At 47.7% G+C, this 288,358-nt stretch overlaps 1 long non-coding RNA gene across 1 annotated transcript; it reads right to left on the bottom strand.

Annotated features, from left to right (window-relative positions):
• Positions 1 to 210,877: 210,877 nt before the first annotated feature.
• LOC123351570 lies at positions 210,878 to 216,146 on the bottom strand. Its single transcript, XR_006574038.1, has 5 exons — positions 216,114 to 216,146; positions 214,855 to 214,884; positions 213,415 to 213,448; positions 212,248 to 212,280; positions 210,878 to 211,028 (listed from the first exon to the last, which is right to left on the bottom strand). It is a non-coding gene; the product is annotated as an uncharacterized LOC123351570 (long non-coding RNA).
• Between the last annotated feature and the right edge of the window lie 72,212 nt (positions 216,147 to 288,358).

Raw genomic sequence — 288,358 nt, 5'->3', positions numbered from 1 at the left:
GCCCTATCTTCAGTGGACACAGAGAACAATTGATCACAGTCCTCTTTAGAACAACCCTTAATAGATTTGAAGACTGTTATCGGGTCCCCCTTTTCAGTCCTCTTTTCTCAAGACTAAACATGCCCCATTTTTTAACCTCTCCTCAAAGGCCATGTTTTCTAAACCTTTTATGATTTTTGTTGCTCTCCTCTGGACTCTCCGATTTGTTTACGTCTTTGCTAAAGTGTGGTGCCCAGAACTGAAAACACTATTCCAGCGGAGGCACAGTGGAACAATTACTTACCCGTGTCTTACATGCAACACTCCTGTTAATATATCCCAGAATGATAATAGCCTGGTTTACATCTGCATCACATTGTTGACTCATATTCAATTTGTGACTCACAATAACCACTTGATCCTTTTCAGGGGTATTACCACCTAGCCAATTATTCCCTATTTTGTAGTTGTGAAATTGGTTTTTCTTTCCTAAGAGAAGTACTTTGCACTTGTCTATTGAATTTCATCTGGGTGATTTCAGTCCAATTCTCCAAATGTCAAGGTTGTTTTGAATTCTAATCCTGGCTTCCAAAGTGCTTGCAACTTCTTCCAGCTTATAAGTGTTTTCTCCACTCCATTATCCAAATCATTAATAAAAATATTGAATAGTATCGGACCCAGGAGTGACCAGTGCAGAACAGCAGTAGATACACCCACCTAGCTTGACAGAGAACCACTGATAGCCAGTCTTTCAACCAGTTGTGCACACATATTATACCAGTTTTACCTAGATCATGCCATTTCCCTTAAACATTTAGCGAAAAGTGCAGATCTCATTCTTTGGGGGCTCAATTACAGACTACTTGGACTTGATTCCCAAAGTGCTGAACACTTTCCACTGTGCAATCAACTCTTCCCTCCATTATGCTGCTCAGCCATTTTTGAAAGGAGAAAAATGTACAACTACTTGAAATTTGTCATTAATCTATTTTATTTTTAACTAAAAATGAGTTTTTTTAAAAGAAAAATTTCATGGAAAAAATTTGTTTTTTTCTGGTTTTTTTCTGATTTTTTCAATGAAAATAATTAAAACTAAAGAAAAAAGTTATGAGTTCTATTGCATAATTTTCTAGTCACCTTTTTCTAAAAGTGTTGAAACCCATTTTTTTAAATTCCCCCAAAACACACTTATAATTTTTCCAAAACTGTAGGGAAGAAGGAGGGAGGGGAAATAAAAAATCCAATTTATTTTTCATTTCTGATTTTGTCAAATAAATTAAAAAAAAATGGAAAAAAATATTGACAATTTTTGCAGGCCTGGTCTACACCACAAAATTCTGCCAGAAAAGTTATTTGAGCTAGGAGTGTGAAAAAAAATCATCCTTCCTGGGCAACACAGCTATGCCAGAGAATCCCCGGTGTAGATGCAGCTACACCGACGGAGGGGTGATTCTGTCATCATACTGAACATTGATTGGGGAGATGATGTCCCTATATTGGCAGAAGATCTTCTGTCAGCATACACGGTATCTACTCCAGGGCTATGCTATGTAGTGTAGACATGGCTTTATTTCACTCAGGGGGGAATATGCTATACTGGTAAACTGCTCCTAGTACAGTTTAACTGGCCTGGTAAAGCTATTGTCATTGAGAAGAATCAGCTACATGAAAATAATATTGGAGAAAATGGGAATTACCTTTCCTGCTCTATTTCCTTGCAGACTGCCTTGGATCCAGCTAGAAATGCTATTGACGTGAGTATTCAAGATAAATTTTATTGTCAGGTTGCTTTATATTACATCAGTATCTCTTCGCAAGCTCAACTCCTGAGACAAATGGTCAGGTGGAACAGCGTGGACGCATATAGCCATAATGCAGGGGGAGTTAAATGAACTCTCTGAAATTTCCTTATTGATAAAGGCCATTGGTCTCTTTGACAATCTCAGCGTTGGGTTTGGACAACTGTACCAATAGTATAAAAAGAGACCTGCTAACTCCTGTTATTAAATTATCCATAGCTCCACTGGAGTCAACGGGCCAGATTCCAAATGGGTGTAAATCAGCCTTCCTGTATTGGAGTTAATGCTCCAGGCTAAACTGAGGTAGCTCCATTGGAGGCAGGACAGTGGTTAGCAGCGTCAGTGGTGCTCTGCCCGTGAGTACTGCAAATTCACTTTGCTTAAAGAGTCTGTTATATTACCCTGATACTTTTAACAGTCAGAGGCCAGATTAAATGGCAGAAGCCCATTCCCGTAATGGTTAGGGTTAGCAATTCTATTAACTGAGAGCAGGGGCGGCTCTAGGCACCAGCAAAACAAGCTGCTGCCTAGGGCGGCAAAATATAGGGGGCGGCAAAAGGCTGGGGCTGGGGCCCCAGCTCATCCTGCTGCTGCGAGCCGAGGAGCGGCCCGTCCCCTGCAGCCGGGCAGGGCCGCGCTACCGGCTCCGCTTGGGGGAGAGGGGGGGGGGCCCTTACCGGTAGCGCGGCCCCGCCTGGCTGCAGAAGACGGGCCGCTCCTCCTCCGCTTGTTCCCCGGGTCCTAAACAGCCCGGCAGCAGCTTGCCTGGGGGGGCGGGGCTGAGCCCCGCCCCGCTCAGAGCCGCGTGGTCAGGGGGCGGGGCTACAAGCTCCGGGCCGAGTGGAGACAGCTGAGGTCAGCCTGGAGCTTGCGGCCCCGCCCCCTCCCCACGCCGCTCTGAGCGGGGAAGAGCTCAGCCCCCTCCGGAGCCATGCGGCTGCCGCGCGGTGACCCGGAGGTAAGCAGCCGGGGCGGGGGGGTTGGCTAAGGGGCAGGGAGTCCCGGGGGCAGGGAGGGGGCACAGGTTCTGTGGGGGGTTGGATTGGGGGGGTCTCAGGGAGGTGTTTGTCAGGCACCCCCCGACCCCATTACCCCCCAGGCCCAGCCCTGACCCCCAGCTCCAAGCCCAGCCCCTAGGACCTGGGCACCCCCACAGCCCCATTCCCCCCACAGCCCTGACCCCCAGCTCTGAGCCCAGCCCCTCTGAGCTGGGCACCCCTGACCCCATCCCCCACTGCCCTGACCCCCAGCTCTGAGCCCAGCCCCTCTGAGCTGGGCACCCCCCTGACCCCATTCCCCCCACAGCCCTGACCCCCAGCTCCGAGCCCAGCCCCTCTGATCCAGACACCCCCCTCACCCCATTCCCCTCACAGCCCTGACTCCCAGCTCCGAGCCCAGCCCCTCTGATCCGGACACCTCCCTGACCCCATTCCCCCCACAGCCCTGACCCCTAGCTCTGAGCCCAGCCCCTCTGATCTGGACACCCCCGACCCCATCCCCCACTGCCCTGACCCCCAGCTCTGAGCCCAGCTGCTCTGAGGTGGGCACCCTCCGACTCCATCTCCCCACCCCAGACCCCCAGCTCTGAGGTGAGCCCCTCTGAGCCAGACAACCTCCGACCCCATCTCCCCACAGTCCTGAGCCCAGCCCCTGTGAGCCGGGCACCCCCCAGAGCCCAGCTCCCCACCCAGCCCTGGGCAACAGCAGCACCACCTCCAGGCAGTGACAGCCCATTGGCACCAACCATCACCCAGCGACAGCCCATTTTGTAATTGCAAATGTATACAGACCAGTAAAGCATTTAATGTTTTTAAATAATGTATTTGGTGTATTTTCAAATTATTACAAATTAATTTTCACTAGTTATTTTTTACATTTCCAAATACATGTTACTATAGTATTGCAACTTTTTTTATGGAAGGGGCCCCCAAAATTGCTTTGCCCTGAATCCTCTGGGCGGCCCTACCCAGTGTGTGTGAGGAGCCAGGGAGAGAGGGAAACGGGGTCCCCTGGAGCCGAGCCTGGGCTGCGATGGTGGCGAGGGGCTCCTGGAGTGTGTGAGGAGTAGGGTGACCAGATGACAGAGGTGAAATATCGGGACGTGGGGGGGGGCAAGGGGGCGGGGCGAGTCGAGCAAAAAAAAAAAGAAGTCGGCGGCGGAGCGAAACAAAAAACAAAATAAAAAACCCGCCAGAGCACAGGAAAAATTGGTGGGGGCTGAGAACCCACCAGCAGCTCCACGCCCCGCTCCAGCTTGCCTCTGCTCTGTCTCCACCTCCCCCCTCGGGGAGGGAGGGTAGCAGCACGGAGAGCCCCCCACATCAGCCAGAGGGACCTGCCAGGGGGCCAGGTGAGACCCAGCAGTGCTAGCCTTACCTGGAGCGGCTCCCAGTAAGCAGGCAGGTCCCCTCCCTCTGGCTCCTAAGGTCGCGCAGGTCGGATCAGGTTGAGGGGGGCAGGTGGGCTCGCTGCCGGCGCCTACAAGCCCCACCCCTGCAGCACACAGCAGAGACCTCCTCGGCGCCTCTGTGCATGCCTGGGGAGTGGGGCTGCAGCACTCTGCAGGCTTCTGCCGGCGGGCGCCAGGAGTTCAACTGTACTGCCCCAGGGCTCAGGAAGAAGAGGTGAGCGGTGCCGGCAGCATCAGCTTGCGTCCTCCACCAGACGGTTCCCCGATATCGGGACAAAGTGCGTCCCGACCGATGGAAGATCGGGACGCGGGACAAGTCCCCTAAAATCGGGACTGTCCCGATAATATCGGGACGTCTGGTCACCCTAGTGAGGAGGTGAGCGGCCGACTGGGTTCGTCGGTGCTGAGCAGGTAGCCCCGCAGCCGGAGATCCTCGCCTTCCCTCCTGCCAGGGCTGGGCCAGGGCACCGTGAGGCTGAAGAGCAGCAGGTCCAGGGGGCTCTCCAGGTCTTTGGCCGCCAGCATGTCGAGGGTGAGGGCGGTGAGCACGAACTGATCCACCTTGGCCACCAGCAGTGCTGCGAAGCCCAGGGAGGGGGCCGTGTTCTTTGCGCTACCCCGTAGCCGTGCCGCCACCTGGAAGTACTCCCGCTCCGTGATGCCCAGCAGCTCCACCCGCATGGGGACGGAGTCGCAGCTGGGCCAGGGCTCGGCTGCAGTCCGCTGGTAGCGGATCCCACATTTGGGGGGGAGGCCAGTGCTGGGGCAACAGGGGGTGTGAGTGGGGGGTACTGATGGGCGGGGGGGGGGCTCATGTCTGGGGGCAGGGGGGGCAGCCAAAAATTTTTTTGCTTGGGGCGGCAAAAAACCTAGAGCCGGCCCTGACTGAGAGATCCCTGGCAATCCTAGTCTCTCTCTTATTGGTCTGGTTTCCCATCATGTTCAGAATCGGGAGTTTCAGGTGCTGCTTTAGAAATTGGTGGTCATAAGGCCACCTATGATTACAGATCCCTTCCACACCATAAAGGCTATGTTCAGAAACTCTAGGGACAGCATATTGCCATATTACACAGGGAGGTAAATCAACTCTAACCTTTCCTCATTGATAAAAGAGAACAATCTAGGTGTTGAATCCGAGCAATCAGGCTTGTAACGTCATATACGACCCATGGTATCAATGGAGCTGTAAACCCCTCAGACTCAATACTTCATAAATCGGAAGAAACAAACGGAAACCAACATTAAGCTCCAAATCATGGCTGCCGTTCCCCCCAACTCCGGTCTTTACCAAAAGGGAAGTAGTGCTTTGCCGGTAGAAGCTCTGCTGGGAAAAGTGAAAGTACTACTAGGATTAATACTTTATATTAGAATGATGATTTTCTTTGTGAAATATGAACTTAAGTGTCTCCTTTTTCTTTCTGCTCAATGATGAATTGTTCTCTGACGATCTCTTAGCATTCCCTGTGGGTGAGCTTGAATTGTCGGAGACACCTTCTCTACTGAAAACTCACATTGATATAGCTACAGCTCTCATGAGCGTGAAAAATCCTCACTCCTGAAAGAAGTAGCTATTCCAACCTAACCCTCATTGTAGACAGTGCTAGATAGGTGGAAGAATTTTACACTCAACCTACGTACTGCCCCAAAGGGATGTGGGTTAACTATATCAACAGGAGAGTCCCTCCCGTCATGGTAGCGAGTGTTTACAGGACAGAAGTTCTACTGTGGTTTTGCTGGTATTGTTGCACCTGGTTTACACTAGAAAGTTCTGCCAGCATTGCTATGTTGGCTAGCAGGTGAAAAAAAATCACTCCCTCCTGGAAAACAGCTGTGCTGAAAAAATCTCCGGCATAGAGGCAACTATATCAACACAAGGGTGAGTCTCATCTTATTGAACGTCAAGCAGAGAGGTGGTGTTATTAGGTCAGAACAAGTCCTTATGTCAGCATATGCAGCCTGTACTCTGGGATGTATGCGGGCATAGGCTCTGTAGCATAGACATGGCCATATTTTGTCAGATACATGAAAAAAAATTACAGAAAAAATACTGACAATTTTCGGGGGCCTGGTCTATGCTACAAAATTCTGCCAGAAGAGTTATTTCTGTTAGGAGTGTGAAAAAATCATCCTTCCTGGAAAACACAGCTATGCCAGACAATCCCTGGTATAGATGCAGCTACACCAACAGAAGGGTGATTTTATCATCATACTGAACATTGATTGGGGAGATGATGTCCCTATATCGGCGGAAGAAGACCTTCTGTCGGCATATGCAGTATCTAGTCTAAGGCTATGCTATGTAGTGTAGACATGGCTTTATTTCACTCTGGGAGGAATATGCTATACTGGCAAAGTGCTCCTAGTATAGACCTGGCCTGGTAAAGCTATTGTCATTGAGAAGAATCAGCTACATGAGATGATATTGGAGAAAGTTGGGAATTACCTGATCCTGCTCTATTTCCTTGCAGACTGTCTTGGATCCAGCTGGAAATGCTGTTGACGTGAGTACTCAAGATACATTTTATTGTCAGGTTGTTTTATATTACACCAGTATCTCTCCGCAAGCCCAACTCCTGAGGCCAATGGTCAGGTGGAATAGCGTGGACGCATACAGCCATAATGCAGGGGGAGCTGAATGAACTCTCTGAAACTTCCTTATTGATAAAGGCCATTGGTCTCTTTGACAATCTCAGTGTTGGATTTGGACAATCAGGCTTGTAATGTCAGATATGACCAATGGTATAAATAGAGCTGCTAACTTCTCTGCCACACTTTGGACTTCATAATCGGAAGAAACAAATAAAAACCAAGATTAAGCTCCTGATCATGGCTGCTTTTCTCCCCATCTCCATCTTTTACCAAAAGGGAAGCTGCGCTTTCCCGCTAGAAGCGCTACTGGTAAAAATGGAAATACTACTCGCGGTAATACTTTCTATTGTAATGATGATTTTCTCTCTGAAATATAAACTGAAATGTCTCCTGTTTCCTTTCCGCCAAAGGTGGATTGTTCTGGGACGATCTCTTATCATTCCCTGTAGCTGAGTTTGAATTCTCTGAGGCCCAACTACACTGAAAACTCACATTGACAAAGCTATGTCTCTCAGGGGTGTGAAAAATGAACACTCTTGAAAGAAGCATCTATTCCAACTAAACCCCCGGTGTAGATAATGCTCGGTCGATGGAAGAATTTTAGCTACCGCCTCTCGGGAAGGCGGAGTGTCTACACTGAAGTGCCTCAGTGCTGCACTCTACAGCTGCACTCTGCTTCTGTAGCATTTTAAGTGTAGACAGATCCTGAGTAACAGCAGTGGGGGGAGGAGGCTAAAGGGTTTTCCATCACTTATTAAGAAAACTGTTTAGATGTGCCGTTGTGCTCAGATATCTCAAAAGCCTCTTTTGTTCCAAATTTCAGACTTGATGTGTACATGTAGGTTAGAAGTGGTTTGTGTGCAGAAGACAGAGAGAGGCTCTCACTCACTGTCAACAGCTTACTCTGCCATGTCCTTCCACATTTAAAGCAACAAGTGCAGTAGTGGTCAGTGATTCGGGGCGGGGGGGGGGGGGCTCATTCGTTGATGACTCAAGCAGAGACAGCTTGGGCTTGATTCTCAAAAATGCTGAACACACCCAGCTATGCAAAGAGCTCTCCTCTCCCATGTTCAATAATTTTTTAAAACAACACAGAGAATGCTCGGTCATTTTTGAAAGAAGAAAAAAGTAGAAGTAGTTGAAATTTGTCAATCTAATGTTTTTTCTTTGTAACCAAAAATGAATTTTTTCAAAATGAAAAATTGCATTGAAAAATGTGTTACTTCCTTTTTTCCTGATTTTTTAATGAAAATAATGAACACTAAAGAGAAAAAGAGTTTTGAGCTTTGTCATTTGATTCCTCAGACCCATTTTTGCAAATAGAGTTGAAATGCGATTTCTCTTTGAAATGTCCCCAAGACACACACATAATTTTTCAAAGAAGAAAAGAAGAAAGATAAGAAGAAAGAAAGGGTAAGGGGGAATAAATGAAAAAAACCTTTTTCATTTCTGATTTTCTAAAAAAAAATGATGATAAAAAATATTTCTGGAAACCCAGTGACAATATTTTTCCAAAAATTCATTTTGGAAAATTTGAACCAGCTCTAATTCTTATCTTGAGCTGTCAGACTCAAGAAAGGAACAGCCGAAATTCCAGATTCTGGAGGTTAATCTGACCCTTAAGAAGCAAGAGTAGGATGGCTATTTCTCATCGCAGAGCTGTCTGTGGCCATGTCTGCAATACAGACTTCTCCTGGCATAGCTCTATCAGTATGGGGTATGCCATACTGGAGTCTTGCGTCCAGTTTTGGGCTCCCCACTACAGAAAGGATGTGGGAAAATTGGAGAGAGTCCAGTGGAGGGCAACAAAAATGATCAGAGGGCTGGGGCACATGACTAGAAGGGTGATTCTGTCAGCATACTGAACGTCCACCAGGGAGGTGGAGTGCCTATATTGGCAGAAAAGGACCTTCGGTTGGCATGCACAGCATGTTCCACAGGGGCAATGCAGTGTAATGCAGACGTGGCCGTATTTTGCTTTGGGGGTGGGGGTGGGGAATATGCTATACTAGCAAAAGCGCACTAATATACCGGTATAGCTATACTGGTGAAGCCCTCCTACTGTAGAACCGACTTGGGAAAGCTATTGTCATTGTGAGGAATCAGCTATTGAAATGATATTGGAGAAAGAGGAGAGTGAAGTAACTCCTAACTATCTCCTTGCAGGGTGTTGAGAGACCAGTTCGAGCAGCTGTTGGGGTGAGTACTATAGATTTACTTTATTGTCAGGCTGTTTTATATTATCTCAGTACCTCTTAGCAAGCCCGAACCCTGAGCCCAGAGTTCAGCAGGAATAGCCTAGACACACGTGGAAAGAGTGAGGCAAAACACAAAGCTAGGGGCTTCCAAGTCCCATGGGGGCGTGTAAGTGTTCTTTGCAATTTCAATTCTCCCATTATACTGGGTTTCTGTGGGCTCTGTTCGTTATAATCCCTTCCCAGGTGGAGTCATACATACTGTGAGCTGTGATACACTGGAATCCTGTCATTCTGCATCTGCGAGACTGGGGATAATAGTATCACCATGGACAATCACACACATGGCCTCATCTATACAAGGGAACAGATCCCATGCTGGGGTAAATTAGTGCTGCTCTATCAAAGAAAGCGGAGACAGATCAACGGGTGTAAATCAACCATCGCTCCAGTAAAGTCAGAAGGGCCAGACCCAGATCCCCTTCTGGAGTAAATTATCCATAGCTTCACTGGAGTCAACGGGCCAGATTCCAAATGGGTGTAAATCAGCATTCCTGTATTGGAGTTAATGCTCCAGGCTAAACCAAGGTAGCTCCATTGGGGGCAGGACAGTGGTTAGCAGCATCAGTGGTGCTCTGCCCATGAGTACTGCAAATTCACTTTGCTCACAGAGTCTGTTATATTACCCTGATACTTTTAACAGTCAGAGGCCAGATTAAATGGCAGAAGCCCATTCCTTTAGCGGTTAGAGTTAGCAATTCTATTAAGTGAGAGATCCCTGGCGATCCTAGTCTCTCTCTTATTGATCTGGTTTCCCATCATGTTCAGAATCTGGAGTTTTATAAATGTATAAAGCAGCACCTAAAACTTTATAAGAGTTTTGAATTTTGTTATTTGATTCCCCAGGGTCCAACTGGGAGGGGAGAGATAGCTCAGTGGTTTGAGCATTGGCCTGCTAAACCCAGGGTTGTGAGCCCAATCCTTGAGAGGGCCATTTAGGGCAAAAATCTGTCTGAGGATAGAGCAGGGGGTTGAACTAGATGATTTTCTGAGGTCCCTTCCAACCCTGATATTTTATAAAAATAATAACACAGTTGAAATGCTGTTTTTCCTTGAAATGCTATTTTTGTTTGAAATTTACACATTTATAATTTTTCAAAGAGCTGCAGAAAAGAAGATAAAAAGGGGGAAAGTAGATGAAAAATGCAAAACTTTTTCATTTCTGATTTTGTTTAAAAAGCATTAATTAGTTTTCTGGAAAAAAATTGACAATTTTCATTTTTTATGAAAATTAATTACGAAAATTTGACCAGCTCTAATTCTTATCTTGGTCAGAGTCAAGAAAGGAAGCTCCCATATTCCAGAATCTAGAGTTTAATCTTACCCTTGAGAAGCAAGGATAGGGGGACTGTTTCCATTTGTAGAGCTGTCTAGGGTGTGAAGAAGTTGTGTCCACAATACAAACTTCTGCTGGCATAGCTCCATCTCTATGGGGTGTGAAGAAGTTTGTCAGCATATATAGCATCTACTCTAGGGCCTATGCGGGCATAGGCTCTGTAGTGTAGACATGGCATCATTTCCCTTTCGGAGGAGAATAGGCTATACCAGCAAAAGCACACTAGTATACTGGTAGAACTGTACTGGCAAAGCGCCACTAGTGTAGGACTGGCTGGTAGCGCTACTGTCATTGTGAGGAATCAACAACCTTGAAATTATATTGGACAAGGAGCTTCTTGATCCTGCTCTATTTCCTTACAGGGGGCTCTGCATTACTATTGAAGTCTTCTTGGGGTGAGTACTCAAAATTATTTTGCTGTCCAGCAGTTTTATATTATCTCAATACCTCTTAGCAAGTCTGAACCCTGAGCCCAGAGTTCAGCAGGAATAGCCTAGACACACGTGGAAAGAGTGAGGCAAAACACAAAGCTAGGGGCTTCCAAGTCCCTCAAGAGTGTCTAAGAGTTAATCCCAGGGTTCTTTGCAGTTTCAATTCTCCCATCACACAAGCAGGCAATTTATTGCGTTTCTCTGGTCTCTCTTCATTATGACCAGGTCCCAGATGGAGTCATGCATAATGTGAGCTGTGATTCACTGGAAATCCTGTGAATCTGCATTCCTGAGACTGGGGATAATAGTATCTCCACAGGCAATTACATCCGTGACCTCATCTATATAATGGAGCAGATTCCCAGATGATGTAAATTGGTGTTGCCCCAATAAAAGAAGTGGGGACAGATCAACAACTGGTGTCACTCATCTATAGCTCGATGAAAGTTAGTGGGGCCAAATGCCCAACTGATGGAAATCAGTCTTAGCTGCAAAAAAAGTCAGAGGGGCCAGATCCCCAGCTGGTGTAAATTATCCATAACTCAAGGGGAGTCAATGGGACAGATTCCAAATGGGTGTAAATCCACATCTCTGTATTGGAGACGTACCAGAGTAAACTGATGTAGCTCCACTGGAGTTAGAGCAGTGGTTCGCCGTGTCAGTGGTGCTGTGCCTGTGAGTACTGAAAATTCACTTTGCATGAATGCTTCCACAGCCACTCATGAATCACACAGAGAGAGGCACCAGCCAAATCCCCCCAGCTCCCGGCACTGTACCTCAGGAATATACCATCTTGCACTGCTCAAGATGATTGGTTCACCACTTCATCAATGGAAAGTGGATATATACCAGCGTTTGCCACAAACTTCGTACAAAGTCACTGGTAAAGATAAACACATTTATTGACCACAAAAGATAGATTTTAAGTGATATTAAGTGATAGGCAAAAAGTCAGAGTTAGTTACCAAAATAAAATAAAATATAAGTATGCAGTCTAAGCTCTCAATCCTATTAGAGTGGCCAACATCTGGATTAAGCAGTTTTTCTCCCCCCACTGGATACTGCAGTCCTTCATGTACAGATTTCACCCTTGAAACCTGGGCCAGTTTCCTCTGCTGGACTCTTCAGTCTTCTGTGACTGTCTTTGTTGCTTGCAGCATAGGTGGGGGCAGGAGAAAGGCCAAGGATGGGGTGCCTGTGTCATGAGTCCCCAGCCAAGGTTGAGCAATTCCCTTGGTGTGGCCTCATGCAGGTGAGTCATTTCATTGTAGCTCCCTTGCTAGACAATGGCTGGTGATGTCTGTTCAACAGCACCCACCCCGGTGTTGCTTACCTCCCTTGTCATGGTCTCTGTGTAGCTAGTATCTGGGTGCCTCCCAAACCCACAGTATAGTTTAGTGAAAACCATACAACACAATTCTTATAATTTCATATGCATTGGTGCTACCCATGCTTAAATAGAACAATGTCTTTCAGCAGATCATAACCTTTCTCCTGATACCTTACCACCCATGCTTTATATACAAGATCAGACTTATATAAAAATGAGGAATATGGGGGTTACAGGATACTCCGCCAAGGCATAGAGAGTCACACCCATGGTTCAAAATCTGGAGTTTCAGGTGTTGCTTTATAACCTGCTGGCCAAGATCAATCTATAGCTGCCATTCTCCTCGTCTCCGTCCCCTGCCCAAAGGGAAGCATCACTGGGCCCGTACAAATGCTGCTGGTAACAATGAAAGTAATGGTGGGAGTAACATACTCTCTATTATAATGATGATTTTCTCTCAGAAATATGATCTGACATGTCTGCGCTTTTCTCTTTTCCCAAAGATGAACTGTTCAGGGACAGTATTTTAGCATTCCCTGTAGGTGAGCTTGGATTCTCTGAGTGAGCAGGAAGGAGGATAAAAGGTTCTCCTCACTTAAGAACATTCTTTACATGTATTATTGTGTTTAGATGGATTAAAAGCAGCTTTTGTCCAAGTCTCAGATTCAGTGTGTACATATGGTTCGAAGAACTTTGTGTGCTGGAGAAACAGAGGCCCTCGCTGACTGAGATTAGCTTATTATGCCTTTTCCCTTATGCATTTAGGCCAACAGGAGGAAAAGCTGTCACTCATTTAGGGGGTCTTACATTTGTGGGTTTCATGTACAGATGCCTGGGGCCCAATTTGAAGAGGTGACAAACACCCTGGGCTACAACAGAAGTCAATAGGGGCTCCGGGAGAGCAACAAACATTTGCCATGACACAAGCACCTCAGCTGCTTCTGCCAGGGATAGGAGCTAACCAGCCTCATTCCAATGACACAGGAAGTCAATGGAAACAAATAACTTTCTTGTTTTTTTTCTCTCTAAAGGGTTTACTGGGGGAATGACCTGTGGTGAGTATCTCAAGTTCTTTCTCTTGCAGAATCTCTTGTATTATCTCGGCAGCTCTCAGAATGAGAATTGAGACTGCAGCCATTTGAGTTAAAGGAGGCACCCTTAGTATATTTCATGGTACAACCTCAGTGAAAGGAAAAAAATGACCCCCTCTCTTGCGGCTGCCCACCAGCCCTGTCACAGAAGGGTCCCCCACCGAGCAGCATCTGCGAATGGCATGAAACTGTTTGTTTCTGCTGCTGCCTTTAGTCCATGCCAAGGACTAACAACTAGCGAGCAGAAACAAAGCTTTACCTTTTAGTTTATGAGGTGTCATTTTCCTGCTTGTCTGGTAGTTAGAAAGGGGATGGGTGAGTGCCAGGCTCAAATTCATGTTAATAACAGAGAACATCACTAGCACAATTCATAGGTTCATACATTTTAATGCCACAAGGGATCGCTCCATTCAGCTGGTCTGACCTCCTGCATAACACAGTCCAGGGAATTTCATTCAGTCATTCCTGCAACTAGCCCATGATTTCTAGGTGAGCCAGGGCACACATTAAAGAAAGATATCCTGTGTAAAGTCCTCACCAGCACCTACATGTTTGAAGACTGTGAGTTGCGTTTTCAAAAATGAGGTTCACTTTGGCACTTCATATCCCCGGACTTTCACCTGGACTCAGGCTCCTAAGTGCCTGCGTCAATTTTGAATCTGAGACTTGGACTCCTAAGTCACTTAGCTGCTCATGCAAATTTTATGCCAAGACTTGACTGACAGACTTCGAGTGATGGAGATTCCACCTTGTCCCTCGGTAACTACCCCGTTTGATGGCTGTGTTTATTTAAGACTGGTTCATTTTAGAGGGAATGGGTCCAGTTCACCTGTAACTCGTTAGGTGCCTCCTAGTGGGTCCTGACAAAGGGCACCTGGCCTCTATAAAGACTCAGGCAGCAGCTGAGAAAGAAGTCAGGTTGGAGAAGCAGGGAGCTGTTAAGAATTGCTGGGAGAGAGCTGTATGAGAGCTGAGAAGGCAGCAGTGGATGATGTTGGGGAAGAGACCTGTGCAGAGAGAGAACTTCCGAGAGCTGTTAGGACAGTGCTGTGGATGGCAGCCATTGCTGAATGGAAGGTGTGTGCAGAGGTCCCTAGGTAAAGGAGATAAACTAGCTCAGTCAGGGCAGGCTGAGCCAAGAAGCAGAGGGTTGTTTCTAGACCAAGGCTCCCAGGAGATGTTGCTTAGCAGCGGTAGGACTCACAGGCAAAGGGGCCTGAAGCGTGGGACACTGTGGGGAGCCCTGTCGCAGAAGACCTGAACTGAGGGCTGCGGGAGAAGAAAGGTAAGAAGGATGGAGAACCACCAGAGATGTGGAGGCCCTAGAATAGGGGCCCAAAAGAACTGGGGAACAGTGTGGTTGTTGATTCTAAGGTGCATAGGCCCCAAATCTGTGTCTGCTCTGCAGCTCCCATTAGTGAAACCGGGAAGAATGTACCGCGTAGCAGCACTGGCTTTGTGACATGCTACCTGTCCATAACCACTTTTCCTGATCTCACAGCAGCCGTTTCACCACCAGGTTCATGCACCACAGATCAGGAGCAGGGCAGAGGGCTTCTCTCAACATCACGGGGCTGCCCCCTTCAAGCACACGTGGCTTCTTCCTCTGCCCTCCTGTCACCCTCTCCATTGAAGGCAATGCTGGGAAGTGCAATGCCATCTCATTGAAACAGCATCCCCATGGCAGACAGAATAAACTCTCCCTCTCTCTGTAAATACTGACACAGTGGCAGGATCTGACGAGTGTGTGAACCAGCACATAAATCCCAGTGGCAGCTCAAATCCCCTAAAGAAAGTTTTAATTTCTAAAATAGCCCTTCCCTTTAACAAATCTAAGAGCTGAGTTCCAGCCCTCCCAAATCTCCCCTCGCTCTCTCCTCCCTCATCTCCCCATCCAGTGCCATCAATAGCAGTTTGGAAAGGGCACGGCTGTACAATGCACAATACTATAAGCGAAATGCTGTCTGCCACACACAGCTGTACGCGGCTAGAAAGGGACTAAACTTCTTCAGGGAGTGGGGGAGGGCTCTTGTCTGATCCCCTGTGGGTTTCTGGGACCATAATGACCATTTGCCAATTCTTAGTCTCCCCAGGACTAAGAATTATGAATTAATAACTCAAACGCTGATGAAACCGGATTGGCTGACTTTGACGACGACACCTGCCATTACGCTTCCTGTGCTCCTGCTTCACAACTCTCCCACCAATCAAATGCTGACTGAAAATCACGAATCATACTGAATTGGCCTCTAGCTGATTACTGTGACAGTCATTGATTTTTTACGCTTTTTGATGTAACAGGGAGCGGAGGGACACTGATCTCTGCCCCACAGCTGCCCTGGGGGATGGCGAGAGCTTTGCAAAAATTAAAATAAATACAAATGCATAAAAAATGTTCAGCAGCTGTTGTTTTTTTTACTTTTTAGTAAGTAAATTTCCTTCCAGGCTGGCATAGGATTAGCTCCACTGTAAAGGCTGACACTATTGTTAGTCAATTCTAAACTCCTTGTAGGCAATGATTTCTGTATGTGGGGGAGGGGAGAGACACTCTGTTCTCCAGTATTGCTCCCTCTCCCTCAGTGGGGAAACCGGGAAAGCAGCAGCACTGGGGAAAATGAATAGTGGAGTGACACACAAATCCACAAGAGCAGGAGAGAAGAGTATCTGTAAAGTGAGCTACAGAACTACACTATCAGGGCTGTGACCGAGAGAACATGTGGAAAGTTTTCCTTTCAGGGTAGATGTTCCAGCACTTAATCCCCTAAAGTCTAGAGGTGCCTCCTTGCACTCCATAAAATGATCCTTTTCCAGAACAGTTACACTCTTTTGGCCTGACCATCAGACAAGAAACCACTCCCATTAAATCAACCCATAAACTGCACCTCAGTCTTGCTTCTTCAAAGGACACAGATTATAGATAAATTCATATGAAGGTTTAATTTCTTCTAAATTATTTGGGCTTCAGCCCCTTCCACTTGCTTCTCAGCCTCATCCAGCCAAGCTCTCTACGTCTGGACTGTCACCCTCTATCCTTCATGTGAGACACAAAATCTCTTCCCCAAAAGACATTGGGGTTGGGATTTGGAAAGAATCCTAAAGGAGTTAGGGGAGCAGGATACCTAACTTCCTTCGGTCTGTCTGAAAATCCCAACCTAGGGCAACAGAATAATATTTTGCAAAGCAGATGGGAGCAGGGCTGCTCTTTTTGATGATTCCACTAACAACATGTCGACCGCTGCTGGAAATAAAAGTGGCAGCTCTCCCTGAACCCCTTTCCACGTTATCATGACTCTATTGGATTGTCACTGCAGAAGCAGCCACTTCCACGCAACCTGTTAAGAAGCTGTCAAAGCTCTGATCCATTTCCCCACCAGACAGCTGTGAGGGGACCCAGACACTGGTTTCCATGTCTTTCAATCCTCCAGAGTCTGAACAGACACGAGCCCAGACACGAACCCACTCCCCTGACAAACTGATCCCCCAGGTTGGGAGCCAGTCTTTATTTCAATAGGAGACCATCCAATTTAATGACCCTCTACTGTTAGTGCTGTATCATTACACGTTGGAATTTCAGTCTACCATGGAGACAAGATCACAGAGAAGACCCCCTCACACACATTCAAAATGGGGTTTGCAATCCTATAAAGATACAGATGGACAGTTCATAAGCTGACACAGATGGTTTCTGGCATGATTTCAGATGTAGCTAGCCAGGGTTCAGTCCCCCCAATGGCTCCTTCCCAGGTGAGATTTGTCAGAAGAGATGGTCTATATGAGGATTTGAGCTGCAATGGAACTCTGAAAGTTGGGATGAGCTTTCGCAGCCAGGGCAGCTTTAGCTCATAGTGATGGGGGTACTGTTATCACCATTATTAGACATTGTGGCTCTCTGCTCCCTCTAGTGGTTAATCCACATATAGCAGTTTATGAATCCTCTATTTTAGGATTCTTTAGTTTAGGGTCTCTTAGCTCAAAACCAGAAGCTGACTCAAACTCCAGCCACCAGACAGGAACACAGACATGCTCTGTGTAAGCATAGGGCACAATTGGGCAAGAATGGCTCGAACAATCTGGGTAGCAGCAGCCTGCTTTGTGGCTCTGTGTGCATACAGAGATGGCAATAATTACATCACCCATTAGGATGCAATAATCATCTGCAGGGCTTAGATCAGGTTTGCCAACACGATTTTTGGCTCCAATAATGCAGCATTGGATGTTATATGAAAAATCTGGCCCTAAATTCCTAACCATTTTAAGGCACATACATGCTGGGAGCACGTGTCAGAAAATATTCAAGTTACAATTCAAACCATTTCATGTAGATTTTCTGAACAGCAATGAAGATTGTAGCCTAAAGGGCTGATTGTCAGTGACACTCCATGTAATTGTGATTTATACTTACAAGGTATCGTCACACCAGCAGGGCATTTTAAAGTGCCCTTTATATAACTTATTAATAATCAGGCCAACATTTTCAAAAAAAAACCCTCGCAATTCTGGGGAGCCCAAATTGACACGCCTTCAAAGAGAGCTGATTTTCACAGGTTGGGTGCTCTGCAAAAGGCATCTTGAGTTGGGCTCCCAAAATCACAAGTCACGTCTGAAAATACATTTAAAATAACCATAAAACAAACACCCAAAGGAAAAGCTCATGGTGCCCGAACTATCAATCATATAATGATGGCTGCCCAGCAGGACAATCCCATAAAAATAATGAATTAACTCACCCATATCAATCAATCAATCAACAAAGCAGCCTATTAGTCCCTCCCCTGAAAAGTGCCTTCAACCTTCCCCAGAGCAGTTCCCTAACTGTGTGTCGCTACCCCAGCCATCAGCAGATGGAGTTGCAGCAATCCAGTTTGCATGCATGCGAAGTCATGAGGCAATGAGAACGCCATTTTTGCTCTACAATGTGGCAACCTCCACACAGCACCACTCTGCACATACCACACGTATGAGGTCATGAAGCATGGAAGATGCCATTTTGTAAAGCAAATTGGCATCCTCTACAAGGTATGATGTTGTATGTGTTATATCCTTGGGGGCAGCCGGTTTAGGAAGAAATCACTTGAGGCCAGACAGCAGACAGCTAACAAAACTACCATTTTATTTACAGACACAGAGCTGACCCAACCGGCCGAAACAGGCTGAGCTATCCCCTAATAATCTAACTCAGTTGCCATAGGAACAAAAACCATGACAACCAAATAAACAACATATCCCTACCCCCCAATAAGAAAATCCCTTAAATAAAAAACACACTAGACTAGAGAAGGAGGGTAGACTGCCTCCATGCCGGCTAAACCCTGGGGATTATTTTGCCCCATAACCATGGGTTCACCTAGCTAAAGATCCAGCCGATGAGGAGGCCTTCTGTCTCTAGGTGGATTACGGCGAACTTCTGGTGTTGTTGCACCCGAAAGTACCATGGGCTCAGGGTCCGCAGCACGAACAGGTGAGGAGGTGGTATCAGCTCGTGCTGGGCAAAGGGCTTTCTCAGCCGCTGGCAGTAATGGAGGAGAACAGTCAGGAACAGGTGATTCATGATTCGGTGTCTCACCAGAAGAGGTGAAGTCAGACCCCTCAACTGCAGATGTGTCCTGAGGACTGGCATGACCTGGCAACAGCTGATCTACATGTCGCCGCCAGGTAAGATTCTCTGCAGTCCGGACTGTGTAGGAAACAGGTCCTGTTTGAGTGATGATTGTGGAAGGGACCCATTTAGCTCTGGAAGTATAATTCCGAGCCAAAACTGGCTGTCCCGGGCTAAAGGTTCGGTCTTTTGCTCTGGGTGCCTGTCTGATGACTTGATATTGCTGCTGATGTTACACAATTTGTCGGGGTTCAGAAGGTTTCAGCAGATCAAAGCAAGCGCGCAGCTGTCGTCCCATCATTAGAAAGGCCGGGGATGCGTGGGTCGTAGCATGAGGTGTGTTTCTGTAGGAAAGTAAGAAGGTATCCAGACGCTTTTGAATGGAGTGTTGTCCCCTTGCTGATTTCAAAGCGTGTTTCATTGTCTGCACAAATCTTTCAGCTAATCCGTTGGTGGATGGATGATATGGTGCTGACGTGATGTGGTGAATCCCATTTGCCTTCATAAAATTTTGAAACTCCTGAGAGATGAACTGCGGTCCGTTGTCGCTCACAAGTTGTTCTGGCAGACCAAAACGACTAAAGAGTCCTCATAGTTTTTGGATAGTACTCTCTGCAGTAGTGGACTGCATTATAAAGACTTCTGGCCATTTAGAATGGGCATCTACTGCCACCAAGAACATGCTTCCTTCAAGGGAGCCAGCGAAGTCAATGTGAATACATTGCCACGGGTTTTCAGGCCAGTCCCACGGGTGTAGGGGTGCCCACTGGGGTGCATTCCTCACACCCTGACATGACATACAAGCTTTTGCCTTCTCTTCAATAGCACTGTCCAATCCAGGCCACCAAAAATAGCTTCGTGCAATTTCCTTCATGCGCACTATTCCACAGTGACCGGAATTTAGCTGTTCTAACATCTGTGATCTCAGTGGTGGTGGAATAATGACACGTCTCCCCCACAACAAACAACCAGATTGGACCGATAACTCCGTCCTCCTGGACATGTAGGTAACAAGGTCGGATGAGAGCGGAGAGGTTTGTCGAGATTTTCCATGCATCACCAGGTCCATAACTTGGGACAATACTGGGTCAACGCGAGTTGCCTTCTTTATCTGAGTAGCAGTGACGGGTATATTTTCTACCTGTTCAAAGTAGAAGATTTCCTTTTGGGCACTATCTTGATGTTTGACTAGCAAAGGCAACCTTGAGAGGCCATCTGCATTGCCGTGCAGAGTGGATTTCCGATATTTGATTTCATATGTGTGTGCTGAAAGTAACAATGCCCAACGTTGCATACGACTAGCAGCTAATGGGGGAATGCCTGTGTAGGGTCCAAAAATTGACGTCAGAGGTCGATGGTCTGTGAGAAGAGTAAACTTTTGCCCAAACAGGTACTGATGAAACTTCCGAATTCCAAAAACAATTCCTAATGCCTCACGTTCGATTTGGGCGTAGTTAGTTTCTGCTTTGCTTAGAGTGCGTGAAGCAAAAGCAATAGGTCTCTCTTCTCCCAAAGGCATAATGTGTGACACAACTGCTCCCACTCCATAAGGGGAGGCATCGCATGCCAATTGTAGGGGTAAGGATGGATCAAAGTGCGTTAGAACTTCAGAATTTAGCAATGCATCCTTAGCTTTGTTAAATGCAACATCACAGGCTTCCAGGCCTTGTTCTGCCCAAGGAGCTCATGAAGTGGTTTTAGCAGTGTGGCTAACTGTGAGATGAACTTTCCATAATAGTTCAGTAGTCCTAGAAACGAGCGCAGCTGGCCTTAAGCGGAAGATAATGTAGCTTTTCTTTATACACAGTCTTGGAGACCAGCGAGACGGCTGCACCGATGTCCAGTTCCATGTGTATAGGTTTGCCATCCAACAACGGGGTTATCCAGTATTCGTGTGAGCCCACTGCCAAAGACAAAACATGCAGTGGCACTTCCTCTTGCAATGAGGTGTCACCTTGATCATCCTGAATCTGCTCTAGGGTATGCAGGGTTCCTCTTTTTGTCGGCCAGACCACAGGCCTCTTTTTCTTTTGTTTACAGGCACACTCAATGTGTCCCTTTTTGCCACAGTGTCGACACACCAAGTCCTTACACCAGCATTCTGATGTCTGGTGACCCGGCTTACCACAGCGGTAACATTCTTGACTCTGCACAGTTTTGTGGGTCAGTTCTTGTGACACTTTTTGCACCCTAGGGGATGCACTGATGTATTGCGCCTCCCTTGTAGCCAGTTCCATGGAGACAGCAATATCAACACCTTCTGTAATGTAAGCTGAACCTCTGTCAGTAGGCGCTTCCGTATAGCTTCACTGCAGAGGCCACACACTAACCTGTCACGCAGGGCATCATTTAATATCTCTTTAAATTCACAGTGTTCTGCTAGCTTTTTTAAAATTGCTACAAATTGTAAAACTGTTTCATCTTCCTTTTGATCTCTTTTGTGGAACCTATATCTTTCAGCAATTACCAGTGGTTTGGAGGAAAAATGGGACCCCAGGATTTCCACAATGTCACTGTAAGATTTAGTCTCAGGCTTAACAGGGTGTAGTAAGCTGTGTAGCAGGGAGTAGGTTTTAGCCCCTACAACACTTAAGAATATTGGCACCTTCTTCGCTTCTGTAATGTCATTTGCAATAATAAAAAGCTCAAAACGCTCAGTATACACATGCCACTGCTCTGTATTCTCATCAAAAGGTTCCAGTGGCCTGGTCAGAGTAGCCATGATTTTTAGTTTCACTTTCACAGTCAGTTCAAACAAGCAGTATTTTTGTTTGTTTGTTCTTTACCTTGACTTCTACTTCCTTCTGTTACTGGAGCAGCACCGGAATCCCATCCATCGTCGCCACTTGTTATATCCTTGGGGGCAGCCGGTTTAGGAAGAAATCACTTGAGGCCAGAGAGCAGACAGCTAACAAAAATACCATTTTATTTACAAACACAGAGCTCACTCAACCAGCCGAAGCTGGCCGGGCTATCCCCTAATAATCTAACTCAGTTGCCACAGGAACAAAAAACCATGACAACCAAATACACAACAGTATGCACCATACACGTGAGGTCACACTGTGCTGACGATGCTATTTTGCTCTCCAAAATGGTGTCCTCAATGCTATCTGGGGGGAAAGGAAATAATTCATTAAAATGGGGTCGTCCCAGTAAAATGTGTGGGAACCCAGGCCCTAAATTCTGAAAAATAAATGTAGGCATATAAAGTCTAGGGAAGATATCAGCAAACAACCACGCTTTCCTGAAATATCCTGAGATCAAACTTTCTAGACATGCTGTAGGCTTTGCTCGCTACCAGGTACAGGTGGAAAATATTTGTTGCTACAGTATTATTCAGTGCTGTAAATAATGGGGTGATGGGTGCACGAATCTGAAAATGTAAATGCTTCACTCTTGTTATATTAGAGGGTGCAGCAGATTGCAAAGGTGCTGCCACCTCAACCAATTATCAACATCATACCAGAGTATTCCAGGGAACTCGTTAAAATGAGGCAGAAGAAAGAAATGCACCTAAAAAACCTGATCTACCTGTGCCAGATGTCGACGGCAGATGCAGGTTAAATGCAGGTTGCAGTCTGGTAGGGTTGAGAACAGATGTTTCAGCCAGATGTTCAGACCAGATGCCAAGGCCAGATGTTTGGAGCTGAGACAGAAATCAGATGTTGACACCAGGTATCAAGTCCAGATGCTGAAGGCAGGGCAAGGAGGCCAAGAGTTGACTCCAGCTGACAAGACACTTAGGCCACCCGTGGACCCCAGGGTAGCAGCGGCCAGACATGAAGGCTGGATGATGGAGGCCTGGTGCTGAGTCCAGTCATGGAGGTGGGCGATTGGTTTATCTGGTGACCAAACACCGTCCAATCCCATCTCGCCTTGCTGCAGGAAGGGGGCTCAAACCCCCTCAACCCCCAGGTTCAGAGGGTATCGTGACCCCTCCCCATGAGAACGGGGCAATGGAGGTGACACCCACCAATTCTGTCCACACTGTGTCGAGACAGGGATAAAGGAAACTGGTCCTTTAACCCCCACCCCAAGGCTGTGAGGGGCGCAGTGGGGGAGGGGGGCAACTGTTCCATTGCCCCTCCCCCTGCAACGTCTCCCTCCAGGCTGGAAGAAGCGAGCTGTTCCATTGCCCCTCCCCCTGCTGAGCGCCCCCCCCCCAGGGCTACATGAGGAGACAGGAGAGGGTCGTTCCTTCACCTCTCCCCACTGAAAGGTCTGGAGGAGGCAGAAGGAGGCTGTTCTAAAGCGTCTCCCATTGCTAAGCCTCCCAATAGGGTGCCTGAAGAAGAAGGGGGAGGGGCTGTTATGTCTGGGGAAGAGCAGGAGGCTGTTCCATCGTCCATCGACCCCCCCCTCCCGCAGTTGCTCCCTCTCAGCGTCTCGCGCTGTCTCCTCCCCACCCCAGAGAATCGCGAACGCGCCCGTTTCTTCCCGCCTTTTCCCAAGCTCCGCCCCCCGCCGGGCGCCGGGCTGAGCGGAGGGGGCGGAGCCGAAACGGGGCGCGTGAGCCTCACGGTCGCTCCCTCGCGCGCCTGCGCTCGGTGTATCCGTGGCGCGGGGAGTCCCTGGGCGGGACGTGTGGGGCGCTGAAGGGATCTCGAGGGGCAGCGGGGCGGGACGCTGGCGGGGCCCCGAAGCAGTTATGTGGGTTGCTGAGCGGAGCTGGGAGAGTCTCCTAAAGGGGGTTACAGGGGCTGCCGAGGGGGCGTGTGGGGAGCTGTGAAGGAGATTATTGGGGAGCCATAAATAGATTATTGGGGAGCCATAGGGAGAATGATGGGGTGGCTTCTTTCTTAGAGAGGGGGAAAGTGATGGGGGGGGCTTTTGAGGGGACACACTGGGGGGGGCTGTGAGGAGGCTTATGGGGCAGGTCCTGAGGGGACACACTGGGGGGGGGCTCTGTGGAGGCTTATGGGGCAGGCCCTGAGGGGACACAGTGGGGGGGGGGGGCTCTGAGGAGGCTTATGGGGCAGGCCCTGAGGGGATGTATTGGGGAGTTATGGGGAGAGAATTGTTGAGAGGCACAGACAGCACTGAGATGGGGTGGTGAGCTGAGTCTGACCATATTGTTGGTTTCACTGGGCGTAGCTACCAGGTAACTCGGGGGGGTGGAAGACCACGAGTGTCGATGAAGCCCCCCTGCTCTGGGTCTAAGTGAGCCACAGTAACTCCATCTTGTGAACTTTAACCAACCTGCATGCTAACAGCCTAAAAGCAGAATATGTGAGAGTCAGCTTTTTAGCAGACAGCTGCAGTCCCGCTTAAACTAGCAAAAGTAGTGAGGAGGCGGGGGAGGAAAGCGGGAGAAGTCTTCATGTGCCTGAGCTAACAAGGCCAACAGATAAATATGCGGATGAGAACTTTTCTAACAAGCTATAATGTAATGCCTAATGTAGCTGCAGTTGAAAAGGGAGGGGTAGGGGGGAATGAAACAAAAGGCTTTTACAGACAGCTTGACATATAAAAAGGGGAATTGCTTGTTTTTGTTGCGCTGGATTTGAGATACTGTTTCTCTTAGTGCCTGCTTTGAGATCTCAAATAAACTTGGTTTTGCTTCTCCACCCTGGTGTGTTAATTAGTGCGACGCACACCAGGCAACGAACCCCTGCTGCGTCCTCGGGCCCTTTGGGCCGGCAACAATATCATACCATGAACACAGTGCTCAGACCAGGCTGTGGGTGGAGCTGAGAACAGGTGTGTTCGTGCCACGGGCACAGCGCTGAGATGGGGTGAATAGCTGAGAATGGGCATGTTTGGCCCATGCCACAGGCACAGTGCTGAGGTGGGGGGAGTCGCTGTGAGCAGGCATGTTCAGGCCGTGCCACAGGCACAGCACCGAGACAGCATTTGGGACTTGAGAACAGACAATGTTGGGACATGCCACAAACACAGCGCCAAGACGCTCAGATACACAAAAGCTGACTTAGACCCAGTTATCACACAGAAATTGCCCCAATTTAACAAAATTGATTTATAAATTAATTTAGTTACATCAGTACAGTTCTCTTATGTGGATCATCTTAAATCGATTGCAGAGTACTCTCTCAATTAGCTTAATTTTTCAAAAAACATGAGAATTTCAACTGCATTAGAGGACAGTTAAGGTTACTTAGGAAAGCCCTTTTTCTCTTCCATTGTGAACAATGAAAGCAGGAAATATAGTGGTGCCTCCCACCCCATGCACCCAAATCTCTCTCTTTTAGGTGCTTCTGTGACATCCATTATTGTACAACCGGATATCTCAATCTGTACTATATCACATAACACCCCTGGGAGGCAGGGAAGTAACATTCTTCTTTCATGTATGGGGAAGGGGGCACAAATTGGGCCAGCTTTTTAAAGGTCTCTAGGCACCTAACTCCTATGGATTTCAATGGGAGTTAGGCGCCTAGATATCTTTGAGGATGTGGGCCTAAGTGACTTCTACAGGATCACAGAGGAAGTCTTTGGTGGATCAAGGTATTTTTAGGGTCACAGATTTGAAGTCGAGAATTGACCGTTAGATCATCTAGTCTGACCTATACAAGGCAAGCTATGGAATTTCATGCTGCTCCGTTGAGCCTAAGAACTTGTGTTTGACTAAACCCGGGGTTCTCAAACTTTGTCACAGTGAGCCCCCCTGAGCTATGAAAAAAATGGCTGCGCCTCCCCATAGTTTACTAAAACAATATAACAAAATGCCAGCAGCAGCAGAGAAGTAAGGGTGGCGATCATCCCCCTCCCAGCTCCCCTCCCCTAACCCCCCTGACTGCCCCCCACCCAGAGAGACTCCCACCGCCCCACTCACTGAGCCCGGATGTCAGCACCAGCTCGTTCGCTCACATGGCCCACTCAAACTGCACCATCCCTGTGCTGCTGCCAGGACACAGCTGGCGGGGCTGTGGCTGCAGAAGCAGCCACCTGGGGACACCCTGCGCCCCGCAGCCTAGCCCAGCTGCCAGGCGTGCTGGAACAATTTGTATAGTGGAGGTGCTGAGAGCCACTGAACCAAACTGCAAACCCTGTATATAATGGAAATCATTTCAAGCTAGGGGTGCAGCAGCACCCTCAGTTCCAACACCTATGCCAGCCGCCTGCCTCCAGCATAAAACAGGAGGGTTTATTGAGCATCTGAACAGAACACAGGAAACTCTCAGGGCCTCACCCCTGGCCTCCCTCAACACCATACATCTAAGTCTCTCCTGCATCCATGTGGGCTCTGCCTGCTCCCATTCTCCAGTCCCAAGGCGCCCCTCCCCTCCCCCAACTGGGCCTCCCGGTAACCAGTCGCTCGAGTATCCATTCTCCAGGCCATTGGCTGGGGTCCCAAGTTCCGTCGCTGGTCCTTTGTAACAACAAACTCCCTCTCCCATCAACTCGTTAAACCAGTAACACCTAGGGAAACTGCGTCCCACCTAGGGTAACCAAATGTCCCGATTTTATAGGGACAGTCCCGATATTTGGGGCTTTTTCTTATATAGGTGCCTATTACCCCCCACCCTCCATCCTGATTTTTCACATTTGCTGTCTGGTCACCCTAGTCCCACCCCCTCTGCATGCAAATTATTGAAAAGACCAAGAAAAAGCCAAGAAACCACCTCACTTCATCACATCCCCTCATAAATGTAATATATGTAAACATCCAAGAGTGAATCTGAGGAGGAAGACACAACCATGGTGTATCTTGGAATGGAGACAAGATTTCAGTCTCTATCAGCTGAATCAAAAGAGAGCTCCCCCTTTTCCACCCTAAACCCCATGGTGGAAGTATTTAGGCCCATTTCTGACACCCCTGAGCCACTGGTGGGACCCCCGTGTGATGACACACACAGGTTATTGGACAGTAGAGACATACAGGTGGAGGATGTCCTGGGCACCTTTGACCCTCCACTGTTAGAACCACAAATGCAGGGGCCTATGCCAGTAGCCGAGGGGCCCTCAAAGGAAACCTCTCCATCCGTTGCTCAAGATGATGTCCCCCCTATCACAGCAACAGAGATTCTCAGTAGATGAGACAGGGTAATAAAAACAGTTAACTTATGATGCACCTGGGGCGACTAGTGAGGAGCCAATACATTTAGCACACAACCTTATGGAAGCTGAAGTGGACTATCTCAGGCCCTTTGGAGGGAGCCAGTGAGTTGGTATAATAAGTAGTGTGATTTGTCGGGACGACAAATTCTCGGCTCGGGGGAGGATGTACGCAGAGTCGGGATGAGCTCTACCCTGGCATCTGGTGGTGAATTGTGGTGAGTTGTGGAAAAGAACTTCAGAGGCTGATCTTGTTTGCATAGGCACACCCAGCCCGCCTAGCATGAGCCCACAGCTGCCCAAATGGTCACTTTGGCTGCTGTGGGATCTCCAGTTTTTCTGTTATTGTGGCAGGAAGAATAAAGTGTTGTTACCCTGATTGTGTGAATCAAGGCCAGTGGAACTGTTTTATGACAGAGGGACTCACCATCAACTAAGTACCACTCACTAGACAAAGGATATTTTTGAGATTGTTTAGCCTGCAGAAGAGAAGAATGAGGGGGGATTTGATAGCTGCTTTCAACTACCTGAAAGGGGGTTCCAAAGAGATTGGATCTAGACTATTCTCAGTGGTAGAAGATGACAGAACAAGGAGTAATGGTCTCAAGTTGCAGAGGGGGAGGTTTAGGTTGGACATTAGGAAAAACTTTTTCACTAGTAGGGTAGTGAAGAACTGGAATGGGTTACCTAGGGAGGTGGTGGAATCTCCTTCCTTAGAGGTTTTTAAGGTCAGGCTTGACCAAGCCCTGGCTGGGATGACTTAGTTGGGTTTGGTCCTGCTTTGAGACCTCCCGAGGTCCCTTCCAACCCTGAGATTCTATGATTCTATGATTCTATGACATGGGTTCCAAAACCCAGAGAACAGAGAAAGAAGTTGGGCATGGGTATTTGTATGTGATGGGATGGGCCGGAAATATCAGTTGCACCTCATTCCTTCTCCACTGTTGAATATGTGGAAGCAGGGAAAGCTTCAATAAGGATTTGAAGCGGATTTTAATGCGTGTCAGTCAGTTAGCAAGAGTCAGGCCATACTGTAACCCTAATGACGTGAGACTTGTAGGAGCAAAGATAGTGCGAGGCGACAGGACAAGAACTGTGTACAAAGTTATTACGACCTTGCAATCACTAACCAAAATGCAGGCTTGCTTTTCTTAAGAGAGAGACAAATAAGATAAGCCTTTCTGCTATGTATAAACAAAATGTATTTGTTGCTTTTTACTGTCTCCATGATTGCTAGAAATTGTCTGTAACAAAGGTATAAAGGCTTGATGTAATTGTTTACCAGTTGAGAGACCTGTCCAGGACTGGGGCGACCCTGTGTCCTATGGCACTCTCTCCCTCCATTGTAATTACTGGAGAAATAATAAAGTATTTGATTTTGCTGCACCCAAACAAAAAGCGAGAACTGAGTTTTTCTTCGACAATTAGCAGAGCTAATTTTGATTCCATTAAGAATCTAGTTGCAGGCTGCTGTGCTGAATTCACTTTGGGCTAATGGTACAGCAGCAGTGGGGCTCCCCTACTATGAGCTGAAATCACTAAAGAGCTAAAATCACTAAGACCTGAGATCACTGAGAGTTGTGTTAACTAGTGGGGGAGCCTGAAGATATATTGCTAAGTGGCTGGCAGAGCAGAGCAATTTGTAGGACTGTTGGCGTGGCCCATGGGACAGCAAGCGGAGCTGAGCAGGTTGCGGGATGGTTGGAGCGGCCCACCGGATGGCTGGTGGAGTGGAGCAGCCCGTGGTAAAGGCTGCAGTAGAGTCCCACGGAGAGGCGGGGTAGTTGGCCTCGGACCATGGAAGGTGCCCCTTAACACCCCGCGTGCCCCTTACCCCCCCATTTCCACCTAAGCTGGGGGGGTAAAACTCTGCAGATAAACTTTTGAACTCTGGGGCTGCACTGACCAGGGACAGAGACTTCTGGGTTGTTGGACTTTTGGGTGATTTTTGGGTTGCTGGACTCAAGAGACTTTTGGGGTGTTAGACTTTTGGAACTTTGGGATGATCTTTTGGGTGGTTGGATTTAAGACCCTGAGGGGAAAAGGATACTGCCAAACTTACTTGGGGATGGATCTTTTGCTCATGGTTTGTGTTATGAATCCTGTTTGTGGTGTTTCCCCAACATAATGCCGCATTGTTGTACCTGAAATGTCCATGTACCAGTAACACAGATGCAGGTGAGCAACCGTTTTCATGTTCTCTCCACAGGTACTAGTGCAGAGGATGGAGTGGATGATACATCTGAGGGAACAGAGCAGAAGGAGACTCCACTGATTGGAAGGCATGAGATGCACCGTTCTAGGGATGGGGGTTCCACGACCACCACTCCCAAGAGGAGGAGGAGGGTGGTGGTGGTCGGGGACTCTCTCCTCAGGGGGACTGAGTCATCTATCTGCCGCCCTGACTGGGAAAACCGAGAGGTGTGCTGCTTGCCAGGGGCTAGGATTCAAGATGTGACGGAGAGACTGCCGAGACTCATCAAGCCCTGAGATCGCTACCCCTTCCTGCTTCTCCAGGTGGGCACCAATGAATGACCTTGAGCGTATCACTGCAGACTATGTGGCTCTGGGAAGAAGGATAAAGGAGTTTGAGGCGCAAGTAGTGTTCTCGTCTATCCTTCCTGTGGCAGGAAAAGGCCAGGGTAGAGACCGTCGAATCGTGGAAATCAACGAATGGCTACGCAGATGGTGTCGGAGAGAAGGGTTTGGATTCTTTGACCATGGGATGGTCTTCCAAGAAGAAGGATTGCTAGGCAGAGACGGGCTCCACCTCACGAAGAGAGGGAAGAGCATCTTTGCAAGCAGGCTGGCTAACCTAGTGAGGAGGGCTTTAAACTAGGTTCACCGGGGGAAGGAGACCAAAGCCCCGAGGTAAGTGGGGAAGTGGGATATTGGGAGAAAGCACAAGTAGGTGAGTGCAAGAGGGGAGGGCTCCAGCCCCATACTGGGACACCAGGACGATCAGTGAGTTATCTTACATGCCTATACACAAATGCAAGAAGCCTGGGGAACAAGTAGGGAGAACTAGAAGTCCTGGCACAGTCAAGGAATTATGATGTAATTGGAATAACAGAGACTTGGTGGGATAACTCACATGATTGGAGTACTGTCATGGATGGATATAAACTGTTCAGGAAGGATAGGCAGGGCAGAAAAGGTGGGGGAGTTGCATTGTATGTAAGAGAGTAGTATGACTGCTCAGAGCTCCAGTATGAAACTGCAGAAAAACCTGAGCGTCTCTCGATTAAATTTAGAAGTATGAACAACAAGGGTGATGTTGTGGTGGGAGTCTGCTACAGACCACCAGACCAGGGGGATGAGGTGGACGAAGCTTTCTTCCAGCAACTAACAGAAGTTGCTAGATCACAGGCCCTGGTTCTCATGGGTGACTTTAATCACCCTGATATCTGCTGGGAGAGCAATACAGCAGAGCACAGACAATCCAGGAAGTTTCTGGAAAGTGTAGGGGACAATTTCCTGGTGCAAGTGCTGGAGGAACCAACTAGGGGAAAAGCTCTTCTTGACCTGCTGCTCACAAACAGGGAAGAAATAGTAGAGGAAGCAATAGTGGATGGGAACCTGGGAGGCAGGGACCATGAGATGGTCGAGTTCAGGATCCTGACACAAGGAAGAAAGGAGAGCAGTAGAACAGAGACCCTGGACTTCAGAAAAGCAGACTTGGACTCCCTCAGGGAACTGATGGGCAAGGTCCCCTGGGAGAATAACGTGACGGGGAAAGGAGTCGAGGAAAGCTGGCTGTATTTTAAAGAAATCTTATTGAGGTTGCAGGAACAAACTATCCTGATGTGTAGGAAGAAAAGTAAATATGGCAGGCGACCAGCTTGGCTTAACAGTGAAATCCTTCCTCGTCTTAAACACAAAAAAACAGCTTACAAGAAGTGGAAGATTGGACAAATAACCAGGGAGGAGTATAAAAGTATTGCTCAGGCATGCAGGTGTGAAATTAGGAAGGCCAAATCACACTTGGAGTTGCAGCTAGCCGGAGATGTTAGGAGTAACAAGAAGGGTTTCTTCAGGTATGTTAGCAACAAGAAGAAAGTCAAGGAAAGTGTGGGCCCCTTGCTGAATGAGGGAGGGAACCTAGTGACAGAGGATGTGGAGAAAGCTAATGTACTCAATGCTTTTTTTGCCTCTGTCTTCACAGACAAGGTCAGCTCCCAGACAGCTGCACTCTGCAGCACGGTATGGGGAGGAGGTGACCAGCTCTCTGTGGAGAAAGAAGTAGTTCGGGACTATTTAGAAAAGCTGGACGAGCACAAGTCCATGGGGCCGGATGCGCTGCATCCGAGGGTGCTAAAGGAGTTGGCCAATGAGATTGCAGAGCCATTGGCCATTATCTTTGAAAAATCATGGCGATCGGGGGAGGTCCCGGATGACTGGAAAAAAGCTAATGTAGTGCCCATCTTTAAAAAGAAGAAGGAAGATCCAGGGAACTACAGGCCAGTCAGTCTCACCTCAGTCCCTGGAAAAATCATGGAACAGGTCCTCAAGGAATCAATTCTGAACCACTTAAAGGAGGGGAAAGTGATCAGGAACAATCAGCATGGATTCACCAAGGGCAAGTCATGCCTGACTAACCTAATTGCCTTCTATGATGAGATAACCGGCTCTGTGGATGAGGGGAAAGCAGTGGATGTGCTATTACTGGACTTTAGCAAAGCTTTTGATACAGTCTCCCACAGTATTCTTGCCAGCAAGTTAAAGAAGTCTGGGCTGGATGAATGGACGGTAAGGTGGATAGAAAACTGGCTAGATGGTCGGGCTCAACGGGTAGTGATCAATGGTTCCATATCTAGTTGGCAGCCGGTATCAAGTGGAGTGTCCCAAGGGTCGGTGCTGGGGCCGGTTTTGTTCAATATCTTCATTAACGATCTGGAGGATGGTGTGGACTGCACCCTTAGCAAGTTTGCAGATGACACTAAACTGGGAGGAGTGGTTGATATGCTGGAGGGTAGGGCTAGGATACAGAGGGACCTAGACAAATTAGAGGATTGGGCCAAAAGAAATATGATGAGGTTCAGCAAGGACAAGTGCAGAGTCCTGCATTTAGGATGGAAGAATCCCATGCACTGCTATAGACTAGGGACCGAATGGCTGGGCAGCCGTTCTGCAGAAAGGGACCTAGGGGTTACGGTGGACGAAAAGCTGAATATGAGTCAACAGTGTGCCCTTGTTGCCAAGAAGGCTAATGGCATTTTGGGTTGTATAAGTAGGGGCATTTCCAGCAGATCGAGGGATGGGATCATTCCCCTCTATTCAGCACTGGTGAGGCCTCATCTGGAGTACTGTGTCCAGTTTTGGGCCCCACACTACAAGAAGGATGTGGATAAATTGGAGAGAGTCCAGCGGAGGGCAACAAAAATGATTAGGGGGCTGGAGCACATGACTTACGAGGAGAGGCTGAGGTAACTGAGATTGTTTAGCCTGCAGAAGAGAAGAATGAGGGGGAATTTGATAGCTGCTTTCAACTACCTGAAAGGGGGTTCCAAAGAGGATGGATCTAGACTGTTCTCAGTGGTAGAAGATGACAGAACAAGGAGTAATGGTCTCAAGTTGCAGAGGAGGAGGTTTAGGTTGGACATTAGGAAAAACTTTTTCACTAGTAGGGTAGTGAAGCACTGGAATGGGTTACCTAGGGAGGTGGTGGAATCTCCTTCCTTAGAGGTTTTTAAGGCTTGACAAAGGCCTGCCTGGGATGATTTAGTTGGGTTTGGTCCTGCTTTGAGCAGGGGGTTGGACTAGATGACCTCCTGAGGTCCCTTCCAACCCTGAGATTCTATGATTCTATGATTGTTTCCCTCCTTTATTAAAAGGCCTCACTCAACCCCCATTACGCCTCATTGAGACACAGACACCCCCACACCACTATCACCCCTGAATGGCACAGAGACAAATGATTCACCACCCACCCTGATCACCCCTCACTGAGACACAGACCCCCCAGCCACTGCCCACCCCAATCACCTCTAACTGACACATAGACCCCCTGGCCACTCCCACCCCAATCACCCCTGACACACAGACCCCCCCAGCCACCCCACCCCAGTCTCTTCTCATTGCAACGCAGAACCCCCAGCTACTCCCCACCCTAATAACCTCTCACTAAGAAACAGACTTCCTCTGCCACCGCCACTCCAATCACCCCTCACTGTGTCGGACACACTCCCCCGAGCTACTCCCAATCAGAATCACCCCTAACTGATAAACAGACTCCCTCAACAACCCCCATCCCAATTGACACAGACTCCCCCAGCCACCACCCAACCCAATAAGCCCTCACTGAGACAAAGGTTACCCCCCTTCCTTTCCCCTGCCTTTTTCATCAATGATTAAATGCAAATTCAACTTGAAAATTATTTTTATTGTTGCAAAGCAGCAGGAGAAGCTGGGGCAGGGTCTGTGTCAGGCAGCTGGCTGGGGAGGCTCTGATGGACACGGAGTCACTGTCCTGGCCCCTCTGGGGTGTCTGCAGCCCCCTTGGTGACACACAGTGGGGAGATGGGCTCTCACCCACAGGCTCTGACTGCATGTCACTGGCGGTCCCTTTCTCTGGGGCCGCAAAGGCAGAGACCTCAGTGCCGCAGTGGTGAGGGGCTCCTGCTCCATGGGTCAGCTCTGGGGTGCTGAGTCCAGCTGGCCAGGGACAGTGGCTGGGACAGGTTCTTTCTTCCTCCCATCGTCTCAGCTGGATTGATTCTGCTCCTCTCGCTCAAGGGGTCAGCGCTCATTGTGTGCTCTGGGAGGGGTCGCAGGGTCAGGTAGGGTCTACAATCAGCGCCAATCATCACCAGGGTAGGTTGTGAATCCTCTTCTAGGAAACAGGTGGGGACCTGGAGCCGTTCCTCTGTGCGCAGGGAAGGGGAACGTTCTCACCCATTTTCATTGCGGCCCCATGTCCCAGGCAGTCTTCACTGATTTGCCAATGGAGGTTAAATTCACAGCCGTGAAATTCTGCACCTCGTCTCCTTTCAGCAGGATCCTCTTCTCTCCTGTGTAGTTTTCATCAGGGCCGCCCAGAGGATTCAGGGGGCCTGGGGCAAAGCAATTTTGGGGACCTCTTCCATAAAAAAAGTTGCAATACTATAGAATACTATATTCTTGTGGGGGCCCCTGCAGGACCCAGGGCCTGGGGCAAATTGCCCCACTTGATCCCTCCTCCCCCGGGCGGCCCTGGTTTTCATAATCAAAGAAGACCACAGCTCCCTTAGCAACTTTAAGAGAAAAATACATGCCCTGTAGTTGAGGTGTCTGACTTTGAAATGATGTCTCTGCACCCTTGAAAAAAGGGTAAGGATATAAGGTGATTTGGGAGCTGTCGATTCCCCCATTGATCCTTCACACAAATTAGATGAACCCGCTTTTGAGCGTCGTGGGGAATGGTTGATCGTTTCCTCCCCTGTAGATTACGAAGTCCCCTCCATAACAGGGAGAATCAAAGAAGACCCAGGAGTCTCCCACCACAGTGATGGTTTCGACTTTGGACACAGTTAATTCCTTGGTTATCAAAGGGTCATCTCCAGAAATCGTCACAGGAGTTCCTGAGTACATCTGAAATCTGACAAAATTTGCCATGCTGTTCTGCTGTGCCGTCAGTCAGAGTTTGGAGTCACTGGATGCTCAGATTGGAAATGTTCCTTCCCCAGCAGCCAAACTGCACTTATATAGTTTCCTTTGCTCCAGGGGGATGAGTTTTGCTAGCCTGGGGGAAGGTTAGGGCATGGGCTGGGCTTCCTAGGAAAGAGGAGGGACCGGGTGCCGTCACACCCTGGAGATTTTTGATCAGCACTGGTCATGTCCTTTTACAAACAAAGCCCGTCCCCGAACTCTCCTCAGGAGGGGGCAGATTTGGGTTCTGTTTGAGCAGCGACGCTGCCAGAGTAGCTGTGTGGCATTGCAGAGAACCATGCCAGGGCGATGCCCCAAGGAATTCTCTATAACTAGCACCCGCCAAGCACCCAGGATCAATCCATTCAGCTCCAGAGATTCCTTCTGCTGCCTGGTGGGTACCACAGGACATCCTGAAATACTGAACTTCACACCATTGTGGATGGAGCACATGCTGGGCTCTCACAGCTCAGACCAATGGATTGTGTTATGAGCTGGATTGGATAGGACACAGAGGCCTCAAAGATCAGGGAACCGTTGTGCCAGGCGCTGCAGAGTCACACAGTGAAAAACAAACCCTGCCCTACTGAGATCAGGCCCCGTTGTACCAGGCGCTGTACAGAGACCCTGCTCCTGCTCCATCGGCCAGCGCCACAGCAGGCAGCGGAGTCACTTTCCACCAAGGGGCCGGGAGAAGGGCTCAGCTGCACCCCCTGAGTCCCCCATCACATCACGCAGGGGCCTGTGACTCGGGGCCTGCCCCTCCGATGGCCCATGGCCCATTCCCAGGGACTGCAGGGATGGACAGAGCTACGTGCGCCTGCCCCGCTCGTGTCCCCTCTGCTCCCTGCTGGGCGAGATAAACTCCCAAGCACCTTGTCTGCAGCTCCCACTCGCTTTCCCTGGGGCGCCGGGTGCTCAGCGAGGGAGAACAACAGCCCCTCGCCTTGGCCAGCTCTCGCCTCGAAACTCTCCTCCCCCCATGTCACGGCTCCGCTCCAGCCCTCAGCAGTCTCTGGGCAGTCTCTGGGGACGATGATCTCACCCAGTGTCTCTGAGCCCTTTCCATCCCAGCGTCCCCCTGCCATCCAGCTGGGACCTGCAGGCTGGGCGGCTAACGACCCCGGGGTCCTGGCAGGCTCTTGTCTGCAGAGAATGGTGCTGCCTGGGAAAAGGGCTGAACTCTGTGGCCGGGGAACAACTCCCACCTCGCAGAGCACAGACTGGCAGAGCCCCCAGCCTGGACTGAAACCCATGGGCCGGGCCTAGTGGAGCCATTGCTGCAGGTTGGGCCTCAGTTCATGGTCTTCTCACACTTTCGAGGTTCTCTCAGCAGCCCTGAGGAGGAGGCAGGGAGGTTCCGATCCCCTGGTGGAGCCCAGCGGGGTCCCACCTCCCTAAGCCGACACCCAACGATGTTACTGCAGAAAGGTTACAGGGCCACATGTTACCCATCCCCTGGCTCAGGCCCAGCTCCCATCCAGCTCTCCCTGGGGCTCCCACAGCCCCCCTGGCAGCAGGCAACAGGTCACCCCAACTCCCCACTGCCCTTCCCTGCTATGCAGCCAGCAGGGACAGGGGCAGGAACAGCCCTGCTCAGAGCACGTCTAGTTCGGGGGCTGCAGAGGAGGCAGCAGAAGCGGTGGGCAGGCAGCGCCGAGTGCCTCAGTGTGGATCTGGGACAATGACCCGGGAGACTGGACTGTACTGGAGCCTCCTGCCCCTGGGCATCTGCTGCGGGTGCAGAAGGGGCGAGCAGGGTCCCATTCGCTCAGGACGTGTCCGTGGGAGGCCGTGAAATCCTCGGTGTGAAGGGGGCAGAACGTGCATCACCCACAGGCTGCGTGCGGCTCTGGGTTCCCTTGATGGCCGGGTCACCTGCTGAGCCACCTGCAGAGTTCCCTGGAACTGAGCAAGAGGGAGGGACAGAACCGAGCTGTGTAACGTGCCAAGGGATTTCGCTCCTTCTGCCCTGAGAGCTCTGAGGAACTGCACCCAGACACTGTGCACCCTCTGTGCCCAGGCAGGTATCCAACCACTCCCTTCTGGGGAATGCCGGACATTGCGCTGGGAAAGGAGACGATCTCACTGCTCCCATACGTAACGTTTCTGGGCTGCTGCAGCTCCCGGGGTGAAAGATGCCCCTTCCTGCTCGGCTGCTGTGCAATGGGGGAGGTATAAACTGGGGAAGTCTCTCCCCAGCCTGCCAGGGCCCCAAACCCCTCGACGTGCCCGGAATCCCCCCGGCAGCACTGGCTGTGATGTTCCTAGGCTTGCAGCCCTACAGCACCCTGGGCCCACAGGCTCTGGCCTCCAGGGCAGCGGAACAGGTGGGCAGCCCTCGAGTCATGGACCCCACGACCTTCCCCCTCATGGCAAATTTCAGCATTTCAGGTTCTGTCCCAAATGGGAACCCTGCCGGGTTTTGAGCTAGCGACTCCTCCCGGCAGTGGAATCACCATTCCCCACACAGCTCTGGCAGCAGGGGGTTCTCCTGTTCACAGCTGGGGTCAGACACCGGGAGAGTCAGGCACTGTCAGTGCCAGGGATACGTTTGGACCCTGCAGTGCTGGGAGGGGGCTGGGCTGGTGCCTGGTATTGGCAATGCTAAGGGAGAGCGTTAGGGCAAGAGCAAGAGGCACCGTGAGCCCCTGACCCAGTCTCCAGAACCTCGTCCTGGATTCCAATGACCTGGCCCCTGCAGCCCGGTCTGTGCCGGCCTCTCTTGGGCAGGGGGGCCGCAGGCTGCAGCACGCTGGCTCTGGCAAGCTCCAGCCTCTGCTGCCCTTTGCCCCGTCCGTCTGATCTCACACCTGGGCAGGGCAGGGGAGAACAATTCCAACCCCATCTGCGTGTTACACAGGCAGCCCATGTAGAAGCCCCTCACTGTCAGAGACCCCATCTTCCTCTGACCAGGGCAGCCTGGGGATGGGAACCCGGGTGCCTGAGACCTGGGCTAAGTCTGCACCCACTTGTGCACCGCTAGCAACAACAGGAGATAGGGATGAATGCTTCATTTCTACCCCAGGGGTTCTGTGTCTGGGGGGAAGCCGGAATTCTCTGCAATGTTTTTCTGGTTGAGATGCCTGGCAAGGACTGACTTGTCTAGAGGTTGCTAGCCAGCGGGTGCCAAAGGGTTAAACAGCTGGCTGTGGGGCAGAGCAGGAGAATGAAGGGGCAGCACTGATTCCGGGGGGGGGGTGCTAGATTGAGGATCAGCACCTCAAGAGCAGACATAGGGACCTCAAGACGGGCAGTGCCTGGGCTCTGTTCAGACTCTGGAGGCTTAAAATATGGAAGGCAGCTGCTGGGTCTCCCTACAGCAGTCTGCTGAGTGGCCAAGAGGGGGAGCTAAATACGAGCTGTGACAGCTGCTCCCTAACAGGTTGTGTGGGTGTTGCTGTTTGTGCTGTCACAATCCAGGAGAGTGAGGAGAGGGGCTCTGGAAGGAGCTACCACTTTTTTCCTAATAGTGTTCGACAGAGCCCGTCCTGAAACGATCCAAATAGCAGCCCGGCATCCAAGTGTTTTGCAAACCGTATTGTTCTACTGCCCTAGCCTGGGATTTTCAGACAGGCCTAAGGAAGTTAGGTGGCAGGTCCTTTTATCCTTTTACACCTTTAGTCTCCTCTGAAAAATGCCACCCTACTGTCTTTTTTTTTTTTCTGAAAAGATTTTGTTTGTCCTGTGAAGGATGAATAGTGCTGGTCCCGGTGTAGAAAGGGGGAGTGGATGAGGATGAGAAGCCAGTGGAAGGGGCTGAAGCGCAAAATAATTTATAACAAATTAAATGTTCTCATAAGTTTGTGCCATAACTTGTGTCCTTTTAATTTATAACAAATTAAATATTCTCATAAGTATGTGCCATAACTTGTGTCCTTTGAAGGAGCAAGACTGAGGTGCAGTTTCTGGGTTGTTTTGATGGCAGCGAATGCCTGTGTGATGTTCAGGCCAAAAGAGTGTAACTGTTCGGGAAAGGGTTTGTTTTACGGAGTGCAGGAAGACATCTCCAGACCTCTGGGGAGTATGTGCTGGAACATCTACCCTGAAAGGAAAATTGCCACTTGTTCTCCCAGCCACAGCCCTGGGAACTGTCACTCTGGAGCTCAGTTTACAGGCCCTTTTCCTTCCTGCTCCACTGGATTTGTGAATTGCTCAATTATTTATTTTTTCTCGGTGCTTCCCAACCGAGGGAGAGGGAAGGATACTGGAGAGCACAACCTGTTCCCCCTGCCTCACCTGCACAAAGTTCAGAATTCCCCAACAGAAATGACAGCACTTGGGCCTGGTCTAAACATGAGGTCGTTCAGCTCAACCTAATTATGTCAGTGTCCACACTGCAGCCTTGTCCCGCTGATGAAAGTGCCCTACTACAGCGACATCATAACCCCACGAGAGGCGTAGCACTTGTGTTGGTGTAGTTACGGTGACGCAGTGTCTGTGCAAACACTGTGTTACTTATATCAGCTGCTTGCTGTCTTGAGCCCGGCTACCCCGGTTCCCCACTCTCAGCCAGGCTGCTGCCTGGAGGCTCCCTGCTTCCCGTTCAGGGAGTCGAGAACCCTGGGCAGCTGGCCCCTGGTCTCACTGGGGGTGACGGGGTCGGGGAGGCAGCTGGGCTCCTGGAGGGGAGCTGCAGGGAACCGAGAGCTTTGGCTCTCAGACTCCCACCCTGCCCCTCTCTAGTGTGTGGAAGCGCTGCTAGTGAGGACACGCACCACCGACAGGAGGAGGGTAGTGGGGACATCAGCCACCGCAGTAATTACTAACATAGGGCTGTAGTGTAGACATGCCCTTGGAATGAAGCAAATCCCGTGCCAGTCTGCAAGTAAAATTAATTTACAGAGAAACATTTAAAAAAGAAACAATCCCAAAGCTTTTTGTGCAGTTGCACTTATTTGTATTTTTGCAAAGCTCCTGGCATTCCCCAGGGCAGCAGAGGGACAGAGCTCTTTGCCCTCTGTTACATCGAAAGACACTACAATCAATGAACAGCACCATGATCAGTTAGAGTCCCAATCAGTCCGATTGATGATTCTCATGTGGCCTTTGATTGGTCAGGAGAGGTGAGAGGCAGCAGCACGGGAAGCGTAATGGCATCGTCGCCAGTCCATCAAACCTGGTTTCATCAGCGTGTCTCTTATTAATTCACCAACGCAGGGCCTGCAGGGCCAGGGAGAGATGGCAAACAGCAATTAAGGTTCCCAGTAACCCACTGGGAATTAGACAAGTACCCTCCCCCATACCCTGAAGGAATTCCACCCCTTTCCATCCCCAGCCAGCTGGGTGCATTTTACATCAGTGCCCTTTGCAAACTGTGTTATTGGTAGACTGGAAAAGGGAGTCAGGGAGGAGTCAGAGCCCCAGCAATCAGCTCCTCCCCTCTGCCCCCAGCAGTGTGCAGCAGTGTACAGGAGGTGCTGGGGGCGAGGGGGTAGGAGCGAGGGTGGGGTGCACTCAGAGTGGGGGTTGGAATGGGGCAGCAGGAGATGGGCAGAGCGGGGACAGGAAGAGGCAGGGAAGGGACAGGAAGAGGCAGAGCAGGGGTGGGGTCTTGGGGGGAGGTGTGGAGTGGGGGCAGGGCCTGGGGCAGAGCTGGGGGCACATTAGAAAGTCAGCACCTCAAAGAGTTAACAACTGTTAACAACAGCAAATGAAAAATAATTCCGATTTTGTTTTCTGTTGAAAAACCAAAAAAAGGCCTGGGCTATTTTTGAAACTAGAACAAAAAGAAGAACTGGAAGCTGTTTTATTGAATCTTATGACACATCCTGAGAAGAGATGAGGGTCTTTCCTGAACTCTCCCTTAGGTTAGCAGGAGATTCAAAAGCGCAACAGGCACTTCTGTACGCAGCCCTGTAGGGGGCAGTGTCGTTTAGTGGCTGGGTTACTGGATCAGGAGTGTAGCTGAAACCATGTGTATGATTGTCCTTGGTGACACTGTTATCCCCACCCCAGAGGTGCAGAATCAGGGGGGAGCTGGAGCCGGTTTGCACCAGTTCGCGGGAACTGGTTGTTAAATTTAGAAATTTAGAACTGTCTGTTAAAGGGCTGGGCATGGTAAGGGGACCGGGCTGGGGCTGGGACGAGGGGTTGGATAAGGGGCAAGGAGCGATTGGAGGAGGTTCGGGGGGTGGTGGTGGTCAGGGGATGGGGAACGGGGAGGCGTTGGGGTGCCCTGGTTTCCCCAGCTGGCAATTTCAAGGGCCTGGGGCTCCCAGCAGCGGCTGGAGCCCCAGGCCCTTTAAATTGCTGCCAGAGCCCCACTGCTGGCGCCCTGGGGTAGCGGCAGCAGGACTCCGGGGGCTATTTAAAGGTCCAGGGCTCCCGCTGCCTCTATGGCCCCGGCCCTTTAAGTAGCCGCCAGAGCCGTGGGGTAGCAGCGGTGGCCGAGGCCTCCGGCAGTGATTTAAAGGGCCCGGGGTGGTAGCGGCAGCCGAGTCCTGGGCCCTTTAAACTGCTGCCGGAGCCCCTGGCTGCCGCTGCTACCCCAGTGGGGGAGGGGGAGGGCACTTACCGGTACAGGGCAGGCTGGGGCTGGCTCTGACCCCCCATCCACGCCCCTTCCGCCTGAGGCCCTGCCCCTTCCGGGGGGCCAGAGCTGGCCCCAACCCAGCCCCGTACTGGTAAGTCTCTATTTCTACTTTCACCCCTGGGGTCGGGGCAGTAAGGGGACAGGGGGTGGGGCGAGTTGGGATGGGGGTGGGGCCCTGGGAAGCAGTTAGGGTGGGGGGGTCTTGGGCTTGTACTCACTGGGCAGCACTTAATAACCGGTTCCCTACCGGATTGGTGGCGATACTTCAGCAGCGGGTTGTTCACTCGCTCCGGGTCTTCGGCGGCACTGAAGGACCCACTGCTGAAGTGGCGCCGAAGACCCGCTAGGGAGCTGGTTGTTAACATTCTGGCAGCTCATCACTGTGCAGAATGACAGCAGTTGCAGCAAATCACAGCTGCCGGTGTGTATGATTCCACAGGAACAGCATTTTTCAATGGTTGAAGTTTTTCCACATTAATTTTTTTTCTAGACTGACCTGCATCTAGCCCCTAACTTCTCTTTTATTTAGAGCATACCTTCTCTAAAGCTATCCCAGCTAAATGTAAAGACTTTCTGTGTTTAAGGCCCTATCTACATTACCACTTTCCTCGGAAAAATGTATGTCACTCAGTGGTGTGAAAAAAATACCCCCCTAAGTGACATACGTTTCACCAGCATAAGCGGTAATGTGCACAGCGCAATCTCAGCAGGAGAGCTTCACTGGGGGTAGTTTTATTACATCAGCAAGACAGCTCTCTCCCGTCAGCTGGAGAGAGCTTACAGTGGAACAGCTGGATTGGTACAGCTGTGCTGCTATATGCTCTCTAGTGTAGACGTAAAGACTCCACCACATCCTAGGTTAATTGTTCCAATGGTTAATTAACATAGTTTAAAATTTGCACCTTCTTTCTTGATTCAACTTGTCCAATTTCAGTTTTAGATTATTAGATCTCGTCTTCCTTTGTTTGATTAAAGAGCCATCTCCCATCAGAAATCTCTTCCCCCTCCAGTTACGTGTATACCAGGATCGAGTCACTCTGAACTGTCTCTGTGGAAAATTAAATAGATTGCACTGCTTGTGTTTGCACTCCCCGGGTTTTCTCAGCTAGCCTGACCTCTGAGCCCACCTCTGCCGGCCAGTGGGCTTCCTATGGTTAATCTGACTTCAAGGCACCAGGCTAATGTAAAACCACCAAACGAGAGTAAATTCTGAATATTCACAAACAGCCTCCGTCCAAGTCCTCCATAACCCTAGAGACAAAAAGCAAGTTACTAAAACATTAATTCCTTGTTGCTGCTCTTTCTCTGGGAGCAGGGAAATGAAGATGATGCCCTGAAAGGAACTGGACTCAAACGGCTGCTGGTTGGGAAATGGGAGCCAGTGTGGTCTGGTGAAAAGGGAGCTGGGCTGGGAGACAAGAGCTTGAGGATCTGTTCTGGGCTCTTTTTCTGACTTTCCCAGTGACTTTAGATGAGTTGCTTCCCCTCTCTGGGCCTTTCTTTCTTCTCTTTGCCTTCCTTCATTTAGTCTGATCGGTCACTGTTAAATGAGACTTTACAGACACTCAGAGTCAACTGCCTCTGGAATATCTACGGACAGAGCACCACCAGCAGGGCTCAACATGCCCCCAAACCGCTAGGCAGACAAAGGCAGGAGTGATTTAGTGCTGCTCTTTCTCCGATATCATTGAAATGATGCTGGTATCGAGGCAGTGGCAGAGCCAGGCAGCTTCTGGGGTGGGAAATTTCTCAACTATCTGGTCAATTTCTGCCCTCCCTTCTATTGAAATATTTCCTAGATCCCCACTTGCTGCACTGGCTTCTATGTGAGGAAACCTATTTTTCAACCATCCTGCAAGTTGCTCCACTCTGCCAGCTGCTTAGTGATATATCTTTAGGCTCCCCCACTAGTTAACACAGCAGTCAGTGATCTCAGCTCAGTAATTTTGGCTCTTCTAGTGGTTTCAGCTCTTAGTGATTTCAGCTTGGAGAAGGGGAGCCCCAGTGATGGTGCACCAATGGCCCAAAGTGAATTCAGCTTAGCAGCCTCAAGCTATACTCCTAATAGAATCAAAATTAGCTCTACTATTCAATAATAGAGACGGTGCAATTGGTGTGCCAGACCCTCAAAGGGGGGCCCCATACCATCAAGTACACATACCTACCCTAACCTCTTTGAATTCAGTGGGTTTTGGAATCCATGTCCCTTGTCTAGAGAGTGCTACTTAGTTGATGGCGAGACCCTCTGTAATAAAACAGTCTCATAGTCCTTCATTCACATAATCAGGGTAACAACACTTTATTCCTCCTACCCCAGTAACAGAGAAATTGGGGATCCCACAGCTGTCAAAGTGACCATTTTGGGCTGCCGTGGGCTCATGCTAGGCGGAGTGGGTGTGCCTATGCAAACAAGATCAGCTCCTTAAGTTCTTTTCCACACTCCCCACTATACCAACTCACTGGTCCCCTCCAAAGGGCCTCAGATAGCCCACTTTAGCTTCCACAAGCCTGTTTGCTAAATGTATTGGCTCCTCACTAGTCACCCCAGGTGCATCATAAGTTAACCGTTTTACTGGTCGTATTACCCTGTCTCGACTATTGAGAATCTCTGTTGCTGTGATGGGGGGACATCCTCTTGAGCGACGGATGGAGAGGTTTCCTTTGAGGTCCTCTTTGCTACTGGCATAGGCCCCTGCATTTCTAGTTCTAATAGTGGAGAGTTGAAGGTGCCAAGGACATCCTCCACCTGTATGTCTCCACTGTCCAATAACTTGTGTGTGTCATCACACAGGGGTCCCACCAGTGGCTCAGGAGTGTCAGGAATGGGCCTAAATACTTCTGCCATGGGATTTAGGGCGGAAGAGGAGGTAGTCTCTTTTGATTCAGCTGATCGAGACTGAAATCTTGTGTCCATCCCAGAATACACTATGGTTGTGTCTTCCTCCTCAGACTCACTCTCGGATGTGCTGCATAAGGGTAGGTTAGCTGCAGGGGGGCCGGCTGTCCACGTTGGAGGGCGGCTTTGGTCCAGCACCTTTGTTCTTCCCGGTTGTCCTGTTGTGGCCCATCTCATAAGGGCCGCCTACCAATTCCCCCACAGGGAACAAAAGGTTTCTATGCACAGTCTTTGTCTGCTCTGGACCCTCTTCAGGTTTGACCTTGTAGACCGGCAGGTCTCCTAGCTTTTCCATCACCAAGTAAGGTGTTGCCTTCCATCTGTCAGCTATCTTGTGTTTGCCAGTAATATCCAAATTTTGCAGCAGGACTCTGTCCCCTGGCTGGAGCTCTTGAAGACGTACCCTAGCATCATATAGATGTTTGTTGCGGTCTGCGTTCTTCTGCGCTGCAGATGTAGCTAAGTGATAAGCATCCCGCAGCTTTTCTCTTAGTCGGGATACATATTGCTGATGAGTTTCATAGCTATCGCCATCCTCTGATACACCAAAGCACAGGTCTGTGGGTAATCTTGGTTCTCGCCCAAACATCAAGAGATATGGGGTGACTCCCGTAGTGTTATTCTTTATGGCGTTGTAGGTGTGCACCAGAAATGCAACTTGTTGGCTCCAGGTTGCCTTCTGCTCTGGCCTATATATAATAGGGTTCGGTTGAACCTCTCTGGCTGAGGATCACTTTGCGGGTGATAAGGCGTTGTTCTAGACTTTTTAATCCCCGCTATCCTAAGCACCTCCTTCAGAAGGTGACTTTCAAAATCCCGTCCCTGATCCGAGTGTATCCGGGCTGGGAATCCATAAACTGAGAAATATTTTTCCCACAGTACTCGAGCGACGGGTTAGGTGGGACAACCACAGCTGGGCCTCGCCCCTCCCTTTTGGCAAGTAGTGTATCACGAATGTCAATATCTTGCAGCTTGGCTTCCTGCCAGTCAGCTGCATTGAGCACGGGCAAGGGAGATTGGTCCAAAGCGATATAGTTCACTGAAGCAGAAGGCAGCATTCAGGGGGCAGGCCCAAAGCTTCAGCAGCGCATCCATGAAGGCTCTCATGGGCCTCCGGCTCTCGGCGACTCACACTGCAAATTCCCACGGATGGAGTGAGAGCTATCACAGCAACTCCTGGTGCCTGTGGATGCCTGGACAATGCATCTGCATCTACATTGCTTCTCCCTGATCGGTATTGAATGCTGAAGTCATAGCTAGCCAAAGCGGCCACCCATCTTTGCCCTGTAGCATCCAGCTTAGCACTTGTTAACACATAGGTCAGTGGGTTGTTGTCTGTCCACACCTGGAACTGAGCACCATACAAGTAGTCTCGAAATTTCTCAGTGATGGCCCATTTCAAGGCCAAGAACTTCGGCTTGTGGGTGGGATAGCGAGTTTCACTATCAGACAGTCCTCGGATGGCAAAGGCTACAGGTTTACGCTTGCCTTCCACCTCCTGGTACAGTACTGCTCCCAGACCCTCCAAACTGGCATCAGTATGCAGGATAAATGGCTTGCTTGGGTCAGCAAAGACTAGGACCGGGGCATGAGTTAGGCAATTAATGATTTCTCGAAAACCCTTTTCACATCTCTCATCCCACCGTGGCCCAAATGGTTCGAAGGGGACATAGTGTCTCTGCATAGGAGACCCCTTATTCTTGGTCTTAGATTTGTTCTTGCTGGACTGGTATCCCCTGGTAAGATCATTCAGAGGTTTTACAATCGTAGCATAGATTTTCACAAATCTGCGGTAGTAGCCACTAAACCCAAGAAAGGTCTTGAGTTCTCTGTAGTTACTTGGACATGGCCATGTAGTGAGTGCTTCTATTTTATCAGGCTCTGTACTCACACCCTCTTGGGACACGATGTGACCCACATACTTCACTGAGGTCCTGCAGAACTGGCATTAGTCAATTGAAAGCTTCAAACCATAATCCTCCAACCTATCGAGCACTTTAAGAATTCTTTCTTCATGCTCCTCCAAGGTTCTTCCAAACACAATCAGGTCATCCAAATAAACTAACACTTGCAGTAAATTCATGTCTCCCACAACTTTCTCCATAAGACGTTGAAATGTGGCAGGTGCTCCAGAAATCCCTTGGGGCATGCGTTCAAACTGATAAAACCCTAATGGGCAGATGAAGGCTGTCTTCTCCTTATCTTCTTCATCCAGAGGGATCTGGTAGTATCCACTCCGAAGATCCAACACAGAGAACCACTGGCTTCCCAGCAAACAGTCTAAGGCATCTTGGACTCAAGGCATTGTGTACTGGTCAACCACAGTACGGCGGTTTAGGGTGCGGTAGTCAATACACATCCGGATTTTCCCATTCTTTTTACGGACCACCATGATGCGGGAGGCGTATGGGCTGCGGGACTCTGTAATGATGCCATTCACAGCCAGCTCCTGAAGATGTCGCACATCTTCCATCTCAGAGAGAGCAAGCCTCCTAGATCTCTCCCTGAAAGGTTGAGAGTCATGTAGTCTGATGTTGTGCTCTATTCCTTTTGCACATCCCACATCCCACTCATACAATGAGAACACCTTGGATCTTTCACAAAGTTTCCTCCTCAGGCGATCTTTCCACTCCTCGGACAAGGGTGAATCTCCAAAGTCAAACTTTGCTGGGTCTATTGTCGGAACTTCAGTCTCGCACTGGGGTTTTACAATTGATTCAGGCTTGAAGAGGTCTGCTATCTTTTGTCCTTGCTTCACAACAACATGTCAACTTGTTTCATTAGCAATCAGTAGTCACCTTTTCCTGGGCTTCAGCAGGTAGGGTTATGACTCCACTGGGGACCAGCACTCCTTCCGGGAGTTCTCCTTCAACTGGCTGCTCTATCATTGCTAATGCCCCTTTACTGCCTTTTAGCCTGGTACTCATGACGAGCACTTCTTGCTCCGTCCTTGCAGGCACTACAAAGGGGGTTGTGCCCATGTACTTCAGTGCCCCAATCGGTAGCTCAGATGTCTCTTTTTTAGCGCTCAAAATCTTCCTATAGGCTTCAGCACAAAGCGCATGGATCATCAGGGTACTCAGGTACTGGTCCCCAGCCCGTCGTCTGCAGTAATCCGCAAGCACCTTGAAGAGATTGGAGTTGGTCCCTATCAGCACAGACACATCAGAGGTCCCTTTAGGGTCAGGGCATATTAAGGCAGCTGTGTCTATCTCTTCCCTTACCCCAGCAACCTCCTCTGGGAATTCCAGGTGCACTATGACATACCCTTGATAGGGGTATTCAACCATGCTGAGGCCACACAGACCAATGCCAGTCAGTGGCTGTATAGGCAGGTGCCTAAGCATCTGTTGGTAGAATGACTGAAATATAATAGTCACTTGAGATCCAGTGTCAAGCACGGCTTTACTGTCCGCCCCTTCAATCCTCACCATGACCTCTGCTCGAGGCCCTATCAGTCCTGCGGGGATCCCAGCTGGACGGTCTTTTCTGAGGGAATCTTCAAATCCTGCAGGCCTGGGTGGTCCCCGTCCCCAGACCTTCTGGCAGCTACAGGATCTCTCCCAACTGATCCTCAGCTTTCCATACACTAAAGAGGGGTTTTCTTCATTATGGCACTTGGCAGCACTGTGCCCATCCTGACCACATCGGTACCAGAAGAATTGTCCTTTCCACCTTCACCTGGGTGGGACGGTGGCTCTAAATGCTGACCTCTCCATCACCACAGTCTGAGGCTCCTTATTCCTGGAAATCTGAGCTCGGTCAATGGTGCTTTGCAGCTCAGCTATCTGTTCCGTCAGGACCTGCATTTGTTGGGCAATTTCCTCTGTGGTGCTCACCATCAGTACACTGGCCATTTGCAGTGGCGTGGTGCTGCCTGGTTCCAATGTTTGGGCTTCCCAACACTCGCTGGCAGCCTGCCTTTCTTCCTCTTCCCTGACCTCCTTTATCAGCTGGGAGTAACTTGGGGGATGTTCCTGCCGTTCTCTTAGTCGGAGATGAAGTAGGATCGGGTTCTGATACTGAGTCCCTCTTACAACTTGAGCCAGTCTGGTCTGATCCATCTGCTCAGCAGTCACTGCTCCCCTCATAACAGCTCTCTGAAGTAGTCTTTCCAGCCTCTGTATATAGGCTGAAATTTTCTCACCCCTTTTCTGTCGGGAATCAAGGAATTTACAGTAACTGTCTTCAGGGCTCTCTACGCTCCCAAAGGTATTATCAAGGGCCTCTAGGCAGTCCTTCACACTGACCCCAGGGTCAATGAGCTTCAGGGTGTGAATTACATCTAATGCTGGGCCACTAAGGCTCCCTATTAGACATCTTCGCTTTTCTACATCGGGTACGGCCCACTCCTGCAGCATTTCAGTGGTATGCTCCAACCAGTGTTCAAACTCCTCTTCCCCAGCAAATAACCTTAACTTATGACAAGAGTTTGACGTAGCATAGGCCAACACAATCTTTTCCAATATATGCCCCAGTGCTTTTGCCCAATCATTGGCTGAGGCTGCCGCCCCTGAGCTAGAGGCTGCAGGACTGGGGCCCAACAAACCCGACATATTAGCCATTATACAAACAGTAATTCCCTCAAAATATAAACACAATTGTTTCCCAATACAGTGGAACACTCAACAGGTGCTTGCGAGGGGTACTGACCCAGGGATCCCGGACGAGCCCCCAAAAATGTAACCTTTCTGCCCCTCTGAGTTGGCAGCAACAAGGGCCGGGTTCAGTATCCAGGGGTTCCGTTTCAATAACACAATGAAAACCGGCTCGAGCCCCCACCCAGTGACCTGGGACAATTACCTACCACCCCCCCGGGCGCCTCTAGGAGGCAACACTTCCCCACTCGCAAGCACAGAGTCCGAGTGCAGCAAAATCCTTTTAATAAAGGAGGGAAACAATGCGGCATCACGTTGGAGAGACACCACAAACAGGACTATACACAAACCATAAGCAAAAAACCCACCTCCAAGTACATTTGGCACTGTCCTTTCCCCCGTAGGGTCTTAAGTCCAATCACCCCAAAGTCCAACAACCCAAAAGTCTCTGTCTCTGGTCAGTGCCACCCCAGAGTTCAAAAGTTTATCTGCAGAGTTTTACCCCACCCCGCAGCCTGGGCCAGGGCCGACTGCTCTGCCTCTCCGTGGAGTTCTGCTGCAGCCTTCACCACAACTGGCTCCACTCCACCAGCTGTGACGCTCCTCCAGCCGACCTGTGAACCGCATCAGCCGTCCCCACAAACCGCTCCACACTGCTCACTGATCCATGGGCTGCTGCAACATGCTACAGACTGCTCCGGTCTGCGAGCCACTTAGCAATAAATCTTCAGGCTCCCCCACTAGTTAACACAGCACTCCATGATCTCAGCTCAGTAAGCTTAGCTCTTTTAGTGATTTTAGCTCTTTTAGTGATTTCAGCTTGTAGTAGGGGAGCCCCAGTGCCAGTACAACATTGGCCCAACATGAATTCAGGTCAGTAGCCTCAAGATGGACTCTTAAAGAATTCAAAATTAGCTCTGCTCTTTAACAGTAGAGAGAGGAGGATGTGCACTTGGTGTTCCAAGCCCTCAAATCCATCCATCCATCCATCCATCCACCGGGTATTGGAACCCATGTCCCTTGTCTAGCAAGTACTATTTAATGTAGGTTAGTCGTTTTTGTCATAAAGCAGTCTCATAGTTCCTCATTCACCTAATTAGGGTGACAGCACTTTTTTTCCTTCCTGCCCCAATAACAAAGAAATTGGGGATCCCAGCTACCAAAATAACCATCCCAGGCTGCCGTGGGCTATTTCAATGCAAATCCTTGCCACTCCTTGAAATTCTTTCCACACTCCCCATAATTCACCACCAGATGTCAGGGTAGAGCTCATCCTGACTCTGCTTACATAAACAAGCCCAGTTTTTTCAGTTTTCCCTCATAGGTCATGTTTTCTAGACCTTTAATAATTTGTGTTGCTCTTTTCTGGACTTTTTCCAATTTGTCCACATCTTTCCTGAAATGTGGCACCAAGAACTGGACACAATACTCCAGTTGAGGCCTAATCAGCGCGGAGCAGAGCTGAGCGAAAGAATTACTTCTCATGTCTTATGTAAAACACTCCTGCTAATAAATTCCAGAATGATGTTTGCTTTTTTTGCAGCAGTGGTACACTGTTGACTCATATTTAGCTTGTGATCCACTATGACCCCCAGATCCCTTGCCTCAGTACTCCTTCCTAGACAGTCATTTCCCATTTTGTATGTGTGCAACTGATCGTTCCTTCCTAAGTGGAGTACTTGGCATTTGTCCTTATTGAATGTCATCCTATTTACTTCAGACCATTTCTCCAGTTTGTCCAGATCATTCTGAATTTTAATCCTATCCTCCAAAGCACTTGCAACCCCTCCCAGCTTGGTATTGTCTGCAAACTTTATAAGTGTCCTCTCTATGCTGTGATCTAAATCATTGATAAAGATACAGCCCACCAGCTGTTTTCATCCGGCCCTCAAGCTCCTGCTGGGGAGCGGGGTCTGGGGCTTGCCCCGCTCCGGCACTCCAGCTGGGGAGCAGAGTCGGGGGCTGCTCCATGCAGCTGCCACGTAGAGGCAGCTAGGAGGCTCTGTTCTGCACGCTGCTCCCACCCCAGTTGTCGCTTCCGCAGCTCCCATTGGCCAGGAACTGCAGCCAATGGGAGCTGCCGGGCAGTGCTGCGGACATGGCCGCTGCTTCCGGGAGCTGCTCGAGGTAAAGTGCCGCCAGCCCTGATCCCTTTCCCGCTCTCTGAACCCCTCTATCCCAGCATCCCAATCCCCTTATCCCCAGCCCTACCCAGAGCCTACACCCCCATCCGGAGCCCTCACCTTCCCCGCACCCCACTCACCCACCCCAGCCTGGAGCCCCCTCCCACACCCTGAACTGCTCATTTCTGACCCCTCCCAGAGCCTGTACCCACAGAACCTTCACCCTCTCCTACTCTCCAACCCCAATTTTTTGAAAATTCATGGCCTGCCAGACAATTTCTATTCTCAGACGTGTCTCTCGGGCCAAAAAGGTTGCCCAACCCTGCCTTAGAATCATGAACTCTACCATTTCATGATCACTTTCAACCAAGCTGCCTTCCACTTTCAAATTCTCAACCAGTTCCTCCCTATTTGTCAACATCAATCTCGAACAGCCTCTCCCCTGGTAGCTTTCACCACCTTCTGAAATAAAAAATTGTCTCCAATACATTCAAAGAACTTGCTGGATAATCTGCGCCTTGCTGGGTTATTTTCACAATAGATGTCTGGGTAGTCGAAGTCCCCCATCACCACCAAGTCCTGTGATTTGGATGATTTTGTTAATTGTTTAAAAAAAGCCTCATTCATCTCTTCTTCCTGGGTAGATGATCTGTAGCAGATTCCTACCATGACATCACCCTTGATTTTTACCCCTTTTATCCTTACCCAGAGACTTTCAACAAGTCTGTTTCCTATTTTCATCTTAACCTCAGTCCAAGTGTACACATTTTTTATATATATTGCAACACCTCCTCCCTTTTTTCCCTGCCTGTCCTTCCTATACCCGTCTATACCAATATTCCAGTCATGCATATTATCCCTCCAAGTCTGTGATGCCAACTGTATTATAGCTGTGTTTATTTACTAGCATTTCGAGTTCTTCCTTCTTATTCCCCATACTTCTTGCATTAGTATACAGACATCTAAGATACAGACTTGATTCCCTCCCAGTTTTGTCTTGTCTCTCCCTTATCCCTGCTATAACAGACCATGCTCTTCTCAATTTCCAACCCTTCTCCGAGGTCTCCATGTTCTTGACTTACCTGTGGGCTTTGGGGGTGATTCCTCATCGCTCTTTTCCAGGACAGTATGACTGTTTTCCATCACCATGGTGGGTGGCTTTGGAGTAGGAGTGGAGCACCACCTACTGCCAGAAGTAACGAGCAGCCAGCGTCCTTCCTGTGACAGGGCCGTAGCCTCCTCCCCCAGTGGTGTGACAGCAGTCCTCTCTAGCTGGAGAGCTTCCTGAGCCTTGGATCTCTCCATATGAATACTCTCAGGGAATTCCTCATGGGCTCAGATGCTCCTTAGCCTAGCCACCTCCTCCTGTAGCTCTCCCACCTGCTTCCTGAGAGATGCCACCAGCGGGCACCTTGCACACTGGATGGTCTCCCCAGCCTGGCTTTCTATGAGTGGGAAATGCAGGTCACAGTGTCTGCAAATGCACACCAGGATCTGGGTAGAGGCATTCATGGTTATGTTCTCTATTTGGATACCGGTGCAGGTGGAGGAGACAAGAGCAGCATTGGCACTGGCAATGCAGCCCTTCCTAACCATAGCGATTATATTAAATGTGTAAGCAGAGTCAGGATGAGCTCTACCCTGACATCTGGTGGTGAATTATGGGGAGTGTGGAAAGGAATTTCAGGTATTTGCATTCGCACACCCATCACACCTAGCATAGCCCATGGAAGCCTGGGATGGTTATTTTGACAGCTCTGGGATCCCCAATTTCTTTGTTATTGGGGCAGGAGGAATAAAGTGTTGTCACCCTGATTATGTGAATGAGGAACTATGAGATTGCTTTATGACAGAGAGTCTCACCTTCAGTTAAGTAGCACTCGCTAGACAAGGGACATGGGTGCCAAAACCCAGTGACTAGAGAGAGGTTGGGGATTGATGTGTGTATCTGATAGTATGGGCCCCTTTTGAGGGCCTAGAACACCAATTGCACGTCCTCCTCTCTTCACTGTTGAAGAGCAGAGCTAATTTTGATTCCATTAGGAGTCCATCTAGAGGCTGCTGAGCTGAATTCAATTTGGGCCAATGGTGCACCGGGGCTCCCCTACTACAAGCTGAAATTGCTAAAAGAGCTAAGCTTACTGAGCTGAGATCACTGAGTGCTGGTTAACTAGTGGGAGAGCCTGAAGATCTATCGTTAAGTGGCTGGCAGAGCGGAGCAGTTTGCAGCATGTTGGAGCAGCCCACAGAACAGTGAGTGGAGTGGAGCAGTTTGCCGGGATGGCTGGAGCGGTGGCACAGCTGGTGGAGTAGAGCCGGTCGTGGTGAAGGCTGCAGCAGAACTCCATGGAGAGGCGGAGCAGTCAGCCCCGGCCCACGTAAGGTGCCCCTTAACACCCTGTGTGTGCCCCCCCCCATTTCCACCCAGGCTGGGGGGGTAAAACTCTGCAGATAAACTTTCAAACTCTGGGGTGGCACTGACCAGAGACAGAGACTTTTGGGTTGTTGGACTTTGGGGTGATTGGACTTAAGACCCTAAGGGGAAAAGGACATTGCCAAAACTTACTCGGTGGGTCTTTTGCTCATGGTTTACGTTATGAATCTTGTTTGTGGTGTTTCCCCAATATGATGCCACATTGTTTCCCTCCTTTATTAAAAGGATTTTGCTACACTCAGACTCTGTGCTTGCGAGAGGGGAAGTATTGCCTCCTAGAGGCACCCGGGGGGTGGTATGTAATTGTCCCAGGTCACTGGGTGGGGGCTCGAGCTGGTTTTGTATTTTCATTATTGAAACGGAACCCCTGGATACTGAACCCAGCCCTTGTTGCTGCCAACTCAGAGGGGCAGAAGGGTTACACATGTCCCTCCCACAAACTCCCTCTCACACCCCGGTTTGCTAGTTCCCCTTGGTTGCTTAGCCTCTGGCTTTTAAGGCCTTCTCTCCTAGGTCAGCCCTACCCCCTTGTTAATTACACAGGGGGAGGGTGATCACAAGGCTGATTGAGGCTGATCAAGGATGATCCAAGGAAAAAGGCTCAAACAGTCCTCAGACACACAATCCCAACTGACCCTGTAACTTAAATAACCTGAAAGATAAAGAAAAATACATACAGCCAAACAACCTGACTCATCCCAAGATTAGTATTCGCACATTGTTCGTTCAGCAGGGAGATCACATCCCCCTCCCAAACTCCCGTTTGCGATCCCCTGCTGGCTAGCATTAATGTATTTCTCCTGAAAATGTTCCTGTAGCGATGCGGAACTCACCCCTGTGGCACCTCCTACTGGTTGTCTCAGGGAATTAGCTTTTCCAGCCTCCGGAGCACCCTCTGCAGGCTGGTGTCCCACCGCCACTGGTCCCTGTGTTCTTCCTGGATCCCGGTGCCCTTTTATTTGGGGTACTGCCCCCTGGCAATACCCTCACACTCTGCCTCTGCCAGAGCTGCGGGGAGCTCTGAGCCCTTTAAATTCCGGCCCCAGCCCAGCCACCAGAGCTGCGGGCGGGATTTAAAGGGCTCTGGGCTGCCCACAGCCGCGGGAGCTCTGAGCCCTTTAAATCCTGGCCCCAGCCCGGCCGCCGGAGCCGCAGGCGGGATTCAAAGGGCTCTGGGCTGCCTGCTGCGGCGGGGAGCCCAGAGCCCTTTAAATCTCCGCCGCGGAAGCTGGTGCGGTCTGGCACAGTGTACTGGCTCTTGCCGGTACGCCGTACTGGCTTACTTTCACCTCTGATTACACTACAAACCACTTGTGTTTGTACCTCCACTAACATCCCCACCAGCTGCTAAACCACATTAGATTTACCTGCAGGAACCTGATAAAAGTATGTCAAAAATGAATGGGAATGAGTAGGTGGAAAGGAAGCTTCTGTTTTCCTTGTCTTGTAATACAACAATAAGGGGTTATTCAATTAAACTGAATGGAGGCAAATTCAAAATGGAACCAAGGATCATATAATATGTAATAACGAGGGCTCTCACGCGATTAAAAAAATTAATCACTATTAATTGCACTGTTAAACAATAACAGAATACCATTTATTTAAATATTCTGGATGTGTTCTACATTTTCAAATATATTGAATTCAATTACAACACAGAATACAAGGTGTACACTGCTCACTTTATATTTATTTTTATTACAAATATTTGCACTGTAAAAAACAAAAGAAATAGTATTTTTCAATTTACCTCATACAAATACTGTAGTGCAATCTCTTTATCATGAAAGTTGAACTTACAAATGTAGAATTATGTACCAAAAATAACTGCATTCAAAAATAAAACAATGTCAAACTTTAGATCCTACATGTCCACTCAGTCCTATTTCTTGTTCAGCCAATCACTCAGACAAAGAAGTTTATTTACATTTGCAGGAGATAATGCTGCCTGCTAACAGTTCACAATGTCACCTGAAAGTGAGAACAGGCATTCGCATGATAGTGTTGCAGTCAGTGTCGCAAGATATTTACATTCCACATGTGCTAAAGATTAACAGGTCCCTTCATGCTTCATCCACCATTTCAGAGGACGTGCGTCCATGCTGATGAGAGGTTCTGCTCGATAACAATCCGAAGCAGTGCAGACTGACGCAGGTTCATTTTCATTATCTGAGTCAGATGTTACCGGCAGAAGGTTGATTTTATATTTTTTGTGGTTTAGGTTCTGTAGTTTCTGTATCAGCGTGTTGCTCTTTCAAGATTTTTGAAAGCACGCTCTACACCTCATCCCCCTCAGATTTTGGAAGGCACTTCAGATTCTTAAACCTCGGGTTGAGTGCTGTAGCTCACACTGGTACCTTTGCTTTTTGTGAAATCTTCAGCGAAAGTGTTCTTGAAATGAACAACATGTGCTGGGCTATCACCCGAGACTGCTATAACATGAAATATATGGCAGAATGTGGGTAACACAGAGCAGCAGACATACAGTTCTCCCCCAAGGAGTTCAGTCACAAATTTAATTAGCTCATTACTTTTTTAACGAACATCATCAGCATGGAAGCATGTCCTCTGGAATGGTGGCCGAAGCATAAAGGGGCATATGAATGTTTAACATATCTGGCATGTAAATACCTTGCCATGCCGTCTACAAAAGTCCCATGCGAACAACTGTTCTCACTTTCTAGTGACATATGTGCAAGCATATACCTGCCTCTGGAAATTTCCACTACATGCATCCGACGAAGTGGGTATTCACCCACGAAAGCTCATGCTCCAATACGTCTGTTAGTCTATAAGGTGCCACGGACTCTTTTCTGCTTTTATAGATGCAGACTAACATGGCTACCCCTCTGATACTTAACGCTCCTATTGTTTGTCTACAGGACAGTTCATTGGGTTTTTAAGACTGGAAACAGTCCATCACTAAGAGAACCCAAGGCTCTTATCAGCGTGAGATCGATGCCTGACAGAGATGAACAAGAGCAGACAGGGAGAACAGGCTGTCAGGTGCAGATGTGTTTTCAGAATAGCTCTTTCATGAAAGAGTTGTGCCACCATAGCAATGCTGCTGGCGACAGGTGAAAGGTGGGGTGTCCAGTGAGGCAAAGAGGGGCTTCAGTAGCTCTTTGTTGCACTAGGATTGGGTCCTGGTTGTGGGCAGAGAGAGAGAAAACAGAGGCCCAGGTTCTCAGGCCTTGTCTATACAAGAAAAATACACCGACTGACCGATTTGGTGGGATTTTAATGAGAGTTAGTTCAACCATGAAAACCCCTGCGTGGAGGCTCTTCTTCCATTCAAATCAGGTTTATGTTGTGTTATCCTAAATCAGTGGTCCCCAACTTTTTACCTCCCTCTCCCCTTACTCCTGTCTGCACCCTCCCCCCACCAGCTGGGAGCGGGGTCGCAGCTTGGGGAGGGGGACGTGGATGGGGTAAGGTGGCCGAGGCTGGGGTCACAGCTGGGGGCAGGGGTGGATCCCCAGATGCAGGGCTTAGAGCAGAGGCCCTGGCATGGAGCCGCCAGCCAGGACCCCGGGTGTGGGCCCGGCGGCTAGTAGCAGATCCCTGAGTGCGTGGCTGGCAGTCAGGGCGGGACTAGGAGCAGAGCTGAGTGGCGCTATATCCCCACTGCACATGGGGGCTGGCCTGTGCCCCAGCAGTGGGCGTGTCCCACAAATTGGGGACCTCTGTCCTAAACTGACCAGAAATCGGTTTCAGATGAACTAAAACGCACCACTGCTAAAGCGAAACAATTATCCACCCAACAATCTGTAGCACTGGTTCAGCCGAATCACTTTACACTGCTCTGTCTCTCTTCAATATTTATGTGGCCCCTGCTACCCTAATAGATGGGAAAGTCACAATCATTAATGTATTTCTCCTGAAGACCTTCCCAGGAGGTAGGGAAGTGCTGCTACCCTCATTTTGCAGCTGGCAAACAGAGAGTCTCTGTGATTTGCCCAAGGTCACACAAGAGCTCCGTAGCAGAGCAATAATTTAACTCCTCCTGGGTTAGGGCCCTAACCACTGGACCAGGCTTCCTGTCTAAAGGCCTTAAAATGGGTGTGAGTTTAAGGCACTTTATGTCGCAATTAGGTTCAAAAGGACCTTAAGGTGCATCTTCACTGCAGGGATAACTTGAGTTATCTACATTCTAGTTGCGCCTCTCCAGTGAGAACAGCCACACTGTAAAATCCCTCTCCCACTATACCCACACTGACCCTGCACTCACCCCTGTGTGACGCTAGGGCTGTTGGGGGCACATCTCCTGGTTCTTTGACCTGTCGTAAGCTGAGCTACTGTATGGAGACTTTCCTAGTAAATTGCGGAACAACTTGTTTGTGCAACTAGTTTGTGCAACTAGTCTGTGGAACTCATTGCCACAGGATGTTGTTGAGCTGAGAACTTGGCTAGACTGGACATTCACGTGGATAAAATTATATGGCATTGGGGAGGGATGATACTGGGTTGAGATAAAGCAGGTTCTGCCTATATACATTGTGTATCTGTGCAGCACCCGGCACAACGGGGCCCTTGTCTCTCCTGTGGCAGGGACTGTCTCTCGTTCTGCGGCTATGCAACGCCTGGCACAATAGGGTCCTGATATGGCCCTCTTGTCACTACCAGAATACAGATAACAAATAATTAAAATAATCTGATCCGGAATGGGAATTCCTACATGATTTCCCTGGGCTACTTGGTGACACTACCCAGCTCTGTGCCACACAGATCAACAGGGAATAACCAGGTAAGTACTGAAAAGGCAGGTACTTGGGGTTCAGTCGTGTACCTCAAACCCCAGAGTACCAGGAGCTGCACAGGCTGAAAGAATCTGGAAAAAAGTCTCCCTCACAGTGGGGAATCAGCAGGAGTGATCCTGAGAACCTCCTGCTGTAAATCCTCTTAGGGTAAGTTACCCACACTAAGCTAGGGGCGCCATTTCCAATTTTGGTGTGTGGGGAACAGAGGGGCAACTTTTCCTGTGATTCATGGGGCTACTTAGGCACTTGAAAACTAGTTTTTTGACAGATAACTTAGCAATTAGCTGACGTTATAAAAGAAAGAAAATTAAATAAATATTAGACCCACACAGCTCTAATAACAACATGTTCTGACATCTTGTGGCAAGTCACTTAAGGGATGCTGGTTAGTTTAAAATTTTAACATACATTCTTACTTTATTACTAACTCTGTGGAGAGAGAGACTCCGTCAGGACTCTTGGGATCTATCCCAGCTCTGGGAGGAGAGCAGGGGTCTAGTGGGTTACAGCGGGGAGCAGATATATCTGGGTTCTAGAGAAGAACATAAGAACGGCCAGACTGGGTCAGACCAATGGTCCATCTAGCCCAGGATCCTGTCTTCCGACAGTGGCCAATGCCAGGTGCTTCAGAGGGAGTGAACAGCACAGGCAATTTTCAAGTTGTCCTGTTGCCCACTCCCAGGTTCTGGCAAACAGAGGTGAGGGACATGTTGCCAGTCACCCAGTTTTGTGAGATCCTCGTGTAACTCTTCACAGTGTGCTCTGGACATAACTATCTTGAGTAGTTTCGTATCCTTTGTCAATTTTACCAAATCACTGCGTACCCCTTGTTCCAGATCATTTATGAATATGTTGAGTAGCACAGGTCCCAGAATACACCCCAGCGGAACACAGCTTTTTAACTCTCTCCATTCTCATCTTTATTCCTAGCCTTTGTTTCCGATCTTTTAACTGAAGTGCCTGTCAGTGCCTTCAGGATCATCTAATGAGACTTAATTTAGTTTAATCAGAATCCTTTTGTTAACTTAATCACCTGGCCGCTGTTTATAAACAAACTCCCTGCCCAAAGGCTGTGCTACTCCCAGCTTCCCAACACATATCACACTCAAGCTGTTCCAGTTAAGAACTCCATCTGGGGCTAGGGTGAGTTGACCTCCCCTACGAAACTTGGGGGCAGGGTTAGGGCCCTCCCCTGTCCCCCCTAAATGGTGCCCCTGCTCTGAGGCCTAGTGTACACTACACAGTAAGCTGCCTGTGTCGACCTATCTGTGTAAATGTCTTCATTTAAATTTGGCTCCCACCGAAATAAGTGCCTCTCTATATCGACTTAATAACCAACTCCCTGGGCAGTGTGGAGTCATGGTTGATGTAATAATGACGCATAGTGTCAGTGTAGACACTGTGTTGCTTAGACCAACTGTTACTGGCTTTCAGAAGCCATCCCCAAAATGCCCCCCACTGACAATACAACTGATATAAGCGCTCGTGGTGAGAACGTGCACCCTTGACATAAAGAGCCAAACGTGCACATCAAGAAGCTATTTAATAACTGTGGTGGCTGTACGCCAACATACAGTTAGGTCAACATAATTCTGTAGTGTAGACGTGGCCTAAGAAATGTCCTTTCTGGTTGCTGATGTGGACTATCCTTGTTATATCATCATCTCTGAACGGCAAACAGCTAAGCTCTTGTTCTGAGGTGATGCTGGTCAGACTCTAAACAGGCTCCTATTGTTTGTCCACTGGACAGTTCATTGGGTTTTTAAGACTGGGAACAGTCAGTCATTAAGAGGAGGAAGCAGAACCCATGGCTCTTATCAGCGTGAGATTGGTGCCTGCCAGGGATGAACAAGGGCAGACAGGGAGAGCAGGCTGTCAGGTGTGGATTTGTTTTCAGAAGAGCTTTCGCATGAAAGAGTTGTGCCAACATAGCAATGCCGATGGCGACAGATAAAAGTGGTGTGTTCAGCGAAGCAATAAGGGGCCTCAGTAGCTCTTTGTTGCACTAGGATTGGGTCCTGCTTTTGGGCGGAGAGAGAGAAAACAGAGGCCCAGATTCTCAGGGTTTGTCTTTACAAGAAAGGTACATTATTTGACCAATGGTGGGATTTTAATCTGAATTAGTTCAACCATGAAAACCCCTGTGTGGAGGCTCTTCTTTCCATTCAAATCAGGTTTATGTTCCATTATTGTATATTGACCAGGAATCAGTTTCAGCTGAATTAAAATACACCACTGCTAAACCAAAACCAGACTCCACCAGTCTGTAGCACTGGTTCAACTGACTCACTTTACATTGCTCTGTCTCTCTTCGGTACTTACGTGGCCCCCAATACCTTAATAGCTGGTGTGACAAAGTTCCTCCTCTGACGTGGTGGGTCCTGTGCTTATCGCTGGATTTGCTCACCTCAGTGATTCATGGCAGCCCTCAGTTTGGCCACGTTTGCTAGCGGCTCAAACCTGCCGTTCACTCAGCTAACCTCATCCCTGGCCAGCATGGGGAAAGGGAGGAGAACAATCCCCACAGTCTCTGCTGACCCACCTAGTGGGTCGGGGGATAGGCCAGAGACCTTCCCCTCTGCTGGGACCCACAGTCCAGGTCACCTCCTCTTGTCTCAAATAGGAGTTGAGGTGGATGGGAGGAACCCGGGCCCATCCTCTACTCCAGGTTCCAGGCCAGGGCTATGTGGATTGCAACTCTCTACAGTGTCTCTTGTAACAGCTGCGTGACAGCTACAACTCCCTGGGCTACTTCCCCATCGCCTCCTCCCAACACCGTCTTTATCCTCACCACAGGACCTTCCTCCTGGTGTCTGGTAATGCTTGTCCTTCACAGTCCTCCAGCACTGCGCCTACTCACTCTCAGCTTCTTGCTTCTCTTGCTCCCAGCGCCTCACACACACCTCACTGACTGAGGTGAGGTCCTTTTTAAACCAGGTGCCCTGATTAGCCTGCCTGTCTTAATTGATTTGAGCAGCTTCTTAACTGGCTCCAGGTGTCCTAATTAGCCTGTGTGCCTTAATTTGTTCCAGCAAGTTCCTGATTGTTCTGGAACTGCCCCTATTATCTTACCCAGGGAACAGGGACCTGCTTAACCTGGAGCTAATATATCGGCCTTCTATCACTCTCCTGTAGCCACCTGGCCTGACCCTGTCACACTGGGAAGGTCACAATCATTAATAAAAAGAAAGAAGAGTACTTGTGGCACCTTAGAGACTAACAAATTTAAGTATCAGAGGGGTAGCCGTGTTAGTCTGGATCTGTAAAAGCAGCAAAGAGTCCTGTGGCACCTTATAGACTAACAGACGTTTTGGAGCATGAGCTTTCGTGGGTGAATACCCACTTCGTCGGATGCATGACATGGTATTCACCCACGAAAGCTCATGCTCCAAAACGTCTGTTAGTCTATAAGGTGCCACAGGACTCTTAACAAATTTAATGCATTTATCCTGAAAACATCCCCATGAGGTAGGGAAGTGCTGCTACGCCCATTTTGCAGATGGGAAACAGAGAGCCTCTGTGATTTGTCCAAGGTCACACAAGAGCTCTGTAGCAGAGCAAGGAATTCAACCCCTGGCTAGGGCCCTAATTACTGGACCAGGCTTTCTTTCTAAAGGCCTTAGAATGGGTCTGAGTTTAAGGCATCTTTATGCTGCCATTAGGCTCAAAAGGACCTTAAGGTGCATCTTCACTGCAGGGTTAATTTCAGTTATCTACATCCAAGTTACGCCTCTCAAGTGAGAACAGCCACGCTGTAAACTCCCCCTCCCGCTGCTATTTCAACACTGACGCTGCACTCACCCCTGTGAGACCCTAGGGCTGCTGGGGGCACATCTCATGGTTCTTTGACCTGTACTAAGCTGCTCTATGGATACCTTCCTAGTGAACTGTGGGACATCTTGTCTGTCCTTTCTAGGCACACCAGGGGAATTGTGGGAAGGCTCTGGAAGACTAGCAGTACTTGAGTAGCCTGCGTCCACACTACAGAGAGATCATGTTAGCAGCTGGCGAGTTGCACTAACTCCAGTTTCAGCCTACCCCTCGTGACAGGCCAGTCAGCTCCAGTTAAAAGCTCACCACACTCAAGCTAAGGGTTTTTGTGTGTGGACTGGACTTGAGTTAGGGGCAACACACTTTCTCGTGAAGACAAGCCCATGTAACTGAGAATCATGTCTAGCACACCAAGGCATCAACCTACCTCTATACAGAAGTTAAATAATAATGAAACAATGAGGTTATCTCAGGTGAGCTGCCAGCTGATCTGCTTTTGGGGTCTCTCCAGATCGACTCCTGCTCTACACAATAACATTTAACCCTCTTCAGTAGCGCTTGAAACACACTTTCCCTCCATGCATAACACTGCTTTAGCCAGTTATGGCTGGTTCTAAGCCCCAACGTCACAAAGTGACTCTGCTCTTTGAGGACTAAAGAACAATTCAGCCCAGATCATTCCTGACTCAATCGTTTCATTAGACCTTTAAAAATGGCCTTGAGATCTCTGGGTGGTATCTGGAGTGGAGCTAACAATCCTCTCAGCTCTCGTTATGTCCCTCTACATCTCTCCCCTCCCAACCCAGGTCCCTCACAACATCCTTCCACCCTCTCAAGGAATATCTGTCTGTGCCTATGTTAATGATACCAGATCATGTCATCATGCTACAAACCCTTGTGGTTGTATCTCTAATAACATCCCCACCAGCTGCTGAACCATATTAGAGTTACCTGCAGGAACCTGATAAAAATATGGCAAAAATTATTGGGAAAGAGTAGGTGGGAAGGAAGCTTTTGTTCTCCTTGCTTTGTAATACTACAACAAGGGGATAATCAATGAAATTTAAAGGAGGCAAATTCAAAACTGATCCAAGGATCACATCATGTGTAATTAGTCTGTGGAACTCATTGTCACAGGATGTTGTTGAGCCAGGAACTTGGCTAAACTGGATATTTATGTGGTTAAATTATATGGTATTGGGGGGCTGATGTTGGGGGGAGATAAAGCAGGTTCTGCCTATATACATTGTGTGTCTGTGCAGCACCCGGCACAACGGGGCCCTTGTCTCACCCGGGGCAGAAACTGTCTTTCGTTGTGACTGTGCAGTGCTAGACACAACAGCGACCTGATGTTATCTGTCCCCTAGTCGCTACTATAATACACATGATAAATAATTATAGTAACCTCCCCTGCTATGGGAATTCCTATATGGTTTCCCTGGGCTATTTGGTAATACCACCCGGCTGTGTGCCACATAGATCCACAGGGAATAGCCAGGTACGTACTGAAAACGGAGGTTCAATGGTTTATCTCCAACCCTAGAGTACCAGGAGCTGCACAGCCTGAAAGAATCTGGAAAAAAGTCTCCCTAAACAGTGGTGAATCAGCAGGAGTGATCCTGAGAACAGCCTCTTGGAAATCCTTTTAGAGTGCGTTACCCATGCTAAGGCCTGGTCTACACTACATGGTTAGGTAAACGTAAGGTGCCTTGTGTCGACCTAGCTGTGTAAATGTCTTCATTTAAATTTGGCTCCCACCGACATAAGTGCCTCTCTATATCGACTTAATAACACCATCTCCTTGGGAAGTGTCGGTAAGAACAAAAAAACATAAGAATGGTCCTACTGGGTCAGACCAAAGGTCCATCTAGCCCAGTATCCTGTCTTCTGACAGTGGCCAGCGCCAGGTGGGAATGAACAGGTAATCATCAAGTGATCCATCCCCTGTCACTCATTCCCAGCTTCTGGCAAACAGAAGCTAGGGACACCATTCCTGCCCATCTTCACTAATAGCCATTGATGGACCTGTCCTCTGGGAATTTATCTAGTTCTTTTTTTTTAACCTTCTTATAGTCTTGGCCTTCACAATACCCTCTGGCAAGGAGTTCCACGGGTTGACTGTGTGATGTGTGAAGGAATACTTCCTTTTATTTGTTTTAAACCTGCATCCTATTAATTTCATTTGGTGACCCCTAGTTCTTGTGTTACGAGAAGTAGTAAACAACATTTCCTTATTTACTTTCTCTACACCAGTCATGATTTGAATGAGCTCAATCATATCTCCAATTAGCCATCTCTTTTCCAAGCTGAAAAGTCACAGTCTTATTAATCTCTCCTCATACAGCAGCCGTTACATACCCTTAATAATTTTTGTTGTCCTTTTCTGAAACTTTTTCAGTTTCAATATATCTTTTTTTAAAACGGGGCGTCCACTTCTGCAAACACTATTCAAGATCTGGGCGTACCATGGATTTATATAGAGGCAATATGATATTTTCTGTCCTATTATCTATCCCTTTCTTAATTATTCACAGCATTCTGTTCACATTTTAGACTGCCACTGCACATTGAGAGCATGTTTTCAGAGAACTATCCATAATGACTCCAAGATCTCTTTCTTGAGTGGTAACAGCTAATTTAGACCCAACCATTTTATATGTATAGTTCGGATTATACTTTCCAATGTGCATTACTTTGCATTTATCAACATTAAATTTCATCTGCCATTTTGTTGCCCAGCCACCCAGTTTTGAAAGATCCTTTTGTAGCTCTTCGATATTAACTGTCCTTAGTAATTTTGTATCATCTGCAAATTTGGCCACATCACTATTTACCCCTTTTTCCAGATCATTTATGAATATGTTGAATAGGACCGGTCCCAGAACAGATCCCTGGGGGACACCGCTATTTACCTCTCTCCATTCTGAAAATTGACCATTTATACCTACCCTTTGTTTCCTATCTTTTAACCAGTTACCAATACATGAGAGCACTTTCCCTCTTATCCCGTGGCAGCTTACTTTGGGTAAGAGCCTTTGGTGAGGGACCTTGTCAAAGGCTTTCTGAAAATCTAAATATACTATATCCACTGGATTCCCCTTGTCCACATGCTTGTTGACCCCCTCAAAGAATTCTAGTAGATTGGTGAGGCATGATTTCCCTTTACTAAAACCATGTTGACTCTTCCTCAACAAAATATATTCATCTATATGTCTGACAATATTATTCTTTATTATAGTTTCAACCAGTTTGCCCGGTACTGAAGTCAGACTTACAGGCCTGTAATTGCTGGGATCACCTCTGGAGCCCTTTTTAAAAATTGGCGTCACATTAGCTATCCTCCAGTCATCTGGTACAGAAGCTGATTTAAATGATAGCTTACAGACTACAGTTAGTAGTTCTTCAATTTCACATTTGAGTTCCTTCAGAACTCTTGGGTGAATCCCATCTGGTCCTGGTGACTTATTGCTGTTTAATTTATCAATTTGTTCCAAAACCTCCTCTAATGATACAGCAATCTGGAACAGTGTATAGATCAACTGTTACTGGCTTTCAGAAGGCATCCCAAAATGCCCCATACTGACAATACAATTGATACAAGCGCTCCTGCTGAGAATGCGCACCCCTGACATACAGAGCCAAACGTGCACAAACAGAAGCAATTTAATAACTGCGGTGGCTGTATGCCGACATATAGTTAGGTTGAAATAATTTTGTAGTGTAGACGTGGCCTAAGAAATGTCCTTTCTGGTTGCTGACGTGGACTATCCTTGTTATATCATCCTCTCTAAAAGGCAAACAGCTAAAGCTCTTGTTCTGAGGTGATGCCCAGTCAGACTCTAAACAGGCTCCTATTGTTTGTCCACTGGACAGTTCATTGGGTTTTTAAGACAGGGAACAGTCAGTCATTAAGAGGAGGAAGCAGAACCCATGGCTCTTATCAGCGTGAGACCGGTGCCTGACAGAGGTGAACAAGGACTGTCAGGTGTGGATGTGTTTTCAGAAGAGCTCTTGCATGAAAGAGTTGTGCCAACATAGCAATGCCGCTGGCGACAGGTAAAGGTGGTGTGTTCAGCGAGGCAAAGAGGGGCCTCAGTAGCTCTTTGTGGTATTCAAATTTGGTCCTGGTTGTGGGCGGAGATAGAGAAAACAGAGGCCCAGAGTCTCAGGCCTTGTCTATACAAGAAAAATACATTATTTGAACAATGGTGGGATTTTAATGAGCGTCAGTTCAAACATGAAAACCCCTGTGTGGAGGCTCTTCTTTCCATTCAAATCAGGTTTATGTTGCGTTATCTTGAACTGACCAGGAATCAATTTCAGCTGAACTGAAATACACCAATTCTACACAGAAACAAATATCCACCAGTCTGTAGCACTGGTTCAACCGACTCACTTTATGTTGCTCTGTCTCTTCGGTACTTATGTGGCCCCTGAAAGTGCAAATTTTGGAAGGGGTCTAAAACCTTGTGCTTAGGGATTAACTCAATGTCTAACTGTTAGGGATAAGGATGAGACTTTCATGGGGGCAGATTCTCCACATCGGCTAAATGTGGGGCTCTTAGGCCTTCCGCTGAAGCACTGTGTGCTGGCCAGTGCCGGAGATGGGATACTGGAGGAAATGGCTTTCGGGTCTAATCCAGTCTTGCCATTCCTTTTCTCTGGAAAACCATTTGTGATTTGCTAGCGGGGGTCATGAATGGTGGACATTTCTGCGGAGGACGACCTGAGAGCCCTGGCTGGGGGAGGGAAGTTCAGGGGAGCATTAATTGGGACTGGGAGACTTGGATAACTCTCAGCCTTCACTTGCTATTCTATTGTCAGCCAGGAAACCAGCAGCTGAGTACAACCACTGGAAACCTACTCCACAGATGTCTCTGCTGTACATAAAGTCTGAGAATGCTTGGGAGCGCCTCTGATTTTATTACTTGCTACATTCATGCCTCCAGGGATGGCTTTGAGACTCAGGTTATGGAGGGAGGGTTGTCCAGTGGTTAGAGCATTAGCTTAGGACTCAGGACACCACAGCTCAATCCCCTGCTGTGCCACAGACTCCTGTGTGACCTTGATTACGTTATTGAGTTGCTCCGTGCCTCAGTTTCCCATTTGTAAGAGAGGGATAATAGCAGTGCCCTTCCTTGCAGGGGTTTTGGAGGTTAAGGATATGAAAGATTGGCAGATACTTCAGCTATGGGGGGCCATATCTTCACGTATGGTAGACACATCTCCAGTGTGGGGGGAAGGCCTTTCACAGAGGGGAAAAAAATGTTCATGACTTCAACGAGACAATAAAGTGGCAGGAGTTGCAGGCTACAAAGTCTGAGCAATAATGGGAGGGTAAAGACAGACTTGTTGGTTCTACTAGACAGAGCCAGTGGTACAAGATGCTGGGCTTGAGAGAGCAGGGTAAGATCAGACTCATTGCCCCTTCAAGGGAACAGCTCGTAGGGCCTGGGAGAAATTGAGAGGCTGCAGGGCGAAGGATTGGATATTTGATTAGTTAGCAGAAACTGTGAGCATGGGAATTGGGTTAGATGAGGAAGATAAAGCAGGTTCTGCCTCTCCATGCTCGAAATGAAAAGATAAGACACTTCGAAAAGAAGTTTAGGGAGAATAATAGTTTATTCTTCCAGCTGAAGTTGGATCCTGGCCATTGGAAACAGAAATCAGATTTAACAGGGTGAGTTTCGGTGATAAATGAAGTGTCTGACCTTTCCTTACTGATAAAGGTGATTGGTCTCCTTGACAGTGCGGGCATTGAGTTTGGGTAATCAAGATTGTAATGTCCCATACCACACATGGTATAAATACTGAAGCTAAACCCTCCAGCTGCACACTAGGGATATCAGGACCTGGAAGAAACTTTCAGAAGCCAAAATGAAGCTCCAGATTGTGGCTGCTGTTCTCCTCATCACCATCCTTTCCCCGAAGAGAAGCAGCGCGCAGCCAGCCAGTGTAGGGGTAAGGATGCCATCACTACTAGCAGTATGATACTTTCTATTATAATGATGCTTTTCTCTGTGAAATAGGATGTGAAATGGCTCTTCTTTCCTCTCTGCCCAAAGGTGAATTGTTCCGAAGTTCAGATTCAATGTGTCCATACGGTTGAAAGTGGTTTGTGTGCTGGAAAAACAGAGACGCCCTCACTGATTGACTTTAGCTTTCTATGCCATTTCCACAACACATCTGGCCAACTTGTGCCCCGGTGGTCAGCGATTTGGGGGTGGGGATGGGGTCTCATTCTTTGGAGCCTCAAATCATAGAATCATAGAATTCAAGATCAGAAGGGACCATTATGATCATCTAGTCTGACCTCCTGCAAGATGCAGGCCACATAAGCCGATCCACCCACTCCTGATATAATTCACTCCCTTGACTCTGCTGTTGAATGCTCCAAATCATGATTTAAAGACGTCAAGTAGCAGATAATCCACCAGCAAGCGACCCCTGCCCCATGCTTCGGAGGAAGGCGAAAAACCTCCAGGGCCACTGCCAATCTACCCTGGAGGAAAATTCCTTCCCGACCCCAAATATGGCGATCAGCTGAACCCCGAGCATGTGGGCAAGACTCTCCAGCCAGACACTCTGGAAAAGGCTAACAATATCCCAACATTGACCCTTTGTACTAATTACCAGTGTGGCACGTTATTGACCTATTGACTAAACCCGTTATCCTATCATACCATCCCCTCCATAAACTTATCCAGCTTAATCTTAAAGTCATGGAGGTCCTTCGCCCCCACTGTTTCCCTCGGTAGGCTGTTCCAGAATTGCACTCCTCTGATGGTTAGAAACCTTTGTCTAATTTCAAGCCTAAATTTCCTGACTGACAATTTATATCCGTTTGTCCTCGTGTCCACATTAGCACTGAGCTGAAATAATTCCTCTCCTTCCCTGGTATTTATCCCTCTGATATATTTAAAGAGTGCAATCATATCTCCTCTTATCCTTCTTTTGGTTAAGGAAAACAAACCGAGCTCCTCAAGTCTCCTTTCATACGACACACTTTCCATTCCTCGGATCATTCTAGTGGCCCTTCTTTGTACCCGTTCCAGTTTGAATTCATCCTTCTTAAACATGGGAGACCAAAACTGCACACAATACTCCAAATGAGGTCTCACCAACGCCTTATATAACGGGACTAGCACCTCCTTATCTCTACTAGAAATACCTCGTCTAATGCATCCCAAGACCGCATTAGCTTTTTTAACGGCCACATCACATTGCCTACTCATAGTCATCCTACGATCAACCAGGACTCCTAGGTCCTTCTCCTCCTCCATTACTTCCAACTGGTGTGTCCCCAGCTTATAACTAAAATTCTTGTTAGTCATCCCTAAATGCATAACCTTACACTTCTCATTATTGAATTTCATCCTGTTACTAATACTCCAGTTTACAAGGTCATCCAAATCTCCCTGGAGGATATCCCGATCCTTTTCCGAATTGGCAATACCTCCCAACTTGGTGTCATCCGCAAACTTTATCAGCCCACTCCTACTTTTGGTTCCGAGGTCAGCAATAAATAGATTAAATAAAATCGGACCCAAAACCGAACCTTGAGGAACTCCACTGGTAACCCCCCTCCAACCCGACAGATCACCCTTCAATACGACCCTCTGCAGTCTCCCCTTTAACCAGCTCCTTATCCACCTCTGGATTTTCATTTCGATCCCCATCTTTTCCAATTTAACCAGTAATTCCTCATGCGGTACCGTATCAAACGCCTTACTGAAATCAAGATATATTAGATCCACCGCATTTCCCTTGTCTAAAAAATCTGTTACTTTCTCAAAGAAGGAGATCAGGTTGGTTTGGCACGATCTACCTTTCGTAAAACCATGCTGTAATTTGTCCCAGTTGCCATCGGCCTCAAGGTCCGTAACCACTCTCTCCTTTAAAATTTTTTCCATGACTTTGCATACTACAGATGTTAAACTAACAGGCCTGTAGTTACCTGGGTCACTTTTTTTCCCCTTCTTGAATATAGGAACTATATTAGCTAATCTCCAGTCAAACGGTACAACCCCTGAGTTTAGAGATTTATTAAAAATCATCGCTAACGGGCTTGCAATTTCACTTGCCAATTCCCTTAATATTCTAGGATGAAGATTATCCGGGCCCCCCGATATACTTCCGTTAAGCTATTCAAGTTTGGCTTCTACCTCAGATACCGTAATGTCTACCCCCATATCTTCATTCCCGTCAGTCCCTCTACCACTATTCCTTAGCCCTTCATTAGCCTCATTAAAGACCGAGGCAAAATATTCATTTAGATATTGTGCCATGACAAGATTATCCCTAATCTCCACTCCGTTTAAAGTTTTAAGCGGTCCCACTTCTTCCTTCTTGGTTTTCTTCCTATTTATATGGCTAAAAAACCTTTTGCTATTGGTTTTAATCCCCTTCGCTAGGTCCATCTCCACCCAGCTCTTTGCCTTTCTCACTGCTTCCCTACACCCTCTGACCTCAATAAGGTAGGTTTCTTTGCTGATCCCTCCCATTTTCCAGTCCTTGTACGCTTTCTGTTTTTTCTTAATCACCCCTCTGAGACGCTTGCTCATCCAGCTCAGTCTAAAACTGCTACCTACGAACTGTTTTCCCTTTCTCGGGATACAGGCCTCTGACAGCTCCTGCAACTTCAACCTGAAGTAACCCCAGGCGTCTTCCGCCTTTAGATCCCTAAATATGTTAGTCCAATCCACTTCCCTAACTAGTCGCCTTAATTTAGTAAAGTTAGCCCTTTTGAAATCGTAAACCTTAGTCTCAGATGCAATTATGTTTATCCTTCCATTTATTTTGAAACGAATTAGCTCATGATCACTCGAGCCAAGGTTGTCCCCTACAACTATTTCCTAAACAAGGTCATCGTTACTCACCAAAATCAGATCTAAAATGGCATCCCCCCTCGTCGGTTCAGCAACTACTTGATGAAGGAATTCATCAGCTATCACGTCTAGGAAAAGCTGAGCCCTATTATTATTACCGTATTGTCCCGAGTATAGGCCGCACTTTTTCCCCCTAATTTAAGTCTTTAAATTAGGGGTGCGGCCTATAATCAGGAACTTAAAAAAAAACACAATAAAAATACTTAAAATCCCAGCCGCGGCCGGGAATCAGAGCGCTCTGGGCTGCCCGCTGTGGCGGGGAGCCCAGAGCCTTTTAAATCCCAGCCGCGGCTGGGACTCAGAGCGCTCTGGGCTGCCCGCCGCGGCGGGGAGCCCAGAGCCTTTTAAATCCCAGCCGCGGCCGGGACTCAGAGGGCTCTGGGCTGCCCGCCGCGGCGGGGAGCCCAGAGCCCTTTCAATCCCAGCCGCGGCGGGCACTCAGAGGGCTCTGGGCTGCCCGCCGCGGCGGGGAGCCCAGAGCCCGTTAAATCCCAGCCGCGGCGGGGACTCAGAGGGCTCTGGGCTGCCCGCCGCGGCGGGGAGCCCAGAGCCCGGTAAATCCCAGCCGCAGCGGGGACTCAGAGGGCTCTGGGCTGCCCGCCGCGGCGGGGAGCCCAGAGCCCTTTAAATCCCAGCCGCGGCCGGGACTCAGAGGGCTCTGGGCTGCCCCCCGCGGCGTGGAGCCCAGAGCCCTTTAAATCCCAGCTGCGGCGGGGACTCAGAGGGCTCGGGGCTGCCCGCCGCGGCGGGGAGCCCAGAGCCCGGCAAGTCCCAGCCGGCTCCGGGACTCAGAGCGCTCTGGGTTGCCCGCCGCGGCGGGGAGCGCAGAGCCCTTTAAATCCCAGCCGCGGCGGGGATTGAAAGAGCTCTGGGCTCCCCGCCGCAGCGGGCAGCCTAGAGCCCTCTGAGTCCCGGCCGCGGCTGAGATTTTCTTTAAGTTAAAAAAAGTTAAAAATTTAATTTTTTTAAAATAGCACCAAACTTTAAGGGTGCGGCTTATAATCAGGAGCGGCCTATACTCGGAACAATACGGTACTAGCATTTGTTTCCCAATCTATATCCGGGAAGTTAAAGTCTCCCATGATCATACAGTTCCTATTAGTATTTACCTCCTTAAAAACATTAAAGAGCTCTCTATCCATATCCAGGCTAGATCCCGGCGGTCTATAGCACACCCCAATCACTATCCCAGGGGACGCTCTAGTAGTTTTCTTCCCCAATGTCACCATTGCCCAAACAGACTCCGTATTATCCATTGCATTGCTAGTTACTTCGTTACATTTCACCTCATTATTGACATACAATGCTACTCCCCCACCTTTACCTTTGTTTCGGTCTTTCCTAAACAGCACATACCCTTCCATACCTGTACTCCAGTCATGGCTACCGTTCCACCATGTTTCGGTTATTCCTACGATATCCGGTTTCAATTCTCGGACCAGGAGCTCCAGTTCCTCCATTTTGTTACCTAAGCTTCTCGCATTGGTGAACAAACATCCTAATTTTTGCTGTTTGGCTCCTCTCACCCTTTTCACCCAACTTGATAGGGACACAGTACTACCAGTATGACCTGTCGGTCTAGTATCCGTCCCCCCCCCTTCCTTATACCTAACCCTCCCCCTCTGGCTATATCTGTTGTTATCCTGCTGCTCTCACTCTCAATGTATAAATTTGGCGTGGAGAGTACCTGGACCTCTCCCAACCGTCTCCCCCCAATGTCTAGTTTAAAGCTCTTTTAATCAGATGAGCCAGCCTCCCTCCTAGAATTCTACTTCCTTCCCTACTTAGGTGAAGCCCATCCCATGAGAACAGTTCTCTGTCCCCGAAAGCCTCCCAGTGCCCATACATCCCAAAGCCCTCCTTGTAACACCACTCCCTCAGCCAACTATTTATCGTCACGATCTTGTCACCCCTTTGGCACCCTTCCCTAGGGACAGGTAGAATCCCACTGAAGATCACCTGAGCCTCAATTTCCTTGAGCGTCTTACCCAACCTGGCATAGTCTCCCTTGATCCTCTCTAGCGAGAATCTAGCCGTGTCATTCGTTCCTACATGAAGGATGATCAACGGGTTCTTACCTGCTCCTCTTAGGATCCTTTTCAACCTCAGGTCCACATCCCGTATTTTAGCGCCCGGTAGACAGCACACCCTTCTGTTCTCTGGATTGGCCCTGGTCACAGGCCTGTCCAACCTTCTCAGTATGGAATCCCCAATCAGAAGAAGAGACAACTTGATCTTGATTCCCAAAAGTGCTGAACATCTCGGGTTGTGCAAAGAACTCCTCCCCACCAGTCATTAAAATGTTTGAAAATAACAGAGGATGCTGAGCCATTTTTGAGAAGAAAAAAAAGTGACGTGGGTTGAAATTTCTCTCTTAAAACTGCTTGTTTTTAACAAAAAATGATTTTGTTTTTTTCAAAATGAAAATGTTCATGGAAAAGAATAAATGAATGAAAACTGAAAAACAAAATATGTTTTGAGTTTTGGCTTTTGATTCCCTGCCCCCCACCTTGAGTGGCAAAACGACCGGAGGAAATTTTTTGGGTATTCTTATTTTTCATTAAAAAAAACAAAAGTTTCAAACGTTTAAAAAATTATTAAAATCCCCAATTTTACTGAAATTTTCCAAAAATACACAACATTTTCCCAATGGCAACAGAAAACAGAAAATAAGGGGGGAAGTAAAAGAAGGGAGGGGAATGTAAATAAAATGTTTTTCCACACTACGCACATTCAACTTGTGGAACTCCTTGCCAGAGGATGTTGTGAAGGCCAAGATTATAACAGGGTTCAAAAAAGAACTAGATGAGTTCATGGAGGATAGGTCCATCAATGGCTATTAGCCAGGTGTCCTTGTTTGTCAGAAGCTGGGAATGGGCAACAGGGGATGGATCACTTTTTCTTTACCTGTTCTGTTCATTTCCTCTGGGACACCTGATATTGGTCACTGTTGGAAGGCAGGATAATGGGCTAGATGGACCTTTGATCTGATCCAGTATGGCCCTTTTCTGTTCTTACGGAAAAAATGGGGGGAAAAATCATTTCTGAAATTTTGACCAGCTTTAATTCATCTCCTGAGAAGTCAGACTCAGGTAAGGAAGTTCCCAAATTCTAGATTCTGGAGGTTACTCCCAGCACTGAGAAAGAAGGGTAGGGGTGATGTTTCTCATCCCAGAACTTGCTAGATCCATGTTTACACTTCAGATTTCTGCTGTCACAGCTATGTTGGTTTGGGGTATGAAGAACTTTGATCTCTGACAGACATGGCTGTGTTGGCAAAAGATGCTGGGGCAGACACAGCAATAATCAGCAAAACTGTGCTCTTGCCTGTGGCCTGATCTATACTGCAAAGTTCTGCCAGCACATTTATGTCAGCGAGGAGTGTGAGAAAATCACATCCCTCAGTGACATATCCTCACTGTAGCTGTAACTCCACCGACAGAAGAGTGAGTCTGTCGGCTTACTGAATGTTGTTCAGGGAGGTGGTGTTACTATGTTGGCAAAAGTTCTTTTGGCATATGCAGTGTGTACACAAGAGCCTCTCATGTCACAGGCTCTGTAGTGTAGACATGGCCTTCTTTCTCTCGATGGGGGGAAGGGCTGGAATAATTTGTACCAGCAAAAGCACACTAGTATATCAATATAGTTAGGCTGGCAGAGCGCTCCTAGTGTAGACCTGGCCTGATGAAACTATGGCCAGTGTGAGGAATCAGACTCGTTTAAATAATATTGGAGAAAGAGCAGGATCAAGTAACTCCTAATTATTTCCTTGCAGGGTTCCTTGGGTGCGGGTGCAAATCTTGATGTGCCAGTGAGTATTCAAAATTTACTTTGCTGTCATTCTCTCTAATGTTACCCCAGTTCCTCTTAACTATCCCAAACCCGGAGCCCAGGGCTCAGTTGGATTGGGGCAAAAGACAAAGCAAAGGGCTTCCAAGCCCTAAGGGGGCATGTAAGAGTAAATCCAGGTGTTCTTTGCAGTTTCAATTCTCTGACCATACTAGTACCTAGTTTGGTGGGTTTCTCTGGGCTCTGTTCTCTACAGCCATGATCAGACTCACTTCCCAGGTGGATTCATACACACTGTGAGCTGTGATTTTCTGGGAATCCTGGCATTCTGCATCCCTGGGACTGAGGATAATAGTATCACCAGAGGAATTACATACATGGCCTCCTCGAGAAAAGGAAGCAGATTCCCAGGTATTGTAAACTGGTGTCACTCCATTAAAATCAGGAGAACTACATTCCCAGATGCTATAAATCAGCACAACTCCACTGGAGGCAGTGGGTCAGATTCCAAATCAGTGTAAATCAGCATTGCTCTGTTGGAGTTAATGGGCCAAATCCTCAGCTGGTGTAAACTGATTTAGCTCCATTGGAGCCAGGGCAGCACTTTGTTTCTGGTGCTGTGCCTCTGGGTACTCCAAATTCACTCTGCTTTAAGAGTCTGCTACATTACTTTGTACACCTAAGAGGCAGAGGCCTGATTAAATAGTGGATGATCTTTCCTCTCCCAGATGGGTTAGAAATTCTACTAAGTGAGAGATCGTTGGTGGTCCTATTCTCTCTCATGAGGGGAAAGGAGACCCAATAAAAGAACTCCCATATTTCAGAGTCTGGAGTTTCAGGTCTTGCTTTGTATCTTGGTGGTCATTGGGCCAGGCTATGGTTACAGCCCCTTTCCACACCACAAAGGCTGTAATCAGAAACTCCAGGGACATCATACACCCATACTGTATGAGGACTTATATGATGTGCCTGACCTTTGCGGGTTAATGAAGACTAGTGATCTCTTTGACAATCCAGGGATTGGGTTTGAGCAATCAGGCTTGTAGTGTCAGATATGACTCATGGGATAAAGACAGCTGCTAAAGTCCCCAGCTACACCGGGGACGTGATCATCTGGAAGAGCTGAACAGAAGCTATGATGAAACTCCAGATCATGGCTGCCATTCTCCTTGTCTCTGACCTTTGCCCAAGGGAAGCAGCACTCTGCCAGTAGAAGTGTTGCTGGTAACAATGAAAGCACTGTTAGGAGGGACATACTATTTGTTATAATGATGACTTTTATAAAGTAATAGAAATGTAGAGCTAGAAGGGACCAATCATCACGTCCAGCTCCCTGCGCTGAGGCAGAACCAATAAACCTAGACCATCCCAGACAGGTGTTGTCCAAAGTTTTCTTAAAAACGTTCAATGATGGGGATTCCACAACCCCCCTTGGAAGCCTATTCTAGAGTTTAACTATCCTTAGAGTTAGACAGTTCTTTTTAATATCTAATCTAATTCTCCCTTGCTGCAATTAAGCTCACTACTTCTCGCCCTATCTTCAGTGGACACAGAGAACAATTGATCACAGTCCTCTTTAGAACAACCCTTGATAGATTTGAAGACTGTTATCAAGTCCCCCTTCTCAGTCATCTTTTCTCAAGACTAAACATGATTCATTTTTAACCACTCATCACAGGCCACGTTTTCTAAACATTTTACCATTTTTGTTGCTCTCCTCTGGACTCTCCGATTTGTTTACGTCTTTCCTAAAGTGTGGCGCCCAGAACTGAAAGGACAATTCCATCGGAGGCCTCCCCAGTGCTGAGCACAGAGGAACAATTACTTTCCATCTCTTACATTCAACACTCCTGTTAATATATCCCAGAATGAAAATAGCCTGTTTTACATCTGCATCACATTGATGACTCATATTCAATTTGTGACTCACAATAACCACCTGATCCTTTTCAGGGGTATTACCACCTAGCCAATCATCTGCATATTTTATAAGTGTATTCTCCATTCCATTATTTAAATCATTAATGAAAATATTGAATAGTATCAGACTCAGGAGTGACCACTGCAGAACAGCAGTAGATACACCCACCCAGCTTGACAGAGAACCACTGATACCCAGTCTTTCAACCAGTTGTGCACACACGTTATACCAATTTCACCTAGATCATACTTCCCTACTTTGCTTATGAGAATATCATAAGTTTGACCTTTCTATTATAATGATGATTTTCTCTGTGAAATACGATCTGAAATGTCTCCCCTTTCCTCTCTGCCCAAAGGTGAATTGCTCAGGGACAGTATCTTAGCATTCCCTGTAGCTGAGTTTGAATTGTGTCAGTGTAGTGAGGGGAAACGTTTAGAGGGATTTCCTTACTTATTCAGAAAATGTTTTGGATCCATTATTGTGCTTGGATATTACAATGACAACTCTTGTTCCAATCTTCAGCTTCAGTCTGTACATATGGTTCTAAGAGGTTTGTGTGCTGGAGATATAGAGAGGCCCTCACCAATTGACAATAGCTTATCATGCCATTTCCCTTACACAAACAAGATGCTCTGCTATTTTTGAAAGGAGAAAAATGTAGGACTACTTGACATTTATGGCTAAGCTATTTAATTTTTAACTAAAAATGAATTTTTTAAAAAGAAAAATTTCATGAAAAAATCTGTTTCTTCTGTTTTTTTTTCTCAATTTTTTTCAATTAAAACTAAGAAGAAAAAAGTTATGAGTTCTATTACATAATTTTCTAGCCACCTTTTTCCAAAAGTGTTGAAACCCATTTTTTTAAATTTCCCCAAAACACACTTATATTTTTTTCAAAAACTATAGCAAAAAGGAAAGAAGGAGGGAGGAGAAATCAAAAATCTTTTTTTTTTCATTTCTGAATTTGTCAAATAAATGGAAAAAAAATATGGAAAAAAAAATATTGACAATATATGGAGGTCTGGTCTATGCTACAAAATTCTGCCAGAATAGCTGTGAAAAAATCCTGGGCATCACAGCTATGCCAGACAATCCCTGGTGTAGATGCAGCTACACCGACAGAAGGGTGATTCTGTCATCATACTGAACACTGATTGGGGAGATGATGTTCCTATATTGGCAGAAGACCTTCTGTCAGCATACATAGTATCGAGTCTGGGGCTCTGCTATGTAGTGTAGACATGGCCTTATTTCACTTTTGGGGGAATATGCTACACTGGCAAAGTGCTCCTAGTATAGACCTGGCCTGGTAAAACTATTGTAATTGTCGAGAATCAGCTACGTGGAATGATATTGGAGAAAGTTGGGAATTACCCGATCCTGCTCTATTTCCTTGCAGAATGTCTTGGATCCAGCTGGAAATGCTGTTGACGTGAGTACTCAAGATAAATTTTATTGTCAGGTTGCTTTATATTACATCAGTATCTCTTCGCAAGCTCAACTCCTGAGACAAATGGTCAGGTGAAACAGCGTGGACGCATATAGCCATAATGCAGGGGGAGTTAAATGAACTCTCTGAAATTTCCTTATTGATAAAGGTCATTGGTCTCTTTGACAATCTCAGCGTTGGGTTTGGACAACTGTAATGTCAGATATGACCAACGGTATAAAAAGAGAGCTGCTAACTCCTGTTATTAAATTATCCATAGCTCCATTGGAGTCAACGGGCCAGATTCCAAATGGGTGTAAATCAGCCTTCCTGTATTGGAGTTAATGCTCCAGCCTAAACTGAGGTAGATCCATTGGAGGCAGGACAGTGGTTAGCAGCGTCAGTGGTGCTCTGCCCGTGAGTACTGCAAATTCACTTTGCTTAAAGAGTCTGTTATATTACCCTGATACTTTTAACAGTCAGAGGCCAGATTAAATGGCAGAAGCCCATTCCCTTAATGGTTAGGGTTAGCAATTCTATTAACTGAGAGATCCCTGGCAATCCTAGTCTCTCTCTTATTGGTCTGGTTTCCCATCATGTTCAGAATCGGGAGTTTCAGGTGCTGCTTTATAAATTGGTGGTCATAAGGCCAGCTATGATTACAGACCCCTTCCACACCATAAAGGCTATGTTCAGAAACTCTAGGGACAGCATATTGCCATATTACACAGGGAGTTAAATCAACTCTAACCTTTCCTCATTGATAAAAGAGAACAATCTAGGTGTTGAGTCCGAGCAATCAGGCTTGTAACGTCATATACGACCCATGGTATCAATGGAGCTGTAAACCCCTCAGGCTCAATACTTCATAAATCGGAAGAAACAAACGGAAACCAACATTAAGCTCCAAATCATGGCTGCCGTTCCCCCCAACTCCGCTCTTTACCAAAAGGGAAGTAGTGCTTTGCCGGTAGAAGCTCTGCTGATAAAAGTGAAAGTACTACTAGGATTAATACTTTATATTAGAATGATGATTTTCTTTGTGAAATATGAACTTAAGTGTCTTCTTTTTCTTTCTGCTCAATGATGAATTGTTCTCTGACGATCTCTTAGCATTCCCTGTGGGTGAGCTTGAATTGTCGGAGACACCTTCTCTACTGAAAACTCACATTGGTATAGCTACAGCTCTCATGAGCGTGAAAAATCCACACTCCTGATAGAAGTAGCTATTCCAACCTAACCCTCATTGTAGACAGTGCTAGATAGGTGGAAGAATTTTACACTCAACCTACGTACTGCCCCAAAGGGATGTGGGTTAACTATATCAACAGGAGAGTCCCTCCCGTCATGGTAGCGAGTGTTTACAGGACAGAAGTTCTACTGTGGTTTTGCTGGTATTGCTGCACCTGGTTTACACTAGAAAGTTCTGCCAGCATTGCTATATTGGCTAGCGGGTGAAAAAAAATCACTCCCTCCTGGAAAACAGCTGTGCTGAAAAAATCTCCGGCATAGAGGCAACTATACCAACACAAGGGTGAGTCTCATCTTACTGAATGTCAAGCAGAGAGGTGGTGTTATTAGGTCAGAACACGTCCTTATGTCAGCATATGCAGCCTGTACTCTGGGATGTATGCGGGCACAGGCTCTGTAGCATAGACATGGGACCTATTTTGTCAGATACATGAAAAAAAATTACAGAAAAAATACTGACAATTTTCGGGGGCCTGGTCTATGCTACAAAATTCTGCCAGAAGAGTTATTTCTGTTAGGAGTGTGAAAAAAATCATCCTTCCTGGAAAACACAGCTATGCCAGACAATCCCTGGTATAGATGCAGCTACACCAACAGAAGGGTGATTTTAGCATCATACTGAACATTGATTGGGGAGATGATGTCCCTATATCGGCGGAAGAAGACCTTCTGTCAGCATATGCAGTATCTAGTCTAAGGCTATGCTATGTAGTGTAGACATGGCTTTATTTCACTCTGGGAGGAATATGGTATACTGGCAAAGTGCTCCTAGTATAGACCTGGCCTGGTAAAGCTATTGTCATTGAGAAGAATCATCTACATGAGATGATATTGGAGAAAGTTGGGAATTACCTGATCCTGCTCTATTTCCTTGCAGACTGTCTTGGATCTAGCTGGAAATGCTGTTGACGTGAGTACTCAAGATAAATTTTATTGTCAGGTTGTTTTATATTACATCAGTATCTCTCTGCAAGCCCAACTCCTGAGGCCAATGGTCAGGTGGAACAGCGTGGACGCATATAGCCATAATGCAGGGGGAGTTGAATGAACTCTCTGAAATTTTCTTATTGATAAAGGCCATTGGTCTCTTTGACAATCTCAGTGTTGGATTTGGACAATCAGGCTTATAATGTCAGATATGACCAATGGTATAAATAGAGCTGCTAACTCCTCTGCCACACTTTGGACTTCATAATCGGAAGAAACAAATAAAAAACAAGATTAAGCTCCTGATCATGGCTGCTTTTCTCCCCATCTCCATCTTTTACCAAAAGGGAAGCTGCTCTTTCCCGCTAGAAGTGCTACTGGTAAAAATGGAAATACTACTAGCGGTAATACTTTCTATTGTAATGACAATTTTCTCTGTGAAATATAAACTGAAATGTCTCCTGTTTCCTTTCTGCCAAAGGTGGATTGTTCTGGGACGATCTCTTAGCATTCCCTTTAGCTGAGTTTGAATTCTCTGAGGCCCAACTACACTGAAAACTCACATCGCCAAAGCTATGTCTCTCATGGGGGTGAAAAATCAACACTCTTGAAAGAAGCATCTATTCCAACTAAACCCCCGGTGTAGATAATACTCGGTCAATGGAAGAATTTTAGCTACCGTCTCTCGGGAAGGCGGAGTGGCTACACTGAAGTGCCTCAGTGCTGCACTCTAGAGCTGCACTCTGCTTCTGTAGCATTTTAAGTGTAGACAGATCCTGAGTAACAGCAGTGGGGGGAGGAGGCTAAAGGGTTTTCCATCACTTATTAAGAAAACTGTTTAGATGTGCTGTTGTACTCAGATATCTCAAAAGCCTCTTTTGATCCAAATTTCAGACTTGATGTGTACATGTAGGTTGGAAGTGGTTTCTGTGCAGAAGACAGAGAGAGGCTCTCACTCATTGTCAACAGCTCACTCTGCCATGTCCTTCCACAGTGAGACCAAAAAGTGAAGTAGGGGCTCATTGATTGGTGACTAAAGCAGAGCCAGATTGGGCTTGATTCCGAAATGTGCTGAACATACCCAGCTATGCAATGGGCTCCCCCTTCCCTGTTCAATAATTTTTGAAAACGACACAGAGGATGCTCAGTCATTATTGAAAGAAGAAAAAGGTAGAACTAGTTCAAATTTGTCAATCTACATTTTTTTCTTTGTAACCAAAAGTGATTTTTTTCAAAATGAAAAATTACATAGAAAAATTTACTTCCTTTTCCCCGATTTTTCAATGAAAATAATGAACCCTAAAGAGAAAAAAAAAGTTTTGAGCTTTGTCATTTGATTCCTCAGACCCATTTTTGCAAATAGAGTTGAAATGCGATTTTTCTTTTAAATGTCCCCAAAACACACTTATAATTTTTCAAACAGCTCCAGATAAGAAAAAAGGGGGTGGAAGCAGAAATAAATGAAAAAAAAACCACGAATTTTTTTCATTTCTCATTTTGTAAAACAAACAAACAAACAAACAAACAAACAAACAAACAAACAAAAAACTTTTTTCCGGAAACACATTGACAATATTTTTACAAAAATTCATTTCGAAAATTTGAATCACTTCTAAATTTTTATCTTGAGCAGTCAGACTGAAGAAAGGAAGTCCCAAAATTCCAGATTATGGAGGTTAATCTGACACCTAAGAAGCAAGGGTAGGGTGGCTATTTCTCATCACAGAGCTGTCTGTTGCTATGACTGAAATACAAACTTCTCTGGCATAGCTCTATCAGTATGGGGTATGCCATACTGGAGTCCTGCATTGACAACAAAAATGGCAACGAAAAGAGCTACAAAAATGATCAGAGGGCTGGGGCACATGACTAGAAGGGTGATTCTGTCAGCATGCTGAACGTCCATCGGGGAGGTGGAGTGCCTATATTGGCAGAAAAGGACCTTCGGTTGGCATGCACAGCATGTTCCACAGGGACAATGCAGTGTAATGCAGACATGGCCGTATTTTGCTTTGGGGTTGGGGGGTGGATATGCGATACTTGCAAAAGCCCACTAATATAGCTATACAGGCAAATAGCTCCTACTGTAGAACTGACCTGGGAAAGCTATTGTCATTGTGAGGAATCAGCTATTGAAATGATATTGGAGAAAGAGGAGAGTGAAGTAACTCCTAACTATCTCCTTACAGGGAGTCGTGAGTCCAGTTCAAGGAGCTGTTGAGGTGAGTACTGTAGATTTACTTTATTGTCAGGCTGTTTTATATTATCTCAGTACCTCTTAGCAAGCCCGAACCCTGAGACCTATGGAAAATTGGAGTATCCTGGACACACGTTCAAAGATTGGCACAAAACACAAAGCAATGGGCTTCCAAGTCCAATGGGGGCATGTAAGTGTTAATCCAAGTGTTCTTTGCAATTTCAATTCTCCCATGATAGTGGGTTCCTGTGGGCTCTGTTCGTTATAATCACTTCCCAGGTGGAGTCATACATACTGTGAGCTGTGATACACTGGGAATCCTGTCATTCTGCATCTGCGAGACTGGGGATCACCATGGGCAATCACACACATGGCCTCATCTATACAAGAGAGCAGATCCCAAGATGGGGTAAATTAGTGTTGTTCTATCAATGTAAGTGGAGACAGATCAATGGGTATAAATCAACCATTGCTCCAGTAAAGTCAGAGGGGCCAGATCCCCTTCTGGAGTAAATTATCCATAGCTTCACTGGAGTCAACGGGCCAGATTCCAAATGGGTGTAAATCATCATTCCTGTATTGGAGTTAATGCTCCAGGCTAAACCGAGGTAGCTCCATTGGAGGCAGGACAGTGGTTAGCAGCGTCAGTGGTGCTGTGCCCATGAGTACTGCAAATTCACTTTGCTAACAGAGTCTGTTATATTATCCTGATACTTTTAACAGTCAGAGGCCAGATTAAATGGCAGAAGCCCACTCCCTTAATGGTTAGGGTTAGCAATTCTATTAAATGAGAGATCCCTGGCGATCCTAGTCTCTCTTTTATTGGTCTGGTTTCCCATCATGTTCAGAATCTGGAGTTTCAGGTGCTGCTTTATAAATTGGTGGTAATAGGACCAGCTATGATTACAGACCCCTTTCACACCATAAAGGTTATGTTAAGAAACTCTAGGGACAGCATATTGCCATATTACACAGGGAGGTAAATCAACTCTAAGCTTTCCTCATTGATAAAGGAGATTGGTTTCTTTAACAATCTAGGGATTGAGTTTGAGCAATCAGGCTTGTAACATCATATAAGACCCATGGTATCAATGGAGCTCAGACTCAATACTTCATAATCGGAGTTAACAAACGGAAACCAACATTAAGCTCCAAATCATGGCTGCCCTTCCCCCTAACTCCATTCTTTACTGAAAGGGAATCAGTGCTTTGCCAGTAGAAGCTCTGCTGGTAAAAGTTAAGGTACTACTAGAATTAATACTTTGTATCAGAACGATATTTTTCTCTGTGAAACATTAACTTAAGTGTCTCCTTTTTCTTTCTGCCCAATGGTGAATTGTTCTGTGGTGATCTCATAGCATTCCCTGTGGCTGAGCTTGAATTGTCTGAGACACTTTCTCTACTGAAAACTCACATTGATATAACTACCTCTCTCATGAGAGTGAAAAATCCACACTCCTGAAAGAAGTAGCTATTCCAACCTAACCGTCGTTGGAATCAACAACTTGGAGATGGTATTGGAGAAGGAGTTTCTTGATCTTGCCCTATTTCTGTACAGGCGGTTGCACGTCCGGTTGGAGGTCTTGTTGACGTGAGTACTCAAAATTACTTTGCTGTCCAGCTGTCCTGTATTTCAGAATCTGGAGTTTCAGGTGCTACTTTATAAATAGGTGGTCATATGCCCAGGTATGATTACAGCCCCCTTACAAACCATAAAAGCCATGTTCAGAAACACTAGGAACAGCATATAGCCATATTACAAGGGGAGTTAAATGAACTCTGACTTTTCTTATTGAGAATGCCCACTGATCTCTTGGACAATCCTGGTGTTGGGTTTAGGCAATCAGGCTTGTAATGTCAGATGCAACTCATGGTATCAATAGAGTTGCTAAACCTCCCCAGCCTCATTGTGGACTTCATAACTGGAAGAAATGTATGGAAACCAAAATTAAGCTTCAGATCATGGTTGCCTTTCTCCGTGTCTCCATCCTTTACAAAAGGGAAGCAGTGCTTTGCCCGTAGAAGCGCGACTGCTAAAAATGAAAATACTACTAGCAATAATACTTTCTATTATAATGAAGATTTTCACTGTGAAATATGAACTTAAATGTTTCCACTTTCCTTTCTGCCAAAGGTGAATTGTTCCTGCATGGTCTCTTAGCATTCCCTGTAGATGAGTTTGAATTCTCCGAGGCCCCATCTACACTTAAAATTCATATCAGCAAAGCTACATGTAAGCAGTTATCCTGACCTCTCTGTGTAGACGGTGCTAGGTTTACAGAAGAATTCTTCCCTAGACCTAGCTACCGCCTCCAGGGAAGGTGGATTACCTACAGAGATGGGAGAACCCCTCCCATCACTGTACCGAGTTTCTACACTGAAGTGCTGCAGTGGCGCACACCTGTAGCCCTACACTATGCTGATGCAGTGTTTTAAGTATAGACATACCCGGAATAGCACTAGTGGGGAGAGGAGGTTAAAGAGTTTTTGTCACGCATTAAGAATGTTCTTTAGATCTATTATTGTGCTTTGATATCTCTTACTCTCCCATATCCATTACTCATTTAGACAAACAAGTGCAGTAGTGGTCAGCGATTCAAGAGTTCTCATTCTTTGGAGCTCAAGCATTTTTTTCTGATTTTTCAATGAAAATAATGAAACCTAAACCAAAAAAGTTCTGAGTTGTGTCCTTTGATTCTCAAAATCCATTTTGGAAATAGAGTTGAAATGTAATTTTTCATTAAAATAGTCCAAAAAGATACTATAATTTTTCAAGCAGCTCCAGTAAAGAAGAAAGAAGGAGGGAAGTAAATGGAAAAATGTCAAACTTTTTCATTTTTTTATTCTATCAAACAATGAATGTTCTCTGGGAAAAAATTGACAATTTTATTACAAATATTCATTTTGAAAAAATGGAACCAGCTCTAATTCTTATCTTGAAAAGTCAGATTCAAGAAAGGGAGTTCCCAAATTCTGGAGGTCAATCTGACTACTGAGAAGGAAGGGTAGGGTGGATGTCTCCTATCCCACAGCTGTCTGAGGCCATGCCTGAAATACAGACTTCTGCTGGCACAGATCTATAGTGTGGGGGATGAAGAGGTTTGATTCCTGACTGACACGGCTGTGCTGGCAAAAGCCTCTCCTTACTGGAGCTGCAGTTAGAACTAGCAAAACTGTGCTTTTGCTGGTATTGCTGGGCCTGCCTTGCACTAAAAACTTCTGCCAGCATCGCTATATTCGCTAGCAGTGTGAAAAAAATCAGCTCCTTCTGGAAAACAGCTCTGCTGAAAAATCTCTAGCATAGAGATAACTATATCAACTCAAGGGTGAGTCTCTCATCTTACTGAATGTCAAGCAGGGAGGTGGTGTTATTAGGTCAGAACAAGTCCTTATGTCAGCATATGCATCATCTACCCTAGGGCCAATGCAGGCATAGGCTCTGTAGCATAGACATGGCCTCATTTCCCTTTCAGAGGAGAATAGGCTATACCAGCAAAAGCACATTAGTATACTGGTAGAACTGTACTGGCAAAGCGCTTCTAGTGTAGACATGGCTGGAAATGCTATTGCCATTGTGAGGAATCAACAACTTGGAAATGGTACTGGAGAAGGAGTTTCTTGATCTTGCCCTATTTCTTTACAGGCGGTTGCACGTCCGGTTGGAGGTCTTGTTGACGTGAGTACTCAAAATTACTTTGCTGTCCAGCTGTTCTATATTATCACAGTATCTCTTAGCAAGCCTAAACCCTGAGCCCAGTGGTCAACTGGAATAGCCTAGACACACATGGAAAGAGTGAGGTAAAACACAAAGCAATGGGCTTCCTATTCCAACAAGTGCACATAAGAATTACAGATCTCCAGCTGGTATAAATGATCTATAGCGTCACCGGAGTCAACGGGCCAGATTCCAAATGAGTGTAAACAGGGGTGAAAGTAACTTACAGGATTTACCAGTACGGCCGGAGTCCTGAGGGGGGCGTGGCCTCATCCAGAAGGGGCGTGGCTTCTCAAGATTTAAAGGCCCTGGGGCACCAGCTGTGGCTGGGAGACCCAGAGCTTTTAAATCAACCAGGGGATCCCAGCTGAAGAGGTGGCTGATTGAGCCGGAGCTTTGTGGGGCTGGGGCAGGGATTTAAAGGGCCCAGAGCTCCTGCTGCTGAGGGGAGCCCCGAGCCCTTTAAATCCTGGCCCCAGCCCAACTGCCAGAGCCGTGTCCGGGATTCAAAGGGCTCTGGGCTGCCCGCAGCGGCGGGGAGCTCTGAGCCTTTAAAACTCAGCCCCAGCCCGGCCACGAGAGCCGCAGCCGGGATTCAAAGGTCTCTGGGCCGCCCGCAGCCGCGGGCAGCTCAGAGCCCTTTCAATCCCCGCCGTGGAAGCCAGTGCGATCCAGCATGGTGTACTGGCTCTTGCTGGTATGCCGTACCGGACCGGCTTACTTTCACCTCTGGGTGTAAATCAGCATTGCTGTTTTGGAGTTAATGCTCCAGGCTAAACTGAGGCACATCCATTGGAGGCAGGACAGTGGCTAGAAGCGCCATTGGTGCTGTGCCTGTGAGGACTGGAAATTCACTTTGCTGAACCCGTCTGTTACACTGCCCTGACACTTTCCACAGAAAAAGGCCAGGTTAAATCCCAGAAGCCAATTCTCTTAATGGGTAGGGCTTCCAATTCTACTAAGTGAGAGACCCTTGGCAGTCCTATTATCTCTCATAATGGAAAATCACACCAATAAAAGGACTCCCATATTTCAGAATCTGGAGTTTCAGGTGCTACTTTATAAATAGGTCGTCATACACCCAGGTATGATTATCTCTAATTCTTATCTTGAGGGATCAGAGTCACAAAAGGAAGCTCCCATATTCCAAATTCTGGAGGTTAAACTCACTCCTGTGAAGCAAGGATAGGGGGGCTCTTTCCTTTCACAGAACTCTCTGGGGCCATGTCTACAATACAGACTTCTGCTGGCATAGCTCTATCTGGATGGGGTGCAATAAAGTTTATGTCAGCATATGCATCATCTACCCTAGGGCCAATGCAGGCATAGGTGCCGTAGTATAGACATGGCCTCATTTCCCTTTCAGAGGAGAATAGGCTATACCAGCAAAAGCACACTAGTATACTGGTAGAACTGTACTGAGAAAGCGCTTCTAGTGTAGAAATGGCTGGAAACGCTATTGCCATTGTGAGGAATCAACAACATGGAAATGGCATTGGAGAAGGAGTTTCTTGATCCTGCCCTATTTCTTTACAGGCGGTTGCACGTCCGGTTGGAGGTCTTGTTGATGTGAGTACTCAAAATTACTTTGCTGTCCAGCTCTTCTATATTATCACAGTATCTCTTAGCAAGCCTGAACCCTAAGCCCAGTGGTCAACTGGAATAGCCAGTTGGAAAGAGTGAGGTAAAACACAAAGCAATGGGCTTCCTATTCCAACGAGTGCACATAAGAATTACAGATCTCCAGCTGGTATAAATGATCTATAGCTTCACCGGAGTCAACGGGCCAGATTCCAAATGAGTGTAAACAGGGGTGAAAGTAACTTACAGGACTTACCAGTACGGCCAGAGTCCTGAGGGGAGCGTGGCCTTATCCGGAAGAGGTGTGGCTTCTCAAGATTTAAAGGCCTTGGCCTATTGCCATTGTGAGGAATCAACAACCTTGAAATGGTATTGGAGTAGGAGTTTCTCGATCCTGTCCTATTTCTTTACAGGCGGTTGCACGTCCAGTTGGAGGTCTTGTAAGGGTGAGTACTCAAAAACTTATTTTGCTATCCAACTGTTTAATATAATCATTCGAGAGGACATGCTTCCCATGCTGATGACTGCTTCTGCTCGACAATGATCCAAAGCAATGTGTGGACTGATACACGTTCATTTTCATCACCTGACTCAGATGCTACCAACAGAAGGTTGATTTTCTCTTTGGGTGGTTTGGGTTTTGTAGTTTCCACATCTGAATGTTGCTCTTTTAAGACTTCTGACAAAATGTTCCACACCATGTCTCTCTTAGATTTTGGAAAACACTTCAGATTCTTAAGCCTTGGATTGAGGGTTGAGTGCTATCTTTAGAAATCTCACATTGGTATCTTTTGTGTTTTGTAAAATCTGCAGTGACAGTGTTCTTAAAACCAACAGTATGTGCTGGGTCCTGTTTCGAAACTGCTATAACATGAAATATATGGTAGAATGTGGGTAAAACACAGAGCAGGAGACATACAATCTCCCACAAGGAGTTCAGTCACAAATTTAATTAACACTTTTTTTTTTTTGAACAAGTGTCACGAGCATGGAAGCATTTCCTCTGGAATGGTGGCTGAAGCATGAAGGGGCATATGAATGTTTAGCATATCTGGCATGTAAATACCTTGTAATGCTGGCTACAAAAGTGCCATGCGAATGCCTCTTCTCACTTTCAGGTGTAAATAAGAAGCAGGTAGCAGTATCTCCCGTAAATGAAAACAAACTTGTTTGTCTTAGCGATTGGCTGAACAAGAAGTAGGATTGAGTAGAATTGTAGGCTCTAAAGTTTTACATGGTTCTGGTTTTGAGTGCAGTTATTTTAAAATAAAATCTACATTTGAAAGTTGCACTTTCACACAAAAGAGACTGAATTACAGTACTTGTATGAAGTGAATTGAAAAATACTATTTCTTTATATCAGAAGGATAGTACAGGTCGTGCTGGAGTGGGAGTGGCATTAGATGTGAAAAAACAGAGTCAAATGAAGTAAAAATCTTAAATGAACCAAACTGTACCACAGAATCGCTATGGATAGTAATTCCATATACAACCAACCACCTGACCAAGATAGAGATAGTGACTGAAATGCTCAGAGAGCTTAGAGAGGCTATAAAAAAAACCAACTCAAATAATAATGGGGGATTTCAACTATCCCCATATTGACTGGGTACATGTCATCTTAGGACGGGACGCAGATATCAAGTTTCTTGACACCTTAAATGACTACATCTTGGAGAAGCTAGTCCTGGAACCCCCAAGACGAGAGGCAATCTTTGATTTAGTCCTAAGTGGAGCACAGGATCTAGTCCAAGGGGTGAATATAGCTGGACTGCTTGGTAATTGTGACCATAATATAATTAAATTTAACATTCCTGTGTTGGGGAAAAAACCACAGCAGCCCAGCATGGTAGCATTTAATTTCAGAAAGGGGAACACCACAAAGAAAGAGGAAGTTAGTTAAACAGAAATTAAGAGGTTCAGTGCCAAATATGAAATCCCTTCAAGCTGCAGGGAAACTTTTTAAAGACACTATAATAGAAGCTCAACTTAAATGTACACCCCAAATTAAAACACATAGTTAGAGAACCATAAAAGTACCACCGTGGCTAAACAACTAAGTAAAAGAAGCACTGAGAGGCAAAAGACATCCTTTAAAAAGTGGAAGTTAAATCCTACTGAGGAATATAGGAAGGAGAATAAACTCTGGCAAGTGAAGTATAAAAATATAATTAGGAAGGACAAAAAAGAATTTGAAGAACAGCTAGCGAAAGACTCAAAAAGTAAGAGCAAAAATTTTTTGAAGTAGATCAGAAGCAGGAAGCCTGCTAAACAACCATTGGGGCCACTGGACGACCAAGATGCTAAAGGAGCACTCAAGGATGATAAGGCCATTGCGGAGAAACTAAATGAATTCTTTGCATCTGTCTACATGGCTGAGGATGTGAAGGAGATTCCCAAACCGGAGCCATTCTTTTTAGGTGACAAATCTGAGGAACTGTCCCAGATTGAGGTGTCATTAGAGGAGATTTTGGAACAAACTGATAAATTAAACAGTAATAAGTGTTCTCTGGGAACTCAAATGTGAAATTGCAGAACTACTAACTGTGATATGTAACCTATCATTTAAATCACTTTCTGTACCAGATGACTGGAGGATAGCTAATGTGACACAATTTAAAAAAAAAAATGACTCAAAAGTTGAGCTCGTAATTACAGGCCGGTAAACCTAACTTCAGTGCCAGGCAAGCTGGTTGAAACTATAGTAAAGAACAGAATTACCAGACACTTAGATGAACACAATTTGTTAGAGAAGAGTCAATATGGTTTTTGTAAAGAGAAATCATGCCTTACCCATCTATTAGAATTCTCTGAGGGGTCAACAAGCATGTGGGCAAGGGGGATCCAGTGGATATAGTGTACTTAGATTTCCAGAAAGCCTTTGACAAGGTCCCTCATCAAAGGTTCTTAAGCAAAGTAAGCTGTCATGGTATAAGAGGGAAGTTTCTCTCATGGATCAGTAACTGGTTAAAAGTTAGGAAACAAAGGGTAGGAATAAATGGTCAGTTTTCAGAATGGAGAGATGTAAATAGTGGTGCCCTGCAGGAGTCTGTACTGGGACCAGTACTACTCAACATATTCATAAACAATCTGGAAAAAGGGATAAACAGTGAGGTGGCAAAATCTGCAGATGATACAAAACTACCCAAGATATTTAAGTCCAAAGCAGACTGTGAAGAGTGACAAAGGGATCTCACAAAAACTAGGTGACTGGGCAACAAAATGGCAGATGAAATTCAATGTTGATAAAAGCAAAGTAATGCACATTGGAAAACATAATCCCAACTAGAATATGAAACAATACGGTCTAAATTAGCTGTTGCCACTCAAGAAAGATTTTTTTCCAATGAAAATTATGAAAAATAAAACCAAAAATATTTTTAATTTTGTTGGTTCCCCAGATTCTTGTTGACAAATAGAATTCAAATTCTATTTTCCTTTGAAATTTGCAACAAACACAATTTTTCAAACAGCTCCATAAAAGAAGAAAGGGGAGAAAGAAAATGAAAAAATGTAAAACTTTTTCATTTCTGATTTTGTCAAATTCTTGTTTGACAATTTGCTTGCAAAAATTCATTACGAAAAATGTTGATCATCTCTAATCCGTATCTTGAGGGAGCAGAGTCATGAAAGGAAGCTCCCATATTCCAGACGCTGGAAGTTAATTTCACCCCTGAGAAGCATGGATAGGGGGACTGTTTCCCATCGCAGAGCTGTCTGGGGCCAAGTCCACAGTACAGATTTCTGCTGGCATAGCTCGATCTGTATGGGGTACAAAGAGGTTTGATTCCTTATTGACGTAACAAAGAATCCTGTGGCACCTTATAGACTAACAGACGTTTTGCAGCATGAGCTTTCGTGGGTGAATACCCACTTCTTCGGATGCAAGTTATTGACGTAGCTGCACTGGCAAAAAGTCATAGAATCATAGAAGATTAGGGTTGGAAGAGACCTCAGGTGGTCATCTAGTCCAACCGTCTACTCAAAGCAGGACCAACTCCAACTAAATCAACCCAGCCAGGGCTTTGTCAAGCCGGGCCTTAAAAACCTCTAAGGATGGAGATTCCACCACCTCCGTAGGTAACCCATTCCAGTTCTTCACCACCCCCCTAGTGAAATAGTGTTTCCTAATATCCAACCTAGACCTCCCCTACTGCAACTTAAGACCATTCCTCCTTGTTCTGTCACCTGCCACCACTGAGAACAGCCAAAGCTCCATCCTCTTTGGAATGTCCCTTCAGGTAGTTGAAGGCTGCTATCAAATCCCCCCTCACCCTTCTCTTCTGCAGATTAAACAAGTCCAGTTCCCTCAGCCTCTCCTCGTAAGTCATGTGCCCCAGACCCTTAATCATTTTTGTTGGAGAGAGTCCAGTGGAGGGCAATTAGTCTACATCTTTTCTGTAGTGGGGGGGCCCAAAACTGGATGCAATACTCCAGATGTGGCCTCACCAGTGCCGAACAGAGGGGAATAATCGCTTCCCTTGATCTGCTGGCAATGTTCCTACTAATGCAGACCAATATGCCGTGGCAACATGTCTTCTTGGCAACAAGGACACACTGCTGACTCATATCCAGCTTCTCATCCACTGTAATCCCAAGGTCTTTTTCTCCAGACCTGCTGCTTAGCCAGACGGTCCCCAGCCTCTAGCAGTCCATGGGATTCTTCTGTCCTAAGTGCAGGACTCTGCGCTTGTCCTTGTTGAACCTCATCAGATTTCTTTTGGCACAATCCTCCAATTTGTGTAGGTCACTTTGGACCCTATCCCTACCCGCCAGCATATCGCTCTCTCCCCCCAGCTTAGTGTCATCTGCGAACTTGCTGAGGGTGCAATCCATCCCACCATCCAGATCATTAATAACAAACAAAGCCAGCCCCAGGACCGACCCTTGGGCACTCTGCTTAATACCAGCTGCCAGCTAGACATCGAGCCCTTGAGCCCGACATCCTAGCCAGCTTTCTATTCACCTTACAGTCCATTCATCCAATCCATACTTTTTTTAACTTGTTGGAAAGAATACTGTGGGACACCATAACAAAAGCTTTGCTAAAATCAAGATATATGATGTCCACTACTTTCCCCATATCCACAGAGCCAGTTATCATCATAGAAGGCAATCAGGTTGGTCAGGCATGACTACTGTAACTGCAGTTATACCCAGCAAAACTGTGCTTTTGCTGGTATTGCTGGGCCTGGTGTACACTGCAATGTTCTGCCAACATCACTATATCAGCTAGCCGTGTGAAAAACACTATGCTGAAAAATCTCCAGCATGGAGGCAACTATACTGACACAAGAGTGAGTCTCTCAGCTTACTGAACGTCAAGCGGGGAGGTGGTGTTATGATGTCGGAACAGGTCAGCATATGCAGCCTGTACTCTAGGGGCTGTGCAGGCATATGCTCTGTAATGTAGATATGGTGTAATTTCAGAGGAGAATATGCTATACCAGCAAAAGCACACTAGTATACTGGTAGAACTGTACTAACAAAGCGCTTCTAGTGTAGAACTGGCTGGTAACGCTATTGCCATTGTGAGTAATCAACAACCTTGAAATGGTATTGGAGAAGGGAGAGTTTTTTGATCCTGGTCTTTGTCCTTACAGGATGTTGTGAGTCCAGTTGGAGAAGCTCTTGGGGTGAGTACTCAACATTACTTTGCTGTCCCGCTGTTTTATACAATCATTCCAGAGGACATGCTTCCATGCTGATGACTGGTTCTGCTTGATAATGATCCAAAGCAGTGCGGACTGATGCACGTTCATTTTCATCATCTGGGGCAGATGTTACCAACAGAAGGTTGATTTTCTTTTTGGGCGGTTCGCATTCCGTAGTTTCCGCATCGTAGTGTTGCTCTTTAAAGACTTCTGACGACATATTCCCACATCTCATCCCTCTCAGATTTTGGAAAGCACTTCAGATTTTTAAACCTTGGGTCGAGTGTTGTAGCTATCTAATTATCATGCCTGACTAATCTAATTGCCTTCTATGATTAGATAACCGGCTCTGTGGATGAGGGGAAAGCAGTGGATGTGCTATTTCTGGACTTTAGCAAAGCTTTTGATACAGTCTCCCACAGTATTCTTGCCAGCAAGTTAAAGAAGTATGGGCTGGATGAATGGACAGTAAGGTGGATAGAAAACTGGCTAGATGGTCGGGCTCAACGAGTAGTGATCAATGGTTCCATGTCTAGTTGGCAGCCGGTATCAAGTGGAGTGCCCTAAGGGTCGGTGCTGGGGCCGGTTTTATTCAATATCTTCATTAACGATCTAGAGGATGGTGTGGACTGCACCCTTAGCAAGTTTGCAGATGACACTAAACTGGGAGGAGTGGTTGATACGCTGGAGGGTAGGGCTAGGATACAGAGGGACCTAGACAAATTAGACGATTGGGCCAAAAGAAATATGATGAGGTTCAACAAGGACAAGTGCAGAGTCCTGCATTTAGGACGGAAGAATCCCATGCACTGCTACAGACTAGGGACTGAATGGCTGGGCATCAGTTCTGCAGAAAAGGACCTAGGGGTTACGGTGGATGAAAAGCTGAATATGAGTCAACAGTGTGCCCTTGTTGCCAAGAAGGCTAATGGCATTTTGGGTTGTATAAGTAGGGGCATTTCCAGCAGATCGAGGGATGTGATCATTCCCCTCTACTTGGCACTGGTAAGGCCTCATTTGGAGTACTGTGTCCAGTTTTGGGCCCCACACTACAAGAAGGATGTGGATAAATTGGAGAGAGTACAGCGGAGGGCAACAAAAATGATTAGAGGGCTGGAGCACATGAGTTACGAGGAGAGGCTGAGGGAACTGGGATTGTTTAGTCTGCAGAAGAGAAGAATGAGGGGGGATTTGATAGCTGCTTTCAACTACCTGAAAGGGGGTTCCAAAGAGGATGGATCTAGACTGTTCTCAGTGGTAGAAGATGACAGAACAAGGAGTAATGGTCTCAAGTTGCAGAGGGGGAGGTTTAGGTTGGATATTAGGAAAAAAATTTTCACTAGTAGGGTGGTGAAGAACTGGAATGGGTTATCTAGGGAGGTGGTGGAATCTCCTTCCTTAGAGGTTTTTAAGGCCCGGCTTGACAAAGCCCTGGCTGGGATGATTTAGTTGGGTTTGGTCCTGCTTTGAGCAGGGGGTTGGACTAGATGACCTCCTGAGGTCCCTTCCAACCCTGAGATTCTATGATTCTATCTTTAGAAATCTCACCTTGGGTACGTTCTTTGTGTTTTGTCAAATTTGTCAAAGCGCTGCTAGTGTAGAACTGGCTGATAATGCTATTGCCATTGTGAGGAATCAACATCATTGAAATTATATTGGAGAAGGGAGAGTTTTTTGATCCTGGTCTATGTCCTTACAGGATGCTGTGCGTCCAGTTGGAGATCTTCTTAGGGTGAGTACTGAAAATTATTTCGCTGTCCAGCTGTCTTATATTATCTCAGTACCTCTTAGCAAGTCTGAACCCTGAGCCCATTGTTTAGCTGGAATAACCTAGACACACGTGGAAAGAGTGAGGAAAAAACACAAAGCTATGGGCTTCCAAGTCCCACAGGGGTGTCTAAGAGTTAATTCAAGTGTTCTTCGCAATTTCAATTCTCCCATTATACAATTAGGCAATTATTGCATTTCTGTGGTCTCTCTTCATTATGACCAAGTCCCAGATGGAGTCATACATATTGTGATCTGTGATTCATTGGAAATCCTGTGAATCTGCATACCTGAGACTGGGGATAATAGTGTCCCCAAAGGCAATCACATACGTGACCTCATGTATACAAGGGAGCAGATTCCCAGATGATGTAAATTGGTGTTGCCCCAATAAAAGAAGTGGGGACAGATCAACAATTCAGGTGTCACTCATCTATAGCTCAATGAAAATTAATGGGGCCAAATGCCTAACTGATGGAAATCAGTCTTAGCTCCAATAAAGTGAGTGATGCTAGATTCCTGGTTGGTGGAAATGATCTATATAACTCCAGGGGAGTCAATGCGCTATATTCCAAATGGGTGTAAATCCACATCTCTGTATTGGAGATGTACCAGAATAAAATGATGTAGCTCCACTGGAGTTAGAGCAGTGGTTAGCAGCATCAGTGGGGCTGTGCCTGTGAGTACTCAAATTCACTTTGCTTTACGAGCCTGCTACGTTACCCTGATAATTTTAACAGAGGCCAGGTTAAGTGATGGAAGCCCATTCCCTTAACGGGTAGCAACTGGCAGTCCTAGCTTCTCGCATGATGGTAAATCAGACCAACAATATGGTTCTCATTGTTACAGAATCCCCAGGGTGCAGCCTGCAACTGTGGGACCGCTGTGCCCCCTCAACCCCCTCCAGCCTGGGCTGTCTCTCAAAATGCCTTGCTAGTAACCAGCAGCAAACCCCTCCAGTTGCTGTTATTACTCAGCACAACCACATGTGGAGACCCACACCTGGCTAGATTGCATGAATGCTTCCAGAGCCATTCATGAATCACACAGAGAAAGGCACCAGCCAAATCCCCTCAGCTCCCAGCACTGTACCTCAGGAATATACTATCTTGCACTGCTCAAGATGAGCAGTGCAAATTTATTAATTGGTTCACCACTTCATCAATGGAAAGTGGATATACATCCACTTTGCAAATCTGCAGTCTAAGCTCTCAACCCTATTAGCCTGGCTAACATCTAGATTAAGCAGCTTTTCTCACCCCAGTGGATATTGCAGTCCTTTATGTACACTGTACGGATTTCACCTGGGCCAGTCTCCTCTGCTGGAGTCTTTAGTCTTCTGTGAAAAGAACAGGAGTACTTGTGGCACCTTTGAGACTAACAAATTTATTTGAGCATAAGCTTTCGTGGGCTACAGCCCACTTCTTCGAATGCACAGAATGGAACATACATTGAGGAGATATATAGACACATATAGAGAGCATAAAAAGTTGGGAGTTGTCTTACCAACTCTGAGAGGCCAATTAAGTAAGAGAAAAAAACTTTTGAAGTGATAATCAAGATACCCCAGTACAGACAGTTTGATAACAAGTGTGAGAATACTTACAAGTAAATCACCAGCCTTGCTGGACAATGGCTGGTGATGTATGTTCAACTTACAAGTATTCTCACACTTGTTATCAAACTGTTTGTACTGGAGTATCTTGAAAGGCCAGGCACTGGGCTCCTGTGTCATGAGTCCCCAGGCAAGGTTGAGCAATTCCCTTGGTGTGGCCTCATGCAGGTGAGTCATTGCATTGTAGCTCCCTTGCTGGACAATGGCTGGTGATGTCTGTTCAACAGCACCCACCCCGGCGTTGGTTACCTCCCTTGTCATTGTCTCTGTGTAGCTAGTATCTGGGCGCCTCCCAAACCCACAGCATATTTTAGTGAAAACATACAGCACAATTCTTATAATTTCATATGCATTGGTGCTTCACATGCTTAGATAGAACAATGTCTTTCAGCAGATCATAACCTTTCTCCTGATACCTTACCATGCATGCTTTATATGCAAGATCAGACATATATAAAAATGAGGAATATGGGGGTTACAGGATACTCCGCCAAGGTATAGAGAGAGTCACACCAATGGTTCAAAATCTAGAGTTTCAGGTGTTGCTTTATAACCCGGTGGTCAAGATCAATCTATAGCTGCCATTCTGCTTGTCTCTGTCCCTTGCCCAAAGGGATGCAGCGCTGGGCCCGTACAAATGCTGCTGGTAACAATGAAAGTAATGGTAGGAGTAACATACTCTCTATTATAATGACGATTTTCCTCTCAGAAATATGATCTGACATGTCTGCGCTTTCCTCTTTGCCCAAAGGTGAACTGTTCAGGGACAGTATTTTAGCATTCTCAGTAGCTGAGTTTGGATTGTCCGCATGAGCAGGAAGGAGGATAAAAGGTTCTCCTCACTTATTAAAAACATTCTTTACATCTATTATTGTGTTTAGATACATTAAAAGCACCTTTTGTCCAAGTCTCAGATTCAGTGTGTACATATGGTTCTAAGAAGTTTGCGTGCTGGAGAAATAGAGGCCCTCGCTGACTGAGATTAGCTTATTATGCCATTTCCCTTACGCATTCAGGCCAACAGGAGGAAAAGTTGTCACTCATTTAGGGGGTCTCACAGTTGTGGGTTTCAAGTACAGATGCCTGGGGCTCGATTTCAAAAGGTGCCAAGCACCCTGGGCTACAAAAGAAGTCAGTAGGGGCTCTGGGACAATTTGCCATGACACAAGCACCTCAGCTGCTTCTGCCAGGGATAGGAGCTAACCAGCCTCATTCCAATGACACAGGAAGTCAATTGAAACAAATAACTTTCTTTGGTTTTTTTTTCCCCTAAAGGGTGTACTGGGGAAATGATCTGTGGTGAGTATCTCAAGTTCTTTCTCTTGGAGAATCTCTTGCATTATCTTGGCAGCTCTCGTAATGGGAATTGAGACTGGAGCCATTTGAGTTAAAGGAGGCACCCTTAGTATATATCATGGTACAACCTCAGTGAAAGGGAAAAAGTGCCTTCCTTTCTTGCTGTTGCACACCAGCCCTGACACAGAAAAGTTCCACACTGAGCAGCATCTGCGAATGGCATGAAACTGTTTGTTTCAGCTGCTGCCTTTAGTCCATGCCAAGGAGTAACAACTAGCGAGCAGAAACCAAGCTTTACCTTTTTGTTTATGAGGGGTTATTTTCCTGCTTGTCTGGTAGAGAGGGGATGGGTAAGTGCCAGGCTCAAATTCATGTTAATAACAGAGAACATCACTAGAACAATTCATAGGTTCTTACATTTTAAGGCCAGAAAGGACCATTCCATTCAGCTGGTCTGACTTCCTGCATAACACAGTCAAGGGAATTTCATCCAGTCATTCTTGCAACGAGCCCATGATTTCTAGGTAAGCTAGGGCATGCATTAAAGAATGTATCAGAGGGGTAGCCATGTTAGTCTGGATCTGTAAAAGTAGCAAAGAGTCCTGTGGCACATTATAGACCAACAGACGTATTGGAGCATGAGCTTTCGTGGGTGAACACAATAGCAGATTTAAAGATAGCCTTCCTGCAGCAAAAAAACTTAAGGACCAGACTTCAAAGAGAAACTGCTGAGTTTCAGTTCATCTGCAAATTTGACACCATCAGCTCAGGATTAAACAAAGACTGTGAATGGCTTGCCAACTACAAAAGAAGTTTCTCCTCCCTTGGTGTTCACACCTCAACTGCGAGAAGAGGGCTACATCCGCCCCGATTGAACTAACCTCTTTATCTCCAGCCCGATTCTTGCTTGCCTATATATATACACCTGCCTCTGGAAATTTCCACTACATGCATCTGACAAAGTGGGCATTCACCCACGAAAGCTCATGCTCCAATACGTCTGTTGGTCTATAAGGTACCACAGGACTCTCTGCTGACATTAAAGAAAGATATCCTGCGTAAAGTCCTCACCAGCGCCTACATGTTTTAAGACTGTAAGTTGCGTTTTCAAAAGTGAGGTTCACTTTGGCACTTCATATCCCTGGACTTTCAACAGGACTCAGGCTCCTAAGTGCCCGCGTCAATTTTGAATGTGGGACTTGGACTCCTAAGTCACTTAGTTGCTCATACAAATTTTATGCCAAGACTTGATTGACAGACTTCAAGTGATGGAGATTCCACCTTGTCTCTTGGTAACTTCCCCGTTTGATGGTTGCGTTCATGTAATAGGGAATGGGTCCAGTTCACCTGTAACAAGTTAGGTGCCTCCCAGTGGGCCCTGATAGAGGGCTCCTGGCCTCTAAAAAGACTCAGGCAGCAGCTGAGAAAGGAGTCAGGTTGGAGAAGCAGGGAGCTGTTAAGAATTGCTAGGAGAGCTCTATCTGAGAAGGCAGTAATGGAAGACGTTGGGGAAGAGACCTGTGCAGACAGAGAACTTCCAAGAGCTGTTAGCATAGTGCTGTGGATGGCAGCTATTGGAGAGAACTGGCCAGAGCAGGAAAACCCTGCTGGACAGAAGCTGTGTGCAGAGGTCCCTAGGTAAAGGAGATAAACTAGCTCAGTCAGGGCAGGCTACGCCAAGAAGCAGAGGGTTGTTTCTAGACCAAGGCTCTCAGGAGATGTTGCTTAGCAGCGGTAGGACTCACAGGCAAAGGAGATTGAAGTGTGGAACACTGTGGGGAGCCCTCTCGCAGAAGACCTGAACTGAGGGCTCTGGGAGAAGAAAGGTAAGAAGGATGGAGAATCACCAGAGATGTGGAGGCCCTAGAATAGGGGCCCAAAAGAACTGGGGAACAGTGTGGTTGTTGACTCTCAGGAGCACAGGCGCCAATTCCATGGGTGCTCTGGGGCTTCCATTAGCCTAACCGGGAAGAATGTACCGCGTAGCAGCACTGGCTTTGTGACATGCTTCCTCTCCTCAATCACTTTCCCTGATTTCACATCAGCCACTTCACCACCAGGTTCATGCACCACAGATCAGGAGCAGGGCAGAGGGCTACTCTCAACATCACGGGGCTGCCCCCTTCAAACACACATGGCTTCTTCCCCTGCCCTCCTGTCACCCTCTCCACTGAATGCAATGCTGGGAAGTGCAATGCTGTCTCATTGAAACAGCATCCCCATGGCAGGCAGAATAAACTGTCCCTCTCTGTGTAAATACTGACAAAGTGACAGGGATCTGATGAGTGTGCGAACCAGCATATAAACCAGGGGCAGCTCAAATCCCCCAAAGAAAGTTTTAATTTCTAAAATAACCCTTCCCTTTAATAAATCCAAGAGGTCAGTTCCAGCCCTCCCAGATCTCCCCTTGCTCTCTTCTCCCTCATTTCCCCATCCAATGTACATTGCCCCATCAATAGCAGTTTGTAAAGGGCACGGCTGTACAATGCACAATACTGTAAGTGGAATGCTGGCTGCCACACACAGCTGTATGGAGCTAGAATGGGACTAATCTCCTTCAGGGAGTGGGGGAGGGCTCTTGTCTGATCCCTTGTGGTTTCTGGGACCATCATGACCATTTGTCATCTCTCCCCAGGACTAAGGAATATGAATTAATAACTCAAATGCTGATGAAACCGGATTGGCTGACTTCGATGATAACACCTGATATTAAGCTTCCTTCCTTCTATGCTGCTTCATAACTCTCTCACCAATCAAATGCTGACTGAAAATCATGAATCATACTGAATGGGCCTCTAGCTGATTACTGTGACAGTCATTGATTTTTTACGCTTTTTGATGTAACAGGGAGTGGAGGGACACTGATCTCTGCCCCACAGCTGCCCTGGGGGATGGCGAGAGCTTTGCAAAAATTAAAATAAATACAAATGCACACAAAATATTCAGTAGCTGTTGGTTTTTTACTTTTTAGTAAGTAAATTTCCTTCCAGGCTGGCATAGGATTAGCTCCACTGTAAAGGCTGACACTATTGTTAGTCAATTCTAAACTCCTTGTAGACAATGATTACTATATCAGGGGGAAAGACACTCTGTTCTCCAGTATTGCTCCCTCTCTCTCAGTGGGGAAACCAGGAAAGCAGCAGCACTGGGGAAAATGAATAATGGAACGACACACAAATCCACAAGAGCAGGAGAGAAGAGTATCTGTAAACTGAGCTACAGAACTACATTACCAGAGCTGTGACTGAGAGAACGTGTGGAAAGTTTTCCTTTCAGGGTAGATGTTCCAGCACATAAACCCTTAAAGTCTAGAGGTGCCTCCTTGCACTCCATAAAATGATCCTTTTCCAGAACAGTTACATTCTTTTGGCATGAATATCAGACAAGAAACCACTCCCATTAAATCAACCCATAAACTGCACCTCAGTCTTGCTTCTTCAAAGGACACAGATTATAGATAAATTCATGAGAAGGTTTAATTTGTTCTAAATTACTTGGGCTTCAGCCTCTTCCACTGGCTTCTCAGCCTCATCCAGCCCAGCTCCCTACGTCTGGACTGTCACCCTCTATCCTTCATGTGAGACACAAAATCTCTTCCCCAAAAGACATTGGGGTTGATATTTGGAAAGAATCCTAAAGGAGTTAGGGAAGCAGGATACCTAAATTCCTTCGGTCTGTCTGAAAATCCCAACCTATGGTAACAGAATAATATTTTGCAAAGCAGATGGGAGCAGCGCTGCTCTTTTTGATCATTCCACTAACAACATGTCGACGGCTGCTAGAAATAAAAGTGGCAGCTCTCCCTGAACCCCTCTCCACGTTCTCATGACTCTACTGGATTGTGACTGCAGAAGCAGCCACTTCCACGCAACCTGTTAGGAAGCTGTCAAAGCTCTGATCCATTTCCCCACCAGACAGCTGTGAGGGGACCCAGCCACTGGTTTCCATGTCTTTCAAGCCTCCAGAGTCTGAACAGACACGAGCCCAGACACTGCCCCTGTCTTGGAGTCCTTATGTACATGCCGAGGATGCTGATTTATCTAGCACCCCCTCCTGAGAGTTGCAACCAGGAGGTCCAACCACCCCGTTGCTAGAATCAGTGCTGACTCCTCTGACTCCCCCGTAGCTTAAACTCACCCTCTTCCAGAATCCCACTGAAGATAAGAGCCCTCCAATTTAACTCTTCCGAGTGGCCCATGATAAGGTGAAACATGTAACATGGAGAGACAGACTTTGCATAGGATTCTAAAATACTATTGCACATTACTTAAGCGCAAGAAATACACAGAGAGAGCAGATCACATATAAACCCACAAACATCCTAAACACAATGCCCCTCACTCTGGGTCACCCTTCCCTTGGGAGTCCTTTGGGGACCATCTGTGTTCAGGTAGGCAGGATTCCTCCACCTCATCAACCTCCTGCACCAGTTCCCCTCAGCTTGAACTGGTGACAATGGCCAAAGACTCCAAATAGATCTACTCCTGCCTTTATAACCTTCCAATCCCCGTCAGGTGTGACTCTTGGATCTGTTTCCTCAGGCAATTTCATTGCCAGTGGACCACTCCCCTGACAAACTGATCCCCCAGGTTGGGAGTCAGTCTTTAGTTCAATAGGGGACCATCCAATTTAATGACCCTCTACTGTCAGTGCTGTATCATTACACCTTGGAATTTCAGTCTACCATGGAGACAAGATCACAGAGAAAACCCCCTCACACACATTCAAAATGGAGTTTGCAATCTAATAAAGATACAGATGGACAGTTCATAAGCTGACACAGATGGTTTCTGGCATGATTTCAGATGTAGCTAGCCAGGGTTCAGTCCCGCCCGATGGCTCCTTCCCAGGTGAGATTTGTCACAAGAGATGGTCCATATGAAGATTTGAGCCACAATGGAACTATGAAAGTTGGGATGAGCTTTCGCAGCCAGGGCAGCTTTTAGCTCATAGTGATGGGGGTACTGTTATCACCATTATTTGTCATTGTGGCTCTCTTCTCCCTCTAGTGGTTAGTCCACATATAGCAATTTATGAATCCTCTATTTTAGGATTCTTTAGCTTAGGGTCTCTTAACTCAAAACCAGAAACTGATACAAACTCCAGCCACCAGACAGGAACACAGACATGCTCTGTGTAAGCGTAGAGCACAATGGGGCAAGAATGGTTCGAACAAACTGGGTAGCAGCAGCTTCCTTTGTGGCTCTGCGTGCATACAGAGATGGCAATATTACATCATCCATTAGGATGCAATAACCATCTGCAGGGCTTAGATCAGGTTTGCCAACGCGATTTTTGGCTCCAATAACGCAGCATTGGATGTTATACAACAAATTTGGCCCTAAATTCCTAACCATTTTAAGGCACATACACTCTGGGAGCACGTGTCAGAAAATATTCAAATTTACAATTCAAACCATTTCATGTAGATTTTCTGAACAGCAATGAAGATTGTAGCCTAAAGGGCTGATTGTCAGTGACACTCCATGTACCGGTAATTGTGATTTATACTTACAAGGTATCGTCACACAAGCAGGGCATTTTACAGTGCCCTTTATATAACTTATTAATAATCAGGCCAACATTTTCCAAAAGTAACTCGCAATTCTGGGGAGCCCAAATTGACATGCCTTCAAAGAGAGCTGATTTTCACAGGTTGGGTGCTCTGCAACAGGCGTCTTGAGTTGGGCTCCCAAAATCACAAGTCACGTCTGAAAATACATTTAAATAACCATAAAACAAACACCCAAAGGAAAAGCTCATCGTGCCCTAACTATCAATCATATAATGATGGCTGCCCAGCAGGACAACCCCATAAAAATAATCAATTAACTCACTCACTCAATCAATCAATCAACAAAGCAGCCTATTAATCCCTCCCCTGAAAAGTACCTTCAACCTTCCCCAGAGCAGTTCCCTAACTGTGTGTCGCTACCCCAGCCATCAGCAGATGGAGTTGCAGCAATCCAGTTTGATCCGCACAGTGTGACATTGCATGTACGATGCATGCGAAGTCATGAGGCACTGAGAATGCCATTTTTGCTCTACAGTGTGGCAACCTCCACACAGCACGACTCTGCACATACCACACACCACACGTATGAGGTCATGAAGCATGGAAGATGCCATTTTGTAAAGCAAATTGGCATCCTCTACGAGGTATGATGTTGTATGCACCATACACGAGAGGTCACACTGTGCTGAGGATGCTATTTTGCTCTCCAAAATGGTGTCCTCAATGCTATCCGGGGGGAAAGGAAATAATTCATTAGAATGCGGTCGTCCCAGTAAAAATGTGGGAACCCATGCCCTAAATTCTGAAAAATAAATCAAGTATCAGAGGGGTAGCCGTGTTAGTCTGGATCTGTAAAAGCAGCAAAGAGTCCTGTGGCACCTTATAGACTAACAGACATTTTGCAGCATGAGCTTTCGTGGGTGAATACCCACTTTGTCGGATGCAAGTAATGGAAATTTCCAGGGGCAGGTATATATATGCAAGCAAGAAGCAAGCTAGAGATAACGAGGTTAGTTCAATCAGGGAGGATGAGGCCCTGTTCTAGCAGTTGAGGTGTGAAAACCAAGGGAGGAGAAACTGGTTCTGTAGTTGGCAAGCCATTCACAGTCTTTGTTTAATCCTGAGCTGATGGTGTCAAATTTGCAGATGAACTGAAGCTCAGCAGTATCTCTTTGGAGTCTGGTCCTGAAGTTTTTTTGCTGCAGAATGGCCACCTTAAGATCTGTTATTGTGTGGCCAGGGAGGTTGAAGTGTTCTCCTACAGGTTTTTGTATATTGCCATTTCTGATATCTGATTTGTGTCCATTTATCCTTTTCCTTATCATAGAATCTCAGGGTTGGAAGGGACCTCAGGAGGTCATCTAGTCCAACCCCCTGCTCAAAGCAGGACCAAACCCAACTAAATCATCCCAACCAGGGCTTTGTCAAGCCTGACCTTAAAAACCTGTAAGGAAGGAGAATCCACCACCTCCCTAGGTAACCCATTCCAGTTCTTCACCACCCTACTAGTGAAAAAGTTTTTCCTAATATCCAACCTAAACCTCCCCCTCTGCAACTTGAGACCATTACTCCTTGTTCTGTCATCTTCTACCACTGAGAACAGTCTAGATCCATCCTCTTTGGAACCCCCTTTCAGGTAGTTGAAAGCAGCTATCAAATCCCCCCTCATTCTTCTCTTCTGCAGACTAAACAATCCCAGTTCCCTCAGCCTCTCCTCATAAGTCATGTGCTCCAGCCCCCTAATCATTTTTGTTGCCCTCCGCTGGACTCTCTCCAATTTATCCACATCCTTCTTGTAGTGTGGGGCCCAAAACTGGACACAGTACTCCAGATGAGGCCTCACCAGTGCTGAATAGAGGAGAATGATCACTTCCCTTGATCTGCTGGAAATGCCCGTACTTATACAACCCAAAATGCCATTAGCCTTCTTGGCAACAAGGGCACACTGTTGACTCATATTCAGCTTTTCGTCCACCGTAACCCCAGGTCCTTTTCTGCAGAACTGCTGCCCAGCCATTCGGTCCCTAGTCTGTAGCAGTGCATGGGATTCTTCCGTCCTAAGTGCAGGACTCTGCACTTGTCCTTGTTGAACCTCATCATATTTCTTTTGGCCCAATCCTCTAATTTGTCTAGGTCCCTCTGTATCCTAGCCCTACCCTCCAGCGTATCAACCACTCCTCCCAGTTTAGTGTCATCTGCAAACTTGCTAAGGGTGCAGTCCACACCATCCTCCAGATCGTGAATGAAGATATTGAATAAAACCGGCCCCTGCACTGACCCTTGGGGCACCCCCACTTGATACCCGCTGCCAACTAGACATGGAACCATTGATCACTACCCGTTGAGCCCGACCATCTAGCCAGTTTTCTATCCACCTTACCATCCATTCATCCAGCCCAGACTTCTTTAACTTGCTGGCAAGAATACTGTGGGAGACTGTATCAAAAGCTTTGCTAAAGTCCAGAAATAGCACATCCACTGCTTTCCCCTCATCCACAGAGCCGGTTATCTCATCATAGAAGGCAATTAGGTTAGTCAGGCATGACTTGCCCTTGGTGAATCCATGCTGACTGTTCCTGATCACTTTCCCCTCCTTTAAGTGGTTCAGAATAGAGACTGTCCAGTTTGGCCGATGTACATAGCAGAGGGGCATTGCTGGCATATGATGGCGTATATTACATTGGTGGACGTGCAGGTGAATGAACCGGTGATGGTTTGGCTGATCTGGTTAGGTCCTGTGATGGTATTGCTGGTGTAGATATGTGGGCAGAGTTGGCATCGAGGTTTGTTGCATGGATTGGTTCCTGAGCTAGAGTTACTATGGTGCGGTGTGCAGTTACTGGTGAGAATATGCTTCAGGTTGGCAGGTTGTCTGTGGGCGAGGACTGGCCTGCCACCCAAGGCCTGTGAAAGTGTGGGATCATTGTCCAGGATGGGTTGTAGATCCCTGATGATGCGCTGGAGGGGTTTTAGCTGGGGACTGTATGTGATGGCCAGTGGTGTCCTGTTGGTTTCTTTCTTGGGTTTGTCTTGCAGTAGGAGGCTTCTGGGTACACGTCTGGCTCTGTTGATCTGTTTTCTTATTTCCTCATGCAGGTACTGTAGTTTTGAGAATGCTTGGTGGAGATTTTGTAGGTGTTGGTCTCTGTTTGCGGGGTTAGACCAGATGCGGTTGTACCTCAGTGCTTGGCTGTAGACAATGGATCTTGTGGTGTGCCCGGGATGCAAGCTGGAGGCATGAAGGTAGGCATAGCGGTCGGTAGGTTTTCGGTATAGGGTGTTGTTAATATGACCATCACTTATTTGCACCGTGGTATCTAGGAAGTGGTTCTCCCATGTAGATTGGTCCAGGCTGAGGTTGATGGTGGGGTGGAAGCTGTTGAAATCGTGGTGGAATTTTTCCAGAGTCTCCTTCCCATGGGTCCAGATGATGAAGATGTCATCAATGTAGCGTAGGTAGAGTAGGGGCGTGAGTGGACGGGAGCTGAGGAAGCTCCCGTCCATAAAAATATTGGCATATTGTGGGGCCATGCGGGTGCCCATAGCGGTGCCACTGATCGGGAGATATATATTGTCATCAAATTTGAAATAATTGTGTGTGAGGATAAAGGCACAGAGCTCAGCAACCAGTTGTGCTGTGGCATCATCAGGGATACTGTTCCTGACAGCTTGTATTCCATCAGTGTGTGGGATGTTTGTGTAGAGAGCCTCTACATCCATGGTGGCTAGGATGGTGTTTTCTGGAAGGTCACCAATGCATTGTAGTTTCCTCAGGAAATCAGTGGTGTCACGGAGATAGCTGGGAGTGCTGGTGGCATAGGTCTGAGTAGAGAGTCCACATATCCAGACAGTCCTTCAGTGAGAGTTCCAATGCCCGAGATGATGGGGCGTCCAGGATTTCCGGGTTTGTGGATCTTGGGTAGTAGATAGAATAACCCAGGTCGGGGCTCTAAGGGTATGTTGATTTGTTCCGGTGTTAGTGTAGGGAGTATCCTGAGTAGATGGTGCAGTTTCTTAGTGTATTCCTCAGTGGGATCTGAGGGAAGTGGCCTGTAGAATTTGGTATTGGAGAGCTGTCTGGCGGCCTCCTTTTGGTAGTCAGACCTGTTCATGATGACAACAGCACCTCCTTTGTCAGCCTCTTGGATTATAATGTCAGGATGGTTTCTCAGGCTGTGGATGGCATTGCATTCTGCACGACTTAGGTTGTGAGGCAAGCGATGTTGTTTTTCCACAATTTCTGTCTGTGCACGTCGGCGGAAGCATTCAATGTATAGGTCCAGACTGTCATTTCGACCCTCAGGAGGAGTCCATGTGCTGTTGGTGGGAGGGTAACTGTGTATCAGTGCGCTGTTCAGTGTTGTCCTGAAAGTATTCTTTGAGTCGGAGACGGCGAAAGTAGGCTTCCAGATCGCCGCAGAACTGTATCATGTTGGTGGGGGTAGCAGGGCAGAAAGAGAACTCTCCACTACCCTTCCCTGCCATGCGGCCGGCAGCCAGCAGGGGCAGGGGCAGGGACAGCCCTGCTCAGAGCATGTCTGGCTCGGGGGCTGCAGAGGAGGCAGCAGGAGCGGTGGGCAGGCGGCGCCGAGTGCCTCAGTGTGGATCTGGGACAATGACCCGGGAGACACCACGAGTCCATGGGGCAGAGGAGCCCCCAGGGCCTGGACTGTACCGGAGCCCCCTGCCCCTGGGCATCTGCTGAGGGTGCAGAAGGGGCGAGCAGGGTCCCATTGGCTCAAAACGTGTACGTGGGAGGCCGTGAAATCCTCAGTGTGAAGGGGGCAGAACGTGCGTCACCCACAGGCTGCGTGCGGATCTGGGTCCCTTCATGGCCGGGTCACCTGCTGAGTGACCTGCTGAGTTCCCTGTAACCGAGCGAGAGGGAGGGACAGAACCGAGCTGTGTAACGTGCCGAGGGATTTCGCTCCCACCCCCGACCCCCTGGGAGCTCTGAGGAACTGCACCCGGACACTCTGCACCATCTGTGCCCAGGCAGGTACCAAACCGCTCCCCTCTGGGGAATGCCGGACATTGCGCTGGGAAAGGAGACGGTCTCATTGCTCCCATAAGTGACTTTTCTGGGCTGCTGCAGCTCCCGGGGTGTGAGATGCCCCTTCCCGCTCTGCTGCTGTGCAATGGGGGAGGTATAAACTGGGGAAGTCTCTCCCCAGCCTGCCAGTGCCCCAAACCCCTCGACGTGCCCGGAATCCCCCTGGCAACACTGGCTGTGATGTTCCCAGGCTTGCAGCCCTACAGCACCCTGGGCCTACAGGCTCTGGCCTCCAGGGCAGCGGGACAGGTGGGGAGCCCCAGAGTCATGGAGCCCAGGGCAGGCAGGGTCTGGGCTCTAGAGCAGCCTGTCACAGACTCACAGGACTCGTGCTTTCTCGGCTCTGTACGGTTCCTGGGAGGAACCCCCTTCAGTGCGACACCCTTCTTGGCAGTCCACTCTCTCTCAGGGTTAAGCCATAGGCCCCTCCGCCTCCTGGAACCGCACCTCTCCAAGCCTTCTGAATGCCTGTCTCTTGCCACGAGACCCCTCATGGAGTCCACTCGCTCTGGACTCCCAGAACCTCCACTCCCAGAGGGAATAATGCCACCTTGTTCTCTAGCCCGGAGTGACTCTCAGCCAGCATAAAATAAGAGGGTTTACTGAGTGTCTGAACACAGCACAGGAAACTCTCAGGGCCTCAGGCCTGGCCTCCCTCAGCACCGTACATCTAGGACTGTCCCGCCTCCAGGTGGGCTCTGGCAGCTCTCTCCTTCTAGCCCAGAAAACCTCCTCCTTCCAGCTGGGAGCCACTATCACCTCCCCCAACTCCTGCCTCTGTCCTTTGTCTTCTGTCCCAGGTAGACAGGTTGCCTGGGCCTGCTTTCCTCCAGCCTCTCCTCCCATCCGTCCTTTGTTCCCCACTGGTTGGAACTGGCTGGTCAGGTCACCGGGATCTTCTCTCCGCAGCCCATTGTCCCTCCACTGGCCAGAACCGGCTGTGACTCCCGAGCTGGGCCTCCCGCTCACCAGGTCACCAGTCGCTGGGGTCTGCATTTCAGCATTTCAGGTTCTGTCCCAAATGGGAACCCATCCGGGGTTTGAGCTAGCGACTCCTCCCGGCAGTGGAATCCCCGTTCCCCACACAGCTCTGGCAGCCGGGCCTGCTCCTGATCACAGCTAGGGTCAGACATCGGGAGAGTCAGGCACTGGATTCCAATGCCCTGGCCCCTGCAGCCCGGTCTGTCCCGGCCTCCCTTGGGCAGTGGGGCCGCAGGCTGCAGCACGCTGGCTCTGGCAAGCTCCAGCCTCTGCTACCCTTTGCCCCCGTCCATCTGACCTCACACCTGGGCAGGGCAGGGCGATCGCACTGACCTCGCCGATCACAGAGCTTCTGGTGATGATCAGAGAGCAGGCGTCTGCCCAGCTTTATTTGGACGCACTCCCTGCCTGTAATACCTTTTTCCCCCATGGGCTGTTGGCGTGAAGTTGGTTTCTCTCTGGGGCAGAAGAAGTGGCTGTTAAGTGGCTCCCCTCTTTTCTCCCTGCGACAGCCTAGAGCACGGTACTAACCGCTAACCCCTCTGCCCCATGTGACCCTGCAGGGTCTGGGCTGGCCCCCCACTCTGTGTGTGCTCTGAGGGATGGGGAGCTGACCTGAATCTCAGAGAGGGACGGGGACCCTGTTTGCCTGTGATTGTCATTAAGTCACCCCTTAACCTTCTAATTGGTTTTAAAGCAGGAATTATTTATAAATACTGTAGACCTAAAGGTAATTAAAAATAAATTAAGCTCCTTGTCACAACTGCAAAATAGTCGCATTCACAAGCTGGCAAATACTACTATAAACTTTGTACAAATAGGTCTGGGAAACGTAAAAGCCATATGGAATATGTGGCGGTGGCTGAACACCACCTTCTGGCTGCTGTATAAACAAATAAAATTAGGGAATAAAACTGCTTTAGCCATAAAAGGTACTAAAATGCAAATTCTTAGTTTAGCATCACTTGAACATGAAATGTAGCAATCACACGTACTCTTTACCACAGAGCACTAAAACCGCCACCCCAGTTAATTCTTCTGTTAGCCTTGGGCTGGATTGGCGCAATCTACTGATCACTTATTGTCAAAAACAAAGGTGACTCAGTTTTAACAACAGACACAGAGGGATATAGGGAAGCGTGTCGTTCAAATATTCCATGCAAATGAAGACATGCTAAAAATTGCTAAGTCTGAAAAAAAACAGCCTATACAATGTTTTTTACAGGCTGGTCCTCGACCTCTAAGGGCAAATTATCTATTATGTTTGAACCATTCCTAGTTGTGTTAATATTGTCCTGTGTTTGCTTGCTAGAAATGTGTTGTATGAAAAAATGTAACCCATCTGCTCCTCTGAGCTGGCAGCAACAAAGGCCAGGTTCAGTATCCAGGGGTTCCTTTTCAATAACACAATGCAAAACTGGCTCGAGCCCCCACCCAGTGACCTGGGACAATTACATACCACCCCCCCGGGCGCCTCTATGTGGCAATACTTCCCCTCTCGCAAGCACAGAGTCCGAGTGTAGCAAAATCCTTTTAAAAAAGGAAGGAAACAATGCGGCATCACGTTGGAGAGACACCACAAACAGGACTATACACAAACCATAAGCAAAAAAACCCATCCCCAAGTACATTTGGCAGTGTCCTTTCCCCCTTAGGGTCTTAAGTCCAATCACCCCAAAGTCCAACAACCCAAAAGTCTGTGTCTCTGGTCAGAGCCACCCCAGAGTTCAAAAGTTTATCTGCAGAGTTTTACCCCCCCCCAGCCTGGGTGGAAATGGGGGGGGCACGCACACAGGGTGTTAAGGGGCACCTTACGTGGGCCAGGGCCGACTGCTCCGCCTCTCCGTGGAGTTCTGCTGGGCCAGGGCCGACTGCTCCGCCTCTCCGTGGAGTTCTGCTGCAGCCTTCACCACGACTGGCTCCACTCCACCAGCTGTGCTGCTTCTCCAGCCGACCCGTGAACCGTGTCAGCCATCCCCACAAACCGCTCCACACTGCTCACTGGTCCATGGGCTGCTCCAACGTACTGCAGACTGCTCCGCTCTGCCAGCCGCTTAGCAATAGATCTTCAGGCTCCCCCACCAGTTAACACAGCACTCAGTGATCCCAGCTCAGTAAGCTTAGCTCTTTTAGTGATTTCAGCTCTTAGTGGTTTCAGCTTGTAGTAGGGGAGCCCTGGTGCTGGTGCACCATTGGCCCAACGTGAATTCAGGTCAGCAGTCTCTAGATGGACTCCTAAAGGATTCAAAATTAGCTCTGCTCTTCAACAGTGGAGAGAGGAGACTGTGCAATTGGTGTTCCAGGCCCTCAAAAGGGGCTCATGCCATCAGGCGCGCACACACACACACGCGTGCACACACACACACACACACACACACACACACACACTCACACACACACACACACACACACACACCTATCCCCAACCTCTCTCAATTCACTGGGTTTTGGAACCCATGTCCCTTGTCCAGCAAGTACTATTTAATGTAGGTTGAGTCATTTCTGTCATAAAGCAGTCTCATAGTTCCTCATTCACATAATTAAGGTAACAGCCCTTTTTTTCCTTCCTGCCCCAATAACAAAGAAATTGGGGATCCCACAGCTGTGAAAATAACCATCCCAGGCTGCTGTGTGTTATGCTAAGTGGAGTGGGTTTACCAATGCGAATGCACATTCCTGAAATTCCTTTGCCCACTCCTCATAATTTACCACCCGATGTCAGGGTAGAGCTCATCCTGACTCTGCTTACATGCTGTTAAACAAAAAGAATGTTTGTTAAATTACAACCACAAGCTCAATTGGCCTCTCAGTATATTGCTATGAAACAGTTGTATACAATAGGACCCATTCAAGAATTGTTCTTGAAGGGTCAAAAGGGGGTTATGTAGTAGTAGGATTTTCTGTTTGTATTTTGTATAATTCTGTATCTGAGCTAATTTCAAGGCAGTAACAGACCTTTGAGGGTCATCACTTTGTTGCAGGTTTAGCATTTTAAAATAAGTAAAAGAACGCCATGAGTGTTTTTCTTTTGCAATTTTATGTTCCTGTTCAAAATGTTCTGTGTAAAGTAATTCTGTTTTGTGTGTGAATTAAAAATGTGTGTTAAAAATAAGTATAAAGGCCATCACTGAACCAAATGTTCTAAAAAAAACCAAAACAGAAACAAACGCAAGAAACCTTGACCTATGTCTGAGCTACTGAAGTCCTCAACTTGTAGTTTAAAGACTTCAAGGTGCAGAGAATCCTTCAACAAGTGACCCGTGCCCCACACTGCAGAAGAAGGTTAACCCCCTCCCCCACCCCGGGCTCGCTGTGGGAAGCGCAGGGAGGGGCAGAGGATGCTGAATGTTCTGAGGTCAGACTCAGGACGGTGGAAGCCGTGTGAGCTTTTTGCCCAGGAGCCAGTCTGCTCACAGAGAGGAGGCTTCCCCAGAGTCCTGACTGGCTTCGTAGGGAGCAGTTCCAGAGCATAGCCCCGGGACTCTGTGACAGCCTTGTCCAGAGGTGCTGCTGGGAAGTAATTCCGCGGCAGGGAGGGAGCTACCAGGGAACAGAGCTCAGCGAGGTTGTGACCCCAGGCCCAGCCCATGAGAGGGAACAGGTCCCACTCCGTTCCCCAGCAGCTGAATTCCAGATCGAGCTGCAGAAGGGTCCCTCCTTGGAGAAGCTGAGGGAATTTGCTGGCCACAGCGCTGCAAACCCCCTTGGGGAAGGCTGCAGGGACAGTGTCCTGCGGGAGAAGGGATTCCTGTACCGGGAATGGGCTCCTCCAGGGGAAGTAGAACTGTGGGGAATCAGGATCAGCTGGTGGTGCCCCAGAAGTATCGCTGCAGGCTATTGTACCTGGCCCATGATGTCCCTTTCTCAGGACACCAGGGGATCCAGCGCCCCAGGCAGCAGCTGCTGCAGAACTTTGACTGGCCCAGAGTCTGTGACGCCTCCAGCAGCACTGCAGGTCCTGCGACCCCTGCCAGAGGGTGAGGAAGGCCCGGGACATGAGTGACGCTCCCTTGAGACCTCTGCCCATCATAGAGGAACACGTGTCCCAGGTGAAGAGGGGGCTGGGCTGCTTTAAGGAGGCAGGACTGACTGTAAAAGCTGGAAGGTGTAAGGTGGGGACGGCAGAGGTGGTGTATCTGCGCCACAAGGTGGGGAGCCGCTGCCCAAGCCCAGAGCTGGCCAGGGTCAAGATGGGGGCTGTTACCCAAGAGAGCCAGAATCACAGCCCTACAGACTGGAGCACTGGGAGAAGACCCAATCCCAATTTGAACCCCAGGGGTATTGGGGTGTCAAAAGGGCACGGGCTGCATAAACCTTCCCACATGCGGCCTGTGAGTGCCATCAGGCACAGCCAACCTAAGGGAGGGCGTGAAACTGAAAGGCCCCAGTGTAACTCTCACCAAGGAATGGGAGAGGTGCTGGGGCATCCATGGGAAAGTTGGTGGGCTCGAACTTCCCCAGGTCACTGGCTGAAGTGACCCTGCTCAGTTTGATCTCGACAAGGGGAGAGATGTGACGAAGTGGGAATGTTCTTAATGTTCTCTCTGAATACTGTGTGGCAGCATTCAGAAAAAGAAAGAAAGCAAAGGAGGCTTTTCTGTCTAAGCAGGAAGGATGTTATATCCTTGGGGGCAGCCGGTTTAGGAAGAAATCACTCTAAGAATCCCGCCGCCCCAAGCAGGGCGGCGCGCCGCGGGGCGCGCTCTGGCGGTGCCGGTACCGCGGCTCTGGGGGACCTCTGACAGACATGCCTGCAGAGGTTCCGCTGGTCCCGCGGCTCCGGTGGAGCTTCCGCCGGCATGTCTGCGGGAGGTCCACCCGAGCCGCGGGACCAGCGAACCCTCCGCAGTCATGCCTGCGGGAGGTCCCCCGAAGCCGCGGCTCCGGTGGACCTCCCGCAGGCATGACTGCGGAAGGTCCGCCGGAGCCGGCTGCTGCCCTGCCGCCAAAATGCCGCCCCAAGCGCGCGCTTGGCGCGCTGGGGTCTGGAGCCGGCCCTGGAGGCCAGAGAGCAGCAAGCTAACAAGCAAGCCAGACTGTGGGGGCGGGGAACACTAGGACCCAGAGTGTAGAAAACTGTGTCTGCTGCTGGTGCATCTGTATTCTCTCTGCTCTAGATGCACAGAGATGGTGGAGTGCTGTGCTGGAGGAAGGACGGCACAAGAGATACAACAGGCAGGCAGGAGAAAAGGTGAGAGGGGATAACAGAAAGCAGCAGGAGGTGCAGGGAGAGGTACCTCTCTAGCCCCCCCAGGAGCCTGGACTGATTAATACCAGCTTCCCAGGGAGCTTCCTGTTTCCTGCTGCTTCCCTGACCGCACTTGAGGAGACCAAGCAGTCAACTGAAGTAGGAGCCAGTTAGGCCCTTAAGACGCTGATATATTTCCTCACTCAGGCCTGGCTACCAGCCTGCTTATTTGTCCCCTTCAATTGAGTGTTGCGAGCCACTGTAGGTGGCACAGAACATCAGCCATGAGTGAAAGAAGAAAACGCCCCTCTGGAGCAGCATTCAGAAAAAGAAAGAAAGCAAAGGAGGCTTTTCTATCTAAGCAGGAAGGATGTTATATCCGTAGGGGCAGCCGGTTTAGGAAGAAATCACTTGAGGCCAGAGAGCCAGAGAGCAGCAAGCTAACAAAGCTACTACTTATTTACAGACATGGAGCTGACCAGCCGAAGCTGGCTGGGCTATACCCTAATAATCTAATTCCGTTGCCATAGGAACAAAAACCACGACAACCAAATACACAACATAATTCCCCCCACCTTAATAAGAACATCCCCTAAATAAAACATACATTAGACTAGAGAAGGAGGGTAGACTGCCTCCATCCCTGGCTAAACCCTGGGGATTATTTTGCCCCATAACCGTGGGTTCACCCTAGCTAAAGATCCAGCCGATGAGGAGGCCTTCTGTCTCTAGGTGGATTATGGCGAACTTCTGGTGTTGTTGCACCTGAAAGCACCATGGGCTCAGGGTCCACAGCACAAACAGGTGAGGAGGTGGTATCAGCTCGTGCTGGGCAAAGGGGTATCTCAGCCGCCAGCAGTAATGGAGGAGAACAGTCAGGAACAGGTGATTTGTGATTCGGTGTCTCACCAGAAGAGGTGAAGTCAGGCCACTCAACTGCAGATGTGTCCTGAGGACTGGCATGACCTGACAACAGCTGATCTACATGTCACCGCCAGGTAAGATTCTCTGTGTAGGAAACAGCTCCTCTTTGTGTGATGATTGTGGCAGGGACCCATTTAGCTCTGGAAGTATAATTCTGAGCCAAAACTGGCTGTCCCGGGCTAAAGGTTCAGTCTTTTGCTCTGGGTGTCCGTCTGATGACTTGATATTGCTGCTGATGTTGCACAATTTGTCGAGGTTCAGAAGGTTTCAGCAGATCAAAGCAAGTGTGCAGCTGTCGTCCCATCATTAGAAAGGCCGGGGATGCCTTGGTCATAGCATGAGGTGTGTTTCTGTAGGAAAGTAAGAAGGTATCCAGACGCTTTTGAATGGACTGTTGTCCCCTTGCTGATTTCAAAGCGTGTTTCATTGTCTGCACAAATCTTTCAGCTAATCCATTGGTGGATGGATGATATGGTGCTGACATGATGTGGTGTATCCCATTTGCCTTCATTAAATTTTGAAACTCCTGAGAGATGAACTGCTGTCCGTTGTCGCTCACAAGTTGTTCTGGCAGACCAAAACAACTAAAGAGTCCCCCTAGTTTTTGGATAGCACTCTCTGCAGTAGTGGACTGCATTATAGAGACTTCTGGCCATTTAGAATGGGCATCTACTACCACCAAGAGCATGCTTCCTTCAAGGGGGCCAGCAAAGTCAACGTGAATACGTTGCCATGGGTTTTCAGGCCAGTTCTATGGATGTAGGGGTGTCCACTGGGGTGCATTCCTCACACCCTGACATGACATACAAGCTTTTGCCTTCTCTTCAATAGCACTGTCCAACCCAGGCAACCAAAAATAGCTTCGTGCAATTTCCTTCATGTGCACTATTCCACAGTGACCGGAATGTAGCTGTTCTAAAATCTGTGATCTCAGTGGTGGTGGAATAATGACACATCTCTCCCACAACAAACAACCAGATTGGACCGATAACTCCGTCCTAGACATGTAGGTAACAAGGTTGGGTGAGACTGGAGAGGTTTGTCGAGATTTTCCACGCATCACCAGGTCCATAACTTGGGACAATACTAGGTCAACGCGAGTTGCCTTCTTTACCTGAGTAGCAGCGATGGGTGTATTCTCTACCTATTCAAAGTAGAAGATTTCCTTTTGGGCAGTATCTTGATGTTTGACCGGTCAAAGGCAACCTTGAGAGGCCATCTGCATTGCCCTGCAGAGTGGATTTCCGATATTTGATTTCATATGTGTGTGCTGAAAGTAACAATGCCCAACATTGCATACGACTAGCAGCTAATGGGGGAATGCCTGTGTAGGGTCCAAAAATTGATGTCAGAGGTCAATGGTCTGTGAGAAGAGTATACTTCCACCCAAACAGGTACTGATGAAACTTCTGAATTCCAGAAACGACTCTCAATGCATCACGTTCGATTTGGGCATAGTTAGTTTCTGCTTTGCTTAGAGTGCGTGAAGCAAAAGCAATAGGTCTCTCTTCTCCCGAAGGCATAATGTGTGACACGACTGCTCCCACTCCATAAGGGGAGGCATCGCAGGCCAATTGTAGGGGTAAGGATGGATCAAAGTGTGTTAGAACTTCAGAATTTAGCAATGCATCCCTAGCTTTGTTAAATGCAACATTACAGGCTTCAGTCCCCTTCCAGGCCTTGTTATAATAATAAAAATAATAATTGGAGATATACCAATCTCCTAGAACTGGAAGGGACCTTCAAAGGTCATCTAGTCCAGCCCCCTGTCTTCACTAGCAGGACCAATTTTTGCCCCAGATCCCTAAGTGGCCTCCTTCAAGGATGGAACTCACAACCCTGGGTTTAGCAGGCTAATGCTCAAACCACTGAGCTATCCCTCCCCTTTCCATGCAAGGAGTTTGTGAAGTGATTTTAGCAGTGTGGCTAACTGTGAGATGAACTTTCCATAATAGTTCAGTAGTCCTAGAAACGAGCGCAGTCCAGTTCAGCTGAATCTTCCCAAGCCCAGACCTACCCATTAAGGCTGGGTAATTACCTCTCACCACAAACAGTGGCAAGTTAGCAGCCTGTCCATTGAGCTCCACCATAACATCAATAGTGCCCAGCACGGGCACAGCTTCTCCCGTATATGTCTTCAGAACAGTTTTTGTTGCCTTAAGTGGAAGATGCTGGAGCTTTTCTTTATACACAGTCTCGGAGACCAGCGAAACGGCTGCACCGTTGTCCATGTGTATAGGTTTGCCGTCCAACAACGGGGTTACCCAGTATTCATGTGAGCCCACTGCCAAAGACAAAACGTGGAGTGGCTCTTTTTCTTGTGAGGAGGTATCTCCTTGGTCATCCTGGATCTGCTCTAGGGTATGTAGATTTCCCTTTTCGGTTGGCCAGACCACAGGCCTCTTTTTCTTTTGTTTACAGGCACACTCAATGTGTCCCTTTTTGCCACAGTGTCGACACACCAGGTCCTTACACCAGCATTCCGATGCCTGGTGACCCGGCTTAACACAGCGGTAACATTCCTGACTCCCCACAGTTTTGTGGGTAGGTTCTTGGAACACTTTATGCACCCTAGGGGATGCACCGATGTATTGCGCCTCCTTTGTAGCCAGTTCCATGGAGACTGCAATATCAACAGCCTTCTGTAAGGTAAGCTGAGCCTCTGTCAGTAGGCGCTTCCGTATAGCTTCACTGTACAGGCCACACACTAACCTGTCACATGGGGCATCATGTAACATCTCCTTAAATTCATAGTGTTCTGCTAGCTTTTTTAAAAATTGCTACAAATTGTACAAATTGTTCACCTTTTCTCATCTCTTTTGTAGGACCTGTATCTTTCAGCAATTACCAGTGGTTTTTGGGAAAAATGGGACCCCAGGATTTCCACAATGTCACTGTTAGATTTAGTCTCAGGCTTACCAGGGTGTAGTAAGCTGTGTAGCAGGGAGTAGGTTTTAGCCCCTACAACATTTAAGAATATTGGCACCTTCTTCGCTTCTGTAATGTCATTTGCAATAACAAAAAGCTCAAAATGCTCAGTATACACATGCCATTGCATTATATTATCTTCAAAAGTTTCCAGTGGCCCGGACAGAGTAGCCATGATTTTAGTTTCACTTTCACAGTCAGTGCAAACAAGCAGTTTTTGTTTGTTTGTTTGTTTGTTTGTTCTTTACCTTGATTTCTACTTCCTTCTGTTGCTGGGGCAGCACCGGTATCCCACCCTCGTCGCCACTTGTTATATCCTTGGGGGCAGCCGGTTTAGGAAGAAATCACTTGAAGCAACAGAGCAGCAAGCTAACAAAGCTGCCATTTATTTACAGACACGGAGCTGACCTGACCAGCCGAAGCTGGCTGGGCTATTCCCCTAATAATCTAACTCAGTTGCCATAGGAACAAAAACCACGACAACCAAATACACAACAAAGGAGCTCTCCTGAGATACAGAGACACAAATGTTCACGGTGAGCCTTCCGGCCCCAGTGAGGATGTGAGTGGCGAGGAGACGGTTGGGAGAGGTCCAGGTACTCTCCACGCCAAATTTATACATTGAGAGTGAGAACAACAGGATAACAGCAGATATAGCCAGAGGGGGAGGGTTAGGTATAAGGAAGAGGCAGGGGACGGATACTAGACCGACAGGTCATACTGGTAGTACTGTGTCCCTACCAAGTTGGGTGAAAAGAGTGAGAGGAGCCAAACAGCAAAAATTAGGATGTTTATTCACTAATGCGAGAAGCTTAGGTAACAAAATGGAGGAACTGGAGCTCCTGGTCCGAGAATTGAAACCGGATATCGTAGGAATAACCGAAACATGGTGGAACGGTAGCCATGACTGGAGTACAGGTATGGAAGGGTATGTGCTGTTTAGGAAAGACCGAAACAAAGGTAAAGGTGGGGGAGTAGCATTGTATGTCAATAATGAGGTGAAATGTAACGAAATAACTAGCAATGCAATGGATAATACGGAGTCTGTTTGGGCAATGGTGACATTGGGGAAGAAAACAACTAGAGCGTCCCCTGGGATAGTGATTGGGGTGTGCTATAGACCGCCGGGATCTAGCCTGGATATGGATAGAGAGCTCTTTAATGTTTTTAAGGAGGTAAATACTAATAGGAACTGTATGATCATGGGAGACTTTAACTTTCCGGATATAGACTGGGAAACAAATGCTAGTAATAATAATAGGGCTCAGCTTTTCCTAGACGTGATAGCGGATGAATTCCTTCATCAAGTAGTTGCTGAACCGACGAGGGGGAATGCCATTTTAGATCTGATTTTGGTGAGTAACGAGGACCTTGTTGAGGAAATAGTTGTAGGGGACAACCTTGGCTCGAGTGATCATGAGCTAATTCGTTTCAAAATAAATGGAAGGATAAACAAAATTGCATCTGAGACTAAGGTTTACGATTTCAAAAGGGCTAACTTTACTAAATTAAGGCGACTAGTTAGGGAAGTGGATTGGACTAACATATTTAGGGATCTAAAGGCGGAAGATGCCTGGGGTTACTTCAGGTTGAAGTTGCAGGAGCTGTCAGAGGCCTGTATCCCAAGAAAGGGAAAACAGTTCATAGGTAGCAGTTTTAGACCGAGTTGGATGAGCAAGCGTCTCAGAGGGGTGATTAAGAAAAAACAGAAATCGTACAAGGAGTGGAAAATGGGAGGGATCAGCAAAGAAACCTACCTTATTGAGGTCAGAGGGTGTAGGGAAGCAGTGAGAAAGGCAAAGAGCTGGGTAAGGATGGACCTAGCGAAGGGGATTAAAACCAATAGCAAAAGGTTTTTTAGCCATATAAATAGGAAGAAAACCAAGAAGGAAGAAGTGGGACTGCTTAAAACTTTAAACGGAGTGGAGATTAGGGATAATCTTGGCATGGCACAATATCTAAACGAATATTTTGCCTCGGTCTTTAATGAGGCTAATGAAGGGCTAAGGAATAGTGGTAGAGGGACTGACGGGAATGAAGATATGGGGGTAGACATTACGGTATCTGAGGTAGAAGCCAAACTTGAACAGCTTAACGGAAGTAAATCAGGGGGCCCGGATAATCTTCATCCTAGAATATTAAGGGAATTGGCGAGTGAAATTGCAAGCCCGTTAGCGATGATTTTTAATAAATCTCTAAACTCGGGGGTTGTACCGTTTGACTGGAGATTAGCTAATATAGTTCCTATATTCAAGAAGGGGAAAAAAAGTGACCCGGGTAACTACAGGCCTGTTAGTTTAACATGTGTAGTATGCAAAGTCATGGAAAAATTTTTAAAGGAGAGAGTGGTTACGGACCTTGAGGGCGATGGCAACTGGGACAAATTACAGCATGGTTTTACGAAAGGTAGATCGTGCCAAACCAACCTGATCTCCTTCTTTGAGAAAGTAACAGATTTTTTAGACAAGGGAAATGCGGTGGATCTAATATATCTTGATTTCAGTAATGCGTTTGATACGGTACCGCATGAGGAATTACTGGTTAAATTGGAAAAGATGGGGATCGAAATGAAAATCCAGAGGTGGATAAGGAGCTGGTTAAAGGGGAGACTGCAGAGGGTCGTATTGAAGGGTGATCTGTCGGGTTGGAGGGGGGTTACCAGTGGAGTTCCTCAAGGTTTGGTTTTGGGTCCGATTTTATTTAATCTATTTATCGCTGACCTCGGAACCAAAAGTAGGAGTGGGCTGATAAAGTTTGCGGATGACACCAAGTTGGGAGATATTGCCAATTCGGAAAAGGATCGGGATATCCTCCAGGGAGATTTGGATGACCCTGTAAACTGGAGTATTAGTAACAGGATGAAATTCAATAATGAGAAGTGTAAGGTTATGCATTTAGGGATGACTAACAAGAATTTTAGTTATAAGCTGGGGACGCACCAGTTGGAAGTAACGGAGGAGGAGGAGAAGGACCTAGGAGTCCTGGTTGATCGCAGGATGACTATGAGTAGGCAATGTGATGTGGCCGTTAAAAAAGCTAATGCGGTCTTGGGATGCATTAGGCGAGGTATTTCTAGTAGAGATAAGGAGGTGCTAGTCCCGTTATATAAGGCGTTGGTGAGACCTCATTTGGAGTATTGGGTGCAGTTTTGGTCTCCCATGTTTAAGAAGGATGAATTCAAACTGGAACAGGTACAAAGAAGGGCCACTAGAATGATCCGAGGAATGGAAAGCCTGTTGTATGAAAGGAGACTTGAGGAGCTCGGTTTGTTTTCCTTAACCAAAAGAAGGATAAGAGGAGATATGATTGCACTCTTTAAATATATCAGAGGGATAAATACCAGGGAAGGAGAGGAATTATTTCAGCTCAGTGCTAATGTGGACACGAGGACAAACAGATATAAATTGTCAGTCAGGAAATTTAGGCTTGAAATTAGACGAAGGTTTCTAACCATCAGAGGAGTGCAATTCTGGAAAAGCCTACCGAGAGAAACAGTGGGGGCGAAGGACCTCCATGACTTTAAGATTAAGCTGGATAAGTTTATGGAGGGGATGGTATGATAGGATAACGGGTTTAGTCAATAGGTCAATAACGTGCCACACTGGTAATTAGTACAAAGGGTCAATGTTGGGATATTGTTAGCCTTTTCCAGAGGGTCTGGCTGGAGAGTCTTGCCCACATGCTCGGGGTTCAGCTGATCGCCATATTTGGAGTCGGGAAGGAATTTTCCTCCAGGGTAGATTGGCAGTGGCCCTGGAGGTTTTTCGCCTTCCTCCGAAGCATGGGGCAGGGGTCGCTTGCTGGTGGATTATCTGCTACTTGAAGTCTTTAAATCATGATTTGGAGCATTCAACAGCAGAGTCAAGGGAGTGAATTAGTTCAGGAGTGGGTGGATCGGCTTATGTGGCCTGCATCTTGCAGGAGGTCAGACTAGATGATCATAATGGTCCCTTCTGATCTTGAATTCTATGATTCTATGAGATGCCTGATCTTCCAGTTAGTCAGAGTGCAGGTGACCTGGCAGCTACTGCAGCATCCATATCTCCATCTCATATGGATGTAACCATGCACATTCCTGAAGAAAAGTGTAGGTTAGACAAGAGTGTGGTGGAGGTGCAAGAAACAGCTGCTGCTGAGTTTAGCTCCTTAAGTCTAGATGATCCAGGACTGTGGACACACTTGAGCAGTAGCCTGAGGGACTTCCTTGTGCTGCATGGGCCACAGCAAGGGAAAAACTTCATGTTCCCCAAAGACAATGAAAATAGAAGTTTCCATCCAACACATTCCTGGTGTGAAATCCCCAATGGTGACAAAGTGGAGAGGCCATGGCTTATGTACTCAAAAACCCAGAATGCTGCATACTGTTTTTGTTTCAAATTCTTCCAGTCTAATATTCCAGCCACATTGTGTTCTACAGGAACAAAGGACTGGAAAAATCTGGCTAGAAATCTGGCATGCCATGAGAAGGCAGCAAATCACCAGAGAGCATTACGTAGGTGAAAAGAGCTTGAGATGAGACTAAGGTTAAAGGCACCATAGATGATCAGCATCAAGAGAAGATTGCATCAGAGTCTCTTTACTGGCAAAATGTTCTGAAAAGGCTCATTGCCATTGTGAGAATGCTTGCTACCCAAAACCTAGCACTGCGCGGCACTTCAGATCAGCTGTATGTGCCAAACAATGGAAACGTCCTCAAAATTGTGGAGCTGATGGCTGAGTTTGATGTTGTACTCCAGGAGCATCTAAGACAGGGGTGGGCAAACTTTTTAGCCCTCGGGCCACACTGAGGTTGCAAAACTGTACGGAGGGCCGGGTAGGGAAGGCTGTGCCTCCCCAAACAGCCTGGCCACCGCCCACTATCCTCCTCCTCCCATTTCCCACTCCCTGACTGCCCCCCTCAGAAGCAACAATCCATCCAACCCCCCCTGCTCCTTGTCCCCTGACTGCTCCCTTCTGGGATCCCCCGCCCCTAACCACTTCCTTGGGTCCCCGCCCCCATCAACCCCCCCCCCCGATTCATGTCCCCGACTGTCCTGACCCATAGCCACACTTCCGTCCCCTGACAGGCCCCCCAGGTCTCCCATGCTTATACAACCCCCCTGTTCCCTGTCCCCTGAGCGCCCCCCAAAACTTCTTCCCCATCCAACCACCCCCATCCCCTGACTGCCCTCCAGGACCACCTGCCCCTTATCCAACCCTCCCCCGACCCCCGCTCCCCACTCCCCTACCATGCCGCTCAGAACAGCAGGAGCCACCCAGAGCACTGGCAGCGCGGTGGGCTGAGGCTGTGGGGGAGGGGGGAACGGCGGGGGAGGGGCCAGGGGCTAGCCTCCCCGACTGGGAGCTCAAGGGCCGGGCAGGATGCTCCCATGGGCCGGATGTGGCCCGTGGGCTGTAGTTTGCCTAATAAGAAGAGTCACCACCCAAGAAATGTACACACACCACTACCTTGGAAAAACAATTCAAAATGAGATCATACAGTTACTGGCAACAAAAGTCAAACAGAAAATTGTGGTAGATCTGAAGTCAGCAAGATATTAGGGATCCCCTCCCTCTCAGAGACCCCATCTGCCTCGTACCTGGGCAGCCTGGGGAGGGTAACCTGGGTGTTTGAGGCTGGGGCTGAGTCTGCTCCCACTTCTGCACCGTTAGTGACAAGAGGAGAGAGGGTTTCTGTGTCTGGGGGGAAGCAGGAATTCTCTGCAATGTTTTTCTGGATGAGATGCCTGGCAGGGACTGTCTTGTCTAGGAGTTGCTACCCAGCGGGTGTCAAAGGGTTAAACAGCTGGCTATGGGCAGAGCAGGAGACTGTGGGGTTTGTGTCACTGTCTGGGGTGGGAGGAAGGAACCTCAGCCACCACTGACCCCAATCACTCCTCACTGACAGAGACACAGATCCCCAAGCACCCGCAGCCCAATCACCCTTTTCCTGCAAAACAGATCATCCCATTCACCAACTCCTCTGAGAAATATACCCCCACTTCACCAGGCCTTGCCCTGTCACACAGTTAGAGACAGGCCCTGCCCCAGCTGAGATCGGGCCCCGTTGTGCCAGGTGCTGTACAGACACCCCCCATATCTCTCCTCCCACATACAGCACCACCTTCTCCTCGCCCTGCCCCTGTCTGTTATGGCCCCTGAGCTCATGGAGTTGCTAGCTCAGGCGATGGCAGCTCTCACTCCCCCAGACAGCCTCTCTCGGGGTGTTCGCACAGGCAGCGGGACGGGGGGCTGCGGGGCCCTGTAACACGCCTCGCTGGGTGTCTGGGCAGGGCCTGCAGCTGGGGGCTCGGGGTGATGGAGCAGCAGGAGGCTGCACGGCTTGAGCTGATGGAGCAGGCGTGAGGCCTGCAGCAGGAGCTGGCTCCAGTCTCCCACCATGATGCAGCACCAGGGGGGCAGCGCCGAGCCGGGTGCCCTGGGGCCGAGAGCTGTGCCACCCCCAGCCCAATCACCCCTCACTGAGACACAAACTCCCTCAGCCACCGCCCACTCCCATCATCCCTCACAGAGACACAGACCACCCCAGCCATCCGCCACCTCAATCACTCCTCACTGAGACACAGACTCCACCACCCACCCCAGTCTACCCTTACTGAACACAAACCCCACAGCCACAACCCACCATAAACACCCCTGCCTGAGACACAGATCCCCCAGAAACCCCCCACCCCCATCACCCCTCACTGAGTAACAGACCCTCCTGGGCACCCCTCATCGCAATCACCCCTCACTGTGACACTGACTCCCCAGCAACCCACTACCCCAATCACTCTGTCAATTGAGAAACAGACCCCGAGGAAAAACCCCACCCCAAACATCACTCACTGAGACACAGGCCTCCCCAGCCATACCTCACTGCAAACACGCCTCAATGGCCCAAAGAAGAACGATTCACCATCCACCCCGATCACCTCTCATTGAGACAAAGACCCCTCCAAGCCACCACCACCTGAATCTCCCCTCCCTGAGACTCAGATCATCCAGGTTTCAGAGTAGCAGCCATGTTAGTCTGTATCCGCAAAAAGAACAGGAGTACTTGTGGCACCTTAGAGACTAACAAATGTATTTCAGCATGAGCTTTCATGAGCTACAGCTCACTTCTCAGATCATCCAGCAACCCCTGCCCCAATCACTCCTCACTGAGACACAGCTCCTACTACACATCCCCTATCACAATCACCTCTCACTGAGACAGAGACATCTCCCCATTCACTTCACACCCCAATCACCCGAAACTGAGAGGCAGACCCTGCAAGACACCACCCATCCCAATCACTCCTGATTGAGACACAAATCCCCCGCCCCGACACTCCCAACCACAATCACCTCTCAATTGGACACAGACCCCCACCACCCACACCCCACCGCAATCATCCCTCACTGAGACACTGAGCCTCCCAGTCACCCCCCACCCCAATCACCCTGCACTGAACACAGACATCCTGGAGCCACCCCAAACCCCAATTGTTATGTTTCTAAGAAACACACAAGATCTCTTTTAGGGGAAAAAGCAATACGCCACGTTTATTGAAGATACAATAATTAGAATATGGATTTAATTACACACACACACACACACACACCCTCAGGGCCGTAGCAACAAAGAACATGGCCCCCTCCGAACATATGTGGCTTCCTCCGAACATATGTCCGGGGCCCCTTACAATGCAGAAACTGGAATGCGGTATTTATTTCATTGCCACTTTTAGGGGCCCCCTTCCTTGCGGGGCCCCCTCCGGTCGGAGGGTACGGAGGGCGCTCGTTACTCCTCTGCACCCCCTATCCCACCAGACATTGTTATAGGTACCAGTTTAGAGTCTGGATTGCTCTAGTGGCCAGCTCAGTTGATCACGGGTAGGGAGGAGCCGGGTTCTGTCAGTCGCAACACGATGCTCCGGGGAAGTCTTGGCAGGATGAACCCAAAGATTCATGGCAAGGCCCCCTGTTTATATAGTGATTTTTTTTATTGGGATGAATGAGTTTTGCATCGTTATGCTGTAATTAATTGTTCTTTGATGAGTGCTTTGTTTTTAATTTTTTTTTAATTTTATATTTTGTATTTTTATTAACTTTTTAGGAATTATTTTATGCAGGTTTTGATCACAGTTATTTTGTTTTAATTGACAGGTGCCTGTTTTATTTTTAGAGTTGTTAATTTGCCTTTTTTGACATTTTAATAGGGGTGTCTTGCAGCCTCCTCGCGCCTTTGCATTTGTTTCCAGTTTTTTTTAGGCTATTTGGTTCAGCGATGGCCTTGATATTTATTTTTTAACACACATTTTTAATTCACACACAAAACAGAATCACTTTACACAGAACATTTTGAACAGGAACATCAAATTGCAAAAGAAAAACACTCATGCCATTCTTTTACTTATTTTAAAATGCTAAACCTGCAACAAAGTGGTGACCCTCAGAGGTCTGTTACTGCCTCAAAATTAGCTCAGATACAGAATTATACAAAATACAAACAGAAAATCCTACTACTACATATTCCCCCTTTTGACCCTTCAAGAACAATTCTTGAGTGGGTCCTATTGTATACAACTGTTTCATAGCAATATACTGAGAGGCCATTTGAGTTTGTGGCTGTAATTTAACAAACATTCTTTTTGTTTAACAGCACATACAACACATTTCTAGCAAGCAAACACAGGACAACATTAACACAACTAGGAATGGGTGAGACATAACAGACAATATGCCCTTAGAGGTCAAGGACCAGCCTGTAAAAACATTGTACCATTGATAGGCTGTTTTTTTTCAGACTTAGCAATTTTTAGCATGTCTTCATTTGCATGTAATATTTGAATGACACGCTTCCCTATATCCCTCTGTGTCTGTTGTTAAAACTGAGTCAGTTTTTTTTATTTTTGGTAAATAGTACGTGTGATTTGCTACATTTCGTGTTCAAGTGATGCTAAACTAAGAATTTGCATTTTAGTACCTTTTATGGCTAAGGCAGTTTTATTCCCTAATTTTATTTGTTGTTTATACAGCAGCCAGGAGGTGGTGTTCAGTCATGCTGCATATTCCATGTGGCTTTTAGGTTTCCCAAACCTATTTGTATTAAGTTTATAGTAGTATTTGCCAGCTTGTGAATGCGACTATTTTGCAGTTGTGACAAGGAGCTTAATTTTTTTTAATTACCTTTAGCTCTACAGTATTTATAAATAATTCCTGCTTTAAAACCAATCCCTCCTAATATGGTGTTTGCTATGTGAGGATGTTTCCCTGTTAACAGACTGGCATTTCTTGACCTCCTCCACCCTTCTGCAACATTGGTTTTTGTAAATCCAGTTAAAATGCATATTAATTTTTGTGTGTGTGATTAATGAAGTAGTGTGTGGGGTTTTTTGTAAGACAATACATAACAATGCTAGCAACAAGACAAACTCCACAAAACAAACATCAGAAAACACAATCTTTGTCACGACAGGAGATTTATGGTATTCTGGGTTCCTCTTTAGCTGGCACCAGTTTTCTTTGATTTTTTGAAAGACAAAAAGAACATGTTTTTACACCTTTTGGGGTGGCAGATTATTGCTTAAAATAGCCCCCCCTTTTTTTTTTTACAAATACCCTGCTGATTGCAGGCAAACAGAGGAATTACCCCCATACTTTCCTGTGTTTTTGTTTTATAGGCAGGCCAGCTTTTAATGTCTTCTACTTTCTAAGGGTTTAGGGGAAATTATTCCATTGTTTAGTTATTAACTGTAGGAGGTGGTGTACCTCAGTTTTTATTAAAGTTCAGTATTAAAGATATTATGTGGCTATATTATAAAACATTCACCACCAAAAGTGTTATGCTTATAAGAAGCACATGGGATCTTTTTCAGGGGAAAAGGCAATACACCGCGTTTATTGAAGATACACCAATTAGAATATGCATTCAATCACACACACACACACAAACACTGTCCCGCCACTAAATGTTATAGTTACCAGTCCAGGGTCCGGATCAATCAAGTGGCCAGCTATGTTGATCACGGGAAGGGAGGAGCGGGTTCAGTCGGTCGTGACACAATGCTCCGGGGAAGTCTTGGCAGGACGAACCTAAAGTTTCATGGCAAGGCCCCCTGTTTGTATAGTGAATTCTTTATTGGGATTAATGAGTTTTGCACCATTAATTAATTGTTTTTTGATGAGGGTTTGGTTTTTTTAATTGTTTTTTTTATTATTAAGTTTTTAGGGAGCTTTTTATGCTGGTTTTGATTATAGTTATTTTTATTTTATTGATAGTTGTCTCTTGTATTTTTAGAGTTGTATATTTGCCTTTTTTGACATTATTGACCCCTCATCCCCAGCTCCACTCCAGAGCCTGTACCCCCAGCCTAGAGCCCGTACCCTCTCCCATACCCCAACCCTCTGCCTCAACCCACAGCTCCCTCCCACACTCCAAATCCTTGTGCCCCACCCCTGCAGCCTGGAGCTCCCTCCTGCACCCCAGAATCCTTCATCCCCAGCCCCATCCCAGAGCCCATACACCCTCCCACACCCCAACCCCCACCTCAACCCACAGCTTCTTCCTGCACCCCAAGCCCCTCATCCCCAGCCCCACCCCAGAGCCCGCACCCCCAGCCAGAGCCCTCACTGCCTCTCGCACCCAAATTCCCTGCCTCAGCCAGGATCCCCCTTCTGCACCCTGAATAACACATTTCTGGCCCCACCCCAGAGCCCACACCCCCAGTTAGGGTCCTCACCCCCTCCCGCAACTCAACCCCCTACCCCAGCCCAGTGGAAGTGAGTGAGGGTGGGGAAGAGCGAGCCACTGAGAGAGGGGCAATTTAGTGACTAGGGGGCAGGGCCTCAGAGCAGGGGCAGAACTAGGGTGTTAGGTTTTTTGCGACTAGAAAGTTGGCAACCCTACTCGCTGGGTGTCTGGGCAGGGCCTGCAGCTGGGGGCTTGGGGTGATGGAGCAGCAGGAGGCTGCATGGCCTGAGCTGACTCCAGTCTCCCGCCATGATGCAGCCCCAGGGGGCCAGCGCCGAGCCGGGTGCCCTGGGGCTGAGAGCTCTCAGTGCATTTGGGGGCGGGACGGCGAGGGCACAGGAGACGTTCAGTGTCAGGGATAAAACCGGCCTGCTTGGGTCAGTGTCACGATGGACGCATCTGCTCCTGCTCCATTGGCCAGTGCACAGCAGGCAGCAGAGTAACTTAGTGCCCGTGGGCTGGGTCCAGGGGGGATGAGAGGAGGTGTAACGGGATTCAAGGGAGTCGAGCCGCACCGGAGCCATTCCACCAAGGGGCCGGGAGAAGGGCTCAGCTGCACTGCCTGAGTCCTGCTGTCACATCACGCAGGGCCTGGCCTGTGACTCGGGGTCTGACCGTCAGATGGCCCATGGCCCATTCCCGGGGGCTGCAGGGATGGACACAGGGATCCTTCACTGAAGCAGCAAAGGGCAGGGGAGATGGTCGTTGTTACAACACCTTCCTACGTGCACCTGCCCCGCTCGTGTCCCCTCTGCTCCCTGCAGGGTGAGATAAACTCCCGGGAGCCTTGTCTGCAGCTCCCACTCGCTTGCCCTGGGGCGCCGGGTTCTCAGCGTGGGGGAACATCAGCCCCGCATCTTGGCCAGCTCTTGTCTCGACCCTCTTGTCACGGAGTCCCCGGGCGATGCTCTGGAACTGCTCCCTACGAAGCCAGTCAGGACTCTGGGGGAGCCTCCTCTCTGTGAGCAGACTGGCTCCCGGGCAAGACGCTCACACGTCTTCCACCTTCCTGGGTCTGACCTCGGAGCATTCAGCATCTCCTTCTTCACCGTGCACTTCCCCCAGCAAGTTTGCACAGGCGGGGCTCCTGGGGAAGCCAGTGGGCCCTGCACCCCAGCTCCTCAGTAAGACGTGACTCTCAGCCAGCCAGTAAAACAGAAGGTTTATTCGACGACAGGAACACGGTTTAAAACAGAGCTTGTAGGTACAGAGAACAGGGCCTCTCAGTCAAGTCCAACGTGGGGGCCAGGGAGCCCAACGCCCCGCCTGGGCCTCCCTCCATAACCCCAGCCAGATCCAAACTGAAAAACTCTCCATCCCCTCCTCTGCCTTTTCTTCTTTTCCGGGCCAGGACGTCACCTAATCTCTTTGTTCTCCAACACTTTCAGTTGAGAGGGGCCTAGGCCATTAGTTGCCAGGAGACAGGGTGTTGGCCATTTTTTATGTAGATGGCATCACACTGGCATTCGAGGGCTTTGCAGCAATCACACACCCTTATTCCCCTACCTAGATACTGAGGAAATGCATAGGGGAAACTGAGGCACATTCCCACGTCATCACACCTCTCCTCCCGCCATCGTCACAGCTCCTCTCCAGCCCTCGGCAGACTCTGGGGACGATGATCTCGCCTAGTGTTTCTGAGCCCTTTCCGTCCCAGCATCCCCCTGCCATCCAGCTGGGACCTGCAGGCTGGGCGGCTAACGACCCTGGTGTCCTGGCACGCGCTTGTCTGCAGAGAATGGTGCTGCCTGGGGAAAAGGCTGAACTCTGTGGCTGGTGAACAACTCCCACCCCGCAGAGCACAGACTGGCAGAGCCCCCAGCCTGGGCTGAGATCCATGGGCTGGGCCTAGTGGAGCTATTGCTGCAGGCTGGGCACAGACGGAGGCCTCAGTTAATGTTCCGCTCACACTTTCGAGGTTCTCTCAGCAGCCCTGAGGGGGAGGCAGGGGGGTTACGATCCCCTGGTGGGGCCACAGGTTGGGACCCTGTGAGCCAGCCCAGCGGGGTCCCACCTCCCTAGGCCAACACCCAACGATGTTACTGCAGAAAGGTCGCGGGGCCACATGCCACATGTTCCCCATCCCCCAGCTCAGACCCAGCTCCCATCCAGCTCCCCCTGGGCTCCCACAGTCCCCCTGGCATCAAGCAACGGGTCCCCACAGCTCCCCACTGCCCTTCCCTGCCATGCAGCCGGCAGCCAGCAGGGGCAGGGGCAGGGACAGCCCTGCTCAGAGCACGTCTAGCTCAGGGGCTGCAGAGGAGGCAGCAGGAGCTGTGGGCAGGCGGCGCCAAGTGCCTCAGTGTGGATCTGGGACAATGACCCAGGAGACACCACTAGTCCATGGGGCAGAGGAGCCCCCAGGGCCTGGACTGTACCGGAGCCCCCTGCCCCTGGGCATCTGCTGCGGGTGCAGAAGGGGCGAGCAGGGTCCCATTGGCTCAGGACGTGTCCGTGGGAGGCCGTGAAATCCTCAGTGTGAAGGGGGCAGAACGTGCATCACCCACAGGCTGCGTGCGGCTCTTGGTCCCTTCATGGCTGGGTCACCTGCTGAGTGACCTGCCGAGTTCCCTGGAACCGAGCGAGAGGGAGGGACAGAACCGAGCTGTGTAACATGCCAAGGGATTTCGCTCCCACCCCGACCCCCTGAGAGCTCTGAGGAACTGCACCCGGCCACTCTGCGCCCTCTGTGCCCAGGCAGGTATCAAACTGCTCCTTTCTGGGGAATGCAGGACGTTGCGCTTGGAAAAGAGACGGTCTCACTGCTCCCGTACGTAACGTTTCTGGGCTGCTGCAGCTTCCGGGGTGCGAGATGCCCCTTCCCGCTCTGCTGCTGTGCAATGGGGGAGGTATAAACTGGGGAAGTCTCTGCCCAGCCTAACAGGGCCCCAAACCCCTCTGTTGATGTCATCAGGCATCTGTATTAGGCCTGAATGAACCAAAGTTATTCTATGCTTGCCTAGAGGGCCCCCTATGTTAAACTCTAATCGACCTAGCAAGCCAGTAACCGAGAATGGTTATCAGTTACAACACCTGTACCAGAAGGTAATAATGAGGCCTGCTATAATGAGGCCTGCTTGCTCCTGGTTAAGGGGCAAAATAACAGATCAAAGAAATAAAACAAGATAACTGTTCACAGAAGAGTTACTAACGAGCTAAAGTGGTTGTTGCCAAGTATGACTTAACTGCTTAATGTAATTGCTACTTGCATGATGTATTTGCTATAGAAAAATAGACGGGAGAGGGAAGAAGGGGGGGTAAAGGGGGATGAGTAGTGTGGGGGGTGATGGGAATGCTTAGCTGAAATCATGTATAAGAAGGGAAATACGGCTTGTATCTGTGTGCAGGATTTGAGATTGCTATGTCTCCCTTGCACCTTATTTGGGCTCAAATAAACTTTGCCTGCTTCTCCACCTTGGTGTGTTTATTGGAGCGAAGCACACCGGGCAACGAACCACTGTTGCTGCTGCCTCGAGCATTCTGTGCCGGCAACACCTCGACGTGCCCGGAATCCCCCTGGCAGCACTGGCTGTGATGTTCCTAAGCTTGCAGCCCTACAGCACCCTGGGCCTACAGCACCTGGCACAACAGGGCCCAATCTCAGCTGGGGCAGGGACTATCACTGTGTGACAGATCAGGGCCTGCTTGGGAGGGTATATTTCTCAGAGGGGTTGGTGAATGATTGGGATAGGAGTTTCTGGTGGGGTCTGTGTCTCACTGTGGGATGATTGGGGTCAGTGGTGCCTGGCAGGGTCTGCGTCTAGGTCAGCAAGGGATGATTGGGGTGGTGTGGCTGGGTGCGCTCTGTGTCTTAGTGAGGGGTGATTGGGATGGGTGGGTTCTGAGGTTTCCGCCAGTCCTTTAACAACCCGCTCCTCCCACCCCAGACAGTGACACAAACCCCTGAGTCTCCTGCTCTGCCCCACAGCCAGCTATTTAACCCTTTGGCACCCGCAGGGTAGCAACCCCTAGACAAGTCAGTCCCTGCCAGGCATCTCATCCAGAAAAACATTGCAGAGAATTCCTGCTTCACCTCAGACACAGAAACCCTCTCTCCTCTTGTCAATAATGGTGCACAAGTGGGAGCAGACTCAGCCCCAGCCTCAGACACCCGGGTTCCCATCCCCAGGCTGCCCAGATCCAAGGCAGATGGGATTTCTGAAAATGAGGGGCCCCTCTGTGGGCTGAGGGCAGACGTCCCCTCTCTGCTCATCACCAGAAGCTCTGTGGTCGGCGAGGTCAGTGTGATCTCCCTGCCCTGCCCAGGTGTGAGGTCAGACAGATGGGGGCGAAGGGCAGCAGAGGCTGGAGCTTGCCAGAGCCAGCGTGCTGCAGCCTGCAGCCCCCACTGCCCAAGAGAGGCCGGCACAGACCGGGCTGCAGGGGCCAGGTCATTGGAATCCAGGAGGAGGTTCTGGAGACTGGCTCTAGCCATTGCTGAATGGTGGGTGCCACGGCCAGAGGCTCATGGTGCCTCTTACTCTTGCTCTAATGCTCTTCCTTAGCACCGCCAATGCCGGGCGCCACCCCAGTCCCCTCCCAGCACTGCAGGGTCCAAACGTATCCCTGGCACTGCCAGTGCCTGACTCTCCCGGTGTCTGACCCCAGCTGTGATCAGGAGCAGGCCCGGCACCCCGAGCTGTGTGGGGAACGGGGATTCCACTGCCGGGAGGAGTCGCTAGCTCAAAACCCGGCTGGGTTCCATTTGGGACAGAACCTGAAATTTCTGAGATTTGCCACGAGGGAGAAGGTCGTGGGGTCCGTGACTCTGGAGCTGTCCTAGAGCCCAGCCCCTGCCTGCCCTGGGCTCCATGACTCTGGGGCTCCCCACCTGTCCTGCTGCCCTGGAGGCCAGAGCCTGTGGGCTCAGGGTGCTGTAGGGCTGCAAGCCTGGGAAAATCACAGCCAGTGCTGCCAGGGGGATTCCGGGCACGTCGAGGGGTTTGGGGCCCTGGCAGGCTGGAGAGAGACTTCCCCAGTTTATACCTCCCCCATTGCACAGCAGCAGAGCAGGGAGGGGCATCTCACACCCTGGGAGCTGCAGCAGCCAGGAAATGTTGTATATGGCAGCAGTGAGACCGTCTCCTTTCCAAGAGCAACGTCCGGCATTCCCCAGAAGGGAGCGGTTTGATACCTACCTGGGCACAGAGGGTGCAGAGTGTCCGGGTGCAGTTCCTCAGAGCTCTCAGGGCGTCGGGGGTGGGAGCGAAATCCCTTGGTACGTTACACAGCTCGGTTCTGTCCCTCCCTCTCGCTCAGTTCCAGGGAACTTGGCAGGTGACTCAGCAGGTGACCCGGCCATGAAGGGAACCCAGATCCGCACGCAGCCTGTGGGTGACGCACGTTCTGCCCCCTTCACTCCGAGGATTTCACGGCCTCCCACGGACACATCCTGAGCCAATGGGACCCTGCTCACCCCTTCTGCACCCTCAGCAGATGCCCAGGGGCAGGGGGCTCCGGTACAGTCCAGGCCCTGGGGGCTCCTCTGCCCCATGGACTCGTGGTGTCTCCTGGGTCATTGTCCCAGATCCACACTGAGGCACTCGGCGCCGCCTGCCCACAGCTCCTGCTGCCTCCTCTGCAGCCCCTGAGCTAGACGTGCTCTGAGTCGGGCTGTCCCTGCCCCTGCCCCTGCCGGCTGCCGGCCGCATGGCAGGGAAGGGCAGTGGGGAGTTCTCTTTCTGCCCTGCCACCCCCAGCAACATGATACAGTTCTGTGGCGATCTGGAAGACTACTTTCGCCGTCTCCAACTCAAAGAATACTTTCAGGACAACACTGAACAGCGCACTGATACACAGTTACCCTCCCACCAACAGCACAAGAAGAAGAACTCCACATGGACTCCTCCTGAGGGTCGAAATGATAGTCTGGACCTATACACTGAATGCTTCCGCCAACGTGCACAGACAGAAATTGTGGAAAAACAACATTGCTTGCCTCACAACCTAAGTCGTGCAGAACGCAATGCCATCCACAGCCTGAGAAACCATCCTGACATTATAATCAAAGATGCTGACAAAGGAGGTGCTGTTGTCATCATGAACAGGTCTGACTACTGTTGTGTATTTGGTTGTCATGGTTTTTAGTTCCTATGGTAACTGAGTTAGATTATTAGGGGATAGCTCAGCCAGCTTCAGCCGGCTGGGTGAGTTCTCTGAGTCTGTAAATAAAATGGTGGTTTTGTTAGCTGTCTGCTGTCTGGCCTCAAGTGATTTCTTCCTAAACCGGCTGCCCCCAAAGATATAACAAGTGGCGACGAGGATGGGATCCTGGTGCTGCTCCAGTAACAGAAGGAAGTAGAAGTCAAGGTACAAAACAAACAAATAAAAATACTGCTTGTTTGCACTGACTGTGAAAGTGAAACTAAAATCATGGCTACTCTGACCAGGCCACTGGAACCTTTTCATGAGAATATAGAGCAGTGGCATGTGTATACTGAGCGTTTTGAGCTTTTTGTTATTGCAAATGACATTACAGAAGCGAAGAAGTTGCCAATATTCTTAAGTGTTGTAGGGGCTAAAACCTACTCCCTGCTACGCAGCCTACTACACCCTGTTAAGCCTGAGACTAAATCTTACAGTGACATTGTGGAAATCCTGGGGTCCCATTTCTCCCCAAAATCACTGGTAATTGCTGAAAGATATAGGTTCCAGAAAAGAGACCAAAAGGAAGATGAAACAGTTGTACAATTTGTAGCCATTTAAAAAAAGCTAGCAGAACACTGTGAATTCAAAGAGATGTTAAATGATGCCCTGCGTGACAGGTTAGTGTGTGGCCTGTACAGTGAAGCTATACGGAAGCGCCTACTGACAGAGGCTCAGCTTACCTTACAGAAGGCTGTTGATATTGCTCTCTCCATGGAACTGGCTACAAGGGAGGCGCAATACATCGGTGCATCCCCTAGGGTGAAAAAAGTGTCACAAGAACTGACCCACAAAATGGTGCAGAGTCAGGAATGTTACCGCTGTGGTAAGCCGGGTCACCAGGCATCAGAACGCTGGTGTAAGGACCTAGTGTGTCGACACTGTGGCAAAAAGGGACACATTGAGTGTGCCTGTAAACAAAAGAAAAGGAGGCCTGTGGTCTGGCCGACAAAAAGAGGAACCCTGCATACCCTAGAGCAGACCCAGGATGATCAAGGTGACACCTCAGCGCAAGAGAAAGTGCCACTGCATGTTTGTCTTTGGCAGTGGGCTCACATGAATACTGGGTAACCCCGTTATTGGATGGCAAACGTATACGCATGGAACTGGACACCGGTGCAGCCGTCTCACTGATCTCCGAGACTGTGTATAAAGAAAAGCTACAGCATCTTCCGCTTAAGGCAACAAAAACTGTTCTGAAGACGTATACGGGAGAAGCTGTGCCTATGCTGGGCACTATTGATGTTAAGGTGGAGCTCAATGGACAGGTGGCTAAATTGCCACTGTTTGTGGTGAGAGGTAACTACCCAGCCTTAATGGGTAGGTCTTGGCTTGGGAAGATTCAGCTGAACTGGGCAGAAGTGCACCGGATGACTAAAGAAAAAACCAGTCTAACCCCTATACTAAGGAAACATGCTGCTGTTTTTGGAGATGATTTGGGAAGTATGAAGGTAATCACTGTGACATTGAACATTAAACCTGACAGTCCACCAAAATATCTGAAAGCCCGAACTGTGCCATATGCCATCAGGCCAAAAGTTGAAGCAGACCTGGAGCGCCTGGTCACCAATGGAGTCCTAATACCAGTTACCCATAGCTCATGGGCCACTCCTATCGTTCCAATAGTGAAGAAAGATGGCTCTCTCCGGATTTGCGGTGATTTTAAAGTCACTGTCAACCCAGTGTTGTGTGCAGAGCAATACCCGCTTCCTCGCATCGATGACCTCTTCGCAGGCCTGGCTGGGGGACAAAAGTTCAGTAAGATTGATCTGAGTCAAGCATATTTACAGATGCACGTTGATGAAAAGTCCCAAGAGCTGTTGACTATTGTGACTCATAAGGGGCTTTATCGATACTGCCGCCTACCCTTCGGAATAACGTCTGCTCCCGCCCTGTTCCAGAGGGCTATGGACCAGATCTTGTGTGGCTTGTCAGGAGTTCAGTGCTATCTGGATGATATCCTGGTCACTGGAAGAAATGAAGAGGATCACTTAAAGAATTTAGAGGCTACCCTACAAAGACTGGAAGAGTATGGCCTACGAGTTCGCAAAGACAAGTGTGAATTCTTCAAGCCCTCTGATGAATATTTGGGACACATCATTGATTCTGCAGGTCTTCATAAGGCCCCTGCAAAAGTTAAAGCTATTGTGGAGGCTCCCCCACCTCGAAATGTAAGCCAGCTGCGCTCGTTTCTAGGACTACTGAACTACTATGGAAAGTTCATCCCACAGTTAGCCACACTGCTAAAACCACTTCATGAGCTCCTTGGGCAGAACAAGGCCTGGAAGTGGACTGAAGCCTGTGATGTTGCATTTAACAAAGCTAAGGATGCATTGCTAAATTCTGAAGTTCTAACGCACTTTGATCCATCCTTACCCCTACAATTGGCCTGCAATGCCTCCCCTTATGGAGTGGGAGCAGTCGTGTCACACATTATGCCTTCGGGAGAAGAGAGACCTATTGCTTTTGCTTCACGCACTCTAAGCAAAGCAGAAACTAACTACGCCCAAATTGAACGTGAGGCATTAGGAATTGTTTTTGGAATTCGGAAGTTTCATCAGTACCTGTTTGGGCGAAAGTTTTCTCTTCTTCTCACAAACCATCGACCTCTGATGTCAATTTTTGGACCCTACACAGGCATTCCCCCATTAGCTGCTAGTCGTATGCAACGTTGGGCATTGTTACTTTCAGCACACACATATGAAATCAAATATCGGAAATCCACTCTGCACGGCAATGCAGATGGCCTCTCAAGATTGCCTTTGCCGGTCAAACATCAAGATAGTGCCCAAAAGAAAATCTTCTACTTTGAACAGGTAGAGAATACACCCATCACTGCTACTCAGATAAAGAAGGCAACCCGCGTTGACCCAATATTGTCCTATGGACCTGGTGATGCATGGAAAATCTCGACAAACCTCTCCGGTCTCATCTGACCTTGTTCCCTACATGTCCAGAAGGATGGAGTTATCGGTCCAATCTGGTTGTTTGTTGTGGGGGAGACGTGTCATTATTCCACCACCACTGAGATCACAGATGTTAGAACAGCTACATTCTGGTCACTGTGGAATAGTGCGCATGAAGGAAATTGCATGAAGCTATTTTTGGTGGCCTGGATTGGACAGTGCTATTGAAGAGAAGGCAAAAGCTTGTATATCATGTCAGGGTGTGAGGAATGCACCCCAGTGGGCACCCCTACACCCATGGGACTGGCCTGAAAACCAGTGGCAATGTATTCATGTTGACTTTGCTGGCCCCCTTGAAGGAAGCATGTTCTTGGTGGCAATAGATGCCCATTCTAAATGGCCAGAAGTCTCTATAATGCAGTCCACTACTGCAGAGAGTACCATCCAAAAACTACGAGGACTCTTTAATCGTTTTGGTCTGTCAGAACAACTTGTGAGCCACAACGGACCGCAGTTCGTTTCTCAGGAGTTTCAAAATTTTATGAAGGCAAATGGAATACACCACATCACGTCAGCACCATATCATTCGTCCACCAACGGATTAGCTGAAAGATTTGTGCAGACAATGAAAAACGCTTTGAAATCAGCAAGGGGACAACACTCCATTCAAAAGCGTCTGGATACCTTCTTACTTTCCTACCGAAACACACCTCATGCTCCGACCCTGGCATCCCCGGCCTTTCTAATGTTGGGATGACAGCTGCGCACTTGCTTTGAACTGCTGAAACCTTCTGAACCCAGACAAACTGTGCAACATCAGCAGCAATATCAAGTCATCAGACGGGCACCCAGAGCAAAAGACCGAACCTTTAGCCCGGGACAGCCAGTTTGGCTCGGAATTATACTTCCAATACTAAATGGGTCCCGGCCACAGTCATCACTCAAACAGGACCTGTTTCCTACACAGTCTGGACTGCAGAGAATCTTACCTGGCGGCGACATGTAGATCAGATGTTGCCAGGTCATGCCAGTCCTCAGGACACATCTGCAATTGAGGGGTCTGACTTCACCTCTTCTGGTGAGACACTGAATCACGAATCACCTATTCCTGACTGTCCTCCTCCATTACTGCCGGCGGCTGAGATGCCCCTTTGCCCAGCACGAGCTGATACCACCTCCTCATCCGTTCGTGCTGCGGACCCTGAGCCCATGGTACTTTCGGGTGCAACAACACCAGAAGTTCGCCGTAATCCACCTAGAGACAGAAGGCCTCCTCATCGGCTGGATCTTTAGCTAGGGCGAACCCACGGTTATGGGGCAAAATAATCCCCAGGGTTTAGCCGGGAATGGAGGCAGTCTACCCTCCTTCTCTAGTCTAGTGTGTGTTTTATTTAGGGGATGTTCTTATTGGGGGGGAGGAATATGTTGTGTATTTGGTTGTCATGGTTTTTGGTTCCTATGGTAACTGAGTTAGACTATTAGGAGTTAGCTCAGCCAGCTTCAGCCGGCTGGGTGAGTTCTCTGAGTCTGTAAATAAAATGGTGGTTTTGTTAGCTGTCTGCTGTCTGGCCTCAAGTGATTTCTTCCTAAACCGGCTGCCCCCAAGGATATAACAACTACCAAAAGGAGGCCGCCAGACAGCTCTCCAATACCAAATTCTACAGGCCACTTCCCTCAGATCCTACTGAGGAATACACTAAGAAACTGCACCATCTACTCAGGATACTCCCTACACTAACACCGGAACAAATCAACATACCCTTAGAGCCCCGACCAGGGTTATTCTATCTACTACCCAAGATCCACAAACCCGGAAATCCTGGATGCCCCATCATCTCGGGCATTGGAACTCTCACTGAAGGACTGTCTGGATATGTGGACTCTCTGCTCAGACCCTATGCTACCAGCACTCCCAGCTATCTCCGTGACACCACTGATTTCCTGAGGAAACTACAATGCATTGGTGACCTTCCAGAAAACACCATCCTGGCCACCATGGATGTAGAGGCTCTCTACACAAACATTCCACACACTGATGGAATACAAGCTGTCAGGAACAGTATCCCTGATGATGCCAAAGCACAACTGGTTGCTGAGCTCTGTGGCTTTATCCTCACACACAACTATTTCAAATTTGCTGACAATATATATCTCCAGATCAGTGGCACCGCTATGGGCACCCGTATGGCCCCACAATATGCCAATATTTTTATGGCCGACCTGGAACAACGCTTCCTCAGCTCCCGTCCACTCACGCCCCTTCTCTACCTACGCTACATCGATGACATCTTCATCATCTGGACCCATGGGAAGGAGACTCTGGAAAAATTCCACCACGATTTCAACAGCTTCCACCCCTCCATCAACCTCAGCCTGGACCAATCTACACGGGAGGTCCACTTCCTAGACACCACGGTGCAAATAAGTGATGGTCACATCAACACCACCCTATACCGAAAACCTACCGACCGCTATGCCTACCTTCATGCCTCCAGCTTCCATCCCGGACACACCACAAGATCCATTGTCTACAGCCAAGCACTGAGGTACAACCGTATCTGCTCTAACCCCGCAGACAGAGACCAACACCTAGAAAATCTCCACCAAGCATTCTCAAGACTACAGTACCCACACGAGGAAATAAGGAAACAGATCAACAGAGCCAGACGTGTACCCAGAAGCCTCCTACTGGAAGACAAACCCAAGAAAGAAATCAACAGGACTCCCCTGGCCATCACATACAGTCCCCAGCTAAAACCCCTACAACGCATCATCAGGGATCTACAACCCATCCTGGACAATGATCCCACACTTTCACAGGCCTTGGGTGGCAGACCAGTCCTCGCCCACAGACAACCTTCCAACCTGAAGCATATTCTCACCAGCAACTGCACACCGCACCATAGTAACTCTAGCTCAGGAACCAATCCATGCAACAAACCTCGATGCCAACTCTGCCCACATATCTACACCAGCAACACCATCACAGGACCAAACCAGATCAGCCACAACATCACCGGTTCATTCACCTGCACTTCCACCAATGTAATATATGCCATCATATCCCAGCAATGCCCCTCTGCTATGTACATCGGCCAAACTGGACAGTCTCTAAGGAAAAGGATAAATGGACACAAATCAGACATTAGGAATGGCAATATACAAAAACCTGTAGGAGAACACTTCAACCTCCCTGGCCACACAATAGCAGATCTTAAGGTGGCCATCCTACAGCAAAAAAACTTTAGGACCAGACTTCAAAGAGAAACTGCTGAGCTCCAGTTCATCTGCAAATTTGACACCATCAGCTCAGGACTAAACAAAGACTGTGAATGGCTTGCCAATTACAGAACCAGTTTCTCCTCCCTTGGTTTTCACACTTCAACTGCTAGAACAGGGCCTCATCCTCCCTGATTGATCTAACCTCGTTATCTCTAGCTTGCTTCTTGCTTGCTTATATATACCTGCCCCAGGAAATTTCCACCACTTGCATCCGAAGAAGTGGGTATTCACCCACGAAAGCTCATGCTGCAAAACGTCTGTTAGTCTATAAGGTGCCACAGGATTCTTTGCTGCTTTTACAGAACCAGACTAACACGGCTACTCCTCTGATACTTTATTAGATTGCAAACTCTATTTTGAATGTGTGTATGGGAGGTCTTCTCTGTGATCTTGTCTCCATGGTAGACTGAAATTCGAAGGTGTAATGATACAGCACTGACAGTAGAGGGTCATTAAATTGGGATGGCCCCTATTGAAATAAAGACTGACTCCCAACCTGGGGGATGAGTTTGTCAGGGAGTGGTCCACTGGCAATGAAATTGCCTGAGGAAACAGATCCAAGAGTCACACCTGACGGGGATTGGAAGGTTATAAAGGCAGGAGTAGATCTATTTGGGGTCTTTGGCCATTGTCACCATTCAACCTGAGGGGAACTGGTGCAGGAGGTTGATGAGGTGGAGGAATCCTGCCTACCTGAACACAGATGGTCCCCAAAGGACTCCCAAGGGAAGGGTGACCCAGAGTGAGGGGCATTGTGTTTAGGATGTTTGGGGGTTTATATATGATCTGCTCTCTCTGTGTATTTCTTGTGCTTAAGTAATGTGCAATAGTATTTTAGAATCCTATGCAAAGTCTGTCTCTCCATGTTACATGCTTCACCTTATCATGGGCCGCTGGGAAGAGTTAAATTGGAGGGCTCCTATCTTCAGTGGGATTCTGGAAGAGGGTGAGTTTAAGCTACGGGGGAGTCAGAGGAGTCAGCACTGATTCTAGCAACGGGGTGGCTGGACCTCCTGGTTGCAACTCTCAGGAGGGGGTGCTAAATAAATCAGCATCCTCGGCATGTACATAAGGACTCCAAGACAGGGACAGTGTCTGGGCTCGTGTCTGTTCAGACTCTGGAGGCTTGGAAGACATGGAAACCAGTGGCTGGGTCTCCTCACAGCTGTCTAGTGGGGAAATGGATCAGAGCTTTGACAGCTTCCTAACAGGTTGCGTGGAAGTGGCTGCATCTGCAGTCACAATCCAGTAGAGTCATGAGAACGTGGAGAGGGGTTCAGGGAGAGCTGCCACTTTTATTTCCAGCAGCGGTCGACATGTTGTTAGTGGAATGATCAAAAAGAGCAGCGCTGCTCCCATCTTCTTTGCAAAATATTATTCTGTTGCCCTAGGTTGGGATTTTCAGACAGACCGAAGGAAGTTAGGTATCCTGCTGTGGGAACTTGGCAGATGGGTATGTGAGAAGCTGATTTGTTTAGGCTTCAAGGACGGGCTAATTAGGCTGTGAACTGTGTAGTGAGATGCTGGCCTTGGGCTGGTTCTCATCTGCCAGTAGGCAGTAAACAGGGTAATAAATCAGAAAGTTGTACAGGATGACAATTACCCTATGAAGTTATAGCTGTGCCTGTGTGTATCTTATTAACCAATTAGCAATTGCTTGATTGCCTGCCATAATTGTATATAAGAGCATGCTGGAGAGAAATAAATGACTTTGCTACCAATCACATTGATTGCTGGGCTCTGTCCAGTGCCCGCCTGAGAGGCATCGATGCAACAAATGGTGACCCCGACGTGATTCGAATCGAATGATGATAGTGTCGGTGGCCTAGTGTCGGTGGCCTGTTCCAGGCGGAGGAGCTGCGGTGGGGAGTGCTGGAGAAGCCCCCGGGCGTCCGAAAAGAGAGGCGCATCTGAGCCCAGAGGAGAGCGGCTATAAGCCGCGGCGGAGAAGGGCGGCTATAAGTCGCGGAGGAAAGCGGCGGCTATAAGTCGCGGAGGAGAAGGGCGGCTATAAGTCGCGGCGGAGAAGGGTGAGCGGCTAAGTTATGAGTACCGCTGTATCAGCTGAAGAAAAGATAACACAGAAGCCTTTATTGCACATTATGAACCGACAGGGGGAAAGAATCTCCCCTGCTGCACTGACTCACTTATTAAGGAAAGAGGGGGAGCTGGAGAGGCTCCTCCTGACCGCCCTTCGGGCACAGGACGAGGAGGTGCTCCGCTGGAAGCGAGCCCTGGACGGGAAGACGTTGGAGTGCATGGCGCAGGCAGAGGCTCGTGCCGTGGCCCCGGAGGTCGTTCGGACCTACAAGCAAGTAAGTTGTTTTGGCAGGAGCCTGGAGAAGGCATCCTATGCTGGCTGGTCTGAGCCTGGGACAGTGCCGGGAAAACCGTTATGCTTCTCCGGTATGAGCAGCAACAGCTGGGTGTTCTGACACAGGATTCACAGATTAAAAGAAGCCAAGGAGGGAAGGAATAAGAACAGAATGAGTTAACCGAATAAAGCTCATTCTTTTCTGGCCCCAGTCAAGGACGCTGCACAGCTAAGACTTGGCGGACAGCCTAGACAAAGGGGGGCTTGACTGGGCCCAAAAAAGCTAATGAGAGCTGCAAAACCCTGCCAGGCACTAACGGAATGTGTTAGCTGGCTCTTCTCACAGGTATGGAAGAGCTGCCCAAAGATCCTAGCAGCCCTGGAACCAGGAGTCTTGGAACCAGGAGACTGACTGCTTGGACCCATGATTCTCACTGCAAAGAGACCCCTTCACATCCGAAGAATTTGCCTACTGGTGATTGGCCTATTTCCCTTTTTTAGCTCCATTGTGCTTCTAAATAGTAGGAAAAAAGGACAAGGTGATGTGCTGGCTAACCTCTCCCTTGTCTGCTGCAGCCCCCATTGTGTTATTGGATTTTTTTTTGAAAGAAGCAAAACCACTACAGGGTGATGTGCTGGTGACCTTTCCCCCGTAGAAGCTGAACCACGACGGTGGTGGGAAAGAAGAAAAAACACTCAGATCACTGACATTGCCAAAGTTCAGAAATTCCGGACTAAAAGGACATTGAGAACTGACCCTGGTGAAGAAACAAAGAATTGTACACTGGCAGGAAGAAATTTGGGACTCCTGCTGAGAAATGTGGTATTAATTGGATTTTGGGGTTTATTTTACAGGCTGCGCCCTGTGTTCTAGAGAAAAAAAATTTTTTTAGCATGTCTTGCCCTCCCTAATTGGATTGTAAATGATATTGCCCTTATTTAGTTTTCTATTGTTGGAACTCCGCTAATTTAAGTACAGGCTGGAGTTGGTGAGTTACATGTTATTTCTGCCATTGGTTTTAGGACCCAGAAGCTACTGGCGGAGATGGTATGGGCTATCACTGAGGCTGGGAAAGCATTGCAGTGGAAGCTAGTCCTGAATAACCAGCTGATGGCCATTCGGAGTGATTTTAAGCACCAGGATGGCCCACTGCCCTTACAGATACATTAGGAGTACCATCTGATTTGGGGTTGTAGAGACATACCTGGACACTGTCTGGGTGGAAGTGTAAATATTTGCAGTGCTTCTCCCCAGCTTGTGGACCGGTTGGGTTGGGGGGTGAGGGCTCTCACATACCGAATCCTGCCGGGTCCATGGGGAGGATGTATGTGGAATTAATTACCCCCTTATTTTTAACCCCAGCTTTTTTGAGCTTGATTGTTTTTTGTTTTTAGAGTTTGAGAAAACTCAGCCAAAAGTTTGTTGAGTATTCTCAAAGGGGGGAGGAGTTGACGGTGTTATTAGGCATAAATCTAGGTAATTTAGGAGGATGGCTTTGGGCCTATGTAACCCAAAGTACCTTTTGTAAAGTGCTTTTGTTAGCCTTATTAGATTTTGTAATTGTTGTGTTATGTGCTGATTATTGGTAGCTGTAAGATTGCTTGATACTAGATGTAGCCTATATTAAAATAGATAGGCTGGAAGCAGCTGCTGTAATTAAAGTTATATTTTTGAGAATGTAGCCCCACGGTGGGAAAGTACAGATAACTATTCACTGAAGAGACCAGAAGGGTGGGGGCTAGTTAAAAAGTACACCCTCCTAGCTAATTGGTTGTGGAACAAGCTAGTGTCCATAGCCGGGATGGTTTAGCAAGAAGAAATAAGGATCGGGCCCAGGCGGGCAGGCAACAGACAGAGAACTTGGAGAGGAAAAAAGGATCAGGCCCAGGCGGGCAGGCAACAGACTAAGAAATTGGAAAGCAGGTTGGAAACTTTTAAGGGTGTAGTGAAAAGCAAGGTAATTAAGCACAAGCATGGGCATTTCAAATATTCAGGAGAATATTTGGAATGCTGATTTGGATTAGTAAGTGGCTGTTGGAAGACAAGCTTGTAATTTTTAAGGAGAGTAAAAAGTTAATTCTGTGGTTGCTAGAGGGAACAGCAGTTGAATTTTGTAAAGATGCTCAAGAGAAAAGTTTTTGGTGTTTTTGAAATGTTTGTAAATAAATTTAGGCAAAGAAATTAGTTTGCAATTGTTTGGTTATAAACAATTTTGTTGCATTAGCTGAAGAATGTATATAGTGCTATGTAATTGAAATTGTATTAGGCTTAAGGGCATATAAGTGGTGATGTTTTTCTTCAGTGTTTGAAAGCAGAAGTTAAAAGTAAAAAACTTTAAGCTGTCAATAGCTTTGAATTTAGAAGCAAGCCAGGATGCAATTGTATTACTGTCAATGATTTAATTGATGAAGTAATTCCCCTGTTTTGCCTGAAATTAATAGGGTATTTGTATATTTTAAGTAATGAAGATTGATGCCAGCTGAATAGCGTTTCATGTACCATGCATTTACTTACAGAGTTAAAATTTGTGTTTTGTGTTTTATGTTTTGTCTTGTGGTGTTTGTTTTCTGGCCAGAATTGTTGTTGTGTTATTTTTAATGGAGATTTAAAATGTGCTTTATGGTGTGTTTTCTCTAGGACCCCCCCCCAGTGTCAGTTTGATCACCTGACATTTGAGGGATGATTTGGTAACAGAAATTTGTCACAGGTTGGTGTGCAATAGAGAAGGGGGGAACCCTGCAGAATTTACACCATTTATTTTGTTTTATTTTTGGTATTTATGTTTGTTTTGTTTAATGTTGTATGTTATGAATTGCATGGTTATAGGTGAGCCCTATAGAATAAGGAAATATTATTTGGTTTTGGTTTGGTTTTAATTCTAAGCATGCTGTGTATTTTTGCTGTTTGCCTTTTGTATTTTGCTATTTTGTGTGGCCGCCGTTGCTGTTGCGTGGCACGCACCTTGGCGGGACCCTCCTGGCCCCTTGGGCCACTTATGTTACCTGGAGGAGGGATGTAATAGGTAAGAGCAGGGCACTGCGGAAGATATTGTTACGGTTTAGTTAGGCAGCAGGTGTTTTTATTTGCCTTTTAGCTTTGGCTTGTGTAGATTGTAGTATTGATTTTATAAGTTGGGAATGTATTGCTAATGCCTTCTCTCCTTTTCTTTTTGATTTTGAGAAAAGGGGGGAGATGTGGGAACTTGGCAGATGGGTATGTGAGAAACTGATTTGTTTAGGCTTCAAGGACGGGCTAATTAGGCTGTGAACTGTGTAGTGAGATGCTGGCCTTGGGCTGGTTCTCATCTGCCAGTAGGCAGTAAACAGGATAATAAATCAGAAAGTTGTACAGGATGACAATTACCCTATGAAGTTATAGCTGTGCCTGTGTGTATCTTATTAACCAATTAGCAATTGCTTGATTGCCTGCCATAATTGTATATAAGAGCATGCTGGAGAGAAATAAATGACTTTGCTACCAATCACATTGATTGCTGGGCTCTGTCCAGTGCCCGCCTGAGAGGCATCAATGCAACATCCTGCTTCCCTAACACCTTTAGAATTCTTTGCAAATCCCAACCCCAATGTCTTTTGGGGAAGAGATTTTGTGTCTCACATTAAGGATAGAGGGTGACAGTCCAGACTTAGGGAGCTCGGCTGGATGAGGCTGAGAAGCCAGTGGAAGAGGCTGAAGCCCAAGTAATTTAGAACAAATTAAACCTTCTCATGAATTTATCTATAATCTGTGTCCTTTGAAGAAGCAAGACTAAGGTGCAGTTTATGGGTTGATTTAATGGGAGTGGTTTCTTGTCTGGTATTCATGCCAAAAGAATGTAACCGTTCTGGAAAAGGATCATTTTATGGAGTGCAAGGAGGCACCTCTAGACTTTAAGGGATTATGTGCTGGAACATCTACCCTGAAAGGAAAACTTTCCACATGTTCTCTCGGTCACAGCCCTGTTAATGTAGTTCTGTAGCTCAGTTTACAGATACTCTTCTCTCCTGCTCTTGTGGATTTGTGTGTCACTCCACTATTCATTTTCCCCAGTGCTGCTGCTTTCCTGGTTTCCCCACTGAGGGAGAGGGAGCAATACTGGAGAACAGAGTGTCTTTCCCCCTGATATAGTAATCATTGTCTACAAGGAGTTTAGAATTGACTAACAATAGTGTCAGCCTTTACAGTGGAGCTAATCCTATGCCAGCCTGGAAGGAAATTTACTTTACTAAAAAGTAAAAAACCAACAGCTACTGAACATTTTTTGTGCATTTGTATTTATTTTAATTTTTGCAAAGCTCTTGCCATCCCCCAGGGCAGCTGCAGGACAGAGCTCAGTGTCCTTCCGCTCCCTGTTACATCAAAAAGCATAAAAAAATCAATGACTGTCACAGTAATCAGCTAGAGGCCCATTCAGTATGATTCATGATTTTCAGTCAGCATTTGATTGGTGAGAGAGTTGTGAAGCAGCAGCTCAGGAAGCATAATGGCAGGTGTCATCATCGAAGTCAGCCAATCCGGTTTCGTCAGCATTTGAGTTATTAATTCATAATTCTTAGTCCTGGGGAGAGATGGCAAACGGTCATGATGGTCCCAGAAACCCACAAGGGATCAGACAAGACCCCTCCCCCACTCCCTGAAGGAGTTTAGTCCCTTTCTAGCTCCATACAGCCTTTCTAGCTCCATACAGCTGTGTGTGGCAGCCAGCATTCCACTTACAGTATTGTGCATTGTACGGCCGTGCCCTTTACAAACTGCTATTGATGGGGCAATGTACATTGGATGGGGAAATGAGGGAGAAGAGAGCAAGGGGAGATCTGGGAGGGCTGGAACTGACCTCTTGGATTTATTAAAGGGAAGGGTTATTTTAGAAATTAAAACTTTCTTTGGGGGATTTGAGCTGCCACTGGTTTATATGCTGGTTCGCACACTCATCAGATCCCTGTCACTTTGTCAGTATTTACACAGAGAGGGACAGTTTATTCTGCCTGCCATGGGGATGCTGTTTCAATGAGACAGCATTGCACTTCCCAGCATTGCATTCAGTGGAGAGGGTGACAGGAGGGCAGGGGAAGAAGCCATGTGTGTTTGAAGGGGGCAGCCCCGTGATGTTGAGAGTAGCCCTCTGCCCTGCTCCTGATCTGTGGTGCATGAACCTGGTGGTGAAGTGGCTGATGTGAAATCAGGGAAAGTGATTGAGGAGAGGAAGCATGTCACAAAGCCAGTGCTGCTACGCGGTACATTCTTCCCGGTTAGGCTAATGGAAGCCCCAGAGCACCCATGGAATTGGCGCCTGTGCTCCTGAGAGTCAACAACCACACTGTTCCCCAGTTCTTTTGGGCCCCTATTCTAGGGCCTCCACATCTCTGGTGATTCTCCATCCTTCTTACCTTTCTTCTCCCAGAGCCCTCAGTTCAGGTCTTCTGCGAGAGGGCTCCCCACAGTGTTCCACACTTCAGGCTCCTTTGCCTGTGAGTCCTACCGCTGCTAAGCAACATCTCCTGAGAGCCTTGGTCTAGAAACAACCCTCTGCTTCTTGGCGTAGCCTGCCCTGACTGAGCTAGTTTATCTCCTTTACCTAGGGACCTCTGCACACAGCTTCTGTCCAGCAGGGTTTTCCTGCTCTGGCCAGTTCTCTCCAATAGCTGCCATCCACAGCACTATGCTAACAGCTCTTGGAAGTTCTCTGTCTGCACAGGTCTCTTCCCCAACGTCTTCCATTACTGCCTTCTCAGATAGAGCTCTCCTAGCAATTCTTAACAGCTCCCTGCTTCTCCAACCTGACTCCTTTCTCAGCTGCTGCCTGAGTCTTTTTAGAGGCCAGGAGCCCTCTATCAGGGCCCACTGGGAGGCACCTAACTTGTTACAGGTGAACTGGACCCATTCCCTATTACATGAACGCAACCATCAAACGGGGAAGTTACCAAGAGACAAGGTGGAATCTCCATCACTTGAAGTCTGTCAATCAAGTCTTGGCATAAAATTTGTATGAGCAACTAAGTGACTTAGGAGTCCAAGTCCCACATTCAAAATTGACGCGGGCACTTAGGAGCCTGAGTCCTGTTGAAAGTCCAGGGATATGAAGTGCCAAAGTGAACCTCACTTTTGAAAACGCAACTTACAGTCTTAAAACATGTAGGCGCTGGTGAGGACTTTACGCAGGATATCTTTCTTTAATGTCAGCAGAGAGTCCTGTGGTACCTTATAGACCAACAGACGTATTGGAGCATGAGCTTTCGTGGGTGAATGCCCACTTTGTCAGATGCATGTAGTGGAAATTTCCAGAGGCAGGTGTATATATATAGGCAAGCAAGAATCGGGCTGGAGATAAAGAGGTTAGTTCAATCGGGGCGGATGTAGCCCTCTTCTCGCAGTTGAGGTGTGAACACCAAGGGAGGAGAAACTTCTTTTGTAGTTGGCAAGCCATTCACAGTCTTTGTTTAATCCTGAGCTGATGGTGTCAAATTTGCAGATGAACTGAAACTCAGCAGTTTCTCTTTGAAGTCTGGTCCTTAAGTTTTTTTGCTGCAGGAAGGCTATCTTTAAATCTGCTATTGTGTTCACCCACGAAAGCTCATGCTCCAATACGTCTGTTGGTCTATAATGTGCCACAGGACTCTTTGCTACTTTTACAGATCCAGACTAACATGGCTACCCCTCTGATACATTCTTTAATGCATGCCCTAGCTTACCTAGAAATCATGGGCTCGTTGCAAGAATGACTGGATGAAATTCCCTTGACTGTGTTATGCAGGAAGTCAGACCAGCTGAATGGAATGGTCCTTTCTGGCCTTAAAATGTAAGAACCTATGAATTGTTCTAGTGATGTTCTCTGTTATTAACATGAATTTGAGCCTGGCACTTACCCATCCCCTCTCTACCAGACAAGCAGGAAAATAACCCCTCATAAACAAAAAGGTAAAGCTTGGTTTCTGCTCGCTAGTTGTTACTCCTTGGCATGGACTAAAGGCAGCAGCTGAAACAAACAGTTTCATGCCATTCGCAGATGCTGCTCAGTGTGGAACTTTTCTGTGTCAGGGCTGGTGTGCAACAGCAAGAAAGGAAGGCACTTTTTCCCTTTCACTGAGGTTGTACCATGATATATACTAAGGGTGCCTCCTTTAACTCAAATGGCTCCAGTCTCAATTCCCATTATGAGAGCTGCCAAGATAATGCAAGAGATTCTCCAAGAGAAAGAACTTGAGATACTCACCACAGATCATTTCCCCAGTACACCCTTTAGGGGAAAAAAAAACCAAAGAAAGTTATTTGTTTCAATTGACTTCCTGTGTCATTGGAATGAGGCTGGTTAGCTCCTATCCCTGGCAGAAGCAGCTGAGGTGCTTGTGTCATGGCAAATTGTCCCAGAGCCCCTACTGACTTCTTTTGTAGCCCAGGGTGCTTGGCACCTTTTGAAATCGAGCCCCAGGCATCTGTACTTGAAACCCACAACTGTGAGACCCCCTAAATGAGTGACAACTTTTCCTCCTGTTGGCCTGAATGCGTAAGGGAAATGGCATAATAAGCTAATCTCAGTCAGCGAGGGCCTCTATTTCTCCAGCACGCAAACTTCTTAGAACCATATGTACACACTGAATCTGAGACTTGGACAAAAGGTGCTTTTAATGTATCTAAACACAATAATAGATGTAAAGAATGTTTTTAATAAGTGAGGAGAACCTTTTATCCTCCTTCCTGCTCATGCGGACAATCCAAACTCAGCTACTGAGAATGCTAAAATACTGTCCCTGAACAGTTCGCCTTTGGGCAAAGAGGAAAGCGCAGACATGTCAGATCATATTTCTGAGAGGAAAATCGTCATTATAATAGAGAGTATGTTACTCCTACCATTACTTTCATTGTTACCAGCAGCATTTGTACGGGCCCAGCGCTGCATCCCTTTGGGCAAGGGACAGAGACAAGCAGAATGGCAGCTATAGATTGATCTTGACCACCGGGTTATAAAGCAACACCTGAAACTCTAGATTTTGAACCATTGGTGTGACTCTCTCTATACCTTGGCGGAGTATCCTGTAACCCCCATATTCCTCATTTTTATATATGTCTGATCTTGCATATAAAGCATGCATGGTAAGGTATCAGGAGAAAGGTTATGATCTGCTGAAAGACATTGTTCTATCTAAGCACGTGAAGCACCAATGCATATGAAATTATAAGAATTGTGCTGTATGTTTTCACTAAAATATGCTGTGGGTTTGGGAGGCGCCCAGATACTAGCTACACAGAGACAATGACAAGGGAGGTAACCAACGCCGGGGTGGGTGCTGTTGAACATACATCACCAGCCATTGTCCAGCAAGGGAGCTACAATGCAATGACTCACCTGCATGAGGCCACACCAAGGGAATTGCTCAACCTTGCCTGGGGACTCATGACACAGGAGCCCAGTGCCTGGCCTTTCTCCTGCCCCCACCTATGCTGCAAGCAACAAAGACACTCGCAGAAGACTGGTATCAAAGCAGCAGCCATGTTAGTCTGTATCTGCAAAAAGAACAGGAGGACTTGTGGCACCTTTGAGACTAACAAATTTATTTGAGCATAAGCTTTCGTGGGCTACAGCCCACTTCTTCGAATGCACAGAATGGAACATATAGTGAGGAGATATATAGACACATACAGAGAGCATAAAAAGTTGGGAGTTGTCTTACCAACTCTGAGAGGTCAATTAAGTAAGAGAAAAAAACTTTTGAAGTGATAATCAAGATACTCCAGTACAGACAGTTTGATAACAAGTGTGAGAATACTTGTAAGTTGAACATACATCACCAGCCATTGTCCAGCAAGGCTGGTGATTTACTTGTAAGTATTCTCACACTTGTTATCAAACTGTCTGTACTGGAGTATCTTGATTATCACTTCAAAAGTTTTTTTCTCTTACTTAATTGGCCTCTCAGAGTTGGTAAGACAACTCCCAACTTTTTATGCTCTCTGTATGTGTATATATATCTCCTCAATATATGTTCCATTCTGTGCATTCGAAGAAGTGGGCTGTAGCCCACGAAAGCTTATGCTCAAATAAATTTGTTAGTCTCAAAGGTGCCACAAGTACTCCTGTTCTTTTCACAGAAGACTAAAGACTCCAGCAGAGGAGACTGGCCCAGGTGAAATCCGTACAGTGTACATAAAGGACTGCAATATCCACTGGGGTGAGAAAAATTGCTTAATCTAGATGTTAGCCAGGCTAATAGGGTTGAGAGCTTAGACTGCAGGTTTGCAAAGGCTGGTGTATATCCACTTTCCATTGATGAAGTGGTGTACCAATTAATAAATTTGCACTGCTCATCTTGAGCAGTGCAAGATAGTATATTCCTGAGGTACAGTGCTGGGAGCTGGAGGGATTTGGCTGGTGCCTTTCTCTGTGTGATTCATGAATGGCTCTGGAAGCATTCATGCAATCTAGCCAGGTGTGGGGCTCCACATGTGGTTGTGCTGAGTAATAACAGCAACTGAAGGGGTTTGCTGCTGGTTACTAGCAAGGCATTTTGAGAGACAGCCCAGGCTGGAGGGGGTTGAGGGGGCACAGCGGTCCCACAGTTGCAGGCTGCACCCTGGGGATTCTGTAACAATGAGAACCATATTGTTGGTCTGATTTACCATCATGCGAGAAGCTAGGACTGCCAGTTGCTACCAGTTAAGGGAATGGGCTTCCATCACTTAACCTGGCCTCTGTTAAAATTATCAGGGTAACGTAGCAGGCTCGTAAAGCAAAGTGAATTTGAGTACTCACAGGCACAGCCCCACTGATGCTGCGAACCACTGCTCTAACTCCAGTGGAGCTACATCATTTTATTCTGGTACATCTCCAATACAGAGATGTGGATTTACACCCATTTGGAATATGGCGCATTGACTCCCCTGGAGTTATATAGATCATTTCCACCAACCAGGAATCTAGCATCACTCACTTTATTGGAGCTAAGACTGATTTCCATCAGTTAGGCATTTGGCCCCATTAATTTTCATTGAGCTATAGATGAGTGACACCTGAATTGTTGATCTGTCCCCACTTCTTTTATTGGGGCAACACCAATTTACATCATCTGGGAATCTGCTCCCTTGTATACATGAGGTCACGTATGTGATTGCCTTTGGGGACACTATTATCCCCAGTCTCAGGTATGCAGATTCACAGGATTTCCAATGAATCACAGATCACAATATGTATGACTCCATCTGGGACTTGGTCATAATGAAGAGAGACCACAGAAATGCAATAATTGCCTAATTGTATAATGGCAGAATTGAAATTGCGAAGAACACTTGAATTAACTCTTAGACACCCCTGTGGGACTTGGAACCCCATAGCTTTGTGTTTTTTCCTCACTCTTTCCACGTGTGTCTAGGCTATTCCAGCTAAACAATGGGCTCAGGGTTCAGACTTGCTAAGAGGTACTGAGATAATATAAAACAGCTGGACAGCGAAATAATTTTCAGTACTCACCCTAAGAAGACCTCCAACTGGACGCACAGCATCCTGTAAGGACATAGACCAGGATCAAAAAACTCTCCCTTCTCCAATATAATTTCAATGATGTTGATTCCTCACAATGGCAATAGCGTTATCAGCCAGTTCTACACTAGCAGCGCTTTGACAAATTTGACAAAACACAAAGAACGTACCCAAGGTGAGATTTCTAAAGATAGAATCATAGAATCTCAGGGTTGGAAGGGACCTCAGGAGGTCATCTAGTCCAACCCCCTGCTCAAAGCAGGACCAAACCCAACTAAATCATCCCAGCCAGGGCTTTGTCAAGCCGGGCCTTAAAAACCTCTAAGGAAGGAGATTCCACCACCTCCCTAGATAACCCATTCCAGTTCTTCACCACCCTACTAGTGAAATTTTTTTTCCTAATATCCAACCTAAACCTCCCCCTCTGCAACTTGAGACCATTACTCCTTGTTCTGTCATCTTCTACCACTGAGAACAGTCTAGATCCATCCTCTTTGGAACCCCCTTTCAGGTAGTTGAAAGCAGCTATCAAATCCCCCCTCATTCTTCTCTTCTGCAGACTAAACAATCCCAGTTCCCTCAGCCTCTCCTCATAAGTCATGTGCTCCAGCCCCCTAATCATTTTTGTTGCCCTCCGCTGTACTCTCTCCAATTTATCCACATCCTTCTTGTAGTGTGGGGCCCAAAACTGGACACAGTACTCCAAATGAGGCCTTACCAGTGCCGAGTAGAGGGGAATGATCACATCCCTCGATCTGCTGGAAATGCCCCAACTTATACAACCCAAAATGCCATTAGCCTTCTTGGCAACAAGGGCACACTGTTGACTCATATTCAGCTTTTCGTCCACCGTAACCCCTAGGTCGTTTTCTGCAGAACTGCTGCCCAGCCATTCGGTCCCTAGTCTGTAGCAGTGCATGGGATTCTTCCGTCCTAAGTGCAGGACTCTGCACTTGTCCTTGTTGAACCTCATCATATTTCTTTTGGCCCAATCCTCTAATTTGTCTAGGTCCCTCTGTATCCTAGCCCTACCCTCCAGCGTATCAACCACTCCTCCCAGTTTAGTGTCATCTGCAAACTTGCTAAGGGTGCAGTCCACACCATCCTCTAGATCGTTAATGAAGATATTGAATAAAACCGGCCCCAGCACCGACCCTTAGGGCACTCCACTTGATACCGGCTGCCAACTAGACATGGAACCATTGATCACTACCCGTTGAGCCCGACCATCTAGCCAGTTTTCTATCTACCTTACTGTCCATTCATCCAGCCCATACTTCTTTAACTTGCTGGCCAGAATACTGTGGGAGACTGTATCAAAAGCTTTGCTAAAGTCCAGAAATAGCACATCCACTGCTTTCCCCTCATCCACAGAGCCGGTTATCTAATCATAGAAGGCAATTAGATTAGTCAGGCATGATAATTAGATAGCTACAACACTCGACCCAAGGTTTAAAAATCTGAAGTGCTTTCCAAAATCTGAGAGGGATGAGATGTGGGAATATGTCGTCAGAAGTCTTTAAAGAGCAACACTACGATGCGGAAACTACGGAATGCGAACCGCCCAAAAAGAAAATCAACCTTCTGTTGGTAACATCTGCCCCAGATGATGAAAATGAACGTGCATCAGTCCGCACTGCTTTGGATCATTATCAAGCAGAACCAGTCATCAGCATGGAAGCATGTCCTCTGGAATGATTGTATAAAACAGCGGGACAGCAAAGTAATGTTGAGTACTCACCCCAAGAGCTTCTCCAACTGGACTCACAACATCCTGTAAGGACATAGACCAGGATCAAAAAACTCTCCCTTCTCCAATACCATTTCAAGGTTGTTGATTACTCACAATGGCAATAGCGTTACCAGCCAGTTCTACACTAGAAGCGCTTTGTTAGTACAGTTCTACCAGTATACTAGTGTGCTTTTGCTGGTATAGCATATTCTCCTCTGAAATTAGACCATATCTACATTACAGAGCATATGCCTGCACAGCCCCTAGAGTACAGGCTGCATATGCTGACCTGTTCTGACATCATAACACCACCTCCCTGCTTGACGTTCAGTAAGCTGAGAGACTCACTCTTGTGTCAGTATAGTTGCCTCTATGCTGGAGATTTTTCAGCATAGTGTTTTTCACACGGCTAGCTGATATAGTGATGTTGGCAGAACATTGCAGTGTACACCAGGCCCAGCAATACCAGCAAAAGCACAGTTTTGCTGGGTATAACTGCAGTTACAGTAGTCATGCCTGACCAACCTGATTGCCTTCTATGATGATAACTGGCTCTGTGGATATGGGGAAAGTAGTGGACATCATATATCTTGATTTTAGCAAAGCTTTTGTTATGGTGTCCCACAGTATTCTTGCCAGCAAGTTAAAAAAGTATGGATTGGATGTATGGACTGTAAGGTGGAAAGAAAGCTGGCTAGATTGTCAGGCTCAAGGGTAGTGATCAATGGCTTGATGTCTAACTGGCAGCTGGTATTAAGCGGAGTGCCCCAGGGTCGGTCCTGGGGCCGGCTTTGTTCGTTATTAATGATCTGGATGGTGGGATGGATTGCACCCTCAGCAAGTTCGCAGATGACACTAAGCTGGGGGGAGAGAGCGATATGCTGGCGGGTAGGGATAGGGTCCAAAGTGACCTACACAAATTGGAGGATTGGGCCAAAAGAAATCTGATGAGGTTCAACAAGGACAAGTGCAGAGTCCTGCACTTAGGACAGAAGAATCCCATGGACTGCTAGAGGCTGGGGACCGTCTGGCTAAGCAGCAGGTCTGGAGAAAAAGACCTTGGGATTACAGTGGATGAGAAGCTGGATATGAGTCAGCAGTGTGTCCTTGTTGCCAAGAAGACTAACGGCATATTGGTCTGCATTAGTAGGAACATTGCCAGCAGATCAAGGGAAGCGATTATTCCCCTCTGTTCGGCACTGGTGAGGCCACATCTGGAGTATTGCGTCCAGTTTTGGGGCCCCCCACTACAGAAAAGATGTAGACTAATTGCCCTCCACTGGACTCTCTCCAACAAAAATGATTAAGGGTCTGGGGCACATGACTTACGAGGAGAGGCTGAGGGAACTGGACTTGTTTAATCTGCAGAAGAGAAGGGTGAGGGGGGATTTGATAGCAGCCTTCAACTACCTGAAGGGACATTCCAAAGAGGATGGAGCTTTGGCTGTTCTCAGTGGTGGCAGGTGACAGAACAAGGAGGAATGGTCTTAAGTTGCAGTAGGGGAGGTCTAGGTTGGATATTAGGAAACACTATTTCACTAGGGGGGTGGTGAAGAATTGGAATGGGTACCTACAGAGGTGGTGGAATCTCCATCCTTAGAGGTTTTTAAGGCCCGGCTTGACAAAGCCCTGGCTGGGTTGATTTAGTTGGAGTTGGTCCTGCTTTGAGTAGACGGTTGGACTAGATGACCACCTGAGGTCTCTTCCAACCCTAATCTTCTATGATTCTATGACTTTTTGCCAGTGCAGCTACGTCAATAACTTGCATCCGAAGAAGTGGGTATTCACCCACGAAAGCTCATGCTGCAAAACGTCTGTTAGTCTATAAGGTGCCACAGGATTCTTTGTTACGTCAATAAGGAATCAAACCTCTTCGTACCCCATACAGATCGAGCTATGCCAGCAGAAATCTGTACTGTGGACTTGGCCCCAGACAGCTCTGCGATGGGAAACAGTCCCCCTATCCATGCTTCTCAGGGGTGAAATTAACTTCCAGCGTCTGGAATATGGGAGCTTCCTTTCATGACTCTGCTCCCTCAAGATACGGATTAGAGATGATCAACATTTTTCGTAATGAATTTTTGCAAGCAAATTGTCAAAAAAAATTTGACAAAATCAGAAATGAAAAAGTTTTGCATTTTTTCATTTTCTTTCTCCCCTTTCTTCTTTTATGGAGGTGTTTGAAAAATTGTGTTTGTTGCAAATTTCAAAGAAAAATAGAATTTGAATTCTATTTTCAAACAAGAATCTGGGGAACCAACAAAATTAAAAATATTTTTGGTTTTATTTTTCATAATTTTCATTGGAAAAAAATCTTTCTTGAGTGGCAACAGCTAATTTAGACCGTATTGTTTCATATTCTAGTTGGGATTATGTTTTCCAATGTGCATTACTTTGCATTTATCAACATTGAATTTCATCTGCCATTTTGTTGCCCCGTCACTTAGTTTTTGTGAGATCCCTTTGTCACTCTTCACAGTCTGCTTTGGACTTAAATATCTTGGGTAGTTTTGTATCATCTGCAGATTTTGCCACCTCACTGTTTATCCCTTTTTCCAGATTGTTTATGAATATGTTGAGTAGTACTGGTCCCAGTACAGACTCCTGCAGGGCACCACTATTTACATCTCTCCATTCTGAAAACTGACCATTTATTCCTACACTTTGTTTCCTAACTTTTAACCAGTTACTGATCCATGAGAGAAACTTCCCTCTTATACCATGACAGCTTACTTTGCTTAAGAACCTTTGATGAGGGACCTTGTCAAAGGCTTTCTGGAAATCTAAGTACACTATATCCACTGGATCCCCCTTGCCCACATGCTTGTTGACCCCTCAGAGAATTCTAATAGATGGGTAAGGCATGATTTCTCTTTACAAAAACCATATTGACTCTTCTCTAACAAATTGTGTTCATCTAAGTGTCTGGTAATTCTGTTCTTTACTATAGTTTCAACTAGCTTGCCTGGCACTGAAGTTAGGTTTACCGGCCTGTAATTACGAGCTCACCTTTTGAGTCATTTTTTTTTTAAATTGTGTCACATTAGCTATCCTCCAGTCATCTGGTACAGAAAGTGATTTAAATGATAGGTTACATATCACAGTTAGTAGTTCTGCAATTTCACATTTGAGTTCCCAGAGAACACTTATTACTGTTTAATTTATCAGTTTGTTCCAAAATCTCCTCTAATGACACCTCAATCTGGGACAGTTCCTCAGATTTGTCACCTAAAAAGAATGGCTCAGGTTTGGGAATCTCCTTCACATCCTCAGCCATGAAGACAGATGCAAAGAATTCATTTAGTTTCTCTGCAATGCCCTTATCATCCTTGAGTGCTCCTTTAGCATCTTGGTCGTCCAGTGGCCCCAATGGTTGTTTAGCAGGCTTCCTGCTTCTGATCTACTTCAAAAAATTTTTGCTCTTACTTTCTGAGTCTTTCGCTAGCTGTTCTTCAAATTCTTTTTTGTCCTTCCTAATTATATTTTTATACTTCACTTGCCAGACTTTATTCTCCTTCCTATATTCCTCAGTAGGATTTAACTTCCACTTTTTAAAGGATGCCTTTTGCCTCTCAGTGCTTCTTTTACTTAGTTGTTTAGCCACGGTGGCACTTTTATGGTTCTCTAACTATGTGTTTTAATTTGGGGTGTACATTTAAGTTGAGCTTCTATTATAGTGTCTTTAAAAAGTTTCCCTGCAGCTTGAAGGGATTTCATATTTGGCACTGTACCTCTTAATTTCTGTTTAACTAACTTCCTCTTTCTTTGTGGTGTTCCCCTTTCTGAAATTAAATGCTACCATGCTGGGCTGCTGTGGTTTTTTCCCCAACACAGGAATGTTAAATTTAATTATATTATGGTCACAATTACCAAGCAGTCCAGCTATATTCACCCCTTGGACTAGATCCTGTGCTCCACTTAGGACTAAATCAAAGATTGCCTCTCGTCTTAGGGGTTCCAGGACTAGCTTCTCCAAGATGTAGTCATTTAAGGTGTCAAGAAACTTGATATCTGCATCCCGTCCTAAGATGACATGTACCCAGTTGAAATCCCCCATTATTATTTGAGTTGGTTTTTTTTATAGCCTCTCTAAGCTCTCTGAGCATTTCAGTCACTATCTCTATCTTGGTCAGGTGGTTGGTTGTATATGAAATTACTATCCATAGCGATTCTGTGGTACAGTTTGGTTCATTTAAGATTTTTACTTCATTTGACTCTGTTTTTTCACATCTAATGCCACTCCCACACCAGCACGACCTGTTCTGTCCTTCTGATATAAAGAAATAGTATTTTTCACTTCACTTCATACAAGTACTGTAATTCAGTCTCTTTTGTGTGAAAGTGCAACTTTCAAATGTAGATTTTATTTTAAAATTACTGCACTCAAAAACAGAACCATGTAAAACTTTAGAGCCTACAATTCTACTCAATCCTGCTTCTTGTTCTTCTTGTTTAGCCAATCGCTAAGACAAACAAGTTTGTTTTCATTTACGGGAGATACTGCTACCTGCTTCTTATTTACACCTGAAAGTGAGAAGAGGCGTTCGCATGGCACTTTTGTAGCCAGCATTACAAGGTATTTTACATGCCAGATATGCTAAACATTCATATGCCCCTTCATGCTTCAGCCACCATTCCAGAGGAAATGCTTCCATGCTCGTGACACTTGTTCAAACAAAAAAAAAAGTGTTAATTAAATTTGTGACTGAACTCCTTGTGGGATATTGTATGTCTCCTGCTCTGTGTTTTACCCACATTCTACCATATATTTCATGTTATAGCAGTTTCGAAACAGGACCCAGCACATACTGTTGGTTTTAAGAACACTGTCACTGCAGATTTTACAAAACACAAAAGATACCAATGTGAGATTTCTAAAGATAGCACTCAACCCTCAATCCAAGGCTTAAGAATCTGAAGTGTTTTCCAAAATCTAAGAGAGACATGGTGTGGAACATTTTGTCAGAAGTCTTAAAAGAGCAACATTCAGATGTGGAAACTACAAAACCCAAACCACCCAAAGAGAAAATCAACCTTCTGTTGGTAGCATCTGAGTCAGGTGATGAAAATGAACGTGTATCAGTCCACACATTGCTTTGGATCATTGTCGAGCAGAAGCAGTCATCAGCATGGGAAGCATGTCCTCTCGAATGATTATATTAAACAGTTGGATAGCAAAATAAGTTTTTGAGTACTCACCCTTACAAGACCTCCAACTGGACGTGCAACCGCCTGTAAAGAAATAGGACAGGATCGAGAAACTCCTTCTCCAATACCATTTCAAGGTTGTTGATTCCTCACAATGGCAATAGGCCAAGGCCTTTAAATCTTGAGAAGCCACACCTCTTCCGGATAAGGCCACGCTCCCCTCAGGACTCTGGCCGTACTGGTAAGTCCTGTAAGTTACTTTCACCCCTGTTTACACTCATTTGGAATCTGGCCCGTTGACTCCGGTGAAGCTATAGATCATTTATACCAGCTGGAGATCTGTAATTCTTATGTGCACTCGTTGGAATAGGAAGCCCATTGCTTTGTGTTTTACCTCACTCTTTCCAACTGGCTATTCCAGTTGACCACTGGGCTTAGGGTTCAGGCTTGCTAAGAGATACTGTGATAATATAGAAGAGCTGGACAGCAAAGTAATTTTGAGTACTCACATCAACAAGACCTCCAACCGGACGTGCAACCGCCTGTAAAGAAATAGGGCAGGATCAAGAAACTCCTTCTCCAATGCCATTTCCATGTTGTTGATTCCTCACAATGGCAATAGCGTTTCCAGCCATTTCTACACTAGAAGCGCTTTCTCAGTACAGTTCTACCAGTATACTAGTGTGCTTTTGCTGGTATAGCCTATTCTCCTCTGAAAGGGAAATGAGGCCATGTCTATACTACGGCACCTATGCCTGCATTGGCCCTAGGGTAGATGATGCATATGCTGACATAAACTTTATTGCACCCCATCCAGATAGAGCTATGCCAGCAGAAGTCTGTATTGTAGACATGGCCCCAGAGAGTTCTGTGAAAGGAAAGAGCCCCCCTATCCTTGCTTCACAGGAGTGAGTTTAACCTCCAGAATTTGGAATATGGGAGCTTCCTTTTGTGACTCTGATCTCTCAAGATAAGAATTAGAGATAATCATACCTGGGTGTATGACGACCTATTTATAAAGTAGCACCTGAAACTCCAGATTCTGAAATATGGGAGTCCTTTTATTGGTGTGATTTTCCATTATGAGAGACAATAGGACTGCCAAGGGTCTCTCACTTAGTAGAATTGGAAGCCCTACCCATTAAGAGAATTGGCTTCTGGGATTTAACCTGGCCTTTTTCTGTGGAAAGTGTCAGGGCAGTGTAACAGACGGGTTCAGCAAAGTGAATTTCCAGTCCTCACAGGCACAGCACCAATGGCGCTTCTAGCCACTGTCCTGCCTCCAATGGATGTGCCTCAGTTTAGCCTGGAGCATTAACTCCAAAACAGCAATGCTGATTTACACCCAGAGGTGAAAGTAAGCCGGTCCGGTACGGCATACCAGCAAGAGCCAGTACACCATGCTGGATCGCACTGGCTTCCACGGCGGGGATTGAAAGGGCTCTGAGCTGCCCGCGGCTGCGGGCGGCCCAGAGACCTTTGAATCCCGGCTGCGGCTCTCGTGGCCGGGCTGGGGCTGAGTTTTAAAGGCTCAGAGCTCCCCGCCGCTGCGGGCAGCCCAGAGCCCTTTGAATCCCGGCCACGGCTCTGGCAGTTGGGCTGGGGCCAGGATTTAAAGGGCTCGGGGCTCCCCTCAGCAGCAGGAGCTCTGGGCCCTTTAAATCCCTGCCCCAGCCCCACAAAGCTCCGGCTCAATCAGCCACCTCTTCAGCTGGGATCCCCTGGTTGATTTAAAAGCTCTGGGTCTCCCAGCCACAGCTGGTGCCCCAGGGCCTTTAAATCTTGAGAAGCCACGCCCCTTCTGGATGAGGCCACGCCCCCCTCAGGACTCCGGCCGTACTGGTAAATCCTGTAAGTTACTTTCACCCCTGTTTACACTCATTTGGAATCTGGCCCGTTGACTCCGGTGACGCTATAGATCATTTATACCAGCTGGAGATCTGTAATTCTTATGTGCACTCGTTGGAATAGGAAGCCCATTGCTTTGTGTTTTACCTCACTCTTTCCATGTGTGTCTAGGCTATTCCAGTTGACCACTGGGCTCAGGGTTTAGGCTTGCTAAGAGATACTGTGATAATATAGAACAGCTGGACAGCAAAGTAATTTTGAGTACTCACGTCAACAAGACCTCCAACTGGACGTGCAACCGCCTGTAAAGAAATAGGGCAAGATCAAGAAACTCCTTCTCCAGTACCATTTCCAAGTTGTTGATTCCTCACAATGGCAATAGCGTTTCCAGCCATGTCTACACTAGAAGCGCTTTGCCAATACAGTTCTACCAGTATACTAATGTGCTTTTGCTGGTATAGCCTATTCTCCTCTGAAAGGGAAATGAGGCCATGTCTATACTACGGAACCTATGCCTGCATTGGCCCTAGGGTAGATGATGCATATGCTGACATAAGGACTTGTTCTGACCTAATAACACCACCTCCCTGCTTGACATTCAGTAAGATGAGAGACTCACCCTTGAGTTGATATATTTATCTCTATGCTAGAGATTTTTCAGCAGAGCTGTTTTCCAGAAGGAGCTGATTTTTTTTCACACTGCTAGCGAATATAGCGATGCTGGCAGAAGTTTTTAGTGCAAGGCAGGCCCAGCAATACCAGCAAAAGCACAGTTTTGCTAGTTTTGCTAGTTCTAACTGCAGCTCCAGTAAGGAGAGGCTTTTGCCAGCACAGCCGTGTCAGTCAGGAATCAAACCTCTTCGTCCCCCACACTATAGATCTGTGCCAGCAGAAGTCTGTATTTCAGGCATGGCCTCAGACAGTTGTGGGATAGGAGACATCTTCCCTACCCTTCCTTCTCAGTAGTCAGACCTCCAGAATTTGGGAACTCCCTTTCTTGAATCTGACTTTTCAAGATAAGAATTAGAGCTGGTTCCATTTTTTCAAAATGAATATTTGTAATAAAATTGTCAATTTTTTCCCAGAGAACATTCATTGTTTGATAGAATAAAAAAATGAAAAAGTTTGACATTTTTCCATTTACTTCCCTCCTTCTTTCTTCTTTACTGGAGCTGCTTGAAAAATTATAGTATCTTTTTGGACTATTTTAATGAAAAATTACATTTCAACTCTATTTCCAAAAATGGATTTTGAGAATCAAAGGACACAACTCAGAACTTTTTTGGTTTAGTTTTCATTATTTTCATTGAAAAATCAGAAAAAAGTGCTTGAGCTCCAAAGAATGAGAACTCTTGAATCGCTGACCACTACTGCACTTGTTTGTCTAAATGAGTAATGGATATGGGAGAGTAAGAGATATCAAAGCACAATAATAGATCTAAAGAACATTCTTAATGCGTGACAAAAACTCTTTAACCTCCTCTCCCCACTAGTGCTATTCCGGGTATGTCTATACTTAAAACACTGCATCAGCATAGAGTAGGGCTACAGGTGTGCGCCACTGCAGCACTTCAGTGTAGAAGCTCGGTACAGTGATGGGAGGGGTTCTCCCATCTCTGTAGGTAATCCACCTTCCCTGGAGGCGGTAGCTAGGTCTAGGGAAGAATTCTTCTGTAAACCTAGCACCGTCTACACAGAGAGGTCAGGATAACTGCTTACATGTAGCTTTGCTGATATGAATTTTAAGTGTAGATGGGGCCTCGGAGAATTCAAACTCATCTACAGGGAATGCTAAGAGACCATGCAGGAACAATTCACCTTTGGCAGAAAGGAAAGTGGAAACATTTAAGTTCATATTTCACAGTGAAAATCTTCATTATAATAGAAAGTATTATTGCTAGTAGTATTTTCATTTTTAGCAGTCGCGCTTCTACGGGCAAAGCACTGCTTCCCTTTCGTAAAGGATGGAGACATGGAGAAAGGCAGCCATGATCTGAAGCTTAATTTTGGTTTCCATACGTTTCTTCCAGTTATGAAGTCCACAATGAGGCTGGGGAGGTTTAGCAACTCTATTGATACCATGAGTTGCATCTGACATTACAAGCCTGATTGCCTAAACCCAACACCAGGATTGTCCAAGAGATCAGTGGGCATTCTCAATAAGAAAAGTCAGAGTTCATTTAACTCCCCTTGTAATATGGCTATATGCTGTCCCTAGTGTTTCTGAACATGGCTTTTATGGTTTGTAAGGGGGCTGTAATCATACCTGGGCATATGACCACCTATTTATAAAGTAGCACCTGAAACTCCAGATTCTGAAATACAGAACAGCTGGACAGCAAAGTAATTTTGAGTACTCACGTCAACAAGACCTCCAACCGGACGTGCAACTGCCTGTACAGAAATAGGGCAAGATCAAGAAACTCCTTCTCCAATACCATTTCCAAGTTGTTGATTCCAACGACGGTTAGGTTGGAATAGCTACTTCTTTCAGGAGTGTGGATTTTTAACGCTCATGAGAGAGGTAGTTATATCAATGTGAGTTTTCAGTAGAGAAAGTGTCTCAGACAATTCAAGCTCAGCCACAGGGAATGCTATGAGATCACCACAGAACAATTCACCATTGGGCAGAAAGAAAAAGGAGACACTTAAGTTAATATTTCACAGAGAAAAATATCGTTCTAATACAAAGTATTAATTCTACTGGCAAAGCACTGATTCCCTTTCAGTAAAGAATGGAGTTAGGGGGAAGGGCAGCCATGATTTGGAGCTTAATGTTGGTTTCCGTTTGTTAACTCTGATTATGAAGTATTGAGTCTGAGCTCCATTGATACCATGGGTCTTATATGATGTTACAAGCCTGATTGCTCAAACTCAATCCCTAGATTGTTAAAGAAACCAATCCCTAGATTGTTAAAGAAACCTTTATCATTGAGGAAAGCTTAGAGTTGATTTAGCTCCCTGTGTAATATGTCAATATGCTGTCCCTAGAGTTTCTTAACATAACCTTTATGGTGTGAAAGGGGTCTGTAATCATAGCTGGTCCTATTACCACCAATTTATAAAGCAGCACCTGAAACTCCAGATTCTGAACATGATGGGAAACCAGACCAATAAAAGAGAGACTAGGATCGCCAGGGATCTCTCATTTAATAGAATTGCTAACCCTAACCATTAAGGGAGTGGGCTTCTGCCATTTAATCTGGCCTCTGACTGTTAAAAGTATCAGGATAATATAACAGACTCTGTTAGCAAAGTGAATTTGCAGTACTCACGGGCACAGCACCACTGACGCTGCTAACCACTGTCCTGCCTCCAATGGAGCTACCTCGGTTTAGCCTGGAGCATTAACTCCAATACAGGAATGCTGATTTACACCCATTTGGAATCTGGCCCATTGACTCCAGTGAAGCTATGGATAATTTACTCCAGAAGGGGATCTGGCCCCTCTGACTTTACTGGAGCAATGGTTGATTTATACCCATTGTTCTGTCTCCACTTACATTGATAGAACAACACTAATTTACCCCATCTTGGGATCTGCTCTCTTGTATAGATGAGGCCATGTGTGTGATTGCCCATGGTGATACTATTATCCCCAGTCTCGCAGATGCAGAATGACAGGATTCCCAGTGTATCACAGCTCACAGTATGTATGACTCCACCTGGGAAGTGATTATAACGAACAGAGCCCACAGGAACCCACTATCATGGGAGAATTGAAATTGCAAAGAACACTTGGATTAACACTTACATGCCCCCATTGGACTTGGAAGCCCATTGCTTTGTGTTTTGTGCCAGTCTTTGAACGTGTGTCCAGGATACTCCAATTTTCCATAGGTCTCAGGGTTCGGGCTTGCTAAGAGGTACTGAGATAATATAAAACAGCCTGACAATAAAGTAAATCTACAGTACTCACCTCAACAGCTCCTTGAACTGGACTCACGACTCCCTGTAAGGAGATAGTTAGGAGTTACTTCACTCTCCTCTTTCTCCAATATCATTTCAATAGCTGATTCCTCACAATGACAATAGCTTTCCCAGGTCAGTTCTACAGTAGGAGCTCTTTGCCTGTATAGCTATATTAGTGCGCTTTTGCAAGTATCGCATATCCACCCCCCAACCCCAAAGCAAAATATGGCCATGTCTGCATTACACTGCATTGTCCCTGTGGAACATGCTGTGCATGCCAACCGAAGGTCCTTTTCTGCCAATATAGGCACTCCACCTCCCCGATGGACGTTCAGCATGCTGACAGAATCACCCTTCTAGTCATGTGTCCCAGCCCTCTGATCATTTTTGTAGCTCTTTTCGTTGCCATTTTTGTTGTCAACGCAGGACTCCAGTATGGCATACCCCATACTGATAGAGCTATGCCAGAGAAGTTTGTATTTCAGTCATAGCAACAGACAGCTCTGTGATGAGATATAGCCACCCTACCCTTGCTTCTTAGGGGTCAGATTAACCTCCATAATCTGGAATTTTGGGACTTCCTTTCTTGAGTCTGACTGCTCAAGATAAAAATTTAGAAGTGATTCAAATTTTCGAAATGAATTTTTGTAAAAATATTGTCAATGTGTTTCCAGAAAAAAGTTTTTTGTTTGTTTTACAAAATCAGAAATGAAAAAAATTCGTGGTTTTTTTTTCATTTATTTCTGCCCCCACCTCCTTTTTTCTTATCTGGAGCTGTTTGAAAAATTATGTGTGTGTTTTGGGGACATTTAAAAGAAAAATCGCATTTCAACTCTATTTGCAAAAATGGGTCTGAGGAATCAAATGACATAGCTCAAAACTTTTTTTTTTCTTTTTAGTTTTCATTATTTTCATTGAAAAATCGGGGAAAAGGAAGTAAATTTTTCTATGTAATTTTTCATTTTGAAAAAAATCACTCTTGGTTACAAAGAAAAAAATTTAAATTGACAAATTTGAACTAGTTCTACCTTTTTCTTCTTTCAATAATGACTGAGCATCCTCTGTGTTGTTTTCAAAAAATTATTGAACAGGGAAGAGGGGAGCCCATTGCATAGCTGGGTATGTTCAGCACTTTTCGGAATCAAGCCCAAGCTGTCTCTGCTTGAGTCACCAATCAATGAGCCCCTACTTCACTTTTTGGTCTCACTGTGGAAGGACATGGCAGAGTAAGGTGTTGACAATGAGTGAGAGCCTCTCTCTGTCTTCTGCACAGAAACCACTTCTAACCTACATGTACACATCAAGTCTGAAATTTGGAACAAAAGAGGCTTTTGAGATATCTGAGCACAACGGCACATCTAAACAGTTTTCTTAATAAGTGATGGAAAACCCTTTAGCCTCCTCCCCCCACTGCTGTTACTCAGGATCTGTCTACACTTAAAATGCTACAGAAGCAGAGTGCAGCTCTAGAGTGCAGCACTGAGGCACTTCAGTGTAGCCACTCCGCCTTCCCGAGAGGCGGTAGCTAAAATTCTTCCATCGACCGAGTATTATCTACACCGGGGGCTTAGTTGAAATAGATGCTTCTTTCAAGTGTGTTCATTTTTCACACCCCTGAGAGACATAGCTTTGGCGATGTGAGTTTTCAGTGTAGTTGGGCCTCAGAGAATTCAAACTCAGCTACAGGGAATGCTAAGAGATCGTCCCAGAACAATCCACCTTTGGCAGAAAGGAAACAGGAGACATTTCAGTTTATATTTCACAGAGAAAATAGTCATTACAATAGAAAGTATTACCGCGAGTAGTATTTCCATTTTTACCAGTAGCGCTTCTAGCGGGAAAGAGCAGCTTCCCTTTTGGTAAAAGATGGAGATGGGGAGAAAAGCAGCCATGATCAGGAGCTTAATTTTGTTTTTTATTTGTTTCTTCTGATTATGAAGTCCAAAGTGTGGCAGAGGAGTTAGCAGCTCTCTTTTTATACCATTGGTCATATCTGACATTATAAGCCTGATTGTCCAAACCCAACGCTGAGATTGTCAAAGAGACCAATGGCCTTTATCAATAAGGAAATTTCAGAGAGTTCATTCAGCTCCCCCTGCATTATGGCTATACGCGTCCACGCTGTTCCATCTGACCATTGGCCTCAGGAGTTGGGCTTGCGGAGAGATACTGATGTAATATAAAACAACCTGACAATAAAATTTATCTTGAGTACTCACGTCAACAGCATTTCCAGCTAGATCCAAGGCAGTCTGCAAGGAAATAGAGCAGGATCAGGTAATTCCCAACTTTCTCCAATATCATCTCATGTAGCTGATTCTTCTCAATGACAATAGCTTTACCAGGCCAGGTCTATACTAGGAGCACTTTGCCAGTATAGCATATTCCTCCCAGAGTGAAATAAAGCCATGTCTACACTACATAGCATAGCCTTAGACTAGATACTGCATATGCTGACAGAAGGTCTTCTTCCGCCGATATAGGGACATCATCTCCCCAATCAATGTTCAGTATGATGCTAAAATCACCCTTCTGTTGGTGTAGCTGCATCTATACCAGGGATTGTCTGGCATAGCTGTGTTTTCCAGGAAGGATGATTTTTTTCATACTCCTAACAGAAATAACTCTTCTGGCAGAATTTTGTAGCATAGACCAGGCCCCCGAAAATTGTCAGTATTTTTTCTGTAATTTTTTTTCATGTATCTGACAAAATAGGGCCATGTCTATGCTACAGAGCCTGTGCCCGCATACATCCCAGAGTACAGGCTGCATATGCTGACATAAGGACGTGTTCTGACCTAATAACACCACCTCTCTGCTTGACATTCAGTAAGATGAGACTCACCCTTGTGTTGGTATAGTTGCCTCTATGCCGGAGATTTTTTCAGCACAGCTGTTTTCCAGGAGGGAGTGATTTTTTTTTCACCCGCTAGCCAATATAGCAATGCTGGCAGAACTTTCTAGTGTAAACCAGGTGCAGCAATACCAGCAAAACCACAGTAGAACTTCTGTCCTGTAAACACTCGCTACCATGACGGGAGGGACTCTCCTGTTGATATAGTTAACCCACATCCCTTTGGGGCAGTACGCAGGTTGAGTTTAAAATTCTTCCACCTATCTAGCACTGTCTACAATGAGGGTTAGGTTGGAATAGCTACTTCTTTCAGGAGTGTGGATTTTTCATGCTCATGAGAGCTGTAGCTATATCAATGTGAGTTTTCAGTAGAGAAGGTGTCTCCGACAATTCAAGCTCACCCACAGGGAATGCTAAGAGATCGTCAGAGAACAATTCATCATTGAGCAGAAAGAAAAAGGAGACACTTAAGTTCATATTTCACAAAGAAAATCATCATTCTAATATAAAGTATTAATCCTAGTAGTACTTTCACTTTTATCAGCAGAGCTTCTGCCGGCAAAGCACTACTTCCCTTTTGGTAAAGAGCGGAGTTGGGGGGAACGGCAGCCATGATTTGGAGCTTAATGTTGGTTTCCGTTTGTTTCTTCCGATTTATGAAGTATTGAGTCTGAGGGGTTTACAGCTCCATTGATACCAGGGGTCGTATATGACGTTACAAGCCTGATTGCTTGGATTCAACACCTAGATTGTTCTCTTTTATCAATGAGGAAAGGTTAGAGTTGATTTAACTCCCTGTGTAATATGGCAATATGCTGTCCCTAGAGTTTCTGAACATAGCCTTTATGGTGTGGAAGGAGTCTGTAATCATAGCTGGCCTTATGACCACCAATTTATAAAGCAGCACCTGAAACTTCCGATTCTGAACATGATGGGAAACCAGACCAATAAGAGAGAGACTAGGATTGCCAGGGATCTCTCAGTTAATAGAATTGCTAACCCTAACCGTTAACAGAATGGGCTTCTGCCATTTAATCTGGCCTCTGACTGTTAAAAGTATCAGGGTAATATAACAGACTCTTTAAGCAAAGTGAATTTGCAGTACTCACGGGCAGAGCACCACTGACGCTGCTAACCTTCTGTCCTGCCTCCAATGGAGCTACCTCAGTTTAGCCTGGAGCATTAACTCCAATATAGGAATGCTGATTTACACCCATTTGGAATCTGGCCCGTTGACTCCAGTGGAGCTATGGATAATTTAATAACAGGAGTTAGCAGCTCTCTTTTTATACCATTGGTCATATCTGACATTACAGTTGTCCAAACCCAACGCTGAGATTGTCAAAGAGACCAATGACCTTTATCAATAAGGAAATTTCAGAGAGTTCATTTAACTCGCCCTGCATTATGGCTATATGCATCCACGCTGTTCCACCTGACCATTTGTCTCAGGAGTTGAGCTTGCGAAGAGATACTGATGTAATATAAAACAACCTGACAATAAAATTTATCTTGAGTACTCACGTCAACAGCATTTCCAGCTGGATCCAAGACATTCTGCAAGGAAATAGAGCAGGATCGGGTAATTCCCAACTTTCTCCAATATCATTCCACGTAGCTGATTCTCGACAATGACAATAGCTTTACCAGGCCAGGTCTACACTAGGAGCACTTTGCCAGTGTAGCATATTCCCCCAAAAGTGAAATAAGGCCATGTCTACACTACACAGCAGAGCCCCAGACTAGATACTATGTATGCTGACAGAAGGTCTCTGCCGATATAGGAACATCATCTCCCCAATCAGTGTTCAGTATGATGACAGAATCACCCTTCTGTCGGTGTAGCTGCATCTACACCAGGGATTGTCTGGCATAGCTGTGATGCCCAGGATTTTTTCACAGCTATTCTAGCAGAATTTTGTAGCATAGACCAGACCCCTATATATTGTCAATATTTTTTTTCCATTTTTTTTCCCATTTATTTGACAAATTCAGAAATGAAAAAAAAAAGATTTTTGATTTCTCCTCCCTCCTTCTTTCCTTTTTGCTATAGTTTTTGAAAAAAATATAAGTGTGTTTTGCGGAAATTTAAAAAAAATGGGTTTCAACACTTTTGGAAAAAGGTGGCTAGAAAATTATGTAATAGAACTCATGACTTTTTTCTTCTTAGTTTTAATTGAAAAAAATCAGAAAAAAATAGAAGAAACAGATTTTTTCATGAAATTTTTCTTTTTAAAAAATTCATTTTTAGTTAAAAATTAAATAGCTTAGCCATAAATGTCAAGTAGTCCTACATTTTTCTCCTTTCAAAAATAGCAGAGCATCTTGTTTGTTGTTTTCTAAAAACATAGAACATGGAGGGAGGAGCTGATTGCACAGTTGAAACTGTTCAGCACTTTTTGGAATCAAGTCCAAATCGTCAGTGATTGAGCCCCCAAAGAATGAGATCTGCATGTTTCACTAAATGTGTAAGGGAAATGGCATGATAAGCTATTGTCAATTGGTGAGGGCCTCTCTATATCTCCAGCACACAAACCTCTTAGAACCATACGTACAGACTGAAGCTGAAGATTGGAACAAGAGTTGCCATTGTAATATCTAAGCACAATAATGGATACAAAACATTTTCTGAATAAGTAAGGAAATCCCTCTAATCTTTTCCCCTCACTACACTGACACAATTCAAACTCAGCTACAGGGAATGCTAAGATACTGTCCCTGAGCAATTCACCTTTGGGCAGAGAGGAAAGGGGAGACATTTCAGATCGTATTTCACAGAGAAAATCATCATTATAATAGAAAGGTCAAACTTATGATATTCTCATAAGCAAAGTAGGGAAATATGATCTAGGTGAAATTGGTATAATGTGTGTGCACAACTGGTTGAAAGACTGGGTATCAGTGGTTCTCTGTCAAGCTGGGTGGGTGTATCTACTGCTGTTCTGCAGTGGTCACTCCTGGGTCTGATACTATTCAATATTTTCATTAATGATTTAAATAATGGAATGGAGAATTACACTTATAAAATATGCAGATGATTGGCTAGGTGGTAATACCCCTGAAAAGGATCAGGTGGTTATTGTGAGTCACAAATTGAATATGAGTCATCAATGTGATGCAGATGTAAAACAGGCTATTTTCATTCTGGGATATATTAACAGGAGTGTTGAATGTAAGAGATGGAAAGTAATTGTTTCTCTGTGCTCAGCACTGGGGAGGCCTCCGATGGAATTGTCCTTTCAGTTCTGGGCGCCACACTTTAGGAAAGATGTAAACAAATCGGAGAGTCCAGAGGAGAGCAACAAAAATGGTAAAATGTTTAGAAAACGTGGCCTGTGATGAGTGGTTAAAAATGAGTCATGTTTAGTCTTGAGAAAAGAGGTCTGAGAAGGGGGACTTGATAACAGTCTTCAAATCTATCAAGGATTGTTCTAAAGAGGACTGTGATCAATTGTTCTCTGTGTCCACTGAAGATAGGGCGAGAAGTAGTGGGCTTAATTGCAGCAAGGGAGATTTAGACTAGATATTAAAAAGAGCTGTCTAACTCTAAGGGTAGTTAAACTCTAGAATAGGCTTCCAAGGGGGGTTGTGGAATCCCCATCATTGAACGTTTTTAAGAAAACTTTGGACAACACCTGTCTGGGATGGTCTAGGTTTATTGGTTCTGCCTCAGCGCAGGGAGCTGGACGTGATGATTGGTCCCTTCTAGCTCTACATTTCTATTACTTTATAAAAGTCATCTTTATAACAAATAGTATGTCCCTCCTAACAGTGCTTTTATTGTTACCAGCAACACTTCTACTGGCAGAGTGCTGCTTCCCTTGGGCAAAGGTCAGAGACAAGGAGAATGGCAGCCATGATCTGGAGTTTCATCATAGCTTCTGTTCAGCTCTTCCAGATGATCATGTCCCCGGTGTAGCTGGGGACTTTAGCAGCTGTCTTTATCCCATGAGTCATATCTGACACTACAAGCCTGATTGCTCAAACCCAATCCCTGGATTGTCAAAGAGATCACTAGTCTTCATTAACCCCCGAAGGTCAGGCACATCATATAAGTCCTCATACAGTATGGGTGTATGATGTCCCTGGAGTTTCTGATTACAGCCTTTGTGGTGTGGAAAGGGGCTGTAACCATAGCCTGGCCCAATGACCACCAAGATAAAAAGCAAGACCTGAAACTCCAGACTCTGAAATATGGGAGTTCTTTTACTGGGTCTCCTTTCCCCTCGTGAGGAGAATAGGACCACCAACGATCTCTCACTTAGTGGAATTTCTAACCCATCTGGGAGAGGAAAGATCATCCACTATTTAATCAGGCCTCTGCCTCTTAGATGTACAAAGTAATGTAGCAGACTCTGAAAGCAGAGTGAATTTGGAGTACCCAGAGACACAGCACCAGAAACAAACTGCTGCCCTGGCTCCAATGGAGCTAAATCAGTTTACACCAGCTGAGGATTTGGCCCATTAACTCCAACAGAGCAATGCTGATTTACACTCATTTGGAATCTGACCCACTGCCTCCAGTGGAGTTGTGCTGATTTATACCATCTGGGAATGTAGTTCTCCTGATTTTAATGGAGTGACACCAGTTTACAATACCTGGGAATCTGCTCCCTTTTCTCGAGGAGGCCATGTATGTAATTCCTCTGGTGATACTATTATCCTCAGTCCCAGGGATGCAGAATGCCTGGATTCCCAGAAAATCACAGCTCACAGTGTGTATGAATCCAACTGGGAAGTGAGTCTGATCATGGCTGTAGAGAACAGAGCCCAGAGAAACCCACCAAACTAGGTACTAGTATGGTCAGAGAATTGAAACTACAAAGAACACCTGGATTTACTCTTACATGCCCCCTTAGGGCTTGGAACCCTTTGCTTTGTCTTTTGCCCCAATCCAACTGACCCCTGGGCTCCGGGTTTGGGATAGTTAAGAGGAACTGGGGTAACATTAGAGAGAATGACAGCAAAGTAAATTTTGAATACTCACTGGCACATCAAGATTTGCACCCGCACCCAAGGAACCCTGCAAGGAAATAGATAGGAGTTACTTGATCCTGCTCTTTCTCCAATATTATTTAAACGAGTCTGATTCCTCACACTGGCCATAGTTTCATCAGGCCAGGTCTACACTAGGAGCGCTCTGCCAGCCTAACTATATTGATATACTAGTGTGCTTTTGCTGGTACAAATTATTCCAGCCCTTCCCCCCATCGAGAGAAAGAAGGCCATGTCTACACTACAGAGCCTGTGACATGAGAGGCTCTTGTGTACACACTGCATATGCCAAAAGAACTTTTGCCAACATAGTAACACCACCTCCCTGAACAACATTCAGTAAGCCGACAGACTCACTCTTCTGTCGGTGGAGTTACAGCTACAGTGAGGATATGTCACTGAGGGATGTGATTTTCTCACACTCCTCGCTGACATAAATGTGCTGGCAGAACTTTGCAGTGTAGATCAGGCCACAGGCAAGAGCACAGGTTTGCTGATTATTGCTGTGTCTGCCCCTGCGTCTTTTGCCAACACAGCCACGTCTGTCAGAGATCAAAGTTCTTCATACCCCAAACCAACATAGCTGAGACAGCAGAAATCTGAAGTGTAAACATGGATCTAGCAAGTTCTGGGACGAGAAACATCACCCCACCCTTCTTTCTCAGTGCTGGGAGTAACCTCCAGAATCTAGAATTTGGGAACTTCCTTACCTGAGTCTGACTCCTCAGGAGATGAATTAAAGCTGGTCAAAATTTCAGAAATGTTTTTTCCCCCCATTTTTTCCGTAAGAACAGAAAATGGCCATACTGGATCAGATCAAAGGTCCATCTAGCCCATTATCCTGCCTTCCAACAGTGACCAATGCCAGGTGTCCCAGAGGAAATGAACAGAACAGGTAAGGAAAAAGTGATCCATCCCCTGTTGCCCATTCCCAGCTTCTGGCAAACAAGGACACCTGGCTAATAGCCATTGATGGACCTTTCCTCCATGAACTCATCTAGTTCTTTTTTGAACCCTGTTATAATCTTGGCCTTCACAACATCCTCTGGCAAGGAGTTCCACAAGTTGACTGTGCGTAGTGTGGGAAAACTTTTCATTTACATTCCCCTCCCTTCTTTTACTTCCCCCCTTATTTTCTGTTTTCTGTTGCCATTGGGAAAATGTTGTGTATTTTTGGAAAATTTCAGTAAAATTGGGGATTTTAATAATTTTTTAAACGTTTGAAACTTTTGTTTTTTTTAATGAAAAATAAGAATACCCAAAAAATTTCCCCCGGTCATTTTGCCACTCAAGGTGGGGGGCAGGGAATCAAAAGCCAAAACTCAAAACATATTTTGTTTTTCAGTTTTCATTCATTTATTCTTTTCCATGAACATTTTCATTTTGAAAAAAACAAAATAATTTTTTGTTAAAAACAAGCAGTTTTAAGAGAGAAATTTCAACCCACGTCACTTTTTTTTCTTCTCAAAAATGGCTCAGCATCCTCTGTTATTTTCAAACATTTTAAGAAATGGTTGGGAGGAGTTCTTTGCACAGCCCGAGATGTTCAGCACTTTTGAGAATCAAGATCAAGTTGTCTCTTCTTGAGGCCCCGAAGAATGAGACCCCACCCCCACCTCAAATCGCTGACCACCAGGGCACAAGTTGGCCAGATGTGTAGTGGAAATGGCATAGAAAGCTAAAGTCAATCAGTGAGGGTGTGTCTATTTTTCCAGCACACAAACCACTTTCAACCGTATGGACACATTGAATCTGAACTTCGGAACAAACAGCGCTTTGGGGATGTTGAAGCATAATAACAGATCTAAAGAATTTCCATAATAAGTGAGGAAAACCCTTTAATCTCCTCCCCCTATTACGGTACTCGGCCAATTCAAACTCAGCACAGTACTAAGAAACTGTCCAAGAACAATTCACCTTTGGGCAGAGAGGAAAGAGGAGCCATTTCAGATCCTATTTCACAGAGAAAACCATCATTATAATAGAAAGTACCATGCTTCTAGCAGTGATGGCATCCTTACCTGTACGCTGGCCGGCAGCGCGCTGCTTCTCTTTGGGGAAAGGATGGTGACGAGGAGAACGGCAGCCACAATCTGGAGCTTCATCTTGGCTTCTGAAAGGTTCTTCCAGGTCCTGATATCCCTAGTGTGCAGCTGGAGGGTTTAGCTTCTGTATTTATACCATGTGTGGTGTGGGACATTACAATCTTGATTGCCCAAACTCAATGCCCGCATTGTCAAGGAAACCAATCACCTTTATCAGTAAGGAAAGGTCAGACACTTCATTTATCACCGAAACTCACCCTGTGGAATCTGATTTCTGTTTCCAAAGCCAGGATCCAACTTCAACTGGAAGAATAAACTATTATTCTCCCTAAATTTGTTATTGAAGTGACTTATCTTTTCCTTTCTAGCATGGAGAGGCAGAACCTGCTTTATCTTCCTGATCTTCCCCAATTCCCATGCCCACAGTTTCTGCTAACTAATCAAATATCCCATCCCTCGCCCTGCAGCCTCTCAATTTCTCCCAGGCCCTACGAGCTGTTCCCTTGAAGGGGCAATGAGTCTGATCTTACCCTGCTCTCTCAAGCCCAGCATCTTGTACCACTGGCTCTGTCCAATAGAACCAACAAGTCTGTCTTTACCCTCCCATTATTCCCCGGACTTTGTAGCCTGCCACTCCTGTCACTTTATTGTCTCATTGAAGTTATGAACATTTTTTTCCCCTCTGTGAAAGGCCTGCCCCCTACACTGGAGATGTGAAGATATGGCCCCCCATAGCTGAAGTATCTGCCAATCTTTCATATCCTTAACCTCCAAAACCCCTGCAAGGAAGGGCACTGCTATTATCCCTCTCTTACAAATGGGAAACTGAGGCATGGAGTGACTCAATAACATAATCAAGGTCACACAGGAGTCTGTGGCACAGCAGGGGATTGACCTTTGCTGTCCTGAGTCCTAAGCTAATGCTCTAACCACTGGACAACCCTCTCTCCATAATCTGAGTCCCAAAAGCCACCCCTGGAGGCATGAATGTAGCAAGTAATAAGATCAGAGGCGCTCCCAAGCATTCTCAGACTTTATGTACAGCAGAGACATGAGTAGAGTAGGTTTCCAGTGGTTTTACTCAGCTCCTGGTTTACTGGCTGACAATAGTGTAACAAGAGAAGGCTGCGAGTTATCCAAGTCTTTCAGTCCCAATTAATGCTCCCCTATTCTTCCCTCCCTGAGCCAGGGCTCTCAGGTCATCCTCTGCAGAAATGTCCACCATTCCTGGCCCCCGCTAGCAAATCACAACCAGTTTGGTTTTCCAGAGGAAAGGACTGGCAAGACTGGATTAGACCCGAAAGCCATTTCCTCCAGTATCCCATCTCCGGCACTGGCCAGCACCCACTGCTTCAGAGGAAGGCCTAAGAACCCCCATTTAGCCGATGTGGAGAATCTGACCCCATGAAAGTCTCATCCTTATCCCTAACAGTTAGACATTGGGTTAATCCCTAAGCACGAGGTTTTAGACCCCTTCCAAAATTTGCACTTTCAGGGGCCACATAAGTACCGAAGAGACAGAGCAACATAAAGTGAGTCAGTTGAACCAGTGCTACAGACTGGTGGATATTTGTTTCTGTTTAGAAGTGGTGTATTTCAGTTCAGCTGAAATTGATTCCTGGTCAGTTCAAGATAACGCAACATAAACCTGTTTTGAATGGAAAGAAGAGCCTCCACACAGGGGTTTTCATGTTTGAACTGACGCTCATTAAAATCCCACCATTGGTCAAATAATGTATCTTTCTTGTATAGACAAGGCCTGAGACTCTGGGCCTCTGTTTTCTCTCTCTCCGCCCACAACCAGGACCAAATTTGAATACAACAAAGAGCTACTGAGGCCCCTCTTTGCCTCGCTGAACACACCACCTTTACCTGTCGCCGGCGGCATTGCTGTGTTGGCACAACTCTTTCATGCAAGAGCTCTTCTGAAAACACATCCACACCTGACAGTCCTTGTTCACCTCTGTCAGGCACCGGTCTCACGCTGATAAGAGCCATGGTTCTGCTTCCTCCTCTTAATGACTGACTGTTCCCAGTCTTAAAAACCCAATGAACTGTCCAGTGGACAAACAATAGGAGCCTGTTTAGAGTCTGACTGGGCATCACCTCAGAACAAGAGCTTTAGCTGTTTGCCTTTTAGAGATGATGATATAACAAGGATAGTCCACGTCAGCAACCAGAAAGGACATTTCTTAGGCCACGTCTACACTACAAAATTATTTCAACCTAACTATATGTCGGCATACAGCCACCGCAGTTATTAAATTGCTTCTGTTTGTGCACGTTTGGCTCTGTATGTCAGGGGTGCGCATTCTCAGCAGGAGCGCTTGTATCAATTGTATTGTCAGTATGGGGCATTTTGGGATGCCTTCTGAAAGCCAGTAACAGTTGATCAAACCAACACGGTGTCTACTCTTATACTGCATCGACCTAATTACATCAACCATGACTATACACTGTTCCAGATTGCTGTATCATTAGAGGAGGTTTTGGAACAAATTGAGAAATTAAACAGCAATAAGTCACCAGGACCAGATGGGATTCACCCAAGAGTTCTGAAGGAACTCAAATGTGAAATTGAAGAACTACTAACTGTAGTCTATAAGCTATCATTTAAATCAGCTTCTGTACCAGATAACTGGAGGATAGCTAATGTGACGCCAATTTTTAAAAAGGGCTCCAGAGGTGATCCCAGCAATTACAGGCCTGTAAGGGTACGTCTACACTACGGGACTATTCCGAATTTGCATAAACTGGTTTTGTAAAACAGATTGTATAAAATCGAGTGCTCGCGGCCACACTAAACACATTAAATCGGTGGTGTGCGTCCACGGTCCGAGGCTAGCATCGACTTCTGGAGCGTTGCACTGTGGGTAGCTATTCCGTAGCTATCCCATAGTTCCCGCAGCCTCGCCAGCCCCTTGGAATTTCCGGGTTGAGATCCCAGTGCCTGATGGGGCAAAAATCATTGTCATTGTCACGGGTGGTTCTGGGTAAATGTCGTCAGTCACTCCTTCCTCTGGGAAAGCAACGGCAGACAAGCATTTCGCGCCTTTTTTCCCTGGATTGCCCTGGCAGATGCCATAGCATGGCAATCATGGAGCCTGTTTTGCCTTTTGTGACTGTCACCGTATGTGTACTAGATGCCGCTGACAGAGGCGATTCAGCAGTGCTACACAGCAGCATGCTTTTGCTTTTGCATGACAGTAGAGATGGTTACCAGCCATACTGCACCATCTACCAATCCATAAATTGGTAAAAAGATGATCATGGCTACCAGTCGTTTTGCACCATTTGCTGCTGTCATAAGTGTCCTTGGCTGCTCTTAGCCAGGGGCGCAAAAGCCAAAATTGGGAATGAGTCCCTGAGTCAATCCCTCCTTTTTGGTATCTAAAAATAGAGTCAGTCCTGCCTAGAATATGGGGCAAGTGTACTAGAGAACCACTGTATCAGAGAGCACAGCTGCTCTGTGTCAGATCCTGCAGAAATTATGAGCTGTATGCTATTCACAGGGGGTGCTCCTGCAACAACCCCACCTGTTGATTCCGTTCTTCCCCCAGCCTTCCTGGGCTACCGTAGCATTGTCCCCCCACTTGTCTGATGAAGTAATAAAGAATGCAGGAATAAGACACAGTGACTTGTTAGTGAGAAGTGTGTGGAAGGCAGCCTCCAGCTGCTATGATAGTCCAGACAGGACAGTAAGGAGTGTGGAGAAGAGGAGCCCAGCATCCCTCTGCTAGTCCAGGGGCAACTGAATCTTTTTTTTACACATGAAGGGTGGGGGCTGACAGAGCTCAGCCCCCTGTTGCTATGATGACAATGGTTTATCAGCCATACTGTACCATCTACCAGGAAAAATTAGGGCCAGGCACCCTTGATCAACCTGAAGGATGCTAGTCAGCATGGTTACCAGCCCTTTTGCACTGCCCCATGTGCCAATAGGCTGATGATGAGGACCGGTACCAGTCATTTTGCACCATCAGCCACCCATGGCGGGGGGGGAGCAAGGATGTTGGTGTTCAGTGCTGCAGCATCGCGTCTATGTGCCGCATTCAGTAAAGATAGGGTGACATGTAAAAGAGTCAAGAGAGGATTGTTTTCCCTTTCACTTCTGGGGGTGGGGGGGGGTGCGTAAATTGCCGAGCTATGCCCTGACCCACCGCGGACACTGTGTTTGACCCTAGAAGCATTTGGAGCTCAGCCAAGAATGCAAATGCTTTTCAGAGAGACTGCAGGAACTGTGGAATAGCTTGAGTCCTCCAGTCCATGAGCATCCATTTGATTCCTTGGCTTTCCGTTACGCTTGTCACGCAGCAGTGCGCTGAGTCCCTGCTATGGCATCTGTCTGGAGATTTTTTAAAAATGTTTTTTAATTCGTCTACTGTAACGGAGCGCTGATAGAACAGATTTGCCTGCCCTTACAGCGATCACGTCCGCATGGTCCATGCGGGAGCTCTTTCTTTATTTTGATTTTTAACTGCATCGCCACACGTGCTGATCGGAGCTCCACGCTGGGCAAACAGGAAATATTCAAAAGTTCGCGGGGCTTTTCCTGCCTACCTGGCTACTGCATCCGAGTTCAGATTGCTGTCCAGAGTGGTCAGTGGTGCACTGTGGGATACCGCCCGGAGGCCAATACCGTCGATCTGCGGCCACACTAACCCTAATCCGATATGGTAATACCGATATTAGCGCTACTCCTCTCGTTAGGGAGGAGTACAGAAACCGATTTAAAGAGCCCTTTATACCGATATAAAGGGCCTCTTAGTGTGGACGGGTGTGGCGTTAAATCGGTTTAATGCTCCTAAAACCGGTTTAAACGCGTAGTGTAGACCAGGCCTAAGTCTGACTTCAGTACCGGGCAAACTGGTTGAAACTATAATAAAGAATAATATTGTCAGACATATAGATGAATATATTTTGTTGAGGAAGAGTCAACATGGTTTTAGTAAAGGGAAATCATGCCTCACCAATCTACTAGAATTCTTTGAGGGGGTCAACAAGCATGTGGACAAGGGGAATCCAGTGGATATAGTGTATTTAGATTTTCAGAAAGCCTTTGACAAGGTCCCTCACCAAAGGCTCTTACCCAAAGTAAGCTGCCACGGGATAAGAGGGAAAGTGCTCTCATGTATTGGTAACTGGTTAAAAGATAGGAAACAAAGGGTAGGTATAAATGGTCAATTTTCAGAATGGAGAGAGGTAAATAGCGGTGTCCCCCAGGGATCTGTTCTGGGACCAGTCCTATTCAACATATTCATAATGATCTGGAAAAAGGGGTAAATAGTGATGTGGCCAAATTTGCAGATGATACAAAATTACTAAGGACAGTTAATATCGAAGAGCTACAAAAGGATCTCTCAAAACTGGGTGGCTGGGCAACAAAATGGCAGATGAAATTTAATGTTGATAAATGCAAAGTAATGCACATTGGAAAGTATAATCCGAACTATACATATAAACTGGTTGGGTCTAAATTAGCTGTTACCACTCAAGAAAGAGATCTTGGAGTCATTATGGATAGTTCTCTGAAAACATGCTCTCAATGTGCCTTGGCAGTCTAAAATGTGAACAGAATGCTGGGAATAATTAAGAAAGGGATAGATAATAGGACAGAAAATATCATATTGCCTCTATATAAATCCATGGTACGCCCAGATCTTGAATAGTGTTTGCAGATGTGGACGCCCCGTTTTAAAAAAAGATATATTGAAATTGAAAAAGTTTCAGAAAAGGACAACAAAAAATATTAAGGGTATGTAACGGCTGCCGTATGAGGAGAGATTAATAAGACTGTGATTTTTCAGCTTGGAAAAGAGATGGCTAATTGGAGATATGATTGAGGTCATTAAAATCATGACTGGTGTAGAGAAAGTAAATAAGGAAATGTTGTTTACTACTTCTCGTAACACAAGAACTAGGGGTCACCAAATGAAATTAATAGGCTGCAGGTTTAAAACAAATAAAAGGAAGTATTCCTTCACACAACACACAGTCAACCCGTGGAACTCCTTGCCAGAGGGTATTGTGAAGGCCAAGACTATAAGAAGGTTAAAAAAAAAGAACTAGATAAATTCCCAGAGGACAGGTCCATCAATGGCTATTAGTGAAGATGGGCAGGAATGGTGTCCCTAGCCTCTGTTTGCCAGAAGCTGGGAATGAGTGACAGGGGATGGATCACTTGATGATTACCTGTTCATTCCCATCTGGCGCTGGCCACTGTCAGAAGACAGGATACTGGGCTAGATGGACCTTTGGTCTGACCCAGTAGGATCATTCTTATGTTTTTATGTTCTTACCTTCACTGCCCAAGGAGGTGGTGTTATTAAGTCGATATAGAGAGGCACTTATGTCGGTGGGAGCCAAATTTAAATGAAGACATTTACACAGCTAGGTCGACACAAGGCACCTTACGTTTACCTAACCATGTAGTGTAGACCAGGCCTTAGCATGGGTAACGCACTCTAAAAGGATTTGCAGGAGGCTGTTCTCAGGATCACTCCTGCTGATTCACCACTGTTTAGGGAGACTTTTTTCCAGATTCTTTCAGGCTGTGCAGCTCCTGGTACTCTAGGGTTGGAGATAAACCATTGAACCTCCGTTTTCAGTACGTACCTGGCTATTCCCTGTGGATCTATGTGGCACAGAGCGGGGTGGTATTACCAAATAGCCCAGGGAAACCATATAGGAATTCCCATAGCAGGGGAGGTTACTATAATTATTTATCATGTGTATTATAGTAACGACTAGGGGACAGATAATATCAGGTCGCTGTTGTGTCTAGCACTGCACAGCCACAGCGAAAGACAGTTTCTGACCCGGGTGAGACAAGGGCCCCATTGTGCCGGGTGCTGCACAGACACACAATGTATATAGGCAGAACCTGCTTTATCTCCCCCCAACATCAGCCCCCCAATACCATATAATTTAACCACATAAATATCCAGTTTAGCCAAGTTCCTGGCTCAACAACATCCTGTGACAATGAGTTCCACAGACTAATTACACATGATGTGATCCTTGGATCAGTTTTGAATTTGCCTCCTTTAAATTTCATTGATTATCCCCTTGTTGTTGTATTACAAAGCAAGGAGAACAAAAGCTTCCTTCCCACCTACTCTTTCCCAATAATTTTTGCCATATTTTTATCAGGTTCCTGCAGGTAACTCTAATATGGTTCAGCAGCTGGTGGGGATGTTATTGGAGATACAACCACAAGGGTTTGTAGCATGATGACATGATCTGGTATCATTAACATAGGCACAGACAGATATTCCTTGAGAGGGTGGAAGGATGTTTTGAGGGGCCTGGGTTGGGAGGGGAGAGATGTAGCGGGACATAACGAGAGCTGAGAGGATTGTTAGCTCCACTCCAGATACCACCCAGAGATCTCAAGGCCATTTTTAAAGGTCTAATGAAACGATTGAGTCAGGAATGATCTGGGCTGAATTGTTCTTTAGTCCTCAAAGAGCAGAGTCACTTTGTGACGTTGGGGCTTAGAACCAGCCATAACTGGCTAAAGCAGTGTTATGCATGGAGGGAAAGTGTGTTTCAAGCGCTACTGAAGAGGGTTAAATGTTATAGTGTAGAGCAGGAGTCGATCTGGAGAGACCCCAAAAGCAGATCAGCTGGCAGCTCACCTGAGATAACCTCATTGTTTCATTATTATTTAACTTCTGTATAGAGGTAGGTTGATGCCTTGGTGTGCTAGACATGATTCTCAGTTACATGGGCTTGTCTTCACGACAAAGTGTGTTGCCCCTAACTCAAGTCCAGTCCACACACAAAAACCCTTAGCTTGAGTGTGGTGAGCTTTTAACTGGAGCTGACTGGCCTGTCACGAGGGGTAGGCTGAAACTGGAGTTAGTGCAACTCGCCAGCTGCTAACATGATGTCTCTGTAGTGTGGACGCAGGCTACTCAAGTACTGCTAGTCTTCCAGAGCCTTCCCACAATTCCCCTGGTGTGCCTAGAAAGGACAGACAAGATGGTATCCATAGAGCAGCTTAGTACAGGTCAAAGAACCATGAGATGTGCCCCCAGCAGCCCTAGGGTCTCACAGGGGTGAGTGCAGCGTCAGTGTTGAAATAGCAGCGGGAGGGGGAGTTTACAGCGTGGCTGTTCTCACTTGAGAGGCGTAACTTGGATGTAGATAACTGAAATTAACCCTGCAGTGAAGATGCACCTTAAGGTCCTTTTGAGCCTAATGGCAGCATAAAGATGCCTTAAACTCAAACCTTTTCTAAGGCCTTTAGAAAGAAAGCCTGGTCCAGTAATTAGGGCCCTAGCCAGGGGTTGAATTCCTTGCTCTGCTACAGAGCTCTTGTGTGACCTTGGGCAAATCACAGAGGCTCTCTGTTTCCCATCTGCAAAATGGGCGTAGCAGCACTTCCCTACCTCATGGGGATGTTTTCAGGATAAATGCATTAAATTTGTTAAGAATCCTGTGGCACCTTATAGACTAACAGACGTTTTGGAGCATGAGCTTTCGTGGGTGAATACCATGTCATGCATCCGACGAAGTGGGTATTCACCCACGAAAGCTCATGCTCCAAAACGTCTGTTAGTCTATAAGGTGCCACAGGACTCTTTGCTGCTTTTACAGATCCAGACTAACACGGCTACCCCTCTGATACTTAAATTTGTTAGTCTCTAAGGTGCCACAAGTACTCTTCTTTCTTTTTATTAATGATTGTGACCTTCCCAGTGTGACAGGGTCAGGCCAGATGGCTACAGGAGAGTGATAGAAGGCCGATATATTAGCTCCAGGTTAAGCAGGTCCCTGTTCCCTGGGTAAGATAATAGGGGCAGTTCCAGAACAATCAGGAACTTGCTGGAACAAATTAAGGCACACAGGCTAATTAGGACACCTGGAGCCAATTAAGAAGCTGCTCAAATCAATTAAGACAGGCAGGCTAATCAGGGCACCTGGTTTAAAAAGGACCTCACCTCAGTCAGTGAGGTGTGTGTGAGGCGTTGGGAGCAAGAGAAGCAAGAAGCTGAGAGTGAGTAGGCGTAGTGCTGGAGGACTGTGAAGTACAAGCATTACCAGACACCAGGAGGAAGGTCCTGTGGTGAGGATAAAGAAGGTGTTGGGAGGAGGCGATGGGGAAGTAGCCCAGGGAGTTGTAGCTGTCACGCAGCTGTTACAAGAGACACTGTAGAGAGTTGCAATCCACATAGCCCTGGCCTGGAACCTGGAGTAGAGGATGGGCCCAGGTTCCCCTCATCCGCCTCAGCTCCCTATTTGAGACAAGAGGAGGTGACCTGGACTGTGGGTCCCAGCAGAGGGGAAGGTCTCTGGCCTATCCCCCGACCCACTCGGTGGGTCAGCAGAGACTGTGGGGATTGTTCTCCTCCCTTTCCCCATGCTGGCCAGGGATGAGGTTAGCTGAGTGAACGGCAGGTTTGAGCCGCTAGCAAACGTGGCCAAACTGAGGGCTGCCATGAATCACTGAGGTGAGCAAATCCACCGATAAGCGCATGACCCACCAAGTCAGAGGAGGAACTTTGTCACACCAGCTATTAGAGTATCGGGGGCCACGTAAGTACCGAAGAGAGACGGAGCAATGTAAAGTGAGTCAGTTGAACCAGTGCTACAGACTGGTGGAGACTGGTTTTGGTTTAGCAGTGGTGTATTTTAATTCAGCTGAAACCGATTCCTGGTCAATATACAATAATGGAACATAAACCTGATTTGAATGGAAAGAAGAGCCTCCACGCAGGGGTTTTCATGGTTGAACTAACTCAGATTAAAATCCCACCATTGGTCAAATAATGTACCTTTCTTGTATAGACAAGGCCTGAGAATCTGGGCCTCTGTTTTCTCTCTCTCCGCCCAAAAGCAAGACCCAATCCTAGTGCAACAAAGAGCTACTGAGACCCCTTTTTGCTTCGCTGAACACACCACTTTTATCTGTCGCCGTCGGCATTGCTATGTTGACACAACTCTTTCATGCAAGAGCTCTTCTGAAAACACATCCACACCTGACAGCCTGCTCTCCCTGTCTGCCTTTGTTCATCTCTGGCAGGCACCGATCTCACACTGATAAGAGCCATGGGTTCTGCTTCCTTCTCTTAATGACTGACTGTTCCCAGTCTTAAAAACCCAATGAACTGTCCAGTGGACAAACAATAGGAGCCTGTTTACTGTCTGACCAGCATCACCTCAGAACAAGAGCTTAGCTGTTTGCCGTTCAGAGATGATGATATAACAAGGATAGTCCACGTCAGCAACCAGAAAGGACATTTCTTAGGCCACGTCTACACTACACTACACTACACTACCTAACTGTATGTTAGCATACAGCCACCGCAGTTATTAAATAGCTTCTGGATGTGCACGTTTGACCCCTTATGTCAGAGGTTTGGCTCTGTATGTCAGGGGTGCGCGTTCTCAGCAGGAGCGCTTGTATCAGTTGTATTGTCAGTATGGGGCATTTTGGGGATGGCTTCTGAAAGCCAGTAACAGTTGGTCTAAACAACACAGTGTCTACACTGACACTATGTGCCATTATTACATCAACCATGACTCCACACTGCCCAGGGAGTTGGTATTATTAAGTCGATATAGAGAGGCACTTATGTCGGTGGGAGCCAAATTTAAATGAAGACATTTACACAGATAGGTCGACCCAGGCAGCTTACTGTGTAGTGTACACCAGGCCTCAGAGCAGGGGCACCATTTAGGGGGGACAGGGGAGGGCCCTAACCCTCCCCCCGAAGTTTCGTAGGGGAGGTCAACTCACCCTAGCCCAGGTGGAGCTCTTAACTGGAACAGCTTGAGCGTGATATGTGTTGGGAAGCTGGGAGTAGCACAGCCTTTGGGGCAGGGAGTTTGTTTAAAACAAGGCCAGGTGATTAAGTTAACAAAAGGATTCTGATTAAAGTAAATTAACACTCATTAGATGATCCTGAAGGCACTGCCAGGCACTTCAGTTAAAAGATCAGAAACAAAGATTAGGAATAAAAGGTGAGAATGGAGAGAGGTAAATAGCGGTGTCCCCCAGGAGTCTGTTCTGGGACCAGAGCTACTCAACATATTCATAAATGATCTGGAACAAGGGGTACGCAGTGAGGTGGTAAAATTGACAAATGATATGAAACTACTCAAGAACACACTGTGAAGAGTTACGCGGGGATCTCACAAAACTGGGTGACTGGGCAACGTGTCCCTCGCCTCTGTTTGCCAGAACCTGGGAGTGGGCAACAGGACAGCTTGATGATTGCCTGTGCTGTTCACTGCCTCTGAAGCACCTGGCATTGGCCACTGTTGGAAGACAGGATCCTGGGCTAGATGGACCATTGGTCTGACCCCATCTGGCCGTTCTTAGGTTCTTCTATAGAACCCTCCCAGAGCTGGAATAGAACCCAGGAGTCCTGACGGGGTCTCTCTTTCCACAGAGTTAGTAATAAAGTAAGAATGTACGTTAAAATTTTAAAGCTAACCAGCATCCCTTAAGTGACTTGCCACAAGATGTCAGAACATGTTGTTATTAGAGCTGTGTGGGTCTAATATTTATTTAATTTTCTTTCTTTTATAATGTCAGCTAATTGCTAAGTTATCTGTCAAAAAACTAGTTTTCAAGTGCCTAAGTAGCCCCATGAATCACAGGAAAAGTTGCCCCCTGTTCACCACACACCAAAATTGGAAATGGTGCCCCTAGCTTAGCGTGGGTAACTCACCCTAAGAGGATTTGCAGCAAGAGGTTCTCAGAATCACTCCTGCTGAGTCCCCACTGTCCAGGGAGACAGATTCTTTCAGGCTGTGCAACTACTGGTATTCTAGGGTTTGAGGTAAACGACAGGTCAAAGAACCAGGAGATGTCCCTCCAGCAGCCCTAGTGTCACACAGGGGTGAGTGCCGCGTCAGTGTGGATATAGTGGGAGGGGGATATTTACAGCGTGGCTGCTCTCACTGGAGAGGCGTAACTAGAATGTAGATAACTCAAGTTATCCCTGCAGTGAAGATGCACCTCAAGGTCCTTTTGAACCTAATGGCGACATAAAGTGCCTTAAACTCACCCCCATTTTAAGACCTTTAGACAGGAAGCCTGGTCCAGTGGTTAGGGCCCTAACCCAGGAGGAGTTAAATTATTGCTCTGCTAAGGAGCTCTTGTGTGACCTTGGGCAAATCACAGAGACTTTCTGTTTGCCAGCTGCAAAATGAGGGTAGCAGCACTTCCCTACCTCCTGGGAAGGTCTTCAGGAGAAATACATTAGTGATTGTGACTTTCCCAGCTATTAGTGTAGCAGGGACCACGTAAGTATTGAAGAGAGACAGAGCAGCGTAAAGTGAGTCGGCTGAGCCAGTGCTACAGACTGTTGGGTGGATAATTGTTTTGCTTTAGCAGTGGTGCGTTTTAGTTCAGCTGAAACCGATTCCTGGTCAGTTTAGGACAGAGGTCCCCAATTTGTGGGACACGCCCACTGCTGGGGCACAGGCCAGCCCCCATGTGGGGTGACGGTATAGCGCCACTCAGCTCTGCTCCTAGTCCCGCCTTGACTGCCAGCCATGCACTCAGGGATCTGCTTCTGGCCGCCGGGCCCACACCCGGGGTCCTGGCTGGCGGCTCCATGCTAGGGCATCTGCTCTCAGTCCTGCGACTGGGGATCCACCCCTGCCCCCAGCTGTGACCCCAGCCTCGGCCACCTTACCCCATCCACGTCCCCCTCCCCAAGCTGCGATCTCGCTCCTGGCTGGTGGGGGGAGGGTGCAGACAGGAGTAAGGGGAGTGTGAGGTAAAAAGTTTGGGGACCATTGATTTAGGATAACGCATCATAAACCTGATTTGAATGGAAGAAGAGCCTCCACGCAGGGGTTTTCATGGTTGAACTAACTCTCATTAAAAACCCACCAAATCGGTCAATCGGTGTATTTTTCTTGTGTAGACAAGGCCTGAGAATCTGGGCCTCTGTTTTCTCTCTCTCCGCCCACAACCAGGACCCAATCCTAGTGCAACAAAGAGCTACTGAAGCCCCTCTTTGCCTCACGGAACACCCCACCTTTCACCTGTCGCCAGCAGCATTGCTATGGTGGCACAACTCTTTCATGCAAGAGCTCTTCTGAAAACACATACGCACCTGACAGCCTGTTCTCCCTGTCTGTCCTTGTTCATCTCTGGCAGGCACCGATCTCACGCTGATAAGAGCCTTGGGTTCTCTTAGTGATGGACTGTTCCCAGTCTTAAAAACCCAATGAACTCTCCAGTGGACAAACAATAGAAGCCTTAAGTATCAGAGGGGTAGCCATGTTCGCCTGGATCTGTAAAAGCAGCAAAGAGTCCTGTGGCACCTTATAGACTAACAGACGTATTGGAGCATGAGCTTTCATGGGTGAATACCCACTTCGTTGGATGCATGTAGTGGAAATTTCCAGAGGCAGGTATGTGCTTGCACATATGTCACTAGAAAGTGAGAACAGATGTTCACATGGGACTTTTGTAGATGGCATGGCAAGGTATTTACATGCCAGATATGCTAAACATTCATATGCCCCTTTATGCTTCGGCCACCATTCCAGAGGACATGCTTCCATGCTGATGATGTTCGTTAAAAAAGTAATGTGCTAATTAAATTTGTGACTGAACTCCTTGGGGAAGAACTGTATGTCTGCTGCTCTGTGTTACCCACATTCTGCCATATATTTCATGTTATAGCAGTCTCAGGTGATAGCCCAGCACATGTTGTTCATTTCAAGAACACTTTCGCTGAAGATTTCACAAAAAGCAAAGGTACCAGTGTGAACTACAGCACTCAACCCGAGGTTTAAGAATCTGAAGTGCCTTCCAAAATCTGAGGGGGATGAGGTGTGGAGCATGCTTTCAGAAATCTTGAAAGAGCAACACGCTGATACAGAAACTACAGAACCCAAACCACCAAAAATATAAAATCAACCTTTTGCTAGTAACATCTGACTCAGATAATGAAAATGAACCTGCGTCAGTCTGCACAGCTTTGGATTGTTATTGAGCAGAACCTGTCATCAGCATGGACGCACGTCCTCTGAAATGGTGGATGAAGCATGAAGGGACCTGTTAATCTTTAGCACATGTGGAGTGTAAATATCTTGCGATACTGACTGCAACACTATCATGTGAATGCCTGTTCTCACTTTCAGGTGACATTGTGAACTGTTAGCAGGCAGCATTATCTCCTGCAAATGTAAATAAACTTCTTTGTCTGAGCGATTGGCTGAACAAGAAATAGGACTGAGTGGACATGTAGGATCTAAAGTTTGACATTGTTTTATTTTTGAATGCAGTTATTTTTTGTACATAATTCTACATTTGTAAATTCAACTTTCATGATAAAGAGATTGCACTACAGTATTTGTATGAGGTGAATTGAAAATACTATTTCTGTTGTTTTTTACAGTGCAAATATTTGTAATAAAAAAATAAATATAAAGTGAGCAGTGTACACCTTGTATTCTGTGTTGTAATTGAATTCAATATATTTGAAAGTGTAGAACACATCCAAAATATTTAAATAAATGGTATTCTGTTATTGTTTAACAGTGCAATTAATAGTTATTAATTTTTTTAATCGCTTGAGAGCCCTCGTTATTACATATTATATGATCCTTGGTTCCATTTTGAATTTGCCTCCATTCAATTTCATTGAATAACCCCTTGTTGTTGTATTACAAGACAAGGAAAACAGAAGCTTCCTTTCCACCTACTCATTCCCATTCATTTTTGACATACTTTTATCAGGTTCCTGCTGGTAAATCTAATGTGGTTTAGCAGCTGGTGGGGATGTTAGTGGACGTACAAACACAAGTGGTTTGTAGTGTGATCAGAAGTGAAAGTAAGTGACATAAAAGGTTGTTACAAGGAGGAGGGAGAAAAATTGTTCTTCTTAATCTCTGAAAAGAGAAAAGAAGCAACAGGCTTAAATTGCAGCAAGGGAGATTTAGGTTGGACATTAGGAAAAACTTCTTGTCAGGGTGGTTAAGCACTGGAATAAATTGTCAAGGGAGGTGGTGGAATCTCCATCATGGGGGATTTTTAAGAACAGGTTGGACAAACATCTGTCAGGGAAGAGCTAGATAATACTTAGTCCTGCCATGAGTGCAGGGGACTGGATGAGACGACCTCTCGAGGTCCCTTCCAGTCCTATGATTCTAAGATTTTGGAGAGCAAAATGGCATCCTCAGCACAGCATGACTCACATGTATGGTGCATGCGACATCACGCCTCATAGAGGATGCCAATTTGCTCTACTAAATGGCATCTTCCATGCTGCATGACCTCATACGTATGGTATGTGCAGGGTCGTGCTGTGTGGAGGATGCCATATCATAGAGCAAAATGGCATTCTCAATACCTCATGACTTTGCATGCATCGTACATGCGATGTCACGCTGTGCAGAGCAAACTGGATTGCTGCACCTCTATCTGCTAATGGTTGGGGTCGCGAAACATAGTTAGAGAAGCGCTGTGGGGAAGGTTGAATGTACTTTTCTGGGGAGGGACTAACAGGACTGTTTTCTTACCTTAATTGATTGATATGTGTGAGTTGAGGCACCTGGAGATTTTTCTTTGGGCATTTGTTTTATCATCATTTAAATGTATTTTCAGAAGTGACTAGTGATTTTGGGAGCATGACTCAAAACGCCTTTTGCAGAGCATCCAACCTCTGAAAATCAGCTCTCTTTGAAGGCATGTCCATTTGTGCTTCCCAGAATCACTAGTTACTTTTGGAAAATGTTGGCCTGACATAAAGGGTACTTTAAAATGCCCTGTTTGTGTGAAGATACCTTGTAGGTATAAATCACAAATACATGGAGTGTCACCAACAATCAGCCATCACTAGAGGGAGCAGAGAGCTACAATGTCTAATAATGGAGATATACCTATCTCATAGAGCTGGAAGGGACCCTGAAAGATCATGGAGTCCAGCCCTACTGCCTTCACTAGCAGGACCAAGTACTGATTTTGCTGCAGATCCCTAAGTGGCCCCCTCAGAGACTGAACTCACAATCGTGGGTTTAATAGGCTAACGCTTAAACCACTGAGCTATCCCTCCCTCATCACTGTGAAGTAGAAGTGGCCCTGGCTGTGAAAGCTTGTCCCAACTTTCCGAGTTCTATTACAGCTCAAATCCTCCTATGGATCATCTCTTCTGACAAAACTCGCCTGGGAAGGAGCCATTGGAGGGACTGAACCCTGGCTATCTACATCTGAAATCATGCCAGATTTGAAAGAGTTATATTTGTTTGTGCAAAGTCAGTTGCTGAATAACAAACCTGTATGTTGTTCTGCTGCTAGAGGGCACACAGCCACACTGGGTAGGCATGGGGTACATCTGCATTTTCCTAAGATTTAATAGTGGACTCTAGCCGTTGTAGGCAAATTTTTGGCACAGCTTCTTGATGATTTGGGAATCTGTCCATGGAGTTTATGAATTCTGTGTGAGTTAAGGAACGTTCCATCTTTATTAGATTGCAAACTCCATTTTGAATGTGGGGGCAGGGGGTCTTCTGTGTGATCTCTTTGTCTCTATGGTAGACTGAAATTCCAAGGTGTAATGATACAGCACTGACAGTAGAAGGTCATTACATTGGGATGGTCTCCTATTCAAATACAAACATCCTAGAGAGTAGACTGGCTCCCAGCCTGGAGGATCTGTTTGTCAGGGAGTGGTCCACCGGCAATGAAGTTGCCTGAGGACACAGATCCAGGAGTCACACCTGATGGGGATTGGAAGGGTAGAAAGGCAGGAGTTGATCTATTTGGGGTCTTCGGCCGTTGTCACCAGTCCAAGCCGAGGGGAACTGCTGCAAGAGCCTGATGAGGTGGGGGAATCCTGCCTACCTGAACACAGATGGTCCCCAAAGGACTCACAAGGGAAGGGTGAGCCAGAGTGAGGGGCATTGTGTTTAGGATGTTTGGGGGTTTATATATGATCTGCTCTCTCTGTGTGTTTCTTGTGCTTAAGTAAAGTGCAATAGTATTTTAGAATCCTATGCAAAGTCTGCCTCTCCATGTTACATGTTTCACCTTATCATGGACCCCCAGGGAGTGTTAAACTGGAAGGCTCCTATCTTCGGTGGGATTCTGGAAGAGGGTGAGTTTAAGCTACGGGGAGTCAGAGGAGTCAGCACTGATTTTAGCAACGGGGTGGTTGGATCCCCTGGTTGCAACTCTCAGGAGGGGGTGCCAGATAAATCAGCACCCTGGGAGTGTACATAAGGACCCCAACACAGGGCCAGTGTCTGGGCTCATGTCTTTTCAGACTCTGGAGGCTTGAAAGACATGGAAACCAATGGCTGGGTCCTCTCACAGCATTCTGGTTAACAGAGCCGGCTCCAGGTTTTCTGCTGCCCCAAGCGTCGGGGTAGGGAACGGGGTGAGAACTGATCGACGGTACATCGACGGCAGCTCAGTCACACTGCTCCATTCGTTGGTGGCAGTTCGGCGTTGGGTCCTTCACTCCCTCTCTTCCTCTTCGACGGCAGCTCAAAGAGGAAGAGAGGCACGGAGGGACCCGCCGCCGAATTCCTGCCGAAGACCCAGATGTGCTGCCCCAATAGCGGATGGACGTGCCGCACCTTTGTATTGGTCACCCCAAGCACCTGCTTCCTTAGCTGGAACCTGGAGCTGGCCCTGCAACTGAGGCATTGGATCAGAGTTGTGACAGATTCCTAACAGGTTGCGTGGAAGTGGCTGCTTCTGCAGTCACAATCCAGTAGAGTCATGAGAACGTGGAGAGAGGTTCAGGGAGAGCAGCCACTTTTATTTCCAGCAGCGGTCGACATGTTGTTAGTGGAATGATCAAAAAGAGCAGCCCTGCTCCCATCTGCTTTGCAAAATATTATTCTGTTGCCCTAGGTTGGGATTTTCAGACAGACCGAAGGAAGTTAGGTATCCAGCTCCCCTAACTCCTTTAGGATTCTTTCCAAATCCCAACCCCAATGTCGTTTGGAGAAGAGATTTTGTGTCTCACATGAAGGATAGAGGGTGACAGTCCAGATGTAGGGAGCTCGGCTGGATGAGGCTGAGAAGCCAGTGGAAGGGGCTGAAGCCCAAATAATTTAGAAGAAATTAAACCTTCATATGAATTTATCTATAATCTGTGTCCTTTGAAGAAGCAAGACTGAGGTGCAGTTTATGGGTTGATTTAATGGGAGTGGTTTCTTGTCTGATGGTCAGGCCAAAAGAATGTAACTGTTCTGGAAAAGGATCATTATATGGAGTGCAAGGAGGCACCTCTAGACTTTAGGGGATTAAGTGCTGGAACATCTACCCTGAAAGGAAAACTTTCCACATGTTCTCTCGGTCACAGCCCTGATAGTGTAGTTCTGTAGATCAGTTTACAGATACTCTGCCCTCCTGCTCTTGTGGATTTGTGTGTCATTCCATTATTCATTTTCCCCAGTGCGGCTGCTTTCCCGGTTTCCCCACTGAGGGAGAGGGAGCAATACTGGAGAACAGAGTGTCTTTCCCCCACATACAGAAATCATTGCCTACAAAGAGTTTAGAATTGACTAACGATAGTGTCAGCCTTTACAGTGGAGCTAATCCTATGCCAGCCTGGAAGGAAATTTACTTACTAAAAAGTAAAAAAACCAACAGCTACTGAACATTTTTTATGCATTTGTATTTATTTTAATTTTTGCAAAGCTCTCGCCATCCCCCAGGGCAGCTGTGGGGCAGAGATCAGTGTCCCTCCGCTCCCTGTTACATCAAAAAGCGTAAAAAATCAATGACTGTCACAGTAATCAGCTAGAGGCCAATTCAGTATGATTCGTGATTTTCAGTCAGCATTTGATTGGTGGGAGAGTTGTGAAGCAGCAGCACAGGAAGCGTAATGGCAGGTGTCGTCGTCGAAGTCAGCCAATCCGGTTTCATCAGCGTTTGAGTTATTAATTCATAATTCTTAGTCCTGGGGAGACTAAGAATTGGCAAATGGTCATTATGGTCCCAGAAACCCACAGGGGATCAGACAAGAGCCCTCCCCCACTCCCTGAAGAAGCTTAGTTCCTTTCTAGCCCCGTACAGCTGTGGGTGGCAGCCAGCATTCCACTTACAGTATTGTGCATTGTACAGCCGTGCCCTTTCCAAACTGCTATTGATGGCACTGGATGGGCAGATGAGGGAGGAGAGAGCAAGGGGAGATTTGGGAGGGCTGGAACTCAGCTCTTAGATTTGTTAAAGGGAAGGGCTATTTTAGAAATTAAAACTTTCTTTAGGGGATTTGAGCTGCCACTGGGATTTATGTGCTGGTTCACACACTCGTCAGATCCTGGCACTGTGTCAGTATTTACAGAGAGAGGGAGAGTTTATTCTGCCTGCCATGGGGATGCTGTTTCAATGAGACGGCATTGCACTTCCCAGCATTGCCTTCAATGGAGAGGGTGACAGGTGGGAAGGGGAAGAAGCCACGTGTGCTTGAAGGGGGCAGCCCAGTGATGTTGAGAGAAGCCCTCTGCCCCGCTCCTGATCTGTGGTGCATGAACCTGGTGGTGAAACGGCTGCTGTGAGATCAGGAAAAGCGGTTATGGAGAGGTAGCATGTCACAAAGCCAGTGCTGCTACGCGGTACATTCTTCCAGGTTTCACTAATGGGAGCTGCAGAGCAGACACAGATTTGGGGCCTATGCGCCTTAGAATCAACAACCACACTGTTCCCCAGTTCTTTTGGACCCCTATTCTAGGGCCTCCACATCTCTGGTGGTTCTCCATCATTCTTGCCTCTCTTCTCCCAGAGCCCTCAGTTCAGGTCTTCTGAGAGAGGGCTCCCCACAGTGTCCCACGCTTCAGGCCCCTTTGCCTGTGAGTCCTACCCACTGCTAAGCAACATCTCCTGGGAGCCTTGGTCTAGAAACAACCCTCTGCTTCTTGGCGTAGCCTGCCCTGACTGAGCTAGTTTATCTCCTTTACCTAGGGACCTCTGCACACAGCTTCTGTCCAGCAGGGTTTTCCTGCTCTGGCCAGTTCTCTCCAATAGCTGCCATCCACAGCACTGTCCTAACAGCTCTCGGAAGTTCTCTCTCTGCACAGGTCTCTTCCCCAACATCATCCACTGCTGCCTTCTCAGCTCTCATACAGCTCTCTCCCAGCAATTCTTAACAGCTCCCTGCTTCTCCAACCTGACTTCTTTCTCAGCTGCTGCCTGAGTCTTTATAGAGGCCAGGTGCCCTTTGTCAGGACCCACTAGGAGGCACCTAACTAGTTACAGGTGAACTGGACCCATTCCCTCTAAAATGAACCAGTCTTAAATAAACACAGCCATCAAACGGGGAAGTTACCGAGGGACAAGGTGGAATCTCCATCACTTGAAGTCTGTCAGTCAAGTCTTGGCATAAAATTTGCATGAGCAGCTAAGTGACTTAGGAGTCCAAGCCTCAGATTCAAAATTGACGCAGGCACTTAGGAGCCTGAGTCCAGGTGAAAGTCCGGGGATATGAAGTGCCAAAGTGAACCTCATTTTTGAAAACGCAACTCACAGTCTTAAAACATGTAGGTGCTGGTGAGGACTTTACACAGGATTTCTTTCTTTAATGTGTGCCCTGGCTCACCTAGAAATCATGGGCTAGTTGCAGGAATGACTGAATGAAATTCCCTGGACTGTGTTATGCAGGAGGTCAGACCAGCTGAATGGAGCGATCCCTTGTGGCATTAAAATGTATGAACCTATGAATTGTGCTAGTGATGTTCTCTGTTATTAACATGAATTTGAGCCTGGCACTTACCCATCCCCTCTCTAACTACCAGACAAGCAGGAAAATGACACCTCATAAACTAAAAGGTAAAGCTTTGTTTCTGCTCGCTAGTTGTTACTCCTTGGCATGGACTAAAGGCAGCAGCCGAAACAAACAGTTTCATGCCATTCGCAGATGCTGCTCAGTGGGGGACCCTTCTGTGTCAGGGCTGATGGGCAGCAGCAAGAGAGGGGGTCATTTTTTTCCTTTCACTGAGGTTGTACCATGAAATATACTAAGGGTGCCTCCTTTAACTCAAGTGGCTCCAGTCTCAATTCTCAAGCCTGGTCTACACTAGGCGTTTAAATCGGTTTTAGGAGCGTAAAACCGATTTAACGCCAAAACCGTCCACACTAGGAGGCACCTTATATCGATTTTAATGGCTCTTTAAACCGGTTTCTGTACTCCTCCCTAACGAGAGGAGTAACGCTAGTATCGGTATTAACATATCGGATTAGGGTTAGTGTGGACGCTGATCGACGGTATTGGCCTCCGGGAGCTATCCCACAGTGCACCAGTGACCGCTCTGGACCGCAATCTGAACTCGGATGCAGTGGTCAGGTAAACAGGAAAAGCCCCGCGAACTTTTGAATATTTCCTGTTTGCCCAGCGTGGAGCTCCGATCAGCACGGGTGGCGATGCAGTCCGAAATCAAAATAAAAAAAGAGCTCCCGCATGGACCATGCGGATGTGATCGCTGTAAGGGCAGGCAAATCCGTTCTATCAGAGCTCCGTTACAGAAGATGAAATTCAGAATCCTTTTTTAAAAATCTCCAGACAGACGCCATAGCAGGGACTCAGCGCACTGCAGCGTGACAAGCGTAACGGAAAGCCAAAGAATCAAATGGATGCGCATGGACTGGAGGACTGAAGCTATCCCACAGTTCCTGCAGCCTCCGAAAATTATTTGCATTCTTGGCTGAGCTCCAAATGCTTCTAGGGTCAAACACAGTGTCCGCGGGTCAGGGCATAGCTTGGCAATCTACTCACCCACCCCCCACCCACCCCCAGAAGCGAAAGGTAAAACAATCCTCTGACTCTTTTACATGTCACCCTATCTTTACTGAATGCTGCAGATAGACGCGATAGTGCAGCACTCAACACCAACATCCTTGCTCCTCCCCCCCGCCATGGGCGGCTGATGGTACAATACGATGGAAATCCATCCTCAGCATAAGCTGATGGTACAAAAGGACTGGTAACCGTCCTTGTCATCAGCCTATTGGCCCTAATTTTTTCTGGTGGATGGATGGTGCAATATGGCTGGTAACCATCCTCATCATAGCAACAGGGGGCTGAGCTCCATCAGCCCCCACCCTTCATGTGTAAAGAAAAGATTCAGTTGCCCCTGGACTAGCAGTGGGATGCTGGGCTTCTCTCCTCCACACTGCTTAATGTCCTGTCTGGACTATCATAGCAGCTGGAGGCTGCCTTCCACTCATTTCTCACTAACAAGTCAGTGTGTCTTATTCCTGCATTCTTTATTAATTCATCACACAAGTGGGGGGACAATGCTACGGTAGCCAAGAAAGGCTGGGGGAAGAACGGAATCAACAGGTGGGGTTGTTACAGGAGCACCCCCTGTGAATAGCATACAGATAATAATTTCTGCAGGCTCTGACACAGAGCAGCTGTGCTCTCTGGTTCTATGATACGGTGGTTCTCTAGCACACTTGCCTATATTAGGCAGCACTGATTCTATTTTTAGATACCAAAAAGGAGGGATTGACTCAGGGAGTCATTCCCAATTTTTGCTTTTGCGCCCCTGGCTGATCGGCCAGGGGCACTTATGACAGCAGCTAATGGTACAAAACAATGGAAGGTGCAATATGGCTAGTAACCAATCTTGGCTTTTGCGCCCCTGGCTGATTGGCCAGGGGCACTAGCAGCAAATGGTACAAAAGGACTGGTAGCCATGATCATCCTCAGTTCCAATTTATGGAAGGGTTTGGATGGTGCAATATGGCTAGTAACCATCTCTGCTGTCATGCAAAAGCAAAAGCATGCTTCTGTGTAGCGCTGCTGAATCGCCTCTGTGAGCGGCATCTAGTACACATACGGTGAGAGTCACAAACGGCAAAACAAGCTCCATGATTGCCATGCTATGGCATCTGCCAGGGCAATCCAGGGGAAAAAGGCGCGAAATGCTTGTCTGCTGTTGCTTTCCCAGACGAAGGAGTGACTGACGACATTTACCCAGAACCACCCGCGACAATGATTTTTGCCCCATCAGGCACTGGGATCTCAACCCGGAAGTTCCAAGGGGCGGGGGAGGCTGCGGGAACTATGGGATAGCTAGGGAATAGCTACCCACAGTGCAACGCTCCAGAAATCGACGCTAGCCACGGACCATGGACGCACACCACCGATTTAATGTGCTTAGTATGGCCGCGCTCCACCCGATTTTATAAATTCTGTTTTACAAAACCGGTTTATGCAAATTCGGAATAATCCCGTAGTGTAGACGTACCCTCATTCTGAGAGCTGCCAAGATAATACAAGAGATTGACCAAGAGAGAGAACTTGAGATACTCACCCCAGATCATTTCCCCAATAAACTCTTTATAGAAGAAAAAACAAGAAAGTTACTTGTTTCCATTGACTTCCTATGTAATTGGAATGAGGCTGGTTAGCTCCTATCCCTGGCAGAAGCAGCTGAGGTGCTTGTGTCATGGCCAATGTTTGTTGCTCTCCCGGAGCCCCTATTGACTTCTGTTGTAGCCCAGGGTGTTTGTCACCTCTTGAAATTGAGCCCCAGGCATCTGTACTTGAAACCCACAAATGTGAGACCCCCTAAATGAGTGACAACTTTTCCTTCTGTTGGCCTAAATGCGTAAGGGAAACGGCATAGTAAGCTAATCTCAGTCAGCGAGGGCCTCTGTTTCTCCAGCACACAAACTTCTTCGAACCATATGTACACACTGAATCTGAGACTTGGACAAAAGCTGCTTTTAATCCATCTAAACACAATAATAGATGTAAAGAATGTTCTTAAATGAGGAGAACCTTTTATCCTCCTTCCTGCTCACTCAGAGAATCCAAACTCAGCTACAGGGAATGCTAAAATACTGTCCCTGAACAGTTCATCTTTGGGAAAAGAGGAAAGCGCAGACATGTCAGATCATATTTCTGAGAGAAAATCGTCATTATAATAGACAGTATGTTACTCCTACCATTACTTTTATTGTTACCAGCAGCATTTGTATGGGCGCAGCGCTGCTTCCCTTTGGGCAGGGGACAGAGACGAGGAGAATGGCAGCTATAGATTGATCTTGGCCAGCAGGTTATAAAGCAACACCTGAAACTCCAGATTTTGAAACATGGGTGTGACTCTCTATGCCTTGAGGGAACATCCTATAACCCCCATATTCCTCATTTTTATATAACTGTGATCTTGCATATAAAGCATGCCTGGTAAGGTGTCGGGGAAAGGTTATGATCTGCTGAAAGACATTGTTCTATCTAAACATGTGTTATGGATTTTAAGGGGTCCCACTTGCCCCAGACTGTGTCCCGCTTGCCCCAAGTTGAATTAGCTGAGCATAATTAACATTAGGCCATTATAGGTCAGCTTGATATTAAGACATAGGATAGCTGGTATGGCATAATCAAAAGGCCAACAGGAGAAAGGGGAACCAACGCCTACTGATAATTGTGAAACATGGCCTAGTATAACAGCATATTAGCAATGGAAAATTAATAAAGAGTCTTGTACAATGTAGCCGCACGTAGGTGGGCGCACATGTAGTTGGGAGGGGGCTTGCTGTGCAACTCTATTGGAAGCAGTTGTATTGGGCAATTTGGTAAACAATAAGGTGTTATTAACAATTAAGATTTGTAATGTGATAGGGAATTTGCCAGACCCCCACCCATAGGGTCAGAAGCAGACTGCATCCTAGGCCTGTTAGCAAAACCCAATTGCTATATAGAACAAAGGTTAACTTCTGCAAAACTTGTCTGTCTGTATAAGGGGCGAGGGGTGGTGGTGGTGATGAAGAAACCAGAAAAAGGGGAACTAAGGGAAGCTCAGCTAGAATGCGACAAGAGCCTTATCCAATGCAACCGCAAAGGAGGGGTCTTAAGGCAGACAGACTACCAACGAAAACTGTCAAAGAACAATAACAGGAAAAACCAAATAAGGAAATCTAAGTACATGTTAATTTGCGGTTTTAACCTTTATAAGCTTGGTAAAATTTGTAACAGGCAGAGGGAAGCTTAACCCTCTCCCTGCATGCATGCTTGTAATAATAAAGGTGCCTCAAGGCTGTGTCTGACCCAAAATCAAAGGCGTGGTTAATTTTTCCACGACACATGGGTAGCACCAATGCATATGAAACAATAAGAATTGTGTTGTATGGTTTTCACTAAAATATGCTGTGGGTGTGGGAGGCACCCAGATACTAGCTACACAGAGACCATGACAAGGGAGGTAACCAACACCGGGGTGGGTGCGTTTGAACATACATCACCAGCCATTGTTCAGCAAGGGAGCTGCAATGCAGTGACTCAGCTGCATGAGGCCACACCAAGGGAATTGCTCAACCTTGCTGGGGGACTCATGACGCAGGGACCCCATCCTTGGCCTTTCTCCTGCCCCCACCTATGCTGCAAGCAACAAAGACACTCACAGAAGACTGAAGAGTCCAGCAGAGGAGACTGGCCCAGATTTCAAGGGTGAAATCTGTACATAAAGGACTGCAGTATCCAGTGGGGGGAGAAAAACTGCTTAATCCAGATGTTGGCCACTCTAATAGGATTGAGAGCTTAGACTGCGTACTTATATTTTATTTTATTTTGGTAACTAACTCTGACTTTTTGCCTATCACTTAATATCACTTAAAATCTATCTTTTGTGGTCAATAAATGTGTTTATCTTTACCAGTGACTTTGTACGAAGTTTGTGGCAACTAATTTACCCCAGCTTGGGATCTGTTCCCTTATATAGATTAGGCCATGTGTGTGATTGTCCATGATGATACTATTATCCCCAGTCTCGCAGATGCAGAATGACAGGATTCCCAGTGTATCACAGATCACAGTATGTATGACTCCACCTGGGAAGGGATTATAATGAACAGAGCCCACAGAAACCCAGTATAATGGGAGAATTGAAATTGCAAAGAACACTTACACGCCCCCATGGGACTTGGAAGCCCCTAGCTTTGTGTTTTGCCTCACTCTTTCCACATGTGTCTAGGCTATTCCTGCTGAACTCTGGGCTCAGGGTTCGGGCTTGCTAAGAGGTACTGAGATAATATAAAACAGCCTGACAATAAAGTAAATCTATAGTACTCACCCAAACAGCTGCTCGAACTGGTCTCTCAACACCCTGCAAGGAGATAGTTAGGAGTTACTTCACTCTCCTCTTTCTCCAATATCATTTCAATAGCTGATTCCTCACAATGACAATAGCTTTCCCAAGTCGGTTCTACAGTAGGAGGGCTTCACCAGTATAGCTATACTGGTATATTAGTGCGCTTTTGCTAGTATAGCATATTCCCCACCCCCACCCCCAAAGCAAAATACGGCCACGTCTGCATTACACTGCATTGCCCCTGCGGAACATGCTGTGCATGCCAACCGAAGGTCCTTTTCTGCCAATATAGGCACTCCACCTCCCCGGTGGACATTCAGTATGCTGACAGAATCACCCTTCTAGTCATGTGCCCCAGCCCTCTGATCATTTTCGTTGCCCTCCACTGGACTCTCTCCAATTTTCCCACATCCTTTCTGTAGTGGGGAGCCCAAAACTGGACGCAAGACTCCAGTATGGCATACCCCATACTGATAGAGCTATGCCAGGAGAAGTCTGTATTGCAGACATGGCCACAGACAGCTCTGCGATGAGAAATAGCCATCCTACTCTTGCTTCTTAAGGGTCAGATTAACCTCCAGAATCTGGAATTTCGGCTGTTCCTTTCTTGAGTCTGACAGCTCCAGATAAGAATTAGAGCTGGTTCAAATTTTCCAAAATGAATTTTTGTAAAAATATTGTCACTGTGTTTCCAGAAATATTTTTATCATCATTTTTTTTTAGAAAATCAGAAATGAAAAAGTTTTTTTTCATTTATTCCCCCTTACCCTTTCTTTCTTCTTATCTTTCTTCTTTTCTTCTTTGAAAAATTATGTGTGTGTCTTGGGGACATTTCAAAGAGAAATCGCATTTCAACTCTATTTGCAAAAATGGGTCTGAGGAATCAAATGACAAAGCTCAAAACTCTTTTTCTCTTTAGTGTTCATTATTTTAATTAAAAAATCAGGAAAAAAGGAAGTAACACATTTTTCAATGCAATTTTTCATTTTGAAAAAAATCATTTTTGGTTACAAAGAAAAAACATTAGATTGACAAATTTCAACTACTTCTACTTTTTTCTTCTTTCAAAAATGACCAAGCATTCTCTGTGTTGTTTTAAAAAATTATTGAACATGGGAGAGGAGAGCTCTTTGCATAGCTGGGTGTGTTCAGCATTTTTGAGAATCAAGCCCAAGCTGTCTCTGCTTGAGTCATCAACGAATGAGCCCCCCCCCCCCCGAATCACTGACCACTACTGCACTTGTTGCTTTAAATGTGGAAGGACATGGCAGAGTAAGCTGTTGACAGTGAGTGAGAGCCTCTCTCTGTCTTCTGCACACAAACCACTTCTAACCTACATGTACACATCAAGTCTGAAATTTGGAACAAAAGAGGCTTTTGAGATATCTGAGCACAACGGCACATCTAAACAGTTTTCTTAATAAGTGATGGAAAACCCTTTAGCGTCCTCCCTCCACTGCTGTTACTCAGGATCTGTCTACACTTAAAATGCTACAGAAGCAGAGTGCAGCTTTTCCATTATTCTTTTCTTTAAATTGATTGTTAAGTAAACAACTTGTATTTGCTTTAAATTGTCTGGAATAATCAGTGGGTCAGGGAGGTGCCCAGTGCAGAGAGGGTACCCCGGAGTGGGGACACCTTAGCCCCTGTCCTAGGTGGCCACAGCAGGGTTGGGGGTTGAGCCCCCCAGGAATCCTGGGCCCAGTCTTGTTGGGGCTACGAGAACTCTGCCAGACAGGAGAGTCCTCAAGGGCAGGGAGGCCTCTGGGTAAAGGAAGTGGGAGCGAGGACTCAGATCCTTTCGCTAGCCCACATCACCGGGGTAGCACAGAAGCCAGGAAAGTTCCCCACAATAGCGGGACCATTCCCCCGCTTACACCTGGCATGGAGAATCCACCATGACCCTTGACAAATTGTTCCAATGGACAATTACTTGCACTGTTAAAAAGTGTGTGCCTTGCTTCCGATCTGAGTTTGTCTGGTTTCAGCTATTAGCCGTTGGATCATGTTACACCTTCAGGGCCGTCCTTAGGCATAGGCAGAATAGGCAGCCGCCTAGGGCACCACTAGGTCTGGGGGCACAGCTCTGCCTGGAGCCGGGACAGACGGGAAGCAGTGGAGCATGTAAGAGCAGGCTGCTGGGTCCTAGAGAGAGCTGAATGCAGCACAGTCTGAGGGAGGGGATTGGCTGCTGGGGTCTCTGGGAAGGGGAGGGGGTTGGGGTTGGGGAAGGAGCTCACCTGTGAGTGTGACTCTTTCTCCCTGGCTGAAGTGAGGTGAGGCAGGCTCTGTGGCTCTGCAACCAGTATCCTTTGTTGTGCCCCATAACATCCATTCTTCTCCCCCCTGCCCCATGGAGCACCCCCTCCTTTCTCCCTCCTCCCCAGGAGCATCCCTCTCTCTCTCTCTCCTCCCTCCCCTCAGTCAGGGCTGGGTTGGGTGAGGTGCTGGGGGGTAGGTGGGGGGGAGGCTGGCTGCCTGCTGAGGAATGAAAGTGAAAGTAACTCACTTCCTCGGCCAGGATTGGAATGTCACACAGGGCTGGGCTGGGGTTAGCCAGATGTGTGAAAAATCAGGACAGGGGGTTGGGGTAGGGTGAGCAGATATCCCTATTTTATAGGGCCAGTCCCAATTTTGGGGTCTTTTTCTTATATAGGCTCCTTTTACCCCCACCCCGTCCTGATTTTTCACACTTGCTGTCTGGTCACTCTAGGTGGGGGTAATTGGTGCCTATATAAGACAAAGCCCCAAATATCGGGACTGGCCCTATAAAATCAGGACATCTGGATCTGGTCACCCTAGCTGGGGAGCGCCTCTCCCCCAGGCAGGCAGCTGTCAGCGATCCATCTCATCCGGGGGGAGCTGCACTGGGCAGGATGAGCTGCTGTGGCTCCATGGGTGACCTGTCCCTGAGATCAGATGCTGTGCTAACTTCACCATGGTCCGTAAGGCTGGTGGTGGTGCCCATTGGCGTGTGATTGGACCTGAGGGTTTGCTGCTGCTGTTGCCACTCTGCACCCCAAGAGGTGGATTTTGGGGTCTACTGCAGCTGTTGGACCAGCAGACTGGGGGGTGAGCCAAGCATGAAAGCAGTGCTGTGTTGCCATTTAGATTGTCATTTAACAACTTTGTTTGCCCAAAATTCTTGCTAACAATCCTGAATCCAATTTCAATTTTTTTTTTAAAAAAAATTAATATCTTAGCCAAAAACAGAAAATTAAGTTGTTGACAATTATTAGTGACAGGTTTGGTTTGAGGCAGGGAGTGGGCCAGTTTTCATCAGAGAAACAAAAAATGTTGACTAACTTTCCTATAGCCTGTTACTCCTGATAAGAGCCCTCCAACAACTGTAATATGCTCATCTCCTTACTAGTGTATAAAGCAGGGGTTGGCAACCTACGGCACACATGCCAAAGATGGCAGGTGAGCTGATTTTTGATGGTACGCAGCGGCAGGCTGAGCGGCCAGCCCATCACTGCTCTGGGGTTCCGGCTGCTGCCCTATTGCCAGCTGGGATACCAGCCGCCGGCCCCACTCAGCACCTGCTGCTGGCCTGGGGACCCCCAAGGAACCCCAGACTGGCAGAGAGCTGAGCAGGCCAGCTGAACCACTCAACCTGCTGTCAGCCTGGGGTTCCATTCATTCAGCCGGCAGCGGGCTGGGGGGTTGAGTGTCTCAGTCTGCTGCCAGTCTGGGGTGCCGGCAGCACTCAGCCTACTGCTACTCCGGGGTTCTGGCTGCCGGCCCCTTGCCAGTCAGTAGCCCAGCCGCCGGCCCCACTCTGCCTCCTGGCGGCCGGGATCCTGGGTGGCAGGAGTTGGTGGTCAGAACCCCAGACCAGCAGTGGGCTGAGCAGGACCTGGGATCCTTGTCTAGGGTTCCAGCCACCAGTCCCGCTCAGCCCGCTGCCGGTCTGGGGTTTCATTTACTCAGCTGGCAGTGGCCTGAGCAGGACCTCAGATAATTACAATAGTTTATTTATATAAAATAGACATAGAGAGAGACCTTCTACAAACATTAAAATGTATTACTGGCACGAGAAACCTTAAATTACAGTGAACTTGGCACACCACTTCTGAAAGGTTGCCGACCCCTGCTATAGACTGACCATATGTTGTACTAAGATTCTCCTGCTTTTTTTTTTTCCTGAGTCAGTATAGCTTTTGCCAGCCCAGAAGTTGGGCAGCCAATGTTTTACATTTTCACAATGTTTTCTCCAACTTTCATAAAGTAAATACATAGTTAATATGAGTTAAAAAGGCCAGGGACACTTCCTTGTGAAGACTCTGTACAGCAGATCATGCTAGAGCTGTGAAAATGTCAGTTTTTGATGGAACTTTAGAGACAGTGATTTATCATGTATTTTATCATGTGAATGTGCTGCTATTGCCAATGTCTTTCCAAACAAAAATAAGGCACAATAGGACTTCTGTAACATTTCTGTGCTACCTTAATCTAGATGAAATGATTCTGTGCTGACTTCATTTTGGTCACTTTGTGCTTTACCTAGCAGTAAAACTAGGGTTATATTTTCCCACTGTTTGGAAACCGAGCTTATTAAACTGATTTTGCAGCCAAAAAAGCCAGAAAGATTGCTTTTAATTAAAAACAAATCTTTGTTTCAATACCTCTTCATATAAATTTCCAATAAAATTTTGACAAATTAAAAAAATTATATTATTTGCATCATTCTGTGAAATCAGAATTTTTTCTATAGGGCTAATTCTTTAGTGCTAGTGCATCAGCATTACAGTGTGTTTAATTAAGTTAAACTGGTTTTAATAACGTGAATGTGGCAAGTTTTCCAATACTGTATGCTTATATTTGTGTTGCTAAGAGCAGATCAGGCACAGGGGCACCAGTTTAATAATCTCGCCTAGGGCACCATAAATCCTAAGGACAGCCCTGTACACCTTTCTCTGCTAGACTGAAGAGCTCGTTGTTAAATATTTGTCCCCCTTGTAGGTACTTATCGGCTGTCATTAAGTCACCCCTTAACCTTCTCCTTGGTAACCAAAGTATATTGAGTTCCCTGAGTCTTGCACTATAAGGCCTGTGTTTTAATCCTTTAATCACCCTTGTGATGTGCTACATCTTATCCCGGGCCCCCCGAGAGAGTTAAACTGTACGGCTTGTGTTGTGTGTGTAAGCAGAGTCAGGATGAGCTCTACCCTGACATCTGGTGGTGAATTATGGGGAGTGTGGAAAGAATTTCAAGGAGTGGCAAAGATTCGCATTGCAATAGCCCATGGCAGCCTGGGATGGTTATTTTGACAGCTGGGATCCCCAATTTCTTTGTTATTTGGGTAGGAAGGAAAAAAAGTGCTGTCACCCTAATTATGTGAGTGAGGAACTATGAGACTGCTTTATGACAGAAATGACTCAACCTACATTAAATAGTACTTGCTAGACAAGGGACATGGGTTCCAAAACCCAGTGAATTGAGAGAGGGTGGGGGGTGGTGTGTGTATCTGATGGCATGGGTGCCTTTTGAGGGCTTGGAGCACCAATTGCACATCCTCCTCTCTCCACTGTTGAAGAGCAGAGCTAATTTTGAATCCTTTAGGAGTCCATCTAGAGGCTGCTGACCTGAATTAATGTTGGGCTAATGGTGCACCTGCACGGGGACTCCCCTGCTACAAGCTGAAACCACTAAAAGCTGAAATTACTGAAAGAGCTGAGCTTACTGAGCCGAGATCATGGAGTGCTGTGTCAACTAGTGGGGGGAGCCTGAACATCTATCGCTAAACGGCTGGCAGAGCAGAGCAGTCTGCAGCACGTTGGAGCAGCCCATGGAGCAGTGAGCAGTGTGGAGCGGTTTGTGGGGATGGCTGACGCAGTTCACGGGTCGGCTGGAGGAGCGGCACAGCTGGTGGAGAGGAGCCAGTCATGGTGAAGGCTGCAGCAGAACTCCACGGAGAGGCGGAGCAGTCGGCCCTGGCCCACGTAAGGTGCCCCTTAACAACCTGTGTGTGCCCCCCCCCCATTTCCACCCAGGCTGGGGGGGGGTGAAACTCTGCAGATAAACTTTTGAACTCTGGGGTGGCATTGACCAGAGACAGAGACTTTTGGGTTGTTGGACTTTGGGGTGATTGGACTTAAGACCCTACGGGGGAAAGGACATTGCCAAATGTACTTGGGGGTGGGTTTTTGCTTATGGTTTGTGTATAGTCCTGTTTGTGGTGTCTCTCCAATGTTATGCCGCATTGTTTCCCTCCTTTATTAAAAGGATTTTGCTACACTCAGACTCTGTGCTTGCGAGTGGGGAAGTATTGCCTCCTAGAGGCGCCCAGGTGGGGGGTATGTAATGGTCCCAGGTCACTGTTTGGGGGCTCGAGCCGGTTTTGCATTGTGTTATTGAAACGGAGCCCTGGATACTGAACCCGGCCCTTGTTGCTGCCAACTCAGAGGGGCAGAAGGGTTACCTGTGTTCAGTGGGATTCGGGGAGAGGGTCTGTTTAAGATACAGCGTAAGTTGAGGGGGCAGCACTGATACCGGGGGGTGGGGGTTGGACTGCATTGCAACTCTCAACAGGGGGTGCTTGAGAGAGGATCAGCACCTCATAGGGAGGGACCTCCAGACGGGCAGTGCCTGGGCTCTGTTCAGACCCCAGCGGCTTAAAATATGGAAGGCAGCTGCTGGGTCTCCCTACAGCAGTCTGGTGAGTGGCCAAGAGGGGGCGCTCAATCCGAGCTGTGACAGCTGCTCCCTAACAGGTTGTGTGGGTGTTGCCGCTTGTGCTGTCACAATTCAGGAGAGTGAGGAGAGGGGCTCTGGAAGGAGCTACCACTGTTTTCCCCAATAGTGTTCGACAACCGCCCGTCCTGAAATGATCCAAATAGCAGCCCTGCATCCATGTGTTTTGCAAAACATATTGTTCTACTGCCCTAGGCTGGGATTTTCAGACAGGGCTAAGGAAGTTAGGTGGCCAGGTCCTTTTATCTTTTTACACGTTTAGTCTCCTTTGAAAAATGCCACTCTAATGTCTTTTTTTTTCCTGAAAAGATTTTGTTTGTCCTGTGAAGGATGAATAGTGCTGGTCCCGGCATAGAGAGGGGGAGTGGATGAGGCTGAGAAGCCAGTGGAAGGGGCTGAAACCTGAAATAATTTAGAACAAGTTAAACCTTTTCATAAGTTTGTGCCGTAACTTGTGTCCTTTGAAGAAGCAAGACTGAGGTGCAGTTTCTGGGTTGTTTTGATGGCAGCGAATGCCTGTGTGATGTTCAGGCCAAAAGAGTGTAAGTGTTCGGGAAAGGGTTTGTTTTACGGAGTGCAGGGAGACATCTCCAGACCTCTGGGGAGTATGTGCTGGAACATCTACCCTGAAAGGAAAATTGCCACTTGTTCTCCCAGCCAGAACCCTGGGAACTGCCGCTCTGGAGCTCAGTTTACAGACCCTTTTCCTCCCTGCTCCATTGGATTTGTGAGTTGCTCAATTATTTATTTTTTCTCGGTGCTTCCCACCCGAGGGAGAGGGAAGGATACTGGAGAGCACAACCTGTTCCCCCTGCCTCACCTGCACAAAGTTCAGAATTCCCCAACAGAAATGACAGCACTTGGGCCTGGTCTAAACGTGAGGCCGTTCACCTCAACCTAATTCTGTCAGTGTCCACACTGCAGTCTTGTCCCGCTGATGAAAGTGCCCCACTACAGCGACATCATAACCCCACGAGAGGCGTAGCACTTGTGTTGGTGTAGTTAGAGTGACGCAGTGTCTGTGCAAACACTGTGTTTCTTATATCAGCTGTTTGCTGTCTTGAGCCCGGCTACCCCGGTTCCCCACTCCCAGCCAGGCTGCTGCCTGGAGGCTCCCTGCTTCCCGTTCAGGGAGTCAAGAACCCCGGGCAGCTGGACCCCGATCCCACTGGGGGTGACGGGTGGGGAAGGAATCTGAGCTCCTGGAGGGGAGCTGCAGGGAACCGAGAGCTTTGGCTCTCAGCCTCCCACACTGCCCCTCTCTAGTGTGTGTAAGCAAGGCTGGTGAGGACACACACCACCGACAGGAGGAGGGTAGTGTGGACATCAGCCACCACTGTAATTACTAACATAGGGCTGAAGTGTAGTCATGCCCTTGGAATGAAGCAAATCCCGTGCCAGTCTGCAAGTAAAATTAATTTACAGAGAAACATTTAAAACAGGAGCAATCCCAAAGCTTTTTATGCAGTTGCATTTATTTTTATTTTTGCAAAGCTCTTGGCATTCCCCAGGGCAACAGAGGGACAGAGCTCTTTGCCCTCTGTTACACTGAAAGACACCACAATCAATGAACAGCACAGTAATCAGTTAGAGTCCCAATCAGTATGATTTATGATTCTCATGTGGCCTTTGATTGGTCAGGAGAGGTGAGAGGCAGCAGCACGGGAAGCGTAATGGCATCGTCGACGGTTCATCAAATCTGGTTTCATCAGCGTGTCTCTTATTAATTCACCAACACAGGTCCTGCAGGGCCAGGGAGAGATGGCAAACAGCAATTACATTCCCAGTAATCCACTGGGAATAAGACAAGTACCCGCCCCCCATACCCTGAAGGAATTCCACCCCTTTCCATCCCCAGCCAGCTGGGTGCATTTTACATCAGTGCCCCTTGCAAACTGTGTTATTGATAGACTGGGAAAGGGAGTCATAGAGGAGTCAGAGCCCTACCGATCAGCTCCTCCCTCTGCCCCAGCAGTGTGCAGCGGTGGGCAGGAGGTGCTGGGGGCGAGGGAGTGGGAGCGAGGGTGGTGCACGCTTGGGGGAAGGGGTGAGTCTGGCAAAAGCCCCTAGTGCAGACTTCATTTCAGCTTAGGTGAGTCACTTCCCCTCTCTGGGCCTTTCTTTCTTCACTTTGCCTTCCTTCATTTCGTCTGATCGGTCACTGTTAAATGTACCAGAATCACTTTATAGACTCTCAGTGTCAACTGCCTCTGGAGTATCTATGGGCAGAGCACCACCAGCAGGGCTCAGTGTGCCCCCAAACCGCTAGGCAGACAAGGGCAGGAGTGATTTAGTGCTGCTCTTTCTCTGATCTCGTTGAAATGATGCTGGTTTCGTGGCAGTGGTTGAGCCAGGCAGTTACTGGGGTGGGAAATTTCCCAGCTACCTGATTGATTTCCGGCTTCCGTTCTACTGAAATATTTCTTACATCCCCACATGCTTCATTGTCTTCTATGTTAGGAAACCATTTTTTAAAATGGGATAAATTCTTTTCTGGTGTAAATGTGCATTTCTCTGTTGACTTCAGTGGTGCAAGGCCGATTTACATCTGCTGGGGACCTGCACCCTGGTGTAGTTGAGACCGTGTATACGAATGTCCGTGGTGATGCTATTATCCCCAGTCCAAAGGTGCAGAATGAGAGGGGTCCCAGTGAATCACAGCTGCCAGTGAGTCTGACTCTGCTGGGATCTGGTTCTTATCATGGCGGTAAAGAGCAGAGCCCACAGAGACCTCAGAAACGAGCTCTGGGGATAATGGGAGAAGTGACACTGCAAAGAACACCTGGATTAACTCAGACACCCCCCTCTGGGATTTAGAAGCCCATTGCTCTGCCTTTTGCCTTAATCCTTTCACATCTGTCTAGGCTTTTCTGGCTGACCACTGGGCTCAGCACCGGGGTTTCTGAAGAGGTTCTGTGATAATATAAGACAGCCTGACAGCAAAGCAACTTTGAATACTCACCCGTGGAACTCTTGCATATAAGCTCCCAGAAGCCTGCAAGGAAATTGCTGGGAGTTACTTGATTCTGCGCTTTCTCCAATACCATCAAAATGTAACGGATTCCCTCACATTGTCCATAGCTGAACCACACCATGGCTACGCTAGGAGCACCTTGTCACTACAGCTATCCCGGTGCACTTTTATCGTTGCAGTTTATTCTACTCCCTCCTGAGCAAAATAAGCTATGCAAGCAAAAGCACAGTGTTGCTGGTATAACTGTGTCTTACATGAGGGGTTTTTGCCATGTCAGCCAGGGACCAAACATCTTCCTACCCCAGACCAACACCACTGTGCCAGGGGAAGTCTGTGGTGTAGACATGTCTCCAGACAGCTCTGTGATGGGGAACATTCCCACTGCCCTTCTTTCTCGGTGCTGGGATTAACCTCCAGAGTTTGGCAGTTTTCTGGCTCCTCAGGATAAGAATTCGAGTTGGTTGGAATTTTGACGTCGGGGGAGAGAGGCTGATTTCAACATGCTGGGGACCTGCTCCATTGTATAGTTAAGAGTGTGTTTGTGATTGTCCATGGTGATACTATTATGCCAAGGCGCTGGAGCCGAATGACAGGATTCCCAGCGAATCACAGCTCCCAGCATGTATGATTCCAACTAGCAGGGGTGGGAGGGCAATCAGGGTCACAGCACCCCCCCCCCCCCATAGTCATTGGGGACAGAAAACTTCTCTGGGACCGGGGCCGTGGAGGCAGGGAATATCAAGTTCCTGCCGGGGCTGGACCCGGGTGGGTTGGGGTGGGAGGACAGCGAGATCCCCCTGGGGACGGCTTGGGGAGGGAGGAGCGTGAGCTTCTGTGCCCCACCCCAAAAGGGGTCAAATTTAAATTCCTGCGCACGCCCCTGCGAAGTGGCAAGTGATTCTTCAGATGGTTCTAAAGAACAGGCCCACAGAGATGGAACAAACCGGCTACTAGTATTAGAGGGGAAATGAAACTGCATAAAACATGTGGATTAACTGCTGGATTAACCCCTTTGGGATTTAGAAGCCCATTGCTCTGTTTTTTATCCCAGTCCTTGCACATATTCCAACTGACACTTCTGCAGGGTTTGGGCTTTCTAAGAGGGGCTGGGATAATATAAAACATCCTCACAACAAAGCAAATGTGATTACTCACCCTAAAACAGGAAACTAGCTACTCTCCCAGAAGCCTGCAAGGAAATTGCTGGGAGTTAATTGCTGTTGCTCTTTCTCCAATGGCATCAGAATTCCCTCTCATTGTCCATAGCTTAACCACACCACGGCTACACTAGCAGCGCCGTGTCAGTATGGTGATCCCAGCGTACTACTGCACTTTTGTCGGTGTAGCTTATTCTAGCTCTCTCTGAGCAAAATGATCTATACGGCAAACGCACGATTTTGCTGCTATGAAAGTATCTCCACTAGGGACATTTGCTAGCAAAGCCACTTCAGTCTGATGTCAAATATCTTTGGTCCCCAAACCAACACGGCTTTTCCAGCAGAAGTCTGTGGTATAGAGATGTCTCCAGACAGCTCTGTGATGGGCAATGTTCCCATTGCCCTTCTTTCTCAGTGCCTGGATTAATCTCCAGAGTTTTACAGTTTCCCTACTGCTCGGGATAAGAATTCAAGCTGGTTAGAATTATTACAAAGGGATTATTTTCTTGATTGACCTCCTGCATAGCACAGGGTACAGAATCTCAGCCAATAGGATGATCAGATGTCTTGATTTTGTAGAGACAGTCGTGATATTTGGGGCTTTTCCTTATATAGGCACCTATTACACCCCACCCACTGTTTCGATTTTTCACACTTGCTTTCTGGTCACCCTATCACATATGATTCCTCCATGTAGCCCATAACTTCTGTTGTATTTCGAGCATGCCTTTTATGAACATATCCCATCGAGATTTAAAGGCTTTCGGTGATTAAGGCCCTATCTCCATTACCATATTTTTGGCAAAATTTATGTGGCCCGGGGTGTGAAAAAAACACCCCCCTACGTGACATAAGTTTTCCCAGCACAAACAGCAGTGTGCACAGCGCTATGTTGGTGGGAGAGCTTCTCCGGCGGCTCATTTGGGGTGGTTTCATTACATCGATGGGAGAGCTCTCTCCCATCTGCATAGAGCGGCTATTCGAGAGATCTTACAGTGGCAGAGATGCATCGGTACAGCCATGCCGCTGTAAGGTCTCTGGCATAGACATTGTCAGAGACTCCACCACATCCTGGGTTAATCGTTCCTAAGGTTAACGAATACTATTAAAATTAGCACCTTCTCTCTTCATTCAGTTTGTCTAGCTTTGGTTTTAGCTTATTGGATCTTTTCTTCCTTTCTTTGATTAAAGAGCCATCTCCCATCAGAAGTCCCTTCCCCCTGCAGTTACCTGTATACCAGGATCGAGTCACCTCTTATCTGTCTCTGTGGTCAATTAAATAGATTGTGCTGCTTGTCTTTGGACTCCCCAGCCTCTCTCAGCTAGCCTGACCTCAGAGCCCACCTCTGGAGGCCAATGGCCTTCCTATGCTTAATCTGATTTAAAGGTCCCAAACTAATGTAAAAGCCCCAAAGGAGAGTAAATTCTGAATACTCACAGACAGGCCACCTCCAAGTCCTCCATCAACCTACAGGAAAAAAGCAAGTTACTAAAACATTAATTACTAGTCGCTGCTCTTTCTCTGGCAGCAGTGAAATGAGAATGATGCCCTAAAAGGAATTGGACTCAAACGGCTGCTGGTTGGGAAACGGGAGCCAGTGTGGTCTGGTAAAAAGGGAGCTGGGCTGGGAGACAAGAGCTTGGGGATCTGTTCTGGGCTCTGCTGCTGACTTTCCTGGTGACTTTAGATGAGTCGCTGCCCCTCTCTGTGCCTTTCTTTCTTCTCTTTGCCTTCCTTCATTTCGTCTGATTGGTCACTCTTAAATGCACCAGAATCACTTTACAGACTCTTGCATCTGAAGAAGTGGGTATTCACCCACGAAAGCTCATGGTGCAAAACGTCTGTTAGTCTATAAGGTGCCACAGGATTCTTTGCTGCTTTTACAGATCCAGACTAACACGGCTACCCCTCTGATACTTTACAGACTCTCACAGTCAACTGCCTCTGGAGTATCTATGGGCAGAGCACCACCAGCAGGGCTCAATGTGCCCCCAAACCGCTAGGCAGACAACGGCAGGAGTGATTTAGTGCTGCTCTTTCTCCGATCTCGTTGAAATGATGCTGGTATCGTGGCAGTGGCTGAGCGAAGCAGCTACTGGGGTAGGAAATTTCCCAGCTACCTGGTTGATTTCCGGCTTCCCTTCTACTGAAATATTTCTTACATCCCCACATGCTTCGTTGGCTTCTATGTTAGGAAACCATTTTTTTAAAATGGGATAAATTCTATACTGGTGTAAACTGGCATTTCTCTGTTGACTTCAGTGGCGCGAGGCCGATTTACATCTGCTGGGGAGCTGCTCCCTGGTGTGGTTGAGACCATGTATATGATTGTTTGTGGTGACACTATTATCCCCACTCCAGAGGTGCAGAATGAGACAATTCCCAGGGAATCACAGCTGCCAGTGTGTCTGACTCCACTGAGAAGTGGTTCTTATCACCATTGTAGAGAACAGAGCCTAGAGAGGCCCAACAAACCGTCTATTGGGATAATGGGAGAACTGACACTGCAAAGAACACCTGGATTAACTCTGACACCCCCCTCTGGGATTTAGAAGCCCATTGCTCTGTCTTTTGCCTTAATCCTTTCACATCTGTCTGGGCTTTTCTAGGTGACCACTTGGCTCAGCCTTGGGGCTTGAGAAGAGGTATTCAATAATATAAGGCAGCTGGACAGCAAAACAACTGTGAATACTCACCCCAGAGACGCTTCCAGATACACTCCCAGTAGCCTGAAAGGAAATGGGTGGGAGTTATTCGATCCTGCTCTTTCTCCAGTACCATTACATTTTAACTACTTCACTCACATTTCCCATAACTGGACCACACCATGGCCACACAAGCAGCACCTTGTAAAAGCCAATTGTATTTGGTGTATTTTTGGACAGAGCACCAGCAACAGGGCTGAGTGTGCCCCCAAACCGCTAGATAGAAAAAAGGCAGGAGTTCTTTAATGCTGCTCTTTCTCCAAGATCATTGAAGTGATGCTGGTGTCATCATAGTGGCAGTGGCTGAGACAGGAAGCTCCTGGGGTGGGACATTTCCCTGCCATGCAGGTGATTTCCACCCTGCCTCCCTCTGAACTATCTCCTACATCCCCACTTGAACGCTTCATTATCTGCCATGTGAGGAAACCCCTTTTAAAGACGCCAAATACTATGCTGGTGTTAACCGGCATTACTGTATTGATTTCAGTGGTGTGAGGACAATTTACATCTGCTGTGGAGCTGCTCCCTCCTGTAACTGAGACCATGTATATGACTGTCCATGGTGATACTACTATCCCCGCCCAAAGGTGCAGAATAACAGTATTTGCAGCCAATCACAGCTCCCCGTGTGTATGACCCCACTAGGGAGTGATTCTTAACAAGGGCATAAAGAACAGATCCCACAGAATCCCCAGAAAATGGCTACTAGTAGAATAGTAGAATTGACACTGCAAAGAACATCTGGATTGATTCTGACAAACCCTTTGGGATTTAGAAACCCATTGCTTTGTCTTTTGCCCCAATCCTTGCACATCTGACCACTGGCTCAGGGTTCAGGCTTGCTAAGAGCCACTGCGAGACTAGAAAACAGCTTGACAGCAAATCGAATTTGGAATACTCACCCCAGGAACGCTCCCAGCTAGGTCCTCCACAGCCTGTAAGGAGAAAGCTGGGAGTTACTTGATCCTATGCTTTCTCCAGAAGCATCAAAATATAGCTACTTCCCTCCCATTGTCCATAGCTTAACCACACCAGGAGCACCTTGTCAGTACAGCTATCCCAGCGTACCAGTGCGCTTTTGTGGGTGTAGGTTATACTAGCACATTCTGAGCTAAATATACAGGGGAAAATGCAGTTTTGCTGCTATAACTGTGTCTGCACTAGGGGCTTTTGCTAGCACAGCCGTGTCAGCCAGGGACCAAACCTCTTCACACACCAGACCCACACCACTATGCCAGGGAAAATCTGCAGTGTAGACGTGTCTCCAGACATCTCTGCCCTGGGCAACATTCCCACTGCCCTTCTTTCTCAGTGCTGGGATTAACGTCCAGAGTTGGGGATTTTCCTTATTGCTCAGGATAAGAATTAAGGCCAGTTCAAGTTTTTTCACATGAATTTATTTATTTATTTATTTATTTGAAAAAAAATTGTCAATTGTTTTTCATTTTTTTCCCCTTTTTGGACAAAATCAGAAATGAAAAGGATCTGCAATTTCCTCATATAAAATTGCCACCTTCTTGCCTAGATTTTCCCTCCTTATTTCCCTCTGGCTAGAGCTGTTTGAAAAATTGTGTGTTTTCGGACATTTTCCACACAAAATAATTGCCTGCGTCAAAATTTTTGAAAATGTTTTGAAAGTGTTTTTTTAAAGAGAAGCTGAAAAATTCTCCCCGTTACTTTCTGACTGAAAAGGGGAGGTTAAACCTGGGGGAAGGGGTGTGTGAAGAGAGATGGACGATTAAGAACCAAAACTTTCCCCATGTTTTGGTTTTAATTCTTTTTGTTAAAACATCAGCAAAAAATGGAAAACAGGATTAGAATTGGAGCTGGTTGGAATTTTTCCAAATGAAAAAAGTTGCTGACTGTTTTTCAAATTTTCCACCCTCCCTGCCACTGAAATATCTCGTAGATGCCCCCACTCGCATGCTTCATTGTCTGCCATGTTAGGAAACTCTTTTTCAAGTGGCCCAAATTCTATTCTGGTGTAAATTGCCACTACTCTGTTGACTTTGGTGGAGAGAGGCTGACTTCCACATGCTGGGGATCTGCTCCATTGTATAGTTAAGAGTGTGTTTGTGATTGTCCATGGCAATACTATTAGCCAGCACAGCCATTTCGGTCAGAGATCAAATATCTTCAGCCCCCAGACCGACACCGCTATGTCAGCAGAAGGCTGTAGTATAGACATGTCTCCAGACAGCTGTGTGATGGGCAACGTTCTCACTGCCCTCCTTTCTCAGTGCTGGGATTGACCTACAGAATATGGCTGCTCGGGATACGAATTAGAGCTGGTTAGAATTATTACAAAGGAATTTTTTGTCTAGATTGATGTCCTGAATGACACAGGGCACAGAATCTCACCCAATGATTCCTGCATCTAGTCCATAACTTCTGATCTATTTCAAGCATAACTTTTCTGAACATATCCCATTGAGATTTAAAGACTTTCAGGGATGAAGGCCATATCTACACGACCATTTACATCAGCAAAACATGATGTCGCTCAGCGGTGCAAAATAAATACCCCCCAGAGAGAGACACATTTCGCCAGCATAAGCGGTAGTGTGCACAGTGCTATGTTGGTGGGAGAGCTTCTCCCACCGCTTGTTGGGGGGTGGTTTAATTACATTAACCGGAGAGCTCTCTCCCGTCGGCATAGAGCGGCTACACGAGACTTTCCCGGTGACTTTAGATGAGTCGCTGCCCCTCTCTGGGCCTTTCTTTCATCTTCTCTTTGCCTTCCTTCATTTAGTCTGAACGGTCACAGTTAAATCCACCACAATCACTTTACAGACTCTCAAAGTCAAATGTCTTTGGAGAGCAACACCAGCAGGGCTCACAGTGAATTTTTTTCTACACTAACATTCCTGCATAGCACAGGGCACAGAATCTCACCCAGTGATTCCTGCATCTAGCCCATAACTTCTGTTCTGTTTAGAGCAAAACTTTCCAAAAGATAGCCCATCGAGATTTAAAGACTTTCGGTCATTAAGGCCATATCTACATTACCATTTACGTTGGCAAAACTTACGTCGCTCAGGGGTGTGGAAAAAATACCCGCGTGAGTGACATACGTTTCGCCAGCATGAACAGCAGTGTGCAGAGCGCTAGGTTGGTGGGAGAGCTTGGACTCCCCGGGCTCTCTCAGCTAAGCTGACCTCTGAGCCCACCTCTTGAGGCCAAAATGGGCTTCTTACGTTTCATCAGATTAAAACTAATGTAAAAGCTCCAAAGGAGAGTAAATTCTGAATACTCACAGCTACGCCGCCTCCAAGTCTTCCAACAAGCTACAGGAAAAAAGCAAGTTACTAAAACATTAATTACTAGTCGCTGCTCTTTCTCTGGGAGCAGGGAAATGAAGATGATGCCCTGAAAGGAACTGGACTCAAACGGCTGCTGGTTGGGAAACGGGAGCCAGTGCGGTCTGGTAAAAGGGAGCTGGGCTTGGAGACAAGAGCTTGGGGATCTGTTCTGGGCTCTGCGGCTGACTTTCCTGGTGACTTTAGGTGAGTCGCTGCCCCTCTCTGGGCCTTTCTTTCCTCTCTTTGCCTTCCTTCATTTCATCTGATCGGTCACAGCAAAAAGCATCAGAATCACTTTACAGACTCTCAGCGTCAACTGCCTCTGGAGTATCTATGGGCAGAGCACCACCAGCAGGGCTCAACATGCCCCCAAACCGCTAGGCAGACAAAGGCAGGAGTGATTTAGTGCTGCTCTTTCTCCAATACCATTGAAATGATGCTGGTTTCGGGGCAGTGGCTGAGCCAGGCAGCTTTTGGGGTGGGAAATTTCCCAGCTACCTGGTCGATTTCTGCCCTCCCGTCTATTGAAATATTTCCTAGATCCCCACGTCCTTCATTGGCTTCCATGTCATGAACCCTCTTTTTTCAAATGGGCTAAATTCTATACTGGTGTAAACTGGCATTTCTCTATTGACTTCAGTGGCGCGAGGCCGATTTACATCTGCTGGGGAGCTGCTCCCTGGTGTGGTTGAGACCATGGATACGATTGTCCCTGGTGATGCTATTATCCCCACTCCAGATGTGCAGAACGAGAGGGGTCCCAGTGAATCACAGCTGCCAGTGTGTCTGGAAAGTGGTTCTTATCATGGTTGTAAAGAACAGAGCCTAGAGAGGCCCAACAAACCAGCTATTGGGATAATGGGAGAACTGACACTGCAAAGAACACCTGGATTAACTCTGACACCCCCCTCTGGGATATCCCCCTCTGACACCCTGTACTGAAATATCTCGTAGATGCCCCCACTTGCATGTTTCATTATCTGCCATGTTAGGAAACTCTTTTTCAAGTGGGCCCAGTTCTATACTGGTATAAACTGCCCTACTCTATTGACGTCGGGGGAGAGAGGCTGACTTCCACATGCTGGGGACCTGCTCCAGTGTATAGTTAAGCGTGTGTTTGTGATTGTTGTGACAACGTTCTGTCCTTGACTCCATGGGTCCTGCATTTCCTGATGGATGTTTGCTAGCCTCATAGGCTCACTGTGATCCTCCACGTAGCCCTTTTCTCTCTAGAGGCAAGGGTCACAGCTTACTGAGCCATTTTCATAAGCCAGCAAGGGAGGTGAGGAGAACCCTCCCTCGCACATTCTCTGTTGTCTCCCAGTCTCAATGATTAATCAAGGAGGGAAGGGGGCAGGGCCGGCTCCAGACCCCAGCGCACCAAGCGCATGCTTGGGGGGCGGCGTGCTGCAGGAGGGCGGCAGGCGCCTCCAGTGGACCTCCCGCAGACGTGCCTGCGGAGGGTCTGCTGGTCCCGTGGCTTCGGTGGAGCATTTGCAGGCACGTCTGCAGGAGGTCCACCGGAGCCGCTGTACCGGCGACCGCCAGAGCGGCCCCTGCGGCGTGCCGCCCTGCTTGGGGTGGTGCAATTCCTAGAGCCGCCCCTGAAGTGGGGAGCCCAGGCCCACCCTCTACTCTGGGCTCCAGCCCAGGAACTCTAAAATTAGCAGCTGTGGTAACTGACTTTTTGAAAAAAGGATGTGTACCATTCCCTGGGCCATTTCCCCATAGCAGACCCCACTCAATACCTCCTTCACCGTTACCTCCGGGCCTCCTTCCTTACACCTGATATGGATTCGTACTGCTTCATTCCTCCAACAGTGCCTCACTGACTAACTGGGAGGCTTTTAACTAATTCCAGCCAGCCCTTGATTGTCCCAATCAATCTAACTATCTCCACTGCCTTCACCCACAAAAGCTCATGATGCAAAATGTCTGTTAGTCTATAATGTGCCACAGGATTCTTTGCTGCCTTCTAGAAGGATCTTAACTGGCGATCTTAACAGTTGTCTTGATTAACCTGGAGCAAATGCCATTTGGTTACCATGGTACCAGGGATTTGTTTAGCCTGGCGCTGACATACCTGTTCCTCGCTACTTTACTGTAGCCATCTGGCCTTGCCCCATCACGTCGTCCATGGTGATACTATTCTCCCAAGCCCCTGGAACCGAATGACATGATTCCCAGCGAATCACAGCTCCTGGTATGTATGATTCCAACTAGCAGGGGTGTGCGCATGGGGGGGCGATCAGGGTGACGACCCCATCCCCTCCCCCCAATAATCATTGGGGGCACAAAACTTCTCCATCCCGGGCCGCGGAGGCAGCGAATATCAAGTTTCTACTGGGACTGGGGCCAGGTGAAGGGAGGGGGGCAGTAAGATCCTCCCGGTGCTGGGTGGGGGAGGAAGGAGAGTGACCTTCAGTGCCCCCCCAGGGGTCAAATTTAAATTCCTGCACACGTCCCTGCAAAGTGGCAAGTGATTCTTCAGATGGTTCTAAAGAACAGGCCCACAGAGATGGAGCAAACCGCTTACAAGTATTCTAGGGGAAATGGAACTACAAAAAACATCTGGATTAACTCCTTTGGGATTTAGAAACCCATTGCTCTGTTTTTATACCAATCCTTCCACATCTGCCCAGGCTATTCCAACTGACACTTTCCAGGGTTTGGGCTTGCTAAGAGGTGCAGGGATAATATAAAACACCCTGACATCAACGCAAATGTGATTGTTCACCCCAAAAACGCTTCTAGCTAGTCTCCCAGAAGCCTGCAAGGAAATTGCTGGGAGTTAATTCCTGCTGCTCTCTGTCCATAGCTTAACCACACCACGGCTACACTAGCAGCGCCGTGTCAGTATGGCGATCCCAGCATACTACTGCACTTTTGTCGGTGTAGTTTTTCTAGCTGCCTCTGTGTGAAATGATCTCTATGGCAAATGCATGGTTAAGCTGCTATGAATGTGTCTCCACTAGGGCAATTTGCCAGCACAGCCATGTCGGTCAGAGATGAAATATCTTCAGTCCCCAGACTGACACCACTATGCCAGTAGAAATCTGTTGTGTAGACATGTCTCCAGACAGCTCTGTGATGGGCAATGTTCCCACTCCCCTTCTTTCTCTGTGCTGGGATTAACCTCCAGAGTCTGACAGTTTCCCTACTGCTCAGAATAAGAATTCAAGCTGGTTAGAATTATTACAAAGGAATTTTTTTCTAGACTGACCTCCTGCATAGCACAGGGTACAGAATCTCACCCAATAGGGTGACCAGATGTCCCAATTTTAATGGAGACAGTCCTGATATTTGGTGCTTTTTCTTATATAGGCACCTATTACCCCCCCACCCTCTGTCCCAATTTTTCACACTTGCTGTCTGGTCACCCTATCACCTAGTGATTCCTGCATGTAGCCCATAACTTCTGTTCTATTTCGAGCATGCCTTTTCTGAACATAGCCCATCGAGATTTAAAGACTTTCAGTCATTAAGGCCATATCTACACTACCATTTACATCGGCAAAATTGATGTCGCTCAGCGGTGTGAAAAAAATACTTCCCTGAGTGACATATGTTTCGCCAGCACAAACAGCAGTGTGCATAGTGCTATGTTGGTGGGAGAGCTTCTCCCGCCGCTCATTGTGGGTGGTTTCATTACATCAATAAGGGAGCTCTCTCCTGTCGGCATAGAGCGGCTACACAAGAGATCTTACAGTGGCAGAGCTGCATTGGTACAGGCGTGCCGCTGTAAGGTCTCTGGCATACACATAACCAGAGACTCCACCACATCCTGGGTTAATCGTTCTGATGGTTAATTAATGCTGATAAAAGTTTTCGCCTTCCTTCATGTTTCAATTTGTCTAGCTTCAGTGTTAGGTTATTGGATCTTTTCTTCCTTTCTTTGATTAAAGAGCCATCTCCCATCAGAAATCTCTTCCCCCTCCAGTTACGTGTATACCAGGATCAAGTCACCTTTTAACTGTCTCTGTGGTAAATTAAATAGATTGCACTGCTTGTCCTTGGATTCCCCAGGATCTCTCAGCTAGCCTGACCTCTGAGCCCACCTCTGGAGGCCAATGGGCTTCCTATGCTTAATCTGATTCAAAATCTGATTTACGGGTACCGGGCTAATGTACAAGCTCCAAAGGAGAGTAAATTCTGAATACTCACAGGAACACCCCCTCCAAATCATCCATCAACTTACAGGAAAAAAGCAAGTTACTAAAACATTAATTTATTGTTGCTGCTCTTTCTCTGGGAGCAGTGAAATGAAAATGATGTCCTGAAAGGAACTGGACTCAAACTCCTGCTGGTTGGGAAACGGGAGCCAGTGTGGTCTGGTGAAAAGGGAGCTGGGCTGGGAGACAAGAACTTGGAGATTTCTTCTGTTATTCCCTCTCAGATGACATGTGGCAAAATTAATCTGATAGTGATGGAGTCAGCCTAGGTATCCTTGATAGGATACAATTTACAGTGAGTTCCTAGGACTGTTGCCAAGAGCAGTGCATTCTGTGTCATTTTGGAAGGATCTCCTGTGAGATATTTAGTGGGTACCCAAAGGAACTGTGGGACACTTCATGCCTGTCCAGTGGACTTGTAGGAGAAGAGATCATCCTCCCATGAAGCCCTCAGTTTGGATGGGTACATATCCCAAAACTCTTGGGATAGCTCCCAGGTGCAATGCATTCTGGGTGATGTCATCAACCCCCTTTCAAGATATTTCATGGGTGCCCAAAGGAATTGTGGAGAGGACAACCTCCCATCAACCCTGGCAATCTCATACAAACCTTCCAAATATGTGTTCACCTGGAGACCCTCTGAGATAGCTCCCAGCAGAATTGCGTCTGAGTGATATCAAAAAAGCCTCATTATTACCCCAGGAACCATGAGAGAGGGAGGTCAACCTGCTATAAGACTCTGGAGATTTTCATAAGCCCTGTGGAATGAGAGGACTTTCCATGCTGCCTTCGCAACATGGGCAAATGCAGCCAATGCTCCTGGGAGGCAAACTTTACCAGACATCAAACTAGCTGAAACGGGGTCCATTCACTGATGTGTGTGAAGCTACATGGCATGGAGAGGTAATCTCTGCTACTTACGCTGTTGTCGTCTAAGCTGCCATCATCCACGTCGCCAGTCTTTACGCTACTGGTGTCCTGCAAGATGGGGAATGTTTATTATGTTTACTGTGTAACACCTATAGAGCTCCAATAGATATTCCATCTACCCAGTGGGCCTTGAACAATTTATAGCATCTGGGGATGTGGTGTATTGATTCCAGTGCTTCTCTGGACAATTTACACCAATGGGAAACTGGACCCGTTGATTCATACGAAACAACGGCAATTATACATGAACTAGAATCAGGGCCGGCTCCAGGCACCAGAGTAGCAAGCAGGTGCCTGGGGCGGCCAATGAAGAGGGGCGGCACATCCGGCCATTCGGCGGCAATTCAGCGGCAGGGACGTCACTCCCTCTCGGAGTGAAAGACCTGCTGCCGAATTATGCCAATCGCGATCTTGGCTTTTTGTGTGCGTGTGTGTGCTTGGGGCGGCAAAAACGCTAGAGCCGGCCCTGACTAGGGATCTACCCCAACATCATTCTCATCCACTGGTGGAAACCAAGAGATTATCCTTGGTAAAGCTCCGACCTTCCAAGGCTGCAAATCTGTTATACAAGGCTGGACTGATGGGAGAAAAGGGTTCAGGAGGGCAGTTGTGTGGGGAGCTTTGCCAGCAAAGGGTTGGGCTGTTACAGAATGCTATTGAGGCAAAGCATGACATCAAATTAGCTGAAACGGGGTCCATTCACTGATGTGTGTGAAGCTATATAGCGTGGAGAGTTAATCTCTGCTACTTACGCTGTTGTCGTCAAAGCTGCCGTCTCCCAGATTGCTGGTGTTTACACTACCAGAGCCCTGCAAGTTGAGTAATGTTTATTATGTTTATTGTGTAACGATGATTTATAGCATCTGGGGATGTGGTGTGTTGATTTCAGTGCTTCTCTGGACAATTTACCCCAGTGGGAATCTGGCCCCATTGGTTACTATGAAACTACAGCAAATTTAGATGAACTGGAGATCTTCACCAACTTCCTTCTCATCCACTGGTGGAAACCAAGAGTTAATTCTTGGTAAAGCTCCAACATTCCAAGGCCGTAAATTTGTTATACAAGTCTGGACTGATGGGAAAAAAAGGCTTAGGATGGCATTTGCGTAGAGAGATTTGCCAGCAAAGGGTCGGGCTGTTAGTGAGCAGCAATACAGAATACTTTTGAGGCAAAGCATGATAGTCCGACAGGAAAGAAGACCGCTGATAGCCACCGCTGACCAGAATTTGTTAGCAAAACATACCGTTCAGCTCCCCACCAGGGTATCAAGGGTTGTATCACTGAGTAATTAAAGAATTGACACACCCAGTCAGAACAATGAGCCAGTCTATCTTAATATCCCTGCCTCAGCTGGGGCAGAGAAATGAGTCCTTCTCCCATGAGGCTCCTTTAACCTACTCTGTGTTCACATGGGATGGGGACCTTCTGAAGTATCTCCAAGCAACAGTTTCTTCTGGATGAAATTGGAAATCCGCTTGTAGCATATTTATAGGAATGCAGGGGAATTGTGACAAAGGTGGTCAACCTGCCATAGTACCATGGAGATTTTTGTAAGCTCCCTGCAGCAGGTGGCATTTCTAAATTGCCTTTGTAACATGGAAATGCTCCTTGCTTGGTAACCTTACCAGAGAAGAAACCAGCTGGAGCAGGGATGATTGACCTGATATGTATAAAGCTACATGACGGGAGGAGGGAATCACTGATATTTATGCTGTTGTCATTAAAGTTGCTATCACCCACTTTGTCGTCACTGAAGCTACCAGAGCCCTGTAAGATGAGGGGTATTTATTATGTGTATTACGGTAACTTCTAGACAGGGGCAGCTCTAGTAATTTGGCCGCCCCAAGCAGTCATGCCTGTGGGAGGTGCACCGGAGCCGCAGGACCAGCGAACCGTCCGCAGTCATGCCTGCGGGAGGTCCACCGGACCCGCCTGCCGCCCTCCCGGCAAAATGCCACCCCAAGCGCGTGTTTGGCGCGCTGGGGTCTGGAGCCGGCCCTTCTTCTAGAGGCCCCTTCCTGATTATCCATTGACCAAATGGAGCTACAGACAATTTACATCATCTGGGGGAGCTGGCCTCCTTGACTCCAGTAGATCTACGGGGCATTTCCAACAGCTTGGCCCTGCTCCCAACATCATTCTACCCAATCCTGGAAACCTGTTCGGCCCACCACCAGGCTACCAGAGTTCACGTCATGTAGTAACTTAGGAACTGCTGCTCCTGATGAGACCGATGGGCCAGCATAGCCTGATATCCTGCCAGGGCTGAAACAGAGGAATGGGCCCCTCTAGTCTGGTATCCTGCCTCCTACATGGGCCCGTTTTGCAGTGCTGCCCTCATGGTGTGTCTGTGCAGCACCTGGCATAAGGGCCCTGATTCCAGTTGGGTCCACGTCTGTCCCTCGCTCTCTGTCTGTTGAACACCTGGCACAATAAATCCTCACCAGAGTGTGGGCAGGGAGTGTCTCTCCTGTGTCAGGACAGTGCCCAGCAAAATGGGGTCTTGATTTCAGATGGACCCTCTAAGTGCTACTGTAATATAAATAATAGGTACATCATCTCACCAGTGGAGCTGCTGTGGGGCTCTCCAGGGAGAGGAGCCCGATGAGGAAAGCGGCCACGTACGACACCTTCATCTTTGCGTCTTTACTCTCTCTGGAGCGGAGTTGTTTCTGGTCTGGCACGCTGAGTGGGAGATGGCAGGGCTGAGCACTGTATTTATACTGTATGCTGGGCTGGGCACTGCCACCACCTTGTTCCAACCCCTGATAACGTGATTGCAGTGAGAGCCAATTGCTTCCTTCTCCTCCCCTAGTCCCTCCCATTCCTCCTTCCCCCCGTCACACCCTCATTCCCTCTTAATCTTTCCTCCACCACATCCTGCTGTAGCCCAGACTTTCATACTCACTTTCTCATTCTGCAGCAGCCCCAGGTTTTTGAGACTCGAGAGAGGCTGAACGAGGTCAGGCCGCAGGAAACAGGTCACAACCCCGGTGGTCGTTGGCCTGGAGCACACATCTGAAAATGGGAAGTAGGTTCCTAAGTCGCCCAGGCACTTTGTGTTGATATAATTAATTGGTACAACTCCCCTAATGGTATTGCTCATTACCATACGGGATTATTATGTAAGCTATGTCTACATTAATGCCTACATCGGCAAAAAATATGTCGCTCAAGGGTGTGAATATTCTACCCCCAAGTGATGTAAGTTACACTGACATAAGCACTAGTGTGCACGGCGCTACATCAGCTGGAAAGTTTTTCCTCCTGAGAGTTTTTCCTTTTCACGGGAGTGGGTTTTTTATGCTTGCAGGTGAGCGTCTTCACCACGCATAAGTGTAGACATGGCCTAATTGTTCCTTCTCACTCCTGGAATCAAGTGGTTTCATGAGACTGTGACGTTGCCCTCTATATGTTTATGGAAATATTCTTATGAGTGTTAATATGACATAACTGGAATGTGCTCTGTGCTAGATATGCCATGTAACGAATCTTTGCAAAGGTTATGATTTCATGAATATATTCATCCGATTTGTAGGCATGTATCATTTTTATATCTGAAGTTAGGAGTGTTGGCTCCATGCTTGTATTTGAAGTGTTTGCTCTAGGGTAAACACAAGGGAGGTTTGGCCAACATATTGTGAAGGGACAATTCAAGTACTGGGAGTGCTTAACTAACAATGAACTTGTAGAGACGTTAATCCACATGTGAGCTTTCCTGGGAACGTTCAACCTAATATATAAACAATGGCGTCAGCCTGAAAAACGCTGAATCATTCATGGACATGTGACTTGCCCAGGTGGCTACAAACTCCATCTTGTTGCTGTGATTTTGCACAGAAGAACAAAGGGGTTTCCATCCACAAGAGAGAGGATATAAAAGGCCCTGGAAGCCTCTCCATTTTTGTCTTCAGGTGGCTCAAGAGACGGCCTCTCCACCCCAAAGAGATGCCTGAAAGAAACTGGAAAAAAAGGACTGTAACTACGGGGGTTGAGTGATTGCTGGACCCAGGCCATAAACTACAACATTAGCCTCAAAAGTTTTGTACCTGAGATAACATCTAGGGTGAGAAGTTAGTATTTGTAACCTAGAGCCTTAGTGTATTAAGTTAGCCTTGCATATTTTGTTTTATTTTGCTTGGTAACTTACTTTGCTCTGTCTGTTATTACTTGAAACCACTTAAATCCTACTTTTATACTTAATGAAATCACCTTTGTTTTTTAATTAACCCAGAGTAAGTGATTAATACCTGGGGGAGCAAACAGCTGTGCATGTGTCTCTATCAGTGTTATAGAGGGTGGGCAATTTATGAGTTTACCCTGTATAAACTTTATACAGAGTAAAATAGATGTATTTGGGGTTTGGATCTCATTGGTACCTGGGTGTCTGGGTGCTGGAGACAGGAGCACTTCTTAAGCTGTTTTCAGTTAAGTCTGCAGCTTTGGGGGCATGGTTCAGATCCTGGGTCTGTGTTGCAGCAGGGTACCATGTCTGGCTCAACAAGTCATGGTTCTGGAGGCCCAAACTGGCAGAGAAAACGGGCTCAGAGGTAGTCTCAGCACTTCAGGAGACAGTCCCAAGGGGGTCTCTGTGACTGAACTCATCACAGTGGCGTAGTCGGCAGGATCTGTGCACAGCTGATTGCTTTGAGATACTGGTAGTGATTGTAAGTGAGTTTTGAGTGTGGTGGCTGGAGAACAAACAAAGTGGTTACTGGTTTATTATTTTCTGTTTGTTTATTTCTGGTAAGTGAAATAAGCACAAAAAAGCAGGAAAATGACTACCAGTGAATCAGCTACAAAACTAGAGCTGGCCAGACTGGAAGCGGAAGAGAAGGCAAAGGACAGTGAGTTTCAAATGAGGCTAAAAAGAAGCAAAGGCAGCCAGGGAGGAAAGAGCCATGGACTTAAAAGACAAGGAAATTGAGGTACAGAAAGCTGCCCAGGAGGAGGAGGAAAGGGAGAGGCAACATGCTCAGAAGGAGAAGGAACGAGAGAGGCAGCTAGTCCTGGAGCTAAAAGACAGAGAAATAGAGGACCAAATTGAGACCCAGAAGCATGAACTGGCCGTAATAGGGTGGAAGAGACAGAACCCTTCAGCAGCTGGCTCTGCTTCCCCCAAAACCCACAAATGGGAACAATTATGGCCGCAGTATGATGAATCCAGTGATATTGCTGAATATTTCATCACCTTTGAGAGACTGTGCACTCTCCATGTTTTTCCTGAAGATCAAATTTTACTACTTGAATTGCAAAATTGACTGATTCTTCAAACTATGGTAAATTTAAGGAGCTGGTTTTAAAACAGTTTCAGATTACACCTGCAACCTACAGGGTTAAATATAGGAATCTTAAGAGGGGATCTGGATTAAGTAATGGGGCCTATTTAAATGAAATGAGAGATTTGTTAGACAAGTGGGTGAGGGGAAAAGGCATTACAAGCTTTGAAATAATGTGTGATTTGGTTACTCAGGAGCAGTTCCTGAATATGTGCAGTGATGATGTAAAACAGTATTTGTGGGAGAAAAAGGTGGATGCAGTGGGGGAATTAGCTGAGTTTGCAGACTCTTACAAGCAGTCACAAGCTGCAATTAAACATAAACCACTGGCAAAGGGAAACCACTTGTCCCAAGTCTCCTGTACAAGCAGAGGAGCCCAAGAGGTGCTATCATTGTAAGGCCACTGAGCGCCTGAGGAATAAATGTCCGAGGCTAAGTGGGAAGAGGCAGCAGGTAACACATGAAGCTGGTGCTTCTCTGAGCACAGGGGTATCCTGGGCTACTGCCTCTTTCCAGGCAGGATTTGTAAAGGTTGCTTCTACACAGCCAAGCAGTGAGCCTGTGCATGCTGTGAAGCTTAATGGCAAAGTTCTCCAAGGATGTAGAGACACTGGTGCAGAAATTTCTCTGGTCAGGAGGGACCTGATCCAGGAGAAGGATTTGTTATCAGGAAAAATGGGAGAATTAGAACTGGTGGGAGGTGACAAAGTCCTTGCACCTTTAGCTAAGGTACACATGGACACTGTTGATTAGCAGCCTGAACTGACTGTTGCAGCGGTGGCACACAATTTTGCACCGTTTCTACTGAGACATGATTTTTTGGATGTGGCAGAATCTGTCCCAGGGTTTGTTAGCAGCAAGAAGGAATCTTGTGCTGAAAATCCCAGAAGGGAGGGTATCATAGAATCATAGAATCATAGAATCTCAGGGTTGGAAGGGACCTCAGGAGGTCATCTAGTCCAACCCCCTGCTCAAAGCAGGACCAAACCCAATTAAATCATCCCAGCCAGGGCTTTGTCAAGCCTGACCTTAAAAACCTCTAAGGAAGGAGATTCTACTACCTCCCTAGGTAACCCATTCCAGTTCTTCACCACCCTACTAGTGAAATTTTTTTTCCTAATATCCAGCCTAAACCTCCCCCTCTGCAACTTGAGACCATTACTCCTTGTTCTGTCATCTTCTACCACTGAGAACAGTCTAGATCCATCCTCTTTGGAACCCCCTTTCAGGTAGTTGAAAGCAGCTATCAAATTCCCCCTCATTCTTCTCTTCTGCAGACTAAACAATCCCAGTTCCCTCAGCCTCTCCTGACAAGTCATGTGCTCCAGCCCCCTAATCATTTTTGTTGCCCTCCGCTGGAATCTCTCCAATTTATCCACATCCTTCTTGTAGTGTGGGGCCCAAAACTGGACACAGTACTCCAAATAAGTCCTCACCAGTGCTGAGTAGAGGGGAATGATCACATCCCTCGATCTGCTGGAAATGCCCCTACTTATACAACCCAAAATGCCATTAGCCTTCTTGGCAACAAGGGCACACTGTTGACTCATATTCAGCTTTTCGTCCACTGTAACCCCTAGGTCCTTTTCTGCAGAACTGCTGCCCAGCCGTTCGGTCCCTAGTCTGTAGCAGTACATGGGATTCTTCCGTCCTAAGTGCAGGACTCTGCACTTGTCCTTGTTGAACCTCATCATATTTCTTTTGACCCAATCCTCTAATTTGTCTAGGTCCCTCTGTATCCTAGCCCTACCCTCCAGCGTATCAACCACTCCTCCCAGTTTAGTTTCATCTGCAAACTTGCTAAGGGTGCAGTCCACACCATCCTCCAGATCGTTAATGAAGATATTGAACAAAACCGGCCCCAGCACCGACCCTTGGGGCACTCCACTTGATACCGGCTGCCAACTAGACATGAAACCATTGATCACTACCCGTTGAGCCCGACCATCTAGCCAGTTTTCTATCCACCTTACCGTCCATTCATCCAGCCCAGACTTCTTTAACTTGCTGGCAAGAATACTGTGGGAGACTGTATCAAAAGCTTTGCTAAAGTCCAGAAATAGTACATCCACTGCTTTCCCCTCATCCACAGAGCCGGTTATCTCGTCATAGAAGGCAATTAGGTTAGTCAGGCATGACTTGCCCTTGGTGAATCCATGCTGACTGTTCCTGATCACTTTCCCCTCCTTTAAGTGGTTCAGGATTGATTCCTTGAGGACCTGTTCCATGATTTTTCCAGGGACTGAGGTGAGACTGACTGGCCTGTAGTTCCCTGGATCTTCCTTCTTCGCTTTTTTAAAGATGGGCACTACATTAGCTTTTTTCCAGTCATCCGGGACCTCCCCCGATCGCCATGATTTTTCAAAGATAATGGCCAATGGCTCTGCAATCTCATCGGCCAACTCCTTTAGCACCCTCGGATGCAGCGCATCCGGCCCCATGGATTTGTGCTTGTCCAGCTCTCCTAAATAGCCCTGAACTACTTCTTTCTCCACAGAGAGCTGGTCACCTCCTCCTCATACCGTGCTGCAGAGTGCAGCTATCTGGGAGCTGACCTTGTCTGTGAAGACAGAGGCAAAAAAAGCATTGAGTACACTAGCTTTCTCCACATCCTCTGTCACTAGGTTCCCTCCCTCATTCAGCAAGGGGCCCACACTTTCCTTGACTTTCTTCCTGTTGCTAACATACCTAAAGAAACCCTTCTTCTTACTCCTAACATCTCTGGCTAGCTGCAACTCCAAGTGTGATTTGGCCTTCCTGATTTCACTCCTGCATGCCTGAGCAATACTTTTATACTTCTCCCTGGTTATTTGTCCAATCTTCCACTTCTTGTAAGCGGTTCTTTTGTGTTTAAGACGAGCAAGGATTTCACTGTTAAGCCAAGCTGGTCGCCTGCCATATTTACTTTTCTTCCTACACATCAGGATGGTTTGTTCCTGCAAAATCAATAAGGTTTCTTTGAAATACAGCCAGCTTTCCTCGACTCCTTTCTCCATCATGTTATTCTCCCAGGGGACCTTGCCCATCAGTTCCCTGAGGGAGTCGAAGTCTGCTTTTCTGAAGTCCAGGGTCTCTGTTCTACTGCTTTCCCTTTTTCCTTGTGTCAGGATCCTGAACTCGACCATCTCATGGTCACTGCCTCCCAGGTTCCCATCCACTATTGCTTCCTCTACTATTTCTTCCCTGTTTGTGAGCAGCAGGTTAAGAAGAACTTTTTCCCTAGTTGGTTCCTCCAGCACTTGCACCAGGAAATTGTCCCCTACACTTTCCAGAAACTTCCTAGATTGTCTGTGCACTGCTGTATTGCTCTCCCAGCAGATATCGGGGTGATTAAAGTCACCCATGAGAACCAGGGCCTGTGATCTAGCAACTTCTGTTAGTTGCTGGAAGAAAGCCTCGTCCACCTCATCCCCCAGGTCCGGTGGTCTGTAGCAGACTCCCACCACGACATTACCCTTGTTGTTCATACTTCTAAATTTAATCCAGAGACACTCAGGTTTTTCTGCAGTTTCATACTGGAGCTCTGAGCAGTCATACTGCTCTCTTACGTACATGGCAACTCCCCCACCTTTTCTGCCCTGCCTGTCCTTCCTGAACAGTTTATATCCATCCATGACAGTACTCCAATCATGTGAGTTATCCCACCAAGTCTCTGTTATTCCAATTACATCATAATTCCCTTACTGTACCAGGACTTCTAGTTCTCCCTGCTTGTTCCCCAGGCTTCTTGCTTTTGTGTATAGGCACTTAAGATAACTCGCTGATTGTCCCGCTTTCTCGGTCTGAGACAGGAGTCCTCCCGTCTTGCAGTCTCCTGCTTGAGCTTTCTCCCGGTATCCCACTTCCCCACTTACCTCGGGGCTTTGGTCTCCTTCCCCCGGTGAACCTAGTTTAAAGCCCTCCTCACTAGGTTAGCCAGCCTGCTTGCAAAGCTGCTCTTCCCTCTCTTCGTGAGGTGGAGCCCGTCTCTGCCTAGCAATCCTTCTTCTTGGAAGACCATCCCATGGTCAAAGAATCCAAACCCTTCTCTCCGACACCATCTGCGTAGCCATTCGTTGATTTCCACGATTCGACGGTCTCTACCCTGGCCTTTTCCTGCCACAGGGAGGATAGACGAGAACACCACTTGCACCTCAAACTCCTTTATCCTTTAAGTCACAAGTGCTGCTGGGGGAATAGTAGAGTGTTTCTTTAATTCCTCGGTAGCAGCAAGGGTGGTCGTAAGCAGTTTCTGCAGCCCTGGGCTCAAGGCAGGTCCCTGCAGGAAGGGCAGGATACAGCCAGCTCCTGTCTGTGACCATCTCCTTGGAGGAAGGGGAATGTTTCTCCTTGCAACAGGGAGGCCATCCCAACTGCTGACTGCCAGGAAGTTGCAACTCAGCATGGGACAGGTCCTGCTCTGGGATTCACAGAGACATGTATCACGGAGATGTTAGTTGGGGTCCTGGTGACCACTGTGGTGGGAAGGGGGTTGTAGCTGGAAGCAAGCCCAACCTGAGTGAAAGGGGGGATTTTGCTGGCCAATGAATTGTCTGTCCTAGCTGGTAGCTGTGAGCCCACAGCTGGATCAGGGTCACCTTCCCTTTTGGGGGACACAGGGGTGTCTGTGTCAGAGGGAAGCCCAGAGAGAAAAGTCCAGATGGAAGGTGAGGGGGAACAGGAGGGTCTGCCCATCTTTTGTAGGGAGGCTTTTCCCCTTAAGGAGGGTGAAGGATCTGCATTTAAATGCCAGCCCCTCACCTGTGGGTCAGGTTTTAAGGGAGGACTAGGGGTCAGATCTATGGGAGAGGAGAGTTCTCCCAGCTGACCTTTTGGGAACAGAGCGTGGAGTAACTGAGGGGATCTTACCAGTCCAAAGCTCTCCATTAAAAATATTGTTCCTTCTACCCTTGTAAAAGATACGTCTGTCTCTTCAGGGCTGGGGAAAGAAAAACGTTGCATTTGGGAAGCTTCACAAGGGAGTGGGGTCCAACACAAAGAAATTCCAGAGGGAGGGGCCGAGGGCAGACATGGCTGCGGTGCATCCTTTCCTCACCAAAACCTCAAGCACATGCCTGAGTTGAGAGCCTTCTCCAGAAAGGCAGGAGAGTCTGTGTCTGAGCCCCTATCATGGTACACAAAGGGATTAAAAAAGGCAGTGGACACTGGGCAAGCCAGGCTGTGTGAACGGAATCTGTCCATCATAGAATGGCTGTCAAGAGAAAGGAGTTAATACTGCAGAAAGGTCGCGGTGTCACATGCCACATGTTCCCCATCCCCTGGCTCAGACCCAGCTCTCATCCAGCCCCCCCCCGCCCAGGGCAGCAAGCAGCGGGTCACCCCAACTCCCCCCTGTTCTTCCCTGCCATGCAGCCGGCAGCCAGCAGGGGCAGGGGCAGGGACAGCCCTGCTCAGAGCACGTCTAGCTCGGGAGCTGCAGAGGAGGCAGCAGGAGCTGTGGGCAGGCGGCGCCGAGTGCCTCAGTGTGGATCTGGGACAATGACCTGGAAGACACCATGAGTCCATGGGGCAGAGTAGCCAACAGGGCCTGGACTGTACCAGAGCCCCTGCCCCTGGGCATCTGCTGCGGGTGCAGAAGGGGCGAGCAGGGTCCCATTGGCTCAGGACGTGTCCGTGGGAGGCCGTGAAACCCTCGGTGTGAAGGGGGCAGAACATGTGTCACCTGCAGGCTGCGTGCGAATCTTGGTTCCCTTCATGGCCGGGTCACCTGTTGAGCCACCTGCAGAGTTCCCTGGAACCGAGCGAGAGGGAGGGACAGAACCGAGCTGTGTAACGTGCCAAGGGATTTCGCTCCCACCCCCGACCCCCTGAGAGCTCTGAGGAACTGCACCCGGACACTCTGCACCCTCTGTGCCCAGGCAGGTATCCAACCACTCCCTTCTGGGGAATGCCAGACATTGCGCTTGGAAAGGAGACGGTCTCACTGCTCCCATACGTAACGTTTCTGGGCTGCTGCAGCTTCCGGGGTGCAAGATGCCCCTTCCCGCTCTGCTTAAAATACCTCCTCCCCCCTCCCGCATTTTTTTTTTTTTTTTACAAATTCCTTTGTCGATTGCAGGCAAAACACAGGAATTACTCCCATACTTTCCTGTGTTTTTGTTTTATAGGCAGGCCAGCTTTCAATGGCCTCTGCTTTCTAAGCATTTAGGGGAAATTATTCCATTGTTTAGATATTAAATGTATGAGGTGGTGTACCTCAGTTTTTATTAAAGTTCAATATTAAAGATATTATGTAAAAATGTTATGCTTATAAGAAGCACATGGGATCTTTTCAGAGGAAAAGACAATACGCCACATTTATTGAAGACAAAATTAGCATATGCATTCAATCACACACACACACACACACACTGTCCCGCCAGTCAAAACTGTAGTTACCAATTCAGCGTCTAGATCAAACTAGTGGCCAGCTAGGTTCATCATCGGTTGGGGGAACCGGGTTCTGTCGGTTGCAACATGATGCTCCAGGAAAGTCTTGGTAGGACGAACCCAAAGTTTCATGGCAAGGCATCCTGTTTATATTGTGATTTTTTTTATTGGGATTAATGAGTTTTGCACCATTATGCTGTAATTAATTTTTGTTTGACGAGTGCTTGGTTGTTTTTTTTTTAATTATTTTTTTTATTACTTTTTTTAGGGAGTTGTTTTATGCTGGTTTTGATCACAGTTATTTTGTTTTCATTGACAGGCGCCGGTTTTATTTTTAGAGTTGTTAATTTGTCTTTTTTGACGTTTTAATAGGGGCATGTTGCAGCCTCGGGGCACCCTTGTGTTTGTCTCCAGTTCCTTCCTGGTTCAGTAATGGCCTTGAGAATTATTTTTAACCCATGTTCCTTATTCACACACAAAACGGAATTAATTTACACCGAACATTTTGAACAGGGACATCAAGTTGCAATGCAAAAGGAAAACACTCATGGCGTTCTTTTACTTACTTGGAAATGCTAAACCTGCAACAAAGTGGTGACTGTTACTGCCTTGAAATTAGCTCAGATACAGAATTATACAAAATACGAACATGAACTCCTCCTACTACACAATCACCCCTCACTGACACACAACCCCCCCACTACCTCCCACCCCAATCACCCGTCACTAAGACAAAGATTCCCTAGACAACCCCCTCCCGAATCACCTCTCACTGAGAAAGAGTCGCCCTCAGCCACACCCCCACCCCAATCACACCTTACTCAGTGTGGAAGCCAGTAAATAATTAACAAGGTTTTGAAGAGATCTTAATGAATGTTAGTTAGCATGAGTTAGGTTAACTGTGACCCTGGTGACGTGAGGAAGCAAGATAATGTAAGACAGAGTGAATTGTGTGAAAGTTATTACGACCTTGCAATATGCAGTCTTGCAGTCTTGTTTTTCTAGTGAGATAGCAGAAAAGCTTATGTATAAACAAAATGTATTTCTTGCTTTTTACTGTCTGTATTATTGCTAGAAATTGTCTGAAACAACGGTATAAAGGCTTGATGTAATTGTTTACCAGTTGAGAGACCTGTCCAGGACCCTGTGTCCTATGGCACTCTCTCCCTCCATGGTAATTACTGGAGAAATAATAAAGAATTTGATTTTGCTGCACCCAAACAAAAAGCGAGAACTGAGTTTTTCTTCGACAATTTGGGGGCTCGTCCGGGATGGCAACGCCCACGGACCCACAGACAACTACTACGGATCATTCCCCTTCGAACCCCATGGCGCCACATGAGAGGTATGAGACCTTTTGAAATCTCTATTGGGGTATCGGAGGAGGACTTTCCGTGAGGACGTCTGTCTCTGTTGGGCTCACGCCATCTGAACTTATTGACTGTGCAGCAGGATCAGATGCAAAGTGGTATTGGGGAGAGGCCCCAATAAGGTTAGTTTATAGCAGTACTGGGAACTGCTGAGTTGGCCAAGGAAATACATAAAGGTAATGCATAAGGTAATGCATAGGTAAATGCATTAGAATGCACTGGTGCTGAGGGGTTTTTACCGCCTCAAGAGGGGTTGTCATACCGCCTCATGGTATTGGTCCGGACCAGGTAAAGATGCATCATGGTTTAAAAAAAAAAAAAAAAAGAGATAAAAAGGGTTAAAAAAAAAAGAAAAAGGAAGAAAAAGAGGCCTTGGTGTGTGTGTGTGTGTACACCAGTGTGAGTGGCTGTTACCGGGCTAGCCCGGTAACTAGTGGATCTTTAGGAGATCCGACCCACGGTGGGCTGACTCAGCCTGGCATAGTCCGGCGAGGAAGCTGCCTGGGTCTAGGGGTGTGTGAACCCATCTTCCTTCCCCTTTCCCTTCCGTGTGGGCTACTGACAGTCTGATCATCTCCTTGGTTTTTGAGCCGCTAGCACGGACAGGACACCCTCTCTGTGTGTGTAAGTGGAAAATGGGTAAGGGACAGTCTAAATATTCCACCTTACCCCCTAAGGGTGCCCCAGCATATTACATGTACGTACATTATGGTCCTAAAACCTGCAGGTATTTAAATGATTGGAATCTGTACACGCGTGAAAATTCATTTAAACAATGCCCATTAGAAGGTACCTTCAATCTAGATAAGATCATATATCTCAGTGGAGCTTTAATCACAGAGAAAAACCTCTGACACAGTGTGAACAATTTGTCTAGGAATGGGTTAATTTGAAATTCGGCTTAGCCCTGAGATAAAGGAGAAGTTGTTTTGTCTTCAAGGTCATGAATTAGTGCGGACTATGCTAAGTGCAAAGAAAAACTGCTTTCAGCCCCAGCTGCTTGTGGAAAATAGAAACTGAGGCAAACCAACAGCAGGAGTTACAGAATTGGAATTATATTTGCAAAGCTTAACTTCCCAGTGAGACATGTGTGAGTATTAAAGTGGCTTAAGGCTTGGAGCATTCATGTTTTTCCTGTGTGAGGTGGGAGCATTCCCAATACTCTCCATTGTTGTTTTATTATTTTAATGAATCTTTAAAATTTGATTATATGCTCTGTCAGTCTGATCACCTGACATGAGGGATAAATTAGTAACAGGAATTTGTCACAGTTTGGTGAGCAATTAAGAATGGGGGGCACTGCAGAATTTACACCATCTATCTGTTTTACCCTTGTTAGTTTATGTTTGCTTTGTTTGGTACTGTTGGTGTTATGTGTTAAGAATAGCATGATTATAGGTGAGCTCTAATAGAATAAGAAAACACTATTTGGTTTTGGTGCACTATTTAGCTTTGGCTCTGTTTTGTTTAACCGGTTACTGATGTTTTTCTGCTCTGTTCATTTGGGCGTTAGGTGTGTGAGCGGAACTGAACTTCTCGTTCGTAATTCCTCAGGGTGGAAGCCATGTGTGCGATGAAGCTCTGAGGTTGTCCTGAGATTTTTACAGTCCCGCCCCCCCGTAGCGGACAATATAATAGAAGTAGAAAAATTTGGCTTAGACTGTAATTTTTTTGCTTTTTGTGTAATTTTCTTTTCTGTTTAAGTGTCAGCAGACAAATGGGTGGGTCTCTGGGTAGACCCCCAAAGGGGTTTGGATTATGTGTTAAGTGAATGGCCATGTATTTTTGCCCAGGTGGCAAGCCTTACTAGGGAGGACTCAGGTAGTCTTGTGAGTAGAAATGTTTTGGGGACAAGACCAGAAGGGTGGGGGCTAGTTGCGAAGCCCACCCTCCTAGCTAAGACTGGTTGTGGAACAAGCTCGTGTCCATGGACGGGACGATTCAGTGAGGAAAAAAGGATCGGGCCCAGGCGGACAGGCAACAGACAAAGAGATTTGGAAAACAGGTTGGAAACTTTTGAGGGTGTAGTGGAAAGAAGGAGTAAGTGAATATAAGCATGAGGATTTCAAATACTCAAGAGGATATTTGGAATGGTGATTTGAGTTGATAAAAGTGGCTGTTGGAAGGGAAAAGCAAGTGATTTTTAAGAGAACAGTTTTTGGTGTCTTTGAAATGTTTGTAAATAAATTCAGGCAAAGAACTTATTAGATTGCAATCATTTGGCTATGAACAATTTTGTTAAATCAGTTGAAGAATGTATACAGTGCTATGTAATGAGAATTTTATTAGGCTCTACAGGCACTATAAGTGGTGATGTTTTCTTTCAGTGTTTAAAAGCAGGAGTTAAAAGAAATAAAAAGCAAGCCAGAAATAATCTGTGTTACTGCAAATTAACTAACTGATAAGGTAAAGGCCGCTGAAACCAAGGCTGTCTCAGAAACACATACGAGAAAATATGGGGTAATTCCTCTGTTTTGCCTAGAATCAACAAGAGTATTTGTATATTTTAAGTATTTAATTGCCCAGACGGGGTGGACCTCTGTTTTTGTCTTTCAGATAATCAAAGAAAACTAATGCCAGCTGCACAGCATTCAACGTACCTTGATTTACTGGCACAGTAAAAAATTATGTTGTGTGTTCTATGTTCTGTCTTGTTGTGTTTTTTTCGTGGCCAGAATTGTTGTGTTTAATATTTTCATGAGATGGTCTGATTTGATATCAAGCGGAAATGTTGGATTGAGATGCAGATACTTGTTTTGTTCAATTTAGAATACAAAGTGTTTGGTTACATCAGAAAATGTGATATACTAAAGTCTAATACATTTTCTTCAGTAAGAGAAAGAAACTACATTGGCCAAATCTTTTAATTGAGAATTGTTGTTAAAATTTGCATACTGACAGTCTTTGGAAGCGAGGACATGAAAAGTTAACCCACTCCCCATATTGTACAAGGGATCCTTCTGGCTACCTCAGACTTTTAGCCAGAGGGCTGGGGATGGTGGATAGCTATTGGACTAGAAGTTATATTAAGTGAACTTCTCAAAGTGGGTGTGCTTGTCCTGGCTTGTTCTTCCAAAGTTCTGTAATAAGGTTATTTTAGTGAAAGGGTATATGTGGCATACATTGAATGATAATACTTCTGTACTGTGTGACAATACTGTTTATGTGTTCATGATATGAAACAGGTGTATAATTGAAGAATAAAAGTTTCCTTTGTAGGTTAAATGAAAAAAAAAGCCAAGAAGAGAATGGCTAACATGCGCTGGCCCCAGTCAAGGACACCGCTTGGCTGCCTACCAAGAGAAGGGGGGGGGGGAATGCTTGCTGCAGTTACACGAGATTGGTGTGCAGCGGCCAGCCCACTCTCCTCCTTGGGACCTTTTGTAAATATTCAGATTGATTTTATTTAAATGTCTAAATGTTGTGGTTATGAATATGTATTAGTTTTAGTTGATGTATTTACCACTTGGGTTGAAGCTTTTCCCTGCAGGACAGTAGATGTCTTTGCTTACAGATTTTGTACCACGTTTTGGCATCCCTGTGACTATCAACAGTGGTCGTGGAACTCACTTTACTGGACAGATTGTAAAGGAGTTATGTGCAACTCACTGCCCTCACCACCCACAGTCTGCTGGGACAGTGGAACGCCGGAACGGGACTTAAAAAAAATGAACTGGCCAAGATTTGTGCTGAGACACACTTAAAGTGGCCAGATGCCCTTCCTTTGGCACTGATGTGTATGAGAGCCATTCCCAATCGAACGACTGGACTCAGCCCTCATGAAATTTGACAGAACACCCAATGCTGACTACCAACTGCACCCCCACTAACCCCAGCTCAGATGGACATTCATTTGCTGGATAACATAATGCTTAAATATTGTCAGGCACTAATGAAATGTGTTAAGTCTTTTTATACACAGGTGATGGAAGCACTACCAAAGGATCCTGTGCAACCTTGCCACTCGTTGGAACCAGGAGCCTGGGTCTACATAAAGATCCATCAGCGAAAGACTGCCTTGGCTCCATGCTGGAAAGGCCCTTTCCAAGTCCTGCTGACTACCGACACCGCTGTGAAGTGCCACAGACTGACTGCTTGGACCCAGGATTCTCACTGCAAAAAGACCCCTCCACATCAGAAGAATTTTCCTATTGGTGATTAGCCTATTCTTTCTTCTAGTTCTACTGTGCTTCTGGACAGCAGGGAAAAAGCTCCCTTGTCCACTGACAGACCAACTGTGCCTTTAGACTTTTCTAGAAAAAGCACAGCTATTACAGGGTGATATGTGCTGGAAACCTCTCCCCTGTAGGATGCTAAACCTTGATTGTTTTGGGAAAGAAGAAGAAGCACTCACTCCACTGACATTGCCACAGTCCAGGAATTCCTGACTGAAAAGGACATTGAGAACTGACCCTGGTGAAGAAACAAAGAATTACATACTTGCAGGAAGAAATTTGTGGGACCCATGCTTGGGACTGTGGTATTAATTGGATTTTGGGGTTTATTCTACAGGCTGCGCCCTGTGTTCTGGATAAATCCTTCAGTATGTATTGCCCTCCCTAATTGGATTTTAACTGACATTGCCCTTATCCAGTTTTCTACATACCCAGATTGCTCACAAGGGGCTGCCATTAGATTAGCACAACAAAAGGCATGGGTTATTTCCTCTGGACAAAAAGGGAATTGACCAGATCCCTGTGGGCTGGAGCCAATAGTGTAGTAGCCATTTGGACTATTCTTAAAGGCCAAGAACATGATAAGAAATTGGGGCAACTAGAAAAGGCCACTAGTCTTATTTTTGAAGCTCAGCTATCTTAAGTACAGGCTGAAGTTGGTGAGTTACATGTCATTTCCACCCTTAGTTCTATGACCCAGAAGGAGACTGACAGAGATGGTATTGAATATCACTGAGGCTGGGAAGGCATTGCAGTGGGATCTGAACCAGACTTGGCCCACTGCCCTTACAGACACGTCAGGAGTACCATCTGATCTGTGGTCATGAAGACATACTTGGACACTTTCTGGATGGAAGTGTGGACATTCACAGTGCTCCTTCCAAGCATATGGACCAGTTAGGGGGTGTGGGCTCCCACATACTGAATCCTGCTGGGTCCATGGGGAGGATGCATGTGGAACTGAATTATTTACCGAGACATCTGGGAAATTAGACCACCTGGTATACCTACCTGATTTATAGACAGTACCCCTAGAATAACACCTGACAAGATATACATATTGATCTTACCACTGCTGCAGGCAATTATATCATTTACTGGCCTGCAGATAGAATGCAGATAGAATGCAGATAGAATGCAGATAAAATGTTGTAAGTAGCTCTTAGATTTTAGGTATATTTTGATTGGATTGGAATAGTGCCTGATCGGTTTTAAAATTTGCTTTCATTGTTACCAAAGGTTCTAAGAATCTCTGAATTGCAAGGGCAAATTCCCATGCTTTAGAATATATATCAAGATGGAAGGAATGCCTTTCATACAGCTTATAGAGTGTTTACTTTATGTACTAGGTATGATGTTTTGTGCTTTGTGTTCGCAATTGTACAACAGCCCCATTATATTATTCCTATGGGATTGTTATTGTTTGTAATGTTGTTAGTTAATTTAGGATTATATTATTGTTGTTGTTGTTGTAAATAACATAAGAATAGCAATACCTTTCATGTTCATGCTAATCATGCATTGTCATTACGTCCCATGACGGTTGACATGTTTGCTGTAGAATCTGAAGTCCATGGTTTCATGCGAATTGAGAGTTGAAATTGTTTGTTGTACTAGAAGTACAAAAGGGGGGAGTGTGGAAGCCAGTAAATAATTAACAAGGTTTTGAAGAGATCTTAATGAATGTTAGTTAGCATGAGTTAGGTTAACTGTGACCCTGGTGACGTGAGGAAGCAAGATAATGTAAGACAGAGTGAATTGTGTGAAAGTTATTACGACCTTGCAATATGCAGTCTTGCAGTCTTGTTTTTCTAGTGAGATAGCAGAAAAGCTTATGTATAAACAAAATGTATTTCTTGCTTTTTACTGTCTGTATTATTGCTAGAAATTGTCTGAAACAACGGTATAAAGGCTTGATGTAATTGTTTACCAGTTGAGAGACCTGTCCAGGACCCTGTGTCCTATGGCACTCTCTCCCTCCATGGTAATTACTGGAGAAATAATAAAGAATTTGATTTTGCTGCACCCAAACAAAAAGCGAGAACTGAGTTTTTCTTCGACATCAGAGAACCCCCCTGAAGTCACCTGCCACCTCAATCACCCCTCACTGTGACACAGACTCTCAAAGCCACCCCACCCCAATCACACCTCACTGAGACACAGACTCCCAGAGCCACCCCACCCCAATCACATCTCGCTGACACACCGATCGCCCCCCACAGCCACTCCTCACCCCAATCACCCTTTTACTGCAAAACAGATCATCCCATTCACCAACGCCTCTGAGAAATATACTCTCCAACCAGGCCCTACCCTGTCACACCCCAGCTGAGATCAGGCCCTGTTGTGCCAGGTGCTGTACAGACACCTCCCATATCTCTCCTCCCACATACAGCGCCTCCTCCTCACCCCACCCCTGTCTGTTATGGCCCCTGAGCTCACGGAGTTGCTAGCTCAGGCAATAGCAGCTCTCACTCCCCCATACAGCCTCTCTCTGGGTGTTCGCACAGGCAGCGGGATGGGGGCTGCTGGGCTCTGTAACACGCCTCACTGGGTTTCTGGGCAGGGCCTGCAGCTGGGGGCTTGGGGTGATGAAGCAGCAGGAGGCTGCACTTCCTGAACTGATGGAGCAGGCGTGAGGCCTGCAACAGGAGCTGGTTCCAGTCCTTGATGTGAAGGGGGCAGAACGTGCGTCATCCACAGGCTGCGTGCAGATCTAGGTTCCCTTCATGGTCACCTGCTGAATCATCTGCCGAGTTTCTTGGAACTGAGCGAGAGGGAGGGAAAGAACCCAGATGTGTAATGTGCCAAGGGATTTTGCTCCTACACCCCTGAGAGCTTTGAGGAACTGCACCCGGACACCCTAAATCATCCATGTCCAGGCAGGTATCAAACCGCTCCCTTTGGGGGAGTGTGGAACGTTGCGCCTGGAAAGGAGACGGTCTCACTGCTCCCATAGGTGATGTTTCTGGGCTGCTGCAGCTTCCGGGGTGCAAGATGCCCCTTCCCGCTCTGCTGCTGTGCAGGTTCTCAGTGTGGGGGAAACACCAAACCCTCATTTTGGCTGGGGTAGAACCAACCCTCTCCTCCCGCCATTGTCACGGCTCCTCTCCAGCCCTTGGCAGTCTCTGGGGATGATAATCTTGCCTGGTGTCTCTCAGCCCTTTCCATCCCAGTGTCCCCCTGCCATCCAGCTGGGACCTGCAGGCTGGGTGGCTAACGACCCCGGGGTCCTGGCAGCGTCTTGTCTGCTAAGAATGATGCTGCCTGGGGAAAGGGCTGAACTCTGTGGCCAAGGAACAACTCCCACCTCACAGAGCACAGACTGTCAGAGCCCCCAGCCTGGGCTGAGACCCATGAGCCGGGCCTAGTGGACCCCACGACCTTCCCCCTCATGGCAAATTTCAGCAATTTCAGGTTCTGCCCCAAATGGGAACCAAGCCGGGTTTTGAGCTAGTGCCAATGGCTAGACCCAGTCTCCAGAACCTCCTCCTGGATTCCAATGACGAGGCCCCTGTAGCCCGGTCTGTGTCGGCCTCTCTTGGGCAGGGGGGGCCGCAGGTTGCAGCACGCTGGCTCTGGCAAGCTCCAGCCTCTGCTGCCCTTCGCCCCTGTCACAGAGCTTCTGGCGATGAGCAGAGAGTGGGCGTCTGCACAGCTTTATTCGGACCCCGCCTGCAGTATCTTTGGCCACCATGGGCTGTTGGTGTGAAGTTGGTTTCTCTTCAGGGTAGATGAAGTGGCTGTTAAGTGGCTCCCGTCTTTTCTCTCGGAGTCAGCCTAGAGTATGGTACTAGCCACTAACCCCTCTGCCTCCAGTGACCCTGTGGGGTCTGGGCTGACCCCCACTCTGTGTGTGCTCTGAGGGATGGGGAGCTGACCTGAATCTCAGAGAGTGACGGGGACCCCGCCTGCCTGTGACAGGGGCCGTCAGGGGAGAACGACTCCAACCTCTATCTGTGTGTTACACAAGCAGCCCACAGAGGAGCCCCTCACTCTCAGAGACCCCATCTGCCTCTGACCTGGGCAGCCTGGAGAGGGGAACCCAGGTGCCTGGGGCTGGCGCTAAGTCTGCACCCACTTGTGCACCGTTAGCAACAACAGGAGATAGGGATGAATGCTTCATTTCTACCCCAGGGGTTCTGTGTCTGGGGGGAAGCGGGAATTCTCTGCAATGTTTTTCTGGATGAAATGCCTGGCAAGGACTGACTGGTCTAGGGGTTGCTACCCAGCAGGTGTCAAAGGGTTAAACAGCCGGCTGTGGGCAGAGCAGGAGAATGAGGGGGTCTGTGCCAGGTCTGGGCTGGGAGGACGGGTCATTAAAGGACTGACAGAAACCCACCGTGATGTTCCCCTGGTATTATCTGGACCGGTGATCTTCCAGGTCACTCCAATCCTTAACTCTGGGAGCCAGCCTTACCCTGCTCTGCTGTGAGACCCCCCACGCCTGGGTTCTCACAGAGGGGGTGCGCCAGAGTGAGGGTCATCGTGTTCAGGATGTTGGAGGTTTTCTATATGATCTGCTCACTCTGTGTATTTTTCCTGCTTAAGTAAAGGGCAATAGTGTGTTAGGATCCGATGCCAAGTCTGTTTGTGTTATTCATGCCTTATACATAAGGTCAAAAGGGACAATTGTAATCATCTAGTTTGACCACCTATATAGCCCATGCCATAAAACTTCCCCAAAATCATTACCAAAGCAAATCTCTCAGAAAAATATCCAATCTTGATTTACAATTTGCCTGGCTTGGAGAATCCACCATGACCCTTGACAAATTGTTCCAATGGACAATTACTTGCACTGTTAAAAAGTGTGTGCCTTGCTTCCGATCTGAGTTTGTCTGGTTTCAGCTATTAGCTGTTGGATCATGTTACACCTTTCTCTGCTAGACTGAAGAGCTCCTTGTTAAATATTTGTCCCCCTTGTAGGTACTTATCGGCTGTCATTAAGTCACCCCTTAACCTTCTCCTTGGTAACCAAAGTATATTGAGTTCCCTGAGTCTTGCACTATAAGGCCTGTGTTTTAATCATTTAATCACCCTTGTGATGTGCTACATCTTATCTTGGGCCCCCCGAGAGAGTTAAACTGTACGGCTCGTGTTGTGTGTGTAAGCAGAGTCAGGATGAGCTCTACCCTGACATCTGGTGGTGAATTATAGGAAGTGTGGAAAGAATTTCAAGGAGTGGCAAAGATTCGCATTGCAATAGCCCATGGCAGCCTGGGATGGTTATTTTGACAGCTGGGATCCCCAATTCCTTTGTTATTGGGGCAGGAAGGAAAAAAAGTGCTGTCACCCTAATTCTGTGAGTGAGGAACTATGAGACTGCTTTATGACAGAAATAACTCAACCTACATTAAATAGCACTTGCTAGACAAGGGACATGGGTTCCAAAACCCAGTGAATTGAGAGAGGGTGGGGAGTGGTGTGTGTATCTGATGGCATGGGTGCTTTTTGAGGGCTTGGAGCATCAATTGCACATGCTCCTCTCTCCACTGTTGAAGAGCAGAGCTAATTTTGAATCCTTTAGGAGTCCATCTAGAGGCTGCTGACCTGAATTAATGTTGGGCCAATGGTGCACCTGCACGGGGGCGCACCTGCACGGGGGCTCCCCTGCTACAAGCTGAAACCACTAAAAGCTGAAATTACTGAAAGAGCTGAGCTTACTGAGCCGAGATCATGGAGTGCTGTGTCAACTAGTGGGGGGAGCCTGAACATCTATCGCTAAGCGGCTGGCAGAGCAGAGCAGTCTGCAGCACGTTGGAGCAGCCCATGGAGCAGTGAGCAGTGTGGAGCGGTTTGTGGGGATGGCTGACGCGGTTCACGGGTCGGCTGGAGGAGCGGCACAGCTGATGGAGTGGAGCCAGTCATGGTGAAGGCTGCAGCAGAACTCCACGGAGAGGCGGAGCAGTCGGCCCTGGCCCACGTAAGGTGCCCCTTAACACCCTGTGTGTGCCCCCCACGCATTTCCACCCAGGCTGGGGGGGTGAAACTCTGCAGATAAACCTTTGAACTCTGGGGTGGCACTGATCAGAGACAGAGACTTTTGGGTTGTTGGACTTTGGGGTGATTGGACTTAAGACCCTACGGGGGAAAGGACAGTGCCAAATGTACTTGGAGGTGGGTTTTTGCTTATGGTTAGTGTATAATCCTGTTTGTGGTGTCTCTCCAACGTGATGCCGCATTGTTTCCCTCCTTTATTAAAAGGATTTTGCTACACTCAGACTCTGTGCTTGCGAGTGGGGAAGTGTTGCCTCCTAGAGGCGCCCGGGTGGGGGGTATGTAATGGTCCCAGGTCACTGTTTGGGGGCTCGAGCTGGTTTAGCTTTGTGTTATTGAAACGGAACCCCTGGATACTGAACCCAGCCCTTGTTGCTGCCAACTCAGAGGGGCAGAAGGGTTACATGTGTTCAGTGGGATTCTGGGAGAGGGTCTGTTTAAGATACAGCGTAAGTGGAGGGGGCAGCACTGATACCGGGGGGTGGGGGTTGGACTGCATTGCAACTCTCAACAGGGGGTGCTTGAGAGAGGATCAGCACCTCATAGGGAGGGACCTCCAGACGGGCAGTGCCTGGGCTCTGTTCAGACCCCAGCGGCTTAAAATATGGAAGGCAGCTGCTGGGACTCCCTACAGCAGTCTGGTGAGTGGCCAAGAGGGGGCGCTCAATCCGAGCTGTGACAGCTGCTCCCTAACAGGTTGTGTGGGTGTTGCCGCTTGTGCTGTCACAATCCAGGAGAGTGAGGAGAGGGGCTCGGGAAGGAGCTACCACTGTTTTCCCCAATAGTGTTCGACAGCCGCCCGTCCTGAAATGATCCAAACAGCAGCCCTGCATCCATGTGTTTTGCAAAACATATTGTTCTACTGCCCTAGGCTGGGATTTTCAGACAGGGCTAAGGAAGTTAGGTGGCCAGGTCCTTTTATCTTTTTACACGTTTAGTCTCCTTTGAAAAATGCCACTCTAATGTCTTTTTTTTTCCTGAAAAGATTTTGTTTGTCCTGTGAAGGATGAATAATGCTGGTCCCGGCGTAGAGAGGGGGAGTGGATGAGGCTGAAACCTGAAATAATTTAGAACAAGTTAAACCTTTTCATAAGTTTGTGCCATAACTTGTGTCCTTTGAAGAAGCAAGACTGAGGTGCAGTTTCTGGGTTGTTTTGATGGCAGCGAATGCCTGTGTGATGTTCAGGCCAAAAGAGTGTAACTGTTCGGGAAAGGGTTTGTTTTACGGAGTGCAGGGAGACATCTCCAGACCTCTGGGGAGTATGTGCTGGAACATCTACCCTGAAAGGAAAATTGCCACTTGTTCTCCCAGCCGCAGCCCTGGGAACTGTCGCTCTGGAGCTCAGTTTACAGACCCTTTTCCTTCCTGCTCCACTGGATTTGTGAGTTGCTCAATTATTTATTTTTTCTCGGTGCTTCCCACCCGAGGGAGAGGGAAGGATACTGGAGAGCACAACCTGTTCCCCCTGCCTCACCTGCACAAAGTTCAGAGTTCCCCAACAGAAATGACAGCACTTGGGCCTGGTCTAAACATGAGGCCGTTCACCTCAACCTAATTCTGTCAGTGTCCACACTGCAGCCTTGTCCCGCTGATGAAAGTGCCCCACTACAGCGACATCATAACCCCGCGAGAGGCGTAGCACTTGTGTTGGTGTAGTTAGGGTGACGCAGTGTCTGTGCAAACACTGTGTTATTTATATCAGCTGTTTGCTGTCTTGAGCCCGGCTACCCCCGGTTCCCCACTCCCAGCCAGCCTGCTGCCCGGAGGCTCCCCGCTTCCAGTTCAGGCAGTCGAGAACCCCAGGCAGCTGGCCCCTCCTCTCACTGGGGGTGACGGGTGGGGGAGGCAGCTGAGCTCCTGGAGGGGAGCTACACGGAACTGAGAGCTTTGGCTCTCAGCCTCCCACCCTGCCCCTCTCTAGTGTGTGGAAGCGCTCCTGGTGAGGACACGCATCACCGACAGGAGGAGGGTAGTGTGGACATCAGCCACCGCAGTAATTACTAACATACGCCTGAAGTGTAGACATGCCCTTGGAATGAAGCAAATCCCATGCCAGTCTGCAAGTAAAATTAATTTACAGAGAAACATTTAAAAAAGGAACAATCCCAAAGCTTTTTGTGCAATTGCATTTATTTTTATTTTTGCAAAGCTCTTGGCATTCCCCAGGGCAAGAGAGGGACAGAGCTCTTTGCCCTCTGTTACATCGAAAGACACCACAATCAATGAACAGCACAGTAATCAGTTAGAGTCCCAATCAGTATGATTTATGATTCTCATGTGGCCTTTGATTGGTCAGGAGAGGTGAGAGGCAACAGCACGGGAAGCGTAATGGCATCGTAGCCGGTTCATCAAATCTGGTTTCATCAGTGTGTCTTATTAATCAATCATTCCAGGGTCTGCAGGGCCAGGGAGAGATGGCAAACAGCAATTACAGTCCCAGTAATCCACTGGGAATTAGACAAGTACCCTCCCCCATACCCTGAAGGAATTCCACCCCTTTCCATCCCCAACCAGCTGGGTGCGTTTTTCATCAGTTCCCTTTGCAAACTGTGTTACTGATAGACTGGGAAAGGGAGTCAGAGAGGAGTCAGAGCCTCACCGATCAGCTCCTCCCTCTGCCCCATCAGTGTGCAGCAGTGGGCAGGAGGTGCTGGGGGCAAAGGGGTGGGAGCGAGGGTGGTGCACGCTTGGGGGAAGGGGTGAGTCTGGCAAAAGCCCCTAGTGCAGACTTCACTTCAGCTTAGGTGAGTCACTTCCCCTTTCTGGGCATTTCATTCTTCACTTTGCCTCCTTCATTTCGTCTGATCGGTCACTGTTAAATGTACCAGAATCACTTTATAGACACTCAGAGTCAACTGCCTGTGGAGTATCTATGGGCAGAGCAGCACCAGCAGGGCTCAGTGTGCCCCCAAACCGCTAGGCAGACAACGGCAGGAGTGATTTAGTGCTGCTCTTTCTCTGATCTCGTTGAAATGATGCTGGTTTCGGGGCAGTGGCTGAGCCAAGCAGCTACTGGGGTGGGAAATTTCCCAGCTACCTGGTTGATTTCTGGCTTCACTTCGACTAAATTCTATTCTGGTGTAAACTGGCATTTTTCTATTGACTTTCAAGTTATATATTGACTTCAGTGGCGCGAGGCTGATTTACATCGGCTGGGGAGCTGCTCCCTGGTGTGGTTGAGACCATGGATACGATTGTCTGTGGTGACACTATTATCCCCACTCCAAAGGTGCAGAATGAGACAATTCCCAGGGAATCACAGTTGCCAGTGTGTCTGACTCCACTGAGAAGTGGTTCTTATCACCATTCTAGAGAACAGAGCCTAGAGAGGCCCAACAAACCGTCTATTGGGATAATGGGAGAACTGACACTGCAAAGAACACCTGGATTAACTCTGACACCCCTCTCTGGGATTTAGAAGCCCATTGCTCTGTTTTTTGCCTTAATCCTTTCACATCTGTCTGGGCTTTTCCAGGTGACCACTGGGCTCAGCCTTGGGGCTTGAGAAGAGGTATTCAATCATATAAGACAGCTGGACAGCAAAACAACTGTGAATACTCACCCCAGAGATGCTTCGAGATACACTCCCAGAAGCCTGAAAGGAAAATGGTGGGAGTTATTTGATCCTGCTCTTTCTCCAGTACCATTACATTTTAACGACTTCTCTTCCATTTCCCATAACTGGACCACACCATGGCCACACAAACAGCACCTTGTCAAAGCCAACTGTGTTTGGTGTATTTTTGGACAGAGCACCGTCATTTCCCCTCTATATGTGTGTCTTTCTTCTTCTCTCTGCCTTCCTTCATTCGGCTGACCAGTCACTGTTTTACCTACCAGAATTGTTTAGGGGAGTCAAAGCCAACTGGGTTTGGTGTATTTATGGACAGAGCACCAGCAACAGGGCTGAGTGTGCCCCCGAACCGCTAGATAGAAAAAAGGCAGGAGTTCTTTAATGCTGCTCTTTCTCCAATATAATTGAAGTGATGCTGGTGTCATCATAGTGGCAGTGGCTGAGACAGGAATCTCCTGGGGTGGGACATTTCCCGCCATGCATACTCTGGAGTATCTATGGACAGAGCAGTTGAAAAATAAAAAAAATGTCATGGGCTATTTTTAAAACTAGAAGAAAAAGAAGAATCTCAAAGCTCTTTTATTTAATCTTCTCTCTCTTCCTGAGAAGAGCTGAGAGTCTTTCCTGGACTCTTACTCAGGTTAGGAGGAGATTTCCAAAAGCTCAGTGAGCAGTTCTGCAGTATCGGACACAGTGTCTTTGACACGGCACTAGATAAGGAGGCAGGAGAGCTCGGTTCTAGTTCCAGCTATGCCACTGACAACGGCAATGAAAACTAGCAGTGTTTGGATGCTTACCCCCAGGCTCCATTGTGCGCTGCTTTCCTCTGGGCAAAGGACGGAGAGGAGGAGAGCGGCAGCCACGATCTGGAGCTTCATCTTGGATTCTGTTTGGTTCTTCCAGGTCCTGCCGGCTGCCGGGTTTAGCAGCTGTATTTATACAGTGTGTCGTATCTGACCTTACAAGCTTGATTGCCCAAACTTAATGCCGGCATTATCGAGGAGACCAATCGCCTTTATCAATCAGGAAAGGTCAGAGATTTCATTTATCACTAAACTCCACCATACGGAATCAACTCCCTGCTTCCAAAGGCTGGGAGCCAACTTCAGGCTGAAGAATGAATTGTATTATTCCCCTCTATGACGGGTCTTGAGATGACTCCTCTTAGTGTCAGAGTACAGGCCACTTTGTGCTTTATCTGCACCTTTTATTCCCACCCCTACACCTGAAGGCTGGTAACAGGCAGGGAACATGGTTCATAATAAGCTTCATTTAAATTATGCCCTTTACCAGATTGTAACACCAAGAAAGGCACCAGGGGCCGAGTCTCCATTTAGTGTGAATTGGCCACTTCTCCACTGGAGTCAATGGGGATGGTTCCCCTTCTCTTGCAAGTCAGCTGTTGCTATGTTGGAGTCACTGGGGCCAGAATCCCAGTTGGTGTAAATTGCTCCATGGAAGCCAATGGGACAGACCTTCCTCCAGGGTAAACCACCGAAGCTCCATTGGAGACATTGGGACCAGTTCCTCAGCTCATGTCAATTGGCCGTTCCCCACAGGCTTCAATGGGGCAGAGCCCAGCTTGTGTAGAGGGGCCATACGTCCACTGAAGCCAGCAGGGCTACGCTGATCCTTCCCAGCTGAATTCTAGCCCTGAGCCTGTTATTGTTATTATCTGAGTGACAGTAATGCTTAGAGGACCCAACCAAGTTCAGGGTGGCAGAGTACGCACTAGTCTGGGAGTCAGGAGACGTGGGTTAAATTCTCAGCGCAGCCACCGACTTGCTGGATGATCTGCGGCAAGTCAATTCTCTCTTTGAATGCCTGCCCTCTGTCTGTTTTGTCTTATTAGAGTCTAAGCTTTGTGTGGCAGGGTGTGTCTCTCGCCGTGTGTGCAGCGCTGGCACACCGGGGTCCTGATCTCAGCTGGGCAGAGACTGTGTTTTACTGTGTGTCTGTGCAGCACCTGGCACAATGGACCCTGATTTCGGTCACATCCGGTCGGTGCCGGGTTAATAGAAATTATAACAAAAACCTACAGCAGGGAAGTCTGTGAGAGATCAGCTACTCTGAAAACCTGGCCCAAGTGGGGATGGCTACAAACAGAGCAGTGGTTCTCAACCTATTTATCAATGTGGGGCACATATGCAGTGTGTTACGTGGGCCGAGGTTGAGAACCACTCCCCCAGCCTCTCCCCAGACCCTGATGCCCAGTGCCCCCACCCAGAGACTCCTCCACAGAGCGGGGTCAGGAGCGGAGCTCTGGGCACGTGGGGCCGGAGAACTGGGACCCCGGATCCAACCGCACAGCAGGGCAGCCAGGACCCCGGACCCTGCTGTGCAGGGCTGGGCGGCCTTTAGCACACAGCTGGGCCACAGCTGTGTGCTAATTGGGCTGCCTTCAGGTTGAGAACCACTGAAACAGAGTTACGGTGACCAGATGTCCCAATTGTATAGGGACAATTCTGATTTTTGGGTCTTTTTCTTATATAGGCTCCTATTACCCCCCTTCCCCACCTCCTGTCCCGATTTTTCACATTTGCTGTCTGGTCACCCTAAACAAAGTCAGCCAAAATCTGTGGCCAACTTGGGAATGTATTGGCCCTTTAGCTTCCAAGCGAGAGGGCTGGACTCTGGAAGAGTCACCAAGGCTATTAAAGGGGACGGGAGTCAGGATTCCTGAGTTCTCTCAACCCTACCATAATTATGCTACGCATGTTATAGGCTACATTCGAGTGGGTTGGTAGCACCAAGCTAGAGATGTGAATTGGGTTCGGTAGGGATGGCTGACATGGACTCTCTCTGACACAACCCTGTCTCTGAAGAGCCAGCACCCGCTCCCTGCCCCACACAAGCTCTGGAAGGCGACGTGTCCCTTGTGCTCTGTGTGCCCGAGTTGGTGTGAGGAGCATGTTCTGTCATTCAGGGACCTGAACAGGTGCCTATTGTTCCTCAGCTGGGCTGCTGACTTGTTCTGAAGCTCAAGAAGAACAATCCAAAGCCCTTATCTGCTCTTATCAGCAGGAGATGTACGGCTGCCAGAGATGAACAAGAGGAGGTGTTCTCAAGGCTGGTTTCTAGGAAGAATTCTTGCATCAGAGGAGATGGCAGGGTGATGTCGCCTCACAGAGGGATTTGCCTCTGGTGACAAGTTAAATGTCCCATGAAGCAAAGTCAAAGAGGAGCTTCACAAGCTTTTTGTTGCTCTAACGTTGTTTCCTGATTGTGATAAGTGAGCCGAGATGGACCCAACAGGAAGAGTCTTTGTCTTTCCAGATAGGAGTGTGAGGTCATGCAGCGTGAGCTGCTCTGCATTTGTGACCCTATCACAAGAGAGAGAGAGAAAAGGCCCAGCATGAGGCCCCTGGGTTCTGTTTTATATCCTTAATCCGTGTGCTTGGAGAACACAAGTCCAGGCCTGTCTGGTGGGAACTGCTGAGTCACAAGGTGAAGCAACACCCCGGTGTGTCTCCTGCGAGTGAGTCATGGAATTGTAACTCCTCTGCTGGACAATGGCTGGTGATGTCTGTAAGCACCCACCCAGACGTTGGTTTCCTCCCTTGTCATTGTCTCTGGAGAGCTAGTATCCAGGTGCTTCCCAAAGCCACAGCATATTTTAACGAAAACCATACAACACAATTCTTATAATTTCATATGCATTGATCATATACATATTTAGATAGAACAGTGGGTTGCAGCACATCATAACCTGATACCTCACATGGGATGATTTCTATGCAATATCACAATTATATATAAATGAGGAATATCGGGGTTACAGGGCGCTCCCCCGAGCCATAGAGTGTCTCAGGCACAACGGGGCCCTGATCTCAGCTGTGCAGCTCCTGGCACAATGGGACATCAGTCTCAGTTGGGGTCTCTAGGTGCTAGGTTAACATAAATTATAACAAATGCTACATCACCGAAGTCAGTGAGAGAGCAGCACCTGTGAAATCCTGGCCTAAGTTGGGACAGTTACAAACCGAGTCAGACAAAATCAGTGGCCAACTTGGCAAAGCATTGGCCTGTATCTTCCATGCCAGACGGATGGACTTTGAAACAGTCTGAACGGCTATTAAAGAGGATGGGAGTCAAGACTCCACAGTTCTGTCAACTCTGCCATAATTATGCTTGGCACTGCACAAACACTGAGTGAGAGACAACCCCTGCCGCCAAAGGGTTTACAGTGTACGTGGCCAAGGGAAGGATTATTATCCCCACTTTGCAGACTAGGGGAAACTGAGGCTCAGAGCGAAGCAGTGACTTGCCAGGGTCACACAGGGAGTCTGTGGGAGAGATGGGAATTAAACCCAAATCTCCAGTGTGGTGATCCTGCCTTATCTACAGCCTAATATCAGGGCCCAGAGAAGTAGATTCTCAGTGACACAAACCACTGACAGTGATTGCATTTTACAGTCACTTTAAATGTTCCCTTTACACTGGCAGAGAGGTAAAGAGGCCTTGGTATATCTGAGGCTCCGCTACGTTACAGTGGGTTGGTAGCCCCACTCTAGTTAAGACTGAGATGCGGTTTGGGTTCCACACGCCAAGGAGCGGCTGACATGGACTCTCTCTGACACAACACCGTCTCTGAAGAGCCGGCACCCGCCCGCCGCCCCACACAAGCTCCGGAAGGCGACGTGTCCCTTGTCCTCTGTGTGCCCGAGTTGGCATGAGGAGCATGTTCTGTCATCCAGGGATCTGAACAGGTGCGTATTGTTCCTCCGCTGGGCTGCTGACTTGCCCTTATCAGCACGAGGCGGACGGCTGCCAGAGATGAACAAGAGGAGGTGTTCTCAAGGCTGGTTTCTAGGAAGAGTTCTTGCATCAGAGGAAATGGCAGAGAGATGTCGCCTCACAGAGGGATTTGCCTCCGGTGACAAGTTAAATGTGCCGTGAGGCAAAGTCAAAGAGGAGCCTCACAAGCTCTTTGTTGTTCTGTGGTTGTGACATGTGGATAGTGACAGACACACTAGGTAGGTGTGCGAGGTTATTGAGGGTGAAATGCTAAACTGCTCTGTCAGGACCATGTCTACATCTGGTGTGAATGGCCCATAGCCGCATTGGAGTCAATGGGGCCAGGCCCCAGCTGGTGTGAATGGGCCATAGCTGCATTGGAGTCAAGGGGGCCAGACCCCCAGCTGTGTGAATGGGCCATAGCTGCATTGGAGTCAAGGGGGCCAGACCCCCAGCTGGTGTGAATGGACCATAGCTGCATTGGAGTCAATGGGACCAGGCCCCAGCTAGTGTAAATAGGCATAGCTCCATTGAGTCCAAACCGTCTGAGGGCCCTGTTGCAGGGGAGTTTGCGGTCTGCGTTAATCTCCCTTACTAGAATCTGTACTTGGGGCAGAGCTGCTCCCTGAGAACTGGGCACTTGTGTTTGAACTGAGATTACTGAGAGAGGGGTTTGTCTGTGTGCTGTTTGTGACCATCTCTGTTCCAGTGCTGGTGTATAGTGTGTAATATACAAGTGGCACTAGGAAGATACCCAGATTCTGGACCACTGATTTCTTTTCCAATGAGAAGCTGACCTGTGAGAGCCCAACATCTGCTTTTTCTTGGCCGAATGCCCGATGACTTTGGGCAGCTCATTCCCCCTCTTTGTCCATCTGGGTGTGTCTACACTGCAGTCGGGAGGTGTGGTTGGAGCACAGGGAAGCATACCTTTGCTAGCTTCAATCTATAATAGCACAGATGTGGTAGCGTGGGCTGGCAACCCAAGTGAGTACCCAGGCTTGCTGGTGACCTTCAAGCTGCCAGAGTCCTCCAAGAAGAAGATGGAGGGTGGGTATTCATTGTCTGCATTACGATACCGCCTACAGATCCCTACTTGAAATCCCATTGACTCCAAGAGAACTATGGCTGATTTACACCAACTGGGGATCTGGTCCTTTGACTCCAATAAAGCTAGACACCATTTACATCAGGTGGGGATCTGGACTCATCATCATTTTCAGCAACTCCTGGAAACCTACAGATAATCCTGAGAAAATCTATTACATCCCAAGGAGCATAAGAATCGTCATTCCAGATAAAACCAATGGGTTAATCTGCCCTGGTATCCCTGCCCTCCTCCCTGAGCTGGAACAGAGCATTAGGCCCTTCTAGTCTGATATCCTGTCTCCTAAAGTGGCCAGGATTCCACTGGTGCCTCATCTGTACAAGAGACAGAGTTAATATCACCTCCCTGCTACTGTAGCTGCTAAACTCTAGTGAGAGACCTTCTCGGGGTGAGATAGTCACATGGACAAGCGACTCTCCATTGTTATTCTGCAAGAAAAATGCTGTGTGATATTCCCACTCCAAGGCACAACGCAGGTTTACTCTGATAGCAAAGAGGCAGCCAAGGCATCCTTGACTGCAAAATATTTCCTGAGTTTCTGCGACAGTTGCTGAGAGCAGTGCGTTCTGGGTGATTCCTGAAGGCCTTTTTGCGTGATATGTTATTGGATGCCCAAGGGAATTGTGGTGATATGAATCTCCCCTCAGTTGCCCGAAAACTCCCATAACCCCTGGAGCCTACTGCTTGTTCACTTGGTGACGTAGCTTGCAACAGCAGTGCCTCCTGGGTGATATCGGAAAGCCTCTCGTAGCAGTCTTCGCAGCTGCCCGGGAGGAGTGTGGGAGAGGAACTCAACCTGCCATAAGCCCTGGGAGATGTTCATAAGCCCCCTGGAGCAGGTAACATTTCCAAACTGCCTTCACAACACGGTAACAGCTCAGCAAATATGCCTTGCTTAGCAAACTTTTAACCAGACATGAAACCAGGTTGTCCTGATGTGTGTGCATCTGTGTGACATCCAGAGGGAAGCTCTGTTGCTTAAACACGCTTCTTGTTGTTGCCTGCTATATTGCCACTGAAGTTCCCGGAGTTCTGCAAAAAATAAGATTGAAGGGGAGGCATTTATTATTTGTATTGTGGTAACACTTAAAGACCCCTAAGTGAGATCCCATTGACTCAACGGAATTACACTGATTGACACCAGCTGTGAGTCTGGCCCCATGCACATTCTCATGCACTGCAGGAAACCTACAGATAATCCTCAGAAAAACTCATATGTCCCAGGGCTGCCTAATTCCTGGCACCAAGCCCGATCGATGGAATTCTGGGAGGCAGGAGGGACAGTTTCATAGCTGGCTTTGCCAGCAAAGGAGTGGGCAGTTAGTGCAGCGATGCACGAAACCATTGAGGCAGTGCTTGATAGTGGAAAGATAACTGCTGATATTCACCGATCCTGCCCCGTTTGGGTATTTCTGCAACAGCGGAAAGAAAAGACGGGTGCTAATAACATTCATTTTCAGCAATCCACGAAGGTATCAGAACTTCTGTCACTTATAGAATTGTAGGTAAGGGACCCCCAGAGGTCATCCAGTCCCCTGCACTCGTGGCAGGACTAAGTATTATCTAGACTATTCCTGACAGAGTTTGTCTAAACTGCTTTTAAAAATCTCCAATGATGGAGATTCCACCACCTCCCTAGACAATTTATTCCTGAGCTTAACTATCCCGACAAGAAGTTTTTCCTAATGTCCAACCTAAACCATCCTTGCTGCAATTTAAGCCCATTGCTTCTTGTCCTAAGGAACTTAGGAACATAAGAACTGCCTCACCAGATCAGACCTACGGGCCAATCTGCCCTGGTATCCAGTGATGAGCTGCCAAAATCTTAAGAACCGGTTCCCTACCGGGTCTTTGGTGACACGGCTCTGGCAGGTGAAGGACCCGCCACCGAAGACCCAGTAGAGAACCGCCCGGTGAGTACACCCCCCACATCCAGCCCCCACCCATGTCCTGCCCCCAACTGCCCCCCTCAGAAACTGCAACCCATAAACCTCCCCCCAGCTCCTTGTCCCACGACCACTCCTTCCCGAGACCCCCAACCCTAACTGCCCCCCAGGACCCCACCCCCTACCAACTCACCCTGCTCCCTGTCCCCTAACTGCCCTGACCCCATCCACCACCACCCCGACAGACCCCCGGAAATCCCACGCGGCGCCTACCCAACCCCCCTCCCATCCCCTGACCACCCCCCAAGAACCTCTGCAACATCCAACCCCCCGGCTCCCTGTCCCCGCCTTATCCAACCCCCCGGGGTCGGAGCCATACTGCTTACCCCTGCCGGGGTCGGAGCCACACCGCCCGGAGCTGGGGCCTGGCCCTGGGCTGGAGCCGTGCGGCTGGAGTCAGGGCCAGGGCCAAGCCCAGAGCCGGAGTTGGGGCCCAGCCTGGGCTGGAGCCGTGTGGCCGGAGTCGGGGCCGGGGCCGGAGTTGTACCGTGTGGCCGGAGTCGGGGCAGGAGTTGCGCCGTGTGGCCGGGGCTGGGGCCGACCCACACGAAGCCTGGATCCCTCCTCGCGCCCCCCCCCCCCAGAGCAGGGGAGGAGGAGAAGAAGCCGGGGGAAGCGTCAGGGGAGGAGGCAGAGCGAGGTGAGCTGGGGCCGGGGGCAGGGAGCTGCCAGAGCTTTTAAATTTAAAAGCCTTTTTAGAACCAAGTATCAGAGCGGGAGCCGTGTTAGTCTGGATCTGTAAAAGCAGCAAAGAGTCCTGGGGCACCTTATAGACTAACAGACGTTTTGGAGCATGAGCTTTCGTGGGTGATACCCACTTCGTCGGCTGCATCCCACGAAAGCTCACGCTCCCAAACGTCTGTTAGTCTAGAAGGTGCCACAGGACTCTTTGCTGCTGTTAGAACTGGTTGTCCTGCGCCGGAAAACTGGTTCTAAAAGGGCTTCTAGATTTAACAACCGGCTCCAGCTCAGCACGGCTGGTGTCCCTCCTGCCTCTCACACAGCAAGGGGGCCAGTCTGGCCTCCTGCCCCCTGCCCTGGCCAGCAGCAGCAGTTCTAGGAGAAGGGGCACGAAGCTCCCCCTAGTGGGCAATGTTGGAACATCATGGGGGGAGGTTTTCTCCTAACTCCCTTTGTGTCAGGCGGTGTGTTGGTTGCTAGATCCCAGTACCAAAAGAAAGGGGAGGGGTCGATGGGAACTCAGGACCCTGAGACTGACAGTTCCCAGGAACAATGGGGAGAGGCCAATGCTCCAGGTCAGCCTGATGGACAGGGTGGGCAGGCTCATCAGGCAGTCAGCAGTTGGGGGCCTCTGGGCCCTTATAAATCACCCGGGCCCCTGGGCAATTGCCCCCTTCCACCCTGTTGGCGGGGCCTGGTTAGAGCAGAAAACTGAATCAGCAGCCCTGAGCCTTGCGGATGAATATTGCCTCCTAACGGGCCTGTCTCTGTAGATAGGCACAACCACAAGGAAGCGTTCTGCTAGGAAGCGTTCTCTAGACTGCCTCTAATCCAGTGGCTCTGACCCTTTCCAGAGCACTGGACACTTACAGGAGTCGGATTTGTCCTGTGTACCCCCATGCAGTAGAGACTCATGCTTTTATATACTCAGGTACCTTGTAATGGAACATCCTTGGACAGGTCATTACCAGTGGGCATTAGATTTTAACAAAATACATTGCATCAGTCTGAAATGAAAACACATTTAAATGGAATTCAAGTTGAATTCATCTGGCAGCTAATGACAATCCCCTGAAGACCGTTGGTGGCTGTAAGGACAGTGTCTGGGGAGTAATAGGCGCCTATATCAGAAAAAGCCCTGAATATCTGGACTTTCCCTATAAAATCGGGATATCTGGTCACTCTAAGTGTGAATCACATCTGCATTTTCTTTAGATTTTATGGTGGACCCCAGTTTTTCTGGCAAAATTTTGTTCCCAGACACTCCCCACCCCAATCACCTCTCAATTGGACACAGATCCACCCCTTGGGGAAGGCTGCAGGGACAGAGTCCTGCGGGAGAAGGGATTCCTGTACCGGAAATTGGCTCCTCCAGGGGAAGTAGAACTGTGGGGAATCAGGAGGCAGCTGGTGGTGCCCCAGAAGTATCGCTGCAGGCTATTGTACCTGGCCCACGATGTCCCTCTCTTGGGACACCATGGGATCCAGCACCCCAGGCAGCAGCTGCTGCTAAACTTTTACTGGCCTGGGGTCTGTGACACCGTCCAGCAGCACTGCAGGTCCTGCGACCCCTGCCAGAGGGTGGGGAGGGCCCGGGATAAGGGTGAAGCTCCCTTGAGACCTCTGCCCATCATAGAGCCAGAAGGTGGCTATGGACATAACAGGGCCCTCAGCAAGGCGACCCAATCGGGGAAGAAATACATCCTTGTGGTGATGGATTTCGCCACCTGCTACCCGGAGGCAGTGGCTCTGTCCTTCACTGAGGCAGACAGCGTGGAAGACGCGCTGCTGATCATCTTCAGCAGAGTGGGGGTCCCAAGCGAGGTCCTTACAGACCAGGGGTCCAATTTCATGTCAGCCATGCTCCGGGGCTTGTGGGAGAAATGTGGGGTCTGGTCCACCTGGGCTTCTGCATTTCACCCTCAGTCCAACAGGCTGGTGGAGAGATTTTATGGGACCCTGAGGATGATGCTGAGGACTTTTATGAATCAGCATCCGCAGGACTGAGACAAGTACCTGCCCCACCTGCGGTACGGGGAAGTGCCCCAGGAATCCACAGGGTTCTTCCCTTTCGAGCTGCTGGATGGGAGGAGAGTGAGGGGACCCCTGGACCTGGAGTAGGGACGATTGGGAGGAGAAGGGGGAAGACCCCCCTCGTGGATCTCTTCCCTGAGGTGGGAGCCAATCCTCCCATCAGGTGTCCCCCGTTCAGAGTCACTGGGAAAACAGCCCAGAGCCTGGAAAGAGGGGTCAAGGACATGCTGGCTTTAGAGGTGATCCAGCCATTCAGCAGCCCACGGGCCTCACCCGTGGGGCCGGTCCCCAAGAAAGATGGGTCGATCTGGTTCTGTGGGGACTATGGGAAGCTTAATGGCATCACCAGGTCAGATGCCTACCCCATGCCTAGGCCTGGTGAGATCCTAGACAAGCTGGAGGGGAGGCTCATTACCTCTCTACTATGGATCTCACCAAGGGCGACTGGCAGGTGCCTTTGGACCCAGATGCCAGGTTGAAATCTGCCTTCACCACCCCTTTGGGGCTCTTTGAGTTCCTGGTCCTGCCTTTCAACCTCAAGGGGGCGACGGCCACCTCCCAGCGGCGGGCGGTTCGGTTACTGAGGGGGATGCAGAACTTGGCCCTGGCGTGCATTGACGGTATCTATGTCTTTAGCCAGACCTGGGAGAAACACGTGTCCCAGGTGAAGAGGGGGCTGGGCTGCCTCAAGGAGGCAGGAGTGACGGTAAAAGCTGGAAAGTGTAAGGTGGGGATGGCAGAGGTGTCGTACCTGGGCCACAAGGTGGGGAGCGGCTGCCCTAGCCCAGAGCTGGCCAAGGTGGAGATGACCAGAGATTGGCCTGTTCCCCAGACCAAGAAACAGGTCCAGGCCTTTATCATGATGGCAGATTACTACCGGGGCTTTGTACCCCACTTTAGCTCCCTAGCTGCCCCCATCACTGAGCTATGTGAGAAGGGGAAGCCAGACGAGGTGGTCTGGGCCGAGCAGTGCCAGAGGGCTCTCCCTGCACTGACGGAGACTCTAATCCGATAAATCTGTTAAACCCAGACTTTGCCAAGTCCTTTTCAGTGTTCACTGACACCTCAGACGCAGGGCTGGGCACGGTGCTGATGCAGGCCGATGCTAAGAGGAGAGACACCCCATCGGGTACCTGAGCAGGAAGCTGCTGCCCCGGGAGCAGAACTATGTGGCCACAGAGAAGAAATTCCTGGCCATGGTGCAGGCCCTTAAAAAGCTGTGGCCGTACCTATTTGGGCCGTGCTTTCCTGTGTACACTGACCACTCTCCTCTGACGTGGCTGCATCAAATGCAAGGGGCTGATGCTGAGCTGCTGGTGACAGAGATACCTGGTCAGAGGGTGACCAAGGTCATGATGGGGGCTCTTACCCAAGAGAGCCAGAATCACAGCCCTCCAGACTGGAGCGCTGGGAGAAGACCCGATCCCAGTTTGAACCCCAGGGGTTTTGGGGTGGCAAAGGGGCGCGGGCCGCATAAACCTTCCCACATGCGGCCTGCGAGTGCCATCAAGCACATCCGACCTAAGGGAGGGCGCGAAACTGAAAGGCCCTGGTGTAACTTCCTCCAAGGAATGGGAGAGGTGCTGGGGCATCCATGGGAACGTTGGTGGGTTGGAACTTCCCCAGGTCACCAGCTAAAGTGACCCTGCTCAGTTCAGTCTAAAAAGGGGGAGAGATGTGATGAAGTGGGAATGTTCTTAATGTTTCATCTGAATACTGTGTGTGTTGTGTATTTGGTTGTCATGGTTTTTGTTGCTATGGGAACTGAGTTAGATTATTATGGGTTAGCTCAGCCAGCTTCAGCCAGCTGAGTGAGCTCTCTGTCTCTGTAAATAAAATGGTGGTTTTGTTAGCTGTCTGCTCTCTGGCCTCAACTGATTTCTTCCTAAACCGGCTCCCCACAAGGATATAACAAGTGGCGACGAGGATGGGATTCCGGTGCTGCTCCAGTAACAGAAGGAAGTAGAAGTCAAGGTAAAGAACAAACAAACAAAAAAGCTGCTTGTTTGCACTGACTGTGAAAGTGAAACTAAAATCATGGCTACTCTGACCAGGCCACTGGAACCTTTTGATGAGAATATAGAGCAGTGGCATGTGTATACTGAGCGTTTTGAGCTTTTTTTTATTGCAAATGACATTACAGAAGCGAAGAAGGTGCCAATATTCTTAAGTGTTGTAGGGGCTAAAACCTACTCCCTGCTACGCAGCTTACTACACCCTGTTAAGCCAGCAACTAAATCTTACAGTGACATTGTGGAAATCCTGGGGTCCCATTTTTCCCCCAAACCACTGGTAATTGCTGAAAGATATAGGTTCCACAAAAGAGACCAAAAGGAAGATGAAACAGTTGTACGATTTTTAGCCATTTTAAAAAAGCTAGCAGAACACTGTGAATTTAAAGAAATGTTAAATGATGCCCTGCGTGACAGGTTAGTGTGTGGCCTCTACAGTGAAGCTATACGGAAGCGCCTACTGATAGAGGCTCAGCTTACCTTACAGAAGGCTGTTGATATTGCTGTCTCCATGGAACTGGCTACAAGGGAGGCGCAATACATCGGTGCATCCCGTAGGGTGCAAAAAGTGTCACAAGAACCGACCCACAAAACTGTGCAGAGTCAAGAATGTTACCGCTGTGGTAAGCCGGGTCACCAGGCATCAGAATGCTGGGGTAAGGGACACATTGAGTGTGTCTGTAAACAAAAGAAAAAGAGGCCCGTGGTCTGGCCGACAAAAAGAGGAACCCTGCATACCCTAGAGCAGACCCAGGATGATCAAGGTGACACCTCATTGCAAGAGGAAGTGCTACTGCATGTTTTGTCTTTGGCAATAGGCTCACATGAATACTGGGTAACCCCATTATTGGATGGCAAACCTATACGCATGGAACTGGACACCGGTGCAGCCGTCTCACTGATCTCAGAGACTGTGTATAAAGAAAAGCTACAGCATCTTCCGCTTAAGGCAACAAAAACTGTTCTGAAGACGTATACGGGAGAAGCTGTGCCCATGTTGGGCACTATTGATGTTAAGGTGGAGCTCAGTGGACAGGCTGCAAAATTGCCACTGTTTGTGGTGAGAGGTAACTACCCAGCCCTAATGGGTAGGTCTTGGCTTGGGAAGATTCAACTGAACTGGGCAGAAGTGCACCGGATGACTAAAGAAGAAACCAGTCTAACCCCTATACTAAGGAAACATGCTGCTGTTTTTGGAGATGATTTGGGAAGTATGAAGGGAATCACTGTGACATTGAACATTAAACCTGACAGTCCACCAAAATATCTGAAAGCCCGAACTGTGCCATATGCCATCAGGCCAAAAGTTGAAGCAGACCTGGAGCGCCTGGTCACCAATGGAGTCCTAATACCAGTTACCCATAGCTCATGGGCCACTCCTATCGTTCCAATAGTGAAGAAAGATGGCTCCCTCCGGATTTGCGGTGATTTTAAAGTCACTGTCAAACCAGTGTTGTGTGCAGAGCAATACCCGCTTCCCCGCATTGATGACCTCTTCGCAGGCCTGGCTGGGGGACAAAAGTTCAGTAAGATTGATCTGAGTCAAGCATATTTACAGATGCACGTCGATGAAAAGTCCCAAGAGCTGTTGACTATTGTGACTCATAAGGGGCTTTATCGATACTGTCGCCTACCCTTCGGAATAACATCTGCTCCCTGTTCCAGAGGGCTATGGACCAGATCTTGTGTGGCTTGTCAGGAGTTCAGTGCTATCTGGATGATATCCTGGTCACTGGAAGAAATGAAGAGGATCACTTAAAGAATTTAGAGGCTACCCTACAAAGACTGGAAGAGTATGGCCTACGAGTTCGCAAAGACAAGTGTGAATTCTTCATGCCCTCTGTTGAATATTTGGGACACATCATTGATTCTGCAGGTCTTCATAAGGCCCCTGCAAAAGTTAAAGCTATTGTGGAGGCTCCCCCAACTCGAAATGTAAGCCAGCTGCGCTCGTTTCTAGGACTACTGAACTACTATGGAAAGTTCATCTCACAGTTAGCCACACTGCTAAAACCACTTCATGAGCTCCTTGGGCAGAACAAGGCCTGGAAGTGGACTGAAGCCTGTGATGTTGCATTTAACAAAGCTAAGGATGCCTTGCTAAATTCTGAAGTTCTAACGCACTTTGATCCATCCTTACCACTGCAATTGGCCTGCGATGCCTCCCCTTATGGAGTGGGAGCAGTCGTGTCACATATTATGCCTTCAGGAGAAGAGAGACCTATTGCTTTTGCTTCATGCACTCTAAGCAAAGCAGAAACTAACTACGCCCAAATCGAACGTGAGGCATTAGGAATTGTTTTTGGAATTCGGAAGTTTCATCAGTACCTGTTTGGGCGAAAGTTTACTCTTCTCACAGACCATCGACCTCTGACGTCAATTTTTGGACCCTACACAGGCATTCCGCCATTAGCTGCTAGTCGTATGCAACGTTGGGCATTGTTACTTTCAGCACACACATATGAAATCAAATATCGGAAATCCACTCTGCATGGCAATGCAGATGGCCTCTCAAGGTTGCCTTTGCCGGTCAAACACCAAGATAGTGCCCAAAAGGAAATCTTCTACTTTGAACAGGTAGAGAATACACCCATCACTGCTACTCAGACAAAGAAGGCAACTCGCGTTGACCCAGTATTGTCCCAAGTTATGGACCTGGGGATGCATGGAAAATCTCGACAAACCTCTCCGGTCTCTTCCGACCTTGTTCCCTACATGTCCAATTGGACGGAGTTATCGGTCCAATCTGGTTGTTTGTTGTGGGGGAGACGTGTCATTATTCCACCACCACTGAGATCACAGATGTTAGAACAGCTCCATTCCGGTCACTGTGGAATAGTGCGCATGAAGGAAATTGCACGAAGCTATTTTTGGTGGCCTGGATTGGACAGCGCTATTGAAGAGAAGGCAAAAGCTTGTATGTCATGTCAGGGTGTGAGGAATGCACCCCAGTGGGCACCCCTACACCCATGGGACTGGCCTGAAAACCAGTGGCAACGTATTCACGTTGACTTTGCTGGCCCCCTTGAAGGAAGCATGTTCTTGGTGGCAATAGATGCCCCTTCTAAATGGCCAGAAGTCTCTATAATGCAGTCCACTTCTGCAGAGAGTACTATCCAAAAACTACGAGGACTCTTTAGTCGTTTTGGTCTGCCAGAACAACTTGTGAGCGACAACGGACTGCAGTTCGTTTCTCAGGAGTTTCAAAATTTTATGAAGGCAAATGGGATACACCACATCACGTCAGCACCATATCATCCGTCCACCAACGAATTAGCTGAAAGATTTGTGCAGACAATGAAAAACGCTTTGAAATCAGCAAGGGGACAACACTCCATTCAAAAGCGTTTGGATATTTTTTTACTTTCCTACAGAAACACACCTCATGCTACGACCCACGCATCTCCGGCCTTTCTAATGATGGGACAACAGCTGCGCACTTGCTTTGATCTGCTGAAACCTTCTGAACCCCGACAAATTGTGCAACATCAGGAGCAATATCAAGTCATCAGACGGGCACCCAGAGCAAAAGACCGAACCTTTAGCCCGGGACAGCCAGTTTTGGCTCGGAATTATACTTCCAGAGCTAAATGGGTCCCGGCCACAGTCATCACTCAAACAGGACCTGTTTCCTACACAGTCCGGACTGCAGAGAATCTTACCTGGCGGCGACATGTAGATCAGCTGTTGCCAGGTCATGCCAGTCCTCAGGACCCATCTGCAGTTGAGGGGTCTGACTTCACCTCTTCTGGTGAGGCACCGAATCACGAGTCACCTGTTCCTGACTGTTCTCCTCCATTACTGCCGGCAGCTGAGATACCCCTTTGCCCAGCACGCGCTGATACCACCTCCTCACCCGTTCGTGCTGCGGACCCTGAGCCCCTAGTGCTTTCGGGTGCAATAACACCAGAAGTTCGATGTAATCCACCTAGAGACAGAAGGCCTCCTCATTGGCTGGATCTTTAGCTAGGGCGAACCCATGGTTATGGGGCAAAATAATCCCCAGGGTTTAGCCGGGAATGGAGGCAGTCTACCCTCCTTCTCTAGTCTAGTGTGTGTTTTATTTAGGGGATATTCTTATTAGTGGGGGAGGAATATGTTGTGTATTTGGTTGTCATGGTTTTTGTTGCTATGGCAACTGAGTTAGATTATTATGGGTTAGCTCAGCCAGCTTCAGCCGGCTGAGTGAGCTCTCTGTCTCTGTAAATAAAATGGTGGTTTTGTTAGCTGTCTGCTCTCTGGCCTCAACTGATTTCTTCCTAAACCAGCTCCCCCCAAGGATATAACAGTGTGGGTGCCTCGGTTTCCCCTATGCATTTCTTAAGTCTCTAGGTGGTGGGATAAGGGGGTGTGATTGGTGCAGAGCCCTACGCAGGTGTGATGGTGTCTGCACAGAGAATGGCCGAAACCCTGTCTCCTGGCAACTGATGGCCTGGGCCCCTCCCCTGCAAGATGCCAGCTGAAGGTGTTGTAGAACAAAGAGATCAGGTGGCCTCCTGGCCCGGGAAAGAGACAAAGGCCAGAAGAGGGGCTGGAGGGGGTGTCAGTTTGGAGCTGGCTGCGGAGACAGGGGAAGTCCCAGAACCGGGGTCTGGGCTCCCCACCCCGCAAGATGGACCTGACTGAGGGGCCCTGTTCTCTGTACCTACAAGCTCTGTTTTAAACCGTGTTCCTGTCGTCTAATAAACCTTCTGTTTTACCGGCTGGCTGAGAGTCACGGTGAATCGCAGGAAGTGGGAGGGTGCAGGGCCCTGACTGCCCCACACTCCGTAACATCAACCACCCCAATCACCCCTCACTGAGACACAGACCCTCCCCAGCCACCCCCGCTCCAATCACCCCTCACTGAGACACAGATCCCCCTAGCCACCCATCACCCCAATCACCCCCCACTGAGACACAGACCCCTCCCAGCCACCCCCGCCCCAATCACCCCTCACTGAGACACAGACCCCCCCAGACACCCCCGCCCCAATCACCCCTCACTGAGACATAGACCCTCCCAGCCAAGCCCCACTCCCATCACCCCTCAACTGAGATACAGACCCCCCGCAGGAACCCCCAGCCCAATCACACCTCACTGAGACAAAGATCCCCTAGACACCTCCTCCCCAATCACCTCTCACTGAGAAACAGACCTCCCCAAGCCACGACTCACCCCAATAACCCCTCAGTGAGATACAAGCCCCCAGCACCGCCCCCTCCACTATCACCCCTCAATGTCACAAAGACGAACGATTCACCACCCGCCCCGATCACCCCTTAATGAGACACAGACCCCCCCAACCACCCCTCACTGAACTACAGATCCCCCCCAAACACCAAACACCCCAATCACCCCTCATTGAGAAACAGACCCCCCTGGCAACTCCCACCCCAATCACCCCTCACTGAGACACAGACCCCCCTCCAGCAATCCCCATCCGATCACCCTTCAATGAGAAACAGACCCCCCCCAGCCACCCCACATCCTATTTACCCCCCATTGAGACACAGACACCCCCTTGCCACCCCCACCCCAATCATCCCTCTCTTAGACACAGACCCCCCAGACACCACCCAACCCAATCAGTCCTTACTGAAACAGAGGTAACCCTCCTTCCTTTCCTCTGCCTTTTTCATTAATAATTAGATGCAAATTCAACTTGAAAATTATGTTTATTGTTGCAAAGCAGCAGGAGAAGCTGGGGCAGGGTCTGTGTCAGGCAGCTGGCTGGGGAGGCTCTGATGGACACGGAGTCACTGTCCTGGCCCCTCTGGGGTGTCTGCAGCCCGCTTGGTGACACACGGTGGGGAGATGGGCTCTCACCCACGGGCTCTGACTGCATGTCACTGGCGGTGCCTTTCCCTGGGGTCGCAAAGGCAGGGACCTCAGTGCGGCAGTGGTGAGGGGCTCCCGCTCCATGGGTCAGCTCTGGGGTGCTGAGTCCAGGGCCGGGGACAGTGGCTGGGACAGGTTCTTTCTTCCTCCCATCGTCTCAGCTGGGTTGATTCTGCTCCTGTCGCTCAAGGGGTCAGCGCTCATTGTGTGCTCTGGGAGAGGTCGCAGGGTCAGGCAGGGTCTGCAATCAGCGCCAATCATCACCAGGGCAGGGAGTGAATCCTCTTCTAGGGAACAGGTGGGGACCTGGAGCCGTTCCTCTGTGTGCAGGGAAGAGGAACTTTCTCACCCATTTTCATTGCAGCATCATTTCCCTGGCATTCATCATTGATTTGCCAATGGAGGTTAACTTCACAGCTGTGAAATTCTGCACCTCGTCTCCTTTCAGCAGGATCCTCTTCTCTCCAATGCAGTTTTCATCATCGAAGAAGACCACAGCTCCCTCAGTAACTTTGAGAGAAAAATACTTCTCCGATAGTTGATCTATCTTACTTTGAAATGACTCCTCTGTGCCCTTGAAAAAAGGGTAAGGATAAAAGGTGATATTGGAGATGTCGATTCCCCCATTGATCCTGCGCACAGATTTGATGAACCCGCTTTTGAGCGTTGTGGGGAATGGTTGCTCGTTTCCTACCCTGAGGATTTTGAAGTCCCCTCCATAACAGGTAGAATCAAAGAAGACCCAGGGATCTCCCACCACAGTGATGCTCTGGACTTTGGACACAGTAAATTCCTTGGATATAAATGGGTCGTCTCCATAGATCGTCATAGGAGGTCCTGAGTACATCTGAAATCTGACAAAATTTGGCATGCTGTTCTGCCGTGCCGTCAGTCAGAGTTCGGAGTCACTGGATGCTCAGATTGGAAATGTTCCTTCCCCAGCAGCCAAACTGCACTTATATAGTCTCCTTTGCTCCGGGGGATGAGGTTTGCTAGCCTGGGGGAAGGTCAGGGCATGGGCTGGGCTTCCTAGGAAAGAGGAGGGACCGGGTGCCTTCACGCCCTGGAGATTTTGATCAGCACAAGTCATGTCCTTGTACAAACAAAGCCTGTCCCCGAACTCTCCTCAGGAGGGGGCAGATTTGGGTTCTGTTTGAGCAGCGACGCTGCCAGAGTAGCTGTGTGGCATTGCAGAGAACCACGCCAGGGCGATGCCCCAAGGAATTCTCTATAACTGGCACCCGCCGAGCACCCAGGATCAATCCATCCAGCTCCAGGGATTCCTTCTGCTGCCTGGTGGGTACGACAGGACATCCTGAAATACTAAACTTCACACCATTGTGGATGTATCACACGCTGGGCTCCCACAGCTCAGACCAATGGGTTGTGTTATGAGCTGGATTGGACAGGACACAGAGGCCTCAAGAGTCAGGGAACTGTTGTGCCAGGTGCTGCAGAGTCACACAGTGAAAAACAGACCCTGCCCTACTGAGATCAGGCTCCGTTGTGCCAGGCGCTGTACAGACACCCTGCTCCTGCTCCATCGGCCAGCGCCACAGCAGGCAGTGGAGTCACTTAGCGCCCGTAGGCCGGGTTCGGGGGGATGAGAGCAGGTGTAAGGGGATCAAAGGGAGTCGAGCTGCACTGGAGCCATTCCACCAAGGGGCCGGGGGAAGGGCTCAGCTGCACCCTCTGAGTCCCCCATCACATCACGTAGGGCCTGGCCTGTCACTCGGGGCCTGCCCCTCCGATGACCCATGGCCCATTCCCAGGGGCTGCAGGGATAGACACAGGGATCCCTCCCTGAGGCAGCGAAGGGCAGGGGAGACGGTCATTGTTACGACACCTTCCTACGTGTGCCTGCCCCGCTCGTGTCCCCTCTGCTCCCTGTGGGACTCAATAACCTCCCAGACGCCTTGTCTGCAGCTCCCACTCGCTTTCCCTGGGGTGCCAGGTGCTCATGTGGGGGAACATCAGCCCCTTGTCTTGGCTGGCTCTTGCCTCGGGTAGAACCGACCCTCTCCTCCCGCCTCGTCACGACTCCTCTCCAGCCCTTGGCAATCTCTGGGGACGATAATCTCGCCCAGTGTCTCTGAGCCCTTTCCGTGCCAGCGTCCCGCTGCCATCCAGCTGGGACCTGCAGCCTGGGCGGCTAACGACCCTGGTGTCCTGGCAGGCACTTGTCTCCAGAATTTGGTGCTACCTGGGGAAAGGGCTGAACTCTGTAGCCAGGGAACAGCTCCCACCGCGCAGAGCACAGACTGGCAGAGCCCCCAGCCTGGGCTGAGACCCATGGGCCGGGCCTAGTGGAGCTATTGCTGCAGGCTGGCCGCAGATGGAGGCCTCAGTTCATGCTCCGCTCACACTTTCGAGGTTCTCTCAGCAGCCCTGAGGGGGAGGCAGGGGGGTTACGATCCCCTGGTGGGGCCCCAGGTTGGGACCCATGCTAGCCAGCCCAGCGGGGTCCCACCTCCCTAGGCTGACACTCAACGATGTTACTGCAGTAAGGTCGCGGGGCCACATGCCACATGTTCCCCATCCCCTGGCTCAGGCCCAGCTCCCATCCAGCTCCCCCTGGGCTCCCACAGCCCCCCGGCAGCAAGCAACAGGTCACCCCAACTCCCCACTGCCCTTCCCTGCCATGCAGCCGGCAGCCAGCAGGGGCAGGGGCAGGGACAGCCCTGCTCAGAGCACGTCTAGCTCGGGGGCTGCAGAGGAGGCAGCAGGACCTGTGGGCAGGCGGTGCCGAGTGCCTCAGTGTGCACCCAGGAGACTGGACTGTACCGGAGCCCCCTGCCCCTGGGCATCTGCTAAGGGTGCAGAAGGGGCGAGCAGGGTCCCATTGGCTCAGGACATGTCCGTGGGAGGCCGTGAAATCCTCGGTGTGAAGGGGGCAGAACGTGCGTCACCCAAAGGCTGCCTGCGGCTCTGGGTCCCTTCATGACCGGGTCAGATGCTGAGTCACCAGCCGAGTTCCCTGGAACCGAGCGAGAGGGAGGGACAGAACCGAGCTGTGCAATGTGCAAAGGGATTTCACACCTACCCCCCACCCCCACCCCCAACCCCCCGAGAGCTCTGAGGAACTGCACCCGGACACTCTGCATCTTCTGTTCCCAGGCCCTTATCAAACCGCTCCCTTCTGGGGAACGTGGGATCTTGCTCTTGGAAAGGAGACGGTCTCACTCATCCCATATGCAAGGTTTTAGGGCTGCTGCAGCTCCTGGGCTGTGAGATGCCCCTTCCTGCTCGGCTGTTGTGCAAGAGGGGAGGTATGAGTTGGGGGATTCGCTCCCCAGCCTGCCAGGGCCCCAAACCCCTCGATGTGCCCGGAATCCCCCTGGCAGCACTGGCTGTGATGTTCCCAGGCTTGCAGCCCTACAGCACCCTGGGCCCACAGGCTCTGGCCTCCAGGGCAGCTGGACAGGTGGGCAGCCCCCGAGTAACGGAGCCCAGGGCAGGCAGGGTCTGGGCTCTAGGGCAGCATTTTAGGTTCTGTCCCAAATGGGAACCCAGCCGGGTTTTGAGCTAGCGACTCCTCCCGGCAGTGGAATCCCCGTTCCCCACACAGCTCTGGCAGCCGGGCCTGCTCCTGTTCACAGCTGGGGCCAGACACCGGGAGGGTCAGGCACTGGCAGTGCCAGGGATACGTTTGGACCCTGCAGTGCTGGCAGGGGGCTGGTCTGGCACCCGGCATCGGCAGTGCTAAGGGAGAGCGTTAGGGCAAGAGCAAGAGGCAAGAGCTGAGCCCCATGGGCCGGGCCTAGTGGAGCTATTGCTGCAGGCTGGCCGCAGATGGAGGCCTCAGTTCAAGCTCCGCTCACACTTTCGAGGTTCTCTCAGCAGCCCTGAGGGGGAGGCAGGGGGGTTACGATCCCCTGGGTGGGGTCCAGGTTGGGACCCTGCGAGCCAGCCCAGTGGGGTCCCAGCTCCCTAGGCCGACAACCAATGATGTTACTGCAGAAAGGTCGCGGGGTCACATGTTCCCCATCCCCTGGCTCAGGCCCAGCTCCCATCCAGCTCCCCCTGGGGCTCCCACAGCCCCCCGGCAGCAAGCAACAGGTCACCCCAACTCCCCACTGCCCTTCCCTGCCATGCAGCCGGCAGCCAGCAGGGGCAGGGACAGCCCTGCTCAGAGCACGTCTAGCTCGGGGGCTGCAGAGGAGGCAGCAGGAGCGGTGGGCAGGCGGCGCCGAGTGCCTCAATGTGGATCTGGGACAATGACCCGGGAGACACCACGAGTCCGTGGGGCAGAGGAACCCCCAGGGCCTGGACTGTACCAAAGCCCCCTGCCCCTGGGCATCTGCTGAGGGTGCAGAAGGGGCGAGCAGGGTCCTATTGGCTCAGGACGTGTCCATGGGAGGCCGTGAAATCCTCGGTGTGAAGGGGGCAGAACGTGCATCACCCACAGGCTGTGTGCGGCTCTGGGTTCCCTTCATGGCCGGGTCACCTGCTGAGTGACCTGCAGGGTTTCCTGGAACTGAGCCAGAGGGAGGGACAGAACCGAGCTGTGTAACGTGCCAAGGGATTTCGCTCCCACCCCCGACCCCCTGAGAGCTCTGAGGAACTGCACCCGGAAACTCTAAACTATCCGTGTCCAGGCAGGTACCAAACCGCTCCCCTCTGGGGAATGCCGGACGTTGCGCTTGGAGAGGAGACGGTCTCACTGCTCCCGTATGCAACGTTTCTGGGCTGCTGCAGCTCCTGGGGTGCGAGATGCCCCTTCCCGCTCTGCTGCTGTGCAATGGGGGAGGTATAAACTGGGGAAGTCTCTCCCCAGCCTCCCAGGGCCCCAAACCCCTCGACGTGCCCGGAATCCCCCTGGCAGCACTGGCTGTGATGTTCCCAGGCTTGCAGCCCTACAGCACCCTGGGCCTACAGGCTCTGGCCTCCAGGGCAGCGGGACAGGTGGGCAGCCCCAGAGTCATGGACCCCAGGGCACGCAGGGTCTGGACTCTAGAGCAGCCTGTCACAGACTCACAGTTCCTGCCCATTTTTGGCTCAGTGCGGTGCCTCGGGGGAATCCCCTTCAGTGCAACAGCCCTTCTCGGGGGTCCACTCTCTCTCGGGGGTTAAGCCTTAGGCCCCTCCACCTCCTGGAACCGCACCTCTCCGAGCTTTCGGTCTGTCTGTCTCTCACCGTGGGCCCCCTCAGGGACTCCACCCGCTCTGGACACCTGGGGCCTCCACTCCCAGAGGGAATAATGCCCCCCCAGTTCTCTAGCCCAGAGCGACTCTCAGCCAGCGTAAAACAGGAGGGTTTATTGAGCATCTAAACACAGCACAGGAAACTCTCAGGGCCTCAGCCCTGGCCTCCCTCAGCACCATACATCTACGTCTGTCCCGCCTCCAGGTGGCCTCTGGCTGCTCTCTCCTCCTAGCCTAGAAAACCCCTTCTTCCAGATCGGCATCCAATGTCACCATCCCCTAAGTCCCGCCTCTGTCCTTTGTCTTCTGTCCCAGGTAAATGTGAGCAGAGTCAGGATGAGCTCTACCCTGACATCTGGTGGTAAATTATGGGGAATGTGGAAAGAATCTCAAGGTGTGGCAAAGTATTTGCATTGCAGAAGCCCATGGCAGCATGGGATGGTTATTTTCACAGCTGTGGGATCCCCAATTTCTTTGTTATTGGGGCAGGAAGGAAAAAAAGTGCTGTCACCCTAATTCTGCGAGTGAGGAACTATGAGACTGCTTTATGACAGAAATGACTCAACCTACATTAAATAGCACTTGCTAGACAAGGGACATGGGTGCCAAAACCCTGTAAATGGAGAGAGATTGGGGTGTGTGTCTTCTATGAGGAAGGCCTGGAACAGCTATTGCACAGCTGCCTACTTCTACTGTTAATAGAGCAGAGCTTATTTTGATTAGTTTAGGAGCTCATCTAGAGGCTGCTGAGCTGAATTCACATTGGGTCAATGGTGCACCAGCACTGGGGTTCCCCTACTAAGAGCTAAAATCACTAAAAGCTGAAATTACTGAGCTGAGATCACGGAGCGCTGTGTTAACTAGTGGGGGAGCCTGAAGACCTATTGCCAAGCAGCTGGCAGAGTGGAGCAGTTGGCAGCGTGTTGGAGTAGCCCATGGAACAGTGAGCGGAGTGGAGCGGTTTGCGGGGAGGGCTGGAGCAGCTCACGGGTCGGCTGGAGGAGCGGCACAGCCGGTGTAGTGGAGCTGGTCATGGGGAAGGCTGCAGCAGATCTCCATGGAGAGGTGAGGCAGTTGGCCTTGGCACACAAAAGGTGCACCTTTACATCCTGTGTTCCCCCCCACCCCATTTCCACCCAGGCTGGGGGGGTAAAACTCTGGAGATAAACTGTTGAACTCTGGGGTGGCACTGGCCAGAGACTTTTGGGTTGTTGGACTTTGGGGTGATTGGACTTAAGACCCTAAGGGGGAAAGGACAGTGCCAAACATACTTGGAGGTGGGTTTTTGTTGCTTATGGTTTGTGTTATAATCCTGTTTGTGGTGTTTCTTCAACGTGATGCCGCATTGTTTCCCTCCTTTATTAAAAGAATTTTGCTACACTCAGGTTCCGTGCTTGCGAGTGGGGAAGTATTGCCTCCTAGAGGCGCCCGGCGGGAGGGGGTGGTAGGTAATTGTCCCAGGTCACTGGGTGGGGGCTCGAGCCGGTTTTGCATTGTGTTATTGAAACGGAACCCCTGGATACTGAACCCGGCCCTTGATGCTGCCAACTCAGAGGGGCAGAAGGGTTACAAAAACAAGCTTCCCTGGGCCTCCTCTTCGCTCAGCCTCTCCTCTCATCCGTCCTTTGTTCTCCACTGGTTGGAACCAGCTGGTCAGGTCACCAGGGTCCTCTCTCTGCAGCCCATTTTCCTCTCGCTGGCCAGAACCAGCTGTGACTCCCTAGCTGGGCCTCTGGGTCACCAGTCGCTGGGGTATCTATTCACCAGGCCCCGCCAACCACCTCCCAACCCAACCACACTCAATGAGACACAGACCCTCCCAGACACCCTCAACACCAGTCAACTCTCACTTGGGCACAGATCCCCCCCCAGCCACCCCCATCTCAATCTCCCCTCACTGAGATGCAAATCATCCAGCCAACCCCCACCCCAATCACTTCTCACTGAGACACAGAACCCCCCCAGCCTCCTCCCAACCACAATCACCCCTCAATGATACAAGACCCTCCCCCATTCACCACCCATTCCAATCACTCTTCAATGAGACACAGACCTCCTCTCCTCTCCTCTCATCCGTCCTTTGTTCTCCACTGGTTGGAACCAGCTGGGCAGTGTTATATCCTTGGGGCAGCCGGTGTAGGAAGCAATCACTTGAGGCCAGAGAGCAGGCAGCTAACCAAAACCTCCATTTTATTTACATATATACAGAGAGCACCTCAGCCGGTTGAAACCGGTTGAGCTAACCCATAATAAGCTAACTCAGTTGCCATAGCAACAAAACCATGACAACCAAATACACAACATATTCCTCCCCCCCTAATAAGAACATCCCCTAAATAAAACACACACTACACTAGAGAAGGAGGGTAGACTGCCTCCATTCCCGGCTAAACCCTGGGGATTATTTTGCCCCATAACCGTGGGTTCGCCCTAGCTAAAGATCCAGCCGATGAGGAGGCCTTCTGTCTCTAGGTGGATTACGGCGAACTACTGGTGTTATTGCACCCGAAAGCACTAGGGGCTCAGGGTCCGCAGCACGAACAGGTGAGGAGGTGGTATCAGCTCGTGCTGGGCAAAGGGGTATCTCAGCCGCCGGCAGTAATGGAGGAGAACAGTCAGAAACAGGTGACTCGTGATTCGATCCCTCACCAGAAGAGGTGAAGTCAGACCCCTCAACTGCAGATGGGTTCTGAGGACTGGCATGACCTGGCAACAGCTGATCTACTTGTCGCCGCCAGGTAAGATTCTCTGCAGTCCGGACTGTGTAGGAAACAGGTCCTGTTTGAGTGATGACTGTGGCCGGAACCCATTTAGCTCTGGAAGTATAATTCCGAGCCAAAACTGGCTGTCCCGGGCTAAAGGTTCGGTCTTTTGCTCTGGGTGCCCGTCTGATGACTTGATATTGCTGCTGATGTTGCACAATTTGTCGGGGTTCAGAAGGTTTCAGCAGATCAAAGCAAGTGCGCAGCTGTCGTCCCATCATTAGAAAGGCCGGAGATGCGTGGGTCGTAGCATGAGGTGTGTTTCTGTAGGAAAGTAAAAAGGTATCCAGACGCTTTTGAATGGAGTGTTGTCCCCTTGCTGATTTCAAAGCGTTTTTCATTGTCTGCACAAATCTTTCAGCTAATCCGTTGGTGGACGGATGATATGGTGCTGACGTGATGTGGTGTATCCCATTTGCTTTCATAAAGTTTTGAAACTCCTGAGAAACGAACTGCGGTCCGTTGTCGCTCACAAGTTGTTCTGGCAGACCAAAACGACTAAAGAGTCCTCGTAGTTTTTGGATAGTACTCTCTGCAGAAGTGGACTGCATTATAGAGACTTCTGGCCATTTAGAATGGGCATCTATTGCCACCAAGAACATGCTTCCTTCAAGGGGGCCAGCAAAGTCAACGTGAATACGTTGCCACGGGTTTTCAGGCCAGTCCCATGGGTGCAGGGGTGCCCACTGGGGTGCATTCCTCACACCCTGACATGACATACAAGCTTTTGCCTTCTCTTCAATAGCGCTGTCCAGTCCAGGCCACCAAAAATAGCTTCGTGCAATTTCCTTCATGCGCACTATTCCACAGTGACCGGAATGGAGCTGTTCTAACATCTGTGATCTCAGTGGTGGTGGAATAATGACACGTCTCCCCCACAACAAACAACCAGATTGGACTGATAACTCCGTCCGCTTGGACATGTAGGGAACAAGGTCGGATGAGACCGGAGAGGTTTGTCGAGATGTTCCATGCATCACCAGGTCCATAACGTGGGACAATACTGGGTCAACGCGAGTTGCCTTCTTTATCTGAGTAGCAGTGATGGGTGTATTCTCTACCTGTTCAAAGTAGAAGATTTCCTTGTGGGCACTATCTTGGTGTTTGACCGGCAAAGGCAACCTTGAGAGGCCATCTGCATTGCCGTGTAGAGTGGATTTCCGATATTTGATTTCATATGTGTGTGCTGAAAGTAACAATGCCCAACGTTGCATACGACTAGCAGCTAATGGGGGAATGCCTGTGTAAGGTCCAAAAATTGATGTCAGAGGTCGATGGTCTGTGAGAAGAGTAAATTTTCGCCCAAACAGGTACTGATGAAACTTCCGAATTCCAAAAACAATTCCTAATGCCTCACGTTCGATTTGGGCGTAGTTAGTTTCTGCTTTGCTTAGAGTGCATGAAGCAAAAGCAATAGGTCTCTCTTCTCCTGAAGGCATAATATGTGACACGACTGCTCCCACTCCATAAGGGGAGGCATCGCAGGCCAATTGCAGTGGTAAGGATGGATCAAAGTGCGTTAGAACTTCAGAATTTAGCAATGCATCCTTAGCTTTGTTAAACGCAACATCACAGGCTTCAGTCCACTTCCAGGCCTTGTTCTGCCCAAGGAGCTCATGAAGTGGTTTTAGCAGTGTGGCTAACTGTGAGATGAACTTTCCATAATAGTTCAGGAGTCCTAGAAACGAGCGCAGCTGGCTTACATTTCGAGGTGGGGGAGCCTCCACAATAGCTTTAACTTTTGCAGGGGCCTTATGAAGACCTGCAGAATCAATGATATGTCCCAAATATTCAACAGAGGGCTTGAAGAATTCACACTTGTCTTTGCGAACTCGTAGGCCATACTCTTCCAGTCTTTGTAGGGTAGCCTCTAAATTCTTTAAGTGATCCTCTTCATTTCTTCCAGTGACCAGGATATCATCCAGATAGCACTGAACTCCTGACAAGCCACACAAGATCTGGTCCATAGCCCTCTGGAACAGGGCGGGAGCAGATGTTATTCCGAAGGGTAGACGACAGTATCGATAAAGCCCCTTATGAGTCACAATAGTCAACAGCTCTTGGGACTTTTCATCGACGTGCATCTGTAAATATGCTTGACTCAGATCAATCTTACTGAACTTTTGTCCCCCATCCAGGCCTGCGAAGAGGTCATCGATGCGGGGAAGCGGGTATTGCTCTGCACACAACACTGGGTTGACAGTGACTTTAAAATCACCGCAAATCCGGAGAGAGCCATCTTTCTTCACGATTGGAACGATAGGAGTGGCCCATGAGCTATGGGTAACTGGTATTAGGACTCCATTGGTGACCAGGCGCTCCAGGTCTGCTTCAACTTTTGGCCTGATGGCATATGGCACAGTTCGGGCTTTCAGATATTTTGGTGGACTGCCAGGTTTAATGTTCAATGTCACAGTGATTCCCTTCATACTTCCCAAATCATCTCCAAAAACAGCAGCATGTTTCCTTAGTATAGTCGTTAGACTGGTTTCTTCTTTAGTCATCCGGTGCACTTCTGCCCAGTTCAGTTGAATCTTCCCAAGCCAAGACCTACCCATTAAGGCTGGGTAGTTACCTCTCACCGCAAACAGTGGCAATTTAGCCACCTGTCCATTGAGCTCCACCTTAACATCAATAGTGCCCAGCATAGGCACAGCTTCTCCCGTATACGTCTTCAGAACAGCTTTTGTTGCCTTAAGCGGAAGATGCTGTAGCTTTTCTTTATACACAGTCTCGGAGATCAGTGAGACGGCTGCACCGGTGTCCAGTTCCATGCGTATACGTTTGCCATCCAATAACGGGGTTACCCAGTATTCATGTGAGCCCATTGCCAAAGACAAAACATGCAGTGGCACTTCCTCTTGCGATGAGGTGTCACCTTGATCATCCTGGGTCTGCTCTAGGGTATGCAGGGTTCCTCTTTTTGTCGGCCAGACCACAGGCCTCTTTTTCTTTTGTTTACAGGCACACTCAATGTGTCCCTTTTTGCCACAGTGTCGACACACCAGGTCCTTACACCAGCATTCTGATGCCTGGTGACCCGGCTTACCACAGCGGTAACATTCTTGACTCTGCACAGTTTTGTGGGTCGGTTCTTGTGACACTTTTTGCACCCTAGGGGGTGCACCGATGTATTGTGCCTCCCTTGTAGCCAGTTCCATGGAGACAGCAATATCAACAGCCTTCTGTAAGGTAAGCTGAGCCTCTGTCAGTAGGCGCTTCCGTATAGCTTCACTGTACAGGCCACACACTAACCTGTCACGCAGGGCATCATGTAACATTTCTTTAAATTCACAGTGTTCTGCTAGCTTTTTTAAAATGGCTACAAATTGTACAACTGTTTCATCTTCCTTTTGGTCTCTTTTGTGGAATCTATATCTTTCAGCAATTACCAGTGGTTTTGGGGAGAAATGAGACCCCAGGATTTCCACAATGTCACTGTAAGATTTAGTCTCAGGCTTAACAGGGTGCAGTAAGCTGTGGAGCAGAGAGTAGGTTTTAGCCCCTACAACAGTTAAGAATATTGGCACCTTCTTTGCTTCTGTAATGTCATTTGCAATACCAAAAAGCTCAAAACGCTCAGTATACACATGCCACTGCTCTGTATTCTCATCAAAAGGCTCCAGGGGCCTGGTCAGAGTAGACATGATTTTTAGTTTCACTTTCACAGTCAGTGCAACAAGCAGTTTTTTTGTTTGTTTGTTCTTTACCTTAACTTCTACTTCCTTCTGTTACTGGAGCAGCACCGGAATCCCATCCTCGTCGCCAGTGTAATATCCTTGGGGCAGCCGGTGTAGGAAGCAATCACTTGAGGCCAGAGAGCAGGCAGCTAACCAAAACCTCCATTTTATTTACATATATACAGAGAGCACCTCAGCCGGTTGAAACCGGTTGAGCTAACCCATAATAATCTAACTCAGTTGCCATAGCAACAAAACCATGACAACCAAATACACAACACTGCTGCCTCCTCTGCAGCCCCCGAGCTAGACGTGCTCTGAGCAGGGCTGTCCCTGCCCCTGCCCCTGCTGGCTGCCGGCTGCATGGCAGGGAAGAGCAGTGGGGAGTTGAGGTGACCTGTTTGCTGCCCTGGGCGGGGGGGCTGTGGGAGCTGGATGGGAGCTGGGCCTGAGCCAGGGGATGGGGAACATGTGGCATGTGACCCCGCAACCTTTCTGCAGTATTAACTCCTTTCTCTTGACAGCCATTCTATGATGGACAGATTCTGTTCACAGAGCCTGGTTGCCCAGTGTCCACTGCATTTTTTAATCCCTTTGTGTACCATGATAGGGGCTCAGACACAGATCCTCCTGCCTTTCTGGAGAAGACTCTCAAGTCAGGCATATGCTTGAGGTTTAGGTGAGGAAAGGATGCACCGCAGCCATGCCTGCCCTCGGCCCCTCCTTCTGGAATTTCTTTGTGTTGGACGCCACTCCCTTGTGAAGCTTCCCAAATGCAACGTTTTTCTTTCCCCAGACCTGAAGAGACAGACTTATCTTTTACAAGGGTAGAAGGAACAATATTTTTAATGGAGAGCTTTGGACTGGTAAGATCCCCTCAGTTACTCCACGCTCTGTTCCCAAAAGGTCAGCTGCGAGGACTCTCCCCTCCCATAGATCTGACCCCCAGTCCTCCCTTAAAACCTGACCCACAGGTGAGTGGTCTGGCCTTTAAATGCAGATCCTTCACCCTCCTTCTGGGGAAAAGCCTCCCTACAAAAGATGGGCAGACCCTCCTGTTCCCCCTCACCTTCCATCTGGACTTTTCTCTCTGGGCTTCCCTCTGACACAGACACCCCTGTGTCCCCCAAAAGGGAAGGTGACCCTGATCCACCTAGGACAGACAATTCACTGGCCAGCAAAATCCCCCCTTTCACTCAGGTTGGGCTTGCTTCCAGCTACAACCCCCTTCCCGCCACAGTGGTCACCAGGACCCCAACTAACATCTCCGGGATACATGTCTCTGTGAATCCCAGAGCAGGACCTGTCCCATGCTGAGTTGCAACTTCCTGGCAGTCAGCAGTTGGGATGGCCTCCCTGTTGCAAGGAGAAACATTCCCCTTCCTCCAAGGAGATGGTCACAGACAGGAGCTGGCTGTATCCTGCCCTTCCTGCAGGGACCTGCCTTGAGCCCAGGGCTGCAGAAACTGCTTACGACCACCCTTGCTGCTACCGAGGAATTAAAGAAACACTCTACTATTCCCCCAGCAGCACTTGTGACTTAAAGGATAAAGGAGTTTGAGGTGCAAGTGGTGTTCTCGTCTATCCTCCCTGTGGCAGGAAAAGGCCAGGGTAGAGACCGTCGAATCGTGGAAATCAACGAATGGCTATGCAGATGGTGTTGGAGAGAAGGGTTTGGATTCTTTGACCATGGGATGGTCTTCCAAGAAGAAGGATTGCTAGGCAGAGACGGGCTCCACCTCACGAAGAGAGGGAAGAGCAGCTTTGCAAGCAGGCTGGCTAACCTAGTGAGGAGGGCTTTAAACTAGGTTCACCGGGGGAAGGAGACCAAAGCCCCGAGGTAAGTGGGGAAGTGGGATACCGGGAGGAAGCTCAAGCAGGAGACTGCAAGAGGGGAGGACTCCTGTCTCAGACCGAGAAAGCGGGACAATCAGCGAGTTATCTTAAGTGCCTATACACAAATGCAAGAAGCCTGGGGAACAAGCAGGGAGAACTAGAAGTCCTGGCACAGTAAGGGAATTATGATGTAATTGGAATAACAGAGACTTGGTGGGATAACTCACATGATTGGAGTACTGTCATGGATGGATATAAACTGTTCAGGAAGGACAGGCAGGGCAGAAAAGGTGGGGGAGTTGCGTTGTATGTAAGAGAGCAGTATGACTGCTCAGAGTTCCAGTATGAAACTGCAGAAAAACCTGAGTGTCTCTGGATTAAATTTAGAAGTATGAACAACAAGGGTAATGTCATGGTGGGAGTCTGCTACAGACCACCGGACCAGGGGGATGAGGTGGACGAGGCTTTCTTCCAGCAACTAACAGAAGTTGCTAGATCACAGGTCCTGGTTCTCATGGGTGACTTTAATCACCCCGATATCTGCTGGGAGAGCAATACAGCAGTGCACAGACAATCTAGGAAGTTTCTGGAAAGTGTAGGGGACAATTTCCTCGTGCAAGTGCTGGAGGAACCAACTAGGGGAAAAGCTCTTCTTGACCTGCTGCTCACAAACAGGGAAGAAATAGTAGAGGAAGCAATAGTGGATGGAAACCTGGGAGGCAGTGACCATGAGATGGTCGAGTTCAGGATCCTGACACAAGGAAAAAGGGAAAGCAGTAGAACAGAGACCCTGGACTTCAGAAAAGCAGACTTCGACTCCCTCAGGGAACTGATGGGCAAGGTCCCCTGGGAGAATAACATGACGGGGAAAGGAGTCGAGGAAAGCTGGCTGTATTTCAAAGAAACCTTATTGATTTTGCAGGAACAAACCATCCCGATGTGTAGGAAGAAAAGTAAATATGGCAGGCGACCAGCTTGGCTTAACAGTGAAATCCTTGCTCGTCTTAAACACAAAAGAACCGCTTACAAGAAGTGGAAGATTGGACAAATAACCAGGGAGGAGTATAAAAGTATTGTTCAGGCATGCAGGAGTGAAATCAGGAAGGCCAAATCACACTTGGAGTTGCAGCTAGCCAGAGATGTTAGGAGTAAGAAGAAGGGTTTCTTCAGGTATGTTAGCAACAGGAAGAAAGTCAAGGAAAGTGTGGGCTCCTTGCTGAATGAGGGAGGGAACCTAGTGACAGATGATGTGGAGAAAGCTAGTGTACTCAATGATTTTTTTGCCTCTGTCTTCACAGACAACGTCAGCTCCCAGACAGCTGCACTCTGCAGCACGGTATGGGGAGGAGGTGACCAGCTCTCTGTGGAGAAAGAAGTAGTTCGGGGCTATTTAGGAAAGCTGGACGAGCACAAGTCCATGGGGCCGGATGCGCTGCATCCGAGGGTGCTAAAGGAGTTGGCCGATGAGATTGCAGAGCCATTGGCCATTATCTTTGAAAAATCATGGTGATCGGGGGAGGTCCCGGATGATTGGAAAAAAGCTAATGTAGTGCCCATCTTTAAAAAAGGGAAGAAGGAAGATCCAGGGAACTACAGGCCAGTCAGTCTCACCTCAGTCCCTGGAAAAATCATGGAACAGGTCCTCAAGGAATCAATCCTGAACCACTTAAAGGAGGGGAAAGTGATCAGGAACAGTCAGCATGGATTCACCAAGGGCAAGTCATGCCTGACTAACCTAATTGCCTTCTATGACGAGATAACCGGCTCTGTGGATGAGGGGAAAGCAGTGGATGTACTATTTCTGGACTTTAGCAAAGCTTTTGATACAGTCTCCCACAGTATTCTTGCCAGCAAGTTAAAGAAGTATGGGCTGGATGAATGGACGGTAAGGTGGATAGAAAACTGGCTAGATGGTCGGGCTCAATGGGTAGTGATCAATGGTTCCATGTCTAGTTGGCAGCCGGTATCAAGTGGAGTGCCCCAAGGGTCGGTGCTGGGGCCGGTTTTGTTCAATATCTTCATTAACGATCTGGAGGATGGTGTGGACTGCACCCTTAGCAAGTTTGCAGATGACACTAAACTGGGAGGAGTGGTTGATACGCTGGAGGGTAGGGATAGGATACAGAGGGACCTAGACAAATTAGAGGATTGGGCCAAAAGAAATATGATGAGGTTCAACAAGGACAAGTGCAGAGTCCTGCACTTAGGACGGAAGAATCCCATGCACTGCTACAGACTAGGGACCGAATGGCTGGGCAGCAGTTCTGCAGAAAAGGACCTAGGGGTTACAGTGGACGAAAAGCTGAATATGAGTCAACAGTGTGCCCTTGTTGCCAAGAAGGCTAATGGCATTTTGGGTTGTATAAGTAGGGGCATTTCCAGCAGATCGAGGGATGTGATCATTCCCCTCTACTCAGCACTGGTGAGGACTTATTTGGAGTACTGTGTCCAGTTTTGGGCCCCACACTACAAGAAGGATGTGGATAAATTGGAGAGAGTCCAGCGGAGGGCAACAAAAATGATTAGGGGGCTGGAGCACATGACTTATGAGGAGAGGCTGAGGGAACTGGGCTTGTTTAGTCTGCAGAAGAGAAGAATGAGGGGGGATTTGATAGCTGCTTTCAACTACCTGAAAGGGGGTTCCAAAGAGGATGGATCTAGACTGTTCTCAGTGGTAGAAGATGACAGAAAAAGGAGTAATGGTCTCAAGTTGCAGAGGGGGAGGTTTAGGCTGGATATTAGGAAAAAACTTTTTCACTAGTAGGGTGGTGAAGAACTGGAATGGGTTACCTAGGGAGGTAGTGGAATCTCCTTCCTTAGAGGTTTTTAAGGTCAGGCTTGACAAAGCCCTGGCTGGGATGATTTAATTGGGTTTGGTCCTGCTTTGAGCAGGGGGTTGGACTAGATAACCTCCTGAGGTCCCTTCCAACCCTGAGATTCTATGATTCTATGATTCTATGATACCCTCCCTTCTGGGATTTTCAGCACAAGATTCCTTCTTGCTGCTAACAAACCCTGGGACAGATTCTGCCACATCCAAAAAATCATGTCTCAGTAGAAACGGTGCAAAATTGTGTGCCACCGCTGCAACAGTCAGTTCAGGCTGCTAATCAACAGTGTCCATGTGTACCTTAGCTAAAGGTGCAAGGACTTTGTCACCTCCCACCAGTTCTAATTCTCCCATTTTTCCTGATAACAAATCCTTCTCCTGGATCAGGTCCCTCCTGACCAGAGAAATTTCTGCACCAGTGTCTCTCCATCCTTGGAGCACTTTGCCATTAAGCTTCACAGCATGCACAGGCTCACTGCTTGGCTGTGTAGAAGCAACCTTTACAAATCCTGCCTGGAAAGAGGCAGTAGCCCGGGATACCCCTGTGCTCTGAGAAGGAGAAGCTTCATGTGTTACCTGCTGCCTGTTCCCACTTAGCCTCGGACTTTTATTCCTCAGGCGCTCAGTGGCCTTACAATGATAGCACCTCTTGGGCTCCTCTGCTTGTACAGGAGACTTCGGACAAGTGGTTTCCCTTTGCCAGTGGTTTATGTTTAATTGCAGCTTGTGACTGCTTGTAAGAGTCTGCAAACTCAGCTAATTCCCCCACTGCATCCACCTTTTTCTCCCACAAATACTGTTTTACATCATCACTGCACATATTCAGGAACTGCTCCTGAGTAACCAAATCACACATTATTTCAAAGCTTGTAATGCCTTTTCCCCTCACCCACTTGTCTAACAAATCTCTCATTTCATTTAAATAGGCCCCATTACTTAATCCAGATCCCCTCTTAAGATTCCTATATTTAACCCTGTAGGTTGCAGGTGTAATCTGAAACTGTTTTAAAACCAGCTCCTTAAATTTACCATAGTTTGAAGAATCAGTCAATTTTGCAACTCAAGTAGTAAAATTTGATCTTCAGGAATCACATGGAGAGTGCACAGTCTCTCAAAGGTGATGAAATATTCAGCAATATCACTGGATTCATCATACTGCGGCCATAATTGTTCCCATTTGTGGGTTTGGGGGGAAGCAGAGCCAGCTGCTGAAGGGTTCTGTCTCTTCCACCCTATTACAGCCAGTTCATGCTTCTGGGTCTCAATTTGGTCCTCTATTTCTCTGTCTTTTAGCTCCAGGACTAGCTGCCTCTCTCGTTCCTTCTCCTCCTGAGCATGTTGCCTCTCCCTTTCCTCCTCCTCCTGGGCAGCTTTCTGTACCTCAATTTCCTTGTCTTTTAAGTCCATGGCTCTTTCCTCCCTGGCTGCCTTTGCTTCTTTTTAGCCTCATTAGAAACTCACAGTCCTTTGCCTTCTCTTCCGCTTCCAGTCTGGCCAGCTCTAGTTTTGTAGCTGCCTCACTGGCAGTCATTTTCCTGCTTTTTTGTGCTTATTTCACTTACCAGAAATAAACAAACAGAAAATAATAAACCAGTAACCACTTTGTTTGTTCTCCAGCCACCACACTCAAAACTCACTTACAATCACTACCAGTATCTCAAAGCAATCAGCTGTGCACAGATCCTGCCGACTACGCCACTGTGATGAGTTCAGTCACAGAGACCCCCTTGGGACTGTCTCCTGAAGTGCTGAGACTACCTCTGAGCCCGTTTTCTCTGCCAGTTTGGGCCTCCAGAACCATGACTTGTTGAGCCAGACATGCTACCCTGCTGCAACACAGACCCAGGATCTGAACCATGCCCCCAAAGCTGCAGACTTAACTGAAAACAGCTTAAGAAGTGCTCCTGTCTCCAGCACCCAGACACCCAGGTACCAATGAGATCCAATCCCCAAATACATCTATTTTACTCTGTATAAAGTTTATACAGGGTAAACTCATAAATTGCCCACCCTCTATAACACTGATAGAGACACATGCACAGCTGTTTGCTCCCCCAGGTATTAATCACTTACTCTGGGTTAATTAATAAACAAAGGTGATTTCATTAAGTATAAAAGTAGGATTTAAGTGGTTTCAAGTAATAACAGACAGAGCAAAGTAAGTTACCAAGCAAAATAAAACAAAATATGCAAGGCTAACTTAATACACTAAGGCTCTAGTTACAAATACTAACTTCTCACCCTAGATGTTATCTCAGGTACAAAACTTTTGAGGCCAATGTTGTAGTTTATGGCCTGGGTCCAGCAATCACTCAACCCCCGTAGTTACAGTCCTTTTTTTCCAGTTTCTTTCAGGCATCTCTTTGGGGTGGAGAGGCGGTCTCTTGAGCCACCTGAAGACAAAAATGGAGAGGCTTCCAGGGCCTTTTATATCCTCTCTCTTGTGGATGGAAACCCCTTTGTTCTTCTGT

The sequence above is a fragment of the Mauremys mutica genome, chromosome 17, assembly GCF_020497125.1.
Source record: "Mauremys mutica isolate MM-2020 ecotype Southern chromosome 17, ASM2049712v1, whole genome shotgun sequence".
In the NCBI taxonomy this organism is placed as follows: domain Eukaryota; kingdom Metazoa; phylum Chordata; order Testudines; family Geoemydidae; genus Mauremys; species Mauremys mutica.
This window is presented reverse-complemented; position numbering and strand designations above follow the sequence as displayed.